At 36.4% G+C, this 288,358-nt stretch overlaps 8 protein-coding genes and 1 long non-coding RNA gene across 40 annotated transcripts; 3 read left to right on the top strand and 6 right to left on the bottom strand.

Annotated features, from left to right (window-relative positions):
* Positions 1–5,593: 5,593 nt before the first annotated feature.
* Positions 5,594–19,830, bottom strand: LOC131435505 (uncharacterized). 2 transcript variants are annotated; one of them, XM_058603484.1, is made up of 4 exons: positions 17,358–19,830; positions 10,221–11,736; positions 10,008–10,161; positions 5,594–6,468 (listed from the first exon to the last, which is right to left on the bottom strand). In XM_058603484.1, the coding sequence occupies exons 1-4, from the start codon at positions 19,329–19,331 to the stop codon at positions 6,288–6,290; spliced, it is 3,825 nt and encodes a 1,274-aa protein (XP_058459467.1). In that variant the 5' UTR covers positions 19,332–19,830; the 3' UTR covers positions 5,594–6,287. The 2 variants fall into 2 exon arrangements, with proteins under 2 accessions (XP_058459467.1, XP_058459468.1); XM_058603485.1 differs by having other exon boundaries at positions 6,328–6,468; positions 10,024–10,161.
* A 32,899-nt stretch (positions 19,831–52,729) lies between these two features.
* Positions 52,730–76,446, bottom strand: LOC131437079 (echinoderm microtubule-associated protein-like 2). 8 transcript variants are annotated; one of them, XM_058606159.1, is made up of 9 exons: positions 76,333–76,446; positions 73,855–74,246; positions 63,825–64,396; positions 60,251–60,490; positions 59,855–60,197; positions 53,658–55,230; positions 53,446–53,533; positions 53,154–53,380; positions 52,730–53,094 (listed from the first exon to the last, which is right to left on the bottom strand). In XM_058606159.1, exons 3-9 carry the CDS (start codon positions 64,051–64,053, stop codon positions 52,969–52,971), a joined length of 2,826 nt encoding a protein of 941 aa, XP_058462142.1. In that variant the 5' UTR covers positions 64,054–64,396; positions 73,855–74,246; positions 76,333–76,446; the 3' UTR covers positions 52,730–52,968. The 8 variants fall into 8 exon arrangements, with proteins under 8 accessions (XP_058462142.1, XP_058462140.1, XP_058462139.1 ...); XM_058606157.1 differs by having other exon boundaries at positions 76,299–76,427; XM_058606156.1 differs by having other exon boundaries at positions 76,263–76,362.
* A 13,971-nt stretch (positions 76,447–90,417) lies between these two features.
* On the bottom strand, positions 90,418–91,453 carry LOC131437083 (MD-2-related lipid-recognition protein-like). The gene is made up of 3 exons (XM_058606176.1): positions 91,231–91,453; positions 90,846–91,129; positions 90,418–90,788 (listed from the first exon to the last, which is right to left on the bottom strand). The coding sequence occupies exons 1-3, from the start codon at positions 91,319–91,321 to the stop codon at positions 90,690–90,692; spliced, it is 474 nt and encodes a 157-aa protein (XP_058462159.1). The 5' UTR covers positions 91,322–91,453; the 3' UTR covers positions 90,418–90,689.
* Positions 91,454–91,555: 102 nt separating this feature from the next.
* LOC131437078 (GATA zinc finger domain-containing protein 14-like) lies at positions 91,556–122,195 on the bottom strand. Of its 9 annotated transcripts, none has more exons than XM_058606150.1 (8): positions 122,045–122,195; positions 120,893–121,277; positions 110,748–111,043; positions 110,474–110,623; positions 98,546–99,697; positions 98,122–98,482; positions 97,406–98,067; positions 91,556–91,920 (listed from the first exon to the last, which is right to left on the bottom strand). In XM_058606150.1, exons 3-8 carry the CDS (start codon positions 110,952–110,954, stop codon positions 91,756–91,758), a joined length of 2,697 nt encoding a protein of 898 aa, XP_058462133.1. In that variant the 5' UTR covers positions 110,955–111,043; positions 120,893–121,277; positions 122,045–122,195; the 3' UTR covers positions 91,556–91,755. The 9 variants fall into 9 exon arrangements, with proteins under 9 accessions (XP_058462133.1, XP_058462132.1, XP_058462134.1 ...); XM_058606149.1 differs by having other exon boundaries at positions 120,893–121,978; positions 122,045–122,194; XM_058606151.1 differs by having other exon boundaries at positions 120,893–121,390; positions 122,045–122,194.
* Positions 122,196–150,858: 28,663 nt separating this feature from the next.
* Positions 150,859–222,178, top strand: LOC131437081 (globin-5-like). Of its 15 annotated transcripts, none has more exons than XR_009230698.1 (5): positions 150,859–151,121; positions 151,972–152,698; positions 187,546–187,777; positions 208,893–210,203; positions 212,485–222,178. XR_009230698.1 is itself a non-coding variant. In XM_058606168.1 (5 exons), exons 3-5 carry the CDS (start codon positions 152,499–152,501, stop codon positions 209,118–209,120), a joined length of 660 nt encoding a protein of 219 aa, XP_058462151.1. In that variant the 5' UTR covers positions 150,859–151,121; positions 151,972–152,158; positions 152,333–152,498; the 3' UTR covers positions 209,121–222,178. The 15 variants fall into 15 exon arrangements, 14 of the variants coding, with proteins under 14 accessions (XP_058462151.1, XP_058462155.1, XP_058462147.1 ...); XM_058606168.1 differs by having other exon boundaries at positions 151,972–152,158; positions 152,333–152,698; positions 208,893–222,178; XM_058606172.1 differs by having other exon boundaries at positions 150,859–151,036; positions 152,157–152,698; positions 208,893–222,178.
* Positions 222,179–233,222: 11,044 nt separating this feature from the next.
* LOC131438752 (zinc finger protein 58-like) lies at positions 233,223–234,712 on the top strand. Its single transcript, XM_058608990.1, has 4 exons — positions 233,223–233,422; positions 233,728–233,988; positions 234,047–234,301; positions 234,361–234,712. Exons 1-4 carry the CDS (start codon positions 233,285–233,287, stop codon positions 234,457–234,459), a joined length of 753 nt encoding a protein of 250 aa, XP_058464973.1. The 5' UTR covers positions 233,223–233,284; the 3' UTR covers positions 234,460–234,712.
* Positions 234,713–235,768: 1,056 nt separating this feature from the next.
* On the bottom strand, positions 235,769–236,276 carry LOC131438790 (uncharacterized). The gene is made up of 2 exons (XR_009230989.1): positions 236,140–236,276; positions 235,769–236,074 (listed from the first exon to the last, which is right to left on the bottom strand). It is a non-coding gene; the product is annotated as an uncharacterized LOC131438790 (long non-coding RNA).
* Positions 236,277–245,529: 9,253 nt separating this feature from the next.
* Positions 245,530–248,082, top strand: LOC131436084 (uncharacterized). Its single transcript, XM_058604550.1, has 4 exons — positions 245,530–245,920; positions 246,008–246,220; positions 246,275–246,610; positions 246,664–248,082. The coding sequence occupies exons 1-4, from the start codon at positions 245,824–245,826 to the stop codon at positions 248,022–248,024; spliced, it is 2,007 nt and encodes a 668-aa protein (XP_058460533.1). The 5' UTR covers positions 245,530–245,823; the 3' UTR covers positions 248,025–248,082.
* A 12,247-nt stretch (positions 248,083–260,329) lies between these two features.
* Positions 260,330–277,825, bottom strand: LOC131435611 (uncharacterized). Of its 2 annotated transcripts, XM_058603678.1 has the most exons (5): positions 276,758–277,825; positions 268,329–268,545; positions 268,010–268,249; positions 262,829–263,003; positions 260,330–262,749 (listed from the first exon to the last, which is right to left on the bottom strand). In XM_058603678.1, exons 1-5 carry the CDS (start codon positions 277,470–277,472, stop codon positions 262,600–262,602), a joined length of 1,497 nt encoding a protein of 498 aa, XP_058459661.1. In that variant the 5' UTR covers positions 277,473–277,825; the 3' UTR covers positions 260,330–262,599. The 2 variants fall into 2 exon arrangements, with proteins under 2 accessions (XP_058459661.1, XP_058459662.1); XM_058603679.1 differs by lacking the exons at positions 260,330–262,749; positions 262,829–263,003 and adding an exon at positions 263,028–265,463.
* Between the last annotated feature and the right edge of the window lie 10,533 nt (positions 277,826–288,358).

Here is a 288,358-nt window from a genome sequence, read left to right as displayed (position 1 = left end):
TTCGCCTGGATCGAGATGATCCCTATGGAGGAGTACTTTTGGGGATCAAAAAGTGCTATTCTTTTTATCGCATTAACCTCCCCTCGATACCAGGTATTGAAGTTGTCGCATGTCATGTTACAATCAAAGGTAAGGACCTTTGCATTGCTTCCATTTATATTCCCCCAAGAGCCTCGGTTAGGCATCGGCGGCTCAGTGATATCATAGAACTCCTTCCCGCACCAACGTTGGTTTTAGGAGACTTTAACTGACACGGTACGGGATGGGGCTGTCTTCACGACGATAAAAGATCAGCTATGATCCATGATATTTGCGACAACTTCAATATGACAATATTGAATACGGGAGAAATGACACGGATTACTGCACCACCAGCAAGACCAAGTGCGCTGGATTTATCCCTTTGCTCGACATCGCTACGGTTGGATTGCAAGTGGAAGGTAATCCCCGATCCCCACGGTAGCGATCATCTACCTATCGTAATTTCAATCGCCAACGGATTAAGACCATCGGAGACAATCAATGTTTCGCATGACCTCACACGAAATATTGATTGGATATATTACGCAAATTCGATGTATGAGAAACTGGAAACAACACAAGAACTTCCTCCGGAGGAAGAGTACACGTTTTTGGCTGGCGTGATTATCGACTCCGCGATTCAAGCTCAGACGAAACGTGTACCCGGCGCGAAAACTAACATCCGTCCTCCCAATCCGTGGTGGGACAAAGATTGCTCATCATTGAACGCGGAAAGAACCTCAGCGTTCAAACAGTTTAGCTCCAATGGAACACCTGATAATCACCATAATTACGCAACGTTAGACACGCAAATGAAGAACTTAATTAAAGCAAAAAAACGCGGTTACTGGCACCGGTTTGTTGACGGATTAACAAAAGAAACATCGATGAGCACTCTTTGGAACACAGTCCGACGAATGCGCAACCAAAACACCACGAAAGCGAGGAATATTCTAACCGCTGGATATTCGATTTTGCTAAAAAAGTATGCGCAGACTCTGCTCCGGACCAGAAGATCTTTTGCGCCGCGACATCAAATACAAACGAAACACCTTTTTCAATGGTAGAGTTCTCACTTGCGCTCTTGTCATGTAACAATAAAGCTCCGGGTTTAGACAAAATCAAATTCAACTTGTTGAAAAATTTGCCTGACAGCCAAAAGACGCTTATTGAATTTATTCAATAGGTTTCTTGAGGAAAATATTGTCCCACATGACTGGAGACAAGTAAGAGTTATCGCCATTCAAAAACCAGGGAAACCAGCCTCCGATCACAATTCGTATCGGCCGATTGCTATGCTTTACTGTATTCGGAAATTGTTCGAAAAAATGATTCTGTTTCGTCTAGATAATTGGGTCGAGACTAACAGTTCGGCTGAAAAGTTCGTATCGTTTAATAGAAACACACATTTTTTTTTGCCAAAATTCGTTTTTATTATTCAACATAATTGCCATCAGAGGCGATACAGCGATTATAGCGATCTTCCAACTTTTCGATACCATTTTTGTAGTACGATTTGTCCTTCGCCTCAAAATAGGCCTCAGTTTCAGCGATTACCTCTTCATTGCTTCTAAATTTTTTACCAGCGAGCATTCTCTTGAGGTCTGAGAACAGGAAAAAGTCACTGGGGGCCAAATCTGGAGAATACAGTAGATGAGGGAGCAATTTGACGCCCAACTCGTTCAATTTCAGCATGGTTTTTCGTTGTTGTTTTTGATCGATTGTGAGCTCACGCGGCACCCATTTTGCACAAAGCTTTCTGATATCCAAATATTCGTGAATAATATGTCCAACACGTTCCTTTGATATCTTTAGGGTGTCAGCTATCTCGATCAACTTCACTTTACGGTCATTGAAAATCATTTTGTGGATTTTTTTCACGTTTTCATCGGTAACAGCCTCTTTTGGACGTCCACTGCGTTCATCGTCTTCGGTGCTCATATGACCAGTACGAAATTTTGCAAACCACTTACGAATTGTTGCTTTGCCCGGTGCAGAATCTGGATAACACTCATCAAGCCATTTTTTGGTATCGGTGGCATTTTTTTTCATCAAAAAGTAGTGTTTCATCAACACACGAAATTCCTTTTTTTCCATTTTTTTCACAATAACAAAAGTAGCTTCACTCAAAATGCAAAATATTTCACAAACTAATAATCAGACAACTGTCAAATTTATACACGTATCTTTTGAAGGTTGGTACTAACTGAAAATTGTATGGATTTAATTCTAGTGTCGCCCTCTCATAGAAACGATACGAACTTTTCAGCCGATCTGTTAATGGCTTACTTTCAGATACACAATTTGGTTTCCGCAGGAGCACAGGAACGAACGATTGTCTTGCGTTGCTCTCAACAGAAATTCAAATGGCATTTGCTCGTAAAGAACAAATGGCATCAGTTTTCTTAGACATCAAGGTGGCTTTTGACTCAGTTTTCATAAACATCCTATTTGAGAAGTTGCATCAGCATGGTCTTTCACCAATTCTGAATAACTTTTTGTATAATCTGTTGTCCGAGAAATACATGTATTTCGCACATGGTGATTTGTCGACAATACGATTCAGTTACATGGGCCTTTCTCAAAGCTCATGCTTAAGCCCCCTTTTATACAATTTTTACGTAAACGACATCGATAAATGTATCAACACATCTTGCACGCTGAGACAACTTGCCACGCACTTGACAAGCTGCCGATCTCCAAGGACCATTGCAAGATACTCTCGACAACTTGTCGGCATGGGCTCTTCAAATGGGTATCGAATTCTCTACGGAGAAAACTGAGCTGGTTGTATTTTCAAGGAAGCGAGAACCAGCATAATTACAGCTTCAACTGAGGGGTGAAACCATAGCTCAGGTCTTAACATTCAAATATCTCGGGGTCTGGTTCGACTCCAAAGGCACCTGGGGATGTCACATTAGGTATCTGAAACAAAAATGCCAGCAGAGAATCAATTTTCTTCGCACAATAACCGGAACTTGATGGGGTGCCCACCCAGGAAAACTGATCAGGTTGTACCAAACATCCCATTTCATTAAACTAGAAAGAATTCAGTATCGTTGTTTGCGTATTGCCCTAGGTTGCATGCAATCGACTCATACGATGAGTCTCGAAGTGCTCGCGGGCGTCTTACCGTTGAAAAACCGATTCTGGGACTTCTCATATCGATTGCTAATCCGATGCGATATCTTGAATCCGATGGTTATTGAAAACTTCGAAAGGCTTGTCGAGCTCAATTCTCAAACCCGTTTTATGTCCTTGTATTTTGATTACATGGCTCAGAATAAAAATCCTTCTTCGTTTGTTTCCAACCGTGCTCATTTCTTGGATACTTCTGATTCTACTGTGTTTTTCGACACATCCATGAGAGAAGAAATTCGTGGAATTCCGGATCACGTGCGCCCTCAAGTGGCCCCAAATATTTTTTATAATAAATTTAGAACAGTCAACTGTGAAAAGATGTTTTACACTGACGGATCAAACATCAACGAGTCCACAGGCTTCGGCATCTTCAATCAGAACATCACCACTTCGAACAAACTCAGTGATCCTGCTTCAGTTTACGTTGCAGAATTAGCTGCCATTCAGTACATTCTTGAGGTCATTGAAACCTCGCCCAAAGACTATTACTTCATTGTCACGGACAGTCTAAGCTCAATAGAAGCTCTCCGGGCAATGAAGCCAGGAAAGTATCCCCCATATTTCCTGGGGAAAATACGGGAACACTTGAGAACTATATCTGAACGGTCTTATTCAATATCGTTAGTATGGGTCGATTCGCATTGTTCCATTCCGGGAAATGAAAAGGCAGACTCGTTGGCTAAGGTAGGCGCATTAGAAGGAGATATTTATGAAAGACCAATCTGCTTCGAAATTTTTTTTTGTTTACGTGATTTCGAGACAAAAACATACTTTTATTTTGTGTAAACCATGTCGAATTACGAGTCAAATGAAAACATTTGTGTGGAAAGATTTGATTTTATTGTTCAATTTAGTGAAAAAGGTACCAAATTCTTGTTGAGGCTTTTGGGGATCTTGCTGCAATGCTTGTGAGCTCTGTTTTCCTCGTTTCAAAACAGTTTATTTTTATGTTATTGACGAAAAACTTGAAAATCGACCAAAACAGTATGTAGATGACGAACTAGAATTATTACTGGACGAATATGATACAAAAATAAAATAAGTGATGGCGGAGCATTCAGATTTCATCCGGAAAACTATTTCTGATCGTCTGAGAGCTTTGAGAAAAGTATAAAAATGGTTGGTAAATGGGTTCCACACAAACTAAACGAATGACATATATAAATGCGAAAAACCCAGTGCTCCTTTCACACTTCGAATGAAAATTGTATCGGATTGTGACTGTCAACAAAAAATAAATATATTTGAGAATCCGAAATGCAGAAATCATGGATAATGCCAGGACAATCATCAATATCGTCTTCAAGATCGAATAGTTTTGAGAAAAAAACAATGTTAAGTGTCCGATGGGCTCAGGAGTAGTGAATTACAAGCTTCTTGAACCTATCGAAACAATTAATACCGTCCGCTAAAGGCCAAAGGCCAAAGGCCAATACTTTTTTTTTTGTTTCAATTATAGAGGTTTTAACACCTTAAGGTCATTCACCTCTTCTTCGGACCAGAAAATCTTTCTGACCCTATGTGCGGGGTTGGGAATCGAATGCAGGTGGGATGCGTGATAGGCATCGACTATCCCATCACGCTATACCCGTCCCCGCCAATACTTAAAAAAATACAATTCGCCAGCGATCTTGAAAACTCGATTTTTTCTTGAAGAAAAAGTCTTTCGCAACTTCCGCATCGTAGTGATTGAATCAATTTCTTTCTTGAGAAGAAAATGTTTCCTAAATTGAAAAGTGAGTTTGAATGGGAAAATCGATCACTGAAGGATTAAAAACCATTTTTTAAACGGGAGAGTAAGACAATAGTTTAAATAAACATTTTGAAACATTTCACAGTTTGTTTCAGGTACGTGAAAAGATATGATTCATGTTCAAAGTTATAAGATGAAGGGATGAGATGGAAATAGGAGCTCAGATGAAATAGGGAGCCGTTACTCTACAGGTTCGAATCAAAGAGTAACTCATGATTACAATGTCCCATACGGTCCATCTAAAAAATTTGGATCAGTAACCGTGAACAAGAGAATTTAGTAATAATGTAATTTTATTTTATTTTTGTTTCAAAAAATAATGGATAATTGAATTGCAACGGACTGTGAACCGAGTTCATCGAGAGGTCCTATTTGAATGGCAAATGAAAAGTCATAGACTTTTAATCTTGAGTTTTTTTTTCGGAAGTATTCATCGTAACAACTCTATAAAAAACCAAATGCAAGACTTTTCTGAAAAAAAGTTTTGCTCAAAATTTGAGTAACGTTATATGAGCTATAAAATTCTTAAACCGACCATCAGTTCATGCATTTGTCATCATTTGTTTTGGTCTATGAGAAATCCAAAATGAATAAATAAAATCTTGCGGAGCAAATTTATTACAGCTGTATAAGAGCAGTGAAGTTGTTCCCAACCTTAGAAATAAAAACCGAACAATCTTATTTGAAAACATTATTATTAGCTTCGATGCTACCGAACAAACAACTAAAGTATTGTATACATAATCTAGAACATTGATTGGTTTTTAATTAGATTTGTAATATTTATAGCATTTTTGATTTTTGTATGAATATTGAAGTCAACTTGAAATGAATGCTTTGGGATAACAACCAAATTGAGAAAAAATCTCACATTCTCAAATATTAACATAACCTTCATCTAATCTTTTTAAGATTTTTTGAGCTGTAGAATAACTGAGTACGTGGAACATCCGCTGTTTCAATGTGGAAAGTGGCCAGCTTTATATTAGCGTAGAGAAATGATAAAATTACTAATAATTGTTTCGCTTTTTCTGTTCTCATTTACTCCGATTTTATTATATAAATTTTACAGTAAAATATGTCTAACCATCTATTGAAAAATCCTTCTTTAGGAGCCTTGATTGCAATAAGTTGCTTAAATAAAACTGATCTATTTAATTGTTATAATTTAAAAATAACATATCACCTTGAATGTCCATTGTATAGTTCATATGTATTCGAAAATATTGTATTTTATCTCGACAGGCTAAGAAATCGTTAACACATAGTAAACAGCTGTTTTGTGACAGTAGGATTTAAATAACATATAATGCACTAATAATAGAAGCAGGAAACTAAAAAGAACTGTTAACAATGTTGTATATGTTATATATTACTCATCTTCGAAATCATCACTGGACTCGGTCGATGTGAATGTCCACCGATCACATGCCTGGTTTCCTGTCTTATTAGCACCTGTCAAACTATTATGGCCACTGTTGCTTGTAACGTGATGTAACTGACCAGCATCATGTCCTACGCCACTATGGTAAGATCGTGATCTCAGTACGGAGCTGCAAACAATAATTATAAATGTTATGATATAGTAATGGTACAAAAAATCTATTTGTTATATTTCCTCGAATACCAGGCATATGAGCAGAAAATGAACGATAAAAAACAAAACAAAAAAAAACAATTGCTTATTTGTGAAGAAAATTTAAATGTTGAAATGAATAAAGCGTTGGCCATTGCTTGCTGCCCACACTTAGAAAAAAACGTTTTTTGAGACTGACATATTCGAACGTCGAAAATGTCTAATTGTTACAGTTGATATAAAACAAAATTATAATTCTAGGTGCATGTTTGAAACACCGGGTTTAATTTTTACGTTTCGCATTCAGCTCAACAGTGCGTCAGAAGTTTATGTTACAAATCACTTTTTTGCACCGAAGTGCCATTTCTATCCTGACGTCGATGTCGAAAGAGCAAAACAAATTCACGAGCTGAATGCGAAATGTAAAATTAAAACTAGTCATGTGCACTTTAGCACAAAACGGTACACATGAGGTACCAAAGCGGGTTTAAGTTATTCATGTTAAATTCAGTTATTTAATGAGTTGCGTCATACGAATAAAGTCATACGCAAGGTCACACTGTCAAGATCTTCTGTCAGCGTGGCAGTGTGCTTTCATAAAATTTCAGTACAATTGACTGCTCTGAAAACCGAAATAACAAATAAGCAGCGTTTCCATGGACACTGTTTATTACATGGTTGGTTGGTTGAATCAAATCACAATTATATACGTGTACCATTTTAAAGCGAAAACTGTCGAGATACTATGAAACTTCGAAACAGATCAATGAAATCAATCTCTAGTCTCCCACCCGTAACCGTGCTCAATTACTTTACACTGTGACATATTTCAAAAAGATGAATAGTAAAAAAATATTTATTGCAATAGACATTACAGTTCGAATAATTGAATAATTATTTGAGACAACTGAGACACTTATAAGGCTGAAAAGTCACCACTTGTGACTGCACGCCAAACTTGAATTGTGACAATAATCAAATTTAATTCATATTACAACATTTGAAAAACATTTAAAAAACCTGTTCTTTATTCATTATTTGGATTTGATAACAGAAATTTTAAAATTCCCTAGCGAACGCTTGCACACTTTGTAGCGCAATGATATTAGAATAGATTTTAATACAACAAAGCTACTTTCAATCAACTGTCAATGTCGTTCAAGAAAAAATTATAGAGGAGCGGACTGAGGTATGAGCCCTTCGGGAGTCCCATGTTGCTTATTCTGAATGTTGCCAAATCGTTATGTGAAAAATGCATGCGCTTGTCTGACAAAAGGTTGTGAAAATTATTATTTATAACCACTGGAAGTCCATGTTGATGAAGCTTGTCGTAAAGAACATCAACGGAAACTGAATCAAATGCTCCTTTTATGTTCAAACATACAGAGACCATTTGTTGTTTTTGAGCGAAAACAATTTGAATTTCAGACGAAAGCAATGCAGGGCAATTATTCTTCCCTTTATTTCTACGGAAACCAAACTGACAGCAAGCCGTTCATCTCGACCCAAGTGTAGAAGAATAATTTTTTTGAAAAATTTTTTGATGCAAGACAACATCGCAATGGGTCTATATGAGTAAAGATTGGAAACTGGTTTCCCCGGCTTTTGAATGGCGATAACTTTCACTTGCCTCCAATGTGGATCAGTGTTTTTCTCAAGAAACTTGTTGAACAATTTTTAACAAACGTCTTTTTGCGAGACACCACCAAGTTGAATTTAATTCTGTCTTACCCAGGAGTATTATTGTTACAAGACAAGAATGAAAATTCCATCATTGAAAAAGGACTATCAACGGAATCATTATTTGGAGGAGACTCGCGAATAATGCTCTGCGTGTGAACAGAATCTGGAAAAACTTTCCTAGCATAGTCAAATATCCATCGGTTCGAGTATTTCTCACTCTCATTTTCCACGTTACGATTCCTCATTCGTCTGTTCCGTGTTCGAGAGGAGGGATATCAATGACAGTTTTTAGCATTTCTGCATATGTGCGCTTAGACCGTGCTTTTGTAAAAAGCTTCATTTGGTCTTTGCGCAACTTATATGCAGCGCATTATGAAAACTCTCCCCACAATGAACACATTTTTCAATGTGTTAATCGCAAAAATTTTCCTTAACATATAATACATTTAGGCTTGTTACTACAATAAGTAGTTGTATGCCCGAATTTTATTACAGTTCGTCGAAAAGCCGATCAGGAAGACGAATTTTATCGATGTAGACATGGCTAGGCAACGTGGCCCCGGCAAATGTCACTCGAAACGAATCTGAGGGACGATATGACTTGTTTCCATCAATAATAGATACTGAGTACAATTGTTTACACTCGAGTATCTTAACTCGTTTAAGCATAGAGTTTTTGAAACGACCAACTCCATTTTTAAGTAAGTCATCGATTGTCAATTTCCACACCCTTCGATAGAATGTAAACTCGATATTCTAGAACGAATAATTCACAGGTTACAATTTCGTTAGCCTGTTTCAAATCGTTAACGATTATAATTGATGTCCTTTAGGATAGCCGAAAATTTAAGATATATGATTTTGTTCTTTATTGCTTGTAAAACAAAAATCAAGCAATGTATTATTTTTAAATAGTAGTTGTTTTTTTTGCCATGGGTTAGTATATAAAATTCTTATATTTTTACGTTCTATTATTTATTGTATGAAGCCAGTGAAATTATTTAAAATTTTTGTATTATCACAAAACTTATTTTATTAGAAAAATTCAAATTCTACCTCTTTATGAAATAGATGAAATCAACACGGATGGCAATTTCAAAATTTTGAAATTTCCGATCTTCTACCGATTTTTTTGAGATTCTGCGGAAAACTTAAAACAAAATCAGAATTTAATCAATTGCGTTTGGGAACCATGGAACCATGAGACCTTTCATTTGAATCTTAAGTGACGGTGTAAAATATTGAACACACTTTACCCTATAACTTCAGAACCGGAAGTCGGATTCGGATGAAATTCTGGCCTTTTATTTGAATCTAAGTTTGTCAAAATCGTTTCCGCCATCTCCGAGAAAACCTAGAGGGATTATTTGACACATACATACACACACAGACATTGCTCAACTCGATGAACTGAGTCGAATAGTATATGACACTTCTCCCTCCGGGCCCATTTTTATTAGTCGGTTTTTTTCTAGTGATTGCATAACCTTTCTATATGAGAAAAGCAAAACGACCACCGAAAAATTTAAAACCATTTCTTCCAATGAGAAAGTGTGACAATAGCCTAAATAATCATTTTAAAACATTTCACAGTTTGGTTCAGGTACTTTGTAAGATATTATTATTGTTCAAAGTAATGAGGTGAAGGAATAAGATGAAAATATGAGCTCAGATGAAATAGGGAGCCGTTACCCTACATATAAAGGAATAAATCTTCTATATTTTGTCGATTATATTAACGTAAAGGAAGATTCAACAAGACCAATCATAGTCTAGTCAAACTGTATCATTTTGTCAGTCAGTATTTCATGGTAGTTAATAAGAAAAGCAAACCTTTCATTGAATTTACTTAATCGGTCAATATTCTGTTGAGTTTGTTTTCGTGCTTCTTCTTGCCTCCGTTTTCCTTCCATAGCAGCCTTCATTGGATCATAGCTTGCTCGTCGTCGCCACATTTCAAGCTCTTGCTCTTTTGCGTTTTGTTGAGCTAAAATAAACAATTGCAGTTAAACTTGTGTTGCTGGAAATATTACCAAATATATTTACGTGTTTTTTTTACGCTTATTGGTTTTGCAGTGGCAGATTTTACGCTTCTAGTGCTTACCCTAGTCGGTTCACTTCTGCTAATACCAACTGATGCACTGCTCGGACTCTTTTTCACTTCCGTTTTTGTCAAATAACTTTTCGATTCGTCCTTTTTCAAAAAATTACCAGCACCATTTGTTTTGTATTTAGAAATATCCATGTACTTCGGTAGCACTTTTTGCTTAGTTCCGCCGCCAACCGTTGCTGCAGAAAACTCTTTCGATGCAAATTCTCTACTGGTAGCTTTGTTAGACATGAAGTCTTGTTTCATTCGATTTAAACTTGAATCCCTGGGCATCGATGAACGGTCTCTAGTATTACAGCGGACTTGAAGTGTTCGTCGAGGAAATTCTGGAGTGTTGGGACACGCTGCTACACCTTGCTTGACTCCAGTAACAACCTTCTTATTTTGCTCCATCCGCATCATAAATGTTTTATTGCATCTAGTGTTAGTTATTAGTTCTTTCTCCCGTTCTACAGGAAAATCTTCCTTGTCACTAATTTCGGAATTTGATGAATACTCCGGACCAAACTCTAGATCATCATCGTCGTTGATGTAAAAATTATCATCTTCATTATTGTAACTTTGAACCATCTTCTTAAAACTGGTGCTGCTAGCTGATTTTTGTATTTTATTTCGTCCAATAATACCTCTGGATTCAAGCTTTGGAGTTAAAGTTGGAGTTACTACTTGAACAGTCTTAACAGAAAAAGAACTTGATCTTTTTATAGGTGATAAGATTTGAGCTGGTGCTGATTGAGAGTTCGCTGGTCGACTAGAAGCCTTAACTCGCAAAAAAGGTTTCTCATGTAACGATGATTGTTTATTCGATGTGTGTTCGTTTTTTGTGTCTAATGATATTGATTGAAAGCCTTTTGAAAGTGTTCCTAAACATTCTTCGTCACCATCATACATCAATTCATTACCGCTGACATGTGCATCACTAACTTTTGCAGTATATCGAACAGTTTGATCAAAGTTTTGGAAACATTTGATCGGTTTAGGCGGCAAAGTTGTTATACCTTCAAACGAATTATGTCTCTCGTGAGGTTTCTTAAAATCTAATATTGCATTCTTATTATCAGAGTAGATGCTACTGGCCAACTGATGTCCAGACCCTTGTGACGACAGAGTGTTGACATAGGCTTCGGATCCATCAAGTGAGAGATTCCGCTTGTGATTCAAAATGTTGTGTTGCTGTCTTAAATTACGTAATTGTTGATGTTTAGGTGAATATATTGGTCCGTCCGTATGCATGACTTTGTCCGGGTAAATGGTATGAATAGGAGACTGGAGTGAGTTCAGTGGTGAAATTTTTGGAGACGCTCGACATGATGCCGGACTGAGTGGGCTTGATTGCGAAGAATTATGCAACGATGTACTGCGAAGTGAATTTCGCCTATGAAGGTTCTGTAGTGTTGAAATAGCCGCAGCAGTCTTCTGGAGATACATTTCAGTATCGTTCATAGATAAATCCTGAAATAAAAGAAAAAAGGAAAGAAATATTAAAGTAGCATACTTATAAAAGATCTTTTCTTTATTCACCATGCGAAATAGTTTCCGTAGTAATATTTCCACTTTCCGTAGATTTTATCTACGGATCCATAAACGCATAGAAAATCTATGTCCGTTGAAAAAAGAACGACGACCTCAGTGGAAAAATTGATGGCCAATATATTATGATGAAAGCAAAACAGTATGTAAGGGCGGTTCACACGGCATGGAACGGACACGGAACAACAAGATTAATTGTAAGCAAATCTCATTAAGACCGACAACGACGTCACGGAACATTTTGAAATTTGGCATATCCGACCAAAAGTATTGTTAAATTGATCTTGGCGTCGATCGAGGTTGTTTAATCGATTGAATCGTATTTAACACTGGCATTTTCTGATGCTGGTAAACGACTGGACAATGCTGGGTAAACGACTGGACAATGCGCGATTCAGGCCCCAATGTGGTTCTTAGCCTCTTGTCCAGTAACTCCTATCCCTACCTCCCCGCGGTGCCGGTTGGGGTACAAGCAACCATAGGAAAGATCGGGTATCCAACCCCGGTGGGACCTTGGTCGTATGCTGACAGGGAAGGGGGGCTTGCCTTCTCTTTACAGATAGCGAGCCTACCCGAGCGTCTGTTCCCCATGTTGGGGCGGCTCGAAACAGCGTCTGTTCTCCATGTTAGGAGCGGCTGAGCGGCAACATACGGAAAATCAAATCGACCACGTTCTCATCGACGGGCGATTCTTCTCCGAAGTCATCAATGTCCGCACTTACCGCAGTGCCAATATTGATTCTGACCACTACCTTGTCGGGGTTTGTATGCGCTCAAAACTATCGACGGTGCACAATACTCGTCGCACAGGAACGCCGGGACTCAATCTCGAGCAGCTACGTAGCATTCGTACTGCAGAGGAATACGCGCAACAACTGGAGCTAGTGCTACCAACGGAAGAACAGCTTGGCGCGGCGACTCTTGAAGACGGCTGGAGGAACATAAAGTCCGCCGTGAGTAGCACTGCTGCAACCGTTCTAGGTACGAGGTTATCGAATCGAGGAAATGACTGGTTTAACGGCGAATGTCAGCAGTTGGTCGAAGAGAAGAATGCACCATGGGCGAGGATGCTGCAACACCGCAACGAGGAACACTACAGATAGGCACGGAACAGACAGAACAATGTTTTCCGGAGGAAAAAGCGACACCAGGAAGACCAAGATCGCGAAGCGATGGAACGGCTGTACCGCGCAAATGACACACGGAAGTTCTATGAGAAGGTGAACCGCTCACGTAGAGGCTACACGCCACAGGCCGAAATGTGCAGAGATACCAGTGGTAACCTTTTCACGAACGAACGTGAGGTGATCGACAGGTGGAATCAGTACTATGACGAGCATCTGAATGGCGAAGCACAGGATACAGAGAACGGTACAGGAATCAATCTGGGTGCACGCTCAGCCGACGACAGATTCCCAGCCCTTTGATCTGTCGGAGATAAGTGAGGAGATCGGCAAGCTGAGGAACAACAAAGCCGCGGGCAATGACCAGCTGCCAGGCGAGCTGCTCAAACATGAAGAAGAGGCACTGGCTAGAGCGCTGCACTGGATGATTTCTAGGATTTGGGAGAAGGAGATTCTACCGCAGGAATGAATGGATGGAGTTGTATGTCCCGTCTACAAAAAGGGCGATAAGCTAGACTGTTGCAATTACTGCGCAATCACATTGCTGAACGCCATCTACAAGGTACTCTCCCAAATCCTTTGCAGTCGTCTATCACCAATAGCTAAGAAATTCGTAGGGCCGTACCAAGCGGGATTTACTGGAGCCCGCGCCACTACGGATCACATATTCGCGATAAGACAAGTACTCCAGAAGTGTCGTGAATACAACGTACCCACGCATCACCTATTCATTGACTTCAAAGCGGCATACGACACAATCGATCGAGAACAGCTATGGCAGATAATGCACGAATACGGTTTCCCGGATAAACTGACGCGATTGGTCAAAGCAACGATGGATAGAGTGATGTGCTACGTCCGAGTATCTGGGACGCTCTCGAGTCCCTTAGAATCTCGGAGAAGGCTACGTCAAGGTGATGGACTTTCTTGTATCTTGTTCAATATTGCCCTGGAAGGTGTGATTCGACACGAGTGGCACGATCTTCCGAAAGTCCGTACAACTTTTTGGCTTCGCTGACGATATTGATATTGTGACACGTAACCTTGAGAAGATGATGGAAACCTACATCGGACTGAAAGCTGAAGCTAGGCGTATCGGACTGGCCATGGACGCGTCGAAAACCAAATACATGAGAGGAAGAAGCTCTAGAGAAGAAACACTACGCCTCCCACCACGAATATTGATAGACGATATCGAGGTGATTGACGAGTTTGTGTATTTGGGCTCACTGGTGACCGTCGACAATGACACCAGCAGAGAAATACAGAGACGTATTTTGGCAGGGAATCGTGCGTACTTTGGACTCAGAAAAACCCTTCGATCGAGAAAAGTACGCCAACGCACGAAATTGACCATCTACAAAACGCTCATTAGACCAGTTGTTCTTTACGGCCACAAGACGTGGACTATGTTGGCAGTTGACCAACGCGCCCTCAGTGTTTTCGAAAGAAAGGTACTAAGGACCATCTATGGCGGAGTGCAGATGGAAGACGGAACATGCAGACGGCTTATGAATTGCAACAGCTGCTAGGAGAACCACCCATCGTACGGACAGCTAATATCGGACGTCTACGATGGGCTGGGCATGTCATGAGGATGTCGGACGACAGCCCAGTGAAAATGGTTCTTGAATCTAATCCGACTGGTACAAGAAGAAGAGGAGCGCAGCGAGCAAGGTGGATCGATCAAACGGAGGGTGATCTCAGAAGCATCCGTGCCTTGAGTGGCTGGCGACGAGCAGCCATGGACCGAGTTATGTGGAGACGTATTCTTGATACAGCAAAGGACACCCCAGGCCTATAGCTGTTAGGTAAGGTATTTTCTGATGAAAAAAATCTCATTCGCAGTTATTATTGTGAATGAACTATAATATATCCTAATAGCATACTGACTGACGGAAAGACCCTTCATTTGCATCTAGTTTGATAAAAATTGGCCCAGCCATCTCTGAGAACGCGACCTGTGTGTTAATAATACACATAAATACACGCATACAAACACATGTACACTTAATCAGTTTGTCGAGCTGAATCGAAAAGTGCATTACACACGCAAAAGGAAATTATTTTAAATTTTAATATATTACACTTTGAACTCAAAGATATTTTATTTTAAATCAGCGCTTATTTTTATTTTCCTTAGATTCAAATACATTTGATATTTACATCAAAGCAAATTATTATTAGAAATAAACAAAAGAAACATTAAATCAAAATATATTGTGCTTTGAATTCAAATATATTTCATTTCCACCTGAATTTCATTTCACTGGGAATCAAATACAATTTTTATTTGATTCAAAGCAAATTAGTTTTGTTTCAAAAATCAGGCTTTCGTGCGACTGCGATTCAATGATTGATTTTTTATAAATCCAAAAAATGGTAATTTAAAAAGAATTTTTGACTAATTATTGTCGTGAATACGACTTACTTTACTATGGGGCGCCTTTTCAAAATTAGCCATATGGAAGAATTGATAGAACCAAATTAATTAATGGAGGAACATAATTCTTTCACTATGTCATCAAAAATATGATCAGGAATTTAGGATAATATTTAGAACAGTGTAAGATAACCACAATCAACTCAAAAATTAAGTTTCCTCAAAATTTTAAAACAACGCGGAAAACTCTTCACTTTCGCTTGGGGTTTTCGCGCAAGGACGTCGATTTTGAGGTAGTCAGGCACATATCTTCAACTGACTGCGTATAAAAGGGGAACCGTGGTCGAAAATCGATCAACTAAACATTAGTATGTAAAACAACAGTAACTAAAACACCTATTATTAATAACGAATCGTATAAACAATAAAGATGAAGAGCCAAAGGGTCAAAACATTTGTGCTGTAAAACGTTGATGTAAAACACAAAAATAAGATTAATAAATAGATATTTATGCAAAAAAAAGCGAAAATCGATCATTTCTTCTTGTGCGTTGGATGGAAGCAGACGACGGGGCGAGAAGACGCATTCAAACAGCGGCATCGGAGAGCGCACCTTCTACGTGGTTAAAAACCTCAAACGCTCAGGTCGTAGTTCTCATTTGCCTTCCGGTCGTCAAGGCGATAAGACGCATTAAACCAGTTTCGTATCATTTGGCACTGCGAGTGGATATCTTGCGGTTTGTGCGCAAAGCTAGTTTCAATTCAAGCAAGAACGATTGCATCAGACAACAGAGCTTGCTGGTCGTTTGCATTGAAGATGAAGAAAACGAAAAGTGGACAACTTTATATAATATCAGCCGTTCTAATGGCTCTAAATGTTATCTAAAGAACTATTAAGATTATTTCTTTGCAAATCGAAGGTAAAAATCATCAGTTTAGTGAAAATCCAAAATAATTTGATTTACTTCGTGCACTTTTCGCTGTGTGAAAATCGTTCGAGAAAAATGTTGCGAACGGTGCTTAATATCGTAGAGAATTCCACAATTTGATCTTTCTAAAAGGCAGAAATGAATCCTGTACAGCATTTTGATAGGTTTTTTCAATTTCGGATTTGCATACGAAATGAGATAATCGACGTCAAAAATCGTCTAAAATTTTAGTAGTGAAAAGGGGGAATGTTTCACAATTCACACAATCGATCAACTATCAATTCGAATTCGAAGATATAAAGAATTTTGTGCTCTCAGCTGAGTACGGTTGCGGTATTGACTCCTCTTCTTCTTTTCGTTTAATAATTTACAAAAGCTCTACTGTGAAGCCGTTCCTTGGAATGAATACAAATGTAATTTTGCTTTACACACATAATTCATAACCTACCTATCCTATGAAAGCACTCACTATATTATCGCACAATTCGAACGATTTCAATAGTGCAGATAGTTTAAATTCGTCAACTGCCTCGAAAGTTATTACTTCCGTACATTTTCCGTTTGAATGATGTAACAAAATGAAATCTTAGCAAAAGTTGTGTTAAATATCACAAAATCAGCGAGTACCAAAGTTTGATTCAATGAAAATGTTTTAGAATCAATAATCTCTGGCATTTGATTCAAGGACGGAAAATTTTAATCAACACCCATGAATTTGACAATTAGACTCAGTATATTTGATTCGGTTTAATTTATGTGTCTACATAATTTTTTATTTGATTCTATCCAACAACATATTTGATTCAAATACATTTAATGTACTGTAACAAACATTTGAATCAAAAAATTTTTGATTTATTTCAATGAAATTTTGAAATTTGAATCCGTATCCCAATATATTTGAATGTAATATACTTTGCCATACTAAATTTGATTCAAAAAGAGTTTTATTTGATTCAAATTTCAAATCAAAATTCATTTTATTTGATTCAAACCATTGTTTGAAGTTGACTTAAAGACTCAATATATCAGAATCTAATGTGTTCTATTTCTCTGCGATCACGATAATTCAACAATCTATAGAATTCATAAAAAAAATTAACTTACCGAGTTGCTACCTTGAAGGCTTCGATTTCTGCTGACACTTCGAGCTCTGTCACTTGATCCAATAGGTGACGGAATTTTACTGGGGCTCAATGGAGGTTTTGCGGCATTTGGATTCGAGTATTGTCTGATACTTCCACGACGGCTAAACTCATTGAAATGTGATTTACTTGTATCGTCTTCAGTGCCTAGTTTTAGAGACGGATCGCTACTACTAGTGTTGTGTTGCAATCTATCCAATTGTTTGCGGTGCAAATGTTGTTTGTCCAGATTATCTCCAAATTCATCATATTTTTTTGCACCATAATAATCACTTTTGGTCATATCGATATCAAAATCGTAACCAAATTGATTTTTATTATCTAATTCAAAACTTCTCGTCATGTGCATGCTATCATTTGGATTGTTACTAACATTTAATGTTGGATTCCTCGAATATTCGCGTGCGTTTTTTGCCCATTCTTGTATCCAGTCTTTTTTACTAACAACTGAACTAATAGCTGTAGCTTCAGACGCAATTTTACGTCGCGGATTATCGTAATGTGACAGGACATTCGCTTTCTCGGAGTCTGTGTAACAGTTAAGAATTTTATCTTCATCATTCTTAGGAATATTCAGCTTGGCTACGCCTTGTACGTATTCAGAATTATCTATGTGTGATTTCGTAAGACTATTTCGTCGGTGTATATGAGGATGGTTATCCAAGGTAGACTTTATACTTAATATACCACTTGTTGTCACAGAAGTAAAAGTTCCCTGATCCAATGAATTGTCGGGATGTACTGCTCCATGTTTATCAGGTGACTTTGACTTGTGTGTCATATTTTTCATTCGAGTTTTGAATCTATCCAAGTAAGATTGTTTGGTTTTAGTTGGCTGCACAGGCGGTTCGTGGTAAAAGGCTACTTCTAAAATGTTGTTGTTCCGACGTTCACTAGGTATGTTTTCCGTGTTTGGCCAATCTAAATCTAAAACTTCCAATTCATCTTGGAAACTTGTTGGCCGCTTGAGAGTGTTACTGAAGCTAGGTCCAGCTGAGAATAACAGCGTCGAGTGTTCGTCTTGAATAATCGTTGGCATTCGATCTATATTCATGCGTTCTTTTTGCTCCTCAGTATAGTTATCACCATCCAATGTATAAGTCCCAGCCTCACTTACGCTTTCATCGTCCTCTTCGTGCCTAAAATTTTCTAATGGAGGCTCAATACACGGCAAACCAGTTGAAGATTCCAGGCTCTCAGCATTGAATTCAGAACTAGAACATGAATCTTTCGTCATAGCTTGTTGATCAAATGCTAGCTGTAATGCAGTAGATTTTGGTGAGAAACCTTTCATTTGTTTATCAGACTCTTTAATTGTTCTTTCAGTCATACTAGTTTGAGGACTCCAGCTGTGCCGTTTGTTTGCAGTATCCCTCATACACTTATTTTTATTGCGTATTTTAACTTCAACACATGGGTTTTCAACATTTTTAATCTTATTCCTTCGTGGTAAGTTGACACTCTGTGGTAGTCTCGGTTTGGCCGAGGATGTAGTTGATTCTGCTTCTAATTTTGACAGTGATACACCGCGCCTATGACGATTTTGAAAACGTTCAAGCATTTTCTCGTGCCTCTGAGAATCTATTGATTTACTACCATCACCAAAGTCTATTGTGAAAGCTAGTGCATTTCGTACTTCCAAGTCTTCACTAGAACTACGAACATTTCTTTTTATTTCTTGCATTGACACACTTTTATTCACAGTCTCACTGTCTTCGATTCCGCTGCTGAAACAACAGTTAATATTTTGTGTTGATTTACCCATACATTCATGATCGTGATTGGAAGGATGACCATCTATGGGCGAACAATCACTTTTTTTCGAATTCTCAGGGCTAAGGTCACCCTTTTCAGATTCCAATTCGCAATCCATTTCTCCAGTTTTCAGCATTTGATTATCATTAACATTGCACTGCATATCCTTAGATGAATCCATTTTTGATTCATGTCGTTTCACTTTGAAATTTTCAGTGATCAGGAGGGTCTATCAGAGTGGTTGAACTGTTTTAATGCCACACATTTATTTCCGAGTGAACTTTATCTGCAATGTCAAGTCCATTTTCTATTTTTATAGATTTTATAGATCAAGTATTCATAAAAAAAATTCTCGTTTTTGGCAACTCACGATCACTATCTCCGTGTACATAGTTTTATAAAAATTAACACACACAAAGTAAACTTCCCGACCTCCGTTAGTTTTTAATATCTTTTTTCCCTTCATCACTTTTAAAATTCAAGGACGGTGTCTTAAAGAATCGCAAACAGAAGCATGTTTCCAATTCGTAGTACTGCTACAACTCAAGATGATTTATCTTATTAATATATTGAATCATCGAATATTATACGATACTAAGTAACGTAGAAACTATGGCTGACAAACCATTGCTACCAATGTTCAAGCTTTCAATTTTCGTTTGCCTGCTGTTGTTTGTTATTTTCTTTTGATCACTGACGTTGACAGTTATTTACACACTCATTCAATCCAACTGATTTTTTATAAAACGAAATGTGCAGTGAAAAGTAAAAACATTCTGAAATTAGATTTAAGACACCAATAAAAAAAAACTGTAAACTCGACTATTTTAATTTAGCTTTCATGAATTAATGTTTGAACTTGCTCTAGATTCCTATTCATTGGTTCATATAAGAATTTGAGAGCTCAATTACGCGTTTCAAATATATCATGATACAAGCTCAATTAATACTAGTAAAATCAACCGAAATTGGGTTTTGAATTTATTATGATCATATGAGGAATTCTTTTTTATAATTTATATCGTTTAACCTGACATATGAACTGTGTGTAAAATTTGCTCAATCAACGTGGTGAACACTTGCAGATGTCACCACGATCGACACAAGATTCCACCACGATTTGAGTGCCGTTTTCACATGAGCCACAATTTTAGGTGCTACATTCACTTCATACTAGTTTTTGTGTTTTGCTGTTGGTTAAAACGGCAAGTTTATTTTTGGAACTTTTTGGTTTATTTCGATCGAATTCGCGTGTGATTAATGCGACATGGAAATAAAATTGTCTCTAACACCAAGGGAAATCGTGTGGTAAGTGTTAAAATTGTTATAGTTCGAATATTTTTATAACAGGCAAGAGGATTTTGTTATCGTCCCGAAACGTAGTGAAACGTTTTGAAAGATCGCGGCAAATAGTAGGTAGTAGGTGGCAGTAGTGTTCCCAACGTGTAGCAAATTTGAAATTTACACAGGATTTTGAAAATTTTTGTTTGAGCTTGTATATCTGTTATTTGTTGTTTAATTCTACTAATCGCTCAAAAAACAAATTTTGACTTCAAATTAATGAAATGATTGTAAGAACTGTCGATATTTAGTGGAAATCATACTACATTTATTTGAAATGCACATCAAACCGATGAGAAAAATAGTTTCCGCTAGATTCTGTATGAATGTCACATTTATTTCATATAGATTTCAATTAAATCACAAAAAATCGAATCAAGTGTTTTTTAAATGCATTCCTGCTGTACTCATTCCCACAAGAAAATGAAGTGTTTAACATATGTAGTTCGAGTCAATAGCAAAACCCATCACACCCAAAGAAAAAACACTCCTAAGCTAAGCATAAAAGAAACTAAACTTGCATCTTTGTGAATTTACACATGAAATCTGTAAAATATGTGCAAAACACTTGATTCTGTCAACCGTGTTTTAATTAAAATCTATTTGGAAAATTTATATAAAATCTAGAGGTAACGATATATCTTATCATATTTTCATAAATACGTTTATTTCTCAAGGCAGTTTACATAAGTTTTTCTTCGCCATTTTACATAAAATTCTTACCCTAATTTAATTCTAACATAGTCACAACGATTTGAATTCACTAAAACATATTCCTCTTATTACTGAAATATCATCTTAGGTAACTCGTCATTAATTATGAAATCTACTCGGAAATATTATTTGAACCAAACGATTAATTAACCAAACTTGTAAAATAAGCTGTTATTTTCAGACATTTTGTTGATAATTTCATAAACTGTTTCGAGTTTGTTTGTATCATTACATAATTTCTATTCTAATTTAGCCATTGGTTGAACTCATGGACGCAGCTGGAATCAGAACTAAGTCTTAAAAGGAGCCTGATATATCTTATCGTTTTGATGTGCATTTCAGATGAATGAAACCTAATGTCTATAGTAAAACGGAGCTCTGGGATGAAAAATATAGTTTCGATGGTTTTCTCAGTGTACATATATAAAAAAAACTTGTGCACCCTGTGGGAAACGAACTCGAGCAGGTCCCCCCCACATTATCGAAATGACGGAATGCGTAATGAATTCTTACTCGACTGCTTGATTTTTCAGTGCTCGATCGGTTCAGTGCTAGAATTTTCGCATGAGTTGGCTGCTCGATCAACCTGATTGACAGTGACATTATAAATGTCATTGAATATTCGCTCATTTTATTAATGTGTTAGTGTAAAATTTAGGCGACTTAAGCCATTTCATTACACTCCAGCTAGAGGAATGGATGATGCTGACTAAGGTAGGCTGTTTTGTTAATTTCCAGCGAATTTCAACAGTTTATGTTGGAATTCTAAGAAGAACTGGTTATTTACTAGTTCTGTATATCCGAAAAACATGAAGATTTCAATGTGTATAATCAGTTATGTAATGTTTTCATTTAAAAATAAACTGAAAGTCAGCACGAAAACGTGCAAAATCGGGAAAGAAGAAGAAGAAGAAGACAAATTGACAATTCAGTCCGCATCTTCTTACTCAATTCCGACTGATTTCCGAATCAACCGGTTGTAGGCGAAATTCATTCGGAATCGGTTGTTGCACTGGAGTTGGAATTGATTCGGAATTCATTATGATTTCCACATGAAATTCCGAATGAAAATTTCTCGCCGATTCGGAATTGATTCGGAATCCATTCGGATCTGATAATGTGCGGTCTGTGAATCCCGCTTGTGAGGAATTCTGGCAACCGTCAGAAGGCTGGCTGCATTCCGGCTGCTGTCAAAATTGTCCAGGCGAAATTGCGTCATTATCGCGCCGTGCGTGTCTTGTTTATTTCCCTCCTCTTTCTTTTTTCTTATTTTTTATTCGACTTCATTTGATATTCGTCAATCCCGCATGTACGTACTAAAAACGAATCTTGAGACGAGGTAAATGAGATTGAAATATGGGTAGTGAGAAAACAATGTTATTGGCAATAACATTCTCCATGATTAGTATATATGAAGGGCAATAAATTATTGCTTTTCATATGTATCTTTTATTGTAAAAATAAAACTAAGACGCTTAAAATGTAGAACCGATTCAAAACGGTTCTGCCAATCTTGTATGGCAAAAAGGCGGGTGGGTAATGTCAGAGACATAACTGGATGTCGTGAATACGAAAACAACTGACATGTTCCTTAACACTTCCGAATATCAATTGTATGAATTATGCAAGCATTCCCCTTTTTCACATTTTTCGCAAAAACAAAAAAGCCTTCACTTGATCTCGATTACTGTGAATTTCACACAGCGAAAAGTGCACAAATCTAACCAAACTGTTCTTGATTTGCGCTAAACTGAGGATAATTACCTCCGATTTGCGAACAACAAATCCTAATAGTTCTTCAGAAAACTTTTAGAGCCATTAGAACGGCTGATTTTTTTTGTAAAGCTCTCCACCGTTGCTCTTTCATCCATGTAAATGACTGGCAGCTGTGACGTAATCGCTTTTGTCGGTAGCGAAACTAGCTTTGGAAACGGCACAAAATACATCTGCTCGCAGTGGCGATAGAATCCAAACTGTTTCAATTTTTGTTAAGAGGTTTCTTTTTATGTGATTTCGTTTGCAGCTTTTGCACTAATGGGCGGTTCTAACGGCTATAAAAATAGACGCATACAGATTTTTAATGTCGATTATTTCATTTCGGATTTGCATTTCATTGAAAGAAACTATCAGGGTGCTGTACGGGATTCATTCCTGCCTTTCAGAAGGACCAAATTGTGGAACTCACTACGATATTAAACACTGTTCGGAACATTTTTCTCGATCGATTTGTTGTACAGCAGCAGATATTTTGTTCTCTTCCTCAGAACGCGTTCCGATTGGCTGGTATTGACATGGGTCAAATGAGACAGGTTTTTCAATAGTGTGCTATTGAAATACTTCAATGCTTTTGCTATACACGTTTAAGTTGAAAAATTTCGATTCTATTGGTAGTTAGATTATATAAATCCTTTCACAGATCACTGAGCTATGAGCTTTAAAAATACGAGAAAGGTAAACGAGCCTTTTGAATTATCCTCTTTGATACTCGTTTATACCAAACATTTCAGAAAAGTTTAATTTTCAATTATTTGAGATTATGTCACAAAACTGAAAATTTTATCATGAAATTGTAATCATATTTCTGATGGCATGTAGCAAAAATTATGTTGATTCGTTAGATACAACAATAGATATTCACGATCAAAAACTTATCACTCTCTCAGAGTAAGAACTGGTTATTTACTAGTTCTGTATATCCGAAAAACATGAAGATTTAAATTTTTATATTCAGTTATATAATGTTTTCGTTAAAAAATAAACTGAAAATTAGCACGAAAACGTGCAAAATCGGGAAAGAAGAAGAAGAAGACGAAATGAAATTTGAGTCCGCATCTTCTCACTCAATTCCGAATGATTTCCGAATCAACCGGTTGTGGGCGAAATTCATTCGGAATCGGTTGTTGCACTGGAGTTGGAATTGATTCGGAATTCCACATGATTTCCATATGGAATTCCGAATGAAAATTTCTCGCCGATTCGGAATTGATTCGGAATCCATTCGGATCTGATAATGTGGGTAGTGCTGGTGAAAGATTGTACATATGGATAGACTGCTAAAGGGAGAGAGAGTTCGCCTCGGTATTGCCTCGTTTACACTTCTGCTGGCTGCCTGCACGCTACCAGCATAATGTAAACGCTTGCCAGCTGCTGGTTGTTGCCAGCATGAAAATTTCTGAACGTTCTAAATTGCATGCTGGCAAGCGATGCTGGTGAAGAAATTCAATATGGCGACGGAATGAAAATATTGTACATTTCGTACGTGTTTCATGTTTTTCTCAGTTAAAAGTATTCGTCGGGTAAAGTGGATCGATATAAATTATGAGAATGTTGATTTAAGTACTTAAAGGATATATTGCATGGTTGTTTATAATTTTTACAAATTTTACCAGCAAGAAATTGCCAGCATTAGTGTAAACATTGCCAGCTGCTGGCCTGCCAGTACACTGGCTCCAGCATGCTGGCAACCAGCACAAGTGTAAATGCTACATATGAGTGACACCGAACACTCGTTGTGGACAGATTCCTAGCTTATGCCCCGTTTACACTTCTGCTGGCTGCCAGCATGCTGGTGCCAGTGTACTGCCCTCTTAGGCAAAAACGTTCAACTGTGGTCCAATGATCCAACGTATTGGACCAACGAAAGACCACTGTTGAACTTTTTATCCTAAGAGGGCAGTACACTGGCACCAGCATGCTGGCAACCAACAATAGTGTAAACGCTACATTACTGCTGCTCTATTCTGCAACAAGGGCTACAGAGTTGCCATATTAAAATCTAGATTTAAACTTGAAAAATTGGTGTACCATCTATGTTTCGTATTATCGATCCTAAATCGGTGGGACACGTTTTGAAGATCAGCCATTATTTTAAATATTCATATAATTCTGCAGAAATCTATGAATTTTTAATAAAATCGGTAATCGGTAAGGCAGAGTCGGTGTAGCAAAAAAAGGTGTATATGGCAATTTTAAACGATAGTTCAACAGAAAACAGGAGATAAATTTGTAGCCAGAGAGAGGGCTGAGATTGAGATTCTGTTTCATGGCGACAAAACGCCACGACAATGGCGCAGTGGACGATCCTGTACAGTAAGTATTTCTTACTTATCTTGGAATTTTCATACAGCAAATGGTTCAAAGACAAATTGTAGTGATTGTGGACTCTACAATTATATAATAGAAAGGGAGGATTTTAGTGGCGTGACTGGAAATAGCTACGGGTATTAAAATTGAGTACTGTTGTCACCATGAAAATTTTCAGTATTTGAATAATTGAAAAAGCGATTGCCACTATAACAAGAACGCTGGAATATCACGATTGATGTCATCCGTACATCAAATGTCGATCTCTTCCATTAATGTACAAGAGTGTAAGCCTTCTGTAGTTGGTGAACAGATTGGGCGTCGCGATTATGAGTTATGGATCGATCTACTAACTGATTCATTAGATTTAGCTGGTGTAGAGGACTGTGAAATTTGGCTTTTCGCCCAGGGAGAAATCACCCGTCACGAAGCTGGTTTATCAGGTCTTATCTCTTCGGCGATTGCTGTGTGAAAGGTCGAGCGATTAATGATATATCATGGCCGTAAGTTCGGGCGGTTTTCGCCAGCTCTTTGTTTGACATCCCCTTTAGAAGTTGGGATCTGACGAACCTGTTTCGCCGCATTTTTTGAAAGCAGTCCACGACTTTTCTACCGAATCAGTTCTTTCAGCGATTTGCTTGTCGAGCATTACCTGCGTTGAATCTACTAACGCTTTCTCCAATATTTCCAGTCTGGCAGCAGTGTTTATCGTTTCATTAACATCTTGTCCCGTCGAAGGGGCGCTGACTACGCTGTCAATGGGAGCGTTATTTTGGACGTCGGTATTTTCCTTGTTATTACTATCTCCGGATAACGTGGATATGTTATCTTCCTCCACTTCATGATTATATGTCGCCTTAGTGGCATCTGATTGTTCAGTTGCTACTAACTCAGCATCACTTTCTTCTTCACCGCTGTACTCAGGATTCTGCTCGTCATCGTTATCACGATGAGGGATTTTTACATATTTTTCGACAAGATACATTTCAAGTTTTAACTCCTGGGATGGGAAAGATGAGAATAAAAAGTAAAACGAGCACTTTACATGAGTAGGTAACTGTTCGTCGTTTCGTCCCAAAACGACGTTATCGCATACACTGAGAAAGAAATTTCTTTGAATAGTTCCGATAACTATATTCATGCTAGTGGCCATCACAAGCCGCTATAAGTGGGATGAGGACATTTATGATTGAAATCGGATATCGTTCTTCACGAAAAGCTGTGACCCACTGCGCTACGAACGGAAAGTTGTAAGTTTAAGACTCTTCCATCCACTCGGAATAATAATATATTAGTGTTTTCCATTTTTTATGCTGGCGTCTCGCGCCGCTAGCCATTCTTCTCAGTGAGCGTCCCGCATCACTTTGAAGAACTTTATTTTAATTCTCTTTTTCATTTGTATTTCTTTCGGTGTGTGTTCCGCAGTAAACATTACTTTTTAACCCACACAGCGGGAGTCTCACACCGCTCAAAATAATCGTAATTTCTTCCCTTTAACACAGGGGTTCCCAAAGTGGTCGATATAGACCCCTTGGGGTCGATATTCTTTTTGCGGGGGTCGACGAGGTCTGTTGTTTGATATAAGTTGTTATTTGGAATATTTTCGCTAAAAAAGTTGTGTTAATTTGACCATCCGCAGAAATTCGTAAGTATTTTACATCAATATTAAAAAAGAAAAAACTAGAAGGATCAGCCCCATGGGGTTGTTCGAGCCGTTGATGTGGAACAAGGCAACCAAAATTTCCTATGAATGACATTTTCAATTAATCGTCACACTTTTGAATCCGCAAATGCACAAGAGTCTGCTTGAATTGATCCTTATTAGGAATCAACACCGAACACGCGACCCCAGAATATAGACTCTATTTATCGTGATTTGTATTTGTTTCGTAGCCGACGAAATTACATCAATAGCCCAAATGTATACAATTAAATGTTTGTACATGCTTGCGATACGGATATCGATATTTAAGGTAGCGCTTCGCCGTGGTCAGGTCGAAGCGAGACAACTCACTGCTTCCTCTTGCTTTGTCGCCGAAATTTCACGCAAAATTGCAAATTTCTCCAATACTAGCCCGATTCACGAAAAATCAAAAACATACGATTGTAGGTAAATGATCTTACTATGCATTTGGCGAAAAATACCAGCTAGAAAGCTTTTCTTTCGCGAGATTTCGTGCGAGTTTTGTTAAACATTTTGTTTTCTTTTTTCCTTTTCTCGCTATAAACAACTCGCATATGTAGGGATGTGCTACGTTTTCAACAAAGCGTCAAAGCTAGTAGCGATGAAAATCATTACTGATTTCTGGTTCTACTGAAACATGAATAGAAATTATTTTAGAAAGTAGTAACACTTACTTACATTTTCTACTCATCTATATTCAACGTTTACGCAGAGAGAACGGACAACGAAAACAAAAGAAATGTTCTTAGCGTCTACCGCATGTGGCATTTTACACACCCCAATGCATGCGTTGACATTGTGTGCGTGCGAAAGAATGAGGAAAACTCATTTAATTTTCAAATCTCGCACGAAATCTTTCGATAAAAACGTTTATCAGGCACAATTTATATACGAATCGATAGAAAAATTAATTATCTAGAATCGTATGTTCTTGGAATTTCTGTTTTCTTCCCCGTTTTCTCACAATTTTGGGTAAAGTGCGTGAAACCCCGGGATAGGCAGCGAACTCCCGTGACCACGGCGAAGCGCTACCTTTAAGCTTCTCTTCACCAAGCTTGTGTTCAAGTTTTGTATGCAAGCAGTTATTTTTATAGCGTTTCTCTACCATTACTACCATTTTGCGATTTCGGTTGAAGCAATAAAATATTTCTCATTATCAATCGATGTCATCTTATATAAATTAGAAATTAGTCTTATGCACTCAAAATTTACCCTGGGGTAGTTGTCAATTTCTCAGGCGAAACGACATAATATGGGATTTCATCCAATCTTGCATGACACAAGATCAGAGCATACCAATAAAAGCTTTAAATCGTTTATGGCACTTTTTGTCTTGCTGTGTAGCAACAATCTACCTCTAGCAAGCTACGCATTAGACTGAAACGTTAGCTTTAATTTCGCTTCTATTTGTAGATTCGCGTGCTTCCAACAGCTTTGCTTTTACTTCGATTGACCAATCAGAGCGCTGCTTCCCTTTTGATATATCGCTTACTCCTTCAAAACCGTCGACTATGGCAGGGAAATCCGGTATGCCAGAGATTTTTTGCAGCCAAAATAGGACACTGCTAGCTATTAATCAACATTTCAATGATATAAAATTAAAAATAAATATGAACATTCAAATCAATACGTAGAAATATTTCCAATCAAATGGTGACATAATATTAATAATTGATACAAAATTGACTGAGCTGTAATTGTTCAAAACCTGACCACATTTCTACGTGTATTTTTCTTGAGTTTCTAGTTTGCACCGCTATATAGAAAACAAAAATGTGTTCCACATAAAAAAAATGAATTTTCAAAGGAATTTGTTGATGGGGGTCTGAGGCCGAAGTTAATTTTAGTAAAGGGGTCCATGACCCAAAATAGTTTGGGAACCCCTGCTTTAACACATGGATCAATAAGTCCCGAGACTAAAGCAGAGATGGCGCTCGTAGTAAACCAGTAACCACGTCTTTCTAGAGTACTAACCTTTGCTTGAAACGGGTCAAAATTTTAAGTCGATCCGACCAGAAACAGCCGAGTTATCGAGGTTGGAGTAAAGTCGTTTTGTAGTTTGTTTAAAAATGGAAAAAAACCCGAGTTTCGTGTTTTGATAAAACATTGTTTTTTAATGGGTAAAAACACCGTGCAAGCAAAACAATGGATTGAAAAATGTTATCCGGACTCTTGTCCATCAAAAGCAACGATTTGTCGGTGGTTCGCCTAATTTAAACGTGGTCGTACCAACACAAATGACGCGGAACGCTCGGGTAGACCTGTGGAAGCCGTTACACCGGAAAATGTGAGTGAAGTGACAGAAATTATAATGAAAGATCGTAAAGTGAAGCTCCGTGAGATTGCTGAGATGACACAGATATCATATGGAAGTGTATTTACTATCCTTCATGAAAAATTGAGCATGAAAAAGGATTTTTCCAAGTGAAATATAGAAAAACTAAAATAACCTATTTCAAATAATTCTCCAGCAGGTTATCCGAAAAAGGTAATAGTCTTCCAGGTGAAGTATTTCCGTTTCGAGAAGAATTGCTTGAAGGAGATTTTCGTCAAGCATTCTGTCTCTCCGCTCGGTCTACATCCCCTAATAATAATTCCTTTGAAATACCATCCACATAACCCCCCTTTCAACAGGTTATGGGCTTTGCAAAAGATCCCCCCAGAGGAAGATTTTTTTCTGCCAACTGAGAACGAGACTCCGGAAGAGGGAGTCGTTCGAAAGGGCAAAATTGAGAGGCGTTTGAAGAAGACGATGCTGCAGTAAATGAATATTGGATGGCATTAGATGACGATGCTATGGGCTATGTCCTCCAATGCACTTATGCGAAGGAAATTATGAATCGACTGGTCGAGTTGTATCAAAACCAAGGTTGCACAGCTATGCTAGGGCTACGTGCACGGCTATATACTCTTCGCACGGAAAGATTTGCGTCGCTGAAAGAACTTTTCATGGTTCACCAAGAGATCATTAGACAATTGGACAGCATGGAAGAGGCTATACCGAACACAGAAATAATAAATTCTTTGCTCGTTGTCATTCCAGATTCATAAAAGCACGTTTTAGGTGCACTGTCTGTGATCCGTAAGGACGACCTGTATAAAATGTCCAAGGAGCAGATACAACGGATATTTTTGGACGCAGAAGAAGTCATCCGTCCAGTCAACCAGTCGAGCTGGGAACTAACCAGTAGCCATGTTGGGTAAACATTCGAACTTCAAGAAGAAGAAGTAAAAGACGACAGTATGCTTCGAATGCGGTAAAAAGGGCCATAAACTTAGGAACTGTTTTCTGCTGAGGAGAAAACAAAATCTATAGCGACAGATGGCGACAGTCGATCTAAACGGTAATACCAGTAGCAATGCACAGCGTACTGGCTTCGATGGTCAAGCTAGGGGGAGAGCCAATAACGCCGTTGCACTGGTTGCAAGGCAAGAAGGCTCATTCATGGTGAAGGTACCATTACTGCCGGCAAGCAATTTGGCTGCAGCATCACGTTCGCGTATTTTAATGCGATCTAGTTTGTGAGAAAAGTTCCAAAGACTAGGAAATGTCCCACGAAATTTCCATCCTACCATTAATTCGGAAGGAGCAACTCCTAACCTTGAATAAGAAATCAAAGTGTTGTGATTGTGAACATATTGCTTCAATAGTTGTTTCCAATTTTGACCATCGATTTTAGATGCCGCCAATGCTTTCATAATTCCTTGATTTCTTCTTTCAACAGCTCCATTCGTTTACGGGCTGAGTGGAATCGATTTACGAATCTTCACTCCTTTACTTGATTTTACGTTTCGTCTTAGACTCATCATTGCGTAGCAGTTTATGTTGAACTGCTACCTCCGTCCTGACGGTTCAACATAAACCCCTAGGCAGACGTAAATTTAATGCTATTTGCAAAACACTTCTTTGATATTACACCTGAGTGTAATATCAAAACTGACGTCCCGAATGAAACAAGTTTCGGCTTACTAGCCGTACAGATTGTGGTAAGTTTGAGAGGTAAAGAGTTTTTACCCCCTAATTTATGCTAGGTGCACATAAACAATTTCACTTGATTCTCCTTGAGTTTCCCGGAAAGAGATGAATGATGAACTTTGAAACGGAGGGCCGTTATCACTTTGAATGAAGCGGGCAGCCCCATAGTTTGAATATTTCGCATAAAGCTGCATTCGTATTCTCTGCGTCTGTGTGTCTCATTTCAAACCAAAAGGTAACGGGAATATGTTTCTACGACAATCAAAAACTCCCCTGGAATGATCAGCGGGAAACTAAACTTTTTTTTTAATTATGATTTTTTTTATTTACCTGTACCGTAGTTTGGAATAGTAAGAAAATCTATTTGGATTATTCCCCATGGTAGATCGGGAAGACTTCGATTACATAACGGTAAAGGAGGATTTTTCCGTGATAACATCGCACAAGTTTCACAGTTTTTAACAAAGCGCTCGACTTCATTTGCCATACCAGGCCACCAAAAAAATTCTCGCATGATCCTTTGCATGGTGATTTCACCTATATGCCCTGCATGTGCCGATGTCATAGCTTTATTACACAAGTCTTTTGGTAGAATGATTTTATTGTCTTTAAATACTAGACTTCCAAGGAAATTTAAATGTTTGCTTTTACATTCGAATTTACACAATTCTTTAGACCGCTTATTATTTATGAAGGCAGATCGTACTTTTTGGAGTTCGTTATCATTTTCAGCTGTTGATTCTATTTCCTCCCTAGTAAGTTGCATGCAACCTGCATCAAGTGATAGTAGTAAGTGATTTCCATTATCTTCTTCAAAAGATTTAGTCTTTTGGGACTGAACTATTAATCTTGACAGAATCGTGAACTCGAACTGTTGTAATCGTAATGCCCATGCTTCCGCGCGAGATATCGCTCTTTTTCCAATGCGATGCTTGTTGTCAAAAATAAATTCATTTGCTTCGGCATCTGTTCTAATAGTGAAAGATCTGTTCATTAGATAAAACGAAAATCGTTCTACTCCCCATACAACTGCTAGAGCTTCCTTGTGATTGTGTGGGTAGCGCTGTTTTATAATAGTGAGAGCTTTAGACGCACATGCAATAATTCTTGGATTTTTTTTTCTTAAATTGAACTAGCACTGCACCCAAGCCAATTGGAGATGCGTCAACAAACAATTCGGTTTTGTCAGTTGGGCTATAGTATCCCAGTGTCTTGATAGCACTTACTGCCCTTTAGCTTCAGAAGTTCGAATTCTTTTTCTTTATTTTCTGTCCAGTAAACAGATGCTGACTTTGCTAAAGATCTCATTCGTTCAGTTTTCTCTGCTCGGTTCATAATGAATTTGTCAATAAATGTGATCAACCCAAGGAAAATTTTTACTTCTGCACAGTTACTTGGTCTTCTAAAGCATCTAATGGCGTTTGTTTTATTATCTTCGATTTCTCAACCATTCTGGGATAATTTGAATCCTAAAATCGAACGCAAGGACTGCCGAATATACTACAAGTACTTCTGCAAAATATGTATCATTTTCTTCCTTTGTTTTTCCGTAAACTAGAATATCGTCCAAATAATTTTTCGTTCCTTTGCAGCCAAACAAAATTTTCCTTTGTAGCACTTCCTGGAAAATATCCGGAGCGTTGCACAAACCAAAAGGAAGCCTTATACATCGAAACATTCCAAATTCTGTGAAGAAGTTTGTTAGATAACGTGAATTTTGATCGAGTTCAACGTGAAAAAATGCATTTGAAATGTCTATCGTTGAGAACCATGTTGCCCCATTTAATTCAGCTACAATTTTCTCCAATGTTCGTATAGTAAAAGAGGATCTTTGGATGTATCGGTTTGGGCCTCGTAAATCAATTACTAATCTAATGTCATCTTTTCCTTTAGAAATTACCAACATAGATGAACAATAATGAAATGAATAAGTATGCTTCAAACGTGGCTAACACATTAATTTCACCGGCTGATGCATATGCTCTGAGTGATTGATCGGACTTGTCTTGTACATTATATATCTCTTTGGAATACTTTTCATTTTTCAAAACCTTTTGGAACATATCTATTGTGAAAGTTCACTTGTGCACCTGAGTCGATGAGAAATTTACAAGACATTCCCGCTCACACTGCGCTTCTACTGATATCTGCATAATATTAGCCTGCATTAAGAATTGGACCTAAAGGAAACCAGATCACAACAAATCATTCATTAAACATTATTCTATTTTCTAAATAAATTTATTTGTTTTTTTTTATAACTATTAATACAAATAAATTTTAGATGATTCACTTACCGTCTTCGGCGCGTTCGATTGGCAATTCTACGGTAGCAATTTTTTTTGTTGATACATCTGTCGGATTGGAGTCGTTTACTAGTTTCCTAGATTTACAGGTTTGTTGGAAATTACCAATTCTTCCACAACTTCTGCATATGATATATATATATATATATATATATATATATATATATATATATATATATATATATATATATATATATATATATATATATATATATATATATATATATATATATATATATATATATATATATATATATATATATATATATATATATATATATATATATATATATATATGATTTTTTTTCACTGTATGATTTCATTGTTGATTCAAACAAAAATAAAGTAATTTTTTTTCTTAAACCACTGTTATTTATTATTGATTTACATAACAATATTGAATGATCGTTTCAATCTTCACCACGTGAAAAGTTATTGTTACAACTCATACGTTAATTTAAATTGCACGTTATATAAAGAAACAAAATTTTCTGATTCATAGAAATATATCTGAAATCTCTACATATGAGTTTCTTACCCTTTTGATTTGTTTATGGGAACTTCAACTTTTTGGGAACTTCAACGATGTCTTCGTGACAGTTTCTCTTTGTTTACTTTCTCTTCTATTAATTACCAAGCAGTTTCCACGTTTATCACTCAACTCTTTGCATGAAATGATACCCGAAACTTTCGACTTTCAAACAGAACAGTGGTATCAAAGAAAATCTTTTAAATCACATCACGATAATCGAAAGAGAGAGTGATTAAAGAGAAACTGTCACTTGCTTATACGCCCTTTTGAAAAATTAACCGAGATTTCAATTTGTCATTTCTTAGCTACATGGGTCTCCCGCAAGGCTCATGTCTCAGTCCGCTCCTGTATAATTTCTATGTAAACGACATTGACAGCTGTCTCGTATCCCCATGTACACTAATGTCGTTTTCGCTTGAGAAAACTGAAACTGACCCAGGGTAGTTTCATCAAACAAACACTTTTCTCGAAAATGTGTTGATTTCGCACTTAGCATCGGGGGTTTGAGAAAACCTGATATAACAACCAGGTTCGAAACTAACTCGATTTTCAGTTCAACAACGTTAAAACTAGGTTCGAAACTAGCTTCAAACAAACGGTTCGACAGCAGTTAGGGTGGAAACTGGGTTAGGTTTGGCATCAAGCGAAGACGACATAAGACAATTGGCGAATGATGGCGTGGTTTCAGTTACTGGACCTAAAGCTATTGATCTGCAAAAACCATTGCAAGATACCTTAGATAAATTGTCCGTTTGGGCTGTTCATCTGGGTATCGAATTCTCTGCGGAAAAAACAGAGCGGTCGTCTTTTCAAGAAAGCATGATCCCGCGCAACTTCAGTTTCATATGCACGGAGAACCCGCAGACCTCAAAATTACAATATTGTAATTGTTGTTTCACGCCCTGGTTGTTTCAACAAAAATGTTGTTGATTTAACTAACATATCTGTTGATTTTGTCATAACCATTCAGGTAACCGAAATTGTTGTATTCAAATACTGTCACTTGGCGGAGAACGAAGACAGCAAAACGCAGAACAAAAAATCTCTTTATTCCACCAGAAGCGTTTCATATTGAAAATTTTCAATGGTAAATGAACGTCATTTATGATAGTTACGTAGTGGTCATTTTATGTAAGTGAAAGTATGCAGGAGAATATAACAGTTAATTGTAAAACATGTTTTCCATGTGTTAAATAGATATTCCTACAGTATAAATGTTTTAATTTCATCTGAGAGTAATGTATTCTAGGACAGTTCATGTCAATGTTATTAAAACCGCTTAACGCTTAAAAATTTGCTGCTGAAGTGTAGTGGTACTATTTGTATTTTCATGAAAGTGTATCTGTAGCATTAGGTTTATCAGCGAGGCATTCTGCAAGTGAAGGAATAATTTCCTAATTCCCTTTGAGCATTTTTCTGGTGAGTTCCCTTTTGAGAATTGTAATCTTTTGGTGCATTTATATATCCTTTGTGAGTTTAGTGATAAAGATATAAGCAGTTAACTAGGTAAAATTTCGTTGTTCAAGCAGTGAACGATTAGCTGCCCCCCCCCCCCCCAAAGCGGCTAGTAGTAAAAACTATCTTTTGCAATTGGCGTCTTAAGTTCAAATAACTGAATAATTGGTTGAAACAACTGAGACATTTTTTTCTGCTTTCATGCATACAAGTAACTTTGCTGGGATTGTGTCTTTGCTCAATTGCACGAGTGACACTTCATTGAAACGATTCATTGTTCGCTCAGGGTGTTTGGCGTTGCTCAACTGAAACGTTTCATTACTTGTTTGTGGTGCATGTCTTTGTTGGGTGTTGTTGCTAAGCTGCCAGCACAATAAATCAAAAATGACAGATTAGTTAAAACAACAGTCGATAAGTTGTAACAAATTTTAACCAATCAAAATCAGAAAAACAATTAATATTTTAGTTGTTTTGCGATCGCAGGCTTTTCCGTGTGATGGAAAGAACTCAACTAACCAAAAGTTCGGATAAAAGGGACTGATTTGGCTTAAGCAGCTCTCAAAGTTAATCAATAGCATTCTAAGCAGCCCATTTTTTAAGTAATTGTTCACACTTGAAAGTTCGCGCGACGCAGCGGAACGAACTTCTAAGCTGCTTCTAGAATACATTGTTCAGCTTTTATGCAGCGAGAAAGTTCACGCGGAACTTGTTCTGTACTTCGAACTGTCAAAAATTGCCACTTGTTTTCTTAAGCAGCTAGAAAGTTCACGCGGAACTTGATCTGTACTTTCAAGTTCTCAAAAGTTCCGCGTGTACTTTAAAGCAGCAAGAAAGTAGACTTTTCAAGTAATTGTGGAACTTCTGGTTGCTTGGGAATAATCCAACAGGTTTTGACTTTCAAATACCTCGGGGTGTGGTTTGATTCCAAATGCACGTGGGGAGGACACATTAGGTATCTGATAATAAAATGCCAACAAAGAGTAAATTTTCTTCGAACAATAACAGGATCTTGGTGGGGTGCTCATCCGCAAGATCTAATAAAATTGTGTCAGACAACGATACTTTGGATGGAATATGGATGCGTTTGCTTTCGTTCCGCTGCAAACTCTCATATTATCAAACTTGAGCGAATTCAGTATCATTGTTTGCGAATTGCTTCATGCTGCATGCATTCGACACTTACAATGAGTCTTGAAGTTCTGGTGGGAGTTCTTCCATTGAAGGATCGTTTTTGGGAGCTTTCATCGCGACTGCTAAAAGGATGTGAGGTACTGAATCCCCTGGTTATTAACAACTTCGAAAGGCTAGTTGAGCTTCAATCTCAAACAAGATTCATGACAGTATATTTTAACCATATGTCACAGGAAATCAACCCTTCAAGCAAGGATGGCTTTTATCGTATCAAAGAACGCTCACTGGCAACTCTACACACGATTGAATCAGTGCCTTCAAAGAGAGACGGATATTATCGCAGCAGATCTGTGAAAATCCTCTCTAAGCCAACAAACGATCGCTTATTCTCGTTTCGCGATCCGATTCTATACAGGCAGTTGATAATTACCTATAATTGACTCTATAATCATTTTACTTTTGCGCTTATTCTAACTATGTGCATATAACCTTTGTATAAATTGTGTCTATGAAAATGTCTGTGAATTGCAACCTAGTATGAGAATCATATTGATATTCTGTATTTTTTCAAAAACAGTCGTCTTTGGTACCACGTTATAAATATATATATATATATATATATATATATATATATATATATATATATATATATATATATATATATATATATATATATATATATATATATATATATATATATATATATATATATATATATATATATATATATATATATATATATATATATATCGGTTAATTTTTCAATAGGGTGTATAAGCAAGTGACAGTTTCTCTTTGTTTACTTTCTTTTCTATTAATTACCAAGTGGTTTCCACGTTTATCACTCAACTCTTTGCATGAAATGATACCCGAAACTTTCGAACAGAATAGTGATATCAAAGAAAATCTTTTTAATCACATCACAATAATCGAAAGAGAGAGTGATTAAAGAGAAACTGTCACTTGCTTATACGCTCTAATGAAAAATCAACCGAGATATATGTATATAAACGTTTATTTATACCCGCCCACGTAAGAAGTGTCAATAATCAAAAAGTAGTTTTTCAAAAAGTTGCACTCGTATCAAAACGATTTCAACCAATTCTTATAGTCCTTAAGGTTTAGTAGAGATCTATAGTAAGGAGTGTATCGAAAATAAGCTATCCACAAATTTTTCTTTCAAATTATGATAAAAAACGATATTTTATTCAAACTAAAAATTGATCCTTTATTCTACGAGTTCAAACTTGAGCATAAGGAAAACCGGATGCAAATTTAAGTTATTCCTTCACGAATTTTCGAACTTTTGATCGAACGCTCTTCATCAAGTTCCGGACAAGTGCTGCATCGCATTTTTTGGACGCTTGAGCCCAAATTTTTTTTAAACTCCTGCATGCCTAGCCGCCTTACCAGCCTTCTTGAAGACCCTTTTCACGATTGCCCAGTAACGTTCGATCGGTCGAAGCCGAGGGCAATTTGGTGGATTGATATTTTTCTCAACGAAATTTATACCCTTTTCCGCAAGCCAATAGCGGCCCTTACACGAGCATTAAAATGTCATTTTAAATGATGACTAACTAATGATGTATTTCAAATTTGTTAGAAATCTCGTCATTAGTGCACCATTACACGTTCATTAAAATGATATTATTTTTTAGTAATGACATTTTTGATGACTCGTGTAAGCGCCGCTTATTGAGAGTGGTTTTGACATAGTGGCATTTGCCTTCCGACCGAATTTCTCCACTTGAATCGACCTACCCGCATAGCTTACATCCTCCCCAACGACGACAGTAAAGTATGATGGACCTGGAAGGGTTTTTGAGTCCTCCTATACATAAGTTTCATCGTCCATCAAATTGCACGCATCCGGACCCTGCAAAAGACGCGAATACAATTTCCGGGCCCTTGTTGCTGTTCTCTTCTTCTGTTAGACACTTTATTTCGAGATTTTCTGCTTCTTGTAGGTATTCAGGTGATTTCGCCTCTTGATACGTTGGATCATTCCGACACACGTTCCTGCTATTTTGGCCAAATCACGTATTGGCATTGATTTGTTCTTCATGATTAGAGATACCACATTCTGGTCCAGTTTCGGGTTGGAGGAACCGTGTTTTCTGCCTCTTCCTGGTAGCTCATCCAAAGAATAGTGTCCCCCAAACTTATTAAAGATGGTTTTAACACTGGCATGATGAATTCCAAATCGCTTCGTCAATTGTCGCATAGTGATACCCTTCTCACTTAGCCATGTGTCCAGAACCTTAATATTCACGTATTGAACGCGACATTTTGAAAACGCAGAATTTAAACCGCACAAACAAGTAAACAAACGAAAGCTGACAGCCAAACGCACAGCATGCTGTGATCTGATCATAAATAACCATCACAAATACATGCGTACAACACAAATGTATGTGGATAGCTTATTTTCGATACACTCCTTAGCCTATATTGCTTTAAGAATTTTTCAGTAATTATAGAAAAATGCACTTAATATAAAATAAAGCATGTGTGCCCATGGTGAATTTACCATAAAATACATAAATGATGTAAAATTTGATCCGCAAAAACTTGGAACCGCGCATATATTCGATGGCTCGCCAGAAGAAAAAAAGCATTTCACTATGACCGCTATGCTTTCTAAATGTTCTACGAAAACATATTTTTTTATTTAAAAGATATTTTTCATTCAGGCTCTCTTCAATTGTCGAAATATAAATTTATGATTTGATTGAAATAAGCGTTAGATTCGAAAATAAGTTTGTTGGAAATCGGTTAAATTTTTTTTTCAATGTGTTCGAACGGTTGATTCGCAACATTAAACTGACGAATCGAAACCACGGCATTTCATCTATTCGTTCGTAAACGAGAATGGGACTTTTCGTTCGTACGAATGATGTTCGAATAAAGTATCGTTTGAAGCTAAACTGGCATACATTCTAGCATTTCGCATATGGTTAATTACAAGAATTGGACTGATTTCATCAAGGATTACCATTTATTTGAAGAAGTTTACTGATATTTGAATATTTTGTGGCAAACGAGTTGCGTTCGAATTCATTCGCGTGAAAACAAGAATGGCTTAAGTCCGATTCAGACTGTCCGTCACCGTCAAAATTAATTACATGCATTCTTATGTCACGGAACGTCTTGACGGACGGAGCGTGGCAAAGAAAGTATTATGTACGATTCAGACGGTCCGCCTTCTTCTGTCACCGGAACGTCAGCTTCCGTCAAAATTAGTTTAATACTTTCTTTACCGGAACGTTCACACGCTCCGTCCGTCAGTACGTTCCGTGTGAATGTTTCCATAAAAATACATGCAATTAATGTTGACGGTGACGGAAAGAGACGGATCGTCTGAATCGAACATTATTCGTTCGAAAGCACCCGTTCGTCGTATGGTCAATACGGCCGTAAACAAGAATGAGGGTGTATATTAGGCTGTTTTATCATTAAAAGTGGTATTCAAATTTTCCAGCGAGTTCAGACTAGCCAAAACACCAGTTATTAGAGTAATTACCAACACGGAATTCGGTACTTATAATGAATTAAAACTTAGTTGTATTTTTATTGCTTATCCAGAGAAAGTATCACGATCAACGCAGTATTACGCCGGAAAATGTCATTTTTAGCTAACCGCAGTTGCTTTTTTCCTTCTACCATAATTACGAGAACACGTGCTTTATTTTATATTTGTGTGGAAATTTGGAGGCATCATCACTGTGTCTTGGGCGTCTTCATATCTTTTCGATAACTGTAACACAGAAATAACTAACTAAAATCCTATTACAATTTCGAATGGCTCGGGTTCAATGTTCTTCAAAGCCTCAGCACACAGATTTTCAGTGTCAAAGATTTTATTCAAAACTGCTGCTAATTGATCAGATTACTTTTTTCGTCTCTAATACACATTCCCAGACGAAAATATACATTTTACAATAGATTTGTTCATATGTATTACTTCCGGAAGCAATCACATGCCGAAAACCTGCAAACGATAAAATACCCAACAAATCTACAGTAAACAATTTTAAACATCATGTAAATGAATACTTACCTGATTGCATTTTTATTGTCAGAACGATCGATCAATTTCGTATGTTGTATTTCGCGATTTCTCACAGTATACTCCTGTGATTTGAGAATTTTCATATACATCAAGACACAAGAATATACTGCGAAACAGCGCACCATTTTGGTTTACAACTTTTCGTACAAAGCGTACATGTAGCTTTCATCAAAAAGCACGTTTTTCTGTAATTTCTTCCATTTAGGGCCCCCGTAGCAATAAAAACTATTCGACGAATAAATTTATACCATCAACTGCCAATTAACATCCTCATGTTATTGCAAATTCACTATTCCAAATAATAACTAATCGTACAAAATATAAAATAGTATTACTTGTATTCCGTTGAATGAATGACTCAGAAGCAAGTCCGAAAACCACGCCAAGCTTACCTACACCTTGAAATACGATTTAAAAGCGCTAAAATACACCATTTCAACATAATTGTTGGAAACTTCGTTATAGAAAAATAAAACAAGCAATTTTGTCAACAACACAAATAGTACACAAGTATTAAATAGCCAACTAATTCCTTAAAATTTTAGTAAATTAAAAAACCTACAAACACCGCAACGCCTAGTCACCATACGAACTGGTTTAAAGCTGATGTAAGAGTGCGAGCGGCGAGCAAAAAAATCCATAGCTTGTGGCGCTGATCAGAGCAGAGATGCCAGGTAAAAATATCAAATATCGGCAGACAGACTTGCAAAAGTCTATGAAAAAAATCTGCAGTCAGCAAGTATCCCGTAAAATATGAACCATTGATTTTACAGCATAAACAATTGATGCACAATTAGATATATGAGTTACAATACATTTTATTGTATCTTTTCAAGATTTTTTTCATTTCCAACGATTCAATATATTGTTTCTACGATTCTACAATTGAATTTATTGTATACGTGGTGTTTCAAACAATATGATAACTGTACATTTGATTGTTTTCCAAGAAAACATGTATAAGAAAATTTTATGATTTGAATTGTTACGATACATAACAACCTATACATTCTATTGTAAAAAGCATGTTCACAATTAATTGAATAGTGTTTAACAATACATTTAATTATTTTTCTATGGTCAAAGCAAAATTGGGACAGGTTTTGTAACAGCAAATCGTAATGTTTTTCTACAATATTTTTCATTCGAGATGTCATGCTGACAGCAATTTCTCTATTAAGCATGATACGCAAAACTTACTTGGCAAGCAAAAAAAAGGTCGCGGCAATTTCAAAAGTCTGGAAATTTAACCAAAAGTCTTCGAAAAACTCGAAAGTCTGCAAAAATCTGCAAAACAAAAAATGTCTGCAGCACTATATACGAAATCTGCAAATTTACAGACAAATCTGCAGATCTGGCATCTCTGGATCAGAGAGTGAGAGAGCGAGCGAAATACGGTCGGCAATTTTCTTGGTCTTAATGTCGTCAGATCCGGCAGAGACAAGAAAATTTCAAGATAGTTCTGATTACACTGAACCAATTTCCATTCCTCGTAAACAGTATCCAGAGATGCCATCTTGATATGCGGCTGATCATTTTCGTAGATTTTTGTAGCGTTAGATGTTCAGTGGACTTGTTCGATTTGTAGATTCTTCTTTATTATTAAAACGAGCCATAATTCGGAGAGTTTTTTTAATACATTTTTTTTTGAATAATATATTTTTTGGCAATTCCTATTGCTCAAATTTCTCGGTTGATTTTTCATAAGGGCGTGACAAGTGACAAGTGACGGTTTGCTCTTTGTTACTTTCTCTTCTAATAATTACCAAGCGGTTTCCACGTATATCACTCAACTCTTTGCATAAAATGATACCCGAAACTTTCGATTTTCAAACAGAATAGTGAAATCAAAGAAAATCTTTGTTATCACATCACAATAATCGAAAGAGAGAGGGAACAAAGAGAAACTGTCACTTGCTTATACGGCCTTCTGAAAAATCAACCGAGATTTATAATACTCCAATTTAGTCCTAGTATATTACTTTTTGTAGTGTCCAATCATGTGGTGCCCTTGTAGACAGAGAAATCATGCATGATTTTTTTGTAAAGAAAATATGTTATGTTATGCAGTTTTTAATCATATTAATTTTCAATACTTTCGCTTGGATTGTGTAAAGGCCTTCAGAAAAATAAATAAGCAGATGTTATTTAATTTTTTGGAACGCGTTCATTCACTACAGAAAAAAACACATTTCTTATAAAACTTATATGGTTAATTTCAACAATAATCTTTGTTGTATCATTATACAAATAAGATCATAGATAAAATGAATCAAACTTTTTCTTAACATAAAGTTAAAGCCGAATTGAATCAATATAGATATTTCCAATAAAATCAATTCCACTTTTGTTGATATGCTATAAATAGACAATTTATTCAACAATAAATTCAGCTGTAACATTTTTTTTCGTTTGGCTAGACCAAAATTTTGATTCACATTGAATAAAGATCAATGTTGATGATGAAGAAAAAAAGTGGGTGATAATGTCAGAGACATAACTGAATATTGTGATTACGAATGAAACTTACGCGTTTCTTCACTCTTCTGCATATCTAAAATCGTTCCCATGAGTTAGTATATTGTGTGAATTATGCAAGGTTGAATGTTTTTACTTCCAGCATTGTAACTGTCCACCTAGTATAACAAATTCACGACACACTCATTTTTGTTGGGTTTAGTACAAAAATAGATATTCACGATCTACCAGACCCTGTCAGCTTAGAGCGCAATCAATCTTCAGTTCAGCAACGCCATCGCACGGCATCACATTCAACATATCATGTCAATTGCATGGGTGCGCAGTTCTGCTATTTTGGCGCGCACGAATTTGAAATTTCTCTCCCCTACTTCTACGTACGAGATTCGATGCGGACTCGCCTGAGGGCGCCATGCTCTCGAAAAAGGATGTTGCCAATGTTTTGTTCGGGAAATGTGAGAGCTGGATATCTTGTTAATATGCTGTCTTTGGTTCTACCCATTCTTGTACAGGGTAAATTTTGTAATGGCGCCCCATAGTAAAGTAAGTCGTATTCGCGACAAAATTGATTTGAAACAATCATATCCTAGCTTGAGATTAACATAAATCAAATTTAAAAAGCTACTAAATCTTTTGTTATTTTGAGCAAGCTCCATTTTTCTGCGTATTGATAAATATGTATAATTTAACAAACAATCGATTCGGAAACATTTAACTCAAACATTTGAAGCAACGTTGTAAAAGTATTTCAATAGTATACCATTGCAATATCGGTTTGAATTGATTTATGTTTTCACGAGTCAATCACAGTTTTCCATAATGATGTCATCCTCTCGGCCGTACGAACTATCTCAAATCGGAATCTATAAATGTATGCCCGCATATTTATTTCTATCAGTTAGCGCCTGGTTGGGATCGAGATCGGAGCTAATTTGAAGCGCTTGTATCTCGGTGACTTATTGATGGATTTGTCATATTTAACTTGATTTGAAAACGTTACTTCAATATTGTACGCCTCAAAATGGATTGTTTTGTCCAAGGGTATGCATACTGGATTCTCTATTTACGAGCGAAACTTAATAATTCGACTCAAAATTTAATAGCCAGTCGAGGTTGAACAATCGTTCGGATCCGGATAAAATTTTCTAGAAATTTTTAGTAAACTATAAGATCTTTCATTTAAATCTTAGTTTGTGAAAATCGGTTGAGCCGTTTTAGAGAAAATTGAGTGCACACTTTTTCTCTAATTTTCACATATTACCATGTAACTTTTTCCTTCATCCAATTTACATGTTTTCCAGTACCACGAGCAATGGCGACGTGATGCCTTGTAATATCGAAAAGAGACATTAGATGATAAGTGACTTACCGAGTTTCAGTAAAAGCTAACTCACTGTTCGAAATCTCGGCAAACGGTTTTGCTTATCTCGGTATATTTATTGTTTACCAACTAATTCAGTATAATATTATGCCAAACTTCAGCAAAAGAACGCGCTGTACCGAGATATCAGCATATTACTTTGACGATTTTCGGAATGGAGCATGTGGATTACTAAATGATCAGTAAAATGTTGTGTTGCCGATCTAATTCGGCATTTCATTATGTCGAGCTCGAGGAACGGTTTTAAGTGTGTGGGTACCCTGGAAAAAAACGTTCAACGGTGGTTCTTCGTTGGTCCAATACGATGAATCATTGGTAGAATAAATGTTTAATCAATGGTTCAACGGGAGGACAACACGGGACCTTCGTTCGCCGATTTTTCAACAGACCGTTGAACCGAATGCCATTTTTATCGTTCAACAAACCCGGCAGACAGAGGTCCATTGATGAACCAATTTTAATATGAAAAGTTGGAGCCCCGTTGGACTTCTTTCTATGTAAAGGTAACACTTAATTTTCACACAATTTTTGCAAGAGAAAATACAACTACAAACCGTTCCAGCAAATTGAACGAATATTTCGTTTCGTGTTGAACGACATGCGCCCAAAGACCAACAAAATTGAAAGGTCTGCTGAGAGGGTGTTTAGAATAATTTGATCGATTGATTGCATTAATCGATTAATGCTTAATAATAATCGATTACACTAATCGACTCCTCTTTTATTAGGCTTTCTGACAGCTCACTTACAACCACAAATGCAAAAGAGATTGGTTTGATTTCATCAGGAAACGCCAGCATTAAACACGATTCAGACGATTAATCAACTTCCGTCGACGTCCAGATTGTTTTTATTATTTTTTTAGCCGAATATTGCTCACGTATCCGACGTTAAAATGTTCCGTGAACTTGACGTAGTGTTCTTTCATATGAATTGCTTACAATTAATGTTGTTGTTCCGTAATCGTTCCATGCAGGTGATAGTCGCTTGATGCTGCGTGTGAATCGCTTTTACATATTGTTTTGTTTTCATCAGGAAACGTGTTGGCCACCCATTTTTCAGAAGGGCCGCCGTTCATTTTTCACCGGGCATAGAAACCTCAATTAATCGAATACCTTATAATCGATTATTACGAACAATCAGACATCACTAATAACGATGTAAGATACACTGGTGGCCTGATAAGACATTTTTGGTTGTGTTGATAATTTTCTCACGATATTAAGTATGGCGCGCCGATATTCAAGCATGTAAACATGAACAAACGACCAGTTCAGATCGGGTTTTCACTTCTAAGTTACTCCGGTTGTCGCGTAGCTTGGCGAATCTATGGAACTAATTGAAAATCTGGACATTTTTTCTTAAAGGGCTTGCAAGGTAACGTCGAAATACAGAAAAACAAAGAAGAGCACACGTTTTTTTTATTTAAAAGATATTTTTTATTCAGACCTATTTGCGTACAAGATTTACGTGGCCGATTGAGCCGATTTTTAAAATAATTTTTTTTTTGAGTTGGATCTCGTTGTCCTTTGGTGTAGTTGTCTCCATTCCAGACTATCGATGTTCATATGGAGGTCGAGCGAATCGATCCATTTGTTCGCTCGAATTACACTAAAATCTATCGGTGGAGAATGTTACCAGCCGAAGTTGTACTCTGCTCCACTCTACGACACAGGCTTCAGTACGCCCGTTAACTTACACACAGTACGAACAGTTCATTTCAAGTTTCTATCCGTAGTACGAAAGTGCTTTTTTAATGATGGTCGACGTGTTTCTGATCTTTTTCTGAGTTTTTTTTACATAAGGAAGGTGCTGTGTCACTAAGTCTGGCTAGATCAATGCCATTTGCTTCTACCGAATCCGTTTCGGGAAATTTGTCTTTACCGGTAGCTAGCGTTATGGGGAATACAAATGAAATACGAGCGAAAAAACGATACGACGTTATTCATAATAAGGGCGAATGACGCAATTTCGCCTGGACAATTTCAACAGTAGCCGGAATGCAGCCAGCCTTCTGACGGTTGCTAGATTTCCTCACAAGCGGGAGAGCGTCTTATCTTTTTTTTTTTTTCCAAATAAAATTTTTATTAGGCTCATTTGCTTTAGCTTAACGTGGCCGATTGTCTTGTTGTTAGGGAGAGAGAAAGGGATGCCGTATTACGGGGCGGCATACTCCCCAGCTAGTAAGGGGACATAGGGAGGGTGGGACCTACACAGTATTGAATTGAAATTTGAATACATCATTGGTTTGTGGCATACATCTTTTAGACACATTTTGCGTTCGATGAATCTTCATGTTTTTCAGCTTGTATCAATGAAGAGATTATTCTGGATTGGGATGCTTCGTTGGTGTGTTCTGACGTTGATGTGACGTTTTTGGGTAGCTTCCAGCAACTCAGTCAGTTCAAGGCAGGTGCATGCTCCGAAGCATCGTTTACACAGGCCATACTTCCAGCAACGTAAAGAAGAGTGCGGTAGAGCTGTAGACGAGAAAGAGATAGGGAGAGCACTAAATTTGAGCATTGATAGTTTTCAAGAAGTTATAGATGAGAGTCATATAAGGAAGATTTCGAGTTGCCAAGACGTCGCGGACTGGTACGAAGGGTGGTATACCTCGGGCCCGAAGGGAACCTATGAGTTGGGACCTGGCATCACAATACTCGACACATGTCCAAACAACATGTTCGATGTCATGATAACCCTCACCGCAAACGCAGACACCACTCTCAGCGAGCCCCACACGACGGAGATGCGCGCTGAACATATAATGATTAGACATGAGCCTTGACATTACACGAATAAAGTCTCGGCTCACGTCTAACCCCCGGAACCAAGCTTTCGTCGATACCTGTGGGATTATTGAGTGTAACCATCGTCCCAGAGTTCCACTATTCCATGTATTCTGCCAGCTAGCTGGAGTTTTCTGACGACAGCAACTGAAAAATTCATTGAAGCAGATTGCTCTTTCATAGATATCACCTTCTAGTGCGCCCACCTTGGCTAACGAGTCCGCCCTCTCATTGCCCCGTATGGAACAATGTGAGGGGACCCAAACCAAGGTAATCTGGTATGATTTTGCAGATAAAGCACTCAATTGTTCCCGTATTTTCCCCAGGAAATACGGTGAGTGCTTTCCAGGCTTCACTGAACGGAGAGCCTCAATGGAACTGAGACTGTCCGATACAATGAAGTAGTGATCTGTGGGCAGAGTGTCAATGATCTCAAGGGTATACTGAATTGCAGCTAGTTCTGCGACGTAAACTGAAGCTGGATCACTGAGTTTATAGGAAGCGGTGAAATTTACATTGAATATACCGAAGCCAGTGGACCCGTCTAGATATGATCCGTCAGTGTAAAACATTTTATTACAGTCGACTTCTTTAAATTTATTATTAAAAATTTTTGGGATCTCTTGAGGGCGTACAGGATCCGGGATTCCACAAATTTCTTCTTTCATGGATGTGTCGAAAAACACAGTAGAATTAGAAGTATCCACAAAATGAACACGATTGGGAACAAACGAAGAAGGATTTATATTCTGAGCCATGTAGTCAAAATACAAGAACATAAAACGGGTTTGTGAATTAAGCTCGACGAGCTTTTCAAAGTTTTCTATCACCATCGGATTCAAAATGTCGCATCGGATTAGCAGTCGATATGAGAGATCCCAGAACCTGTTTTTCAACGGTAAGACGCCCGCCAGCACTTCAAGACTCATCGTATGGGTTGATTGCATGCAACCCAAGGCAATACGTAAACAACGATACTGAATTCTTTCCAGTTTAATGAAATGAATATTCGTAGCGGTGCGGAAACAGAAACATCCATATTCCATTACTGACAATATCGTCGTTTTGTACAACCTGATCAGGTCTCCTGGGTGAGAGCCTCACCAAGTTCTGGTTATTGTACGAAGGAAATTGATTCTCTGTAGGCATTTTCGTTTCAAATACCTAATGTGACATCCCCAGGTACCTTTGGAATCGAACCAGACCCCGAGATATTTAAATGTGAAAACCTGAGCTATGGTTTCACCCCCTAGTTGAAGCTGTAATTGCGCAGGTTCTCGCTTCCTTGAAAATACAACCAGCTCAGTTTTCTCCGTAGAGAACTCGATACCCATTTGAAAAGCCCATGTCGACAAGTTGTCGAGGGTATCTTGCAATGGTCCTTGGAGATCGGCAGCTTTGGGTCCTATAATAGACACAACACTGTCGTCGGCAAGTTGTCTTAGCGTGCAAGATGTGTTGATACATTCATTAATGTTATTTACGTAAAAGTTGTATAAAAGGGGGCTTAAGCATGAGCCCTGAGGAAGACCCATGTAACTGAATCGCTTTGTCGTCAAATCACCATGCTCAAAATGCATGTGTTTCTCGGACAATAGATTATATAAAAAGTTGTTCAAAACTGGTGAAAGACCATGCTGATGCAACTTCTCAGATAGAACGTTAATGGAAACTGAATCGAATGCCCCCTTGATGTCGAGGAAAACTGATGCCATTTGTTCTTTACGAGCAAATGCCATTTGAATTTCTGTTGAGAGCAACGCTAGACAATCGTTCGTTCCTTTGCCCCTGCGGAACCCAAATTGTGTACCTGAAAGCAATCCATTTGTTTCGACCCAATTGTCTAGACGGAAGAGAATAATTTTCTCCAACAATTTCCGAATACAGGAAAGCATAGCAATCGGCCGATACGAATTGTGATCGGAGGCTGGTTTTCCAGGTTTTTGAATAGTAATAACTCTCACTTCTCTCCATTCGTGTGGGACAATATTACCCTCGAGGAACTTGTTGAATAAATTCAACAAGCGCCTTTTGGCAGAGTCGGGCAGATTTTTCAACAAATTGAATTTAATTCTGTCTAACCCCGGGGCTCTATTGTTACACGACAAGAGCGCAAGTGAGAACTCTACCATCGAAAACGGTGTTTCGTTTGTATTCAATGTCGCGACGCGGGATATCTTCTGTTCCGGAACAGAATCAGGACATACTTTCTTAGCGAAATCAAATACCCAGCGGTTAGAATATTCCTCGCTTTCGTTCGCGTGATTTCGATTGCGCATGCGACGGGTATTTCCGATAATTATCTGGAGTTCCGTTCCTTCTAAACGAGATGAAGGCTGAAGCTTTTTTCGTTTTCAGCTCTGAGCACTCTTTGTCCCACCATGGGTTGGGAGAACGCATACTAGTTTGCGCGCTAGGTACTCGTTTCGTCTGAGCTTGAATTGCGGTGTCAAGAATCAAGCCAGCCAAAAATGTATACTCTTCCTCCGGAGGAAGCTCCTGTGATGTTTCTAGTTTCTCAGATATCGAGCTCGCGTAACGTTTCCAATCAATGTTTCGTGTGAAATCGTACGAAACATTGATTGTTTCCGATGGTCTTCCACGGTTGGTGATAGAAACTATGATCGGCAAGTGATCGCTACCGCGAGGATCACAGATTGCCTTCCACTTGCAATCTAACTGTAGCGAAGTCGAGCAAAGGGATAAATCCAGCGCACTTGATTGTGCTGGCGGTCTAGGGTTCCGTGTCATTTCTCCCGTGTTTAGAATTGTCAAATTGAAGTTGTCACACAGATCTTGGATTAACGAAGAACGATTATCATCATATAAGCAGCCCCATCCTGTACCATGCGAGTTAAAGTCCCCTAAAACCAGCCGCGGTGAAGGAAGAAGTTCTATGATGTCTGCAAGCCGACGATGCCCTATCGAGACTCTGGGAGGAATGTAGATAGAAGCTATACATAGATCTTTGCCTTTAATATTAATTTGGCAAGCAACAACTTCAATTCCCGGTGTCGAGGGGAGGTTAATACGATAAAATGAATAGCACTTTTTAATCCCTAAAAGTACCCCTCCATAAGAGTCTTCTCGGTCCAGGCGGATTATGTTAAAATTATGGAAGTCGAGGTTGATGTTAGAAGTAAGCCAAGTTTCACTCAAGGAGAATACATCGCAATTATGAGTATGTATTAAGTGTTTGAAAGAATCAAGTTTTGGGATGATACTTCTGCAATTCCACTGAAGCACAATGATCATATCTTCGATTCTCAGTGGTAAATTATCCATCAAAAGATACGATCGCTGCAAGGAGGGGCCATTGTTCAGTCAACTGTTTTAAAAATGTCCTTACTGTTGGCAGTAGAGCAGTTAGGAAGCTTTTCAGAGGATCAGTAATATTGAAGGCTGTTAATATCCAGTCCACGATATCAGAAAATTTCAATAATCCAGCGTTTGTTGGATTTTCTGGTTGTGCTTTGGGGTCATTCGGGTTTTTTGATGCCCCAGGAAGTGCTGGGTACTCCTTATCATCCCTAAGTTTTTTGAACCCAGGAGGTGTTTGCTTCGGTTTTGAGTCAGCACTTTTTGTTTCCGTTTGGTTCTTTTGTGACGAAGAGGACAGTCTGAGGCCTTTACGAGGAAGCTTGGGAGAAGCCAGATTTTGTCTTTTCCTGCTTCCTTCAACCTGTGTGTAGGAAGGTCCTTCGCCTGGGTCGTCAGAGGTATCCTCTTCAACTGGCAAGATTGCAAACGGGTTCTCAGGGGTCGATGGAGTGGTTCTTTTTAAGATTTCCGCATAAGAACGTTTGGAACGTTCTTTCACGGATCGCTTCAATTTCTCCGCACGCTGTATGTACGTAGGGCACACCGAAAGATCATGAGGATTCTCCCCGCAGTAGCAACACTTTTCCACTGCTCTTCTGCAGAGATCGTCCTCATGGGCCTCTCCGCATTTGCCGCATCGCAGTTTGTTGCAACAATAGGTTGCCGTATGACCTAGCTGTTTGCAGCTTGTACAATGCATTACCCGCGGTACATACAGCCGAACAGGTAGACGAACTCCACTCACTACCAAATAATTTGGAAGTGCAGATCCGGCAAAAGTCACGCGAAATGAGTCCGATTGGTAAAATTTACCATCTATCGATTTGGAGTGCAATTGCTTGCACTCCAAAATTTTCACTGGTTGAAGGTCGGGGTTTTTGAAACGGCCTACCCCGTCCTTCATCAGATCTTCGATTGTCAGACTTTCGTCACGGACCACACCGTCGATCTCCACCACATGAGACGGGACGTACACGCGGTGCTCCTTCGTGAACAACTCGCTGGTAGCAATCTCGTTTGCTTGCTTCAGGTCGGACACAACAACGCGTAACTTGTTTGGCGAAACCTTATCTATTGTTTTTATTGCCGAGAAATGTTTTTCCAGGTCCCGAGCAATATTTAAAACTCTGAGAGTCTTTAATTTGGGCTGGAAGTATACCACCTACGGACCCCCCGAGCCATCGTCCTGGTAAACTTTTTGGCGAGCAGGCAATATCTTAGAGGGAGATGGAGGCATCGGAGAGGGAGATGGCATTGGAGAGGGAGATGGTATCGGAGGGGGAGATGGTATAGGAGGGGTAGATGGCATCTCGGAAGCAAACTCAGCCTCTAAATGTTCTTCGTTCATTCGTTCAGCTTCGCCCTCCTCCGAGACACCCCCACTGTCATCAATATTCATATTTAAAGTGCGGGAGTAAAGAAGTCTCCCGCACTTGAAATGAGAAAGAAATAAAATGAAAAGAAAATATATGAATAGTAAAAGTTGAAAGAAAAAGTTTGAGAAAATACTTAACAGTATGTCACGGTAAGCTGTTAGGTGAGTTGCTCCTTCACTCCTTCGTTGTGCTTCAGCGTGACCTTGACTCAGGATTTGGCTGCTGCGATGCGGGTAGCAAACAATAGAAATAACTGCTGCCCGAGGATAGCACAATAGCGTCTACTGTCGATACCGATACAAAACCGGTGCACAGACAGAACTCACTTGCGGGGATGCTACTTTTTATCACTTTTATTTAATGCCTATACTACAGCCTCTGGCACCTTCGTCTTACCGATGTCGATTGTTAAAAAACGCGTGTGCTCACTTTGAACATTCGGTTACGAATGAGCGTCTTATCTTTGTCACCGGGCATTTTACAACCGAAATCCAAACTTACTACATTCTATTCATACGACCCGCTGTTGGTAAGGACTGAGAGTTGAACCGAGAATTCGACGTGAACATTTCATAAGGTCACATAAACCAATGAGAGTTTCTCTTTGTTTACTTTTTCTTCTGTTAATAACTCCTATATTTACACGTTTACTTACAAAATATTCGTGTAGAATGAAAGTAAATATTTCCATTTTGCTAACAATGTCAGATATGTAACAAACATTGGTGTAATAATGCAGATATAGTCGAAAAAAAAGTAAACAAAGAGAATCTGTCAATGGATTTTAGGCCCTTTCAAAAGGTTTACGTCGAATTATTTTGATCACAAAGATCGTCCGTTTATCGTGTAATCATATAGAAGCACATACCTGCTTGAAAGGTGAACGGTACCTATAAATTAAAGATCTGGATTTCACATCAACCTAAACATAACAAGAATAAAAAGTTTCAAAAATGTATTTACTAAAATGCATTGTTATAAAGAATAATATTTAACAACAGTATCGCTCAGTTACTCAAATTTTTAAGGTGCACAGATATTGGAATTTATGTACTACTAACTTAGCACAAAATATGATAATAAATAGATTCGGAGTTTAAATACTAGTGTAACAATTAGAGTTGCATGTTTTTGTTACTGTTGGCTTTTGATCACACGTTTCTATGATGAACTATACTTTTAAACGACTCGCCACTGTAATACACTTGTGTCGAATCCGCCAGCCGACAGCAGTCGAACTCCATCGTGCATAAATTTGACAGATGTTACGTGACTACTGTGACCCCGGTATGAATGTGAAAGCGACTGTGGAAAAAGTAAATTCAGTTTTGTTCATATTCGTTCAAGATATAATTAATGTGTACCTTCGGTTGAGAAGCAGGATAACTAAAAAGCCGAATTTTTCCAGTATCGTCCGCCGCAACCAAAAATTGCTCACTGCTGTCCTTGCCCACACTATTGATGTCCGTTCCATCAAAATTTTCTGGCCAAATACCAACTGTCTCGAAGCAGACCGTACAAGACTGAGTGGCCCACTCAAGATTTCGAACAGTTGCCTGGTTTGTGATTTGGCGACAGAGCGTTGGATTCCCTGAAAAAAGTATATTATTGAATTTTCGAAGGCTAAAAATTCTTACAATAATTGCCAAAGCTTACAGTACAGTAGTTCGTAGTCTCCGGAATTTGATCTTAAAACTTGGCTGTCCTTGGACCAGTCCATGTGCGATATATAACTCGAGTGGCCCTGTAACAAATGTTTGAATTTATGATTTCAATATTATAAAGTTTTAAATGAAACTGTTACTTATATTGTAAATATACTGTATTTGAATAACATGAAATGAACATCATTCATCGATAATACTTACACTGCATTTTCCAATTTTCGAGAACCGATGCATAACTTTAGTACACTGATAGATATATATGTAGCTATCTTTTGATCCAAGTGCGAGAAGATTTCCGTCAGGAGAAAACTTGATTGTTTGAATAATGTCTTGTCCATCCTGGTAGACTGCCAGTAGCTCCCTCGTTACTGTATCAAACACCATCCATCGACCACTAACTCCTCCGACAATGATAGCATCGCCAATGTTCGAAAATTGAACAGACTGTATCGGTTCTCCGATATCCTTACTCCAAACGACAGAATGCGACAAGGAATCCCATAGTTGTAACAGGCGATCCCGGCCTCCCGTAACAAATTGTGCGACCTGAGGATGTGCTGCAAGAGACCATAGTATATCCGTATGGCCCATAACGATTGGGACCAGTCCGAGTGTGAAGTCACCCGACAGAATGCAGTTTTTGGTAGTTCCAATCAGAAGTTGTGATCCTTTGCCCTGCGCCACAATGCGTACTGCCCCAAAATGTGCCTCGACAAGTTGTTCCGCTTTAAGCCGCATAAGATCATCCAGTAAGACTAGTCGACCATCTTTTCCACCGGAAACGAAACCACCATTGCGTAATGAACAGATTGAAAATATTGAGCCTTCATGAACTTTTTTAAGGAATCTATTTATCACGTTCGTCCCACGTGCCCAAATGGAAATATTTCCATTGGAATCTCCAGTTACCACATCTCCGGTAGGAGTAAAAGTGATTGTGGTAACGTATTTAGGCTTTTCCCGGTTTTCGAAAACACCCATCCTTTTATACAGCATTCCATTTTGATCCAGAGACCAGAAGGCAATATGATTTTTTCCAATTGTGATAATCTGTCCCTTGTCCAGCGGATGAAACTCAACAGCCACGATTGTATCGACGGAACATTTCGTTTCAGTGATTCGTTTGCCATTCTCCTTTTTCTGCCAATCCCAAATCGATATAATTTTGTCGGGTGAATCATCTATTGCCGCTAAAATGGTTCCATTGTCTGCCCTACTAAACGATAGACAGTTAATTGCTCCGGTGAAATCTCCCATTCCGATCACATTAAGCGTTGCCAATGAAACTGAATTCCATACACGCACATGCGGCCACGTTTCGCGACTATCATGACCTCCACACTGTCCTGTTGCTACGAGCAGTTTGTTCGGATGCACTGCTAGACTTTTGACATCGTCTGTGTGGCCTACATAGTGTCGTTGTGACTGCTCGTCCATGTTGTAAAGTATAACAACGGCTGCCACAAAATATACCATTTCACCCGTTGGCAACTGGTAGAGATTGGATCGGCAGTCTTTACCTCGGTATCCGTAAACCCAATCTAAACGGAGGCGTCGGTTCGGAGCTGGCTGAACTTTCGTCATTTCGTAAGAATTAATTTGAGCGGTCGGTATATGCAACACAATTGGGCGGCCGTTAATATATAACTTCAAGTGTTCATCGTCGTCTTTACGTTGAACGAATGCATGGGTATGGGTCTGTTTGGACCCACTACCCGATACAGTACTGTTCAAGTTCAGTAGTGATTTGGTGGAGAAACGCGAAATGCTATTGCTGTAAAAAGATGGACGGATTAGATAAATTAATTTGGTAAATATTATTTTACTGAGTGAGCGGCTAAATGCATAGAAAGTTGTAGTCTTACAAGACAGTTGTTGTGCATTGAAGTTTTCTCACCCTGAGAGAAGTTTTCTAGGTTCAAAAGAATCGTAGAACTAGTCACACAGGAACAAATATGTATTTTACAGGTTAGATAATTCTATAAACGATGCAATTCATAACTACACAGTTTGAAAAAATCTAGTGATTTTCCATCTTATAAGATGCAAATAAATGGAGCGTTGTATTTCACACAAATTCATATTCAAGAGCATGAAAAATTGTGCACGCAAAGACTGAAATCAGCATTTTGGCGAACAAATTAGTTGATTTACTGATTTTAGTTAGTTATTTTTTAGGACAACTAAAAAATATAGCTAGTTAGGTTTGTTAACTCTTATTCCTTTAAAAACTACAAGGATTGGCCCCATGGGGTTGTTCGCAACCATTGATGTGGAACAAGGCAACCAAAATTTCTAGTGATCTACAACCAAACAGTTCAATCAATCGTCACTCTTTTGAATCCGTAATTGCACGGGAGTCTGCTTAGATTGATCTTGATTAGGAATCAATATCCCAAATCTATGCAATTATATCTTTGTACATACTTACGATACGGATTTCGATATTTAAGCTTCGCTAAACTTGTGTTCAAGTTTTGTATGCAAGCAGTTAGTTTTATAGCGTTAAGTTTCTCTGCCATTCTGCCATTTCGGTTGAAGTGATAAACTTTTTCTCATTATAAATCGAGTTCATCTTACAAAAATTAGAAATTAATCTTAAGCACTCAAAATTTATCCAGGGATAGTTGTCAATTTCTCATGGGGAAACGACATAACATGGAATTTCATCCGAGCTTGTATGACACAAGATCACAGCATACCAATTAAGGCTTCAAATCGTTTTATGGCACGTTTTTGTCTTGCTGTCTAGCAGCAACCTCCCTCTAGCATGCTACGCGTAGGACTGAAACGTTAGCTACTTATTATTTCTATTTATAGATTCGCGTGCTTCCAACAGCATCGCTTTTGCATTGATTGACCAATCAGAGCGATGCTCTCTCTTTGATACATCGCTTACTCTTTAAAACCGTCGTCTATGCCTGGGAAATCCGGTATGCCAAAGATTTTTAGCAGCCAACTAAAAGCTACTAATCAAAATTTCAATCATATATAATTGAAAATACGTGGCTTGATGCATTCAAATCGAAACTTAGAAATATTTCCTATCAAATGATGAAATAATATTAATAATTGATACAAAATAGACTAAGCTGTAAGTGTTTAAAACCTGACCACATTTCTACGTGTCGTTTTTCTTGAGTTTCTGATTTGCACCCCTATATAGAAAAATAAAGTTGTGTTCCACATCAAAAGTTCTCTGATAGTTGGCCATCCATTAGAAAACGAAGTGGGCTCACTAATACATGTACTTCCAGCATTGGAATCCCAGAACCGGTATAATCGAAGTCGGTTCGTTTTGTTTCGCCAGTTTAAGTGACGGTGTACAATATTTAACTCACTTTACCCTATAACTTTGGAACCGGAAGTCGGATCCGGATGAAATTCAGGAATTTCGTATGGGATCGTGAGACTTTTCATTTGAATCTAAGTTTGTGGAAATCGGTCAGACCATCACTGAGAAAAGTGAGTGAGATCCATTTTGGAATATATGACCACTATTTCCAGTTTAGAAAATTTATAAGTTTATAAGCGGATATAAACATTTAATATATTTATTACACTTTGCCTGGATTCCATCTATGTGATTCGTGCTTGATCAGACCATGCCAATTCCAAGCACTTTCAATTTTATAACGTGATTATTGTTTGGTTTAAGAAAAGAAGCTTCAGGCAAATGGGGGAAGAAAAATCATTTTGACAAGTAATCATTGAAAATATGTATGGTTCAATCGTAGGATTCTGCTACTTTTTCTATGTCTAAAAGAGAAACTCCAGTGGATAACCCGAAAGATTTATTGGCTTTCATCATGTTTGTTATTCAAACAACTTTGTTACTCATCAATAGCAGAATGTTAAGATGAAATCCAAACTGCTCTCGTAAAACAAATAGAATTCTCATTCACGCTCGACATCATGCTTACTAAGGCTAACATATGGAGATCATTTTTTCGAAATGTTTACTATAGAAGAAAGTAAATTAATTGGTTGATAACTGGATGTTTCTGCACGGTTTTCATCGGATTTGAGAATAGAAAAACTTTAGCGTTTTTTCCAACACTAGGGCAAAAAAAGTGGATTGATCCACTTTCCCAAACTTTCGATACCTTCAATATTGAAAGAAGGTAAAATTCGATACTGGATTCGCAGTCGGACAACAATTGCAGCTCCACCATCCATTCCAGTTGTTGCCGCGGTGACAACACAATCGGCAACACGGCTGAGCGAGGAAACGAACACTGACATTTCGGATAGGAAGGAGGAAGTGATTTCGAGCAATCAGTGATCGTAGTCTGATATAATACGAATATAATTGATTTTTTGTACAATTAGATGGTAACAAAATGTTTTATACAGTTTATTTGCATTAATGCTTTAACGAGTGTAATAACAGGATTATTGGATTCTTTATGCCACTGATGCTCTTGCCATCAGTTTGATTTAATTACACTAATTTGTAAGCAACGGGTAACAACTAAAATTTTGGAATTTTTTCGAGGCCTGTATGCTTAACAACAAACAAGCTCAGAGAGAAAGAAGAGTATGTATGTAAAAGCGAAAATGTTGCGGCTTCGACTCTTTACCATATCCTAAGATCCCCAACAACTGCTCGCAAGATATATCTGCAAAACATTGAAAAGAGTCGGAATAAAGCGCCGAAAGAAGACACGAGCCCCGGAATATACTGACGCGCAGATTTCAACGCTGAAGATCTAATGCCGCTGGTTGATCAAAAATTTTTACGGAAAAATTTTTGTTTTGAACGACGAAAGTTATTTCCTTCTTTCGAAGACGCAGATTCCCGGAAACGATCGATACTATTCAACGGATAGTTCTATTGCACCTCCGAACATAAAATATAAGTTTAAACATAAGTTTGAACAGAAAGTGATGCTGTACATTGCCATTTCCGAGAAAGGTTTTTCTAAGCCATGGTTCAAGCCCTCTGGTTTAGCAATCAATCAACATGTGTACCAGAACGAATGTTTGAAGAAAATTTTGATCCCGTTTCTTCAAAAACATCATGCTGATGGACAATACGTGTTTTGGCCGAATAAAACGTCATCGCATTACGACAAAAAAACACAATCGTTCCTGAATACCCATTCGACCCAAGGGGAGGACGCTTAGAACAATGTGCCAATCACACATTAACACAAAGCATTTATCAATATTGGCACTTTCGTTTTCATACAGTTGCACAGTTGCGGCACACACAGGGCTCAATTTTGACAAGTAGCTGTTTCATGGGGAACAGCGTGGCACACTTAGACTCACAGTATATCACGTGTTTTTTTAGAGGCACAATATAGTTTGTGTTAAGCGACTCTCCCCTTGATTCGACCCCATTAGTACCCAAAAACCACAACACGACAAATTTGCCTCAGTGTCGCCTAATCGAAAATTTCTTCGGGGTTTTGAGCTCCTTGGTGTACAAAAATAACTGGAGAGTCACGAATTGCAAATAGTTGATTGGTAGAATCAAGAGATGCATTCGCAAAGTTGACATGAAGGCCGTACAACGCTCCTGTTCCGACATCAAACGGAAGCTTCGCCGAACATCCGATTACGGACCGTTTTCAAATGTTCACTAATTTTTTTTCAACAATGAACAATGTATCTTTAATTTCAATAAATCAGATCTTCTCCTAGTATGTTTGTCTTTTTTTGACAGCTTGAGAAAGAAATTCCAAAATTTTAGTTGCCACCCGTTACTGGTTGAAGTAATTATTCTGGCATATTTTAATTAAAATGAATTATTCCAGTATGAAGCGTAAATATACGTACATCTATTAAAAATGGTGTTTTATTCGGTTCTGTAGGAACATCAGTAAACCTGAAAAATTAATGAACCACATAATTGGGGTTACTTTTCAATTTGACATCTGGATTAAGAAATGTTCCTGTCACACTAGCAATATGAATTTTGAGAACTTTAGGAAAGCGATAAAGATAATTTTCAGTCGATTTCAAGGATCGAGCATTCCAATTTAAAATATTCCAATGAATTTTTAATTTATTATAATATTGTTTTCAAGTTGTCCTCAGATGTGCAGTTTAGGACAAAAAATGTAAGAAGTCTTCAACACCTAGAACATCAGTAAAACCCGCTAAGCTAATGCATTGCGTCAGGGGCAAAAACCAGTTTTGCTTCAAACAAATAATATATTCAGCCTAATGGCCTAAGGCTCCCCTATACTTCCATTGAAGAAGATGTAAGAATGCAATTTTTTGAAAATAGCATATAAATTTCTCTAGCTATCAGGTCTTGCAAGTTGACAACCACATGAATCCTCACGTTTTCCAAATAATGCAGGATTTTTCATATAATATCTTGTAGAATACACATATTACTCAATAATTATTCCAGCATATTGAGAGATTGATTTTGGCATTACCTTGTACTGTTGACCATCGGCCCAGGCGAACCACTGACGAAATCGCCAGTCGAACTCCACCGTTTTCCCATGCCACCAACGGCGGCACCCGCGGGACCCATGCTTGCTCCGATTCCTGCTGACGAAGCTGCCAAATTCTGTATATTAGGCTGTCTCGGCGAGGGTGACGGTGCTGGTGATATCGAGTGACTGCTCATGGAATCGGAATGCAATGATCCATTGGAATGGTGAATCGCCTTCTGAGCTAAGCTGCTTGCCTTAGAGGTAGACATGTTGCGGGACGGTGAATTTGTGACCCGGGATGGCACGCGCCCAAAGCGTTTCTCTTCAACGCTTGAGTTCACTGTAATAAGAATACAGTTAGCATATATCAAAAATAAATATTCGGAACCTTACGTCTAGTGACGGTATTACGTGAAAATCGATAGCTCTTGCTAGACATGACCGAACTACTCGGCGAGCCACCCTCCATCATTTTACCATTATCATGACTGTTGTCAATTGTATTAAGCCGCCGCAGTACATCTGCAAGTGTCGATTTAAGGCAAACAATTTCATCTTTTTGCTCTAACACTATTCGTTCCAAATCGTTCACACGTTCTACGAGACTCGCCTTCTCCGTTTCCAACATTTCCTCTGGAACATAAAGATAATAGAAGATAATAGAAAAATGATTATTGGTTATTTTGATATTTTTTCTGCAATCGCTATCAATCGTCGTATTCATAGTGATAACGATAAAAAATTCAAAAAAATTAATATTCAATTACGCCATCCTTTCTGAATGTCGCGGATATCTCTTAGCGGAGAAAGTTCCGGTGAAACAATCGGTGCCAAGTTTGAACTTGCATTGGTTGCCATTATCGATTCTCACACAACTCATTGATCTAAGCCCTACATCATAATCGTTTCATAAGTAAAAATAAAAAACCACTTTAAAATTGCGTTCGAAAATGTCGCAGTTCCGATACTGCATAAAAAAAAACAATACTACTGCCGGCAGACTCGAGCCTAAGCAGAAGCCAATTGGAGTGTGATAACAGCGAACTGGAATTAACATCAATAATATCGATGTGGTGCGCAAGCGTTGAAAGTTGCCAACTAATATTTGTGATGAGTATAGGTAACGTATACGTTTATATCTAGATTCTATAGTTTATGTATTTTGATGTAGTTATAAGTTGATGTAACTATTTTACTCAATGCAACCAGTTTGACACTTACTGATTCGTGAGTGGTAGTAAATTCATGATTACGATTGATTATGTTATTAAAAACACCTGTACTTAATCTACCTAATTGTGTGGTAGCCTTTCGTTGACCATTCCAACAGTCTCATTATAACTTAAATTTTTACACTAGAATAATTTCTGATGCGAATTTTGACTGATTTTGACACAAATTCATTCAAATTCTTTCGGCTAGTTCCCAAAAGTGTCATTCATCGTTCACGTCGCATATTCGACAACAATACCCAAACCAAAAATAATCAGTAATAATACTACACTTTAACATCTGAAAAAAGTGTGGTTAGAAAACATGCGTTTTATCGGTTGCGTCACTTATACGATTATACGATTACGAGTGCCAGCAATGTGTTTACGCAATTTTACTCATGCTCCAAAATATTTTTTTTTCGACTGTCAAACATTAAAATGCTCAGCAAACAGTTGAAAATGGCGCAAATTTCTGCGGAGTATTTAGCCGTTAAAGGCGAAGTTGAATAAATCTTTAAATCATAATGTACGGAGTACATAGTTCAATCAGGTTGTCTTTCATTTAGAATAATTCAATTGGCAGAACTATGATCTTTTTGCAATCTTGCCTTCACAAAACATTTACGAGCAATGTCCGGTAGTTTAGCTTGTCGGAAATATTTTTTTTTCTCGTTCCATATTGAATTGAATATTTCGACTAGATCTGTGCGCCGCCAGCGCCAAAATTTTTGTTACATCGCGAATTTCAAGAAAAAATTGTCAGCGCGCCTTCGGATTTATTTGGTTTAGCCGAAAGAAAATATCAATATAATTAGTGTCGATGATAATTTTTCTTTCAGAGACGAATCAGCTTTCGACTGAAATGCTTCTTTAAAAATAAAAATTAGTTAGCCAATAAATAAACAAAATAACTTAAAATGCAAAAACCGGACAGAAACTTAACCGGTTCTTCCAAAACAAATGTAACAGTTCGGCTGAAAAGTTCGTATCGTTTAATAGAAACACACATTTTTTTGCCAAAATTCGTTTTTGTTATTCAACATAATTGCCATCAGAGGCGATACAGCGATTATAGCGATCTTCTAACTTTTCGATACCATTTTTGTAGTACGGTTTGTCCTTTGCCTCAAAATAGGCCTCAGTTTCAGCGATTATCTCTTCATTGCTTCTAATTTTTTTACCAGCGAGCATTCTCTTGAGATCTGAGAACAGAAAAAAGGCACTGGAGGCCAAATCTGGAGAATACGGTGGATGAGGGAGCAATTCGAAGCCCAATTCGAAGCCCAATTCGTTCAATTTCAGCATGGTTTTCATCGACTTGTGACACGGTGCATTGTCTTGATGAAACAAAACTTTTTTCTTCTTCAAATGAGGCCGTTTTTTTTTAATTTCGTCCTTCAAACGCTCTAATAACGCTATATAATAGTCACTGTTGATGGTTTTTCCCTTTTCAAGGTAGTCAATGAAAATTATACCATGCGAATCCCAAAATACAGACGCCATAACCTTACCGGCCGATTGTTGAGTCTTTCCACGCTTTGGGTTCGGTCCATCGCGTGCAGTCCACTCAGCTGACTGTCGATTGGACTCCGGAGTGAAGTGATGGAGCCATGTTTCGTCCATTGTTATATATCGACGAAAAAAATCGGTTTTATTTCGATATAACAGCTCCAAACACTGCTCAGAATCATCAATTCGTTGTTGTTTTTGATCGATTGTGAGCTCACGCGGCACCCATTTTGCACAAAGCTTTCTCATATCCAAATATTCGTGAATATTATGTCAAACACGTTCCTTTGATATCTTTAGGTTGTCAGCTATCTCGATCAACTTTACTTTACGGTAATTGAAGATCATTTTGTGGATTTTTTTCACGTTTTCATCGGTAACAGCCTCTTTTGGACGTCCACTGCGTTCATCGTCTTCGGTGCTCATATGACCAGTACGAAATTTTGCAAACCACTTACGAATTGTTGCTTGGCCCGGTGCAGAGTCTGGATAACACTCATCAAGCCATTTTTTGGTATCGGCGGCACTTTTTTTCATCAAAAAGTAGCTTCACTCAAAATAATAATAATCAGACAGCTGTCAAATTTATACACGTATCTTTTGAAGGTGGGTACTAACTGAAAATGGTATGGATTTAATTCTAGTGGCGCTCTCTCATAGAAACGATACGAACTTTTCAGCCGATCTGTTATTTATCTAGGTTTTGCATTCAAAGTTTTTACCGACTGTCGCTGTGGACGAAGCAAGGTTTCCTTGTTTGTTAAGGGCAACTTGTTCTAAGCTGCGTTCCCACTGCGGCAGTTTGTAAAAACTTTGAATGCAAAAACCGGATAAATACATTTGTTTTGGAAGAACCGTTTAAGTTTTTGTCCGGTTTTTGCATTCAAAATTATGTTGTCCGGTTCTTGCAGAAAAGGTGTTTTTAAACGATTCTTACATTGCAAAATCCATGTCCGGTTTTTTCTCTCAATGTTTTTATCCGATTTATGCATTAAAAAACACTTAAACGGGGTTTCCAAACTAAGTTGCACTTATCCGATTTTTGCTTTCAGCTGTTCATTGATGGGTAAACATAAATTTGTTCAATAGATCATAACCATGGGTATAACGAAACATTTTAATATTTTTTTATAACGAAACATTTTAATATTTTTTTATAACGAAACATTTTAATATTTTTTTATACTAAATTTTCCATACTTGTGGATTCAACTGACTTTTAAACTAAGCTTAAACATACTCACCGGATGCTCCATATGCACTTTTTAAATGTTGCATGTGGTATGAGGAAGAGCGACTGTGCACAGAACTCCTACTTGACATAATGGTTGCTGGTGATGAATTATTGTTGCTGGATATACTGGTACTGCTTTCCAAAATGGTTCCGAATGTGTAGTTTCCATTATTTCGCGATTCTTGACCGTTATTGTTATTATTGTTGTTGGTACTGTTCGGAATGTCATTATTCTCCATCTTGATTTAGCGCTTGTGACAACAACAATATTTTCAAAATTTAAGTTTTGTGTGATTTTGTTTTGGTGGATGGATGAGGAAGAGTCTATGAGAGATTCCAGTGCAAAGTTTACGAACGCGGACACTGCCTATATTTACTACTTTGCGTATCGGGCTGGCTTAGCTCGGTTTGAACTACGGGTAATGATGTCATTCGAAACGAACATTCGATAAAAATGCGATCCGGTAAATAGTTATCACACACACCCATACGCCCCCTCAAGCACCACACTGAACTCTTATGATTCTGCTACGGTATAATTTTTAGGACATGGCGGAATATCAATATCCATCGTTGATGAGACTGGAACAAAAAAATCAAATAAATTATTCAACAAACTAGACAAATCGGCATTTTAGAATTCGATAAAGAGTTTCTTATTTATATAATACAAATTAGTATACATGTCTAATCAACTTTAACCTTCGTTTCTCTAAGATAATGTTGGCTACTGTAGTTTAAATAATGCAGTCGTGCACGGAACATCTTGGGATTTGTCTTCGCTGGCGAATTTCAAGACAATTCGAAAAAAATATTGGCAGCACCTTCTCAAATTTTAAAGAAACCTTCTAGATATATAGACTTTGTTTTATACAAAAAATGAGTTGATTTTTTTCTTTAATGTAATTTATAGCAGCTAATCGTTTGATAGAACAGTGTTTTTGAGTAGATTAACTAACGAATACCGAAATGCTACAATAATATTGAAGGAAACTAGTAGTAATATTTTCTGCCTTTCTCATATAGAAAGGTTATGCAATCACTTGAAAAACCGACTCGTAAAAATTGGCCATGTCACATACCGTTCAACTCAGTTCATCGAGCTGAGCAATGTTTCTGTGTGTGTATGTGTGTATGTATGTGTCAAATGAACTTCCTAGGTTTTCTCGGAAATGGCTGAACCGGTTTTTACAAACTTAGATTCAAATGATAGGTATTACGGTCCCATACGGAATTCCTGAATTTAATTTGGATCCGAATTCCGGTTCCGGAGTGATAGGGTAAAGTGTGTTAAATACACCGGCGAAACATAAACCATCAAAATTTGAATAAAAACTAGTAGAGTTCAGTCGGTGTTGAACAGTCGTTCGCACCGCACGCGTATAGCTCTTGGCTCCTGGAAATTTTATCTGGTTACCTAGAGTTTCATTGATTCAAGGCTTCAGTCTTTTTCAAGGCTATCTGAATCACTAACAGTCTTTTTAAAGACTAACAATTAGTCAGCCTTTATCAAGGCTATACAAAGAGTGATATTCTAATATAATCAGTCTTTTTCAAGACTAAAAAATTAATCAGCCTTTTTTTAAGGCTAGCTATTCAAAAAACTATTCTTCGAACTAATCAGTCTTTATTAAGACTACCACAAAATCAGTCTTTATCAAGACTTTTCCAAACTAGGAGTCTAATCGAAGACTTATTTAGCCTAGTTAATTTAATTTCAAATTTCATTCATTTCAAAAATGCCTGCATCCAACCGGAAAGGCAACAAGCCTAAGGCTAAAAATAATTCAATACAAAATAAATCACAATTCGTTATTCAACATTTTTCTAATAACATTCACGATCTTATAGAATCTGAATGTAAAAATAAAAGACAACGGACGGATTTCCCTTCCGTTGATTCTATGCCGTCTAACAATATTTACGAGATTCTTCCTGTATCCGATTGTTGCGACATAGAAGAAAATTCTTCAAAAATTCCCAAAATGGACGCTTGTTGTTCTGGGAAGAAACAACAATCTATGTCACCAGCGACGGTGATGATTTCCTACTTCAAAGCATTCCGTACTGAGCTTTCTACTTTTCTCCCGGAAGTAAAAGTCTCATTTCAAATCGGACGAAGAGGAGAATGTCGAGTCCTGGTTGATGGATTAGAAGATTATGAACGTCTTATCCGATATTTGTCCGAGAAACTTCATAAATTTTATTCATATGATATAAAATCAGACAGACCCGTCAAGGCGGTCTTGAAAGGCTTATCAAATGATCAAAGTACTGATGAAATTAAAAATGAACTTGGTTTTGTCCCTTCCCAAGTAATACTTATGAAAAAAAGAGCGAATGGTACTTCTAAACCACGCTCTGAATTTCCCATGAACTTTACCTAATACACTTCAATCGAAGTGACGTAAAAAATTTGAAAACTTTAGAAAAAGTACGTTTCATTTCCCACATTAACATTCGTTTGGAACATTATAAACGGCATAATCGTATTGCAAACTTAACGCAATGTCGTTGTTGCCAAGGCTTCGGCCATGGAATCAAAAATTGTCATATGGATATACGGTGCTTGAATTGTGGTAAATCGCATTCGAAAGACGTTTGTTCAATGAATGAAACCACTGATAAATTTTCATGTTCAAATTGTGATGGAAATCATAAATCCAATTATTTGAAATGTCCTGCCAGGGAAAACATTTAAACGCTCGTTCGCTTAGACAACAAGTCAAATCAACGACCTTAAGTTTACAGAACGTACCTGAAAATCAAAAAACCGTTACAAATGCCACGCCTAATTCTTCTAAGGCACTTATTTCTTCGAATTTAAAACAAAAAACAGGTACACCAATTCGTCTTCTAACGAAAAACAATTCATTAATAGGTAGATCGGCCAAATCATAACTGAAAATAAAATGATCTACCTACAAGATCAACTTTTTCAAATGGACATCCGAATGAATTCGAATTCATCATTTTTTGAAGAATTTCAAATCGGATGATAATTTGCAAATAATATTATAATGAATTTAAAATTTAACAGTGATGTTAAATAATTATTTGAATATTTTAAATGGAATGCTCGATCTTTAAAATCGAGTGAAAATGAATTTTATAATTTTCTCAAAGTTCACAAAATTCATATTGCCATTGTGACAGAAACTTTTCTTAAACCAAATGTCAAATTGAAAAGCAAACCACATTATGTGGTTCATCGATTTGACAGGTTTACTGGAATGGGTGGTTGACATTTTTGGCCAACGGCAAATTAAACATCGAATTTTACCTTCTTTCAAAACTAAAGATATTGAAAGCTTGGGAATCGAAGTTGAAACCATTCATGAAATTTATTTCATCGCTGGAGCATATTTGCCATTCCAATGCACCGGCGATCTTTAAAGGCGATTTTCAAAAACTCACAAGATATCGAGGGCTCTTAAATGCTAAGCATGTCCAGTGAAATTGTAGGCAAAATAACAGTAATGGTAAAATACTTCAAAATCAACTCTCAGCTGGTTACTTCACAGTTCTTCATCCCAGTAATCCGACTTGTTTCTCTTCCGTGAAAAACAAGTCTACAATTGATCTGGTTCTAACAGATAAAATTCATATTTGTAGTGAACCGATTACACATGCTGACTTTGACTCAGATCATCTTCCTGTAACATTCAGACTATTTTAGAAAATTCGGCGGACATCGACACAGCAATAGATAATTTGAATCATTACATTATCGAAGCTAGAAATCTTTCAGTTCCTAATACTCAATCTAAATTAAACTCTCCTATCATCGATGGCAATCTTCAACTGCTCATTCGGTTGAAGAATGTTCGTCGACGACAATATCAACGTTCTCGTGATCCTGCTATGAAAAACATAGTTAAGGATTTACAAAAAGAAATTAAACATAGATTTACTCTTTTGCGAAATGAAAATTTCGCTTAAGAAGTTGAACAAATTAAACCTTATTCTAAACCTTTCTGGAAACATTCTAAGGTTCTTAAGAAACCTCAGAAACCAATTCCTGCTCTCAAGGAAGGAAATCAAATACTTCTTACAAATGGCGAAAAAGCTCAAAAACTTGCTCAGCAGTTCGAGAGTGTCCATAATTTTAATTTGAACGTTGTGAGTCCTATTGAAAATGAAGTCTCACTGAAATATGATCTTATTTAAACCCAAGTGTTATCCCAAGATGACATTATTGAGACGAATTTTGATGAAATTAAATCAATTATTAGGAAACTTATACCGACGACACGACCAGACACTCCGAAGAAAAATCGGAATAAAAAGTGTTCGTGAGCGATTTACCACCAGTTACCATAAATATAGCGACCCCTTGAAAATGACAAAAACTAACTATTCGAGCAACACTGTTTAAGTTGCTATGAACTAGTTACCAAGGAGCACCAGAATAAATAAACAAACAGTTTGAAACAGTTGTAGAATAATTCCACATTTCATGATTATTAAAAATCTTACAAAAAACTGCAAAAAATAACAATAATTCATTCGAGGGCTGAATTGTATATAAAGTTTGTCAAACGCCGATGCTTGGTGAGTGTAAATGATATTCTAATTCGTATAAATGAATTTCTAATCGCTTTGTGTTTTTAGTTCGATCTCGAAAAAAGTTCTCTGGAACCAAATACTTAGGAAACGAAGCTAAAAACTTTAAATGAGTTGATTGAAAAGTCCCAATTGAGTACGCAAACGCAGGGAATTCTTGGGACATATTTACTTTTAGAGCGTTATTTCATGGAAGAAAGCGTCCTGAAAGCGATAATTTTGTACAGCATTGAAACGGGGCAGCAATGCTCCAGCATGTTGGATGATGTATTTTTCATTATTCGGAAGTGCATTTGACGCGGAACGCAATCGCTAGACGGAGTGTGTGCTGTTGTTTATAACGCTGCTAGTTGCTTGGAACTAAACTTCATAAATGCTTTGAAATCACCTCTGAAATCTGGTTACCCTACTGGTTACGTAGATCTAGCCCAATCGGCACTTCAAAGTTCAATCTAGCAAGGGCGATTACAAACAGGCATGTGCAAAATTTTTTTTAAATCTCTTTTGCATCCGTGGGTTGACTAATTTATCAATCACAATAACAACCTCGCTGAGGAAGAGTTGGCATCGTATGAAGCTGGGGAAACATTTATACAAATCCTTATAGTGCAAGTCGACGCCTTATTAACGGCGTTCAAAACTGCCCTTACACCAAGAAATCATGATGGATTATGATTATTCGGTTAGTATCATTACTAGTGAAGTTACAAGTCGCCTGGAGTGAGTATCAAAAAATTTACATTCAATCGGCTTGGTGGACTGATTTTAGTTTTTTTGCTTAGTTAAATGAATATATTCCCCCTGAAGATAACACACGAGAAGTTTTTTATTGCCTTAAACAACCAAAATCAATTTTTTAGTAGTGAATAATTTGCGTTGCCGGTACGGTACGCCACTACGAATTACATATTCGTTATGAGACAAGTACTCCAAAAGTGTCGAGAATACAACGCGCCATTAACTTCAAAGCGGCATACGACACTATCGCTATGGCAGATTATGCGGCTATGGCAGATCTCTGAAAGAATAAATTTAATACCTGCCAGCGGGCCAACTACACTCAGTGGTTTCGTTTCAAGTGAGAATCTCTTATTTTTGTTTACATTTCTTTTGTGGTTACCAAGGCTACTGGTAACTGTTTTTCAAAATCAATAATTTACCAACTTGTGTTGCCAGTTTTATCATTTTTTCAAGCGATTCCATTTTGACATTACCAGTTACTGAGGGGTAGCTCGATTTACGATACAGTTTTAAAAGCGAGTGGCAGGTCGTGTCGTCACTTACATATACCGTTTTCGTTTTTGAACCTAGACGCGAGCTACTCTGACTCCGAGTAAAACGAACACGTGGTACGCGCGTGGTACAACAACTCATGAAAAAAAAGATAAAATAAACAAACTCGGCTGGATGCGTGGTGCGACCCGAGAAAATTTTCAGAGCGAAACTACGCGATTGGAGTCCGATCTTGAGCGACCTCAGGTTGCTAAAACAAACATATCAAACGTTGTTTGGGCGACTCTGGATCAGCTTTCGGGCTGCTCTGATCAATAAACGAAAACGGTATTAAAAACATGAAGGCTCCTGGTAATGATGGAATTTTTAATGTTCTTATTAAAAATCTTCCCGGTGTTTCCTTGAGACTCTTGGTTAAAATTTTCAACAAGTGTTTTTCATTAGCTTTCTTCTTAAAAAGATGGAAAAACGTTAAAGTAATTCCTATCCTCAAACCTGATAAAAACCCAGCAGAAACATCAAGTTATCGACCAATTAGGTTACTTTCTTCTATCAGTAAACTTTTTGAAAAAACTATCTTGTTGAGAATGATGTCTCATATAAATGAGAATTCATTTTTTTTACCAGAGCAATTTGGATTTCGTCATGAACATTCAACTACTCATCAACTTGTAAGAGTTACGAACATGATAAAATCAAATAAAACTTCTGGTTTATCCACTGGAGTTGCTCTTCTAGACATAGAAAAAGCATTCGACAGTGTTTGGCACAAAGGTTTAATAGCAAAAATGTCTGATTTCCAGTTTCCTATTTATTTGATCAAAATGATTCAAAATTATTTAATTGATCGTACTCTTCAGGTTAGCTATCAGAATTGTAAATCTGAATTGCTAACCGTACGAGCAGGTGTTCCGCAGGGTTCGAGCGTAGCTCCAATCTTGTATAATATTTTCACTTCTGATCTTCCAAATCTACCCGTTGGTTGTCAGAAATCGCTGTTCTGTGACGACACAAGTCTGTTAGCCACAGATAGAAATCTAAGAGTGATCTGCAGTCGCCTTCAAAGAAGTTTAAATATTTTCAGTGATTATCTGTCAAAATGGAAAATTAAACCAAATGCAGCAAAAACGCAAATAATTATCTTTCCTCATAAGCCAAGAGCTTCTTTTCTTAAACCAAACAATAATCACATTCTCAAATTGAATGGCTTGGAATTGACATGGTCTGATAAAGCTAAATACTTAGGTTTAACGTATGATAAAAAACTCACTTTCAAGGATCACATTGAAGGAATCCAGGCAAAGTGTAATAAATATATTAAATGTTTATATCCTCTTATAAACAGAAATTCTAAGCTCTGTCTAAAAACAAATTATTAATTTATAAACAAATTTTCAGATCAGCCATGCTTTACGCAGTACCAATTTGGTCAAGTTGTTGTTCCACCAGGAAGAAAACCCTTCAAAGGATTCAGTTAAAACTCTGAAAATGATTTTGAAACGTCCTCCCTGGTTTAATACAAATGAGTTACATAGACTCACAAACATAGAACCATTAGATGTAATGTCACATAATATAATAAGTAAATTCCGACAAAAATCGATGCAATCCTCAATTGAACCGATTCGCTCTCTGTATTAGTTAGTGAGTTAGTATATAAGTTCCTTTTCCCCATTACACAATACAAGTAATAATAATTTAATAAATAATTTAATAATTTATTTTAACTCTTAATAATTTAATTTCAACTCATATTCCAATAAATAGTTACTTAATAAATAAATAAAAATCAATCGCATCGGCAATCAATGAGCGTCCTGGTGAGTGTATTATCAAGAGAATTCAAGTTATCACAGATCGGCTCTCAAACACTCAATATATGATGATTGGTAGAGCCTGGTTGGCAGCACTCCAGTGACATAAGCTTTCCAATCTTCGTCGTGCAAATTTGATAGTTACTAGTTGATAGTGACATTTAGCAGCTCTGCCCCAGGTTACTAAAACAAACACATCAAAAGTTGTTTGGGTGACTCTGGGTCATCTCACGGGCTGCTCTGATCAATAAACGAAAACGGTATAAATTGACTTTCGCTCGACAGTTACAAGTTTATTTGAAAACAAGTTATTTTAATGTTATGTAAAGATAAGTTATTCCAGCATGGTATTGCAATCTCCAATATGCTACTAGTCACTAGTAGAAAATGCGCTTTTTTTAGTAATGCATGTGGTTAGATGTTAGTAACAATCACTCAAATTTCTTGTTGCAAACTACTCACAAATAAGCTAGCGTAACAAAAATTGTTACTTGGGTAGTTTTAATATTATTTCTCCTCTTATAATCTGTAGCTAGTTTGAACCGAACAACGATTTTCATTAAGAGGCGGGTAGGGTCTAACACTTTTGAAAAATCATTTATTATTTTCATTATATTTTCTTATAGTAAAACATTTCAAGAATTTTTTGTGAAATTTTCAAGCCTATTGGAACGAGACTCTGGAAGTTATGGACCTTCATCTATGGCTATATCATTCTACGAAGAAGCAAGAGCTCGGCGCACAGGCCCAAGATTTCTACTTCGATTGATTTTAAAAATTGTCATAACATTTTTGAAATGTTTCATTATAATAAATTATAAAAGAAAAAGTATGATTTTTTGAAAATGTTAGACACTACGGGCTCCCTGGAGTAATTATTTGTTTCCGTTGATTTTATAGACAAAAAAAACTTCAAACGTGTTTTCCTCGAAAGCAGATTTTGAAAGTCCATCGTCATTTAAAAACTACAGCACCAATTTTTTTCAAATTTTGAACACACTTTCTACATATAAAAAACCAGACCCCGTCGTTTTCCTTTTCGTTGGAGTTTTAACAACTACAAAATGGCGGATTTTTTCGTGAAAAATCGTAGTTTTCACTTTTAACAATCACCAAAAATTAAAAAAAAAATCAAATAGAAACGTTGGGGTCTAGAAAAACTTTTTCTGTTTACTTCTGATTAGTCTGCGCTGAGATACAGTGGACACCGCAAATCATGATTTTTACGAAGCGTCTTCAAAAATACCTCTTTACCGACTTATTTCTCAATTTTTTTTCACGAAAAAATTACAAAATGTTGTTTGAATGATGCTGTTTATCATGCAAAACATTTGAAGTTATTTTGCAGAACGATAGTTCTGGAAAAAATTCGTGAAAATGATGATTTTTTTCATCGTTTAGATTCTACCCCCCCTTTTCCTCGGATTGAAGGATTTTGTAGTTAAACTAGTCAGTAAAGTAACAGTTTCATTGCAGATGTATTTTTTACCATATGCCAATTCCCAACGATGTTGGTAAATTTTATATTGAATTTAAATAGTGAAAAAATAGCCTCGAATTATTTTCTCACATTAACCGCTGAAACGGGTATGGAATGTTGGGTTAGCCGATGCTTTTTATGAAATCCATCTGGGTTCGGTTCCCAACCCAGAACAAAGAGTTAGATTTTTTTTCTGCCTCGAATAGGCGAATGACTTTCTGATTGAAACCTCAATTTTTGACTCTCACTATCTTGTAATGTCTCAACCGGAAGTCGGTTCCAGATGAAATTAAGGAATTTCATACGAGTTTTGGTTACATTTTCAAGTTTGTGAACAATATTATCGGTTTTTTTTCGGAACCATTTAGTTTTTTTCTAAATATTTTCGCCGTTATTTTGCCACTCTGCACAACTGTTTAAAATTTTCAACACTCTTCATCCTGTAATTCCGGAACCATCTTAAGGCCTTTCATTCGAACCTGTGTTTGAGAAAACCGATCCACCCAACTCCGAGGAAGGGAGTAATTTAAATTTAAAATTTTTACACTAATTACCCTGTAACTTTAGAAACGGAAGTCAAATCAGAAGAAAGAAGAAGTTCAGTAATTTTGTATGAAGTCCTAAGACCTTTTAATTGCATCTAAGTTTGTAAAAATCGGTTCTAATTTGTTAAAATCCTAGAAAATTTAGTGCACATATTCAATTTTTGTGGCATAATCGGAAGTCATATTCAAATAACATTATATACCATTTATTTTGATCTAAGTTCGTAAAAATCGATTCTGTCATCTCCGAGCAAAGTGAGTGAACAAAAATGTTACATACACATACACAAATTTTGCGTACTTGACGAACTGATTGCAATGGTATATGGCACTCGGCTCTCCGGGCCTCGGTTCAAAAAGTGATTTTCAATGTGAACATAAAAACATAAGATTTATTCTTACCATTCATCAATGCATGTATTGCTCTTCGTAATCGCTTCCGAATGAATTGTGCTGTATTGCGCGTGTTTTCAGTTCCCAACTTATTCAACGATAATCGATCATTCACATGAGCCTTTATGTTGCTTGCAATTTTTTGGGCACAGTGGCATTATCACCTCCAGGCAACTTGTCACCTTGATCGTTCACTTTAAAACTCTTCAAGGCTTCATACACAAATTGTGTTACGCGAAAATGTTAAAGAATGGAACTGTCACCGTTGGTCAGACATTTTGAAGCCTTACTTTAAAAATTATGTAGCATTTTTCGTAAACCTTCCTACTACTCATGAGTGCAATTTTGTTTAATCTTTCTTTTGATGAACGAATGCCTTCCTCAAAAGTGTTCATTGGTTTCTGAAACACAAACAGCAAGCAGATTCGAAAAAGATATTATCGATAATTTTTAACTTGTTTTTTTTTCAGAGAAATTGATAGTATGCTCTAAGCCACAAGTTATAAACCAGTTACAATGAAACAAATAAATGATGTTTTTCGTTTATCCGACCATTATTAAATTAAAATTATTCAAAGGAAATCTGTACAATTGTATAGTTCTAACCACAGGTATGTTTTCAATCAAGATGAATTTTTCTTTGACGTAACGTATTACCAAACCAGCCCTCCTGGGGTCATCATATTTAGAACCTCCTTAGCCCCCCTAGAAGCGTGACATAATTTGTGCATGGCGCCTGAAGCCGCTTGATCACTCGACGCTTTCTACCATCATCCGACGCCGAGAGTTGTAAACGATTTAATCAAATGGCTAGCGGTCAATTGTTTGAGTTAGCTGTTTACACATTTTCTTTGCACTTGACACACAAGGCACCACTACAGCCAACATTGTACTAGTAGTTGATATAGTAAACTGGTACTGTTTTTGATGACGATCCCAACTTCCGACACTACACTACAGGTTCACTGTGTAATAGCACTAGCTGACGTGACAGCTTTCGCGCATCACACAATTTAATGCTAAACGGGGCCCACCTCCCAACACACATTTAACAACCCTTCATCAGCACAAAACTATTTCACCTCATGGCAACACATTGATCATCATGCAGTTGGATTTCAGATTGACATTCATGTATGACTTGTTTGCAAAATTATCTCCAAAACAATACTTCCGACCCGGGTACAGTAACTCGCGACGAGGGTTTTACCATTAAGCTTTTTCTTCTCAACTGGTCCGATCGGTTACCACTGACTGACTGTCAAGTCAGTCTACCAATGAAGAAGCTACTAAATTTCTCTACTTGCTCATATAGGTGGATCCAGAACTACCACTACTCGTCAAATGTCGCACGAATACCCAAATAGTTCACTGGTGTGAAGCCAAAGATCATATAGTAGCAATGAGCTTTGCTAGCTAGATAGAGAGGATTCAGTCCATAGTTATCATAATGATTCACACGATCGAAGGTGGTTGTATTAACTGCGCAAATAAGCGTGCTTCCCATTGAGCTAGCTTTCGCTGTAGCGCATTGTGACTAGAAAAGCACTTGGGGTAGATACAGAGAATGGTGTAAAAGTTTATCCCAACATGAGCTGAACAACTCCTCTCAAGTCGCCCAAGTAAATCTGCTCATTAGAAAAACACAAACTCGTGAAGTTGTTTTCCTTCTGAATCGCACCTGCGAGGTACCCATCTTAAACCTGGGGGAGTTGAGCAAATGACTTACTTGTGTTATTTTGATGATACAGGTACTCACAAATACAACCAAAAACTTGCTCAAATTGTCGACATTGAACCTCATCAGAGGAGGCCGTGAACAACAAGATTGACTAAAAACTGAAACATTAGAACATATGGTCAACGAGAGCTTGAAATATTTTTGTAGTGATGGTAATGATGCTATGGCTTCTCTTGCAGCTCATTTTTAGGTAAGCAATGAAAATAAGTATTAGATTTCATGTACAACTGGTGAAAGGTGAAGGTGGGGAAAAAGAGTTTTACGAAAAACTTTGGCGACAATAAAAACCATAATGTAAAGATTTATATACACCAAACACATTGCAGCTTGTGCACTAACACAGAAACGCTACATAAAACACACTTTTCGTCCATAGAAGCGTTCATACAAAGTATATTTCGTTTCTAGTTACAAAGCGGGATTAGACCTAAAATTTGTCCAACCATCAATCCAATTCACTTCAGAGATCACAACACATACTCATCGTCTTAGATGTTCGGATTGTTCACTGAATGTCGGTACATTCATTTCCACCATAGCTAAGCAAGACGATTTGTTCACATAATTTTGATCACTTAGCATTACTATATACGCCAGTAATTTTCACGATATCATATTCTCATACTTTCTAATAAATGTATCTGTTCCGAAAACTTTCGAAGTTTGCTACACTTACTGCATAATCAAATGCACAACTACCAGCAATACATACTTCACTACCGGAACACCGCTTTGACTGAACTGACCTGAACTTTACTAATTCTTTGGTACTCGATCGCACTCGATGAACTTTTATTCTATATGCGACAATGCTGCAAAGAGGATCGAATGTGATTGGTGTGCATGAGAGATTTCTGTTCACTAACAGCCTATGTGAATTTTGCATCTATTTCGTACGAAACCTGCATAATCCTAGTGGCGTGCACAAACATTGAGACAGGTAAACTGTCTCACTTCGGTTCTCGGAAGCCATACACAAACTGTCTGGCCAAAATGTTTTCAAATAAATAGTGTGAGTGTGGGTATAGTTATGCTTTTTGTTTTTATACAATCTACCACATTCCGCTTCACAATTCTCATGTTGTTTTTCTCATAAGAAGAAATGTCACTTAACCCTTTCACGGCCGTAAAATGTGCAGGACGAAATATGTCAGTACAATATTTTAGTTATTGGGAGTGTAAATTAAGGGAATATCACCAGAAAATCATAGCAGGGTGCATAAGTTTCCTAATTTAATTTATTGCTTTAATAGCTTTAATTATCAAAATAGTAAAATAAATAGTTAGTTATGGTATTCCACGGAACGATTTCATGTACTTGTGGACGTTGCACGTAACACATTTATTATGTGTTCTATTTTCTATACGTCATTTTGCACAAACTTTTTTAGTGCAATTAAGATTGATAGTTCTTTTTACTTATTCGTTCAGGAACACATTTGTTGCCTTGGAAATAAGTTTTCTTTAACATTCACTAAAAAAAACATCGATTTAATAGTAATTGAAGAATCTATAACGATTTTAATAGAAGGGAAACATATTTTCTTTGAGCGTTAAGCGCTAAGGTTGTTCAAGCCAGGGGGTAAGGGGTTACATGAAATTTCCGAAATCTAAAAAAAAAATTTTGATGCCAAAAGGTTTAGAATTGCATGAAACGTCAAGATTCAGTTTTTGAAAAAATCGACTTTTGGGACTAATAGAAAATAATCAGTAATCTCGACGTTTCATGCAGTTTTGAGACTTTTGGCATCAAAAATGTTTTCGATTTTGGAAATTTCATGTGCTTTTTCAAGATCGAAAATTGTCATACTTTTACCACCGGGCAGCACCCCTTTACGCATGTCCGATTTAGCTCAAATTTTGCATGAGGGCTTTTTTCGAGGTGCTTAAACTTTTGAGCACTAGAGCTTTACGAAAATAGAGGTGATCCCAAAATTTTGGTACCCTTATATGTATAAGAGCGGTAAAAATCAACGCGTTTTGTCAGTTACGTCACTTTTACCATCATATCTCCGGAACCAAACGACACAGCCATTTGGTCTAAGAACTTGATCAATGGCCTAACAATAGCTTTCAACCGGGCCTAGACTTGTTAAAATCGGTTCAGCCATCTCCGAGAAACTTGCGCGGTAAAAAACAACATGTTTTGTCGGTTACGTCATTTATACCATCATGTCTCCGGAACCAAAAGTCACAGCCATTTGATCTTCGAACTTGATCAATGGCCCAACAGTAGCTTTCAAACGAGCCTAAGTTTGTTAAAATCGATTCAGCCATCTCCGAGAATCTTGCGCGGTAAAAAAAAAACAACGCGATTTGTCGGTTACGTCATTTATACCATCATATCTCCGGAACCAAAAGTCACAGCCATTTGATCTTCGAACTTGATCAATGGCCCCACAGTAGCTTTCAAACGATTGTTAAAATCGGTTCAGCCATCTCTGAGAAAATTGAGCGGTAATCTTCGAAAAGTGCACACACATACACACACATACACACACATACACACACAGCCATTTTCCGATCTCGTCGAACTGAGTCCAATGGTATATAACACTATGGGTCTCCGAGGCTCCGTTCGAAATTCTAATACCTTTCTATAGAGAAAGGCAAAAAGGTGGGTGGGTAATGACAGAGACATAACTGAATGACGTGAATAAAACTGAAACTGATGTGCTTTTTCCACATCTATGAATATCGATAATCATACGTACTAGTTGATTAATTGTATGAGTTTTGCAAACTTCAAAACGAACCCAGGCGGGCCGTCCCCCTGAAATTACAGGGTAGGGGTAGGAAGCAAGACCGATTACGATGACACCAAAAATGTAATGTTAAAATTCATTCATAAATTTATTTAAATTTCAACAATTCACCACAAATCGTGATCGAGGATTTCTAAATTTAAGTTAGTAATTAATATGACATCAATTTCAATAACTTACTTTTCAAACCCGTGTCGATAATACAAATCATATAGCGATTTGAAAGAATATCCACATTCCGAAAGCCGCAATCTTGGATTCGTCAAGCGTGGATCAAATTTTTGGGAGCCTGCGAATATCGGCTGGAACTAAACAGTATAAACAGAGTAAAATTATTGTTAGAATCAATAAATTCTTTGTTTGTTTTTTGTTGATATGTACACTACTTTTTTCCGAGAAATCTCGGTTAATTTTTCAAAAGGGCATATAAGCAAGTGACAGTTTCTCTTTAATCACTCTCACAATAATCTATATTGTTATGTGATTAAAAAGATTTTTTTGATATCAATATTCTGTTTGAAAGTCGAAAATTTTCAATTTTTTCATGCAAAGAGTTGAGTGATAAACGTGGAAACCGCTTGGTAATCAATAAACTTTTAGATTTGCTTCGACTAAACAAGAATTTTTACCGTATACAACGTCTAATGGTCGGTTGCTACTTAGTAATTAACTTTTAGCAGTGCTAATGTCTCTATTTACAGTATAAAAATCCAGAGAAAGCCTGAGCTTGTTCATCTCTAAGAAAATTGTGCGGTAAAAATCAATGCGTGCTGTCGGTTAAGTTACTAATACCATCATATCTCCGGAACCAAAAGTCACAGCCATTTGATCTTCGAATTTGATCAATGGCCCGACAGTAGCTTTCAAACGGGCCTAAGTTTGTTAAAATCGGTGCAGCCATCTCTGGGAAAATTGAGTGATAAAAATATCTTCGAAAAGTTCACACACACAGACATTTTCCGATCTCGTCGAACTGAGTCGAAAGGTACATAACACTATGGGTCCCCGAGGCGGTTTTTTCACCAATTCTAATACCTTTCTATAGAGAAAGGCAAAATGTTTAGGTATAAGGAAGTTTGTACTGCGTTGAAATTTCTATAAATAGAAATGGATAATAAAGTTAGGCATTATACAGAGAGCACACTATTCTTGGAATATCACGCATTTAATTCCCCTCTTTTGAGAAGTCATAAAAAATTCCTGAATTTCATTTCCTGGTTCCGGAATTACAGGATGATTAGTGTAAACATTTCGATTTCAGAAGTGTTTTCTAATAAATTACCAAGAGCTGCAATTTTCTTGGAAATTGTTAAAAAAATTATTTAGTTTCTAGATCATGTTCAGACCAAATAATCTTACTACGTACTACTGAACTCTTACAGGCGACAAAACCGATCTTCACTAACTAAGACTCAAATGAAAGGTCTTATGAGGTCTCCCACCTTATCATTTATTTATATCTGCATCCGAATTTCAGCTACGGAACTACAGGGAGAAGCATCTTTTCAATTTCAAACAGTCGTTGAGAATGACAATGCAAAAGCTGGAAATCTCTCGCCAGAACAAACATTCCTGGTTCTTTCCAATGAACAGTTTTGCCAGGACATATAATTGCTACCAAACCCAACTTTCGAACGGAGCCTCAGAGACCCATAGTGTTATACACCATTCGACTCAGTTCGACGAGATTGGAGCTCGATGAGTCGGGTTGAAACAAAAAACAAATGAAGTTATATGAAAATGATCAAATCTAACTGATTGGTGGATTGAGCACGTTGATGACATCGGAACAAAATGAACATCATTATTATTATTAATATTATTATTATTATTGTTATTATTATTATTATTATTATTATTTTTATTATTATTATTATTATTATTATTATTATTATTATTATTATTATTATTATTATTATTATTATTATTATTATTACTGTTACTACAATTAGCATTTTTATTCCCATCGATCGGTTAAATTGAAAGTGAATCAAAATAATACTCGATTGTGAACAAAATGTGTTTACAGTAGAAAAGCATAGAGACTCGTGTAAGTGGATCAAAAGGGCTTTTGTCATATCTTCTCTATATAAGGAATGGAAACAACGACCTTAAACTCTTTACTGGCCGCAAATGCGGTTTTTGCTTTGCCATTTGTCCTCCTCAACTCCAAAAAAGGGTTATGTGTCATGGTTTACAACGAAACAACTACTTTATCAAGCGATATTTGTTGTCTTGTGTGGAATGGAAACATAATGAATGAAATGGTGGCACTATAGTAGTGAGCACAATATCACATATAAATTCAAATGTACTTGCTCCTTACTGTAAATCGTAATGCTTTTTTACTTCGAGTTCAAAGTGTCAAAAGATTGAAGCTTCTATTAACTTTTGATTATGCGAATGGTTTGTCGTTTAAAGTGGAACTGTACCGAACCGTAATAATAAATAGCATGGTTTTTGTACCGGTTTGTGCTAGAGTACACATGACAGTTTTTACGTTTCGCATTCAGCTTATCAGTGCATTGGTAGATCATGTTGGACTGCTACTACCACCTTGCGGGTCAACATAATCCGCTAATGCACTAATGAGCTAAATGCGAGAATGAGACCCGGCTCGCAATTTGTAGCGCGAATATTTGACGAAGATTTCCTGCGTGATAACGAATGATGAAACTTATGTGCTGGAAGACTTTAAGTAGCTTCCTGAAATGTCTTTTTATACTACCACGCAACGGGTCGGCGTAGAGGAGCATTTTAGGACGAAGAAAAAGGTTAAGTTTCCAACAAAATATTTAGTTAGGCAGGCAAAATGCAGCTGTGGTCGAGCAAGCCAAAGTTTCATAACTATCGGAAGGGCAAACAAGCAAATTCACCGTGGAGAATGCTTAATGAAGAATTCCTACGCAACCATGATGCTCTCTTGTAATTCTGACCTGACTTGGCATCTTGTCACTATGCCATAGATGTTGTGGAATGGTATAAAGTCAATGAACTCCATGCTGTACCGAAAGAGCGATATTGGACTCTCGTGAAGAGAGAACTCTTGATATAAACAATGTAGAACAATTTCTAAAATATTGGCCTGGGGTGTCCTTTGCTGTATCAAGCATACGTCTCCACATAACTCGGTCCATGGCTGCTCGTCGCCAGCCACTCAAGGCACGAATGCTTCTGAGATCACCCTCCACTTGATCGATCCACCTTGCTCGCTGCGCTCCTCTTCTTCTTGTACCAGTCGGATTAGATTCAAGAACCATTTTCACTGGGCTGTCGTCCGACATCCTTATGACATGCACAGCCCATCGTAGACGTCCGATTTTAGCTGTCCGTACGATGGCTGGTTCTCCTAGCAGCTGTTGCAATTCGTGATTCATAAGCCGTCTCCACGTTCCGTATTCCATCTGCACTCCACCATAGATGGCCCTCAGTACCTTTCTTTCGAAAACACTGAGGGCGCCTTGGACCTCTGCCAACATAGTCCAGGTCTCGTGGCCATAGAGAACAACCGGTCTAATGAGCGTTTTGTAGACGGTCAATTTCGCGCGTTGGCGTACTTTTCTCATTTAGGGGTTAACCAAATTTTGTGCTAGGGCTCATAACCGTTTTTATTATTTTTTACGTTTCGTCTTTGACTCATCAGTGCAGAGCAGTTCAGATTGAACTGCTTAGTGCTAAAACTACTTTTCTCGATCGAAGGGTTTTTCTTCCCTGCCAAAATACGTCTATGAATTTCTCTGCTGGTGTCATTATCGGCGGACACCAGTGAGCACAAATACACGAACTCGTCAACCACCTCGATATCGTCACCGTCTATCAATATTCGTGGTGGGAGGCGTAGTGTTTCTTCTCTAGAGCCTCTTCCTCTCATATATTTTGTTTTTGACGCATTTATGGCCAGTCCGATATTCATAGTTTCAGCTTTCAGTCCGATGTAGGTTTCCGTCATCTTCTCAAGGTTACGTGTCACAATATCAATATCGTCAGTGAACCCAAAAAGTTGTACGGACTTTCGGAAGATCGCGAAACTCGTGTCGATCCTCGATCTTCGAATCACACCTGCCAAAGCAATGTTGAATACGATACAAGAGAGTCCATCACCTTGCCGTAGCTCTCTACGAGATTCGAAGGGACTCGAGAGCGTCCCAGATACTCGGACGTAGCACATCACTCTATCCATCGTTGCTTTGACCAATCGCGTCAGTTTATCCGGGAAACCGTATTCGTGCATTATCTGCCATAGTTGTTCTCGATCGATTGTGTCGTATGCCGCTTTGAAGTCAATGAATAGGTGTTGCGTGGGTACGTTGTATTCACGACACTTCTGGAGTACTTGTCTTATCGCGAATATGTGATCCGTAGTGGCGCATCTAATACATCTGGGGTCCGTTAAACCAAAAGTAGCTATTTTCAATCTGCAACTAAAAGACCTATAAATCGAAAAAGTATTGAGCTGAGTTTAGATTTTGTATTTCGTTTATTGCAGCGTCACTTTTGAAGACGTTTTGAAATTGTTAACACTTATCACTCTGTGTTTTCGGAAACAAAAATCGGTCACCGATAAAGTTGAAAAATTCAAGCATGCATTTGATTCCAAGCTTGTGAAAATCATATCTGAAGAAACATTGCAGAATTCAATGAACTGAGTCGAATGCTATGCTAGTTTTTGAATATCACTTTTTCCCATATATATTAGTCCAGTTTTAAAGCTTTTGCCTTACTTTTCTTTGTTCGTGAGAGAAGAAGCGCAAAATCATCTTGAAAAATATTTATTTTCAATTTAAAATTAATATTTGAATAAAAACTTTGCACAATGTAAGTAGGAATTACTTAGGAACGTTCTCAAATTTGAAATTTAGGCCGTCATTCAAATATCAAATTGTTGTTTTCAAAAGCAGGTATGTGAAATTGGAAAAAAAATTGTTACTGCTCTTTATTGAAGTATAGCATTTTTCGGGTTGAAAGTCAAAAACATGATCGACAAAAGTGTTTGAACTCTTTTTTTCCAATTTTCTAGTATAGTTTTACCTGAAATATAACGGCCCTGAATATAATATCTGGACTGGCTATAGTTTTAATACAATCTGAATGCTTGCTTTTGATTTGGAATCATATTCATAACATAATGAGATATAAATATTAAGATCATATATAATTTTGATAGAATCCTGTTATGTTCTGTTGATCGGGGTGTAACCTCTACGTGAGCGGTTCACCTTCTGCAGCTTAATTAAATAACTGTAATTAGTTTCAGGATGACTAATAATGCACAATTAAACGAATAAAAAATGCATCTTTAATTGAACTAACAGCAAACTTCATTTATTAAAAAAAATAATTTGTCTAGATTTTGTCGCGAACAAGCATTAATCATTGTGCATTTTGAAAACACGAGCACCATCGACATTTTGAGTTTTTAAATAATCGACCTATAATAAATATTGATACTTCGTACCCACACGCCGGTACCATGGTTAAGACCATTAAGTTATATTATTTTATAGATGAAACCCAATTGATGTAGCGCTTGTGTGATGATTGATGATCGTTGTCGAATGTCAATTTTTCATCCATTTCTATTCTCATATTGTTAACCGGGTTCACTCTAGTTAGGGCTTAACCACCAGCATTGTCGAATTAAATAGAATGCATAGTTCGATGAACGAGACCCCCTGACACTTTGAAACATTGATAAAAAGTTTTTTCATGCTATGCTAATTTCCGAAGAGCTTTATTTTATATTGTAATCGCCAACAACCCTCCACAGTTACAATTTTAAGTTGTACGCATAGATCAGTGTGAAAATCTGAAACCAATTTACCAACAAAACGGACACTAATTAATTCGGGATTGTTCAATTTTTCTACTCAATTCATTTAATTGACACAGCTAAACATCCTTAAATTTAACGGAGCCGGAATTTCGACTAAAAAATTCGTTATTTATTGGATCTCGTTGTAATCCGCTTACTTGGGGCAGAGGTAGTCTCAATGCTATCCAGCAAGGATTGAGCGACAGATGGTCCGTTCGCATCATCAGGGGCGACAAGTTCCATGAAATATTGGGGGAACACCACAGATCATTGAATTTTCCAGTATATAAAACATTTTTGTAAGCAAAAGAGGGTAAAGTATAGCACATTTCACATTTTAGTAAATTAGTTTAAAAATTTTAGTAACTTGGCTAAGAAATATGAACGATTAGGGAGACGAATTACGGAGATAACAGAAAAATGTGTTATATCATAAGATATTTTTAATAATAGGCATGGCCACTCCAATAAATCTTTTTGAGGGGCAAAAAGTGCTTTACTCCTCCATAGTTACCGCCCCTGCGCATAGTCGATTATTTTATCATCTTCGTTTTTTTTTTTTTCAATTATATAATTTATTAAGGCACACTGCTTAAGCTCTAAGATGCCAAGGGCTTTTTCTAATATCATCTTCGTTGTTGTCCCTGTAGTATTTTATGGTCAACTTTGTCAAAAGCAGTTCTATATGGTATGGCTAATGGCAAGTTCGCGAAAACTCTTTCAGTCCCCATTTACTTCGGTCGTTGAACAATAGATTAAACGTTTTGCGCCAATTGAAGGCGGTCCAGATGGTATTATACCTGGACCCAAGGTTCAACTATAGAGGTTCTAAAATATTCATGGTGAATCCGTGAATCTTGGTTGCGAGACCGGGTTCCTTCAACAAGTTAAGTCTTTGGACCTAGAACCACGCCAAAAACATAACTACATCGTGTGGGACCATTGGTTGCGCCGTAAGACTACGCACCTAGAGAGATATATGCAGTAGCAATGGTTGTACAATCCACACCATCGAACCAAGTCTCTGTTGAACGGTCTTTCAGTGCCCTTGCTTTGGTTCTCTCTAATCAACGCACTGGCCTTGGGAAAGATACGTTGGAAAACATTTAACTTATTGAATTAAACAAAGAGTTTTTCCCCAGGGCGCTGGTAACTGTATATAATTGGATGGGCCCAATCGACCCGGTTGACGATGATTCTCAGCTGAATGTCGAATGAGACAAATATTGTCGTCCATCACTGGCTCATCGCCGGGTGATAGGGGGATAACTTTTGTTTAGATTTTCATGAAATCAATTTCCAATGATACTGAAAGGGTTCGGCAGTCATGATACTTTTGTTTTTTTTTTAATTACAGATATTTTATTCAGGCCTATTTGCGTACAAGCTTTACGTGGCCGATTTAGCTGAGTTTTTAGATATTTTTTTTTGTTGTATTGGATCTCGTTGTCACCCTTTTTCTAGGGGGAGAGGAGCTTCCATTTTCCTCCTGCGAGGATTGAGGGGCAGTTTGTTCGTGGTTCGTCTCGTCATCCATTGCCGTGGTATTGTTGTTGATTTCGTTGCTAGTTGCTGTAGATGCGCCTTGTTGTACATTGTTTGCAGTTGCTGGTTGGTTGGATGGTAAGCTGTTAACTGCAGCTGGTGTACTTTGTTCTATAGGGGTTACGTTGGATGATTTCGTTGAAGGGGATACTTCCCTGTTGTTGGTGACTGTCACAGGTGTACTGGGGAATCCAAACTACTGAAACATTCTCTAGAATAGGCCGGACAAGTGAACAATACAAAGCTTTCAAACAGTGAGGATCTCTAAAATCCTTGGCGATTTTACTGATAAAGCCCAATTGACGTGATACTTTTGAGATGATCTGTGATCGTTGTAAATCAAATGATAATTTTTCATCTAGCAGTATTCCCAAATCGTGAACCTGGGTAACTCTAGTCAAGACTGAGCCATCGATGCGATAGTCAAATTTAACAGGTCTCAGGGTACGGTGAAACGTGATCACCTGACATTTTGCGACGTTGATTATAAGTTTGTTTCGACTACACCAATCTACGAACGATTCAAGTGCATTTTGCAACCGCCAACAATCCTCCACAGTGCGAATAACGAGGTACAATTTCAGGTCGTCTGCATATGTCAGTTTGCAATTAGTTCCCAAAGCAAATGAGTGAAATACAACACGAAAAGCAAAGGTCCTAAATTACTGCCTTGGGGAACTCCTGAGTTGTTAGAGAAAAGTGATGATGAACTGTTGCTCAATTTTACTCGAGCTCAACCAGGACACAAGATGGGCGGAAAATCCGAGACGAGATAATTTGCTGAGAAGTATTGTGTGGTCAATTTTGTCGAAAGCAGCTTTTAGATCCGTCTAAATGACATCCATCTGAGCTTTAGCTTTCATGCTGGCAATACACTTTGAAGTAAGTGTTAGCAGATTTGTTGCAACTGATCTTCCTGGTATGAATCCATGTTGATCGAATGATATATAATTCCTTGTTCGATGTAGGATTGTTTCCAGATCCGCGGGAATTTAGCTTGCTCAAATGATCGAGTGAAAATAACACTTAGTGGTCCAGCTAAAGCGTGAATACAGCGATGTAAAATAACAGCAGGGAAGCCATCGGGCCCAGGAGAAAATGAACTTTTCAGTTTTTTTTGCAGCGCATTGGACCATTTCCGGGGTAGCGATGAAAGTGTTTAAGTTTATCATGTCAACTGGAACATCCGAAACAGCAGCTTCCGTATCGCTACTTGAAGTGAAACTGCTCGAAAAAACACTAGCGAAATGCTTGGCAAACAGCTCACACGATTCCGAAACTGACACAGCCGTCTCATCGCCAAAAAATACCTTTGAAGGTACAGATGAACTTTTTCTTTTTGAGTTAACAAAACGCCAAAAACTTCTTGGGTTGCGTTTTAGTTTAGTCTGCGTACGGAGTACATATGATTTGTATAAACTTGCATTGAGAGCACGGTAGGCATTGGCCGAGTGATGAAAATTACGAACGTTAACAGCATTTCGTCGACGATGCATTTTTTGCTGATATGAGCTTCGCTTACGTTTCAATTGTCGTACACGGAAAGACCGAAATCAGTATTTTGGCGAAAAAATTAGTTAATTTTCTGATTTTAGTTAGTTAAACGTGCTGTCATTTATTAGCTAAAGCACACTTCATTTCCATTCAACTAATTTTTTAGTTGAATTAGAGAAATAAAACGTTGCTTTCAACCAACATAAATGGTTGAATTAGTTTCTGCAATTTGCAACTATATGGCGCTCTGTTACCGAAAAAACGTTAACACCGTAGTGACTACTAGCCACTAGATGGCACACTACTACCGAAAAAAATTTCAGTCGCGGTAGTCTTTTCTATATTGGCAGGTATAAATACGATGTTGTATTGGAGAAAAAGACATAAACGAAACATAAATTTCATTTTAAAATTTTTTCTTCTAAATCGCTGTTTTCTTCATTCGATTTCGCGAAATCGACTCACTCACTGAAAACTTTGAGCACTCGGAAAACAAAAACCGAAAACAAGTAGTACACCGGACGGCGTATCCCGGAAGGTTGAAAGATACAAAAAAATATCATTTGACATATACAATTAGAGTGCAACACTCGAAACTCACTTCACTGTTCCGCGTAAAAACATTATTACCCACAATCGCTTCAAATGCGCACAAGTTCTGATTAAATACACTTTCCACTAAGGCATTTTTACATATCGGTTTAGAAATTTATATATGGATATATCGTAACACATGCGAGAAACATCTAAACAATTTGCTAGCAGTTTCAACAAGACTGTCCTTTTTAGCTTTTTAATGGATTGTTTTGCTTTGACACTTGTCATGAGTTTTTGGCTAGTAAACTTGGTGATAGATAAATATAAACAAATTTTCGGATTTTAATTACAAAATTAGTTGTTAATAAGAATTTCGTGTTGGATTGAAATATTGCTGGCTTGTGTCCAGGATATTCGCCAACTAAACACATTCTTTAAAAATAAGAGTTTTTTCAGCAAAGTAAATTCTCAATTTTAACTAATTTTATAGTTATTTTGGAAAATTTGTTGTTGAAATCAACTAATTCAAAAACAGTAATACGAATTAGGCGCAGAGCTAATTTCGGTCGTTCCGCGTAGTTCCCAAGTGCTTCAAACTGAGGCGAGGTACATTTTGATCAAGCCAGTTATTTATTTCAAAGCATTTCTGCCATATCATCAACTTCCCTGGTAGCGAACAATAAATCCCAATCTACATTGCTTAAATAAACGGACAAAGCAGATAAATCCACCAACCGGTAGTTTAATGGGCGCTTGGCACTGCTATCATCATTCCTTGTCATTTCGGTGTTATCGGCAATTGTATTGAAATGAATTTCAAGCGGTGGGTGGTGGGTGTCCACGGGAAGCAGCAGGGTAGGGCTACGATCGACTACACAATCGTTCGAACAAAACACAAGATCAAGTGTACGGCCAAGTGAATTATACACAAGATTCTTCTGACCAACACCTAGAAATTCCATCCCATCGAGTAATGTGTGGTTAGCATATGGCAACAGAGAACTACTGCAAATAATTCTAGTATCGTTTTTAACCCAATGCATTCGCGGCTGATTATAATCCTCACACACGAGAACATCCTTATCCGAACATTTCTCACGCAAGTCGTTCAAAGAGGCAATATGCTCATTGATTACGTTCACATCCTGGCTTCGATCTGGTGGAATGTAATTTCACTCCACAGACGAACCGTTCAAAAATTCGACAAATAGAAAGTTTGTTTGCACTGAAAAAATGTTAATAAATAGTGTGATAAGTGCAATACAGTAAGCATAAGAACAATTTATACTTATTACTTTTACCTCAATTGATAGCTCTCGTGGAGGCGTAACTTAGTTACGTTTTATTCATTTACTCAATTATTTTGTTTTGAAACATTTATTTATTTAATAAAAAACCTGATAATGTGTATTTATAATACTGGAACCGTAATCATTATCACAGCAAACATGAATATAAATGGATTAGTTTATCAAATTAAGAAATTGTAATACTTAATTCGGAAATATTGGTAAAATTCTGGAATTAGCATTAAGATTAATTTGTTTAGTTCTGCGTGCACATTTCACTTACATTAATACAGACCCTGTCAGCTTGGAGCGAAATCAATCTTCAGTTCAACAACGCCATCGCACGTCATCACATTCAACATATCATGTCAATTGTATGGGTGCGCAGCCCTGCTATTTTGGTGCGCACGAATTTGACATTTCTCCCCCCTACTTCTATGTATGAGATTCGATGCGGACTCACCTGAGGGCGACATGCTCGCAAAAAGGGATGTTGCCAATGATTTGTTCGGGAAATGTGAGAGCTGGATATCTTGTTAATATGATGTCTTTGATTAGTATAAATAGGGATTTTTTCTAAAACAATGTGTTCTCTTCCGTGTTAGTATCAGATTGCGATTTTAAACCGTATTTACAGCTTTTTTTTCGTGCAGTGTGTTTCAAGTAATATTTCATATATTTGGAGTTGTTTGATTCAGTGTACTGATTGGGAAAGCTGTCATATGTGCATTAAAAAAAATTGTAGTGTATTAGTAACCCGTTTTGCCACCGCACTTTACTGTGATGTCCCTCGTGAATCGCATGAGTGATCCATATTGATATATAGTATATTTGGTTACGTCGTAGATTAGAAAGGTTCTAGGGAGATATACACCCCTATTCTGTATTTCGATCGAATCGAATGTAAAAATTTGCATTCTCTAATTCGATCGAGTGATGCTTTTGTATGGAAAACTCGAATCGATCGAGCTACAGAATGCCGTATTTCGGATTCGATGAAAACAGGCGATTCAAACGACCCAATTGGATCGTACTACAAGCAGGGACACGAGCGGTCTGACACGAGAAACATTTAGGTCAAGTCATCGGTTTATCTCCCCACAGAAGCTATATGCCATATGATCAAAATCACCGCAGTTACGAACAACAAAGTCCAATCGAGTGCTACTGTTACTATTTGTCGAAAATTTTGCGTTTCCTGTATTTCCAGGGACAATCATGCCAAGCGGTGGATGATGGCTGCCTACGGGAAGCAGCGGGACAGGGTAATCGATCGACTCTAGTCTGGCTATTTATTGGGTTAACAACCAGATCAAGTGCCATCTGCCCAACCGTACCGTCTAGCCAAGTGAGATATGTTTCGATATGTTTAACTGTCGTTAATAGCAATTTTTTTCAAAAAAGACTATTTAAAGTTTATTTTCAAGCAAAGTATTTCATGTGACTCGATGAATACAGAAAGAGTTAAAAATACAGTGATGTCACTTGCATGGAATTCGACATAAAAGTCACAAACACAGTACGGTTCATTACTCATTACTGGATTCATGGGAATATTCGATTAAAAAGTACATAAAACACTTCACTGACACTTATTTTGAAAATTCTTATTAGTATCGACAAGCATCTCATTTAAAAGCACAAGTGAGCGCCTGTATTAATTAGTTTCGATCCTTTTTGGACTTTATTGCAATTTGAATGATAAAGCAACACATCTCCTGATCCTCGTTCATCAATTGCCATTTAACATCGAATGTGCGCTAGAACAGAAGCTTATCAGTTCTTATATTCACATAACGTATCAGCTTCATACTCACTTTTGGATATTTTTGTTGAATTGGTAGATTGTAGGAGTAAGTTTGTCTGTGAGCCTCAACAATTGGACAACTAGTATATTTGCAGCCCTCTGTGTCCATCCCAGCAAATGGAAGATCTACTGCAGTCTGCGTCCAGAAGACTTTCGCGGTGACCTGCTGTGCACTGAAGTCGGGAGTATAGTCGAAAGCAATCGTAGCGTTTGTACCTTTCAACATAACGCACGCTTTGTTGTGTGCTGCTTCCGGACACGGATTGATACGAACTTCATGAACCGTACATTTCACTGAAGAGTTTACCAATAGTAGACAGAACAATTGATAAGGTGTGTTGATCTCCCAGGTGACCTACATATTCTCGTGAATGGAGAATCTTTCAACTACTTACCGTTTTCGTTGCATTTCCTAAATATGACAACCTCCCCGTGTGCAATTGTCATTAGGCTCACTAAAAACACAATTCTCATTAATTGTTTCATAATTGACTTCGTGTTTGTTAAGTTCAATGAATCTGAGAAGTTTGACGACTAATTAAAGACTAGCAGATCGTTTCATCAAATAGCTTTCGAAATCTCACATTCGTTATCACTCTCTGGTTGCTTTGTTGCCATTTCTTTCTGACTCAGAAGTGTACTTGTTTTAGTGATAGTGAATAAAAATCGTTTATTTCAATACTAATCTGCAGCTTCAATGAGTAATAAAGCCTCCACGGCTGTAATGATTGAGTATTCATTTATTATCATCAGTTACACAGGCAAAGTAATCAAATGTACAATATACTTCGCCATTACGGCTCAAGTCAGCACGAGACAATTCACTGGATATTGTAAGAATAATAATAAGTACCTACTGTTGTCTTTGGTTGGTTCGAATCCATGTTTTTGTGACGATGCTATAGAAAACGATGCAAAACTTAAACGATGCAAAGTGTAGTATCCCGACAAAGAGAAATTTGAGCCTCCTGCAAGATTCGTAATCGCGGTCCCAGGGGTATACCCATCTTTTGCAGTCTCTCCTCACCTAGATATGGAAGCTCAATCATTCCGACTCGTTCGCTCTCGAAAATGGAGGCATATTTCTGTGAAATACACAAAATGTTAATATGCTTTAGTACGACATTGAACCCAGAGAAAATCTAACATAGGCGTATGATTTTTATTTTTGGGAAGATTCAATGTCCCCATCATTCATTTTTGCGATCATTTTTTCCTAGCCACTATCAATTTAGTCTAGTGTAGTTATTATCAAGCATACACCTCAAAAATGCTTGTCAGCCAAAGAAGGCACTTCCCAAGTTTTGGTGAAACTGATCAAAGCGCTCGTTAGTTTTTCGTGCTCCATTTTCATTTCCTATAGAAACAATGATAAATTTGAGCTTGATTGATGAGACTATATTTTCGTACCCGCGGTTTGAAGTTTGTATGGGATTTTTCCTATACAAAAAATTTTTATAAAAAAGTTGAACTACAAGAATCAGCCCCATAGCCCGATCAGATGGTAATAACAGAATTACAACAACTGGAGTAATTTATTTCAGAAATATTTTGTAACAAATTTTGAAATATTTTTGGCTGGTAAGCTGTTAAAATAACAAAAATCATAACAAAAAAGACTCTAGCGGGAACAAAATCGTAACAGATTTTGAAACGTTTGTATCATAATTATTCTTGAATTTGATATAACTACAGAAGTCCGAAAGCAGAAATTTATAACAATAGTTGTAATAAATTAGATAGCAAATTTAACACAGAAAAACTATATCACAGCCAACTTATAGCATCGTACTAATCCAAAATTGTTGAAGGATTTTTTTTATTAAATGAATAATTTATTTAGTGATCTGGTTTTTTCTTTTAGTTCTTTGATATTCTGATCATTATATTTCGATATGCAGCAACGGTAGAACTCATTTTTTCAATTGACGAACTTCATCATGAGTCTTGCAAATGAAAATAAAATATCATAACTAATTTTGTTATTATATTGTTATCATAAGTTTTAACTTTCAACCGTTGTCATTACATAAATATCTCAAAATAACACAAATTGTTATACATATCGACTGGTAATAAAGCGATTCTACTGACACTACGAATCCATCCAGGTCGGAGCTCGAACATACGACAACTGGTTTGTAAGACCAGCGCCCTATGCATTGAACCGCCATCCCGGGTGGACTGGTAATATACTTGTGCTATGATTTTGTTATGTGAATCTGATCGGGAGGGTTGTTCGAGCTATTGATGTTGAACAAGACAGTCAAATGATCGATTACAATCAATCGCAATGCTAGGGCTATTGTAGTCTCATTATTGAATTGAATGATTCGGATGAAATATCTTTGCTTCGGCTATAAGAAGCGATTCCGCATAAAACAAAACTTAAAGTTTTTGTTATTTGTGTGAAAACACGCGAACCGAGAACAGAGACTTTGTTCGCCTTGATTTGTATTTGTCTTGTATTCGACAAAATTATATCAAAAGTTCACATATATGCAATAAAATCAATGTGATTACTAGTGTTACGGATTTCGATATTTAAGCTAGTTTTCGCCACGTTTGTGTTCAAGTTAATGGTGACGATTAATGTGAACAAAATAATACTTAGAATATTCTAATTTTCATTCGGCTTAAGTTCCTGCTTCCGGATTTAGGGTGCTTAGTGTAAAAATGTCAGTTTCAAGAATTTTTTTTCACAAGCTCTCGTTTTTATATTTGCTAGTTAATTTATCTAGTTTGCAGACCATGATTGTCTGAACCCAAATAAACCATTGATAATCCCATGAAATTAAATTAAATTTGCTGAATTTTATTCAAGTCCGACTACCGGTTCATTTTTTTTCCAAAATTCAAATCTTCATAGAGAATTGTAAATAAATTTGTAGATCATATTAGTGTATGTCACTATGCCGATATCTCGCTTTTTGTTGCGGAAGTACCAACAATAGTAATTAAATGTAATAAAATGTAGTTCTCTTTACTTTCTCACACATGATGGAATAGATTTTCACTAACTTAAGTTCAAATGTAGTATAACAATGTAGCAGTATTTTGCAACAGGAATCTTCAAAACTATTTTCTAAAATTTTTTAAATTGTAGTATTTCGGGGAATTTCTGCTGTAATATACAATAGAAAATAAAAATGAGGAAGGCATCATTACACCACTAGGTGGATTAAAAACAAGTTTTTAAAAAAAAAAACCTGTTTTAATCCACCTAGTGGTGTAATGATGCCTTTCTCAAATCAATCATATTATCATATATAATACTGTGGTATTCCTAAAAATAATTCTCTTCGATTCTTAAACGAATAACCGAAATCGGTTTGTTTGACCGTCTACTGAGAAAAACTATCAATTGGAAAAGATTTGAGGTCGATTTAGAAATTTTTTAAAGGTTTTTCTTCATTTCAAGTGATGGTATACAATTTTTAACACACTTTACCCTATATTTCCGGATCCGGAAGTCGGATCCGCATGAAATTCAGGAATTACGCATGGGACCACAGGACCTTTCATTTGAACCAAAGTTTGTGAAAATCGGTCGCGCCATCTATGAGAAAAGTTAGAACACATATTTTGTTTATTTTGCACATTTTACCCCATAACTCTCGAATCGGTAGTCGTATCCAAATAATATTCAGGAATTTTTTATGGGACCAAAAGACCTTTCATTTGAATCTAAGTTTGTGAAAATCGGTTCAGCCATCTCCGAGAAAAGTTAGTGCAAAAAAACGTTACACACACACATACACACAGACATTTTGCGTACTCGACGAACTGAGTCGAATGGTATATGACACTCGGCCCTCCGGGCCTCGGTTAAAAAATCGGTTTTCACAGTGATTGCATAACCTTTCTATATGAGAAAGGCAAAAACTGCTTTTCATGAAAAAAAAACAAGCTCGCATTTATGTATGGCCTTGGTGTTGCAGATTAGTTGGTAAGTCGCAGTAATCTTAGAGATAAACATGTTTTCCTCAAAACTATTCTTTTTCAAATTTACGGGCGTGATAACTGAAAAAGTTTTTAACCGATTCTTATTAAATTTGGTACAGATCTTCGCTCTAGCTCTCTTCTAGTCTATCCTCAAAATATCAGGTGTACAACTTTGCTTCCGCCGTTTTCCGATAGGTGGCTGTACCGGCTGAGGTTGATCAAAATACATAGATGATAATGCCTTTAAAGTGAGTGTGTACAGTACCTAACGAATTTTCATCGCCGTTTCAGTGACAATTGTTCTTGTTTTCGTATTATTCACCCTCGAAAATGTCTGTTTATGTGCTCAATTCTCGCCATTTGCGGGAAGTTTCACTATTCTGTTAGAATTCGAAAAAAAATGCAGCTGAAGCGCATCGAATGCTCTCAGAAACTTACGGTGATGCTGCTCTGAATAAAAGAATGTGTCGGGAGTGGTTTCAACGTTTTAAAAATGGTGATTTCGACGTCGAAGACACACATGGTGTTGGAATAGAAAAAACTTTCAAAGATGAACAACTAGAAGCATTGCTTGATGAAGATTCGTGCCAAACCCAAAAGAGCTTGCCAAATCGTTGGTAGTGAGTCAGCAAGCTATTTTAAAAGGTCTCAAGGCCCTGGGCATGATTCAGAAAGAAGGGAACTGGATGCCGTACGAGTTGAAACTGAGGGACATCGAGTGCATGTGAGCAACAGCTTCAAAGACAAAATCGTAAGGGGTTTTTACATCGAATCGTAACCGGTGATGAAAAGTGGGTTCGATACGATGATCCTAAACGCAGAAAATCATGGGGAAAGCCCGGGCATACTACTCCGTCGGAGGCAAAACCAAATATTCACGGTCCCAAGGTTATGATTTGTATTTGGTGGGATCAGCTCGGTGTGATTTACTACGAGCTTTTGAAACCGGGTGAAACCATCACAGGAGATCGCTACCGAACGCAACTGATGCGTCTTAGTCGCGCGCTAAAAGAAAAGCGGCCACAATATCAAGAGCGACATGACAAAGTCATCCTCCAACACGACAATGCTCGGCCTCACGTCGCAAAAGTGGTCAAAAAGTACCTGGAAACGCTGAAATGAGAAATCTTACCCCACGCGCCGTATTCCCCAGATGTCGCCCAGATTTCCACCTATTCCGTTCGATGGCACACGGCCTGGCAGATCAACATTTTCAATCCTTCGAAGAGTAACAAAAATGGATTGCTTCATGAATAGCGTCAAAAGAGGACTCCTTTTTTCGAGCCGGGATCCGAAAATTGCCGGAAAGATGAGAGAAAGTTGTCGCTAACAACGGACAATACTTTGAATAATACATCTGTAAGCACTTTTTCGCAATACAGCTTTTAATTTTGGAAAAAAAACGGTGGAAGCAAAGTTGTTTACCTGATAGCAAACAAAAAATCACAATAACATCCATTCTCAACCCAAAAACCATCTGTGTTGTATTGGTGATGTTATGTTCATAATAACATCCAGCACATCCAAGCAATTACTTTATCTCTGAAGCGACTTCCATAATATGGACCTACATTCACTTTACTTGATTTTCACCGTCATGCGATACCGATAATAAGGCCCACTGTGGTGATCGTTCCAAGACATAATTGCATTAACTTTACGTCTGTTTATCGGTTTATGTTGATCTGCTATAAGGCATAGCAGTTCAAAAAACTGTTATACATTGACGAGTTAAAGACGAAACGTAAAGAAAAATAATTGGTTTTGTGATTCCGTGAAGATTCGGAGCCATAAATGTGAAAGCCTCGTTCAGAATGTTATTCGTAATTCGAATCTGTGGTCGGGTTGAACCGAAGCTTGCTGCTGCACATGTTTATACCCCGGTGTGTGAAAGTGCACATAAGCGCAGTGCAGAGAACCATGTAGTTGTAGTAGTGATTTAAATCAACCATGGCTTGCTGCTGCTTATCCTGCCGCACATGCCCTCGGTTACAACTGTCTGAGCATTGCATATTTCCTTGCAGATATCCTTCTGATGACATCACAAACTGTGTTTAACTAGATCGTACGTCAGTATAATTAAAACTGCGAATTTAATATTCTATGATTTTGGTTAGGAAGTAGATACCGATATAAAATCGCATCGTGGAATGCGTGGTTACGATGCGATTGATAGTTCGATCTGGTGATGTTTTGTCAGTTCCGGTTAGCTATTAAAATTACAGAACGCGATAAAGTAAATGTATGAGAGGGAGACGGTACTCCCGGCTCATTTGAATAAGGTTTGAAGTTATTTACACTTTCAATTTTAGTGTAAAACACTACAGTCTAACGTGTCCATTTTGATCAGTGTATTTCTTTTATGGCGGTCAGCACTTTAAAGCCCATTTCTATGAAACTCGATTTGTCACAGCTTTGATTGTTTGTATGACCAAGAAATACAAGTAACCAAGTACAAAGAATGAAAAGATTCTTAGATACTTAGATTGTTTATTTATTTAAGCGACAACAGAAAAACGTGTTCTCGACATTTTAACTCGAGCAGATATTTAAAAAATATTTACTTTCTCATGTTTATTTAAATAGATATATTGTTATTTATACGCAAGCTGGATTACCGCTTACCTCATAGCCCAATTTTTTCAGAAATAGTTTCATCAACGGTGGATCTTCGCCAAAAAATTTGGTCAGTTTCTTAACTCGTCTGGGATTGGTCAAGTTCATTGGCTCCTTTGCAGTAACATTAGCTGTTGCTACAGAACTAGCGTTGAGTGGTATGTGGTGCATCGATTGAGTTCTTAGCATTGCCATGTCATTCCGAATTTCTTCCAGTTCCTGGGACACAACATGCTGAGAGCGCATTTCGGACGATAGATGTGCTACACTTCGAGCAAGGGTTACCACATGTGACTCCAATCGCTGAAAACGTTTGTTGATCCCTCGAATATCACGAACTTTACGTCGCTCATCTGTTCGCCTGCGATCTCGTATTGGACGGCCACTAACTGAACTGGATGGAAGTGAAGATAGACTACCGTGTCGTCTTCTTCGGTTCGCTCGTTGTTGAACATCGTAGCCAGCCATTCTATTTCCTAACATCTTCAGCACCTCACTATACATCGTTTCTAAGCCTTCGAGTTGATTTCGGATTTGCTGGAGGCCACCACCATCAGTTTCTGACTCACTAACAGACTGACCGGCTTCCCATGGTCCTCCTAAAAGCGATTCCAAATCGAGAGAACGAGTTGTATTTGTTACTGAAGCCCGATCTGAATCCAACCCGAATACTGTAAAAAAAATATTTTTATCGTATCAAACGCGACTACTTTAGATTTACTTACAATGCTTTTTCAGAAGTGTTTGCTCTTGTTTTTTACTGCCAGATGATAACTTTAGATTGTGCATGTAATTCTGAATTGTGTTGTTTGATGGATGCCCTTTGGACGGACCGATCGGCTGAGGATTTTTACTGGCTCGATTGTACGTATCGGTTCCGTACTCCAGCTTGGGTTGATTTCTGTTGGATAATTTTGAGTGATTAGAAACTCCTGCATTGTAAGAAACTCCTCCATCGGGCGAAAGAGGTGGCAATGGTGGAGACATTGAGGATGCACTTTCTGATACGGTGCTTTCCGGCCGATTCATCATTCCCTTCATTTCCGGTTCAAGAATGTTACGCAGCTCCGCATCTACTACGTCAATCTGAAAAAAAACAAGATAATCTTAAATCATCTAGCCATATATATAAAAAATAACATTGCTAACCCATTCAGACTCTGATTTGCTTCGGTTACGGTCGACTTGTTCAACTAGATTCATATTTATCGATTGCTGTACGCCTCCCTTTCTGCCGCTCGAATAAGCAGCACTTCCTCGCCCAGAGTCAACATTCGAGCTATGATTTCCATTACGATCGTAATCTGAACTGGATATTGAGTCAATCTGCTTCTGAATTACATGAGATGCATCGGAGGCAATCTGAACTATAGTGTTGTTGTTTACATTATTGTTGTCACTTACGTGCGAACCGGGATTCCCAACTGGAGGTTTCTGTCCCAGAGTTGGCATTCCATTAGACTTTTGGGATTTATCTACATGCTCATGACCGCTATAACTTGATTCGCCAATATTGATGGTCGTGTGAGATGCATGCGAATGCGCAACGTGGTTATCTGAGTACTCGGCTAACAGTTTATGCCGGGCTTGAGGAGTTTGTTGATAATTGGATTGTGTCATTTGAGTACTTTGATGACCAGATCCTTGTGGATGGTTGTGACGATAGATATGAACATAATTTTGTTGAGTCTGTCGATTATTTTGTTGTACTGGATTTGAAGTGTCTGTTCTGGTAGGATTATGCTGTCGAAATCCACCATCGTCGCTGTCAGTACCATCCATCGGATTTGGAGAGAAATTAGGAAAACTCTGACTACCAGATACTGTATTCAACTGAGGCTGAGACATAGCCTTCATGTTACGGAATCCATTCAACGAGTCGCCATTGTAGCCATCGGCTGGATCAGCAAACTTTTTATGGTAGTACAAGGGCGAATTGCCTCTTACGTTTGTACTCCAAAGATTAATGTTAGATTGAGTGTGATTTAAATTGTTGCCCGGATTATTTCCTGATACAAGGAAAGATGATCCGAGGCTGTCGGGTTGTTGTTGTTGTTGAAGAATCGAGGACATGTTGTTCAGTTCATCATTCGCACATTCCGCGATTTCTTTTTTAAACTTGGACGAGATGAGGCCTTTAAGTTTATGATAGTTTTTCGATACAGAATTCTTAACAGTTTCTCTGTCCTTAACAGTGCTATCTCGTTCAGCTAAAGCCGTCACATCTTCGGGAAGTCGAACGGCGTTACGGGGAATAGTTCCAGTAATGGAAGAATGAATGACTTCAATTTGTGCTTGATTCTGGAAAATAAATATATGCTGATTTTCTATCATGTCTGGATATTTAACACTTCATATTTATATCTAAATGACAAAGAGATCCCCCTCTGGGCAACCTTGAATCCGTAATGAAATTAAAGAAGTCACTCAACTAATTACACTTTTTGGTTTCAAAGGATAAATTACGGTAAATTTTAAGTAATGAGGGCAGGCCCGTACCCAGGAATCATTCATGCCGGATATTTTACCTTAAACTCAATGCTACTTTGAATTTATTTATTTATTTGGGAGCAGGGAAAAGCCCGGTGGAGATGAAATTTGCAATCTCTCTCTCTCTCTCTCTCTCTCCAGCAGGCATAAAACCTACTCATTATTTGTATCAACAGATTACAATGATCCAACAGATACATTTAGGCTTAACACTACAAATAAAACTAACAGTTAAAAGTAAATTTATAACACTATAACTAGTTGCAGACACCAAGCATAACAGGTCAGTAAAAGTGTTCTGGCTAGAAATGTGTATAGGTAAATGGTATACACTAAGGTCTCTTTTTACACGGGGGTTACGGACCGTGTTTGAAAAAATCCGTGTAAAATAAAACCGTGTTAATTGCGGAAACCGTGCAAAACAAATCGCGTGGAAAATTTGACGTTATAATCCAAAAACCGTAGATTTGATTATTCGTTTGTTTTGTTTTAGATAAAATGTAACTGTTTTTTCACAATAAAAACGGAAATCTTAAAACCAGCCTGAGGTTACGAGAAGGGTCTATTCATACTTGATAAAACACATTGGATGACAAATTAAAATTAGAACACTTAGGAAACACGTTGTACGATAAGCAAATTAATCTAAATGGCTCATGCCTTCTGTTTAATGAATTCGGTTTTCAAAAGAACGATAATACGTACAATTTAGAACGTTCGACTAAAGAAGTGCTGATAATTTCACCTATAAACACTTTCACTACAAAAAAAGCTTGAGAATAAGTTCTTTTCAATTCCGAAGGTGCGATGTGTAGTGAACACTAATCGATCTTAATAGTCATTTTCAACTAAACTGAGTGGGAAGACATGGGTATTTGATGAAGATCTATGCACGCAGCGACAGAATCAAAGGGGAAGAATTCATAGAGATGAATATGGATCAAATTAGAAAAGGCATTACTATGTGTCATACTAAAGCAACTCATTTCATCGGACTAAATCAGAACACTACTAGAGTTATATCATTCAAATTGGTATCAAATACTGTACTGCTCGATATGATGAAGAGTTGAAGAGATTAGTAAATCCGACTGTTTCTTCAACGCTACGAAATTCTCGATGATATCAATGACGATGATGACATCATACACCACAACTGAGCGGAAGTAATTTACGACAGGGATTCAAGACCTGAAGACTGATAAATCATTTTATGGAAGGACAGTCAATACTCCCGTGAATTGTTGGATGAATGATTTCAGTTAATTTTCAAACTTTAAATTAGCTCTCATAATCGTTTTCTAACAGACAACCTGAACCCTTTTTAAAATATTTTCTCAAAAACAAATGACAGTGATTTTTAAACTCTCATCAAGAATTGTGTTAATTGCGAAAACCGTGTAAATAAAAACCGTGTTAATTCCGGAATTCGTGTGAAAAAAGCCGTGAATAAAAAAAACCGTGCGAAAAGAATCCCGTGTAAAAAGAGACCTTGGTGTACAAGGGTTTGTGGAGGGGGTGCTAAACGAGCGTAATGTAGATCTAATTAGTTATCAAAAAGATGGTGGAAGACAGAAAAAGCGACGGTGTTAAAATCGGCATCTAGATCTAATTAGTGATAAAAACATGGATGGTGGAAGACAGAAAAAAAAAAACAGAAAAGGACAACCGGGTCAATTCTAGTTAGTTTCTAAATGGTACAATATAAGACATCGATTAAACTGAATTACATTACAAATAGTTGTACAGTATTTGCTTGTAAAATTACAACTCTCTGCGCCTAATTCGTATTACTGTTTTTGAATTAGTTGATTCTAACCACAAAATTTCTAAAATAACTATAAAATTAGTTAAAATTGAGAATTTACTTTGCTGAAAAAACTCTTATTTTTAAAGAATGCGTTTAGTTGGTGAATATCCTGGACACAAACCAGCAATATTTCAATCCAACACGAAATTCTCATTGACAACTAATTTTTAGACTAAAATCCGAAAATTTGTCTCTATTTTTCTATCACCATAATTTCTGAAGGACAGCACAAAGAAAACCAAAATGAAACCAAATTTCGCGAAGTCGATTTAGAAGAAAAATTTTCAAAAAGAAGTTTAGGTTTCATTGTGTCTTTTTCTCCAATACAACATCGTATTTTTACCTGCCAATATAGAAAAGACAACCGCGACTGAAAAATTCTTTTCGGTAGTAGTGTGCCATCTAGTGGCTAGTAGTCATTACGGTGTTAACGTTTATTCGGTGACAGTGCGCCATATAGCTGCAAATTGCAGAAGCCAATTCAACCATTTATGTTAGTTGTAAACAATGTTTTATTTCTCTAATTCAACTAAAAAATTATTTGAATGGAAATTAAGTGTGCCTTAGCTAAAAAATGACAGCACGTTTAATTGGTGAAATCAACTAAAAAAATAGCCATTTCAACAAATATTTTATTATGATTAAGGGAATTAGAATTAAAAAATCTAAATTAGCAAAAGTAAGATTTTTTTAGTTGTCTCAAAAAATAATTAACTAAAATCAGAAAATCTACTAAGTTTTTCGCCAAAAAGCTGATTTCGGTCTTTCCGTGTAGCATTGAAGTTTCTCGAAATAATAATAGAGAGTATCAGCAATGTTCTCATAAACGACTGGTTTACAGTTATACATAATACCGTTAAACCTTTTATCTGATTTTGAGCATGTGAAAATCGGTTGAGCCATCTCTAAGAAAAGAGAGTAAGTTCCCTGTTGAAGTATATAATCATTATTTCCAGGTCGAAGTCAGCTCTAATTCCAACAACTTCATAAACTGGAGACTGGTACAGCCCAAGTCGGTTCGATTAGTCATCAACTTACAACACCTTCAAATTGGAATAGATTTGTAGTTCAATCCAGAATAGTTTTTATGTTCTTTGAATCGTCACTTCGAATGAAGATTTGAAATTTTTAACTTTCATCACCTGATAACATCGGAACCGGTAGTCGGATCCTGATTTAATTCAGAACGTATCTAAAGTACTGTAAGACTTTTCATTTAAATTTAAGTTTGTGAAAATCGGCTCTACCATCCAAACTGGAGACTGAAGACTAGAATAACTGAAGTGTGATTATCTGGTCATTTTCTAACAAGATCTACAAACTACAAGATCGTTGTTTTATGAACATTTTTCATGGAAATTGCAGCTCTTTATATGGTCATTTATAAAAAAAGCACTCTTAAAATCAAAACTTTTACACTAATCGCCCTGTAATTTCTGAACCGAGAGCCGGATGGAAATAGAATTTAGTGCTTGTGAAAATCGGCTCAGTAATCTAAAAGCAAAGTGAGTGTACAGTAAGTGCTTCAACGATACAAACGATACAACGATACATCGAATTTTTACTGACGATGAAAAGTGGGTCTTTACGATAATCAATCGATAACCAATTGGAAACTAATTCTGGGTATAAACTAATATAATTTTTCCTTACACTGATTATCGCACTAAGTGACCATTTCCGGCACTTCCTGAAATCGGTTTGTTTAGTATGTAACTAATCCGAATTAAATCAGTTTTGAGTTAGAATTTTACCTTTTTTGCATCGTCGCTCTGAACTGCGAAAGGTTAGCGACTTTGTTACAAGAAAAGCTCTGATGAATTCCTAGTTTGCCTTTATCCATTCTCACATTCAATATCTTATGATTGCATGGGGTCATGCGTCTAAATCTAGACTCATAAAGATCCAGGTTCTGCAAAATAGATGTATAAAAACCATATTCAGGTTACCCCATCTATATCCTACTGTTTTGCTGTACTCGAACATCAGTCACATAATTTTTCCCATATTGGCACTAAGAGTTATGCAAATGATCATGTTCGTTCACAAAGCACTGTACCAACCAGGATCTCGCAGCAATACACCACTGTCGGTTAAGTAGTGTATCGAAAATAAGCTATCCACATACATTTGTGTTATACGCATGTATTTGTGATGGTTTTTTATGATCAGATCGCAGCATGCTGTGCGTTTGGCTGTCAGCTTTCGATTCTTTACGTTTTTGTGCGGTTGAAATTCTGCGTTTTCAAAATGTCGCGTATTGAAAAGGAAGTGGAAATTAAAGATCTGGACACATGGCTAAGTGAGAAGGATATTACTATGCGAAAATTGGTGAAGCGGTTTGGAATTCATCATGCCAGTGTTAAAAACATAATTAACAAGTTTCGGGAACATTATTCTTAGGATGAGCTACCAGGAAGATGCAAAAAACCCGGTTCCCCCAACCCGAAACTGGACCAGAAAGTTGTATCTCTAATAATGAAGAACATATCTATGTCAATACGTGATTTTGCCAAAACAGCAGGAACGAGTGTCGGAATGGTCCAGCGTATCAAGAGGCGAAATCACCTAAAGACCTACAAGAAGTAGAAAATCTCGGAACAAAGTGTAAAACAGAAGAAGCAAGCAGCAACAAGGGCCCGGAAATTGTATTCGCGTCTTTTGCAGGGTCCGGATGCATTCGTTTTGATGGACGATGAGACTTATGTAAAAGAGGACTCAAAAACCCTTCCAGGTCCACAATACTTTACTGTTGTCGTTGTGGAGGATGTGAGCGATGCGGACAGGTCGATTCAAGTGGAGAAACTCGGTCGAAAGGTATTGGTATGGCAAGAAATATGCTCCTGAGGTTTGAAGTTAACCATTTTTTACACTACCGGAACTATAAATGCAGAAATCTATCGATCTGAGTGTTTCCAGAAGAGATTGTTGCCTTTATATAAGAAGCATAGTACAACTCCACTGTTTTGGCTGGATTTGGCGTCGGCTCACTATGCCAAAACCACTCTCAATTGGCTTGTGGAAAAGGTATACATTTCGTTGAGAAAAATATCAATCCACCAAATTGGCCTCAGTTTCGACCCATCGAACGTTACTGGGCAATCGTGAAGAGGGTCTTCAAGAAGACTGGTTAGGCAGCTGGGAACATGCAGGAGTTCAAAAAAATTTGGCCTCAAGCGTCCAAAACATGCGATGCAACACTTGTCCGGAACTTGATGAAGAGCGTTCGATCAAAAGTTCGAAAACTCGTGAAGGAATAACTTAAATTTCATCCGGTTTTCTTTATGCTCAAGTTCAACTTCGTACAATAAAGGATCAATTTTTAGTGTGAATAAAATATCGCTTTTTATCATAATGTGAAAGAAAAATTTGTGGATAGCTTATTTTCGATACACTCCTTATCACTCGCCAACGAAGTAGTAGACAAGTTAGCTCGTTACTGCGAGCATGCGCCTCGACTAACTTTGGTCAAAGCCGAAAATTGTTTCGTGGCCCAACAATCTATAATTCTCTACCTAATACTTTGGAACTAATAACGAACATAAACAGGTTCGAAACTAACCTGAAACAACATTTGAAATCGAAGATAGCCGATTATATCGTTTAAGTGTATCAGCCGTATAATGCATATTAGATTATATTATACTATGTTGCCTGTAGTGATGTCAAACTGTGTTATTAGTGCATGCATTTCCTAAACTCATGATTATCAACTTTATCTATTCATTCATGTATTCAAACAATCATCATTTCATCGATCCAGCCACTCGTTCATTCATTCTTCTATTCATTCACATTCACTCAGCCATAATTCATTCATTAACTTAATAATTAATTCATTCACTCATTCACTCATTCATTCACTCATTTTTATACTCATCTATTTATCCACTCACTCATTGATTAACACCTAACGTTTCTTTTATTCACATATTTTTCCAAATACGTAACGAAAATGTGAAGAGGTTTTTTTACCCTTTTAAGAGGGGCTCCGACCGTGAGCTCTTATGTGCATGGGAGTGTGGAGGGCAAAAAAAAACCGGTGTGCAATTTTAAACACATTCTACCAGAAGTCGGATGTGGATATAAATCAATAGTGGGACTATGAGACCTGTTATTTGAGCCTTATTTTGTGAAAATCGGTCAAGCCATCTCCGAGAAAAATGAGTGACATTATTTGACACATACTCACACACACTAACAATACTCAGCTCGATGAACTGTGTCGAATGGTATAGGACAATTTTCGCTAGTCAATTTTCGAGTGATTGCATCACGTTTCTATATGAGGCAATAAGTATACTTTTTTAGAATCTTTATCATGATTTTGTGATAATACTAACAAGTGGGTACAAATTAAATGGAAGAGAATATCAAGGGTGTAAACACTACAAATGGTCCCATCGGTTTATCTATTTTAATTTTCCTTGCAATTATTTTAGCGTATTTTTTATGTTTTCTAATTTTTTTTCTGATTGGGTGGAAAGATGGTGGCCTTTATCATAATATAAGATAGTAAAGAGGAATGATTTGCAATTACAAAAAAGTAGCTGTCATTTTCAGATTCGATTGAATAACTTATCCATTTCGTTGCGCTTTAATTTTTTATCATTTTCGTATACAGATTTTTTATCCTCCGATACAGATTTACAGAATTTTGCCCTGAAATATATAGATTTTAATGGGCCAACCCTTCACGCTATACGAAATTGAACAAAGCACGTTGCGTGCTTTGTTCGAAAGGCGGTGGTGTTTTCTTCTTCCGTACCAGCACGTACCGAAGCGTACCGGTGTTGCATCGTCAGCTTGTACGATGGTTTGAAAGTTTTGACACTCTTCGCTCTACAATTTTGGAACCGGAAACCGGGGACAGTCTCAAAGTAGGTTTATATATCCACCAACTAACGAGATCTGCAATTCAAACTTTAACCATCTAGCCAAAGTACATTCGTTGTTTCCTTCTTCCCAATGAAAAGTGTTAGCAGTTGGATAAATTGTTGACGATTAGGCATTACCTGTTCTGTTTTAACGCTATTCAATGTAAAGTTGTGCCTCCTTATTGTGTATTACAATTGAATAGAGGAGGAGATGGAAGTTACATTATTACAAAGCTTACTCTTATGTTTCAATTGTTCGATCGCACACCAATCTTTGCAGAAAAAGTTACGAAAATGTCAGACTGCTATAAAATTGAACATAATAAAGAAGTTTGAAAATCGACAGAATTGATAGCATCGGGCAGCTACGAATTGGGCTTTTGAAATTTTATTCTTATAGTATCTTTTATTATCATTCTCTAGTTTAAATTTTTATTACTGTTTGACTTCAATTAAGCTTCCAAGCAAGAGCATTCATAGAGCCGGGGTTGGGTCTGAACCCTTTTCCGCACAATATAATTCTACGGTGACTGTAACCGTTGAATGCAAACCGTGAAAATTTGTTGTGATAATTACTTGATTGATGCGGGACGTTTCACGGTGTGTAACGCAGAACAACTTTATAGCAAACGCATCTTAATCCACCTAGTGGTGTGATAACACCCTTCTCTTGCTTTTCAAATAGTCTCTTTGAAAAAGATTTTCCCTTGCTCATATAGAAAGAAAGGTTATGCAATCGCTGTGAAAAACCGACTTTACAACAGAGGTCCGGGGGGCCGAGTGTCATATACCATTCGACTCAGTTCGTCGAGATCAGAAAATGTATGTTTTTATGTGTATATGTCTGTGTGTATGACTGTGTGTATGTGACAAAAAATGTCACTCAATTTTCTCAGCCATCTGAACCGATTTTCATGAACTCAATTTTAAAAGAAAGGTCTTATGGTTCTATAGACTACTATTGAGTTTTATCCCGAACCGACTTCCTCGAAGTATTCTTGATATTCTCTTATGGTGCTAGCTACCGAAAAAAATGGGAATTTCGTTTTAAAACATCCTCGAATTTCACCAAGCGTTTTCGTCCATTTTCTTGTTGAAGTATCATATTTATGACACTAGTCTTTTGTGTCGGTGCGTCGTTATAATCGTTCGAAATTTCCAATCGCACGTGAGGTATCTCAATCCATATTGAAAAATAAAGTTTCGTAGTATTTCAAAGTGCATCTAACCACTTAACTTGAATTTAAGTGTCAGCCATTTGCTCTTCGAATTTGTTCAATGAATCAAACGAGTATAGGCTTGATGAAACGAGAAAATTGAACTGATAGAAACATTTTCAAAAGTTGCACATACAGACATTTTCCTATCTCGGAAAAATTTGGGAAAACAAAGATTTTCAATTTAACGAAATGAATGAAATTCCAATGAAACCGTTAACATATTAAGATAAAACTTGTTTTAATCCACCTTGTGGTGTAATGATGCCATTCTCATATTACTCATAACATCATAAATGTTACTGTAGAATTCGCAAAAACAACTGTTCATTGAAAAGAAAAGTTTGTTCGCACTTAGTCTAAAAAACTCTACAAATTCTGTTTATCCTGTAGTTCCGGAACCGGAAGTAGTATCCACAACAAATTTAGAAACTCTGAATGAAACTGTAAGACTTTTTCTCTGAACCTATAAGTTTGTGAAAGTTGATTTGGCCATCATGGAAAAAAGTTAGTGAGATCCTGATCACTATTTCCAATTCGTCCGAAACCGGATTAAGATAACCGGAATAGCCGAAGTTGGTTCGTTTGTTAGCAACAAATATGACCTACAAATTGGAACAATTTTGAATCTAGTTAAACCTAGAATCACTATCTCATGCTCTATTAAACGAAGCGAACCAGCGTTTTTGTTACTTTTGCGTATGTAAGTCAAGCTAAACAGCATGAGTCCGCAACATAAAACTTGTAGTAGGATTATTATTATTATTATTATTATTATTATTATTATTATTATTATTATTATTATTATTATTATTATTATTATTATTATTATTATTATTATTATTATTATTATTATTATTATTATTATTATTATTATTATTATTATTATTATTATTATTATTATTATTATTATTATTATTATTATTATTATTATTATTACCTGTTGAGTTTTACCCGGATCGGACTTCCGGTTCGGGAGTAACGGGGAAGATTGTGCTACAAAATGAAGAAAAATTGCACTCGATTTTCTCGGAGACCACTCAACCGATATTTTTCAACTAAGATTTAAATTGCAGGCCTTGTGGTCTCATAGGTTTGATGTTGTCAAACATCGCAGAGAAATCGAAGTGAATTTAGTTTTTTGAGTTTTTCTTCTCCACGTTCGGTGCGCTCGGAACAGGAAAAGAGGGGACCAGTAGTGCCGAATTAAGTTTTCATGCCCACAAGCTAACAAGCTCTGCAAACTAGAAAAATTTATCAGACAGTTTTATGGGATTTGTACCTGTTTTCGACCATCGTTCGTTAAAAATACTCATGGAATTGGTAATTTTCTACTTACCACGATTTAGTTCCGGAACCGGAAGTCAAATCCAGATAAAATGTTCTAAAAATTTCTAGAAAACTATAAGACCTTTTATTTGCTTCTAAGTTTGTGAAAATCGGTTGAGCCGTTTCCGAGAAAATTGAGTGTACATTTTTTCTCTAATTTTCACATATTACCATGTATCTCTGGAGCCGGAAGTCGGATCCAAATCAAATTCAATAGCAGGCTATGGAACCATAGGACTAGAGATGGGCAAAACAGTTCATTTCAAAGAACCGTTCAGTGATGCGGAGCTCTTTTGGAAGAACTAGTTGTCTTGAGCCGTTCGTTCGTTCTTTTCATAGTTGGTTTGTTTGTGCAAAGAATGGACGAGAACTGAGTTTTGTTATGTCGTTTTCACTTGATGCCAAACCCAACCCAGTTTTCACTCTAACTGCTGTCAAACCGAATGTTTGAAGCCAGTTTTGAACCTAGGTTCAACGTTGTTGAACTGAAAATCGAATTAGTTTCGAACCTGGTTTTTACCTTATGATCAAAAAAGAACCGGAGTTGTTCTAAATTTTCATCCATTATAAAAATCGCCACACGAAAATTTTTCAACTTCTTTGTATAGACGCCAAACAAAAACTAATCGTACGATATGCGTCAAAACTTTACAGAATGTGTATAAAAGTGTTGCCAACGTTGAGAGAATAAAAGTTTACCGATAGGACAAGCGCGGGAATTTTAAAAGGAAAATTCCTGTTCTTTTTTTGTCATAAGGTATATCAGGTTTGCTCGAACACTCGTTCCTAAGTGCGAAATCAACACAGTTTCATGAAAACTTTTGCTCATTCATTCTTTTAGAAGAACTGGTTCTTTTGAACCGTTCGCGAACGAATTGCCCATCTCTACATAGGACCCTTAATTTGAATATAAGTTTGTGAGAATCAGTCGAGCCATCTCTGAAAAATGTGAGTGCATATTTTTTCCATTTTTTTGTGCATATCATCCTGTATCTCCGGAATCGGAAGTCGGATCTGGATGATATTCAATAGCAGTCTATGGAACCATGAGACCTTTCATTTGAATCTTTGTTTGTAAAAATCGGTTTAGCCATCTCTGAGAAAAGTGAGTCCATATTTTTGTTACATACACACACACACACACACACACACACACACACACACACACACACACACACACACACACACACACACACACACACACAGAAATTTGCTCGGTTCGTCGAGCTGAATCGAATGGTATATGACATTCGGCCCTCCGGTCCTCAGTAAAAAAGTCGGATTTTACAGTGATTGCATGGCCTTTCTATATGAGAAAGGCAATAAAAATTAATTTCTAGACAAAAACACTCACCCACGCCTGTGTTTGTTTGGTTGGCAATTCAGGACCTACAGCAGAACCTGATGACCGGTTCAACAATGGAATACTCGTCTTTCTGTTATCATGCATTAGAGGAATCTTCGATGCATTCTTGTTGGATGATAAAACTAATTCTCGTTCGATCTGTTAGAAAAATTCGAAGGACAAAAATGATGAATTAACATGTGAAGAAAGTTCACTCGGGAATTTCTACTTGACGATGATTAGGGGTACGATGTAGAAAAAGATACTGCAAAATCACACTTACCGGAAACTTACTGGAATGAGTTCGCAGGGGCGGGCTCGGCAGGTGCTGGGAGGAGCCTATTGTTGCACATACAGCTGCTGACGATGACGGCGACGATGATAATGATGATACCGTGCCTGTAGCTGCTGTGCCGGGAATAGGATGGTCATTTTGCACACTACATGATGTCCCAAGGGGCTGCGGAGGCATTCTGTACGGAGGATTCATGCAGTTGATAAACTTTGCAAGTGGTTGCGAGAATAGAAAAGACGAATCGGTGACACCGACGGTTTCATTTTCTACCACAGTCGCTTCTGCTGATGTTGTTATTGGCCCGATAAGATCCAACCAGGCGAAGGTAGCGTTTGAATGAAAAGAGCAAATTAGGTTATGGAGTTCATTAGTGCCTGTTTTGATGTTGTCAAATTTAAGAATACTGAAATATACTTGGAATTGTTTTAAGAAAAGTTTTTCTTCACTAGTAATGTCTAGAATAAGGGAACCAAATATTTTGTTGAGTATTTTAATGTCACACAACGCTCATATTGTCATATGTTTTTGTATTCTTGAAAGCAAACTACAACATCAAAACGAAACTGATTGCCAGCGTTTACAACGTTTGTATATCATATCTTATTAAATTGTGCAGATTCAGCTGTTGCACTTCTCTATTTTTTTTTTATTTATTATTTTGATTATCATTATCTCTTCAATGTCCGAAATATCGGAAGCATCGACATTCTGAAACAAATTGCTAGATATTTTTATTTGAAACTGTTCAGTAAGCTCGACTGGGCGGAATTTCAGTCAATTTAGGAATTTTTGGATAAGAATTTTTGAGATCTGATATCTCAATTCAACTTGAACAATTGCATTACTTAGATTTTTATCAACACCAAACGGGGAAACAGATTAAAAAAAATATTGACGAAGGGAATAACAAAATTGTGAAAAGCAATATTACAGAGACCAAACACTACACCTCTCTTTTGCCATTTGTTAACTTTCCTGTATGAGAAACAGAACGCAGAAATCTGCATGATTGAATAAAACCTCGGTTCATGTTCATTTGTATGAAGCCACTACGCAGTTCAATGCATGTAAAGCACCTGGAAGGATTCTTAGTGTCAGTAGGATCGTAGTACTAGCCATGCATTGATTCTGTAGGCCAGAGATGTCTATCTCCTCTGTGTGACGAAGAGCAAGCAAAATTTCTCCTCTCGCACTGACAACTTCAACGAGAGCTCTTCTCTTTCACATTTATACACCACTGTTGTGTAAGTGTGCACGCATCATGAGTACGTTTGTTTATTTCCTTTTACCTCTTCCACTGAATCGCACCAAAGTGCTAGAGCATTAGCTAATAAATTCTCTGAGGTGGATGCAGATACTTTCACAGAGGTGTACACGCCGGTGAGCACTCTACTGTATGGTTTTCGTAGATGAAGCGTGGATACGCAAAATCAGCAAAATAAAACAATTTATCGTAAAATTTTCGGTTTTCCTTGCAAATTTTTCATAGCAAGGCCAGATCTACTCTCTATTAATTGAAGTTCACAGAAGTGTTCGCTCACCATCACGCGCCAGTGGTCACTTGGGTGTATTTAGACGAGAGCGCGTGTGAGCGATTCATGCGAAGAGAATGTGTTTCTCTCGCGCCAGCTGCTTTAACCACAAGCACACACTCAAATGCTGTCTATTCGACACTGAGAAGAAGTGCGCTTTCCTCTTTGTGCGGTGATTCGTTTTTTGCATCCTCGGTGTGGCAAAAATCTGACTCTAGCGTGTATAACTCTGGTGAAATGCCATCTCTGCTGTAGGCTGATAATCGGCTGCGAAGACTGTTGGAAAAGAAAGACGAAATTCCCCAAAAGAAATATTATGCCAAGACAGTCGTGTCCTGGTGGAACGTTGAATTTATGAAGTATACAAATTAACTAGATTAGATTATTCTAAGGATACGCTTGGAATACAATTCTTTGGATAAACAGCCTTAAAAAGACACATTTATTATTCTGAATAAAAGAAAAGACTGTTATTATTTCAGGACGAATGAAGACAAAAAAAAACGGGGACGGATATAGCGTGATGGGTAAGTCGATGAATGACCATAAAGTTAAACCTTTATAATCGAGTAAAAAAAAGTCAAATAAAATTTCAACGTCCTTGGTGATTTTTCCATACAAAACGAAGAGTTTATATAATATATTATATTTATATTAATATAATATTCTTTATATTTATATTAATATAATATTCTCAAAACCATGATATCAACCAAATAAAATCGATTCGAGTTCCGATGCGCCGTCGCTTGCTATGATGTTATTTCGGTAGAAACGAGTAGGTAAAAGTAATAGGTAGAACACTCCCCCTTCTTTAGACAAAATCATTTTTTTAAACAAAAGTTCTATCAGTAACACAGCAAGCTGGGTTGCTATCGTCTGCCGCAAAATATCGAAAATCATGCCCCTTGTGAAAATGCGTTTTCATCATTCTATTTTCATTGGTATCTACGAAAAACATAAATCAATTTGCCTCTCAACATTAGTGCAACCAAATATCCACATTTTAGAAAAAAAATATTGAGATTTAGCTATTCATGCACAAGGGCTTGTCATAAACGTTAAAAACGTCATAGTACGATATTACGGATAACAAAAAGTTTCAACACAACCTCATCATGAAAAAACTGTTTTGGCTTCGTTTAGTTGTTTTTCTTCCTCGTGTGTTTTCATTACAGCATCCAACCAACCATAATCGTAATTCAATTTACCTTTTGGCGGAGTGTACACCGCTGCATATTTCATACTTTTTTAGCTGGCATGCAGAAGCTGACTTGAGGTTATTGCCCCTTGTTTATTGGTTTAATTCAAACATATGGACAATGAAAACCAAATAAGTTAAATCATAGTAAAAGTCAAATGGAAACCTTTCCGTTTTGGAGTTAGAATATTTGGACAAAAATAATTATATTTTAACCCTCCGTAATACTAGTTAACTGTTTTAATAAAGTAAGAAATATCGGTGTAAATAGACGTGATGCAATCCTTTGTACTATTACAACCTGTTTTGTCCACTTATTGAATTGGTTCTGAGTTAAAATTCGGACTGATAGAACAAACTTAACAGTTCAACTTGAATTGCAAAACAGACGTATCGTAAAACACAGTTATTTTGAATGTGTGGAATTTTTGCACAAAACAAGCATTCTTTAAAAACCCTTTAATAAACGTTTCATTTCGTGACTTTCGGACATCAGACAAAAATAAATATGGTACGTGTGGTCAGCTTCGATTTGAATGAAAATTTGCACACGTTTTCAAAATAGCAAACTATTTTTTTATGGACGAAGAAACCAATTCAACTCAGAACTCTGAAACTGTAATTGGTATAAAATGTTGTCATATAATAAGTCCCAGGAAATTTATTGGGAACTCTGAAAACATATATACTGAAAAAGGGTGCTTTTTGAACATTAGAAAATTAAACTAAGAAGTTAATGCTAACGCCAAACCGGGGTTAAATAAACGATATTAAAAATTTAGTTCTTGATGCAATCTTGAAAACATTATAATGTTGTTCTACGGGTCGGATGCAATGCATTTTCCATAGTCCAATTTTTTCTATATCTTTCCTGGAAGTAACGAGTGCACGAGATGTTTAAACAAGCAATTTAAAAACTCCGATTTATGTTGAATTGTACCGTTTGGCTCCAAATAGTGATAACTCGGAGACTGTAAATTGTCCATAAATAATGACGAAAAATAAATTGTATGAAATCGATGCGGCTTTCTGAAAAATTTACATATACTGAAAAAAAAAATCAACAATGTTGATTGTTTTTAACTTGAAACCAACACTTGATATTAACACAATTAGAGTCCTTTCGAAAAAGAAGAAGTTGTGCCTAAAATAATTTGTTTTAGATGTAGCCGTAATCGACATATTTAGAGATAAAATTCAGGAGCCTTAGTTATTTTTGTTTCGATTGTAGATGTATTAATCATTCGGTCATTCGCATCTTGTGTCCAGAAAAACTTTCCAGCTACGAGGCCTGAAAAGCTTTCCAGTTTACGAGTTACGTTGAGGTTTGTAAAAAGTGCATGAAAATATACATCCGCCCTTTTTAATAATCAGTCTTAATTCGAAACGGTCTTTTCTTCCAAGCCAAGCCAAGCCAAAATAGTTTGTCTTACTGAAAGCATAGCCAAAAGTACATCACAATCGGCGTGCGTAAAGCTTGATGATTTTATAGTCATTTCTGGAATCGCTTATATTCAAGGATCTAAGAGCTTGAGCATGAGCGACTACCCCTGGTTGCTACTCCGTTACTGATTGGAATTAGCTGAAATTGTACAGGGAGTTTTTAGATGATCCATACTGGGACTGGTAAATCATCCTTCAATGTACATCTTCTGGTAATCCCAGAATTCAGGCCGGCCAGGCCCGAACGTAGATCGTCTAAGGAATGGGATGGGATGTTAGTCCAACACTTGTTGTTACTAGAGGCCGTATATACTACTGCGCACTCCACAAGTGTCACGAGAGAAGGATATTTGTTAGTAAAAAATTCAGTATTGGTCGTATTCGCGCGCGACTCAGTATGTTCCGGTTTCAAGATGCTCGGATGCACCACTAAACTCACTGATTTCCCGAGTAAACGTTTCAACAATATCCTATGTTGAAGTCCCGGAAAGTCTTGATTCACAGCTCTTATTCGAGTAAACTGAAGAAAGATTTGCAATACTATCGCGTAACGAATAAAAACTTACCTATTTTTTATAAATGAAATTACGTGTTACAAAATAAACGAATGAATAGGATTAAGACAAAATAGTTGATTCATTGCATTGACATATTCTAAACAGTTGTTATAAAATCATTATTTATTATTTATTATTCTTTATTATTTCCGCTTTATTATTTTAATTACTTAATAATTATTAATTGGTTATATTGGTTGATCTGGGCAGCCGGCTACCGAGAAAAATCTTAATTTATTGTTTGAAATATTAATATCAAGTGTTTTTTACTACGTGTTCAAAATATCGATATATGTTATCTCTGTTATTAACTTTGTAATATCAACGGATTTGCGCAATAGTTTTAGATTATTTATTTTTTTATCATTCAATTTATAATCCTAACAGACAATCAATAACATGGAAGAAGAAAACATTCCAAATATAACTTTTTTTCGAAGTTAGACGGAAATTGACATGTTGAATGAAGAGATAATTTAGTAAAATAGAGTAATCAGAAATGAAACATTGAAAATATCTGATAACTGAAAGGAAAAAGAAACTCCTGCAATTGTCGCCTTTTACGACATGGAAGCAGGAACCCAATTTTGTATTTAGGCAGGAATCTCAATTTTGTATTTAGGATCTATTCTTGGTTCATTTTTTTCCGCCGGATTCCACACGGCATCTAGGCTGGTACTGTCCGGAGAGAGCTAATAGGTACTATCAATCTCCTAGTGGACCCCAGCCCCTCGCTTATATTCAAGGATCTAAGAGGCTATTGAAAGTTTGGCACAATCATATACAGTGGTGGAAATAAAAAAATGCGTAGACAATCCTCTGAGAGTAATTTATCTCAGACGTCACCATATTATAAATGTGCTAAAACGCCATCTCGATATGAGATTACTTGCTCATTCGCCAATGTGTGGCATAGTAGTATCTGTCGGAATTCGGGATAGTTTGACTGCAAGAAAAAGTATAACTTGTGAAGGCAACTATTCTGACTGGCGTTATAGCGATCAACAGGAGATAAAGAAAAAGAAAATGGTCAGTATTTCTGTGGGAAAAACAATAGGTTAAGGGCTGAGGACAGCACCGTAAAGTGGTAGGGTTTTTGTTATTTTCCCGTTTCAAATTAAATTTTCTTGGAAACGGTGCAGAATGTAAAAAAACCCACCAGACAATGTCTTCGAAATTTAGTTTAGAATATTCTGTGATATTTTCAGAATGATTCATTGAGTTTAGCCAGACCCTGTCAGCTTGGAGCGAAATCAATCTTCAGTTCAACAACGCCATCGCACGGTATCACATTCAACATATCAATCGGAAGATGAAATATCAAATTCGAAGAAATGAGGTTGGGTGCTGTTTTATATCTGGTAAATTGATAAATGATGATCAAAAGACTTTATTCGTCTATTTGCTCATACACTCATACGTATGATGACAACATGTGAAATCTCAATTTTGTACCCATATTTGTAAGGTTTTGCCATCTGCATTCGTTCAAACTTAAGTGAATTGAAAAAAAATCATCCAAAGTTTTCCTAAATACATTGAAAATGTCAAAAGGATTTCCATCGTGCTATCTCGTGGTGACCAGTCTGATTGTTTTTTTGAATAAATTTACGACTGTCTGTGAGGAAGAGTAAGTATTTGAAACAACTTAGCATGTATTTCATGAAATGGTGCAAAATGTTTTGCTTATATGTAAGCAAACAATGTTCCGAAGTAGACGTTACGACTCAGTTGTCTTGGATTGGCTAGGGTAATCTTCTGACCTCAATCCAATAGAAAACGTTTGGAATGAGATCAAGAGAAAATGTTCAAATACTAAATACAAAAAAAAACGTGATGATTTGTGGAACGGAATCCGAAAAGCTTGGTATGCAGTTCCAAAAGAGACATGTGAAAAGCTCGTGGATTCTATGAAAAAGTGTTGCGAAGCTGTTCTGGGCAACAATGAATTATAGTAAATATATATTGTTTTTCTTGTGTGTGTGTCACTCAATTAATCCCGTTCTGTTGTTGCTAGTTTGTTTGTTTCAGTTTTACAGCAAATCTGATATAAGAAACTTTCGAAGTAATTCATGTATTAATAGTAAGTTTTTTTTACACCACTATACGTCTGATACGTTGGATCATTACCCGATTGAATTTCAATTTGCCGGCATTTTGGGAATATTCAAATAGGGTAACGGCTCCCTATTTCATCTGAGCTCCTATTTCCATCTCATCCCTTCACCTCATTACTTTGAACATGAATAATATTTTACAACCTACCTGAACCAAACATTGAAATGTTTTAAAATGATTATAAAAGCTATTGTCACACTTTCCCATTGAAAGAAATGGTTTCAAATTTTTCGTTTATCGTTTTTTTCATTAAAAATAAACTCACTTTTCAATTTAGGACACATTTTCGTCTCAAGATTTACAGTTCGTCATGTTTCTGATTATCTACTAATCGATTCGTCTCAAAACATGATCACTTTTTCGCACAATTACACTACCATTGAATGCTGGATGACTTCATAATTAGTAATGATCACTTGCCACTTGTTTAATTAACGATTTAAAACTTCAAAAACTACCCGACAAACAATAAAAGTCTTTTAAAATATGAGATGAAAGTTTTTCACTTAGTTCACTTGATTGCGCTTTGTTTTCATCTTATTTGGTTTTGCAAAGTTGCCAAGTTATCTCATATTGTTAAAAAAAAAAAATTGTTTTTCTTCTTCAAATTATTATCAAAAAGTATGTTTTTGGTATCCGTGACATTAGTTTAATTGTATTATTGATATTAATATTTAAATAAAGCTGTTTTGGCTTCGAATATTACCAGGAAGAGCGTGTTAAATACTAATGAAATAACCATTGTGGCAAATCTAGTAGCACTGGTTTCATTCCGCTATACGCCAACATAACGCTGTGAAGTGTGTGTGAGTGTTTCATCGGCTGTGCACAAAGATGCCAGATGTTTTCATAGAAAATATGTATTACTTTGCATATAAAGTCTATATCTGTTCTATTTGTTTTCACTAATAAAATGATGTTAAAAGATGCCCCATTAATTAGATAATTCAACGAGTAATTTTTTTACCAATAATAATAATGTGGAAAAATCCTGGTGGGTACGGTTGTATCGTTTGAGTTGTATATGTGGCAGCGGTAAGGCAGTCGGTCACCAGAATGTCTGCAAGCCATATTTTTCCAGCTGGCGGCGTTTAGTCAGCCATCTGGCAGCCGCATACGCATGGGTGAGAGTGTAATAGTGGAATATTTTGTTTTGATTGCTGTCGCCATTGCTAATTTATAGGATGAATAAAGGATCAACGATAGGATGGATAAAAATCCATTGAGATGGAATTAGGAGCAGAGTAGTGAACACATCATAAGTGTTTTTAGCTGTTTTATGAATATTAGTTAAATTTTCAAGCAATGTGAATCAATTCTCAACGTGGAGCAAGGCGAATGAAGCAGTAATATGAAATAGTTATAGTGATTTTAGTGGCTAAATCGGGGTTTGAAGGCGACGTCCTCACAAATGAGATGAAATAGGGAGCCCTTACCCTACATATTATGATTGTGTTTGCTACTCTATTTGGACTGTTATCCAAAATCGGTACCGTATCTGATGCTGAATATATGAATATGGAATATAAATATACCAACCATGTTCGTTCTGAATCTTCCTATTTAACCGCTGATGGTTTTTGATTTGCCGTACAGTTTTAACACGCATAACTTTCCGATTCCCAACAGTTGACTCTCCTCGTCGAAAATTATTGTGTTTCGTCAATTTACTTTTTCGCTATATACAGGAACTGGCGCATATTTTCCATCACAGTCGCAACTGACGTTGTAAAATATATGGATAGCATTTCCCAGAAAAACAAGACGCAACCGACCGCAAATTAAATTGTTTCGTTTGATGCGTTCTGCTCGAGTGCTGGCTACTAGAGGTTCATTCTTGAGCTTTCGCAGCAGAAAAATATGGATCACTACACAAATTTTCTATATTATACCAGTTACAAGATATTATTATAAACTTATCAATTTACAACAAAACAATAACAATTTGAAGGAGAGATAATTCCACAGCCTACTATTTCCGTGAATGCAATATTTTTATAGCAACAGTTACTACTAATTCATCCTGATACCAAGGCTTGAATGGCATTAAAATTTTAAACCTATCTATGTGCAGTTCTATTCATGAAAAATAATCGAGAAGGTATATACAATTTCAACTTGGTAAAATGCATAAGTTTGTACGTGTATTCATTGTAATTGATCCGCTGATGATAATTTCGCGATAATTGGTTGGGAAAAAAATGATTGAACGTTTCTTTGCCAGAATGTATTAAATTCATCGGTTTACAAATCAGTATCTAGCAGCACCTGGTACTAGTGTGAGCTTTCAAACCGCGATTCGCGACAAACCTAATATACGAGAGTTTTCAATTACACACGAGATACACTGCGCGCATCCTCACTGGATTTTCAAAGTACAATAACTACGGCAGTTTTTCGTTCACCTGGCTGACTGCGCTCCGGTCTTTGTTCCTTCTACTTTTTATTTGGTTGGATGACTTAGTACCAAGCCAACCAACAGCGCCGCGGTCGTCGCATCGTTCATCATTAACATCAGGGGTAAAGTTGGACTTATGCTGAACAATTGATTTAAATTTCACATCCCAGTGGTTTTGTTGTGGAAAACTTATTAACATCAGAAGTAGTTTAAACTCACAAATACTAGCATACTAGTTCATACGCTCGTGATCAAGGTTTGAATGAAAATTGTAGTAGTAGGAGTTTGCAAAGTCAGGAAGCAGGATAGGGATCTCCATTGGATGTAATAAAATCGGTGATCAATAATAAGTTAATTCAATTTGCATTTGTGTAATAATCTATCAATATAAATAATACCTTTTTGATGAAGAGTCTAGTAGTTAACTGGTGAATTGTTTGGTTTTCAAACGTTCAATTTTATAATGTCTTCATGTAATTCGATGAAGTTCAATTAAAAACAAAACATGTGTATTTGTTAATGACACTGAATTTTCAGTTTTGAACCCATTCCGTACCAATATCTTCGAGAAACTAATGCATACTATTACTAGTTAATGCGAAACCCATAAAACGATTTAGAGATAATCATTATTATTAGTTTTTTTTGTGCTCCCTAAATCCGATTGGGCTTTCACAAATCGCAACTTCATTAGTACTACCATGGGTATTCACAAACAAGTATCTTAATCGCACTAAACATAATTTTAATTGCCCTACGTTGTGCTGTTTATCGTTTCGATTCGACCACAATCGAAACAGTCTTGTCGAAGCGAAAAAAAAGTAAGTCAGCTTCAAAAATTGTTTTCAAAAGGCAAAAACCTCAGGTGGAAGAAAAAAACTTACCACGTTTTGTAGACTTCGCTGCGAACTGTTCCCATCATTGTGCTCATTCTCAGCGTTGTCTGGGATCCTTTGTGATGATGGTGGTAGCAACAGTATCTTTCGTTACGTGCAACGACTCATTATCCGCAGACGGTGCACTGAGCTTCAACCGTTCAGTTTCCCTAGAGCTGAGTCTTCCATACAGTTGCTCAATAATGTTCGCGATAGTATATCAACACAAATTTCTAATTTAGTAGTAAGCTTCTTCCAACCAAATTACAAATCCTAATGTTTTGTAAATTGTGGGCATATAATTTTATACTGACAAAGCCAATTTACAAAATAATTAATTTTTCAATAGTAATAACTACGAGTTCAACATCTGTTAAATTTTCTCACGACTGTACTAAGATCACATAAAAGCAACAAATCCATTTAATTGGTGCTATTTTTGATATATGTAGATATAAGTTCAAAAGGTAAAGATTGGCCACTCAATCTCGCCTACTATGTTCACTACTGCGTAGAGGTCACAAATCTATTTTCATTTTATTTCTTATGATCACAATCACTGAGATGTTTCACCGTTGTTGGCTTAATCCACTGATCCCATTCAATTTCAATTGCATTTCATTCGATTGGGTTCGATGAAATGCATTAAAACTAATAATCACGCTTCTGAGAGTGTGATAAAAAATTTTCCGTAAACTCACGGTTCAACATAATGAAAACTGAAGGGATTAACTGGCAACTTGAGAAATGCCTGGAGTTAGAACTTATAACTGGTTTTCTTGATAAATATATTTTTTACTAGCAAAAATTAATACACGTTGAAACATTTCAAGCGCTTGTACTTCAATGGTCGTGGTGGAGATCATGATCAACGGTCACTGGCTGTGTGTTTGTGTTATATTTTTATGCTGCTTTGATGCGACAATAAAAACTATAAACGGGAAAGCAAAAAAGCACACAAAAAAAGTTTGTGTGTAAGTAGGAAGCTACGTAAACGACAGGTTGGCGTTCTCTCCAATGCGGTGTAACACAATACACTCAACCGCATCCAGACTGAACGGGAATCGGCAACAGGTGTGCTCGGATATCTTCTATCTATGTGGAACTCGGAAGTGTTAAAAGAACAACTTTCATTTACTCTACTCTCTATTCATTGTTTACCAGCACTCTCGGTTTATTGTTGTATCACCCTTTCAATTATCCTTTCTTAAGGTTTCTGAACGTTATTCATTACTACTGAAGGAATATACTGTAAAACTGTTCGAGGAACGCACCTCACTTCTCGCTCTGATCACGACTCGAATTGTTATGACCTTACCTGTTGGTCGTCGTAGTATGCAATGGTGCGGTCGATCAAGTTATACTACTTTCAAAAAGAAGTGGTGAAAAGATGCCTAACGATGTCTTCAATCGTACCTGGTTATATGAATGTGTTCGGTTCATTCGAGTATTGAACCTTTTTTTCCGTTTCATCGACTTTTTCACTGTCACAACGATGACTGGTGGTGGTGGGTTTAGTTTGATCGAGACGAGCTGTAATCATTCGGCGAAAAGACGCGATCGCTACTATGAACAGGGGTGGCCCATAAGTACATTCGTGAGTACAGTCAATAATTAGGGATGGGAGATTCTTTAATACAAGTCTTTCCTGAGTGTCTGCATTTCCATTTTTACAAATGGCTTCAATTGTACAGTAGAATAAACCATAACAAAAAATAATTCAAAATACAAATTACTTTTCTTTCGTTTCGTTTTCGTTTGAGCTTTGTGCTGCATTCTTTTTTTTAAGTAACTATTTATTGGAATATGAGTTAAAATTAAATTATTAAAATTTAAATTGGGTGTTCAGCCACAAGTGGTGACTTTTCAGCCCTATTATATATATGATTTGGTTGTTACCATGAGGATATCATTTGCTTCCGCAATTCTGAGATTTTTGTGTACGGAAAATTCTAAGCCTACTTGTATTGTGTAATGGGGAAAAGGAACTTATATACTAACTTACTAACTAATACAGAGAGCGAATCGATTCAATTGAAGATTGCATCGATTTTTGTCGGAATTTGCTTATAATATTATGTGACACTACATCTAATGGTTCTATATTTGTGAGTCTGTGTAACTCATTTGTACTAAACAAGGAAGGACGCTTCAAAATCATTTTCAGAATTTTATTCTGAATCCTTTGAAGCGTTTTCTTCCTGGTGGAACAACAACTTGACCAAATTGGTACTGCATAAAGCATGGCTGGTCTGAAAATTTGTTTATAAATTAACAATTTGTTTTTTTTGGCAGAGCTTAGAATTTCTGTTTATAAGAGGATATAACCATTTAATATATTTATCACACTTTGCCTGGATTCCTTCAATGTGATCCTTGAAAGCGAGTTTTTTGTCATACGTTAAACCTAAGTATTTTGCTTGATCAGACCATGTCAATTCCAAACCATTCAATTTAAGAATGTGATTTTTGTTTGGTTTAAGAAAAGAAGCTCTTGGCTTACGAGGAAAGATAATTAATTACGTTTCATTCAGTAAAAACCATTCAAGCGAAGAGGTTGTGTTTCGATTGTACTGGCTCGTGAGTTAACGGCTGCTACCGAGACAATTCTAAGCTTCAGGTAGTTAAACTGCCCATAGCAAACGCAATATTCGGGGCGTTTCCCGACTGGAAAGCTAGCAACGAAGGCCATCCCGTTCATACGCACAGAGGTGTAGAGACACAGAGGTGCGAGAGCATAGAAGTGACGAGTCACAGAGGTGCCATCGCATAAAGGTGCGAAGACGAAGGGGTGCAAAGGCACAGAGGTGCTAAAGCAACCCAGTGCTGATCTACCAGGTACCAGAATTTGTACGCTGCGTAGGATCAAAAGAGACGGCATATATCGCGAGGTGCTACACTGCAAGCATCGCATTTGATCGCCACCAAGAGCAAAAGCACTGTACCTGGGGTCAGGTACAGCAAGTGCAGTGGTGTTCACAACGACGGCGGAGCAACTGAGATAGCAGTAAACGACAGAAGACTGCCAATTGGAAACAGCAAAAGACTGCCAATTGGAAATCGTTGGAAGAGCTTCACGTCGTTCTTCACGATAAAGGAACAGAGACATCAGCTACAAGGTAGATTTAATTTAATTTATTTTTTATTTCTTATATCTGAAATTTTACTAAACATAAGTTTTTATTTTGGTATTATTAATTTACAAAAAAAATTTAATGTAATGGATGATCTCATGGAAGATCATCCGAATCCGATTCCGGATACTAGTAAAAGTTTAAATACTCCGAGGGCTAAACATTATCCACAGGGTACCACTGGGCCATGGATAGTCTATCTTCGAAAAAAAGAAAAGATTTTAAACTTGATGCAAATTACAAAGGATTTGACATCACATTTCTCTGAAGTTAAAGAAATCTGTAAGGTTAATAGAGATAAAATTCGAGTTGTAGTTAACGACTTGAAACAGGCAAACGATATTGTAACCTGTAAATTATTTGCTATTGAATATCGAGTTTACATTCCATCGAAGGAGGTAGAAATTGACGGTGTTGTGACTGAAGCAAGTCTGACAGCAGATGATTTACTTAAAAATGGAGTTGGCCGTTTTAAAAACTCCATGCTTGAGGGAGTTAAGATACTCGAGTGCAAACAATTGTACTCAGCATCTATTGTCGATGGAAAAAAGTCTTATCGTCCCTCAGATTCGTTTCGCGTAACATTTGCCGGATCTGCATTGCCTAGCCATGTCTATATCGATAAAATTCGTCTTCCTGTTCGGCTTTTCGTACCGCATGTTATGAATTGCACGAACTGTAAAAAATTCGGACATACAGCTACTTACTGTAGTAATAAGTCCAAATGTATCAAATGTCAAGGGCCTCATAAGGATAATCTTTGCGATAAAGATGTTGAAAAATGTGTTTATTGTGGGGAAAGCCCTCATGATGATCTTTCAGTGTGCGCTGCATTTAAGCTGCGTAAAGACAAAATGAAGCTTTCTTTAAAAGCACGGTCTAAGCGCACATATGCAGAAATGCTCAAAACGGTCATACATGTCTCCCCTTTGGAAACCGAAAACGGTTTTTCAAATCTTGCGGAGCCAGAGGAATCTGACTCTGACGGAAATAGTGAAGATACCTCGTTTGTCACTCCTCAAGGGTCTGTTAAGAGGAGATTAACAAACCACAAAATACCAAAAAAGACACCTAAAATAATACCTTCAAAAAAAGATCCCCGTGTTAAAGCTAAAAAGCCAAATTTAAAACCAAAAACTGTGCCTCCTGGTTTGTCAAATTCACAAACCAATCCAGGAACTAGCTCAAGAAAAGACAATAATCCAGTGGGCTCCATTTCACATTCACCAACAGGATTACTGAAATTTTCGGAAATTGTAGAATGGATTTTCGCTGCATTCAATATTTCTGAACCTCTAAAGACCATCATAACAGCATTCCTTCCAATAGCTAGAACTTTTTTGAAACAGTTATCAGCTCAATGGCCAGCTCTTTCAGGTTTTGTATCATTTGATGGATAATTTATCATCCGCCGCAAATGATTCAATCACTGTCCTGCAGTGGAATTGTCGAAGCATCATGCCAAAACTTGATTCATTTAAAGTTTTGTTGCATAGTCAAAAATGTGATGTATTTGCTTTGTGCGAAACATGGCTTACATCAAACATAGCCTTAAATTTTAATGACTTTAACATTATACGTCTCGACAGAGACTCCCCGTATGGTGGAGTGCTTTTAGGAATTAAGAAATGTTATTCCTTTTATAGATTAAACATTCCTTCGACTTCTAGTATAGAAGTTGTTGCTTGTCAAATAAACATTAAAGGAAAGGACATTTGCATTGCTTCGGTATATATTCCTCCAAGAGCTCAAGTTGGACAACGACAGCTTAATGAAATTGTCGAAGCCCTTCCTGCTCCACGTTTGATTTTAGGAGATTTCAATTCGCACGGAATGATGTGGGGTTCCGTTTACAATGATAGCAGATCATCTCTAATATATAATATTTGCGACAATTTTAGCATGACGGTACTAAATATGGGTAGCATGACACGGATCCCAAGACCTCCTGCACGTCCAAGTGCATTAGATTTATCTCTTTGTTCGACTTCAATTCGACTAGATTGCACCTGGAAAGTATTTCCTGATTTACATGGTAGCGATCATTTACCAATCATCATCTCAATTAGCAGTAACAAAGGCATTGCTAATTCAGTTAATATTCCATATGATTTGACAAAAAATATTGACTGGATTAAATACCAAAGTAATATTTCAAGTGTCTTAACTTCAATGGAAGAGCTTCCCCCACTTGAAGAATATGACTTCCTCGTTTGTTCGATTCTGGAGGCCGCAGAACAAGCCCAAACCAAACGATTTCTTGGTCCATCGTCTAACAGAAGACCTCCAAATCCTTGGTGGGACAAAGAGTGCTCAGATGCTAAACACGCGAAACAAAATGCTTTCAAGACGTTTTTAAAACGAGGGGGAGGAACTCCTCAGAATTTTGAAAAATTCTTGGTTTTAGAAACCAAGTACAAGAACATACTTCGGGTTAAGAAATGCAGCTATTGGAGACATTTTGTGGAAGGTTTGTCAAGAGAAACCTCAATGAGCACTCTTTGGAATACGGCCAGACGAATGAGGAATCGTAACGTAGGAAATGAGAGTGAGGAGTACTCGAATCGATGGATATTTGATTTTGCGAGGAAAGTTTGTCCAGATTCCGTTCCTACGCATAGCATTGTTAGGGAGTCTTCTTCAAATGATGATTCCATTGATAGCCCCTTTTCAATGATGGAATTTTCCATAGCACTCATGTCTTGTAACAATAACGCTCCTGGATTGGACAGAATTAAATTCAACTTGGTGAAGAATCTGCCCGACCTCGCAAAAAGACGTTTGTTGGAATTGTTCAACAAGTTTCTTGAGCAAAATATTGTTCCACCTGACTGGAGACAAGTGAAAGTTATCGCCATTCAAAAGCCGGGGAAACCAGCTTCCAATCACAACTCATATAGACCCATTGCGATGTTGTCCTGCATCAGAAAATTGTTCGAAAAAATTATTCTACGACGTCTCGACACTTGGGTCGAGACGAACGGTTTGTTGTCAGATACTCAGTTTGGCTTCCGTAGAAATAAAGGGACGAATGATTGCCTTGCATTACTTTCGTCTGACATCCAAATTGCCTTCGCTCAAAAGCAACAAATGGCATCTGTATTTTTAGACATTAAAGGAGCATTTGATTCAGTTTCCATTGATGTTCTTTCAGACAAGCTCCACCAACATGGACTCCCAGCGGTTATAAATAATTATTTGCACAACCTTTTGTCAGAGAAACGCATGCATTTTTCACATGGCGATTTGGCAACAATCAGAATTAGCTACATGGGTCTCCCGCAAGGCTCATGCCTCAGTCCGCTCCTCTATAATTTTTACGTGAATGACATTGACAGCTGTCTAGTAACCCCATGTACACTAAGACAATTGGCAGATGATGGCGTGGTTTCAGTTACTGGATCCAAAGCTATTGATCTGCAAAAACCATTGCAAGATACCTTAGATAAATTGTCCGTTTGGGCTGTTCATCTTGGTATCGAATTCTCTGCGGAGAAAACAGAGCTGGTCGTCTTTTCAAAAAAGCATGATCCCGCGCAACTTCAGCTTCATATGATGGGAAGAATAATCGAACAGGTTTTGACTTTCAAATACCTCGGGGTGTGGTTTGATTCCAAATGCACGTGGGGAGGACACATTAGGTATCTGATAACGAAATGCCAACAAAGAGTAAATTTTCTTCGAACAATAACAGGGTCTTGGTGGGGTGCTCATCCGCAAGATCTAATAAAATTGTATCAGACAACGATACTTTCAGTGATGGAATATGGATGCGTTTGTTTTCGTTCCGCTGCAAATTCTCATATTATCAAACTTGAGCGAATTCAGTACCGTTGTTTGCGAATTGCTTTAGGCTGCATGCATTCGACACATACAATGAGTCTTGAAGTTCTGGCGGGAGTTCTTCCATTAAAAGATCGATTTTGGGAGCTTTCATCACGCCTGCTAATAAGATGTGATGTGCTGAATCCCATGGTAATTAATAATTTCGAACGACTAGTCGAGCTTCGATCTCAAACAAAATTCATGACAGTATATTTTAACCATATGTCACAGGAAATCAACCCTTCAAGATATATTCCTATCCGTGTCAGCCTCCTAAATGTACCTGACTCAACTTTATTTTTCGACACATCCATGCAGCGCGAAGTGCGTGGAATCCCGGACCACCTACGCTCTATGGAAATCCCAAAAATATTTTCAAGTAAGTTCAGGCATATTAACTCTGAGAAAATGTTTTACACGGACGGATCGCGAATGGAAGAAGCGACAGGGTTTGGTATGTTCAACAATAATGTTTCGGCCTCATTCAAGCTTCAAGAACCTGCATCTGTTTATATAGCAGAGTTAGCAGCAGTTCATTATAGCTTGAATGTAATCGTCACATTATCTCCAAACCATTATTTCCTCTTCACAGATAGTCTGAGTGCAATTGAAGCCATTCGCTCAAACGCTGCTGGCAAAAATGAACCGCTTTTCTTGAGCAAAATAAAACAGTGCCTGAACGTCATATTGAATAATAATTATCAAATTACAATAGTTTGGGTTCCGGCTCATTGCTCCATTCCAGGCAATGAAAGAGCCGATATTTTAGCCAAACGTGGTGCTATTGAGGGTGAAATTTATGAGAGACCGATTGCTTTCAACGAATTCTATAGCGCGTCTCGCCAAAGAACACTTGCCAGCTGGCAAGCTTCTTGGGATAAAGATGATCTGGGTCGGTGGATGCACTCAATTATTCCTAAAATATCGACAAAGGCATGGTTCAGGGGACTGGATGTGAGTAGAGATTTCATTCGTGTGATGTCCAGACTCATGTCCAATCACTACACGTTAGATGCACATCTCCTTCGAATTGGACTTTCCGAGACTAATCATTGTGCTTGCGGCGAAGGTTACCGCGATATTGACCATGTTGTTTGGACATGCGTGGAGTTTCGTGATGTCAGATCTCAACTAATAAATTCCTTGCGTACCCAAGGTAGACTATCCAATGTCCCAGTTCGCGACATTCTTGCTTGTCGTGACCTTCCATACATGAAACTTCTTTATCATTTCATTAAATCCATTGGAGTTCCAATTTAAATTTTATTTTATGTTAAACTGTTTTCTCTTCCATGAGTTCAACCAATAGCCAACTATAGGATATTGAATATAAGTGGTGAACTGATACAAACAATCCTGAAATAGTTATAAGATCATGTACAAAATAAATGTATTTTATTTAATGTAATTAAAATAGCAACTCGCTTGATAAAAACAGTGTTTAGATTAACTAATGAGTACCAACATACTAATATGATATTCGAAATGTATTAGGTTTAAACTACTATGTATTGTGGATGCCACGGCGAAGAAAAACTTATGTATATTGCCTATGAAATAAACGTATTTATGAAAAAAAAAAAAATTAATTACGTTTTTGCTGCATTTGGTTTAATTTACCATTTTGACAGATAATCACTGAAAATATTTAAACTTCTTTGTAGGCTCTCTTAGATTTCTACCTGTTCCTAACAGATTTGTGTCGTCACAGAATAGCGATTTCTGACAACCAACGGGTAGATTTGGAAGATCAGAAGTGAAAATATTATACAAGATTGGAGCTACGCTCGAACCCTGCGGAGCACCTGCTCGTACGGGTAGCAATTCAGATTTACAATTCTGATAGCTAACCTGAAGAGTACGATAAATTAAATAATTTTGAATCATTTTGATCAAATAAATAGGAAACTGGAAATCAGACATTTTTGCTATTAAACCTTTGTGCCAAACACTGTCGAATGTTTTTTCTATGTATAGAAGAGCAACTCCAGAAGATTTATTTGCTTTTATCATGTTCGTTACTGTTACAAGTTGATGAGTAGGAATTACTTTAGCGTTTCTCCATCTTTTTGGGAAGTAAGCTAATGAAAAACACTTGTTAAAAATTTTAACCAGAAGTCTCAAGGCAACATCGGGAAGATTTTTAATCAGAATATTATAAATTCCATCATTATCAGGAGCCATCATGTTTTTAAATTTCCTATTGATTGACTTAATTTCATCAAAATTCGTCTCATTAATGTCTTCTTGTAATAACACTTGAGTTGAAATATGATCATATTTCAGTGAGACTGTATTTTCAATAGGACTCACAACGTTCAAATTAAAATTCTGTATAGTCTCGAATTGCTGAGCAAGTTTTTGAGCTTTTTCGCCATTTGTAAGAAGTATTTGATTTCCTTCCTTGAGAGCAGGAATTGGTTTCTGAGGTTTCTTAAGAACCTTAGAAAGTTTCCAGAAAGGTTTAGAATAAGGTTTAATTTGTTCAACTTCTTTAGCGAAATTTTCATTTCGCAAAAGAGTAAATCTATGTTTAATTTCTTTTTGTAAATCCTTAACTATGTTTTTCATAGCAGGATCACGAGAACGTTGATATTGTCGTCGACGAACATTCTTCAACCGAATGAGCAGTTGAAGATTGTCATCGATGATAGGAGAATTTAATTTAGTTTGAGCTTTGGGAACTGAAAGATTTCTAGCTTCGATAATGTAATGATTCAAATTATCTATTGCTGTGTCGATGTCTGCAGAATTTTCTAAAATAGTTTCATGATCCACATGATTTTCAATGTGAGATCTGTAATCCAACAATTTAGCTCTATGATAGTTGAATATAGAACTAATTGGAATAATTAAAGCTTCGTTGGAAAGTCTGAATGTTACAGTAAGATGATCTGAGTCAAAGTCAGCATGTGTAATCGGTTCACTACAAATGTGACTTTGATCTGTTAGAACCAGATCAATTGTAGACGGGCTTTTCACGGAAGAGAAACAAGTCGGATTACTGGGATGAAGAACTGTGAAGTAACCAGCTGAGAGTTGATTTTGAAGTATTTTACCATTACTGTTATTTTGCCTACAATTCCACTGGACATGCTTAGCATTTAAGTCCTCTATTACGAAAAATTTCGGTCGATATCTTGTGAGTTTTTTCAAATCGCCTCTAAAGAATTTTAATTGTTCGCCGGTGCATTGTAATGGAAAATATGCTCCAGCGATGAAATAAATTTCATTAATGGTTTCAACTTCGATTCCCAAGCTTTCAATATCTTTAGTTTTGAAAGAAGGTAAAATTCGATGTTTAATTTGCCATTGGACAAAAATGGCAACTGCACCACCAATTCTACTAAACCTGTCAAATCGATGAACCACATAATGTGGATTGCTTTTCAATTTGACATTTGGTTTATGGAAAGTTTCTGTCACAATGGCAATATGAATTTTGTGAACTTTGAGAAAATTATAAAATTCATCTTCACTCGATTTTAAAGTCGAGCATTCCAATTTAAAATATTCAGATAATTATTTAACATCACTGTTAAATTTTAAATTCATTATAATATTATTTGCAAATTGCCATCCGATTTGAAATGCTTCAAAAAGTGATGAAGTTGAATTCATTCGGATGATCATTTGAAAAAGTTGATCTTGTAGGAAGATCATTTTATTTTCAGTTATATCGCCTAAATCGACTTCGTTTGAAGAAGCAAATGGTATTGAAGGAATATTGGTAGGTAGAAAAACCTGTTACGCTAGTGTAACTGCCATTAGAAGAAGATGATTTGGCCGATCTACCTATCAATAGAATGTTTTCATTAGAAGACGAACTGGAAGGCGTTCCTGTGTTTTGATTATTTACATTAGAAGAATTAAGTGGTAGTTTTCTATCTGTTACCAAAGCGTAACTGTCATTAGAAGAAGATGATGACGAGGTCCATGACGAATTGGAAGACGTACCTGTATTTGTTTTAAATTCGTAGTAATAAGTGCCTTAGAAGAATTAGGCGTGACATTTATAACGTTTTTTTTTATTTTCAGGTATGTTGTGGTAATTTAAATTCGGTGATTTCACTTGTTGTCTAAGCGAACGAACATTTAAAATTTTTTCCCTGACAGGACATTTCAAATAATTGGATTTATGATTTCTATCGCAATTTGAACATGAAAATTTATCAGTGGTTTCATTCATTGGACAAACGTCTTTCGAATGCGATTTACCACAATTCAAGCACCGTATATCCATATGACAATTTTTGGTTCCATGGCCGAAGCCTTGGCAATGACGATATTGCGTTTAGTTTGCAATACCATTATGTCGTTTATAATGTTCCCAATGAAAAGATTCTGTTTCGTGTGAAAGTTCATACTGTGCCGAATTGTAGGGTATTTTTTCATGCATGACGCGAAGACATTCCAAATCGATCGATAGTTAAATTAGATCCGCATCTCAAAAAATGTCTCCTTGCAAAAATTCGTGCTAAATAGTACATGTCCGACGTTCAAAGTTAGATGATTTTGAAGTTGATAATCACATTGCAACTGAAAAAGAGTTCAATTCCACAGATCGATGCAGTAAAAAACCTTTTTTATTCACCTAGTGGTGTAATGATGTCTTTCTCATATTATTTGTATTTTCAAAAATATCACTAGAAGATTATGTGAAGAAATTTCTATCTTGAATAAAATAAGAAACTTTCTTTGGGTATGAACTAACATAACATTTTCAATTTGTAATCAGTTATGGTAAACTAATACGAATTTTTCTTCTTTTTGCATCGTCGCACTAAATGATTAAACACGTTCTACCCTATGAGACTATAAAACTTTTATTTGAGTCTGTCTGTGGAAATCGATCAAACCATCTCTGAGAAAATTGAGTGAGTCTCGTTTTAGACTTTTTGACCACTATTGCCGGTACTTCTGGAACCGGGAACTTGAAACCAGTATAGCCGAAGTCGGTTCGTTTAGTAAGTAACTAATATAGCCTACAAATTGAATCAGTTTTGAGCCAAATCTATAAGAATTGTACCCCTTTTTGCATCGTCGCTCTAAATGACGGTGTTCAAACTTAAACACACTTTACCCTATGAATGTATGAGTGACATTATTTGACACATATTCGCACACATACACGCACAGACACATACATTACTCAGCTCGATGAACTGTGTCGAATGATATAGGACACTTAGCCCTCTGGCCCATTTTCACTAGTCAATTTCTCAAGTGATTGCATAAACTCTCTACGAGAAAGGCAATAAGTGTACTTTTATAGAAAAGCATTTTTATCATGATTCTGTAATAACATTAACAAGTAGGTACAAATTGAATAAAAGATTTAGTAATTTACATTGTTTTCACCTGAAAAATATAGATTTAAATGTGGCAATCCTTCACGCTATACGAAATTGAACAAAGCACGCTGTGAACGGAGCAAAGCCGCACGTACCGACGCGTACCAGTTTTGCTTCATCATTTGAATGTTTTAACGATCATCACCCTATAATTTCGGAACCGGAAGTCGGTTTATTTAAAGCTTTAATTCGAATCATGATTCCTGAAAATCGGCTTAACCGTTGCTGAGAAATCAAAGTGAGTTCCGTTTTTGGAGATTTTATTTACTATTATCGGTGCTTTCGGAAGTGGAAGATCTGCAAACTATAAGAATTTAGCAGTAAGTTTTATGAAAATGTACACCTCGTTTCGGCATCGCTTCTGAAAAAATACTCATGAAATTGAAAATTTTCACTAATCGCACTGTAATACCGGAAGCGAAATTCGGATCAGGATCAACTTTTCGGGAACTTTTAAAAGATTTTAAGATCTTTCATTTGCTTTTTAGTTTATGAAAATCGGTTAAGAAATTTCCGAAAAAAAATTCAATAAATTTGCACATATTTCCTTTTAACTCCGGAACCGAAAGTCGGATCTAAATGAAATTAAAAAAAAAAATGTATGATACCGTAAGACTTAAGGTGAAAATCGGTTCAGCCATCTCTGAGAAACGTGTGTGATTATTTTTTTTATTTTTTTGATGCATATCACCCTGTAATTCCGGAACCGGAAGTCGGATTCAAATGAAATTCAGGAACTTTGTATGGGACCTGAAGACCTTTAATTTGAATCTAAGTTTGTGGAAATCGGTTCAGCCATCTCTGAGAAAATTGAGTGACATTATTTGTCGCATACACACATAAATACATACATACACACAGACAGACATTTTGTGATCTCGACGAACTGAGTCGAATGGCATATGACATTCGGCTCTCCGGGCCTCGGTTGTTAAGTCGGTTTTCACAGCGATTGCATAGCCTTTCTCTATGAGAAAGGCAAAAAAGAGTTCAATTCCAAAGAATGATGCAGTAATTCTTATAGATTGCATATCTTTTTGTTTCAGAATTGCTGAATAAATGCTGCGTATTACAAAATATTATTTGAACAAAAAACAAAAACTCGTCATGAGTGGATTTCCGGTGCATTTGGAATACTTCATCATCAGGACGGTTTCAGAACCGGTTTTTATAAATAACCACCAAAAAGTGTCCATTTTCGTCCCATCGCTTCGTTTCGATTTCGCGAAGTCATAACACAAACAAAACTTATTTTATCATAAAAATCACTAGTAGCTCTCGATCCAGTGCATCCTAATTGGCTAAAAACACTCATCGAACATTGTTTGTCTCTGGGAGTATATTCTAAAACCTAAAAGCCTTGTATCTGGAAAATTTTATACTGAAGAAAAAATCGACAATCGCACTCACCGACTACTGAGTGGACGAAATGTCAAATGCATATAAGCCAATTGTATTTACTGCTCGAGCCCACATATAGAGGGCTTAGCTGATGGGATGTGACATTCAGTGTTCGAATTATTGTTAACTTTTTCCGCTCGGTCTCCTCTATATGAGTTTACGCCCGAACAAACTTCTTTCCAGTTTCCATTCAATGTACTGTTCATATGAAGAATACTACAGTAAGATTCATGAGAATATGAGTAATATGCACCATCACACCACTAGATAGATTAAAAACAGGGTTTTTGGCAAGGTTTCTCGAAATAACACGATTTTTCTTGGTTTTCAATAGGAACGATAAGTGTTTTCGTATTGCAATTAGAATATATTTAAAGCCTGTTTTCTAGTGGTATCAAGACATCTCTCTCATAAGCGTGGAAACTAGAAAACTAATTTTCCTTGACCATAGAAAAAAACGCGTGTAGGTTTGTCTAAAATTGTTCGATTGATAAAGATTCTTCTTTTTACGTCGTCTATCGCATGTACACTTAACTTTTTATTTTCTATATAATAAACATAATAAAAATAGTTCTTAAAAACGGACACTCGAGTTGATGTATAAAAACTGTTTTGCTCCTGTCATATCAAATGTTTAGCTTCACAGGACAATCTATATAATCTCGGACAAAGTTTTTATGGTGGACTGTAAACTCATTCTTGATATCTGGTTTATGCGTTAGAATAACATTGAACCGATTCCTATCTGAAGTTCCAATCTGAACTTTATTATGATTCATAAAAATAAAACTACACAGATGCAAGACAGCGTTGATTATCGATTATTGCTTAACTTGTTGTAACCAAACCAGAGAAAGTTGAAGATTTGATTTCTTTGAAGTCTTGTTCGTCGTGAAACTATTGCTGAATTATTTCTCTATTCCTAATTAAGTTACAAATAATACAGAAACCTGTATGATCCCTCTTTTTTGTATTTCGATCGAATGAAATAATTTCCATTCGATCGAGCTCGAGATTTTCATAACTTGATCTAAATAAAAGATAAATGCAGTATCAGAGTGATTAACAAACGTTTAAATTCATTAATTTAAGCAAAGTCTATTTAATATGATACATGCCATTAACAGTTTCTTCCTTTCATAATGTCGACTTGTGCAGCAATAAAAAAAAATAAAAGCATAAGCACGCACACAAGGTACCCTCTCAGCAGGCCGTTCAATTTTGTTGGTTTGTTGAACGACATATTGCACGAAATATTCGTTCAATTTGCTGGAACGGTTTGTTGTTGTTTTTTCTCTTGCAAAAATAGTGTGAAAATTAAGTGTTACCTTTACATAGAAAGAAAATTTGTTGTTATTCTACGTGAAGTAGAAGTATTGTGTAGGTATGTATTGTTAGTTTAAACAAATAAGTGGAAAAAACTTCAGGAATTCTGTAGTAAAACTAGTCCAACGGGGCTCCAACTTCTCATGTTAAAAATGGCTCAACAATGGACCTCTGTCTGCCGGGTTTGTTGAACGAAAAAAATGGCATTCGGTTCAACGGTCTGTTTCAAAATCGGCAAACGAAGGTCCCGTGTTGGCCTCCCGTTGAACGATTGATTGGACTTTCATTGGACCAATGATCCAACGTATTGGACCAATGAAGGACCACCGTTGAACGTTTTTTTCTAAGTGGGTAATAATTGTAATGGAAACAAATTTTCGGTTCGTTTCCAATGTTACTTCCTAGAAACAGAACCAAAAATGCGTGTACGAAAATCGATTTAGTAACGTCCCACGTCGTTCGTCTGTTTTCTGAAATAGACTCTGACTAAGTAGTAGGGTGAAATATTATAATATACAGGCCTATACGGCAGATGACCCATCAACTCGATGTTATTAACAGCGCCAACACTAGTTTACAATAATCTTTTACAACAAGACACAACATTGCAGTACAAATCGATCATCAGATCAGATCTCATTTTATTTAGCCCTTTGAGAGTTTGACACAGTTTTGCCACTTTTATCACAAATTTTATAACACATCACAAATTTTACAGCACATTGTAGTTTTTATAAATTAATGACAATTCGAAATATTGTTTTATTATTCAACACTGGACTTACTAATCATATTGAGTTAGAATTTTTAAAATCGCCTAATAAAATGACTATATGAAAGGCTATGCCATTACAGTGCAAACCGACTTTTGGACCTTTCAAAAACTTAGATTCCCTTGGTCCCATAGCCCCGGTTCTGCGTCAATAGAAATGGATTTTTTTCGATTTTAATTCGGATCTGACTTCCGGTTCCGGAACAACAGGGTGAGATGTGTTTGAAATTTAAAACGGTCACTTCTGGCGAAAACTCAATATCCAAAAAAAAGTTGTTTAAGTTTTATATATGAGAAAGGCATCCCGGGTAGAAGTGATTTGCAAACAAATATCAAATTCTGTTATTAAAATCAAACATCTCAATGGTAGAAATTAACATTATTTAGTTTGAAATAAGAGTTAAAATATCAAAAATTATAACAAAGCCTGCATGAGAAAATAGCAACAAAATAAAAAAAAATTGTCATTGTAATATCAAACCAAGAACAAAATATTTATAGAAGATGAATTTGTCAATTATTTCATATTCTAGCATTAAGAATAGAGTAATATCTTAAGTATTTCTCTTATCTGATTCTGATGCAGTTTATTCAATGGTATTTTATTTGAAGATATAACTACTGGATCAATTTACTTAATGAAATTGAAATAGCTCATTATAACTAATTTTAATGTTGAACAGATATTGTACAATGTCTTGATCCCTTGATGAAATATCACGAAAATATCAAGTATCGCTATGATAACACAGAAACATCAAGCCAAGATATGATGGTAAAATTTATTATTATTTTGACCTTTGTTTGCTATTTACACCTACCCGGGATCATAACACCATTAGGTAGATTAAGACAGGTTTTTCCCCTCCAAGTTACCTAAATCAAAACGACTATGATGATGCCTTTCTCATATTATTTATAGATTCTGTGAAGAATTTTTTTTCTCTGTATTGAGTAAAATAAAAAACTTTCTTTGGGTATAAACTAATATAACCTTTTCAATTTATAAACAGTTATAAGTCAAGTTAATAAGAATTAATTTTTATTTTGCATCGTCGTACTAAAAGATTAAACACACTTTACCCTCGCGTTCTGGAACCAGAAGTCGGATTCGGATGAAATTAAACAGCAACCTATGAGACTATAGGAACTTTTATTTGAGCCGGTTTGTTGAAATCGATCAAATCATCTCTGAGAAAATTGAGTGAGTCTCGTTTAAAACTTTTTGACCATTATTTCCACTACTTCTGGAATCGGGAACTTGGAACCTGCATAACCGAACTCGGTTCGTTTAGTAAGTAACTAATATAGCCTACAAATTGAATCAGTTTTGAGCCAAATCTATAAGAATTGTACCCTTCTTTGCATCGTCGTTCTAAATGACGGTGTGAAATTCAATATTAACCTGTTTTTTTAATTAGTGGCATTTTTTGACAGATACTCACACACATACATGTACAGAAACATACATTACTCAGTTTGATGAACTGTATCGAATTATATAGAACACTTAGCCCTCTGAGCCAATTATCACTAGTCAATTTTTCAAGTGATTGCATAAACTCTATAAGAAAGGCAATAAGTGTACTTTTATAGAGCTGCATCGTTATCATGATCTTTTAATAACATTAACAAGTAGGCACAAATTGAATAAAAGAATAAGAAATTAACATGTTTTTCACCTGAAAAATATAGATTTAAATGTGGCAACCCTGCACACTATACAAAATTGAACAAAGCACGCTGTGAACGGAGCTTTTCTTCACTATTATCGGTGCTTTCGGAAGCGGAAACCGAGGAGTAGTAGTCCCAAAGTTATATATTCACTAACTAACAAGATCTACCAACTAGATGAAATTAGCAGTGATTTTTTATAAAAATGTGCACTTCGTTTCGCAATCGTTTGTGAAAAAATACTCATGAAATTGAAAATGGATTTTTTTGGGACCTTAAGGCCTTTCATTTGAATCTAACTTTGTGAAAATCGGTTCAGCCATCTCTGAGAAAATTGAGTGACATTATTTGTCACATACATACAGACATTTTGTGATCTCGATGAACTGAGTCGAATGGTATAAGATACTCGGCCCTCCGGGCCTCGGATTTTAAGTCGGTTTTCACAGCGATTGCATAGCCTTTCTGTATGAGAAAGGCAAAAAAAAAATGATTATTGAAATAATTTTCTAGAAAGAAAAAATAGGAAAATGGACTTTTTACTCAGTTTTCAGAGTTGGCATCAGGTGTGCAACTGTTTGTTTAGAAGTTAGAGTGCGATTTATTGAATAATGTCTTTTCGCAAAACTAAAAATGCTCAAGCGGGTGAAACTGAGAATTTACTGTCTCAAAATTCAACGATATCACCCGATCGAAGCGCCGTATGTATATAATAGTCGGTGTTATCAGATTTCTATGGAATGTGTGAAAATCAACAAGTCAATCGTGTAATTCAAGCTGAAAATCTAAAGACCCTGTCAGCTTGGAGCGAAATCAATCTTCAGTTCAGCAACGCCATCGCACGGCATCACATTCAACATATCATGTCAATTGTATGGGTGCGCAGTGCTGCTATTTTGGCGCCAATGATTTGTTCGGGAAATGTGAGAGCTGGATATCTTGTTAATGTGATGTCTTTGTCTGCAGCAAACCCATTCCCGAGTATTTATTTTATTTTATTTTTTCACTCTTTTACAAATGGACATATTTGCATGTTACTTCAACTTATTGCAAAAAAAAACTTTTAGAGATGATTTTTTTCAATGTTTCTTAGTAAGGTTATTTTAATAATCGAATAGAACCAAATTATCAACATTTGAACACAAAATAAAAGTAGTCCTTTTTTGGCGATTTTACAAATTCTGCCCCTACATCTATATTTGTACCAAATTGTTAACGAACAGCATTTTAATTGTAGAACATCAACTAGTACGCATGAAATTAACAAGCAGCTTTCAAGCAATTTATTTTAACGAGACGTTTTACTTAACTATTGGGCGTCTTTTCAAACTTAAATAACTGTTTCGTAACCAGTTATGTTAAGAAGAAACATGTAACAAGTGTAACATAAAAAATATGTTCGTGTTCTTGTTGCGACATAGTTTGGAGTCTAGAGGGCCGTGTGTCATATACCATTCGAATCAGGTCGTCGAGATCGAAAAATGCCAATGTGTATGGGTGTGTGGATGTGACAAAAATGTCCACTCGATTTTCTCAAAGATGGTTGAATCGAATTTCACAAACCTAGACTCAACTGAAATCCCACAGAACGCTATTTCCGATCCGCTATCATGTTCTGGACCTACAGAGTGAAGCGTGCTTAAAATTCCAAACCGTTATTTAGAGAGACAATGCAAAAGAGGGAACAATTCTTCGAAATATGGCTCTAAACTATTTTAATTTGTTGGTTATTTTAGTTGTTTGTCATATGATCTGACTTTGGCTATACTGGTTCCCAGTTCCCGGTTTTTAGAAGAGCTGGAAATAGTTACCAAAAACATCAATACGGAACTGACTTCATTTTCTCAGAGGTAACAATATCGATTTTCACAAACTTAGGATCAAATGAAATGTCTGTTAGTTCCATAGGTTGCTATTGAATTTGATTTGGATCCGACTTCCGGTTTCGGAGCAGCGACAGGATAACGTGTGTTGAACAGTGCTAACCGTCATTTTGAATGAATGAAGGGAATCATTGTTTTAAACATGAAGGGTTCATTGTTTTAAACATTGTCAATATTATATTTAACATTTGTTCATACTTTTTGCGACTATGCAAGGGGTCCAAAGTTAGAAAGTTCAACTATCCCAAGTAGCATGTTAAGTTGTGTCCTGTATATTTCTACTGATTGTGCAATTTATCAAGTTAGTTTATATCACTATTCTAGTAACTGTTGTGTTATGGAAAAAGCGCAATTTTTCTGTGTTGTGCAACATACTTTCAAGTTCATCCGTTATAACGAACATTTATTCATAACGATTGTGCAACTGATACAAAAACTCATGCGTCGATCCCATCAAAAAGACAGTAATAAAATCAGCGAAAAAACAATTGTGAAACTCGTGCAAACTACTACGTAATGTAAACAAGAAATAGAATGACGTTTACAAAAACATAACAAACATAATTTCTAATAAATAAGTTTCATATTTGATTTTCAATACAACTGCTCTCAACACAAACATGGATCTTGTAAAAAAAATCTGCACATGAAAAATGATAATGCTACATATTGTAGAATTGAGCTTTTGTGTTTTTGTAAATGAAAAATCGACAACGAACTGAATTTTTATGGTGAAACATGTAATTTTCAAGCGCCTTTAAATTAAAGTGTTTTTATGATTGTACACAAATTTCTGTGAAAATAACAGTCTATTATTTTTAATGAGAATCATAGGAATGGTGTTTAAAATACGTGTATTCAAACATTCTTTAAAATTCTTATACGATTTTGATCAAAGTATTGTGTAATTAAACCTGAAAAATCTCGAAATGATTTTTTCTTGAATATTTTCCAATGTGGCATCGATTGTAACAGTGAGTTGAATAGAAAATGGTTCACCCAACGTAATGACATATGTTATCTAAATAACAGGAAACATTAACATGCTAATATTTTGAAAAGAAATTCTCTACGTTTTGTTTTTTATCAGTTTTAATCTTCTAGTTGAATTAAATAAAAATACAGTATAGTCATTTATCTTAGAGGGCCCGACTTTTGTGATACGCACTGTAGGTATTATTTTGGCAAGTCCCGGTACTGGAGTTGCAAAAACAAGTTGCACAAGCGGTAATATATAACTGTGGGAGTAACTATGATGAAATTAACTTTTCGTTCAATATCTTTGAAAAGTGATGTCAGGTCTGCTTATTTTTTTGTCGCGAAATGAAAACCGAATACAAATTATTTGATTGATTTTTGTTTTCATTGCGTATATAACGCTGTATTCTTGCAACTTTTATGATAATAATCTCATGTCTGTAAGTTTTGCGTTCAAATCAAACATCTTGCACAACTTTTTTGCAAGTTTTGAATTTTATAACAATGTTTTTCTAAAACTGAAGAAAACTGCGCACACTGATCTAAAAATTCATGAGTCAGCCAAAATAATGCGGACTCTGCAGAAATATATTTTTTACAGCAAGGTTATCAATTCGGTTCAGCATTTTTTGCCTTGCGGATAGCATTAATCATTTCACTAATTTTTCTTCCACAAAAGATTTATAGCAATTTCGACGTATATTGTGTCCGGTACAATTATGACAGCCGTTTGGAAAGTTTTTGATAAGTTGCACAATTGTTATAGTTACTCCCGTTTCACATGACGATGTGAAATTTTTTGTAGAGCTTTAGTGAAACATTAGAAAGTTGGTGATTTACAGCACAATTGTTTTAGATGTACTTAAAGTTGTTCTACAGTGATTTTTTCGGTTGTATTGTGAAACTTGACGGTGATTAATTGCACAACCAATTTTAATATATATTTGCAAACATAATAATATAAATAACATTTCTAAATCAATTGTAAAACATCTTGAAAGTTCAATAAGTTACATTTGCTACTTGGGATATGGCCTATCTGTCTACTTTGTTCACTACTGTTACACTACTTCACTACTTTGTTCATAATCAGAATTTAAACAAATCGATTCATAATATGTTCTCAATAGATTTTGAAGTAAATTCCTTTGTTATGTGTCTGATTCATATAGGAAAGCTAGATTGCCTAGAGATTTTTTTTGCTTGAAATAGAATAATGTTAATAAAACATATTTACTTCAAGTGATATATTTCTAACTTATTTCAATCAATTCAAATATCGGAAACTGTCATAGAAGTGCAAGCTAGTGCTATTTTTATATAACACAATTTTATCGTAAATAACAAGTTACTCTTGCGAAAAAGTAATTTCCATCACATAAGTGGACATACGACCAATTTATTCATTTATCTAAGTTACATCAATTAAGTTAATTGCAAAACTTTAGAAGTCGGGGGCGAAATAGTATATAACTCGGAGCAAATATTTATTACTTTTTTTTCCTTCTCTAAGCATCACCGACACATACAGATGGAACCAGTATATGATAGTTAGATCGAAATATTTTCATCTTTACACGTGTTTGCTTATCATGAGCGATGTTGACATCTTCCGATTCCTCGGGAGACCAGTTGGAATCGACAGCAGATTTATGTCGTTTATTTTTACTCGGCTTTAACCTAAACAGCAGATTGATGTAGACTAAAATCTAGCTGGATACTTGCAGTGCACGAGAATGTATAATTAAACTAAAAATTATTGGAACATTTGGATCACTATATGATAGTATCAAAACATATTCTAATTCTGCTAATTAGTGCCAATTAGTGTAAGAAAATTGAATTCAATTTTGGTGTGATAGATATATGAGTAATATGAAATTTAGAAAACGTTCCACTATCCTTAATGAACCCACGTTAAATCTGAATCGTGATAAAAGGCGAAGCACTTGATCTTCTAGTAAGTAGTTATTGTACCCGTATGTGCACCATAGCTAGTGACTAGTGAGAGCTCTTAGTATATTGATTTTTAGCACCGTCTCCTCAGGGTGATAGCATCTCGACGCTAGTCCATATCGATAGCGTATTCTCTGACTAAAAAGGAGAAAAGAGTAACCCCTTGCCCAGGATGGTGGACTGGTTGAGTGAAAAGCGGAGTGTGTGAGTTGTCGGTCGCCCATTCGGTATTTTTGTGGCCAGGAAGTGCATGAGAATATACTCACCACCTGTTTTCGCTATGTGGCTCGGGGCCTCTTTAACTTCTTGTTTGTGTTTAGCTCCTAGTTGGACGATAGGAGCGCAGGCAGAACTCGTAAATCGAGGCCATAGGTATCATCAACATCATCGTCATCGAAATCACAATCATTGTCATCATCAACAATATCAAGAGCAGAGTAGCAGCAGTGCCTCGAAGCTGGTGTTGATATTAGATGAAAGCGAAAATCTGAATCAATTTTTGTTACTTTCCTCGACTGAATCTGGTTCGAACTGCTTTTTGCTTCTATTTTTGACACGACTGTCGCCCACACAATAAGACTGCTCTCTAGTGGGATTTCGTAAGCCGATGGCTGACTGGGATCAAAAGATAAATAGAAGCCCTCTTGAGACCAAGTATGCAAATGTTGTTCAACCTATGGTTAAGACCGGTAGAAATGGACTGCATGCAAAGTCTTCCGTTTGACTGGATGGGAATGCGGAAGTGGTATAAATATAAAAGGATCGAACTGATTAAAGATTCTTGTACACACATTTGTACCAGCCGCAAGAAAAATGCTTTGATAGAAAAATCGATTTATTTATGTGTGATTAGACAGCAGCAAAGCTAGAACAAACAGAGGCTTAAATAGGGTGACAAAATTCGGGATACGGAGCCTTAACTTGTATGGGGAAAATACATACCTCTGAAGATGAATTTTTTTTTCTAAATCTGAATTTCATGATGTTTTCCAAATTTTATTTATTTTATTTGAAAACCAAGCAAATACCGCTATTTTAAATCTAGAATGAAATATTTCACCTGTTCGTTTTGTCTTGCTCTATGGGAAAGATATATATTTGTTGGACAACCGACATTTGATCGAATTTTCGAAGACCCCTAGTATCATATATTATTTCGCCCAAGTCAAATTATTTGAAACATATACTCACATATATTACACACAGACATTGCTCAACTCGATGAACTGAGTCGATTGGTATATCGCACTAGTCAATATTACAAGTGATTGACATCTTTTCTATATGTGGAAGGTTCAAGATCGCGTGAATTCAATTCGTCTAAATTAAGGTTCTAATGAATAGCAATGCAATGGTATGCACGAAACATCATCAACTTTGTAGGAAATGACTGCAGTTCTCCGAATACTCTATAGCTTCGTCCAATGGAAAAATATTGAAACTTTGGAAAGGCAAACGATTAGAAAATTTTTTTCTTAAAAATGAGGAAAGGATTCCAGACCGGTGACCGGTGGTGTAATGGCACGTAAAGTTCAGTCCACTTTCACACCTAATTCGAGACAGTCGTCAATTCCAAATACGTTATGGTTGAAACCACAGCAACAAAATACAGTCTAGAACTACCATGAAACATTCGATTCGCTTTACCTTTGTTTAGGGAGAAAATGTATCTCGATCTAAAACATTTTTCCAATTGAACAAAGCAAATAATATTACATATATTGAGTTCGTGTAGGAGTTGGTAGTAATTGAATTTGCTCAAGACAACAACAATGCGCGCTATAGACTATAACATATTACATGGCACTTCGGTGTTGATAGCATTAACTTAACGTTTGTTTAGCTTTATGTAGCGTTAGCAGTTCAAAATTAGCTGCTTATGCTTAGTTGCGGGCCCGCATAACTATGGTAAGCCTGGCGAGAAACTGTTCCAAAAATCTTCCAAGGGAGACACTTATAATTTAGAATTTTATTATGTTAAAAAAAATGTTGGTCTGTGCATGTTAAGCATTAACCCTAATGAACAGAGTGATACATAAAATAGTGATTTTTTTTCAAACTAAATTAATAAAGCGGAAATTAAAGCATAATCAAGTCAAGGTAAATAAACTAAAATATTCTGTGTTATGACAATTTTTAGATTTGAGTCGATTCATGCCAGTGATTACGTCATTATAATTGGTGTGGAATGTTTGTGCAAAACTCTTTGACGCTCATTTCACGGGAAGGTGATCGTGTAGTCATATAATTGCCGGACGTGATCAGCGTCGTGATGCATGTAACGAATTAGTGGAATTGAGTCGTATTGGGGATGTTGGACTGGCAAATATTCAACTACTCAAAGCATGTGTGTAGATATCAAAGTCTGAAAATTGAACGGCAGACAGTTAGGTCAACTTTCCATATTGTGCTGTACAGAAACCGGAAAAGACAGTCTTTTTGTATTGTTTTTATTTAAAAAAAATCCAAATAGTCTTACTTTTCTCATTAAGAAGGTTGTACAATCACTGTGAAAACCAGTTTTTGCACCGAGACACGAATGGCCGATTGTCAAATAGCAATCGAATCAGTTCGTCGGAATCGCAAACAGACATTTGCGTGACGTGGCTTCCTGCACTCATTATGCTCAAAAACTGGCTGGACTGATTTCAACGAACTTAGGTTCGTAGAAAGAGTACCATACAAAGTTTCTGGCTTTCATCCAGAACGGTCATCCGGGTCCGAAACTATAGGGTGATTTGTGCAGAAATTTCAATTTTTAGAGTGTTTTTAGTTGAAGGCCATACAAACCACACACAATTTCGTGTTTTGGAAGTACCCCAAACGGTGAAAAAAAAAACTCTAAAATGATCCGGATTCGGTTTCCGGTTCCGGAAGCATAGAGTGAAGAGTGTTAAATATGTTCAATTCTCATTTAAGGGGTTATGTACAATGGCAGGGCTCGAAAAAACGGAAATATAATGTCTGAAAATTTCAATTGTATGCAATGAAACAATACCATTTAAGTTGTATGCAGTTTTAAACACTTCAACAATCAATTTAGTGGAATTTCGTTTATTTGAGAAACAAAATTGTTTAAGTAGACCAGATATTTGTTTGATTTTCTTAGTTTTAGTGCTGGCAACAAATTTTCTTTTGCTTGTTTAAATAAAATTTACATAAAACTTTAGGAAACATCTGCTTAGCTTGCTTTTCCCTACAACTTGGTACATAACCTCTGAAGTGGCGACGGAAATGACGTAAACATTCTGTTAAACTACGCTGAAAATTGTGTCAATATATATCGTAAGTAGACGGACAAATGGAACAACTTCAACTATACCGGTCTTTGGTTCCGGATGTTACGAAAATAATTTATCAGGGAAAGTTTAATCTATTTCTCAAGCTATGATTAAAATAAGTATTCATTTATTTTTAAAGATTCTACCCAGATCTGACTTCAGATTCCAGAATTATGTGTTGCAAAGTGTGAAATTGCGTTCCCTGTTCACGTATCTGTCTGTCTCATGAAGAAAGGTTATGCAATCACTATGAAAACCGACTTTTGAACCGAGTGTTACATACAGGGATGCAAACGGTAGCGGTTAAATACATTCATCATTGTACATTCTACACATTCAAAATTCCACAGCCTGCTACAACTACATTTACCGCAGAGAGAGTACCAGCGATGATCCGAACGGTAAAAATAAATTTTGTTCTTCTTCATTCTACTTTTTATTGATGGTACGGCCTTGTACTGCTACTTGAAGCTTTCGTCGCTTTCGAAAATGTACTGTAGCTTCCTACCGCCATCGAAAAAATGTACTCTACTGCAGACGAAAATGTACTTCACTGGTGCAGACGAAAATGTTTTCTACCGCTGTTCTTTACGGTGTTCGCTAAGAAGGTGTGTAGTGAAAGTTTGATTAAATTGATCTTTCACATGCATAAGTATTTTTTGCGTATAAACGAATTATTTATCTATTTGAACAACTGATTATATTTTATCTAACTAGTAGTTCGTTCATATTAGTGATAATCTTTTTTAATGATGCAATTCGTTATCTAGTATCATAAATAATCATGAAGAATTTCGTTTTCATTAACGATTTTCAAAATATAAATTGTTTTCATGAACCTATCTTGTAAAATTCTTGTGTTGACTATATTATATATTTAGAATACTCCAGACGAATAATAGATTAAAATCTAAACCTGTTGATTATGGCTATGCACATTCATCTTACATAGGGTTATTGTACTAATAATCTTGCACTTTTTTTTCTAGTTATATCTCTATTTCAAACGTATGCATTTCTAATGGATTCTTCAAAGAACTTTTTTAAGTTTCTTCAACGGAAACACAGAAGCCTTTTCCGGTAATCTAGCCACACATACCACAAATTTAGGCTGTATTTATAACCCAATGGAAGCTAGGATTAATAAATCCTCTTCGAACTTTTTGTCGATGTTACTATCTTTAAATATGTATTTTTATTGCACGATCAGTATTGCTTGTTCAACTCCTTCTCAACTAGAAAAATCAAATGTCAGTTTATAGAAATTGTTAAATATTTTGCTACGTTCAGAATTTTAGTGACTCAAAGTGTAAATCATTTTTCGTCATTGAGATTTATTTTTAGTAAATCGCAAGTAAGTGAATAATTCATCGAGAAATCTATGAAAGGTGCGTTGATTTTTAATTGATTCCGGTAAACATGAGAATAAGAAATAATCATTGTTTTCAAATGGTAAACTCTTATTTTACTAATATACGTAGGATGCTTTCTAGCGATCATCATCAGCACAAGTAAAATTTCGAATAATTACACAATTTACTGATATTGGAAAGGCAGATCTAGACGGCAAGGAGGGGGTTAACCAATTTTCATCATCCATTTTTTGTAAAACTAGAGAGGGACAAGAATTTCAAGGTCGTGCTAGATAGTATTGCTATTTGTAATTTATTTTTTTATGTCGTTTATTTATACCCGGCTTTAACCAAGTTGCGGTCGTTCGCCGGGTTATGTATTGTTAATTTGAATGCAACGCAAAATGTATGAATGGTGTGAATCGATACTTTATGACGAGCTCAGATACTTTCTACACTACTCAGAGGTGATTACAAGAATACTCATGGAGGAGAGTTGTAGTAAGTTCACTGAAAAGGGAAGCTCAGTATAAAATTTATTAGACGAGAAATGATGCTTCTTGACAAATACAGATACTAATTTTGTATCAAAGGAGATTATTATGTTATTTCAGGAAATAGGGAGTGTAGCAAGTGGCCCAAACATGCGAAATGTAAGGTAAAATTGTAAAAACATAAAACTGACCCGATTTGACGAGAATGCTGTCAAATTTCTTTGATCTGAGATGAGACACTGCCCGTGCGCAATCTGAACATGTACGGAGTATTGTTCAATCGGGTTGCGGGATTTAGCTACATTCAGAGTATTTCGATAGGCAGGACAATTTTCAGAATCGTTTTGCGGCGTTGCCTTCACGAAACCTTTCCGAGCAACGCCGAGTAATTCAGCTAGTAACTAAATAAAAATTTGATAAAGCTCGGTTGATTTTTCATTAGTGCGTAAAAGCAAGTGACAGTTTCTCTTTAATCACTCTCGCTTTCGATTATTGTGATGTGATTAAAAAGATTTTCTTCGATTTCACAACTCTGTTTGAAAATCGAAAGTTTCGGGTATCATTTTATGCGAAGAGTTGAGTGATAAACGTGGGAACCGTTTGGTTATCAATAGAAGAGAAAGTAAACAAAGAGAAACTGTCACTTGCTTGTACGCCCTAATGAAAAATCCTGGTTTCATAGATTTCTATGAAATTTCAGTCAAATCCAAACTCCCGAAAATACAAGATGGATGGTTACTAAGCGGTTAATCAATTTTTGTGTCTAGGGCACATGAACGTTTTTGTATACTTTATGTTAACCGATGTTATCAGTCAGTGAATGGAAATTGAAGAGCCGCTGAAGAAATATTCATCAATTTACAGGGTGTGTTAGTTGATGAGAGCTCAGAGATTCTCGTAACGTAGTAATTGAAAACATTTCAGCCACGGTAGTCTTCGAAGAGCAAATAGGAAAAAATCTAACTTTCGTTCCTATTCAATCCAATCGATGTGAACATTGTGTAACAAGGCCCAAATTGTAATTCTGTATTCCAGAATACCTCGTACTAGTTCGATGTAAATATTCTAGAGAAAATATACAGTCTCGAGTGTGGCGCTATCATGACTGCTGTTTCGGTAATTAATCGCTCCGATAATGTACACTAATACTCACTGTCGTTGCACAGAAAAAAAATTATGAATTTTACAGGTGACATACAAACGATACAATTCATAACTACTTAACTGTTCAAGTATTGCCAAGTGGATTTATATGTATCAATTATTCATTAAGTAGATATGGATCTTTTGTGGTTCAGACGACTAACTGACGTGCTTTGTGAGCTGATGGTTCTTGGTTCAAGTCGCGCTGTTGCTATCGATCTTTAGATTTTACCTTCATTCGATTTCAAGCCTTGTAATTTTCAGATCACACAATTTTACATGTTGTTGAATATAAATTTTGCGTGAAACACTTCGCTCCATTTATGTGCATCTTATAAGATGTAAAATGACAAAAAAATTTCGAACTGTGTGGTTTTATTTTCATTTTTCAAGACAGTTGATAATCCCAGATAATCAACATCATTGACCCTAGACTACCAACGTGCAAAAAAGGCCAACCGAACATGTTTTCGAAGTGCGCTCGCGTTCGCCTGCTGCCTTGAATACGACTTACTATACTATGTTGCGCGTCAGTAATATGTGCAAAGCAATCTATAACTTTCTATTTCGGGAGAGGCCACCTTTTGTTGAATTCAACCATTCATATTTGTTGAAAATAATATTTTATTTTGATAAGTCAACTAAAAAAATAGTTGAATGCAAATGGAGTGTGTCTTAGTTAATAAATGACCGCATGTTGAGTTGGTGGATTTAGCTAAAAAATTTGCCATTTCAACTATGGTTCTAGCATTTTTAAAGGAGTAAGAGTTAACTAATCCAGATTAGCAATATTGAGAATTTTTTAGTTGTCCCAAAAAATAACTAACTCAAATCAGTAAATCAACTAATTTTTTCGTAAAAATGCTGATTTCGGTCTTTGCGTGCGGAGTCCTACGCAGTTAAATCTCGCGAGCTCCCGAAACAAGTTGTAAGCTGAATGATATTGCCTATGATTCTGGTCCAAAACAATGAAACGGAAGCATGAGGTGTACAATCAGGCCTAATATTCCACACAGTTTTGCGTAAAGCGAAGCGAATCAAAAGTTGCAATATTAGTAAGATATTAGGGCCGTTGCCACAATTTCGCTTATTACCGAGGGGAATCGACTGTCTTGAACATCTTCACGATGTAACCGTGCATCTCATATTCGCATGTTCGCGTTCCAGAATTTCACACACGATAACTCAATACTATTGTTCGCGTTTGTTGACTAAATGAGTGCATTTGTTTCTCCGTTGGATAGATTGTTGTGCGAGTTGGAGAAGTATTCTAGAACCCCGGTATCAGTTCATTAGCGCGCTGAAGCAGGTGACCTGCGCACAACCACCCACAATTGAGTAAAAGAGCATGAGTACCATGAGAAGTTTCTGGTGAGCGTTCGTGAAATAACAGGACACTTAGATGGTTAGTTTTGAATGAACGATAAGCGCGTTCGGACACGACAGTATTTCCTTATCTCCGCCAAGTGTATATCATCTCGATGCAAGAAGAAGTATTACAGCTTCAGTGAGCTTTTAATGGCTTGTCATTCGTTTCCCTCGAAATTTGTTCCCGTTTTCGTTATGGACAGTGATAGTCTGTTAGTAATGTTGAGTTTTGTAACAGGGCGCATTCACGAAAACAGTTGAAATAAGAAGGAAGCCGCCACGAAAAAAGGAAATTAGGTTCGGAAAATCAATTTCGCTAAGGCAAGCAAGTCGTTGGTGATGGCGTTTAGTCGAGCATAAAGTATTGATGATGATGATGATGAGGATGATGATAATGATAATGACGATGAGAGAAAAAAAGGATTTTTAGTGAATAGGACACTGTTGTTTATCTCACGAATGGGTTATTGCGGAACCCTATTATACATTTCATGTAAAATTGGTAGTGATTCCTTTTATTTTGTGCATTTATTCCTTTGATATTTTTATTGTACTCCCTTAGCAATAAAACTTTACCTAATTAATGATCAGTGATATTTAGGACACCAGCATGTTTTATGCAAGAAGAAGTATCGAGTCTCAGCTAATGTCAAGCCGCCACTAAACTCGACTTAACCAAACCAAATATTTATTCAACAGTAATCAGACTGTGTGAACAACATTGTAAGTCAACGGATATTTGTCGAATGCTTAGGTGGAATAAATGCTCTTTGAATGAAGGAGTATGTGAACCATTTGATAGCAAACATTAAAAAAAAAGATAAGCCTGTGTCAATAGTGCCAGCACCTTGATTTATTTGTGTGTTCGGTCGGTTTGTTTAAATCACCGGATATCGCCAAATACGTTAGGGTGCCTGATCTGGATAGCACGACCATGTAAGGCTTAAATAGACTTGAATGTTCATAATTAAAAACAAGAGTCATCGTTACTTGGGTATAGAGTTTTTATACGAGCATGTAACCAGTAGCTTATCCTGTCTTGAATATTGATATACGTATGTGGTGCTCAATGAACTATAATTTTACTATGCGTAGCTACAAATGAAACGAGTTCCGTGTGATTAATGAGTGATTATGATTGTTCCAGGTGCAACTATAGAACAATTTTCAGATAGCTCATGATATGTAGCACGTGAGAGAAATAGGACTGCGAGAAATGTGAATCACGTCATGGAAAACAACCTTACTTGCCACTGTTCATATTTCACTAGGTGTCTAAATTTGTCTCTTTCGGCAACCATTACTCTACTTGGAACATGTATGAAATTACAGGAGTAAGTTGAATCGCTTGGGACCATTGATGCTTCAAAAAGAATATAGTAATTTTACAAGTGAGATGAAGTGAAAAATGAAATGAAGAGAAAGTTTTATTTATAAGTGTGTAGTACACAATTCTTTGACATCTGGAGAAATATAGCTTCCTTTATTTAATACGTGGTTAATAATAGGTGTAGCTGAAGAAAAATATTCAAAATGATCCAGTGGAATTTAAATGACAAAAGTAGTGAAATTAGTGAAACTAGTGATTAGTAAAATATTGTGGAATCGTAACGAATTACTGATGTTGTAAGAAGTTTCCTGCTTTAAATACACACTTGAATAGGAAAACTCAATATGGGTTGTGAATTGTCAAAACTAGCCGGTGGCAGAGGTGGAGGCTGTTCTAAAGGCAATGTCCCTAGTCTAGATGCCTGTGGACCGCCACCAACAGATAGTCGGCTGCCACTAACTGCCAAGCAAAAGTATACCATGGTGGCCTCGTGGAAAGGAATCAGTCGAGCTATGGAGACCACAGGAATTGACATGTTTATCAAGTAAGTGATGCAAGAATTTGCAATTAACATTTTTTATTGCTTCTATTGCTAAATAAAAATAACCTATTCCTTATCGAAATTTTCCCCGCATCAATCACAAATGGTTAGTTTTTTTTATATATATAAAGAGTACGATGAACCATTTCAAGATAGGTTTAACAAAATGGAGATTGGATCTATTTTGTAGGGTAAATATACCCACCTTAGGTTTTTGTTCGGTTTTCGCATTCAATGTTTCACTGTCCAGTTCTTGCAAAAGTTATGTTTTTGAACAATTATTGTATTCCAAAATACTCTAACGGGTTTACTTTTTTTTATAAATATAAAAAATAGGTATAGAATTCGCTCAAACTTTAGAAAAATTTATCGAGACCCGGAGTGTCATATACCAATCGATTCAGCTCGACGAACTGAGCAAATGTTCGTGTGTGTGTTTTTTTTACAAGGTGAAATACTTTATGTACTTTCCCAGCTCACGCGCTCGGTAGTTGTCAAGCTACCGCTATTGTGAACCAGCGAGTGGGACTGGCCGAACCTTACCCACTAAAACACCTTGGATATCTTGCCTCGATCCCCCCGGAACTAAGCTAAGCTCAATACTTCGGGGGAGGCTGTGCTCATGCACTTCTTTGTTTGCGAGAAAAGAGCTCCTGCGTTTCTCTCTTTATCCATCTCGATCCACCTTTGGTGCCTCGAGGACCCAATGCCGCTACGTCGCGCCAGACTACTCGACTGATCCCCGAAGAAAAATTCTCCCGTAACCGGCGCCTCCGGTACCCGTCCACGGCCCGACCGTAAGGATGCCTGGGTCGATCCAATGATGCCGGTTGGAGGATGGCTTCCGGTTCACTGGTGCCCCGACGATCTTAACAGTACTACGCTACGGTCTTCTAGTCTAGTTCCCGACTAAGGACCTAGACTACCCCGACCGAGAGTTCCTTGGCGAAGGAATTTCTCCCGGCACCGAATCCCCTTTTCCGCCACGCGGGACACCCAAAGGTCGGCTCCGCGATTCCGGTTGGAGCATGGCTTCCGGTTCGCTGATGCCCCGACGACTCGAATCGGTGTTGTGGCGTCTACTCGACTAGTACCCGGTGATGGATCTAGCCTACACTGACAGAGAGTTCCCCGACGATGGAAGTTCTCCCGAAACCGACGTTTTCGATACCCGTATACGACCCGACCGAAAGGATGCCAAGGTCGGTCCAGTGGTTCCGGTTGGGAGATGGCGTCCGGTTCCCTGGTAGCACGACGATCCTTACGATGCTCTTGAGCCGACGCTTACTCGCTAATCCCTTCTCCATTTTCGCTGCAACTCCGAGAGTATCTGTGTTTCTACTCTGTTTACTGCATTCCACGTGCCTTCTTCACGACACATTTCCTCAGAAATATTATCCACCCTTAAGGCGGGCATCGACAATCGAAAATCACATGTTCAGGTGTTTCTTCAACATACTCACACTCCGGACAAAATGGAGACGCGGCGTGACCACACCGATGCAGATCCGGAAACAACCATGGTCAGATAGAAACTGCGTTAGGTCGAAGTTTACCTCTCCGTGTTGTCTATTCATCCACGGCGACAAATGTGGAATGAGCCGGTGAGTCCATCTACCTTTCTCCGTACTGTCCCACTCCTGCTGCCACTTCGCCATCGAATCGATTCGAACCATCGTTCGCATGTTTCTGGTGGTTCTACGCTGATAATACTCGATATCCTCTGCCAGGGTGAGGCATATTGTCCTGTAGGCGCTCGTGACTCTTATGACTATAAGCCGGAATGCTCTGTTCAGCTTTTCACGGTTCCTCTTCGTTTTCAATGCTGTTCCCCAGGCAGGAGCACCATACCGTAGTATCGACGAAGATACGCTAGCTAACAGATGTCTTGTGCTGCTTTTCGGGCCAGCGACATTTGGCATGATCCTCGTTATTGCATTTATCGCCTTCGCGGACTACTCACAGGCATAGTCGACATGGCAGTTAAAGTTCAACCGGTTGTCGATCATCACTCCGAGGAGCTTCAGAGCTTGCTTAGTGGCAATCGCATGTCCCCCTACATCTATCTCGATACGCTGGATCGACTTGCAGTTGCTCACCAACAACACTTCCGTTTTGTAGTGAGCTATTTGTAGCTTGATTCCGTTCATCCAGCCCTCAATAGTGCTTATCGTCTCTGTCACCGAGGCCTCTACTTCTTCGAGAGACTCGCCCATCACCGTTAACGATACGTCGTCCACGAAGCCCACGATTTTCACTTTCCTGGAAAGTTGCTGTGTCAAGACCCCATTGTACATAGCGTTCCAGAGAGTTGGACCGAGAATGGATCCCTGAGGGACGCCCGCCGTCACTCGCACTGACCTCTGTCCTTCGTTCGTATCGTATCCCAGGATTCTATCGTGGAAATAGCTCTTTAGGATCCGGCAAACATAATCTGGAACCTGCATTCTGTGTAGCGCTGTGGCGATGGCACTGTTGAAAGCATTCTTCACATCCACTGTGACCACGGCGCAGTATCGATTACCTTTTCGCTTCTGTTTGGACGCCTTCTCAGCGCTCTCAAGCACTGTCCAGATTGCATCAATCGTCGACACTCCTTGAAGAAAACTGAACTGCATTTTCGACAATCCTCGTTCGCCTTCCGTACATTTCATCAACCTGTCAAGAATGATTCTTTCCAGGAGTTTCCCAAGTGTGTCCAACAGGCAAATAGGCCTATACGAGGCAGGATCACCGGTGGTTTACCTGGCTTCGGCAGCAACACCAGCTTCTGGATCTTCCACATGTCTGGGAAGTTGCCTTCGTTCAAGCACTTCTGTAACACAGTTCGGAACATATCTGGATACGCCAGAACCGCGGTTTTCAACGCCACGTTCAATATCCCATCCGGGCCTGGAGCTTTCTTGGTTTTCAGTCGCTTTGCGGCTTGTGTAAGCTCTTCGTTAGAAATTTGCCGATCAGCAGAGTCGGTTTCTTCTTCGCCATACGGTGTTGGTGGACAAGTAGTCGGGTCGTGCTTCGGGAAGAGACCCTCCACGATCTCTTTCAACTTGTTCGGGCACATTTCAGCTGCGGTGGACGGACCCTTGATTTTTTCCACCTTCTCCGTGTCGCCACTGGGATTCGTTGGCCGATGCCATAGTGTATCGCTTGGTTATTCTGCTGTCCCACTCCACCGCCCAGGTATTGAAGTCTCCTCCTATGACTACTGGTTTTCGTCCGATTAGCTTATTGGTCAACTGTTCCAGCACCTGGCTAAACTGCTCCACTGTCCACCTCGGAGGGGTATAGCAACTGCATACAAAGACGCCGTTAATCTTAGCAATCACGAAACCTTCACTTGCACTCTCAACCACTTCCTGTATAGGGAATCTTCCCATGACGTGTATCGCGGCCATTCCTGTTCTATCTGACACCCAGTTGCCATTATCAGGGGGAACTTGATACGGCTCTGAGATTATCGCAACATCGCACTTCGTTTCTGTCATTGACTACCATAACAGTTGCTGTGCGGTATCACAATGACTCAGATTTATCTGGGTTATCTCCATTACTGTTGGCCCGCGGTCGCCCTCTTGTAGGCAGGGTACTTGAAGCTACCAGTCTGATGATCATCTCCCTCCTCCGAAGTGCAAAGCATACACTTTTTGAATCTGTCGGGGCTTTTACAAGCTCCTGCTCGATGTCCAAAGTCCAAACACTTGAAGCATCTTTCCGCTCTCTTTTCCACTCGCGGTACAGCTCTCAGTAGACTCCGCGACCATCCAATCGTTATTTTACCTACCTCCAATGCCTTGTTAGCAGCAATTGTTGGTAGACGAATCAACGTGGTCTGTGTGCCACCATATGCTTTCCTTAGATGGATTATAATTTGCACGTCGCCCAGGTTGCACTGTGTCTTAAGTGCACCGCTTAGCTCCTCTGCTGAGGTGACCTCATCTAGGCATCTTGCATAGAATCATCGTTTCCGGGCATAAAGCTTTCACTTCCGCTCCTTCACCCAACGATTTAGCCAAGAGCTCCTTCATGGTCGAGCTGTCGACCGTAGGGTCCTTTTTCAACTCGAAAAGCATTTCTCCTTTTTGCGTGCGCCTTGTCCTCACCACGTTCTCACCGAGATTATTCAGCTCCGGGTCCTCTCTGACCATCTCCCCGTCACCATGAGCGCTAGTGGTTTTGAGATCGGATGTTTACTTTTTGAGTTATACGAAGTTTTATGTCAATTTTTTTTACAATATCAGTCACAATCGACTTTGAAAATAGAATATGTTTATAGACTTAGATCCAAACAAGCCATAGATTGTTAAAATCCCTCAATTTTTAACGGAGATATCGATATTTTTGTGTAAGTGACTTTTCGCTAAGTGACTAATAACTAATTTAGATGCTAAACAGATATTGTACAATTTTTTGATTCTGTAACTATGCTTGTTACTTGGTTAAAATGACTTACCTTGAACTTAACCTCAGGGGCACATATCTGCTTCTGTTCCTATACGTTGGCCGACGTTTCACGCCGACCCGAGTGTACTCGGGTGCATCGACCGGAGGCTGGGCACTCACTCTCGTCCTTTATCGGTTTTGGTGTGTTGGGCCAGGACGGACAAGTGGCCTTAGACGATGGACCCGAGAGTTGCGTATCACCAAAGAGGTACAATTTTCACTCGGTTCATGAGCGATCAAGCACCACGCGGAGGGAGGGCGAGAGGGGCGATATACTTAATTGGGTAGAACACACACACCGAGTGTATCCGAGATCACACGGCCCTACTCGCGACACTAGTCGAGATAAAAGACCGAGTTCTCCTTCTAAGTCCTAGCTGAACCCTTCCCGTTGACTCGTTGCTACCAATTTTGGCAGATGATCCAATGCGCATTGAGATCGGTGTTGCCAGTCGAGTGCGTTCCGGAATTTGGTAGCAACTCGGGATTTGAAACGAAGGTTACTTATGTATTTATTTTCTCTTAACGCTCCTATAAACAATTTATAAACTACACATATATACAGCAAAGTTTATAGTAAATGGGCACATGTAACAATTCTCCAGATGAAATATCAAGAAAATATCAAGTATCGCTACGACAACACAGAAACATCAAGTCAAGATATGATGGTAAAATTTGTTATTATTTTGATCTTTATTTGCTATTTACAGCTACCCGGGTCGGACTGATTTTAGCACGGTTCGGTTTTGGCAACACAATCGTTCGAATATGACATATGTAAACCAGATGATGGCAGCATTTTCGAGTCGAAAGCAATTCCATACTTATATTGATTTCAACTACTTACAGCAATAAATGCTGGAAAAACATAACATACCATTCGAATCAGTTCGTTGAGATCAGCAAATGCGTGTATAACAAATAATTTCACTCAATTTTCTCGGAGATGACTAGACCGTTTTCTACAAACTTAAATTCATATGAAAAGTCGTATGTTCCCAAAAAATGTTCCTGAATTACGTTTGGATCCGACTCCTGGTTCCGGAACTACAGGATGATATATGAAATGAAATTAAAATAGTGTAACTCATTTTTCTCGTAGATGGCTGAACCGATCTAAGATTCACATGAAAGGTCTTAAGATCCTATAAAACATCTTGCTTGTTAGTTAGATCCAACTTCCGGTTTAGGGAATACATGGTGATTAGTATAAAAGTGTCCATTAGACATAAATTAATCAGGTTTATCGGGTTTGCAGATTTGGATAGTCGATAACCAAATAAACTTATTTCAGTTTTTGCGGTATTCAGTTTTCGATTCGAAAGGTACCCAAAAATTTATTTCGCACTACGTTTTCTCAAAGATGTCTACACAGATTTTCGAACATTTTGAATCAAATGTAAACTATACTGTTAAAAACAAAAATTCAAATTAAAAGACTTATGGTCTCATGTAAAATTTCTGAATTTTATCCAAATCCGACTTGCGATTCTGGAATTACAAGGTGAGTTTTGAAAAATTCAAACCGATATAGAAGATGACAATACCAGAAAGCTTCAAAGTTGGACTCAAAACTATTGCAATTTATTTGTCATATTTATTTTTTGGTCATACGAATTTTTTTTGGTTATGCTGGTTCCTGAATACCGACTCAAGAAGTACCGTAAATAACCGTAAACTCTAAAGTGGAACTTACTTCGACATCTCATGGAATGTTCAATCGATTGTCACACGCTTCGATTCAAATTCGATGCTATGCTATGCTGATCAATGCCGACGCCGGTCTCGTCCGAAAGCAGATCTACTTCGGAAGGGAACGATTGTTAACTCTGTTCGATAAATACCATTAAATTCCATTATATTAAATTTGAGACGTAGTAGAAAATATAGAATTAAATATTCATAGCTCATTTCAAATCTCTGAACTACATGCGACGTTTTTGAAACTCGTTAAACCCATTAGATACACCCTTAAAATCTTATCGTAGAGTCTCGAGATTAATTCCTTGTAAATATTATGGTCACCAATCAGGCCATGTGTCACTATCGATTGAAAACACTAAAATCAAACGGTGTCTAAGTGTTCTAACCTAGCAAAAGAAAATAATTTTGGATTATCTGGTGTCCGCATTATTGCCGTGTCAGTGGAATCGCGAATGGCGAATGTCCGTGTGTGAATTTAATTCTTGGAACTTAAGGGGTAGTTTGTTAGTAAATATTATAGTAAGCTTATCCTGTGTTTATTGCTTTGGGTAACCGGCTACCGAGAATGCAATGAAATTTTATCCAGCTTAGTGTGAATACATACTATTTGAAACCATTATTTTGGGGAATACGTAATACTCCGGAAAGCCGACTGCTGGGAGTACAGTTACTCTTTCATATTTACATAACCAGATCGATCTATCATTCGCATAACCGCGTATTGCACGATGCGATTTTATGTCGGTATTCACTTCCTAACCAAAAGCATAGAACATATGAGTATACTTTGCTGTTTTAAAGTTTTTTACGTACGTCCTAGTTAAACAATCAGTCGCTTCTTCAATGTTTTAACTTAGATATAATTAAAAAAAAACATTACTTATTGACTGTAAAGTAAAAAATATAATATAAATATAATCAACGGTGTTTAGTCCATAAGGATTTATTTTTAGATTATTACTGTAGAAAGACAACAAACGATCGTAGAGCAACACTAATCAAACGAAAAACATCTGATTCGCTTGCCCCAGTACACCACTCATGCATATTATTGCATACCGAGGGCATGAGCAGCAGCAAGCCATGGCCGGTTTAATTCACTACTACAACGAAATGATTCATTCACAGAAGCATGTGTACCTGCATTGTTCTTATGCACATTTTCACTCACCGGGGCCCTAAGCATGAGTAGCTGAAAGCCATCTTCGGTTCAACTCACTATTATAACCAAATCCCTAGTACTGATTTCAATAACGAAGGACACTGCACATTATATCCCTACTAAACCGACAAATATCAGGATTTTCAAGACTTTTCAAAAATATTTCGCGGATCAGATGAAATCACTCCATTAAGCAGAAGTTAAAAAATGATTACAAAGTAAAACACCTTTCATAAGTATAAATGAAAAAAAATTACACTAACACTTTCCCCCTTATAACGATATCTTTCAGATTCTATCTTAACTAAAAAGAATAGCTTTTACTTAGCATACTTTTGCTTATTTGATTAGCGCGTGGAGATATCATTGGTGCAATAACTTTTAGCACCAACGTGTTTTTCAGAGAATTCTAGAAATAACACACTGACAAACAAATCGTTTCACTATCGTCGGTCTGATTGATGAAAATAAATCATCATTTTTGAGAATTTTTTTTCTGAATTATCGGGCATCACAATAAATTCAAATGTTTTGCATGATAAAAAGCATCTTTCGAACAACATTTTGTAATTTTTCCGTGGAAAAATATTGAGAAATAAGTCGGTGAAGAGTTAGTTTTGAGAACGCTTTTTGAAAATCACGGTTGGTGGTGTCCACTGTATCTCAGCGGAGACTAATCAGAAGTGAACAAATCAAAGCAGCATAGATAGAGTAGAAGTTTCTCTAGACCCCAACGTTTCTGTTTGATTTTTTTTGTGAATTTTGGTGGTCGTTCAAGTGAAAAATACGATTTTTCACGAAAAATGCCACCATTTTGTAGCTGTAAAACCTAAACCTAGAAAATGTGTACAAAATTTGAAGAAAAAAAATGGTGCAGTAGTTTTTGAATGACGATGGACACGGACCTTCAAAATCTGCTTTCGAGAAAAATGCGTTTAATGTTTTTAGTCTATAAAATCAATGGAAACAATTCATTACTCAAAGGAGCCCGTAAAAAATAATATTTTTTCTTTTATAATTTGTTGTAATGAAATATTTCAAGAATGTTTTGTCAAGTTTTCAAGTCGATCGAAGCAGATATCGTGTCCCTGTGTGCCGAGCTCTTACTTCTTCGTAATATGAGATAAGCAAAGATAAAGGCCCATAACTTGCTTAGTTTTGTTCCAATAGGCTTGAAAATTTCACAGAATATTCTTGAAATGTTTTACTATAAGAAACACAAAGAAAATAATAAATGATTTTTCAAAAGTGCTAGACCCTACCGCCCCTTTAGAAATGGAAAAGCTACTATTGGACCGTTGATCAAATTCAAAGACACAATGGTTTTCACTTCTGATTCCGGAGATATAATGGTATAAATGACGTAACCGACAAAACGGTTGTTTTTTTCATCGCTCCATTTTTTCGGAGATGACTGAGCCAATTCAACAAGTCCAGACTCGTTTGAAAGCTACTATTCAATTGTGGATCAAGTTCAAAAATCAACTCGCACATTTTGCATTCGCTGAATTTTCTTGATGACGACTCAACGAACTTTGATAAACTAAGGGAAATCTCTCTGTGTGACTCGCCAAAGTACTCGAATTTTCACGAATTTTGAACTAGGTTTAGAATTACTAAATCAAAGCAGGGATGGTATTATGCAACCCAATCCGGTCAAAATTTTGGTCTTAGTCTCGCAACACAAAAAATGTCATATTGACGACTGAACTAGATGATAACTGGCAGAAAGCTTTATATCTGGCGACTTCCTGTTTACGAATTCATTTTATTTTTTATGAAACTGTAGTTATCTATGGCAACTATTCCCAACCTGTGATCTGTAGACCCCTGGTAATTTGCGAAGTAGTTAGCAATTGTCTTTAGTCGTAGTATTGTTGGGCTGTCACAAGTCGTTATAACAATCATATTTTCGATTTCTTGAGTCTCAATATTTTTTATTTTTTAAATTCTGTTTTTTCTGTTGCTATGACGTGTTAATTTTATCCAACAATAAACGGGTTCAAAAAAGGTAAATGACTGAAATTTCAAAAGTAAAAGTTTGCGAAAAAAGGCACCACAGAGGCCGAAATCGAACATGTAAATTTTCTTCTTGTAGATTTGAACCATTCTACGAAAAAAAAACACATTATGTTTCCTAATGTTCATCTGGTAAAAACGATTGAAAATTATTGTATCTCTTTTCCGCGTGTGTATCTTTGTATTACTTGTGAACATTTGGCACGGTTATGACCAACCTTTTCTAAATAGTCAATGTTTTATTTTTCAATAATGCAGACTAAATAACTTTAAAGAGGCTGATCAACAAAATGAATGAATTTTAATTATTAAGAGTAAGGGTTATCAACACTGAACCGCCGACCTATCTAATTTTGAATACTTTTCACATAACTTCTGGTTTCCGTTGAATACCCTTTCTGTAGGTAACGTGGTGCTAAGTAGTTACCATGAGCCACTTGCAAAAATATCCTGAAAAGTAAATTATATCTACTCTCTATTAATATTATTATTATTTACTCAACCGTTGAGTCGTATTGTTTCAATTTCAGGTTGAAGATGGTTTACTCAATTTTAGATTATTGAACGAAGCTCTCGCTGTTGGTTGGTTAAAAAGATTCAAAACGTCTCAAAATTAAGTAAAAAGAAGTCAAATAATAGATAGTTTGTTTTTTTTTATTTCCGCAAAGACATGGTATGGCATTTTAATTATTTTCCAGTAAATTTCATCTTAATTCGAAGCACATACAAACATTCACTGCATTTGAAATAAGTTGTCTAGTTAGCAAACGATATCTGTTCAGTCTTAGGTTCATGTTTTACCTTATTTTATATATAAAAAATAGGTATAGAATTCGGTCAAACTTTAGAAAAAATTTCCGAGGCCCGGAGGGCCGAGTGTCATATACCTCAATTCAGCTCGACGAACTGAGCAAATGTTCTTGTGCGTATGTGTGTTGTCAACAGAGAAGTCGAGATCTCAGAGATGACTGTACCGATTTTGATCAAACTAGTCGCAAATGAAAGGTCTCCTCGTCACCCTGATCGCTGTTGAATGGTTTAGAGCTAGGAAGTTAACTTTTTGAGTTATACGAAGTTGTATGTCAAAATTTTCATTTTTTTGACAATGTCTGTAACAATTGACCTTGAAAACAGAATATGTTTTTAGACTTAAATTTCGCTCGAAAATAGCTATTCAACAAGCCATAGATTGTTAAAATCCGTCCACTTTTAACGAAGATATCGATATTTTTGTGTAAGCGACTTTTTCCCCTATTCCAGCAGTAGGAGTTTTAAGCGCTGTATGCCAAAGCAATGCTTGGGAGCAACGTGAAACACGATTTTTTATACTGTATCTTACAATGCCATCAATAGATTTGTTCCACTCTAACATATTCCGAAAATATAAGTATTTGGCAGCGTAACGTGCGTGAGTAAAAATGTCAGTTGACATGTAATCATCAGAAAACGAAAGCTCATAACGTTCATCTCCGTTGGTACAATCTGTTGCTATTTTAGGAGGTTGAACAGCTTACCCGTGTGACCTTGAAAACTCGTATTCATGGATTGTGACGACTGCCATATTTTGAAATGTTCGAGATATTTCCGAAAAAAAAATTATTCCTGCTAGAAAGCCTTTTGTTTGAAAAATTGAAATAAATAAGATGTACTAATTCATTTACCGTACCCGTAGTGTTATTGAATTGTATACTACAAAAACGTGTTTAATCCACCTAGCAGTGATACCTTTATTTATCAATCCGCATGTGTTTTTGCATGAATATTCTTCGGTGTTTAAGTTTTCATTACATTTTAATGACCGTCGTTTTAAGCGACAATTTGAGATTGTAATCACTCATTACACTGTAATGTTGAAACTGCAAATTGGATCGAATTTGAATCTAAAAGTTTGATAATCGATTAAACATTCCATGATATGTCGAAACAATTTCCACTTTAGAGTTTACGGTAATTTAAGGTACTTCCAGAGCCGGTATTCAGGAACCAGCATAACCGAAACCGATTCGTATGGCCATATGACGAATAAATTACAACAGTTTTGAGTCCAATTTTGAAGCTTTTCGGGATTGTCATCTTCTATATCGGTTTGAATTTTATAAAGTCATCATCTTGTCATTCGAGAACCGGAAGTCATAATTGGATAAAATTAATTAATTTTGTATATAAGTTTATTTTAATTTGAATTTTTGTTTCTGAAATTTGATTAGGCTTTTTTGAGAAAACGATTGAGCTTTGAGAAACGATTTTATACTGGAACCGGAATTCTAAAATCGGTATGCCGAAATCAGATAAATTCACCTGAGTAGCTGTATAGTTTACATTTGTTTCAAAATATTTGAAAATCAGTGACGGCATCTTTGAGAAATCATAGCACGAATTAAATTTTTAGGTGCCTTCTGAATCGAAAACTGAATACCACTAAAACTGAAAAAAGTTTTTTTTTATCGACTATCCAAATCTGCTAACCCGATAAACCTGATTAATTTATGTGGAATAGATATTTTTATACCAATCACCCTGTATCCACGAAACCGGAAGTTGGATCTGACTGAAGAGCAATATGTTTTATAGAATCTTGAAGCTTTTCATTTGAATCTTAGATTTCATTTGAATCTTAGATCAGTTCAGCCATCTACGAGAAGAATGAGTTAAACAATTTTGATTTCGTTTCATTTCGGTACCAAACATAATTCAGAAACTTTGTTTGGGAGCATACGACTTTTCATATGAATCTGAATTTGCAGAAAAGAAATTTTCCGAGAAAATTGAGTGAAATTATTTGTCACACACGCATTTGCTGATTTCGACGAACTGATTCGAATGGTATATGGATGTTATGTTCTTCCAGCATTTATTGCTGTAGGTGGTTTAAAAAAATATAATCTGCCATCATCTGGTTCGAATATGACATATATCATATTCGAACGATTATGTTGCCAAAAACGAGCCGTGCTAAAATCGGTCCGAGGATGCTGTACACAGTTTTTTTGGTACTTAGAAACAATTGTATATAACAGCATAAAAAATCTTGTTTTATGTTGCTCCCAAGCATTTCTTTGTCATACAGCGCTCAAAACTCCTACTGCTGGAATAGGGGGAAAAGTCGTTTACACAAAAATTTCGATATCTCCGTTAAAAATGGACGGATTTTAACAATCTATAGCTTGTTGGATAGCTATTACCGTGCCGAATCTAAGTCTGAAAACATATTCTGATTCCAAGGTCAATTGTGACAGATACTGTCAAAAAACTGAAAATTTTGACATGCAACTTCGTATAACTCAAAAAGTAAACATCCGATCTCAAAACCATTCAATAGCGTTTTGGGTGACGGGGAGACCTTTCATTTGCGACTAGTTTGATCAAAATCGGTCCAGCCATCTCTGAGATCTCGACCTCTTTGTTGACAACACACATACAGACACACACACATACATACACACACACGGACATTTGCTCAATTCGTCGAGCTGAATCGATTGGTATATGTCATTCGGCCCTCCGGGCATCGGAAAAATTTTCTAAAGTTTGTGCGAATTCTATACCTGTTTTTTATATATACAAGAAAAGGTAAAAACCGATTACATTCATCTCATATACGAATATCATTAGTTAGAGAGTAAAATGAAAATTTCGAACTATTTTTACTGCGTTATTCCTTGTTAAAGCTGAAGCAAAGATATTGTATTCAATTTGTTCACAATTTTTAGTCTACTAACTACATTCTTCGTTGTAAATTGTTGAGTTTTATGGGTTTCTCAAGTAATTTTACTTCCATGAAACTTTGTTAGCTGGTGAAACTGTTTCAACTACAGTCCCTGGCCATATTAATAAAACCTATGCAGAAAAATCTCTGAAGTATTGTTGTTATTACCAACGCATAGCCATACGCTACAACTCCAGGCACTCAAGCAATAGTTTCGGACAAATCTTACATTCCGGTGTTATAATTAGCTATATAGAGATGAGAAAATATCAATACAATGAAACACATTGTGTGAGAAACCGTCGTGGGCAGAATGTGACAACTTCTCGTAACTTTACTTTTGCCGGTTCGGATAGTAAATGGCAAACGACCTTTGCCTTCCCGATCAGATGGTAATAACAGAATTATAACAACTGGAGTTATTTATTTCAGAAATATTTTGAAACAAATTTTGAAATATTTTTGGCTGGTAAGCTGGTAAAATAACAAAAACGACTCTAGCTGGAACAAAATCGTAACCGATTTTGAAACGTTTGTATCATAATTATTATTGAATTTGATATGACTATAGAAGTCCGAAAACAGAAATTTCTAACAATAGTTGTAATAAATTAGATAGCAAATTTAAACTATTACACCCAACTTCGCATGGTTCTAATCCAAAATTTTCGACTGATTTTTATTATTAAATGAATGGTTTATTGAGTGATATGGTTTCTTTATTTATGTTAGTTCTTTGAAATTTTGATCATTAGATTTCGATTTGAAGCAACAGAAGAACTCATTTTTCCAATTAATGAACTTTATCATGAGTCTAGCAAATGAAAATAAAACAACATATCTGATTTGGTTATTATATTGTTACTAGCTGAATTACCCGGCGTCGCTCGGAAATGTTTCGTGGAGGGAAGGTCGAGAAAAATTCTCGAAATTGCCCTGCTTAGTGAAATACTCTTGTAGTGAAACATAACTTAGACGGAAACCCGATCGAACAATACTGCGTTCATGTTCAGTCTGCGAATGATCAATGTCTCATCTCAGATCTCACAATAATCATAATTTTCATGGTATTCTCGACAAATTGGACCCGTTTTATATTTGAACCCTTTTGTTAGGAACATTTAAAACACCTTTCTCTCTATAAATACCTTCTTAGTAACCTCCAAGTTTCATATCTATATGTGCTTGTAACGTACTTCCGTACTTCCTCGTCACAATCGATCTACAATACCTTTGGCTTCCATGGATATAATCACTTGCTACTCCTTCCTCTTTATAAAAATTTTATGACATCATGAATTGTTAAAAATTTTCCATCTGATAATGATTACTTTATAACGAAAGGTTGTTTAACATCATAACTACATTCGTACTATAGAACGACGTTTTTATATATTTTCTTTTACCAATGTTTTAACCATTTTGGTCGTTCATCGGAGAGGAAAAGCTATAGAATAATGATTCAGTTAATACAAATGTTGTTGTAATCCTATCTCCATCACCTTGACTCGACAGTTTTCTCAATTTACATAATAAAATGCACATTGATTGTATGATTTCGTCAATTCAGATCAATGTTGAGAATACTTATTGCCCCTTCCTCTTGTGAATATTTTTGTGAACCTCTCTCAGTTGCTAGAAATATACTGTACTCATAAATTGACCCTCGTCATTGAGTCTCTCCCCCCATGTTAAGGACACTTCCTACACACTTTCCTCCCTGAAAATGTCCTAATGATCATTTCTGAAGAGCAAGAAGTATCTGTGCCAAATGATAGCAATCCGTTCAGTAGTTCCGGAGTTGCGCCATTACAAACGTTACATCCTCTTTTTAGAGGGACGTACTACATCCACCCCACACGAATACCCTAAGTTGCACAAAAAGTTTCTATGGTCTTCAAAAAGTATCGATTCTCGTCAAATTAAATAATTTTTTTCTGACCCCTGTTAAGGTTACTATCTCTGAAGAGCAAAAAGCAGCTATGCCAAATGTGATAGCAGTGCAGCAGTAGTGTTGGAGTTATGCCGTTACATCCCCCTACATGCTACATTCACTCCCCATATCTATCATATCTAAGGTATGGAAAATGTTTGCATGATCTTCAAAAATTATCATTTCTTGTCAAATTTCATGAATTTTTTTTCTTGGCCCCTCCTGTTAATGATACTTACTACGCTTCCTCCCCTCTAAAAATACCTTAATGACTACTTCTTAAGAGCAAGAGATAAATGTGCCAAGTTTTATAGCAATTCGTGCAATAGTTCCGGAGTTATGCCGTTACAAACATTGTACTCCTTTTTTAGAGGCACTTACTACACTCTCTCCTAACAGAATATCCTTATAATCTTATCTAAGTTGTGCAAAAAGTGTCTTCAAAAAGTACCGATTCTCGTCAAATTAGATAATATTTTTAATGACCACTTTTGTTAAGAACACTTGCTACGCTCCCTCCCCCCATGGAAATATACTTATAACCATATCTGAGGATCAAGAAGTACATGTACCAGGTTTAATAGCAATCCGTTAAGTAGTTTTGAAATTATGCCATTACAAACATTACACCCCCCTTTTTAAAGGCACTTGCTGCATCCACCCCCCATTAAATTATATCTACGGTATGCAAAATGTTTCTAAGATCTTAAAAAACTTTCGGTTTTCATCAAGTTTTATGAATTTTTTCATGACCCCTCCTTGGTTATGACACTTGCTACGCTCCCTACCCCCATAAAAATACGCTAATGACCATCTCTGAAGAGCAAGAAGTACATGTGCCAAGTTTTATAGCAATCCGTTCAGTAATTCCGGAGTTATGCCATTACAAACATTAACCCCCCTTTTTAAAGGCACTTGCTACATCCACCCCTCATATAATCATACCTAATATATGCAAAATGTTTCTATGGTCTTAAAAAAGTATCGATTCTCGTCAAACTAAACAAATTTTTTCATGAGCTCCCTTGTTAAGAACACTTACTACGCTCCCTCCCCCCATAGAAATACGCTTATGACTGCTCAAAAGAGTAAGAAGTATCTGTGCCAAGTTTGGTGGCAATCCGTTCAGTAGTTTCGGAATTATGCCGTTTTAGACATTACACCCCCCTATTTAAAGGCACTTGCTACATCCACTCCCCATATAGTATGGTAGGTAGGTATGCACAATGTTTCTATGGTATTCAAAACGTATCGATTTTTGTCAAGTTATATGAATTTTTCCATGACCCCCCCTTGTTTATGACACTTGCTACGCTCCCTCCCATATAAATATACTCCCTAAACCATCTCTGAAATACAAGAAGTACCTGTGCCAAGTTTGGTGGCAATCCGTTCAGTAGTTCCGAAGTTATCGCGTTACAAACATACAAACTTACATCCATTTTTATATATATAGATAATAGGTTTTAATTTTCAACTGTTTTCAATTGTTAAATATCTCAAAATAACACAAATTGTTATACATATCAACTGTTGTTATACTTGTGTTATGATTTTGTTATGTGCATCTGATCGGGTTTACTTTCTGACATATCAGAGACTCGGATGATTCGTATCGCTAAGATGCCTAAGTTCGACTCCTCTGATAGAAGGTGAAAGTTTAGATACGAGAAGTCTTCTGCTTACTTAAATGACCCTTATCAAGTCTTACTTTTCTGCGCTTTATCTTCACATCCTTGCTCTTCCTTGAGTATTATGGTTCTATAAGTTCATATTCTTTCTCCTCTCATAATCTCTAGTTAGTTTGATATCGTGAAAAACCCAAAAAAAGTAAAAATTACGACTGAACAGAAGTCTTAAATAAAAAAGTAAAAAGTTTGTATGTTTGTAACTTCGGAACTGCTGAAGAGATGCTTTAAGGAGTATTTTTATAGGGGTGGGAGAGAAGCAAGTGTTATTTACAAGGGGTGAGAAGGGGGGTGGGGGAACTACTGAACGGATTGCACCAAACTTGGCACAGATACTTCTTACTCTTCTGAGATGGTCATAAGGGTATTTTAATGGGGGAGGAAGTGTAGTAAGTTTCCTTAACAGGGTAAATAATAAAGATTGACGATATCGGTTTTTTAAGACAATAGAAACATTTTGCATATATTAGATATGATTATATGGGGGGTGGATGTAGCGAGTGCAAATGTTTGTAACGGCATAACTCCGAAACTACTGAACGGAATGCTATCACACTTGGCATATATGATGTTTGCTCTTCACAGATAGTGGTAAAGGTATTTTTATGGGGGAGGGAGTGTAGCAAGTGTACATAACAGGGGTCATGAAAAAATTTATTCAATTCGACGAGAACCGATACTTTTTTAAGGCCATGGATACTTTTTGCGCAACTAAGATATGATTATAAGGATATTCGTGAGGGGTGGATGTAGTACGTGTCTCTAAAAAAGGGGATATAATATTTGTAACGGTATAACTCCGGAACTACTGAACGGATTGCTATCAAATTTGGCACAGATACTTCTTTCTCTTCAGAGATAATCATGAGGGAATGTTCAGGGAGAGATTGTGTAGCAAGTGTTCTCAATATGAAGGGAGGGGGTCAATGACGAAATTTATATAATTTGCAGAGAATCGACATTTAGACTAGAAGGAGGGGTTTTAAAAATAAATATTCGTCTCCCAAGAATTTCAAGGTCGTAGTAGATAATATTGCTGTTGTTAATTTGATTGCAACGCAATTTTCTTTAAATAATTTCAAAAGATCTAATTCCATTTTGCAGGGGAATTCAAATAACTAAGGGAAAATAATCTTTGTCTGCCTATGAACGCGAGTGTATTTAAGTCTCAGCATAACTACGAAACAACTAAACGAATCGCGAAGTGTGGCACATGTACCAAAGGTGGGAATCAATATTTGTTGAAAACTTTCTACACTACTCAGGGTAATCATGAAGGAGATCTGTAGTAAGTTTACTGACAAAAAGGAAGTTAAATCAAAATAGATTATAAGGTTATTTTGAGGATGAGGGAGTGTAGCAAGTGCCCCGAACATGGAAAGTGTAAGGGAAAATTGATCGGGTTTTACGAAAAATTGGTACTTTATCACGAGCACAGCATATTTCTAGCAACCAAGTGAGGTTCACAAAAATATTCACAAAAGGAAGGGGGAGTAAGTATTCTCAACATTGATCTGAATAGACAAAATTTTAGAATAAATGTGCATTTTTTATGTAAATTGCGAAAACCGTCGACCCAAGGTTATTACCATCACCCATCACCATCACCATATACAATAACATTTGTATTAACTGAATCGTTATTCTATAGGTTTTACTCCCCAGTGAACGACCAAAATGGTTAAAGCCGGGATAAAATAAATGATATAAAAAAGTTATTCTATAGTACGAACGTAGTTATGATGTTAAACAGGCTTTCGTTATAAAATAATCTTTACCAGATGGAAAATTTTGAGCAATTACGTGTAAATAATGATGTCATTTTTATAACGAGGAGGGAGTAGCAAGTGTTTATAGCCATGGAAGCCAATCTGAACATGAACTGAGTACTGTTCAATTGGGTTGTCGTCTGAGTTGTGTTTCATTGCAATTTGGGTATCAATGGGGAGGACAATTTCTAGAATTTTTTTTTCGGCCTTGTCTTTCCGAAACATTTCCGAGCAACGCCGGGTAAATCAGCTAGTTTTTTATAAAAATCGTGGAACACCATGTCACCATTTTCAACGTTTATCAATGTATTCAAAAGATAAAAAGACCAGGCAGAATCTCCAGACATGAATTCTATGGAGAATATTTGAGACTTTATGATATGTGAAATTTCCAAGAATGCAGGATCTGATTCGTGTACACAATAAAATAAAGAAATAAGGATAAAGGTTGAGAATTTAATCATGGGAAAACCCATATTAGTTAGTTTTAAAGCGAATATTTACAGCATGCGATAGCAATGATAGCAATGAGGGGACGGGTATAGCATGATGGGTTAGTCGATGCGTTTCATGCATCCCACCTGGGTTCGAATCTCAACCTTACGCAAAGGATCCGAAAGTTTTTCTGGGCCGAAGAGGCGAATGATTTTAGGGTTAGAGCCTCTGCCATTCCAAATGAACAGTTGTGGTCAGTTTGGTTTAAATCACTCTAGGATCACCAATGCTTGGCTCACACAAAGATTAATTCAGCGTAGCATTTATCAATGTTGCTATGGTTGTATTGGTTTTATTTCATATTGTTCATAATGGTATAAACTTTTTAATAATTTCATAATTGTGTTGGAAAAAATTCCTTGTGTCACCTAGGAAACAAATTGTGAATGAAAAAATACAGTAAAGCAGCAGTTCTATTCTCGGAACACAATTCTGTTATGTGACTAGCAGACAAATAAAATTATGTAATAAATACAATTCGTTTGCTTACATACGCTGACTGCGGCAGAAAACTGAGCTAAATGAATCGGATATAATTCTCACAATCATTTGAACAATAATTCTGCAAAAAAACACGATTTTCTGGTTGGTACAACGAAAATTGCTCAGGCTCCACCTTGATGCCTTGTTTCTGGAGAAACAGGTATAAACCCCGAAACAGGTGCCAAATGAAAAAAAAATAGATGGAATAGATAGTGAATTGACTAATTCACATTGAAGATTTTTTTTATTGTTTAGTACAATGGAATAAATGATCAAACTATAATGATTCAGCTCTTTTTATAGGAAAACTGTGTTCTCTTCGAAATTGAATATAATTCTACTGTCCAAAATTTCTGAAGTAGATCTATTTTTCTGAAAGGAAATCGATTTCATAAACGTATTTTGCCTTTCTACTTAGAAAGGATACAGATTTGTTGGATAAACATTTTTATTGGCGGAATTTTGTTTCAAAGAAATTGGAGTCGATTATCACTATTTAGAAAAAGTTTGTCTTTTCCCGAGTACACTGTAGCATGCCTTCAAGAAACAATTTTACGAAAACATTAGAATTTATGAACTGTTTTTTCGTAGCGCAATTAGATGAAAAATACAGCTATTCAATAACAAAATCATATTTATGCAGTTCAATTTCATGATACTTGTTTGTTGTTTCGAAGATTTCGTTTTGTCTAAAGATAGTTGCGTTGTCGTATTTGTGGTAATTCGTTTGATGGTTCAGTTTGAGCAATCCGTTGTCAAACTCGGCCTTTTTTAAGTTGGGTAGTAAACTCAGAAGTTGCAGAGCTAATTCAATCAACACGACAACCAAAAAAATTATTATATTCCATCAGCAAAATACCTTGAATTATTGAATTCTATCAAACGCTTTAGAATTTACCTAATAAGAATACGCGTTGTTCCAAATAACAGAATGTTTCTGATGGAAATTTATCAAAATAGTGAACAGTAGCTATGATGAACCCTTCAGTATTAGCAGTTGTACATGAAATTCTCTAAAGTACCCTGTCATTACGAGAGTGTACCTTGACTGTGTACCGAATATTATAAAATGTGTCCTTAAAAATATTGCGTACTTAATTTGTGTTTTGCAGATGTATGAAGACATACATCGTACGTTGAAAACTCCAAAGCCGAAATCATTTCGTTTACTCAGAGAGGGCTGAATTGATTTTCACAAATTTTAACTTATTTGATAGATCTTGTTACCCCATAGGCTGCTATAAAATTTTCCTCGGATTCAACTTCTGGTCCCGAACTTACAAGGAGAAGTGTGCCTTTAAAGTTTCAAGCCATCGTTTAGAGTGAGGCTGTAAAAAACGGAAATGTTCTTCTACATTTGACTCAAAACTGGTTCAATTCGCAGGTAATGTTAGTGAAATACCAAAAATAATGGTCGAACAGTCCAAAACAAAACTCACTTGATTTTCTTAATGACGATTGAAACGATTTCAAAATCTTTAACTTAAAATAAATGGTCAATGGGACACCATCTTTTATTGAATTTCTTCGGGAGCTACTGAGTGAAGTAATACAATTTCAAACCGTCATTTATAGTGATGCTTAAAAAATAAGAAATTATCCTTCTCAATTTGGCTCAAAACTTCTTTCAAAAAGAACAATGCTAGTGAAATGAAGTTTCTTGTGTTTACTCAAGACTCGAGATCACGAGAATTTTCAATTACTCTCTACTCGTACAGTATTAACAAAGCAGAACGTATTTGATGAGCGGAATCCTTGATTTAAAACATTAACTTAAAGGTGTACTTAAAAATCATAAATAACGATGTGGGAAATGTAAGTGACAAACTAAACTGCCGTTAATGAGCATGACTGTTTTTGTTTGCTTCGCATATGTACTGAATGCTGATGGATGTCAAAAACATTTCTGCATGGCCTCCAGCTGAAAGCAATTTTCTCACACTTCTTGGCATTGGGATGTCCGTGCCCATCCCGGGTCCACCCTCTAAATCAAGTGCCGGATGGTTTCATTGTCTTTTACTACTAATTCGACTAGATGATAAAGTCTATCTTGATGTGTTGTTTTCGTTTTCTAAGGAGTGTATTGAAAATAAGCTATCCACATCCATTTGTGTTGTACGCATGTATTTGTGATGGTTTTTTATGCTCAGATCACAGCATGCCGTGCGTTTGGCTGTAAGTTTTCGTTTGTTTACTTGTTTGAAATTCTGCGTTTTCTAAATGTCGCGTATTGAAAAGGATGTGAAAATTAAGGTTCTGGACACATGACTAAGTAAGAAGGGTCTTACTATGCGAAAATTGGCGAAGCGGTTTGGAATTCATCATGCCAGTGTTAAAACCATCATTAATAAGTTTGGGGAACACTATTCTTTGGATGACCTACCAGGAAGAGACAGACAATCCGGTTCTTTCAACCCGAAACTGGACCAGAAAGTGATATCTCTAATCATGAAGAACAAATCATTGTCAATACGTGATTTGGTTGAAAAAGCAGGAACTTGTGTCGGAATGATCCAGCGTATCAAGAGGCGAAATCACCTGAAGACCTACAAGAAGCAGAAAATCTCGAAACAAAGAGTAGAACAGAAGAAGCGAGCAGCAACAAGAGCCCGGAAATTGTATTCGCGTCTTTTGCAGTGTCCGGAGATGGACGATGAGACTTATGTAAAGAAGGACTCAAAAACCCTTCCAGGTCCACAATACTTTACTGTCGTCGTTAGGGAGAATGTGAGCGGTGCGAACAGGTCAATCCAAGTGGAGAAATTCGGTCGAAAGGTACTGGTATGGTATGGCAATATGTTCCTGTGGTTTGAAATCAACAATTTTTTACACTACCGGATCTAACAGTTCGGCTGAAAAGTTCGTATCGTTTAATAGAAACACACATTTTTTTGCCAAAATTCGTTTTTATTATTATTTAATTGCCATCAGAGGCGATACAGCGATTATAGCGATCTTCCAACTTTTCGATACCATTTTTGTAGTACGATTTGTCCTTTGCCTCAAAATAGGCCTCAGTTCCAGCGATTACCTCTTCATTGCTTCTAAATTTTTTACCATCGAGCATTCTCTTGAGGTCTGAGAACAGGAAAAAGTCACTGGGGGCCAAATCTGGAGAATACGGTGGATGAGGGAGCAATTCGAAGCCCAATTCGTTCAATTTCAGCATGGTTTTCATCGACTTGTGACACGGTGCATTGTCTTGATGAAACAAAACTTTTTTCTTCTTCAAATGAGGCCGTTTTTTTTAATTTCGTCCTTCAAACGCTCTAATAACGCTATATAATAGTCACTGTTGATGGTTTTTCCCTTTTCAAGGTAATCGATGAAAATTATACCATGCGAATCCCAAAATACAGACGCCATAACCTTACCGGCCGATCATCGCGTGCACTCCACTCAGCTGACTGTCGATTGGACTCCGGAGTAAAGTGATGGAGCCATGTTTCGTCTATTGTTATATATCGACGAAAAAAATCGGTTTTATTTCGATATAACAGCTCCAAACACTGCTCAGAATCATCAATTCGTTGTTGTTTTTGATCGATTGTGAGCTCACGCGGCACCCATTTTGCACAAAGCTTTTTCATATCCAAATATTCGTGAATAATATGTCCAACACGTTCCTTTGATATCTTTAGGGTGTCAGCTATCTCGATCAACTTCACTTTACGGTCATTGAAAATCATTTTGTGGATTTTTCTCACGTTTTCATCGGTAACAGCCTCTTTTGTACGTCCACTGCGTTCATCATCTTCGGTGCTTATATGACCAGTACGAAATTTTGCAAACCACTTACGAATTGTTGCTATCGGCGGCACTTTTTTTCATCAAAAAGTAGTGTTTCATCAACACACGAAACTCCTTTTTTTCCATTTTTTTTTCACAATAACAAAAGTAGCTTTACTCAAAATGCAATATCTCACAAACTAATAATCAGACAGCTGTCAAATTTATACACGTATCTTTTGAAGGTTGGTACTAACTGAAAATGGTATGGATTTAATTCTAGTGGCGCCCTCTCATAGAAGAAAATACGAACTTTTCAGCCGATCTGTTATAAGTGCAGAAATCTATCGATCTGAGTGTTTCCAGAAGAGATTGCTGCCTTTATATAAGAAGCATAGTACACCTCCACTGTTTTGGCTGGATTTGGCGTCGGCTCAGTATGCCAAAACCACTCTCAATTGGCTTGTGGAAAAGGTATACATTTCGTTGAGAAAAATATCAATCCACCAAATTGGCCTCAGTTTCGACCCATCGAACGTTACTGGGCAATCGTGAAGAGGGTCTTCAAGAAGACTGGTTAGGCAGCTGGGAACATGCAGGAGTTCAAAAAAATTTGGGCTCAAGCGTCCAAAAAATGCGATGCAACACTTGTCCGGAACTTGATGAAGAGCGTTCGATCAAAAGTTTGAAAATTCGTGAAAGAATGACTTAAATTTCATCCGAATCAATTTTTAGTTTGAATAAAATATCGTTTTTTATCATAATTTGAAAGAAAATTTGTGGATAGCTTATTTTGCGATACACTCCTTACTATAATTCCGATGATCCAATTTTCAGACTTAAATTCAATAAATTTATCGTGCCGACATAAAAAGAGATATGACATGTTTAGTGGTCTTTAAGCTATTTCAATTCATTTTGGTTAGTTGATGAAACAATCCCGTTCTAATGTCTCGACCTGTTCGTTTTCATTAAAAAATCAAGGGACTCAACAACATCAAGTATTTGGAATGTATAAAAATATTGAAAACTAAACAGTGTTACGTATTCTATTTCCAGCTGTTTTTAAACATTTGCGTTTATCCTTTGATAAAATCATCAAATAAATCTAGTACCAGATTTTTCGGATATTTATTCATTAACACACATACATTTTTACCTATTGAGGAATAGTTATATATAGAATCATACGTATGTGTATCTTGTATTTCGTCATTACGGACCGTTTTCGGTACAGTGTAATGTAAAATATCCACAAATACTATTTCCATATCCCTAGAACCCTTTGTGTTAGAGCACAGGAATCTTTTCTGATGTTTTCCAAAAACAACGGCTCATGCTTATTGATTTCCAATGATCTGATAGCTTGAGCTGGAATTATCAGTGAAAATGCAGTAATGCTCTAAAGGTCTAAATGATTCAATACCAATCAGTCTGTAATGAACGGCAGGTGAGCTCGGCAGTATAAACAGAAATAGCATTAAGGATCATTGTTGTAAGTACTAGAAACAATAGTTTACCTAATTCGTTACCCATCAGTGAAGCGCACTATTTAATTTTTCATCGAGCGTTGGTGCTCTGAGATTCCGTAAGTTTTCTCGAACATGAGACGAAAAATAAAGTCCAGAATATCTATAATACTGTCTCCTGTAGAAGTAAATGTGGAAGGATTTATTTTTTGTGATATGTGGTTCAAAAACACTGTTTGGGACATCCACACTAGATTCGGGATTCGAGTTTGTATTATTATTCGTGGGAGAAATATAAACATTTGCAGAAGGTTTTGGTTTGGAATGTGTGAAAACTGTGACTTTTTTAAAATGTTTATCCGTATGTTTTGGTTTTAACTTAACATTATCGGAGATGCTGAATTTGGACCCTGTTGGGTTCCTTAACCGTTTATACAGGGTGATTTTTTAAGAGCTTGAGAACTTTTTTAAACAATAAAACGCATAAAATTTGCAAAATCTCATCGGTTCTTTATTTTAAACGTTAGATTGGTACATGACATTTACTTTTTGAAGATAATTTCATTTAAATGTTGACCGCGGCTGCGTCTTAGGTGGTCCATTCGGAAAGTCCAATTTTGGGCAACTTTTTCGAGCATTTCGGCCGGAATAGCCCGAATTTCTTCGGAAATGTTGTCTTCCAAAGCTGGAATAGTTACTGGCTTATTTCTGTAGACTTTAGACTTGACGTAGCCCCACAAAAAATAGTCTAAAGGCGTCAAATCGCATGATCTTGGTGGCCAACTTACCGGTCCATTTCTTGAGATGAATTGTTCTCCGAAGTTTTCCCTCAAAATGGCCATAGAATCGCGAGCTGTGTGGCATGTAGCGCTATCTTGTTGAAACCACATGTCAACCAAGTTCAGTTCTTCCATTTTTGGCAACAAAAAGTTTGTTAGCATCGAACGATAGCGATCGCCATTCACTGTAACGTTGCGTCCAACAGCATCTTTGAAAAAATACGGTCCAATGATTCCACCAGCGTACAAACCACACCAAACAGTGCATTTTTCGGGATGCATGGGCAGTTCTTGAACGGCTTCTGGTTGCTCTTCACTCCAAATGCGGCAATTTTGCTTATTTACGTAGCCATTCAACCAGAAATGAGCCTCATCGCTGAACAAAATTTGTCGATAAAAAAGCGGATTTTCTGCCAACTTTTCTAGGGCCCATTCACTGATTTGCAAGCGTTGCTCGTTAGTAAGTCTATTCATGATGAAATGTCAGAGCATACTGAGCAAATAATAATGCATGAAAATCATAACCTCAAAAAATCTGAGCAAATACTAATGCATGAAAATCCTAACCTCAAAAAAATCACCTTTTACATAGGAGACGGTACGGTTCTTTGAAAAACACCGCCTCTCTCCGTGCAATTCAAATTCAAATTTTCACCTCAGTAAATACATTTGTCAATGTCTTCACAGTAGTCACCATCGACATAAGACCTTTTAAATTTGGTACGTAGTTGTGTGAAGAAATTCGAAATTCGAACAGTGCATTACTCTTGGAATGTAGAGTCGAACGGGAAACCGTATTTTGTCTATGTAAACACGGTTTGGTTAAGAAGAGCAGATCCGGTGAATGTCACTTGAAAAGTATTCGATAGGCGATAAACATTTTTAAATGTTTTAATTTTGTTACAACGTCTTGACATTGTCATCCAATAGGTCAATATAATCCCTTCGCTATTTTTTTGATCGCCATAACAAATTATCATTCCAAATAAACGATTCAATGAATATGTAAAGCAAAAACTCCATACTTTATTGGAATGACATATTAGTTAGTATACTCCAAAAGTAAACGCGAAATCAGTTCCAAACGCATAAAAATGTAGTAAAAATAGATCCACCAACCATATGAAAATAAAATGCCACTTGAGCAGGTGACTGTTAGTCTTGTGCTTTCCTCAGTATTTCGCGCTCTCGGCACTGTTGTCGGCATGTGCGCTCGTTCAGTCATCACGTCATGATGCCATCGCTCAGTTCTCAATTTGTATCATGCTGTTTTACAACGCCCAGTGAGCCGATTCGATTTTTGATACGTTCGAAGGTTTAATATAATAGGGAGATGATTGGGTTGGAACAAGGAGGCGTTATAAATACGTACGTCAAGAAGAAAATAGATTACTACTGGAATGCTCTGATGCCCTCTTAGTAGATAAATCACTCAGATAATTCAACTAACGAACACACAATGACAGAGAAAACTATGGAAAGAAAAATTGAGTGTTGATGTCTTATTTGTTTTGTTAACTGGCAATGAAATATGGGCTACCATATGTCACACTCAAATCGAATGAAACGCGGTAATCAGTTTGCAGAAATATTAAATATGAAATTAATTTTTTCTAATACTACAAATACTGCCATGAGCATATTGTCTCAAAAGGATCGTTGTATTAACCAAGTAATTGTGCGCACTAAGAATCGGGTGAAGAACCAAGACTTTCCTTTACTTGGATTCACTAAATTCGAAGTAATATTCCACAGCAGTATATGATCAAATGGATGCGTCTATAGGCATATTATACGATAGCAACGTATCTAATTCGGTGCCGGATAACATTCAATAGAAATTCAAATTAAAATTCAATACTTATAATTTTTACTGGATCAGGGTAATTTCGTCGAAAGCCATTTCGGAGAAAGCCGTTTCGCTGAAAGTCATTTTTCCGAAAGGATTATTTCGCCGAATGGGCCACTTCGCCGAATGTTATTTCTCCGAAAGTCATTTCACCGATTCCTGCAATTGTCTTAATATTATAATAGGATTTTTTTCTTCAGTCGGTGTTGAACAGTCGTTCGCACCGCACGCGTATAGCTCTTGGCTCCTGGAATTTTTTTCTGGCTACCTAGAGTTTCATTGATTCAAGGCTTCAGTCTTTTTCAAGGCTACCTGAATCACTAACTAAGTGACTAAGTGATACAAAGAGTGATATTAGAGTGACTAAGTGATACAAAGAGTGATATTAGAGTGACTAAGAAATTAATCAGCCTTTTTTAAGGCTAGCTAGGAGTCTAATCGAAGACTAATTTAGCCTAGTTAATTTAATTTAAAATTTCATTAATTTCAAAAATGCCTGCGTCCAACCGGAAAGGCAACAAGCCTAAGGCTAAAAATAATTCAATACGGAATAAATCACAATCCGTTATTCAACATTTTTCTAATAACATTCACGATCTTATAGAATCTGAATGTAAAAATAAAAGACAACGGACGGATTTCCCTTCCGTTGATCCTATGCCGTCTAACAATATTTACGAGATTCTTCCTGAATCCGATTGTAGCGACATAGAAGAAAATTCTTCAAAAATTCCCAAAATGGACGCTTGTCGTTCTGGGAAGAAACATCAATCTATGCCACCAGTGACGGTGATGATTTCCGACTTCAAAGCATTCCGTACTGAGCTTTCTACTTTTCTCCCGGAAGTAAAAGTCTCATTTCAAATCGGACGAAGAGGAGAATGTCGAGTCTTGGTGGATGGATTGGAAGATTACGAACGTCTTATTCGATATTTGTCCGAAAAACTTCATAAATTTTATTCATATGATATAAAATCAGACAGACCCTTCAAGGCTGTCTTGAAAGGATTATCAAATGATCAAAGTATTGATGAAATTAAAAATGAAATAAAAGAATTGCTTGGTTTTGCCCCTTCCCAAGTAATACTTATGAAAAAAAGAGCGAATGGTACTTCTAAACCACGCTCTGGAATTTCCCATGAACTTTACCTAATACACTTCAATCGAAGTGATGTAAACAATTTGAAAACTTTAGAAAAAGTACGTTTCATTTCCCACATTAAAATTCATTGGGAACATTATAAACGGCATAATCGTATTGCAAACTTAACGCAATGTCGTCGTTGCCAAGGCTTCGGCCATGGAACCAAAAATTGTCATATGGATATACGGTGTTTGAATTGTGGTAAATCGCATTCGAAAGACGTTTGTCCAATGAATGAAACCACTGATAAATTTTCATGTTCAAATTGCAATGGAAATCATAAATCCAATTATTTGAAATGTCCTGTCAGGGAAAAAATTTTAAACGCTCGTTCGCTTAGACAACAAGTCAAATCAACGACCTTAAATTTACAGAACATACCTGAAAATTCTTCTAAGGCACCTGCCAATTCGTCTTCTAACGAAAACAATTTATTGACAGGTAGATCGACCTCGTCATCATCTTCTTCTAATGTCAGTTATGCTGGTATATTAGGTAGAAATCTATCTCCTATTTCTTCTAATGTAAATAATCAAAACACAGGACCGCCTTGCAGTTCTTCTTCTAACGAAAACAATTTATTAATAGGTAGACCGGCCAAATCATCTTCTTCTAATGGCAGTCTACCTACAAATATTCCTTCAATGCCATTCGCTTCTTTAAATGAAGTCGATTTAGGCGATATAACTGAAAATAAAATGATCTACCTACAAGATCAACTTTTTCAAATGATCATCCAAATGAATTCGACTTCATCACTTTTTGAAGCATTTCAAATCGGATGGAAATTTGCAAATAATATTATAATGAATTTAAAATTTAACAGTGATGTTAAATAATTATTTGAATATTTTAAATTGGAATGCTCGATCTTTGAAATCGAGTGAAGATGAATTTTATAATTTTCTCAAAGTTCACAAAATTCATATTGCCATTGTGACAGAAACTTTTCTTAGACCAAATGTAAAATTGAAAAGTAATCCACATTATGTGGTTCATCGATTTGACAGGTTTACTGGAATTGGTGGTGGAGTTGCCATTTTTGTCCAACGGCAAACTAAACATCGAATTTTACCTTCTTTCAATACTAAAGTTATTGAAAGCTTGGGAATCGAAGTTGAAACCATTCATGGAATTTATTTCATCGCTGGAGCATATTTGCCATTCCAATGCACCGGCGAACAATTAAATTTCTTTAAAGGCGATTTGCAAAAACTTACAAGAAATCGATCGAAATTTTTCGTAATAGGGGACTTAAATGCTAAGCATGTCCAGTGGAATTGTAGGCAAAATAACAGTAATGGTAAAATACTTCATAATCAACTCTCAGCTGGTTACTTTACAGTTCTTCATCCCAGTAATCCTACTTGTTTCTCTTCCGTGAAAAACCCGTCTACAATTGATCTGGTTCTAACAGATCAAAGTCACATTTGTAGTGAACCGATTACTCATGCTGATTTTGACTCAGATCATCTTCCTGTAACATTCAGACTTTCCAACGAAGCTATAATTAATCCAATTAGTTCTATTTTCAACTATCATAGAGCTAATTGGTTGGATTACAGATCTCACATTGAAAATCATGTGGATCATGAAACTATTTTAGAAAATTCTGCGGACATCGACACAGCAATTGATAATTTGAATCATTATATTATCGAAGCTAGAAATCTTTCAGTTCCCAAAGCTCAAACTAAATTAAATTCTCCTATCATCGATGACAATCTTCAACTGCTCATTCGGTTGAAGAATGTTCGTCGACGACAATATCAACGTTCTCGTGATCCTGCTATGAAAAACATAGTTAAGGATTTACAAAAAGAAATTAAACATAGATTTACTCTTTTGCGAAATGAAAATTTCGCTAAAGAAGTTGAACAAATTAAACCATATTCTAAACCTTTCTGGAAACTTTCTAAGGTTCTTAAGAAACCTCAGAAACCAATTCCTGCTCTCAAGGAAGGAAATAAAATACTTCTTACAAATGGTGAAAAAGCTCAAAAGCTAGCTCAGCAGTTCGAGAGTGTCCACAATTTTAATTTAAACGTTGTGAGTCCTATTGAAAATGAAGTCTCACTGAAGTATGATCATATTTCAACCCAAGTGTTATCACACGATGACATTATTGAGACGAATTTTGATGAAATTAAATCAATTATTAGGAAACTCAAAAACATGAAGGCTCCTGGTAATGATGGAATTTTTAATATTCTTATTAAAAATCTTCCCGATGTTGCCTTGAGACTCCTGGTTAAAATTTTCAACAAGTGTTTTTCATTAGCTTACTTCCCAAAAAGATGGAAAAACGCTAAAGTAATTCCTATCCTAAAACCTGATAAAAACCCAGCAGAAACATCAAGTTATCGCCCAATTAGCTTACTTTCTTCTATCAGTAAACTTTTTGAAAAAATTATCTTGTTAAGAATGATGACTCATATAAATGAGAATTCAATTTTTTTACCAGAGCAGTTTGGATTTCGTCATGAACATTCAACTACTCATCAACTTGTCAGAGTAACGAACATGATAAAATCAAATAAATCTTCTGGGTTATCCACTGGAGTTGCTCTTCTAGACATAGAAAAAGCATTCGACAGTGTTTGGCACAAAGGTTTAATAGCAAAAATGTCTGATTTCCAGTTTCCTATTTATTTGATCAAAATGATTCAAAATTATTTAACTGATCGTACTCTTCAGGTTAGCTATCAGAATTGTAAATCTGAATTGCTACCCGTACGAGCCGGTGTTCCGCAGGGTTCGAGTGTAGCTCCAATCTTGTATAATATTTTCACTTCTGATCTTCCAAATCTACCCGTTGGTTGTCAGAAATCGCTATTCTGTGACGACACAAGTCTGTTAGCCACAGGTAGAAATCTAAGAGTGATCTGCAGTCGCCTACAAAGAAGTTTAAATATTTTCAGTGATTATCTGTCAAAATGGAAAATTAAACCAAATGCAGCAAAAACGCAATTAATTATCTTTCCTCACAAGCCAAGAGCTTCTTTTCTTAAACCAAACAATAATCACATTCTCAAATTGAATGGCTTGGAATTGACATGGTCTGATCAAGCTAAATACTTAGGTTTAACGTATGACAAAAAACTCACTTTCAAGGATCACATTGAAGGAATCCAGGCAAAGTGTAATAAATATATTAAATGTTTATATCCTCTTATAAACAGAAATTCTAAGCTCTGTCTAAAAAACAAATTGTTAATTTATAAACAAATTTTCAGACCAGCCATGCTTTATGCGGTACCAATTTGGTCAAGCTGTTGTTCCACCAGGAAGAAAACGCTTCAAAGGATTCAGAATAAAATTCTGAAAATGATTCTGAAGCGTCCTCCCTGGTTTAGTACAAATGAGTTACACAGACTCACAAATATAGAACCATTAGATGTAATGTCACATAATATTATAAGCAAATTCCGACAAAAATCGATGCAATCTTCAATTGAATCGATTCGCTCTCTGTATTAGTTAGTAAGTTAGTATATAAGTTCCTTTTCCCCATTACACAATACAAGTAGGTTTAGAATTTTCCCTACACAAAAATCTCAGAATTGCGGAAGCAAATAATGTCCTCATGGTAATAACCAAATCATATATATATAACAGGGCTGAAAAGTCACCACTTGTGGCTGAACACCCAATTTAAATCTTAATAATTTTATTTTAACTCATATTCCAATAAATAGTTATTTAATAATAAATAAGGATTTTTTTCTCATAAATGCGTTTATTTCATAGGCAATATACATAAGTTTTTTTTCGCCGTGGTATCCACAATACATAGTACTTTAAACCGAATACATTTCTTATATAATATTAGTATGTTGGTATTCATTAGCTAATCTAAACACTGTTTTTATCAAGCGAGTTGCTATTTTAAATTACATTAAATAAAATACATTTATTTTGTACATGATCTTACAACTATTTCAGGTTTGTTTGTATCAGTTCGTCACTTTTATTCTATATCATATAGTTGGCTATTGGTTGGTTAACGACTGGACAATGTGCAATTCAGGCCCCAATGTGGTTCTTAGCCTCTTGTCCAGTAACTCCTATCCCTACCTCCCCGCGGTGCCGGCTGGGGTACGAGCAACTAACCCCGGTGGGATCTTGGTTGTATGCTGACACTCTTTTGGCCACATCCCGAACTGAAACCTCCTTCTTTTGCTCGAACGCCTTTAGTATACTGAGGGTTAGCAGGACCTTTTTTCGACCCGTTTTCGGTTTATCCTCAAAGGTGTTATCCTCACCGAACTTCCTGATTGCATTTCGCACGGCTTTTTCACTTACTTCTTTCATTTTTGCTATCTTTCTCAGTGACAGTCCGCGTTCTGTGCACCAGTTGTACACAATTTTTCGACGTTGTTCTGCTGAAAGTCCACGCATTTCGAAACAATCTAATGAAAACGAATAAACAACTGCACAAGTGGTTAGAGAAGAGTGTAAACAACAAGACGCAGCCATAAAAAATGACAGATTCTGAACCATTGCGAAATGGCAGCGGTTCTTGGTTGCGTCCATACTTTCTGGGACAGTCTTTAGACTATCCATGGCCCAGTGGTATCCTCTGGACAATGTTTAGCCCTTGGAATATTTAAGATTTTATTAGTATCCGGAATCGGATTCGGATGATCTTCCATGAGATCATCCATTACATTAACTGGAATCACGTAAGGTGATTATCACCAAGTGATTATCACTTATCAATTTGGAATCATGTAAGGTGATAATCACCAAGTTCTGTCACCACTGCTGAAAGGCTAACATCACTATCAAATGTTGGCATTACGTAAAGGGATAGTCACTACGATTTAATCACCTTCATGTCAAAATGGAGGTGATAGCAATTTAGTTATCACTTTTAGTATCACTGATATAAACATAACCTACCAAAATTGGTCGGAGAGGATAAATTTTTAATAAAATTAGTACTGATATTGTGTCAAAATTAAATACCAAAATGAAAAGTAACTTAGTTTGTATAGTTTAAAGAATTCATAGAATGAACGGTAGTATTTATCAATTAAATCAATTCATTTATGTTGTAATTATTATTTGAAGGAATATCATTGGGGTATTCGTAGAGTCAAAGATAAATTGCTTTCTGGAAAAGTGATAAGTTTATGGATGTAGACATCTCCTCTTGCACATAACGTAACAACATAAAAATCTATGCTAGTGTCATTTCAAAGCTAGCAAATTTATCCACAGAACTGACTGTGACATTGATTTCCATTGAAAAATAAAAGTCGGCACTAAATTAAACCAACAACTGAATTTTTTATTTGTTTTGTCATACTCGCGAGGCAATTTTTTTCAACGTTACGTTAATGTTAATGAAAAGGATTGAAAACTATAGGAATAAAAATATAGATTTTAAAATATTATATCGGTATACGCCACTTTCATATGTTACTCCTCCTAATTTCAACAGTATACGCCACATGAAAATGAAAGCTTATGTATAGTAAAATTTCAGTTACAAGAGTGATAAAAAAAATAAATTAAATTAAATCTACCTTGTTGCTGTTGTCTCTGTTCCTCTATCGTAAAGAACGACGTGAAGCTCATCCAACGATTTCCAATTGGCAGTCTTCTGTCGTTTTCTGTTATCTCAATTGCTCTGCCGTCATTGTGGACACCACTGAACTTGGTGTGCTGCCTGTACCTGACCCCAGGTACAGTGCTATTGCTCTTGGTGGCGAACAAATGTGACGCTTGCAGTGTAGCACCTCACGATATATGTCGTCTCTTTCGATTCTACGCAGGGTACAAATTCTGGTAGCTGGTAGATCAGCACTGGGTTGCACCTTTTTGCGATGGCACCTCTGTGACTCGTCACTTCTATACACTCGCACCTCTGTGTCTCTACACCTCTTTGCGTATGAACGGGATGGCCTTCGTTGCTAGCTTTCCAGTTGGGAAACGCCCCGAATATTGCCTTGGCTATTAGCACCAGCAGTTTTAACTACCTGCAACCGTTAACTCACGTGCAGTATAATCGAAACACAACCTCTTCGCTTGAATGTTTTTTACTAAATGGGTGATTTTTACTTGATTGGCTTTTTATTTGCTCTAACCTCTTCGTTTCTTTTATAAAAATCTTTTATATATGGCAAAAGTTTAATGATCTATAGTAATAATTTTTTGTGCAAACATCCCTCCTTCCCAATATTTCATGGAACTAACCGCCCATGGTACTATCTACAATTTTTCACATTACTTTAATTAACAGAACAAATAATCGAAATAGAATCATTTTCAGTGTCCCCTAGATAAATCGAAATATATGGAATTGTTTTCTCACGTCCCTAAACAAACGTCACATCAATTCTATACATCTTTTGCAGTTTCGTGAATTTGTATAATAACTTCAAGACTATATTGATACAGCTTTATTTTTTAAATGCTAAATGTTACGAAAATTTGTACTGTAGTCAACTCCTTTGTGCCATTTCAGATTGTTCGAGGAACATTCGGAACTGATAGAGCTTTTTGTAAAGTTCAAGGATTTAAAAACTAAGGAACAACAAGCGATGTCTGAGGAGCTACAAGAGCATGCCAACAAAGTGATGACCACGTTAGATGAAGGTATCCGCGGTCTAGACGATATGGACACATTTTTCGAGTTCATACATCAGGTGGGCGCATCCCATCGTCGGATTCCCGGCTTCAAACAGGAGTACTTTTGGGTAAATACAATTTTAGAAGGAACATTATAAATTGAATTGAGCGTTTTTCCAAAGGACTGTTAAAAATTGTATTTTTATGATTTGATTGCGACAGAGGCAGTTACGCCGTTAAAGCAGTTATTCCAACTGAATATATATATATATATATATATATATATATATATATATATATATATATATATATATATATATATATATATATATATATATATATATATATATATATATATATATATATATATATATCTTTTTTGAGATCTTTTAAATGCGAGCACTGCTTCGAATGGGCACCATTTGGGGGAAATGCTGAGATCAAATTTAAAAAAATATCAGTTGTTTCATTTTGATGGAACATAAATGACACGCCTACTGTGCAAAACAAAATCTTATCCCATACTACATATTGAAAAACTAAATTCTGCGTTTTATGTCTCTTTTCAAAAGTTTTTCAATGTTGTTTGTATATCTATAAAGCCAATAAGATTCTATACTACATCAGAGTGAATATCCGACTTGGCATCCCTATATGAAATAAAGAAAGTCTAGCTGCCTGCCTGTGTCAATTGGCTAAGCTTCTTAATAGAAACCAAGGAAAAAATAAATAAAAAGGAAAATAACAGACCATAAATCAAGCACACCTTGCAATGGTACTCGTAGCTTTGTACGGTGAGTGAGCATTATGTCATCTACGAAAACGATGGGAGTTTGAGATATATGCTTTCCAGAAAATACTAATGAACACACAATGACATTCGTCAATAAGTTCCTTCTTGAATGTCTAATAATATTGACTGTATGAATTATCTCAGTCGATTAAAGCCCTTGTGTGGACGTTCTTGAAGAAAATCCTGTTGAACTACAGAGCTCAATCGGATCCAATTGATGAATCCAAAGATAAAATGAATAATAGATCAACGGCATCAAGGAAACGTAAAAGATTCTTCCAGCATACACACATGAGGCTATAGTAGGGAAAAATGTAATAACACGAGCCTATTCAATATTTTGTAATTCAGTAAGTCATGAGATAGTCTTACAAAATATTCAAAAATATTTAAATAAATTTTATTGGTTACGTTTATGATAATCATTTCGTAATAAAGAAAATTGTTGTCATTTTGGTGCTCGAATATGTCGGTCTCAGAAGATGTAAATTCACACGATATGTCGGTGTGAATGTACACCATGCATAGATAACAATAGAACCTCTTAATGGAATTGATTTCTGTTTGGTTCACCAGGCTCAGTCTAATTGCTTTTTCCCAAGTGTAGGAAAATCATTAGTTAGAGTAAGATATACCATATCTGTTCAACAAATTGGCTCAAAGGATTAGATGAAACGGGTGCAATCGAATCCAATTTTCCCGTCAATATAACAGAAGTATTGCACATCATTCTTTTTATCACTGCTATCACTGTGAAAACCTGCTTTTGAAACGAGCCCCGGAGGTCCGAGTGTGATATAGCATTCGAATCGATTTGTCGAGATCAGCAAACGTCTGTCGACGTGACGAATAATGTCACTCAATTTACTCGGAGATGGCTGAACCGATTTTCACAATCTTAGATTTAAATAGAAGGTCCTAAGGTCCCACACAAACTTCATGATCTTCATCTAAATCCAAATTTAGATTCAGTAATAGCCGTTCAACCGAGAAGGTTGTGTATAGAAGCGTACAGTTTAATAACGCTGGTTAGTTTACACGCGTTAAATACGACAACGGTTGAACTACAGGTAGAGACCTGTTGGCAGCAGCCGTTAAAACGTAAAATCGTGCTGCATAAGAGAGCCCTAGTGCTGGGCCAAGCTGGTGAAGGAAACAACAAAGGGCGTTTCCCAAGCTCTACCCAGGCCACAATATACAGCCACAAGTGCTGAGCAGGAGAGTGCAAAGGCACATTGAAGAAGAAGAGTGCAAAGGCACACAGAAGCAGGAGAGTGCAAAAGCACACCGGTGCGAAGGCACTTCGGTGCAGAAGCATATCGGTGCGGAGCACAAGGAAGACGGAGACAAGACAACTCGGTCTTTCCACTGTCATACAACACGCAGGTATACACCGGTGACCTGCGCTGGTTACAGCTGGCGAAGACAAAAGTAAATCGGAAATCGAGTGGTGCTGGATGTCAGGTAGCAGTAGCATCACATCCAACAATCAGCATCCAACAAGAACATCTAGAGCAACGAGGATCTACACGGCAGTGCAACGGAGATAGACAACAATTTCAAGGTAGAAGTTTTTTCTTTTCCTTTTAATTGAGTACTGTGTAGTGTTGGTTTCATTTTTTATTTTAAAGTTTGATTAAAAATTTTAATGTGATGGATGAATCCATGGACGTAAATCCTAGCATGAATCCTATACCCCCACGAACGAAAAAATATCAGGAGAGCTCTTCTGGGCCTTGGATAGTCTTTTTTAGACGTATATCAAAGCCATTAAACATTTACCAAATTTCTAAAGGTTTGACATCACGATACTCTTCAATCAAAGAGATCATAAAAGTAAACAACGATAAAATTCGTGTTGTGGTAAATAATTTGAAACACGCGAATGATATTGTCTCTTCGGAACATTTCAATAAAGAGTATAAAGTTTACATACCCTCCAAAGATGTCGAAATTGACGGTGTTGTTACCGAAGCGAGTCTTTCGGTAGATGATTTACTCAAGCATGGTGTTGGTCGTTTCAAGAACTCTATGCTTGAGGGTGTGAAAATACTGGAGTGCAAACAACTGTACTCAGTAGTTTATGAAGAGGGAAAAAAAGTTTATCGCCCATCAGACTCGTTTCGAGTGACATTTGCCGGATCTGCGTTGCCGTCCCATGTCTATGTCGATAAAATTCGCCTCCCTGTTCGGCTTTTTGTTCCAAATGTAATGAATTGTACGAACTGCAAAAAATTCGGACACACAGCTACTTACTGTAGCAATAAACCAAAATGTATTAAGTGTGAAGGACCTCATAAAGATAATGATTGCAACAAGGAAATTGAAAAATGTATTTATTGTGGGGAAAGTCCTCATGAGGATATTTCATTATGCACTGCATTTAAAGTGCACAAAGACAAAATTAAGCTTTCTTTAAAAGCACGGTCTAAGCGCACATATGCAGAAATGCTTAAAACGGTCATTGATGTCCCCCCTTTGGAAACCGAAAACGGGTTTTCAAATCTAGAGGAAACAGAGGACTCTGACTCTGACGAAAATAGTGAAGGTAATTCGTTTATCACTACCCAAGGGTCAGTTAAGAGAAAGAAGTCTTCATCCAAATTACCAAAAAAGACACCTAAAGTTTCATCTTCAAAAAAAGATCCCCGTGTTAAACAAAAAAAGTCAAAACCAAAGACTGTGCCTCCTGGTTTGTCAAATTCACAAACCAATCCAGGATCTAGCACAGAAAAAGGTAATAATCCTGTGGGCTCCATTTCACAGCCACCAACAGGATTACTGAAGTTTTCGGAAATTGTTGAATGGATTTTCTCAGCATTCAATATATCTGAACCCTTAAAGACCCTCATAATGGCATTCCTTCCAATAGCTAGAAATTTTTTGAAGCAGTTATCAGCTCAATGGCCAATTGTCTCAGGTTTTGTATCTTTTGATGGATAATTTATCACCCGCCGCAAATGATACAATCACTGTCCTGCAGTGGAATTGTCGAAGCATCATGCCAAAACTTGATTCATTTAAAATTTTATTGCATAGTCAAAAATGTGATGTATTTGCTTTATGCGAAACATGGCTTACTTCAAACATAGCTTTAAATTTTAATGATTTTAACATTATACGTCTCGATAGAGACTCTCCGTATGGTGGAGTGCTTTTGGGAATTAAGAAATGCTGTTCCTTTTATAGATTAAACATCCCTTCAACTTCTAGTATAGAAGTTGTTGCTTGCCAAATAAACATTAAAGGCAAAGATATTTGCATAGCTTCGGTTTATATTCCTCCAAAAGCACAAGTTGGACAGCGACAGCTTAATGAAACGGTTGAAGCCCTTCCTGCTCCACGATTGATTCTGGGGGATTTAAATTCGCACGGAATGATGTGGGGTTCCGTTTACAATGATAGCAGATCATCTTTAATACAAAACATTTGTGACAATTTTAGCATGACGGTATTAAATATGGGTAGCATGACACGGATCCCAAGACCTCCTGCACGCCCAAGTGCATTAGATCTATCTCTTTGCTCAACATCAATTCGACTAGATTGCACCTGGAAAATATTGCCTGATTTACACGGTAGCGATCATTTACCAATCATCATCTCAATTAGCTGTAACAAATGTATTGCTAATTCAGCTAGTATTCCATATGATTTGACAAAAAATATCGACTGGATTAAATACCAAAGTAGAATCTCTAGTATTTTGAATTCAATGGAAGAGCTCCCTCCACTTGAAGAATATGACTTCCTCATTTGTTCGATTCTGGAGGCAGCAGAACAATCCCAAACTAAACGCTTTCCTGGGCCAACGACTAACAGAAGGCCTCCCAACCCCTGGTGGGACAAAGAGTGCTCAGAGGCTAAACTCGCAAAACAAAATGCTTGCAAGACGTTTCTAAAACGGGGAGGAGGAACTCCTCAGAATTTTGAAAAACTTATGGTTTTAGAAACCAAGTACAAGAGCATACTTCGAGCCAAAAAATGTAGCTATTGGAGACATTTTGTCGAAGGTTTGTCAAGAGAAACCTCAATGAGCACTCTTTGGAATACGGCCAGACGAATGAGGAATCGTAACGTGGGCAATGAGAGTGATGAATACTCGAACCGATGGATATTTGACTTTGCTAGGAAAGTTTGCCCAGATTCTGTTCCTACGCAAAGCATTATACGGGAATCTCCTCCAAATAATGGTTTTATTAATAACCCATTTTCAATGATGGAATTTTCTATAGCACTCTTGTCTTGTAACAATAACGCCCCTGGGTTGGACAGAATTAAATTCAACTTGGTGAAGAATCTGCCCGACCTCGCAAAAAGACGTTTGTTGGAATTGTTCAACAAGTTTCTTGAGCAAAATATTGTTCCGCCTGACTGGAGACAAGTGAAAGTTATCGCCATTCAAAAGCCGGGGAAACCAGCTTCCAATCACAACTCATATAGACCCATCGCGATGTTGTCCTGCATCAGAAAATTGTTCGAAAAAATTATTCTACGACGTCTCGACACTTGGGTCGAGACGAACGGTTTGTTGTCAGATACTCAGTTTGGCTTCCGTAGAAATAAAGGGACGAATGATTGCCTTGCATTACTTTCGTCTGACATCCAAATTGCCTTCGCTCAAAAGCAACAAATGGCATCTGTATTTTTAGACATTAAAGGAGCATTTGATTCAGTTTCCATTGATGTTCTTTCAGACAAGCTCCACCAACATGGACTTCCAGCGGTTATAAATAATTATTTGCACAACCTTTTGTCAGAGAAGTGCATGTATTTTTCACATGGCGATTTGGCAACATTCAGAATTAGCTACATGGGTCTCCCGCAAGGCTCATGCCTCAGTCCGCTCCTCTATAATTTTTACGTGAATGACATTGACAGCTGTCTAGTAACCCCATGTACACTAAGGCAATTGGCAGATGATGGCGTGGTTTCAGTTACTGGGCCCAAAGCTATTGATCTGCATAAACCATTGCAAGATACCTTAGATAACTTGTCCGTTTGGGCTGTTCATCTTGGTATCGAATTCTCTGCGGAGAAAACAGAGTTAGTCGTCTTTTCAAGAAAGCATGATCCCGCGCAGCTTCAGCTCCATATGATGGGAAGAATGATCCAACAGGTTTTAACTTTTAAATACCTCGGGGTGTGGTTCGATTCCAAATGCACGTGGGGAGGACACATTAGGTATCTGATAACGAAATGCCAACAAAGAGTAAATTTTCTTCGAACAATTACAGGATCTTGGTGGGGTTCTCATCCGCAAGATCTAATAAAATTGTATCAAACAACGATACTTTCAGTGATGGAATATGGATGCGTTTGTTTTCGTTCCGCTGCAAACTCTCATTTTATCAAACTTGAGCGAATTCAGTACCGTTGTTTGCGAATTGCCTTAGGCTGCATGCACTCGACACATACAATGAGTCTTGAAGTTCTCGCGGGAGTTCTTCCATTAAAAGATCGATTTTGGGAGCTTTCATCACGCCTGCTAATAAGATGTGAGGTGCTGAATCCCATGGTAATTAATAATTTCGAACGACTAGTCGAGCTTCGATCTCAAACAAAATTTATGACAGTATATTTTAACCATATGTCACAGGAAATCAACCCTTCAAGATATATTCCTATCCGTGTCAGCATCCTAAGTGCCCCTGACTCAACTTTATTTTTCGATACATCCATGCAGCGTGAAGTGCGTGGAATCCCGGATCATCTACGCTCGACGGAAATCCCAAAAATATTTTCAAGTAAGTTCAGGCATATTGACTCTGAGAAAATGTTTTACACGGACGGATCGTGAATTGAAGAAGCGACAGGGTTTGGTATGTTCAACAATAATGTTTCGGCCTCATTTAGGCTTCAAGAACCTGCATCTGTTTATATAGCAGAGCTAGCAGCAGTTCATTATAGTTTGAGTGTAATCGTCACATTATCTCCAAACCATTATTTCCTCTTCACAGATAGTCTGAGTGCAATTGAAGCCATTCGCTCAATCGCTGCTGGCAAAAATGAACCGTTTTTCTTGGGTAAAATAAAACAGTGTCTGAACGACATATTGAATAATAATTATCTAATCACTATAGTCTGGGTCCCGGCTCATTGCTCCATTCCAGGCAATGAAAGAGCCGATATTTTAGCCAAACGTGGTGCTATTGAGGGTGAAATTTATGAGAGACCAATTGCTTTCAACGAATTCTATAGCTCGTCTCGCCAAAGAACACTTGCCAGCTGGCAAGCTTCTTGGGATAAAGATGATCTGGGTCGGTGGATGCACTCAATTATTCCGAAAATATCGACAAAGGCATGGTTCAGGGGACTGGATGTGAGTAGAGATTTCATTCGTGTGATGTCCAGACTCATGTCCAATCACTACACGTTAGATGCACATCTCCTTCGAATTGGGCTCTCCGAGACTAATCATTGTGCTTGCGGAGAAGGTTATCGGGATATTGATCATGTCGTTTGGACATGCGTGGAGTATCGTGATGTCAGATCTCAACTAATAAATTCTTTGCGTACCCAAGGTAAACTATCCAATATCCCAGTTCGAGACATTCTTGCTTGTCGTGACCTTTCATACATGAAACTTATTTATCATTTCATAAAGAAAATTGGAGTTTCAATTTAATAAAGGCCCCTTTTAAGACTTAGTTCTGATCCCAGCTGCGTCCATGAGTTCAACCAATAGCTAAATTAGAATAAAAATTATGTAATGATACAAACAAACTCGAAACAGTTTATGAAATTATCAACAAAATGTCTGAAAATAACAGCTTATTTTATAATTTATAGAAGTTAATCGTTTGGTTCAAATAATATTTCCGAGTAGATTTCATAATTAATGACGAGTTACCTAAGATGATATTTAAGCTATAAGAGAATATGTTTTAATAAATTCAAAACGTTGTGACTATGTTAGAATTAAATTAGGATAAGAATATTATGTAAAAGTGATGCTACGGCGAAGAAAAACTTATGTAAACTGCCTTAAGAAATAAACGTATTTATGGAAAAAAAAAAATCCAAATTTCGGCATCGGAATTACAAGGGCTGTGTGTAAAAAAGGGAGAATAATGTGAAAGTGGAGGTGAAATTTTATATCACCTTAAGCGGCGAATCATAAAACAGACATATGCCTGGAATATGCTTCTGACGTTAATGACTTTTTAATCGGTTCTCAACAATTTTACGATTTTTAAAGGCTATGGCCGGGTAACCATGTGATATGTTTTAGGTAATGTCAGGAAGGTTTTTTTCAATTCTTAAAAAATTGTAAATGCATTTTTTCACACTCTGGATTTTTCAGAAATAATTTAAAAATTTTTAGACACGTTGAAATACTTCGGTTTTATATATTTTTAAAATGTGAAAAATATTTGAGTTTTTCTTCAAGAAAAATCACAATCAACCATGCGTCTACATTGAAGTTAAATGAGAAGTAAGCGCATGGTGCACAACTACTAGAACTAAGCACCATGCGTTTCCTTCTGACAGAGCATCAATGGAATCTGGTTGATTGTTCTGTTTTTTTTTTCAGAAAAATGAAATACTGAAGTCGTTCATAGTTAAAAAAATATGGAACCGAAACATTTTTAAGCGTTCAAAAATTATTTGATTAATTCCAAAAACTTCTAGAGTAAGAGAAATCGTGATGCAAAATTTTAAGTATATTTCATTTTTCAAAAAAAAAATTGAAAAAAAGTAAACCTTCCCGATTAAGTGTAAAACATCCCTGTTTTTCTAAAATTTTTCAATGGAGCAGTAGTTTAAAAACTGAAATAAAATGATAATCAAACGAAACACCACAGCTCAGTCAATATGGCAGCTGACGGGTTGAAATTTTGGGAAAATTGTCCCAGATTTCATATGCTAATAAATTGTCATTGATTATCAAATTTACAGATGTCAGGTAATTGTAATTTGATTATACATGAAGCGAAAACTCAATAAACTCAAAATGAAAAAAAAATTATTTTGAAAAAAAATCAGAACAATTAAATACCATTCTCACTTTCTAAAGCAATATTGCGATGAAAACCAATGCATCTGTTAACACGAAATACTTCAGTACTGCTATAGAAAAAAAGTTTGGTAACAGATTTCAGCAATACAAAATCAACAGATGCTTCTACCAAGATGGGACTGTAAGTAAGTAAGTAAATAAGTAAGTAAGTAAGTAATTAAGTAAGTAAGTAAGTAATTAAGTATGTCAGTAAGTAATTAGCTAAGTCAGTAAGTAATTAGCTAAGTCAGTAAGTAATTAAGTAAGTCAGTAAGTAAGTGAGTAAGTAAGTAAGTAAGTAAGTAAGTAAGTAAGTAAGTAAGTAAGTAAGTAAGTAAGTAAGTAAGTAAGTAAGTAAGTAAGTAAGTAAGTAAGTAAGTAAGTAAGTAAGTAAGTAAGTAAGTAAGTAAGTAAGTAAGTAAGTAAGTAAGTAAGTAAATAAGTAAGTAAGTAAGTAAGTAAGTAAGTAAGTAAGTAAGTAAGTAAGTAAGTAAGTAAGTAAGTAAGTAAGTAAGTAAGTAACTAAGTAAGTAAGTAAATAAGTAAGTAAATAAGTAAGTAAATAAGTGAGTGAGTAAGTAAGTAAGTAAGTAAGTAAGTAAATAAGTAAGTAAGGCTTAGTTAGTGTGTAAACCGGTGCAGTAATATTTTACAACTGGAGAAAGAAGAGTAACAGAAATTTTTATATATATTAAGCTGTCGAAGCTCGCCCAGATACTTCTCGTGTTTCCGGTTATCTATTCCAGTGGCTCGAAAGAGTGACACTTACATCGCAACCAGGACCATCAACCATATATTTTGTTTTGAGGAGTCCTTGAATAAACGTCTGTTGCTTTTTCTCAAGCAACATAATCGTTTGGCGGGATTTGACATCTTTAGAATGAGAGTGTGCTGATATTTTTAAATGAAATATAATAAAATGCATCAAACTAAAGTTATTCAATTCCTGACCGTAACACCCTCTAATGTTTGCATTAAAAAATAAAAGAATTTCTCTTAGTGATAAAAAAACTAAGACAGATAGTTGCTTTTTCTCAAGCAACATAATCGTTTGGCGGGATTTGACATCTTTAGAATGAGAGTGTGCTGATATTTTTAAATGAAATATAATAAAATGCATCAAACTAAAGTTATTCAATTCCTGACCGTAACACCCTCTAATGTTTGCATTAAAAAATAAAAGAATTTCTCTTAGTGATAAAAAAAACTAAGACAGATAATTGCTTTTGATAAATTTCACACGTTTTCACGCCTTCTTGCAAAAACTTTCTTCGTTTTATTTAGCAATTCCTCTTCAGTTTTTGCGACAAAATTGTTGGAGTAGATCTCACGATCGTTTCGAGCCATGGGCCGATATCAGATCCGGCCAGAGTACTGCGTCTATTTCTTGATGAACGACGCAACTTCCGGCAGGCATTTCGTACTACAAATTTTCCCGTTCATAGCCAGTTCGAAATGAAAGAAGCGGCTTTAGCATCCCCTTCTCGTTGATTGTCAACCACAGCAATACCTTCTTAGGTCTTAGGTCGTAGGCCGTCTGTTACTGGTCTTTCGTTCAATGTTCTGATTGTTGTCTAAAAGTGCCAAGATGTTTGTAGAAACCGTATCCGGTGTTCACAAATTGCCGTCAAATTTTATCTGCTGATTCATGGGTTACTATGATTGATACTGCATGGGTAGCTGCAGCAGTACGGGTGAAGATAAACCTTTGAAAAATCGAAAATTTAAGTCCATTTTTTGTTCAACTCAAGTGTTATCATTGCAGTTTCAAATGTATTCCGATTGTAATACATACATAGTATCAATAGCTATAATCACTGAAATAGAAGTCTTCAAAATACACACAAAACGTACTAATTTTGAACCTATGCCAATATGCGATGGATAGAGTTTTTGCTTCTAAACATTCATTCCAATCGTTTTTATTTTTTCTTGCAGAGAATAGAGGAACTTGTATGGTGGCAGAAAGGAGAAGTCGCGACAGTTCAGTCAAAGCTAAATCATCTCCAAAGGATGGTCCTAATGGCGATGACAGGAGCATTCACGACAACTCCTACTGCTGCTCTAGAGGCGCTACTGTGCATTAAACCACTACATGTGTTCCTAAAACAAGAAGCATTATCTTGTGCATACCGTCTTAGGGTTACAGGGCTTTGGAACAGTAACCCATTAGAATATGCTACCAGTCACACTCGCTTGTGGTCTCAAATGGTTCCGTGGGATGAGTATTTACTCGCTCCTAGTGACCTAACTCTCACATGCAGTTTTCCTTTTAAAACATTCAATGTGAGCTATCCTCTTCGTTAGGAATGGTTGTCTGGTTGTCTGGAACGACAACTTGATGAACACATAGTTTGTTTTACGGACGGTTCTCTGTTGAATGGTCGTGCTGGTGCTGGTATCTACTGTCGTGAAATAGGCTGGAGCAGTCTCATTCACTTGGTAGATACTGTACTGTGTTCCAAGCAGAAATCTACGCAATTCTGTGTGGAGTACAATCGGCACTTCAGCAGAGGATCTGTGGTAAACGTATTTATTTTTGTTCCGACAGTCAGGCAGCCTTAAAAGCACTCAGTTCGAATGACTCACGGTCGAATCTAGTGATCGCATGTCGAACTCAAATTGAAGACCTCAGCATTTCAAATGCTGTTTACTTCTTATGGGTACCCGGCCATTCTGGTATTACTGGAAATGAATGAGCTGATGAGTTGGCTAGAGCTGGTGCAACGAATGATTTCGTTGGTCCTGAATCAGCTTTACCACTTTCAACTGGTTGGATGAGGCACAGGATTCGTTCTTGGGCTGCATCCAAACATGCCAGCTACTGGCGCAGCTTGCAAACTTTCGCTCAGACAAAAGCATTTCTACCAGATTTAAGTCTGAAAATGTCAAAGTGTCTACTGCATTTCTCCAAGTATCATTGCAGTATTCTGGTCAGAGCTCTGACTGGACATTGTAAACTCAATTATCACATGGCTACTATTCAACGTGCTGAGTATTATTCGTGTGATTTGTGTGAATGCGATTATGGTACTTCATATCATCTGATATGTAACTGTCCCGCATTGACGCAGCTACGTATCCTGGTTTTTGGTTCTCCATACATGGTTGAGTCTGTGTATGCGGAGCTAAAATTGAAGGATATTCTCTCGTTTCTCACCCAATGTGGTAAGGAACTATAGTCAGAAGGGTTCATCGTTCTTCCTGGAGTGAATGAATCCCTTCTGTATTCACCTTAAATAGGGTTTAGCAGATTGTTTGGCATCCTTTGGGGGGTACCGAGTTTACTTCTATTCGTACATACTGCGAGTCGTTCTGCATTCTTCCGGGAGTGCAGAATGGTGTCGCTTTTGTAAGATCTCTAAATCCTCTCGGGGGTTGGAGGTTTTGTTAACAGCAGACTGTTCAGGACCTCGTAGAGGTTCAGAATTTCCTTCTGCTTCCACTAAATGTGATCCTCAGCAGATTGTTCAGCATCCCTTAGGGGTGCAGAATTTACTTCTGCTTTTATGTGTTTTTGTGTCGTCAATTTTTCCCATCCTCCTAGTCCAACCCTTACCATTTCCTTTCAATACTTCCCTCTTATATATCGGGAAAATGATGCTAAAAACAAATTGATGGCAAGGCACAAATCTCCAAATATCAAGGGGAACGTGCCATTTGAGCCAATTTGTTCTGATTCCTGATTCCTGATCACATCCAACAATCAGCATCCAACAAGAACATCTAGAGCAACGAGGATCTACACGGCAGTGCAACGGAGATAGACAACAATTTCAAGGTAGAAGTTTTTTCTTTTCCTTTTAATTGAGTACTGTGTAGTGTTGGTTTCATTTTTTATTTTAAAGTTTGATTAAAAATTTTAATGTGATGGATGAATCCATGGACGTAAATCCTAGCATGAATCCTATACCCCCACGAACGAAAAAATATCAGGAGAGCTCTTCTGGGCCTTGGATAGTCTTTTTTAGACGTATATCAAAGCCATTAAACATTTACCAAATTTCTAAAGGTTTGACATCACGATACTCTTCAATCAAAGAGATCATAAAAGTAAACAACGATAAAATTCGTGTTGTGGTAAATAATTTGAAACACGCGAATGATATTGTCTCTTCGGAACATTTCATTAAAGAGTATAAAGTTTACATACCCTCCAAAGATGTCGAAATTGACGGTGTTGTTACCGAAGCGAGTCTTTCGGTAGATGATTTACTCAAGCATGGTGTTGGTCGTTTCAAGAACTCTATGCTTGAGGGTGTGAAAATACTGGAGTGCAAACAACTGTACTCAGTAGTTTATGAAGAGGGAAAAAAAGTTTATCGCCCATCAGACTCGTTTCGAGTGACATTTGCCGGATCTGCGTTGCCGTCCCATGTCTATGTCGATAAAATTCGCCTCCCTGTTCGGCTTTTTGTTCCAAATGTAATGAATTGTACGAACTGCAAAAAATTCGGACACACAGCTACTTACTGTAGCAATAAACCAAAATGTATTAAGTGTGAAGGACCTCATGAAGATAATGATTGCAACAAGGAAATTGAAAAATGTATTTATTGTGGGGAAAGTCCTCATGAGGATATTTCATTATGCACTGCATTTAAAGTGCACAAAGACAAAATTAAGCTTTCTTTAAAAGCACGGTCTAAGCGCACATATGCAGAAATGCTTAAAACGGTCATTGATGTCCCCCCTTTGGAAACCGAAAACGGGTTTTCAAATCTAGAGGAAACAGAGGACTCTGACTCTGACGAAAATAGTGAAGGTAATTCGTTTATCACTACCCAAGGGTCAGTTAAGAGAAAGAAGTCTTCATCCAAATTACCAAAAAAGACACCTAAAGTTTCATCTTCAAAAAAAGATCCCCGTGTTAAACAAAAAAAGTCAAAACCAAAGACTGTGCCTCCTGGTTTGTCAAATTCACAAACCAATCCAGGATCTAGCACAGAAAAAGGTAATAATCCTGTGGGCTCCATTTCACAGCCACCAACAGGATTACTGAAGTTTTCGGAAATTGTTGAATGGATTTTCTCAGCATTCAATATATCTGAACCCTTAAAGACCCTCATAATGGCATTCCTTCCAATAGCTAGAAATTTTTTGAAGCAGTTATCAGCTCAATGGCCAATTGTCTCAGGTTTTGTATCTTTTGATGGATAATTTATCACCCGCCGCAAATGATACAATCACTGTCCTGCAGTGGAATTGTCGAAGCATCATGCCAAAACTTGATTCATTTAAAATTTTATTGCATAGTCAAAAATGTGATGTATTTGCTTTATGCGAAACATGGCTTACTTCAAACATAGCTTTAAATTTTAATGATTTTAACATTATACGTCTCGATAGAGACTCTCCGTATGGTGGAGTGCTTTTGGGAATTAAGAAATGCTGTTCCTTTTATAGATTAAACATCCCTTCAACTTCTAGTATAGAAGTTGTTGCTTGCCAAATAAACATTAAAGGCAAAGATATTTGCATAGCTTCGGTTTATATTCCTCCAAAAGCACAAGTTGGACAGCGACAGCTTAATGAAACGGTTGAAGCCCTTCCTGCTCCACGATTGATTCTGGGGGATTTAAATTCGCACGGAATGATGTGGGGTTCCGTTTACAATGATAGCAGATCATCTTTAATACAAAACATTTGTGACAATTTTAGCATGACGGTATTAAATATGGGTAGCATGACACGGATCCCAAGACCTCCTGCACGCCCAAGTGCATTAGATCTATCTCTTTGCTCAACATCAATTCGACTAGATTGCACCTGGAAAATATTGCCTGATTTACACGGTAGCGATCATTTACCAATCATCATCTCAATTAGCTGTAACAAATGTATTGCTAATTCAGCTAGTATTCCATATGATTTGACAAAAAATATCGACTGGATTAAATACCAAAGTAGAATCTCTAGTATTTTGAATTCAATGGAAGAGCTCCCTCCACTTGAAGAATATGACTTCCTCATTTGTTCGATTCTGGAGGCAGCAGAACAATCCCAAACTAAACGCTTTCCTGGGCCAACGACTAACAGAAGGCCTCCCAACCCCTGGTGGGACAAAGAGTGCTCAGAGGCTAAACTCGCAAAACAAAATGCTTGCAAGACGTTTCTAAAACGGGGAGGAGGAACTCCTCAGAATTTTGAAAAACTTATGGTTTTAGAAACCAAGTACAAGAGCATACTTCGAGCCAAAAAATGTAGCTATTGGAGACATTTTGTCGAAGGTTTGTCAAGAGAAACCTCAATGAGCACTCTTTGGAATACGGCCAGACGAATGAGGAATCGTAACGTGGGCAATGAGAGTGATGAATACTCGAACCGATGGATATTTGACTTTGCTAGGAAAGTTTGCCCAGATTCTGTTCCTACGCAAAGCATTATACGGGAATCTCCTCCAAATAATGGTTTTATTAATAACCCATTTTCAATGATGGAATTTTCTATAGCACTCTTGTCTTGTAACAATAACGCCCCTGGGTTGGACAGAATTAAATTCAACTTGGTGAAGATGCCCGACCTCGCAAAAAGACGTTTGTTGGAATTGTTCAACAAGTTTCTTGAGCAAAATATTGTTCCGCCTGACTGGAGACAAGTGAAAGTTATCGCCATTCAAAAGCCGGGGAAACCAGCTTCCAATCACAACTCATATAGACCCATCGCGATGTTGTCCTGCATCAGAAAATTGTTCGAAAAAATTATTCTACGACGTCTCGACACTTGGGTCGAGACGAACGGTTTGTTGTCAGATACTCAGTTTGGCTTCCGTAGAAATAAAGGGACGAATGATTGCCTTGCATTACTTTCGTCTGACATCCAAATTGCCTTCGCTCAAAAGCAACAAATGGCATCTGTATTTTTAGACATTAAAGGAGCATTTGATTCAGTTTCCATTGATGTTCTTTCAGACAAGCTCCACCAACATGGACTTCCAGCGGTTATAAATAATTATTTGCACAACCTTTTGTCAGAGAAGTGCATGTATTTTTCACATGGCGATTTGGCAACATTCAGAATTAGCTACATGGGTCTCCCGCAAGGCTCATGCCTCAGTCCGCTCCTCTATAATTTTTACGTGAATGACATTGACAGCTGTCTAGTAACCCCATGTACACTAAGGCAATTGGCAGATGATGGCGTGGTTTCAGTTACTGGGCCCAAAGCTATTGATCTGCATAAACCATTGCAAGATACCTTAGATAACTTGTCCGTTTGGGCTGTTCATCTTGGTATCGAATTCTCTGCGGAGAAAACAGAGTTAGTCGTCTTTTCAAGAAAGCATGATCCCGCGCAGGACACATTAGGTATCTGATAACGAAATGCCAACAAAGAGTAAATTTTCTTCGAACAATTACAGGATCTTGGTGGGATTCTCATCCGCAAGATCTAATAAAATTGTATCAAACAACGATACTTTCAGTGATGGAATATGGATGCGTTTGTTTTCGTTCCGCTGCAAACTCTCATTTTATCAAACTTGAGCGAATTCAGTACCGTTGTTTGCGAATTGCCTTAGGCTGCATGCACTCGACACATACAATGAGTCTTGAAGTTCTCGCGGGAGTTCTTCCATTAAAAGATCGATTTTGGGAGCTTTCATCACGCCTGCTAATAAGATGTGAGGTGCTGAATCCCATGGTAATTAATAATTTCGAACGACTAGTCGAGCTTCGATCTCAAACAAAATTTATGACAGTATATTTTAACCATATGTCACAGGAAATCAACCCTTCAAGATATATTCCTATCCGTGTCAGCATCCTAAGTGCCCCTGACTCAACTTTATTTTTCGATACATCCATGCAGCGTGAAGTGCGTGGAATCCCGGATCATCTACGCTCGACGGAAATCCCAAAAATATTTTCAAGTAAGTTCAGGCATATTGACTCTGAGAAAATGTTTTACACGGACGGATCGCGAATTGAAGAAGCGACAGGGTTTGGTATGTTCAACAATAATGTTTCGGCCTCATTTAGGCTTCAAGAACCTGCATCTGTTTATATAGCAGAGCTAGCAGCAGTTCATTATAGTTTGAGTGTAATCGTCACATTATCTCCAAACCATTATTTCCTCTTCACAGATAGTCTGAGTGCAATTGAAGCCATTCGCTCAATCGCTGCTGGCAAAAATGAACCGTTTTTCTTGGGTAAAATAAAACAGTGTCTGAACGACATATTGAATAATAATTATCTAATCACTATAGTCTGGGTCCCGGCTCATTGCTCCATTCCAGGCAATGAAAGAGCCGATATTTTAGCCAAACGTGGTGCTATTGAGGGTGAAATTTATGAGAGACCAATTGCTTTCAACGAATTCTATAGCTCGTCTCGCCAAAGAACACTTGCCAGCTGGCAAGCTTCTTGGGATAAAGATGATCTGGGTCGGTGGATGCACTCAATTATTCCGAAAATATCGACAAAGGCATGGTTCAGGGGACTGGATGTGAGTAGAGATTTCATTCGTGTGATGTCCAGACTCATGTCCAATCACTACACGTTAGATGCACATCTCCTTCGAATTGGGCTCTCCGAGACTAATCATTGTGCTTGCGGAGAAGGTTATCGGGATATTGATCATGTCGTTTGGACATGCGTGGAGTATCGTGATGTCAGATCTCAACTAATAAATTCTTTGCGTACCCAAGGTAAACTATCCAATATCCCAGTTCGAGACATTCTTGCTTGTCGTGACCTTTCATACATGAAACTTATTTATCATTTCATAAAGAAAATTGGAGTTTCAATTTAATAAAGGCCCCTTTTAAGACTTAGTTCTGATCCCAGCTGCGTCCATGAGTTCAACCAATAGCTAAATTAGAATAAAAATTATGTAATGATACAAACAAACTCGAAACAGTTTATGAAATTATCAACAAAATGTCTGAAAATAACAGCTTATTTTATAATTTATAGAAGTTAATCGTTTGGTTCAAATAATATTTCCGAGTAGATTTCATAATTAATGACGAGTTACCTAAGATGATATTTAAGCTATAAGAGAATATGTTTTAATAAATTCAAAACGTTGTGACTATGTTAGAATTAAATTAGGATAAGAATATTATGTAAAAGTGATGCTACGGCGAAGAAAAACTTATGTAAACTGCCTTAAGAAATAAACGTATTTATGGAAAAAAAAAAAAAATCCAAATTTCGGCATCGGAATTACAAGGGCTGTGTGTAAAAAAGGGAGAATAATGTGAAAGTGGAGGTGAAATTTTATATCACCTTAAGCGGCGAATCATAAAACAGACATATGCCTGGAATATGCTTCTGACGTTAATGACTTTTTAATCGGTTCTCAACAATTTTACGATTTTTAAAGGCTATGGCCGGGTAACCATGTGATATGTTTTAGGTAATGTCAGGAAGGTTTTTTTCAATTCTTAAAAAATTGTAAATGCATTTTTTCACACTCTGGATTTTTCAGAAATAATTTAAAAATTTTTAGACACGTTGAAATACTTCGGTTTTATATATTTTTAAAATGTGAAAAATATTTGAGTTTTTCTTCAAGAAAAATCACAATCAACCATGCGTCTACATTGAAGTTAAATGAGAAGTAAGCGCATGGTGCACAACTACTAGAACTAAGCACCATGCGTTTCCTTCTGACAGAGCATCAATGGAATCTGGTTGATTGTTCTGTTTTTTTTCAGAAAAATGAAATACTGAAGTCGTTCATAGTTAAAAAAATATGGAACCGAAACATTTTTAAGCGTTCAAAAATTATTTGATTAATTCCAAAAACTTCTAGAGTAAGAGAAATCGTGATGCAAAATTTTAAGTATATTTCATTTTTCAAAAAAAAATTGAAAAAAAGTAAACCTTCCCGATTAAGTGTAAAACATCCCTGTTTTTCTAAAATTTTTCAATGGAGCAGTAGTTTAAAAACTGAAATAAAATGATAATCAAACGAAACACCACAGCTCAGTCAATATGGCAGCTGACGGGTTGAAATTTTGGGAAAATTGTCCCAGATTTCATATGCTAATAAATTGTCATTGATTATCAAATTTACAGATGTCAGGTAATTGTAATTTGATTATACATGAAGCGAAAACTCAATAAACTCAAAATGAAAAAAAAATTATTTTGAAAAAAAATCAGAACAATTAAATACCATTCTCACTTTCTAAAGCAATATTGCGATGAAAACCAATGCATCTGTTAACACGAAATACTTCAGTACTGCTATAGAAAAAAAGTTTGGTAACAGATTTCAGCAATACAAAATCAACAGATGCTTCTACCAAGATGGGACTGTAAGTAAGTAAGTAAATAAGTAAGTAAGTAAGTAATTAAGTAAGTAAGTAAGTAATTAAGTATGTCAGTAAGTAATTAGCTAAGTCAGTAAGTAATTAGCTAAGTCAGTAAGTAATTAGCTAAGTCAGTAAGTAATTAAGTAAGTCAGTAAGTAAGTGAGTAAGTAAGTAAGTAAGTAAGTAAGTAAGTAAGTAAGTAAGTAAGTAAGTAAGTAAGTAAGTAAGTAAGTAAGTAAGTAAGTAAGTAAGTAAGTAAGTAAGTAAGTAAGTAAGTAAGTAAGTAAGTAAATAAGTAAGTAAGTAAGTAAGTAAGTAAGTAAGTAAGTAAGTAAGTAAGTAAGTAAGTAAGTAAGTAAGTAAGTAAGTAAGTAAGTAAGTAAGTAAGTAAGTAAGTAAGTAACTAAGTAAGTAAGTAAATAAGTAAGTAAATAAGTAAGTAAATAAGTGAGTGAGTAAGTAAGTAAGTAAGTAAGTAAGTAAGTAAGTAAATAAATAAGTAAGGCTTAGTTAGTGTGTAAACCGGTGCAGTAATATTTTACAACTGGAGAAAGAAGAGTAACAGAAATTTTTATATATATTAAGCTGTCGAAGCTCGCCCAGATACTTCTCGTGTTTCCGGTTATCTATTCCAGTGGCTCGAAAGAGTGACACTTACATCGCAACCAGGACCATCAACCATATATTTTGTTTTGAGGAGTCCTTGAATAAACGTCTGTTGCTTTTTCTCAAGCAACATAATCGTTTGGCGGGATTTGACATCTTTAGAATGAGAGTGTGCTGATATTTTTAAATGAAATATAATAAAATGCATCAAACTAAAGTTATTCAATTCCTGACCGTAACACCCTCTAATGTTTGCATTGAAAAATAAAAGAATTTCTCTTAGTGATAAAAAAAACTAAGAAATTTTTATATATATATATTTTTATATATATTAAGCTGTCGAAGCTCGCCCAGATACTTCTCGTGTTTCCGGTTATCTATTCCAGTGGCTCGAAAGAGTGACACTTACATCGCAACCAGGACCATCAACCATATATTTTGTTTTGAGGAGTCCTTGAATAAACGTCTGTTGCTTTTTCTCAAGCAACATAATCGTTTGGCGGGATTTGACATCTTTAGAATGAGAGTGTGCTGATATTTTTAAATGAAATATAATAAAATGCATCAAACTAAAGTTATTCAATTCCTGACCGTAACACCCTCTAATGTTTGCATTAAAAAATAAAAGAATTTCTCTTAGTGATAAAAAAACTAAGACAGATAGTTGCTTTTTCTCAAGCAACATAATCGTTTGGCGGGATTTGACATCTTTAGAATGAGAGTGTGCTGATATTTTTAAATGAAATATAATAAAATGCATCAAACTAAAGTTATTCAATTCCTGACCGTAACACCCTCTAATGTTTGCATTAAAAAATAAAAGAATTTCTCTTAGTGATAAAAAAAACTAAGACAGATAATTGCTTTTGATAAATTTCACACGTTTTCACGCCTTCTTGCAAAAACTTTCTTCGTTTTATTTAGCAATTCCTCTTCAGTTTTTGCGACAAAATTGTTGGAGTAGATCTCACGATCGTTTCGAGCCATGGGCCGATATCAGATCCGGCCAGAGTACTGCGTCTATTTCTTGATGAACGACGCAACTTCCGGCAGGCATTTCGTACTACAAATTTTCCCGTTCATAGCCAGTTCGAAATGAAAGAAGCGGCTTTAGCATCCCCTTCTCGTTGATTGTCAACCACAGCAATACCTTCTTAGGTCTTAGGTCGTAGGCCGTCTGTTACTGGTCTTTCGTTCAATGTTCTGATTGTTGTCTAAAAGTGCCAAGATGTTTGTAGAAACCGTATCCGGTGTTCACAAATTGCCGTCAAATTTTATCTGCTGATTCATGGGTTACTATGATTGATACTGCATGGGTAGCTGCAGCAGTACGGGTGAAGATAAACCTTTGAAAAATCGAAAATTTAAGTCCATTTTTTGTTCAACTCAAGTGTTATCATTGCAGTTTCAAATGTATTCCGATTGTAATACATACATAGTATCAATAGCTATAATCACTGAAATAGAAGTCTTCAAAATACACACAAAACGTACTAATTTTGAACCTATGCCAATATGCGATGGATAGAGTTTTTGCTTCTAAACATTCATTCCAATCGTTTTTATTTTTTCTTGCAGAGAATAGAGGAACCGTTTCTATCGGCGGTATCAAACACCTTGGGCGACCGATACACACAGAACGTTGAAGGAATATACAAACTGACGATCAAGTTCATTATCGAAAATCTAATCGCCGGATATGAAACAAGTGCCAACAATAACGACGATGTCAACAATGCGAACCTTTCTGCGTCATCCACTTCGGCAGTGGGGGCAAGTTCGACAAATAGTAAAAAAATCTCTTGAACGGTGTAATATAGAAAAATATCGCATGATGACGATGGAAATGCGCTAAGAAATGTAACATAACGAAATTACAGCATGGCTGGCTCTAGCGCAAATATAACATATGTACTATGCAAAATAAATCGTTGGCCAGAGTGACTTTGAATCACAAACAGAAAGAGAGTGTGTTCATTTATGTGTGTGACGTTACTGGTGCTACTCACAAATACTGGATTGAACGACAAATGTTGAACAAGAAAATTGACGAGGATTAGAAACATCATTGACAAAACGACCCCACCTCTAATATCTTTAATACATATTGCCACAATAGCACTCTTTTTGTATACAATCCTCAAAATAAGCAAATATGTGCAGGACACTCAAAACTTTTTGTATGTTTTTAAAAACATTAATGTCAATGGAAATTGTCATCAGTGGTACAGCACAAAAAAGCACAATTTCTCGCATGAATGACTAACGAGAACAGACTAGCATGCCAACCTATCTTAGTGACTATAGGGGTACCATAGTCCACATGGACTACCAACCTACAATTGTACCAGCCATCGATAGAAAGGTAGAGATAGAGTGAAAAACATCGACTAGCTCTAGATAATACACTGTACATATTCATATATCCTAAACGGCTATTTACTATCATTTTCCGCCAAAGGGTCATCAGGGCTGATGAACTGGGAATGATGAAGTACGCGAAATTTTATGGCAAATTACATCAACAGGAAGAAAGTGTGCAAAGCGGTATTCGTAATGGTACAAACACGCATATTAGAAGGACCAATGTGTCTAGCCGGGATCAATGTCATTCACCAACCACTTCACCGTCCGTGAATTGGACAAGCAGGCCAGGTAGAACGGGGTTCAAAAATTTCGAAATAAGAGCCATGGTAACGTAAGCTCTGTTACCTCACCGTCTGTGCAGTATTCGTTGAACAAAAAGATTGCTGACGTATTGTACGAGAAGAACCACTTTGATGAATTTTTATTCCACGTCCGTTTGAAAATGTTTCTATGGAAAACATACTCAATACCAGTGAATAGTTATCAAATTATCGATAAAATTGATTGAACTACGATGACGAGGTACTCATTTTAATATTTTATGTGAATCGGGTATGCGTAATACACAGATCGAAAGGATTTTTTTTTTTTCAAAAAGTACTTGAAGTTCTCCATTTGTTACTATTCTGTTAGATGAAGCTTCTGTCTAGGGCAAACGAATTGCGATCCCGCTGGTTCCATTCTCCACAATACATATTGCATGTAAAGATAATAGAAATTGTCTAAGTATCTGTGGAAATTTTCATTCTCACCACATTCATTACATGAAAATATTAAGGTCTGGTAGTCATAATAAAATCAAACATCATATCCAAAAAAATATAATAAACTACAGAAATTTGGAGTTAAGTCCAACAAGCACAAACATTAATTTTTATGTCATAACTAAGAACATCGAAAGACTGAAACCATGCATATATTCTCAAGCTTACCGTAAAAGAACGCTCACGTGAAAATTCATCTGAATTGTAAGCATGTTGACCAAATATGAATGCGCATTTAAACTTATTTTCAACTCATACTAAGCACACAGTTTGCAAAATTACGTTTAGTCTGATTCTCATAAACAATAGGCTAAGACAATTTGAAGTGCAAGATTTGGATGAATTTATCTTGTACCAGTGCGACCACTGATGCGACAATACTTAAGAATAACAGTATTCTGAAAGAGTGTAGGATCATCACCCACTATTATGTGCTAACGGCAACGATCTGGCAAGAATTCGGTAAATGGTCATTTCAAAAATCGATAAACAAGGAACTAATGATCATAATACTACAATGCCTTGTTGAGTTCAGTTGCGATTTAGTATTGTTATTAATGTTTCACTTGCTTTTTTGCGTGCACACAGGTAAAACTGGTTGTTAGGTAAATCATCAAACATGTTAAGTTCAATCAATAAAGGTAAATCATCAAACACATGTTCCATTCACTGTCTTTTATATCATTAATCAGTGAATCTCAAATGGTTCTCTTCAAACTAAGATGTCTATAATGAATATATTGTGTATCAGCAATCGCTGTTCGGTTCCAATTATAAATTATTCATTTTTAAACCGATCATCTTTGTGAAGTGGGGTCGTATGGGTCTCAACTATTGTACTCACTGTTTTTTTTAATAACAATGTTTTGACAGATATGCAGGACTTTCAAAGTGCCCATAATTATGTCATGTGTTCTCTAAAAGTGTTTTTATTATTTGAAAACTGAATGTAGCCGTTCATAAATGTTACGTATAGAAGCTTGATATCTCTTATCTGTGAATTTCGAAATAGTCCCCCAAATCCTATTCTAATTGCATACAAATGGACATTGATTATAATGTTAGGATTTCTATCAATGTACATCAATGTACTATTTGAGATATGATACAGCTTTTTTGTGTGAAATGGTCTGGAAAGTCAGGGTTGCAAGAATTTAGAAGGGCCGCACGAAACGCTATCATTTTCATGTTATCTCACGTTCCCTCTTTGTCTTAGATTGTATTAATTATTTAACCTAAAACCTGAATAAAGTATTTCTGGTGTTAGAAACTTTAACAAATCGATTGCGTACAGTTTTAATAAAAGCACAAAACCCGTTGCGTTGTTTATTCCCATTTTTCACATGATGCAATATTCAGTTTGAATCCTGAAGCAGACCAATACGACACAATAGGAATTAGCCAATTTAACCTGTTCACCCCAATTTTTTTATAAGTCGTATCTTTAACTAGATTCCCGAAAGGAGGTTGATTACGGTTGATTAAATTCAATTCATATCACATAGAAAACCCTAAAAAGTAGATTGTAAATCGATTCAATGACCACACGAATCAGGTTATACCGTTTCACTCTAATCTATCCTGTAGCTGAGTCTTAAGATGAATATTAGTCCATATATTTAAAAGTAGGACTGCGTTTTTTGTATTTAATAAAATATTCAATAAGGCACACTACCTTAGGTCTAAGATGCCGAGGGCAAGCAAGATTTCGTTATTAAAAAACACTTCTAATGTTTTCCAATATCAATCAAATTAAATAACTAAATAATATCAATTTTCAATCAATTGTTAAATGCGTTAAAGGCAAAAATTTACTTGAAGAAACGGTACAAATAAGGGGCGGACGCTTAGAACAATGTGCCAATCAAACATTACCACAATGCGGCACTTTCGTTTTCATTCAGGTGCACAGTTGCGGCACACAAAGCTTTTGACAAGTAGCTGTTTTCATCATTTTGCCTGCACTGCAAATTATTGTTATGCCAACGGTAAAATAAACATAAATGGATTAATTTTTTTTCTCTCTTCTTGCTGCTTAGTTTTCAATGGATGAAGGCTGGCAGACATTCTGGTGACCGACTGCCTCACCGCTGCCAGATATACAACGTAAACGATACAACCGTATCCACCAGGATTTTTCCACATTGAAATCTTTGACATTTTCAGCGAAGGTGAGAAGATGAAAACGCTCGGCTTATTTAGATACAGGCAGAGATGCCATTTATACAGATTTATCTGTATTATACAGATTTTTACATGCTCATACAGATTTAATACAAAGTACAGATTTTATACAGATTTCCTCAATTGAATACAGATTTATACAGATCTCACAAAAATTAAGAAAGAATTAACTTTTTGATTTCAGTGACGATCACAAATTAATATGAAAATCTGTTAAATCCATTTATATTATAATTTGAAACCAATTTGAACTGATATTCAATTTTTTTGCCATGACTTAGTGAAAAAATATATTGGAGAAGCCAAATGAATGAAAAACTAACAGAAAAGATGATTTATTGGAAAAAGATACGCTCAGAGACAATACTTTATTCAAGGAAGTAATGGCATCATGAAAATTTACTGTCAAACTGAGAGTGGTATGAACCGACTTGACGTTGCATATTGGGCGTTGAAATTCCATGTCAAATTATAAAGTCACCAATTTCTAACTAAATAAATATATGGGATTACAATTCAATTTTTGTGGATAAAAAAATGAAACTTCGTCGTTGAATATTCTTGTGAGCGCCCACAACCACAACCACAATCTATTAGAATATTATCTTAGCATCATTTTGTTGTAAGAATTTCATTTTATTAGTGAATACAGATTAATACAGATTTTTTTATACAATGAATACAGATTTTCTATGAAAATATCTGGCATCTCTGGATACAGGCGACTTTGTTTTGTCAAATTGGATTTGACAACCTGTGCTAGTACACGCAGAGAAAAATATTGTAAAAATAACTAAATTTTGGTTTCACGCAACGATATATTTTGTTGAAATAGTGACAAAAGAAAATCTGATTTGAAATGGCAAATATTGTTGCTTGAAGCTACGAAATAAGATATTTGATTTTGCTCAGTGCATTAGTTTGTTTCAATAAATATTTTGTTAAAAATAACAAATATTTTACTTACGCGTTCCTGTCAATTTCTTGGCAAACAATTTCATGGTAAATTTAAGTTTCAAAATAAGTTTAAAATGAACTAGCATTAGATCATGATAATGTTATTAGTTCTTTGAATTGATAAACTTGGCAGTTGAAATGAACGATAAGATTCAAACTTTAAATAATTAGTATTTCAACATACGATTTTGTTTGTTAAAATCATACATTTTTGTTTGTCATTAATCTTAAAAAGAGATTTCGATTTATTCCGATTTTTATCCATTTGAAATTAAAAGAAATCATATTTTAAAATCTACTAACTGTTTTGTTATTTTAAACAAGCTCAATTTCTCTGCGTGTACAAAAGAGACAGCATCGCACTTTCCTTGCAACAGACCTACTGATAAGGAGTGTATCGAAAATAAGCTATCCACACATTTTTCTTTCAAATTATGATAAAAAACGATATTTTATTCAAACTTAAAATTGATCCTTTATTGTACGCGGTTAAACTTGAGCACAAAGAAAACTGGATGAATTTTTAAGTTATTCCTTCACGAGTTTTCGAACTTTTGATCGAACGCTCTTCATCAAGTTCCGCACAAGTGTTGCATCGTATTTTTGGACGCTTGAGCCCAAATTTTTTGGAACTCCTGCATGTTCTCAGCTGCCTAACCAGTCTTCTTGAAGACCCTTTTCACGATTGCCCAGTAACGTTCGATGGGTCGAAGCTGAGGGCGATTTGGTGGATTGATATTTTCTCAACAAAACGTATACCCTTTTCCGCAAGCCAATTGAGAGAGGTTTTGGCATAGTGAGCCGACGACAAATCCAGCCAAAACAGTGGAGGTGTACTATGCTTCTTATATAAAGGCAGCAATCTCTTCTGGAAATACTCAGATCGATAGATATTTATAGTTCCGGTAGTGTAAAAAATGGTTGACTTCAAACCATAGGAACATATTGCTTGCCATACCAGTACCTTTCGACCGAGTTTCTCCACTTGAATCGACCTGTACGCATCGCTCACATCCTTCCCAACGACGACAGTAAAGTATTGTGGAACTTGAGAGGTTTTTGAGTCCTCTTTTACATATGTCTCATCGTCCATCAAAACGCATGCATCCGGACCCTGCAAAAGACGCGAATACAATTTCCGGGCCCTTGTTGCTGCTTGCTTCTTCTGTTTTACACTTTGTTCCGAGATTTTCTGCTTCTTGTAGGTCTTTAGGTGATTTCGCCTCTTGATACGCTGGACCATTCCGACACTCGTTTCTGCTGTTTTGGCAAAATCACGTATTAACATTGATTTTTTCTTCATGATTAGAGATACAACTTGCTGGTCCAGTTTCGGGTTGGAAGAACCGGGTTTTCTGCCTCTTCCTGGTAGCTCATCCTAAGAATAATGTTCCCCAAACTTATTAATTATGTTTTTAACACTGGCATGATGAATTCCAAACCGTCTCGCCAATTTTCGCATAGTAAGACCCTTTTCACTTAGCCATGTGTCCAGAACTTTAATTTCCACTTCCTTTTCAATACGCGATATTTTGAAAACGCAGAATTTCAACCGCACAAACAAGTAAAGAATCGAAAGCTGACAGCCAAACGCACAGCATGCTGCGATCTGAGCATAAAAAACCATCACAAATACATGCGTAACAACACAAATGTATGTGGATAGCTTATTTTCGATACACTCTTTACACTGTTGAAGGTTGCAAATAGCACAACGTAATATTAGTATCTACTACTATCTCATGACATTACTTGATTACTTTGAACTGAACATACGACTTATGAAATAAATTAGGCAAACCAGGTTAAATTGGCTAGTTCCTATTGATCGTTGAAGTTTTCTATATAATATGGTCCAGTATTGATAGGTCGTATTTAATCTGCTTCAGGATTGTAAATCAGAATTCAACTTAAAGTTAAGTTTGAGGGAAAATAGAGATAAAACAATACAGCACGATTTATGTGATCATAGAAACTATCTGTTCACTAATTCATATGGTTATATGCGGAACATAGAGCTGTCTTGGTTAACCCTTATGCACTCGAATGGGTACCCGGGTACCTTTTCGAATTTCAAAATAAGAAATTTCTGAGTTAGGTTTAAACTAAGATTCTGCAATTCGGTCAATTCCAAGAACTAGTTGGACCATAACTTCTCATGCTTTGACTTTTCATTTTACAGTAAGGGGGGTCGAATGGGGGGGCTCAAATTTTTTTTATTACGTAAACACCCGAATGGGTACCCGGGTACCCACAAATAAAAATGCTTGTAACTAAGGCAAATTCCATCCGATTTGAATTTTTTCAGTACGGGTAAATTCAGAAATTTATCCACTTTTCGATGGCCGTGTATATTGCTGTAGTAGGTTCTTCTGGTTCCCGTTAATCCGGATTTCCGTAGAATGTTCCGACACTTGTGTTTTCCACCATAAATGTCATTTACTAATTTGAAACTTTTCCAAACCAGCTATTTGAGAAAGGCCGTACCAAAATGAACCTTTTGTAGAAAAATGACGTCATCTAAAGGGTAGTTGGCCTATTCTGGACTTACTCTCATAGAACGAAAAAAAGGAAATATAAATGAGAACGAAACTGTTTGGGAAGTAACTTCGTGATGTTTCGAAATGTTTGTTGCCAGAATTAAAAATTGTATTGCGTGCTCCTCGCAATAGGCCTGAAGTACATAATAATTTTCAAACTGAAGATAAGAAAGTGAAGTATATAAGGGAACATACATAAAGTACGTCACGCGTTTAGGGGGGAGAGGTTTCAAAAATACGTGACAATACATGGTGAAAAGATTGAGAAATGCTCGACAAAGGGGGAAAGGAGTGGTAGAAAAATTCAAAATTTTATGTTACGTACATAACGGATGCCCCCTGAAATATATAAACATAACAACTCAGCATAGCACTTGATTTCATATAGCAATTCTTAGATAAGATTACAAAAATACGTGAAATCCGTGTATAAATGCCTCGATGTCGGAACTCATTTAGGATATCCGGGTTCCTGGGAACTAGGAGCACCATGTCCATCTTTATGGGTACCAATCCCAAAGAGCTTAAGTTCCTGAATCCAACAGTGCTAAAATTACTTCAATCGGTTGAAAAATGCTCAACTTACAGCGATTTAAAAAAATGGGTACCCGGGTACCCATTCGGGTGGTTAAAGGTGTTTTTTTTTTCGAGTGCACAACGGTTAATAAACCAAATACTAATCAGTAGCTCTTTTTTTTTGTAAATTTATAGAAGAAGATGATTTGGGGTGAATCAGAATACAGTCTTTTGTGGTCGTTCTGATTAACAGCTATCTATTTATTGACCTTATGAACATGTCAGGACTACCTTTTGATTAGTTTTTGATTAGTAGAATTCATTTATTTTTCAGAGTTTTATAGCCAGACTTTGAAATGAAGTCCGTAAAACAGAAAAGTTAGAAATACAATTTCTGAAATTAATAACTAGTGATCGTTTCATTTCCCACTGTGCAATGTTTCACGATCCATTATGACGCGAAATAGTTGAACTTGAAATCTGGTGATAGTTAACCTTCTCATGATTTCCAACAGCTCTACGAATACAGTTCATTGACTTGTTTAGTGCTTATCAACACATACCAAAAAAGAGTCTATGTCGTGTTTAATGCCGTCTACGTTTCTATCGTAGCGAATTAATTGAAGTCAATACGAAAAAACAGTATCATGGTTCAAGGAATTTATAGAAGCTATGTTTCTATTCGAGCACTCATGAAAATGTCCACTATGCGGTGATCTTGAAGAACAACTATTCGTTTGAAAACAATCATCATTCATTTAATCTAGTGCATTCTATCAAAATGACATTCGGACATTCATAAAACACATTTCAACAGTGTAGTGTGAACATAGTGGTAATGTAAAATCAGAAATGATTTAAAGTGAGATCTATCCAAATGTAGTCCATTGATTGTAGGGAAAGTGAATATATGATTCTTTCATCGTTCGAAAAACTAACATGCCATCCCGCGTGAGGTTAATACAAATCATTAGCTAACAACAAATTCAAACCGAAATTATATTATTTTTCAACCTACTCAACTAAAAACTCTTTTTTTTTCTAACTCTTGTAAAAACGAAATTCATTTTAAGTGCTATTCGATATATATTCCAACAAACACGAAACTTACGACCGAACAATGCTATGTCGATGTGATCATAAAATAGAAAAACATAACTTCACATCTCATTCTACAAAACTTTAAGGTTGTCTTGGACCTTACAAATAAGGTAACGATAATCACGGCGTAGTTTCCGAGAGTTACTTTTTTTTTAATTTTTACTTTTTCAAGTGTCTTGATAATTCCAGATGGTGGGGCCCTTAAATGATGGCTAATGGACTTTCTGTATAACAATAAACAATGAACTGTTTGGCAAGGTAACATTTGAACAAACGGAAATCGTGATAAAGAAAAATGTTAGTAAATGTGTAGATAATAATAAAGGTATAAATTCGTTCGCGCTTATTGCATTAGCATAAGAAACGAAAAGTGATGCAACAGAAAACTTGACGACGTTGATTGCATCGACATTTTAGATTAGATAAAAGAACCTGATTACGCAACCTGGTAGGTGTTACAGAAAATACATATTCCGAAGAGCATTGCCGTTGGAAACTTAAAGATATTTTCGACGAATAAGTGAGGATATTTAAAACAAAAACGAAAAAAAAACTATAAACTATTTGTATAATCGTAACTTTTTTTAGAAAAAAGAAACAGAAAAATAGAACTATAGAATAGTTTAAGCAGAATTTGACAATTTTCAAAAACCAATAAACAAAAGGCAAGTAGAACAGCATGTCCTTATTCGAGAAAATATATGTAGAGCATGTTGTGTGCATGTTATACCAGCTACACTGTGTTGAACAAAGTTGCACTAAGTTCAAAGAAAATGAAAACAGTGTTCATAAAACGGTGAGTTATAATCGATCATTGAACGATGATTAATTTTAGAATATTTTTAAAATAAGCGATAATAATTTATTTCTTTACTGTTAAGATAGTAACGAGCTTTGAAATCGAAATTGTTAAAAAATTAGGAAGGGTGGATAATTGGCAATAAAATTAGTTTGATTATAATTGTAAACTATGCAAAGATAGACCATAGAACTATATTGATAAACCAGTGAAATTTGAAACAGGAAGTCGGGTTTTCCTTTAGCAGAAAAATTACGAAAAATGAGCGAAATAAATAAATCGTCTTCAAGTTTTGTGAATATCTTCCTTCGCTTAAACGCATTCTTATCTGAATCTGCTTCCTAAAATAATACATCAATTTGCATTCTAAAATCATACTGTTTAAACTACTTAGTTGAGCGAAAAAAAGAATAACTACTTAAGTTTAATTAGTAATTTTAAATTTCAGTTTACTTCACTAAAAAGCCGTGGCGTGAACCTTCTCAACATAAACGTTGTTTAAATAGACTTTTTCCCGGTAACCGGACATCATGTTGTTAATTGGGAATCATCCCATTGTCCATTTTGATTTATTATGATCCGGGGCATGAGAGTGTGATTAACACTAGAGATATTAAACTGTACAAAATAATGATTGCATTCAGTATGCTATCCACTCCACAGTTTTTCATTTTTTTTAATCTGTCATTTTTGCAATGCTGGTTTAAATTTTTTATTAGTCAAGCTAATCCATGCATTTTCTATTCCACTTTATACCATGTAATTTCCTTGAAGTAGAAGCGAAATTGTAAAATAATTCATGTCTGTAGACGAATTTCGTACCAACTCAAACAAGTGTAGGCAATATTCTGGACATGTAGACTTCTCTTCTCACAAAAAGCCACTCTAGGGGGCATATTTTGTTTTTCTAGAATTGATCCAGACTGTCTTTTAGAAAGCCCAAACTTATTTGACCGTTTTCTTTTCAAATAGCTATAGTCGAAAAATGATACATCTTACAAACAAGTGATGTACTAGTGGTTTTCGCAAAACTAGTTAAATTTTCGAATACAAATATTGCAAAAATTCCCAATCGAATTCTACAATGAAAACGATCGGTTTTAAAAATTTATGATCGATTTGCAAGAAAAAAAAACAACATTTATGATTTTGATTAAATTTTGACCCAAAATAGGTGATTAGGTTTCCTAACAACCGTTTATAAATTGCAAAATATTTTTTTTTTGACAAATATTTTTTCTTGTTCAAACTCAATTTTACCCAGTGTCTTTTTAACGAAAACTCGAAGTAATAATCATTCACGAAATTCAGTTTGTTTTACAGAATACTATATCGCTAGTTATCCGATGTTTGTAAAAAGTATGACTGCTGGATAAGGTTTTCTGGAAAATCTTTCTCCCTTAAAAATGTTCATCTTTCCAGTGATGTATCTAGGGGAAGGTTTCTTGATATACCGACCCGATTTTTCCTTTAACATTTTCGTAATCGATTTTTTTCAGTGTAGTAAATGAAATCTTTTTCAGTGTTTTTATTTGAAACTTTGACTCATTTGGTGAACATCACTAGTAAAAAAAATTCTTGTTTTTTCGTTCCGATTATAGAAGTTTTTACAATAAGGTAAAACAAAACTTTCTGCGAGGTTAGGAATCGAACCCAAGTGGTTTACGTGAAAGGCATCGATTTACCCATTACGCTTTACACATCCCACAATTTTTCGTTGTATTTGTCATTTATTGACTATATTTATTTGGAAACAAATTGAGCAATAAACAGTCTAGATAAATTTTGGAAAAACAAACTAAACCAAGCCGCTTTTTGTAACACAGTCTAATCTAATTCTGCGATGAAAAAAAAAATCGATTTTCATAATTTTATGGCGATTTGCAAAAAAAAAACATTTTTTAGCTGAATTAAATTTTATCGCAGGATAGGCTAGTTTGTTCTCTTCCAACCGTTCGTAACTAAAACAGGTTTTTTCGTGATTTTTTTGGTTAACGAAAAAAAAACACTGAAAAAAATCAGTTTGGACAAGGAAAAGTTTTTTTAGAAAAACGTTTTTACTCGAAAGTAAGGCCCATCTTGCAATGAAGGAACGGTTGGCAGGGAACATATTCACCTATCTTGGTACAACATTTAACAATAATCAAGAATGGTGGTTTTTTTCCTTGCAAATCGATTTAAAGTTTTTAAAATCATTTATTTTTGTTTCAGTGTAGGATTCAATTTTTATTCCAAAACTTGACTGATTTTGTGAAAATCGTTAGCATAACACTTTATGGTAGAATTTGTCTTTTTTCGACAATAACTAGCTGAAAAAAAGTTCAGCCCTTTTCGAAAAAAGTCTAGACCAATTATCGAAAAAAAGTATGCCGAATGCATTCTGTGACAACGTCTACAATCATTGTTTAAAACACAGCTGAGTACTGTTCTTGTGGAAATGATGGATTAATCGACAATCGACAAACTGACTTAAATGCAACCGATCAATCACACAGCAGCGAGCAGTTTTTTTTCGCTTGAATTTTTTACATTATATTATTGGAACAAAATGGCTCAAGTGGCACGGTACCCTTATTTATTTAGAGTATTTTATCAAAATTCAACCCACGCAACCTAGACAATTAAAATATAATAATTTGAGTTGATGTAAAAGTGTTCATCAAAAGTTTTCCCTGAGTTTATTCAAATTGTATTAACACCAATTCGAGAGGGTACAAAAGGAATATTTTTAAAAACTTGAATAAAAACTGACTTATCAAAAACTAATCACAACAAAACTCGCTCGGAACAATTGAGTTTCAAAAATTATTACACAACCTCACCTAATGAGCAGGAAGAATAACTTTTGACAGTTTCTAGTGATTTGTGCATTCCAATATGAGAGCGGGTAGTTGAAAATCTAAATGAACCATTGATAGCTGCCATAAATGAGCTTTATTTATCACGAGTTCATTCGTGACATCTTCTTGTGAAATCTAATTCTAGGCTGATTCGCTCAACTGAGTAACACTGGAAGAATTTGTATGCTTTGATTTCTTCATTTACCATACGCTTTTCAAGAATCTTAGAGCCACTACATTGCTAATTCAGCATGCGGTATGATCCACTTAGTACATATAGCTTCCCATCAAACTCTCATCGATTTTGCGTAACAGTGTCAATTATAGGGATTACGTGCTTGAATCATGAACAGATCACCAATAGCCGAGTAATCATACTTGATCGGAATTGACAAATAGAATGCTATAAACGAAAATAAATAACCCGCACACTCCATCGCTCTCTGCAATTAACAATTTTCCTCACCGCCAACTAAGACTAAACGCTAATTGAGAATGAGTAAGAAAAGTAACAAACGCTAAACGGTACCAAATATATAGTCTTCTTGAACATCAGAAGTCATATAATTAACAGCCATCCCGTCAACATAAAAAAGTCACACACAAAAAAACATGCAACTGTCGCAAATAGCTCTCTGATAGAAATCAATATGGCAAAATATACAATCTTCCGAACAGATACGGTAACAGAACAGGTGCATGAAACAAAATGACATACTAATGAATCACAGAAATACATAAAAATGAAAACTGAAAACGGCCAGAATAAATCATATTTCATGAATGTGCTTTAATATTTAACATCATTTCATTTTGAATCCCAAAGCCTACGGTGTAGTCAGTGAGAGTAAAGTTTTATTAAATTAACTGGGCGTTCTATTGGCGTATCATCGTTATTTGATGTTTCTGCCTCAGGTAATACCACTTGGGGCCATCCAGTGCATTTTACGATATTATCCTTCATTTCTGTTTGAAATTTTACATACTGGCAGGAAATCAATTTAATTTGTGTTAAGTTACATAATTATTTTTGACAAAATTGGACAACCTATTGGAGCAAAAGATACTTAACCCTGGCGCATATTTTTTCAACACCCAGCGCATTCCGTTCCCCTATTCTTCTTGTGCCAAGCGGACCAAATTCAAAAACCATTTTCAATCGATTGTTGCCGTTAGACATGCCTAGTCTATCATACCAGTCCTTCTCGCTTTGTTGCTCTCTCCACGTTGTACCTGGAATATGAACGTATATGTATTATGTAGAGAATGAAGCTCGTTTCTGTTGCTCCTCCTCAGCGAAAATTTATTTATTTTTTTTTTTTTTTTTTAAATAACTATTTATTGGAATATGAGTTAAAATTAAATTATTAAGATTTAAATTGGGTGTTCAGCCACAAGTGGTGACTTTTCAGCCCTGTTATATATATATATATATATATATATATATATATATATATATATATATATATATATATATATATATATATATATATATATATATATATATATATATATATATATATATATATATATATATATATATGATTTGGTTATTACCATGAAGACATCATTTGCTTCCGCAATTCTGAGATTTTTGTGTAGGGAAAATTCTAAACCTACTTGTATTGTGTAATGGGGAAAAGGAACTTATATACTAACTTACTAACTAATACAGAGAGCGAATCGATTCAATTGAAGATTGCATCGATTTTTGTCGGAATTTGCTTATAATATTATGTGACATTACATCTAATGGTTCTATATTTGTGAGTCTGTGTAACTCATTTGTACTAAACCAGGGAGGACGCTTCAGAATCATTTTCAGAATTTTATTCTGAATCCTTTGAAGCGTTTTCTTCCTGGTGGAACAACAGCTTGACCAAATTGGTACCGCATAAAGCATGGCTGGTCTGAAAATTTGTTTATAAATTAACAATTTGTTTTTTAGACAGAGCTTAGAATTTCTGTTTATAAGAGGATATAAACATTTAATATATTTATTACACTTTGCCTGGATTCCTTCAATGTGATCCTTGAAAGTGAGTTTTTTGTCATACGTTAAACCTAAGTATTTAGCTTGATCAGACCATGTCAATTCCAAGCCATTCAATTTGAGAATGTGATTATTGTTTGGTTTAAGAAAAGAAGCTCTTGGCTTGTGAGGAAAGATAATTAATTGCGTTTTTGCTGCATTTGGTTTAATTTTCCATTTTGACAGATAATCACTGAAAATATTTAAACTTCTTTGTAGGCGACTGCAGATCACTCTTAGATTTCTACCTGTGGCTAACAGACTTGTGTCGTCACAGAATAGCGATTTCTGACAACCAACGGGTAGATTTGGAAGATCAGAAGTGAAAATATTATACAAGATTGGAGCTACACTCGAACCCTGCGGAACACCGGCTCGTACGGGTAGCAATTCAGATTTACAATTCTGATAGCTAACCTGAAGAGTACGATCAGTTAAATAATTTTGAATCATTTTGATCAAATAAATAGGAAACTGGAAATCAGACATTTTTGCTATTAAACCTTTGTGCCAAACACTGTCGAATGCTTTTTCTATGTCTAGAAGAGCAACTCCAGTGGATAACCCAGAAGATTTATTTGATTTTATCATGTTCGTTACTCTGACAAGTTGATGAGTAGTTGAATGTTCATGACGAAATCCAAACTGCTCTGGTAAAAAAATTGAATTCTCATTTATATGAGTCATCATTCTTAACAAGATAATTTTTTCAAAAAGTTTACTGATAGAAGAAAGTAAGCTAATTGGGCGATAACTTGATGTTTCTGCTGGGTTTTTATCAGGTTTTAGGATAGGAATTACTTTAGCGTTTTTCCATCTTTTTGGGAAGTAAGCTAATGAAAAACACTTGTTGAAAATTTTAACCAGGAGTCTCAAGGCAACATCGGGAAGATTTTTAATAAGAATATTAAAAATTCCATCATTACCAGGAGCCTTCATGTTTTTGAGTTTCCTAATAATTGATTTAATTTCATCAAAATTCGTCTCAATAATGTCATCGTGTGATAACACTTGGGTTGAAATATGATCATACTTCAGTGAGACTTCATTTTCAATAGGACTCACAACGTTTAAATTAAAATTGTGGACACTCTCGAACTGCTGAGCTAGCTTTTGAGCTTTTTCACCATTTGTAAGAAGTATTTTATTTCCTTCCTTGAGAGCAGGAATTGGTTTCTGAGGTTTCTTAAGAACCTTAGAAAGTTTCCAGAAAGGTTTAGAATATGGTTTAATTTGTTCAACTTCTTTAGCGAAATTTTCATTTCGCAAAAGAGTAAATCTATGTTTAATTTCTTTTTGTAAATCCTTAACTATGTTTTTCATAGCAGGATCACGAGAACGTTGATATTGTCGTCGACGAACATTCTTCAACCGAATGAGCAGTTGAAGATTGTCATCGATGATAGGAGAATTTAATTTAGTTTGAGCTTTGGGAACTGAAAGATTTCTAGCTTCGATAATATAATGATTCAAATTATCAATTGCTGTGTCGATGTCCGCAGAATTTTCTAAAATAGTTTCATGATCCACATGATTTTCAATGTGAGATCTGTAATCCAACCAATTAGCTCTATGATAGTTGAAAATAGAACTAATTGGATTAATTATAGCTTCGTTGGAAAGTCTGAATGTTACAGGAAGATGATCTGAGTCAAAATCAGCATGAGTAATCGGTTCACTACAAATGTGACTTTGATCTGTTAGAACCAGATCAATTGTAGACGGGTTTTTCACGGAAGAGAAACAAGTAGGATTACTGGGATGAAGAACTGTAAAGTAACCAGCTGAGAGTTGATTATGAAGTATTTTACCATTACTGTTATTTTGCCTACAATTCCACTGGACATGCTTAGCATTTAAGTCCCCTATTACGAAAAATTTCGATCGATTTCTTGTAAGTTTTTGCAAATCGCCTTTAAAGAAATTTAATTGTTCGCCGGTGCATTGGAATGGCAAATATGCTCCAGCGATGAAATAAATTCCATGAATGGTTTCAACTTCGATTCCCAAGCTTTCAATAACTTTAGTATTGAAAGAAGGTAAAATTCGATGTTTAGTTTGCCGTTGGACAAAAATGGCAACTCCACCACCAATTCCAGTAAACCTGTCAAATCGATGAACCACATAATGTGGATTACTTTTCAATTTTACATTTGGTCTAAGAAAAGTTTCTGTCACAATGGCAATATGAATTTTGTGAACTTTGAGAAAATTATAAAATTCATCTTCACTCGATTTCAAAGATCGAGCATTCCAATTTAAAATATTCAAATAATTATTTAACATCACTGTTAAATTTTAAATTCATTATAATATTATTTGCAAATTTCTATCCGATTTGAAATGCTTCAAAAAGTGATGAAGTCGAATTCATTTGGATGATCATTTGAAAAAGTTGATCTTGTAGGTAGATCATTTTATTTTCAGTTATATCGCCTAAATCGACTTCATTTAAAGAAGCGAATGGCATTGAAGGAATATTTGTAGGTAGACTGCCATTAGAAGAAGATGATTTGGCCGGTCTACCTATTAATAAATTGTTTTCGTTAGAAGAAGAACTGCAAGGCGGTCCTGTGTTTTGATTATTTACATTAGAAGAAATAGGAGATAGATTTCTACCTAATATACCAGCATAACTGACATTAGAAGAAGATGATGACGAGGTCGATCTACCTGTCAATAAATTGTTTTCGTTAGAAGACGAACTGGCAGGTGCCTTAGAAGAATTTTCAGGTATGTTCTGTAAATTTAAGGTCGTTGATTTGACTTGTTGTCTAAGCGAACGAGCGTTTAAAATTTTTTCCCTGACAGGACATTTCAAATAATTGGATTTATGATTTCCATTGCAATTTGAACATGAAAATTTATCAGTGGTTTCATTCATTGGACAAACGTCTTTCGAATGCGATTTACCACAATTCAAACACCGTATATCCATATGACAATTTTTGGTTCCATGGCCGAAGCCTTGGCAACGACGACATTGCGTTAAGTTTGCAATTCTATTATGCCGTTTATAATGTTCCCAATGAATTTTAATGTGGGAAATGAAACGTACTTTTTCTAAAGTTTTCAAATTGTTTACATCACTTCGATTGAAGTGTATTAGGTAAAGTTCATGGGAAATTCCAGAGCGTGGTTTAGAAGTACCATTCGCTCTTTTTTTCATAAGTATTACTTGGGAAGGGGCAAAACCAAGCAATTCTTTTATTTCATTTTTAATTTCATCAATACTTTGATCATTTGATAATCCTTTCAAGACAGCCTTGAAGGGTCTGTCTGATTTTATATCATATGAATAAAATTTATGAAGTTTTTCGGACAAATATCGAATAAGACGTTCGTAATCTTCCAATCCATCCACCAAGACTCGACATTCTCCTCTTCGTCCGATTTGAAATGAGACTTTTACTTCCGGGAGAAAAGTAGAAAGCTCAGTACGGAATGCTTTGAAGTCGGAAATCATCACCGTCACTGGTGGCATAGATTAATTTATTTTTTTTTAATTCTTGTTTTGGTACAATGATGCCTTTCAGTTGAATTATTTATTTGGTGCAGGGAAAAGCATATTGAGTTAATTTTTTGTCTAACTAGCATAAAATTTCCGCATCTTTTGAATACACTTTACAATCACCCAAACGATACATTTTCCTTAAATTCAGTTCTATGGAAATCAAAACTAATTAGGCAGTCATCATAGGTACGATTTTTTAATATCGTTACGCAATAAATGAAAGTCGAAATCATTTAAACAGTTGTTGAATATGCAGCACATTCCAGCAATAGGCTAGTTATATCCATAATTGGTTCGAGCATAGGGGATTCGAAAAAAAGGTTCGAAGATTACGGTTTCGAATGTCTAATTGCAACAAACAAACATCTCGACGGACAAATAATAAATCTAGACTAATCAGCTTGCGTCGACCATGGTAACTCGTTGGGTTTAAAGAACGGAAAGTGAATCGGATTATTTACAGGACTATAAAGCTCTTAAATATTTAAATAAAATATATACATTACTATGGGATTCATAGTCGAATATTCATTTCACTCTTGAACTGAAATTTATATATTGAGCCACAGAGAAAATGAATGAAAATTTACCTCAATTTTGAGTATCGAAAATCAAAGCGATCAATGGCACTTTGGTTAGTCGTCTACGAAACGAGACAGTACAGATTTTCAGTTCATGAGATATTTTTGAGAAATCGATTGATTCCACTTCTAAATCCTTGAATTGCTACTCTCGGAATTTCTGGAACAGGTAATAGGAAACCAATGGGGCCATATTTGTAGGGTCAACAGAGCTTCAGTCAATCACCTATCGAAGCAATTGACTCTATTTTTTTGCAGAGTATCAAATTGATATTTCTAGTCGACCTAAGTCGGCTAATCAGGCTAAATCAAGCGGCTATTGCGAATAAGTTGCCATTTCGATTTTTGTAGATTATTGTCATTGATATCGTGTTACGAGGTAAGATTGGCGGTTCGGTTGGTTTCAAATTGATCGGCCACCGCCCTAAGAATTTAAAATATGTATATTTTTTTTATAACTATTTATTGGAATATGAGTTAAAATTAAATTATTAAGATTGAAATTGGGTGTTTAGCAAAAAGTGGTGACTTTGCAGCCCTATTATATACATGATGTGGTTATTACCATGAAGACATCATTTGCTTCCGCAATTCTGAGATTTTTGTGTAGGGAAAATTCTAAACCTACTTGTATTGTGTAATGGGGAAAAGGAACTTATGTACTAACTTACTAACTAATACAGAAAGCGTATCGATTCAATTGAAGATTGCATCGATTTTTGTCGGAATTTGCTTATAATATTATGTGACATTACATCTAATGGTTCTATATATTTGTGAGTCTGTGTAACTCATTTGTACTAAACCAGGGAGGACGCTTCAATATCATTTTCAGAATTTTATTCTGAATCCTTTGAAGCGTTTTCTTCCTGGTGGAACAACAACTTGACCAAATTGGTACTGCATAGAGCATAGCTGGTCTGAAAATTTGTTTATAAATTAACAATTTGTTTTTTTAGACAGAGCTTAGAATTCCTATTTTTAAGAGGATATAAACATTTAATATATTTATTACACTTTGCCTGAATTCCTTCAATGTGATCCTTGAAAGTGAGTTTTTTGTCATACGTTAAACCTAAGTATTTTGCTTGATCAGACCATGTCAATTCCAAGCCATTCAATTTGAGAACGTGATTATTTTACGTCGTGGCTGCAGATCACTCTTAGAATTTTACCTGTAGCTAACAGACTTGTTTCGTCACAGAATAGAGATTTCTGACAACCAACGGGTAGATTTGGAAGATGAGCAATTCCAGAAATGCTTAGCAGATCATCAGACTCGACCTTCTCCGATTTGGATGAAACTTTGCACATGGCTTTAGTATGGCAAACCATAAGTTTTGAACCGATTTTTGCATTTTGTATTTTTGCATTTTACAATAATTGCCTTTTTCACATCGTTGTAACTCGGAAACCGTTAATTGTACAAAAATGGAGTCCAGGTAGAAGTTGTAGGGAATCGATTAGGATTTAATTTAAAAAAATATACACTGAAAAAAAATTGTTGTTACTTTCTACTTGCTACTGCAATCTTCTTTTGCCGGTTCGGAATGTAAAGAGCAATTCCAGAAATGCTTAGCAGATCATCAGACTCGACCTTCTCCGATTTGGATGAAACTTTGCACATGGCTTTAGTATGGCAAACCATAAGTTTTGAACCGATGGAGAGGTTAATCCGACTCACGACTGATTTTTAAAAAGGGTATTTTCCGGTATCTCAGAGACCCGAGTGAATCGCATTGATGGAATGCTTAAGCTCAGCTCCTTTGCTGGAAGGGAAAAGTTAAGTTACTAACAGATCGGCTGAAAAGTTCGTATCGTTTCTATGAGAGGGCGCCACTAGAATTAAATCCATACAATTTTCAGTTAGTACCAACCTTCAAAGATACGTGTATAAATTTGACAGCTGTCTGATTATTAGTTTGTGAGATATTGCATTTTGAGTGAAGCTACTTTTGTTATTGTGAAAAAAATGGAAAAAAAAGAATTTCGTGTGTTGATGAAACACTACTTTTTGATGAAAAAAAGTGCCGCCGATACCAAAAATGACTTGATGAGTGTTATCGAGACTCTGCACCGGGCGAAGCAACAATTCGTAAGTGGATTGCAAAATTTCGTACTGGTCATATGAGCACCGAAGACGATGAACGCAGTGGACGTCCAAAAGAGGCTGTTACTGATGAAAACGTGAAATCCACAAAATGATTTTCAATGACCGTAAAGTGAAGTTGATCGAGATGGCTGACACCCTAAAGATATAAAAGGAACGTGTTGGACATATTATTCACGAATATTTGGATATGAGAAAGCTTTGTGCAAAATGGGTGCCGCGTGAGCTCACAATCGATCAAAAACAACAACGAAAAACCATGATGAAATTGAACGAATTGGGCTTCGAATTGCTCCCTCATCCACCGTATTCTCCAGATTTGGCCCCCAGTGACTTTTTCCTGTTCTCAGACCTCAAGAGAATGCTCGCTGGTAAAAAATTCAGAAGCAATGAAGAGGTAATAGCTGAAACTGTGGCCTATTTTGAGGCAAAGGACAAATCGTACTACAAAAATGGTATCGAAAAGTTGGAAGATCGCTATAATCGCTGTATCGCCTCTGATGGCAATTATGTTGAATAATAAAAACGAATTTTGGCAAAAAAATGTGTGTTTCTATTAAACGATACGAACTTTTCAGCCGAACTGTTAAAAGATTTCTGCCTGGTCAAATGACCCTTGTCACGTCTCACCTTTCTGCGGTATATCTTCACATCATTGCTCTACCTTGAGAACTAGCATTCTATAATTTTGATTTTATTTATTATTCCGTATTACAATAAAATATTCTTCTTATTATGAATAATACTAATATCAAATACAAATAATAATACCCCTAAGTCCCATATAAACGAATCGCCAATGTTTGGTTCACAGCATGAACAAGTAAGCCTAGCAAATATCTCCCTTTCGTTGCGATAGCGTGAAAATGTGAAAGGAGATCGTTTCTGGCAACGCTTTATACTAGTTGCTACGGTGCAAAACAAACTTGTTTGTTTATCGTTGCTGTATTAAACTGCAACAATCAGTCTAAATATCGCCGGCTAATAAAACGAGAAGCTTTCGAAATGGTGAGAAGTTGCTTAGTAGAGGGATGTGACACACGAATAGGGTCGTCCGAAATTTCGCTCCATAGTTTTCCTAAGGATCAAAATATGTAAGTAATATGTTTACATATTTTTCACTATAATAAATAGTAACTATAGTGAACTTGTTCTTACCCTTCAGTGTTGCTAGTTTTATAGAAAATTCGTTAAAGTACATTGTCACTCTGACAGTGTATCATGACAATGTACCGCACGATGCAAAATGTGTCCTTGAAAATTTGTCGGAGTACTCCGTATTATAATTTGTATTTGCTAATATTTCCATTGTTTTTTGTTCGAAATTTCAGGTGGGTAATTACCCACCTTTGGAATTCTGCGATTTCGGTTGAAGCGATAAACTTTTTCTCATTATTAATCGAGTTCATCTTATATAAATTATTCTTAAGCACTCAAAATTTACCCTGGGTTAGTTGCAAATTTCTCAGCCAAAAACGACATAACATGGAATTTCATCAGAACTCGCATGACACAAGATCAGAGCATACCAATGTAAGCTTCAAATCGTTTTAAGGCATTTTTTCTCTTGCTGTCTAGCAACAACCTACCTTCAGCATGCTACATGTAGGACTGAAACGTTAGCTTTTGTTACCATTAAATGTATTCTTTATTTTCATTTTTTTTTTGTTTTTATAACATATTTTGTTACATTGCAAGAGATATAACGTATAGTTTTTCTTCTTACGTTTACAACTTTGCTTACATACTTATTTTTTTTTGTTTGTTACTTCCAGTCTTTTACATTTTCAACATTTCAGTTGATTTAAAATGAAACGTTAGCTTTAATTTCGCTTGTTTTTATATATTCGCGTGCTACCAAAAGCTTCGCTTTTGCATCGATTGACCAATCAGAACGATGCTTTCCCATTGATATATCGCTTACTCCTTCGAAACCGTCGTCTATGGCAGGGAAATTCGGTATGCCAAAGATTTTTAGCAGCCAAATAGGACACTTTCAATCATATATAATTGAAAATTTGTGGCTTGATACATTCAAATTGAAACTTAGAAATATTTCCTATCAAATGATGAAATAATATTAATAATTGATACAAAAAAGACTGAGCTGTAAGTGTTTAAAACCTGACCACATTTCTACGTGTCGTTTTTCTTGAGTTTCTGATTTGCACCCCTATATGACCCCTATATAGAAAATAAAGTTGTGTTCCACATCAAAAGTTCTCTGATAGTTGGCCATCCATTAGAAAACGAAGTGGGCTCACTAATATATGTACTTCCAGTATCGGAATCCGAGAACCGGTATAATCGAAGTCGGTTCGTACGGCCACTAACTAACATGACGTAAAACCTCTACTGGTTTCATTCAAATTTTGAAAATTTTATGCGATTTTTACTCTAAATTGGAAATAACGAATTTGATTCTAGTTTAGACATTTTTTTTACGATTTTTGTTTCGCCGGTTTAAGTGACGGTGTACAATATTTAACTCACTTTACCCTATAACTTTGGAACCGGAAGTCGGATTCGGATGAAAATCAGGAATTCCGTATGAGACCATAAGACCTTTCATTTGAATCTAAGTTTGTGGAAACCATCACTGCGAGAAAAGTGAGTGAGTTCCATTTTGGAATATATGATCACTATTTCCAGTTTAAAAAATTTTTCACGTGTTTTGTTTCGCCGGTTTAAGTGACGCTGCACAATTTTGAACACACTTTACCCTATAACTCCGGAACCGGAAATCAGATCCGTGTGAGACCGTAAGACCTTTCATTTGAATATATCGCTCACTCCTTCGAAACCGTCGTCTATGGCAGGGAAATCCGGTATGCCGGCGATTTTTACCAAACAAAATAGAACACTGGTAGTCAGCGTGGAGAAGTCAGCCACCCTGTTCCCAAGTATCGAACCGCTGACACTGCAGCAGACTTCCGGCCATCGTGGTTGCATCAACCGAAACCACCACGCTGTATCGACGACATCGACATGTTCGGACAGGATAACCGCTGATACAATAGTTTAGGGCTAGGTAGTCGGGTCTAACGAACATTCAGGCAAGACAAGCTAGTCAGTTCGATTCGAGAGTTGAGAGAGTTAAGTTGTAAAAATCAAATGAATTGTGATCGTAAAATACTTCTATAAACCAAATTACAAAATAATACAATTAAAAATACATGGCTATGAACATTCAAATCATTACGTAAGTGTTGTGTTCAAAAGTTGACCACATTTCTTCTTGTATTTACCTTTCAATTTCTAATTTGATGTGTTCCATTTCTAGTAAAGATGTGTTCCACATCAAACAAATTTTTTCGTTTTGAATCGATTTATATTTCTCACAATACAAATATCACCTTTTTCTTCAACTTTTGCAGTGAATTTTCGAATAAATTCACCCATTTTTATCAGAAATTATTAAAACATTAAGTAATTTAAAATTTTCCCTCGATTTGAAAGCTCTTCCTGAAAGTATCACCTCTAAACGTGCAGCGCCTCTACATTTCATTTCAACGTCAATGTGCCTATGGATCTTGCACAAATTTGGGTAATAATCCGATTGTGAACATGTGAGTAGCGTTGAATAAGCGTGTAGATCGTGTGTTGTTGTTGACAATACAAAGCAAGGAAGAATAAAAATATTAGTTTTGTCTGTTTTTTTTAGTATGAGAATCAATATGGTTAGTAAAAATCGTAGAACTAGTAAGAAAAATGACAAATTAGAAGAAACCGATAGACACAAATGTTGGATCTGTCCTGCAAAGTTTTTCGATAACGAAGAGCAGTATCACCAACATACAGAGGTAAATCTTCACTTTAAAATAGTGCACCGAACAACCGATTTCCAAATGTTGCTAAGAATAAATCCTTTGAAGTTATTTTAAAAAATTGAGCTCAACGACAGCGGAGAAAGATTCTTTTGCGTTTTGCAACAATGGCTGTTTTCCTAAGATTTTAAATTGTTCCCAAAGAAGTGCTATTCAGTGTCTATTTAAATATCATAGATTAAAATAGCCATTTTCTGAAAGAAACTGCTCTGCCACACTTGTCTACAAAATATTCAACCTCTGATGTATGTGATATATTATTCCCGTCTGACATTATTCAGCAAATTCACCAAGGTTATCGCTTCCGTTGTGAGGAGTGCCAAGAAGAAACATTATTCAAAGACATAGATGCAGCCCGGGATCATGTAGACAGTTGTCATGATATTAGAACACAGACGTGCCCAAAATGCGAAAAGGAATTCAATTTCTACAATCTAAGAAAGCACTTGCTTGAAATCCATCAGGAAATTACTCAGTACAAATGTGAATTATGCAGACATCGTACGTTCGAACATCGCAGCAGTTTTGAGGATCACATATATGTAAGTTTTAGTTAACCGCGTGATACATTATGAGATACTAAAAGTACTTGTCTTTCAGAGCAAGCATCAAGGATTTAGAGAAAAATGTCCCATCTGTCATCGAATGTTAAAAAGTAAGCTGAAAACGCATATTGAATATATACATTCAGAAGGCGTACCAAAATGTAACATTTGCAATAAAGAATACAGTAATAAGTACAAGTTGATAAGACATTTGAAATGTCACACAGATCCTCGAGAACCGGGTGCATCGGTTCGCTGTGAGCGATGTAACGAAACTTTTGAGAGCATGATCAAACTCAATTATCATAAGGTAATTAAAATTTTATTATTATGTACAACGCACAATAAAGTTAATATTTTTTTATACAGACCAAACATCAAACCAAAATTTACCAGTGCGATAAATGTTCAAAAATGTTTTATCGCATCGGTGCTTTGGATCAACATCAGAAGACCCACGAGAAATGATATTCTGTAATATTTGTTTATTGATAAATTGATAAAGTGAAGTAAAGACTTGGTATTATATACCTGCGTAAAATTTGACAACGTATTAACGATCAAGTTCAAATGTGCGGATGCGTTAAAGCACAATTCTGGGGACTACCCGAATCAGTCTGTATATACACAAACTTGTGTCAAAAATAAGATAGATGATAAAAAAGTTATATTGAGAGTATTTGAATGACAAGACAAGAATATTAACTCAAAACTATAATAAGGCGGTTTTTTTTCATTTCCCTATAGAATTGCCGGAAAACCCGACTTTGGATCGGAGCCCCGGAGAATCAGAGATCGAAAAAAGTTTGTGTGTGTGTGCACCTTCCAAAGATGTTCAAAGGCCAAAAGAACGCAAAATACACAAACATATCACATTACCAATACATATGTGTGTGTATTTTCCGTTATACTGACAAATTCAAGTAGCTCATCCCATTATTCATATACAGCAACTCTGTAAACCATTGGACACATAAGGACCTGAATGTGGCATTTTTCGCAGCGGCTTCCGCCGACGTCTCGAGAATCTATCGAAAAAAAATTGCCATTTAAAATACAAGACGAAATTTTTATTTCATTTTTTTAACTTTTAATTTATTTTGCATTCAACCTGTTGTAGTGAATACATCTCAACAGTTGAGTAAGTGTGACTTACTATTGAGTAAATAAAACCATTTTGAGCCATTTAACCTAAAATTAGAATATTTAACGAAACCCCGAAGTATGGTAGAAATCACTCAAAAAACTAGGTAGTTTTCCGGTGACGTGTACATTTTCGTGAGACACGAAACGAAGGCACAATGGCGCTACTGCTCTCGAATTTATCAGCAAAAAAATAATGTCCACTTACTTAAGTGCGTTTAGTTCGGTTCGATTATTACTTCGATCCAGCAATTCGAACGAATGAGAAAATTTGAAATTGCATGAAAAACTCGAAATCGCCCAAAATACTGAATGAAAATTTCAATTCGATCGAAATACATTATTGTGGTATAAAAAACGAATTTGGATGTTGAAAAACAGCGAGGCTACCACATATAGTCCACTGAATATGAAATAGACTTTACAACCTTTGTAGCTGTGCCATAATCGGAATTAGCGGAGATGACGTGACCAAAAACAAAAACAGGAAACAAGTTAATCTCAATTTATAATGGTAAACTATTCATTTCATCTCGTACAATTCAGTTTCATTTGTATTTCGGCATAAGCATAACCTTCACTTTTATTTTCATGGTTGAAATTGTGATAAATATATCAAGCTAGAAGATAGTACTTTTGTTTCAAGTATATTCATTCCAATTTAGTGTTAATTTATATTTGATTCAATATATGATCATTCATTTTTAAAGATCGTCCTTCGTATGTGATAAGTGATTACTCGGCGTGAGGGTTTCAACAATTATTTGGCGAACGCGACAATTTTTTTCTTCACTCCATTTGACAGATGACAGAAGGTGATTTTGTTTGTTCTAGTACTTGTATAAAGCTCAACAGGCTTCTGTGCATCCGATCCACTCACTCTAAAAAACTGCATTATGATGACAAAATAGGATTTTTACTTTTTAGTATTCGGCGATGTCTAAAACATAAAAAATGATATAAGTATTTCTTTCCATATTTTCAGTGTAAAATGAAATATCCTACCAACAGTTAACTAATATGACTAACAGAAGGGTTCTCAAACTGCTTATTCCTTTTGAAAGCTTAAGATCAACTGAATGCTTCACGAAATAACCAACCTCAACAATGGATGCTTTTCTTTTATGTAATTTGCCACCAAGTATTGTGACATCTCTGTTACACACACTGATACAGTATGTACGGATATATTTGTAAGCGGGATAAAAATGTGTGTGAGTCGCAGTCATGATTGTTGACAGGGTTGCCACATCTACAGATTAATCTACATTTTACAGATTTTTGTTACTTGTTAGAAATTTTATAGATTTTTGAAAGCATGAATCAGTATACCATAATTCCCTATGCTTTCAAAATTTTCTTCTGATACAAAGATGATGGCCTCGGTCATAAAAGAGAAAAATTATCAAACGCCAAAATCACTTCCAAAGTAATTTCATCTACAATATCTAAAATTCCTACGAAGAAAAATTTTGGTGTCTTTAATTTTGTATTCTAAATACTATTTCATTTCGTTGTGTTTCGATTTCTTATCTTTTTCATATACAGATTTTCAATGCCGATTTTTGATCACCGATACATATTTACAGATTTTTCTGGGGAAAAATACAGACATTTTTTCGTCAATATTATCTTCATGATACGCACACATTCTTATATATCTAGACAAACTACATTCGTGTGTGCAACGGAAACGACAAAAAAATTAATGTGTGCAGTTGACAAATATCACACTCTACACGCTGCCAGAAAATTAGCTTTTATTTAGTGCTTTTCACCTCACAGAGCTATTCCAGGCAGAAGGAAAATGATAGAATTATGCACTGAGGAAAAAGTTATAGTCCATAGTATAGACGTAAATTCCGGTGTCTTTGGGTTGTTGCTTGTACAGAAGCACGTTTGTTCTTTTTCGGTGCTGATGAGTAAATTATTATATATAAAAAGTATATATAATTCGCTCGAACTGTGGAAAATTTTTCCGAAGCCCTGAGGGCCGAGTATTATATAACAATCGATTCAGCTCGACGTACTGAGTAAATGTCTGTGTGTTTGCTGTATATTTGTACAGAACAAAGAGACGAAGATATCGAAGATGGCTGGGCCGATTTTGATCAGACTAGTTGCAAATGAATGGTCTGTTGACAGCCACTAAAGAGTTGGTTTTTTAATTTATTTACTTTTTGAGTTATACAAAGTTATATGTAAATATTTACATTTTAATGACAATATCTGTCTCAATTGACCTAAAAAATAAAAAGATTCCATTTGAACAACATTTTGAAATTTTTTCGCAAAAAATCTAGAGAAATGAGTGTTTTCGAGGACGGATTTTAGAAATCATGAAGCACATACACTTATAAATTGAATGAATCCAAAATGTAGATGATTTTCGTTTAAAAAATTTATCATCACAGCAGCCATATAGGAAATACTATTCATTTTGTAGTGCGCATGATGTTCGTACATATAATCGCATACCATATACCGAATGAATATTAATAAGATTTTAATGTAGTTCTATGTATTACGGAGTCCTTATAATGTGGATAATATTAAGATGAATTAATATTGAAATTATACAGCTGGAAATGAAAATAAATTAAAATGAAAATAACCTACAATTTAAAAAAGTTTTAATTATGCTCCACTTCCATTTTTTAACATTTCTATGACAGTTGAATTTTTTTACAATTTCATTGGAGTTCAATGAGTATGAATAAGAACTGGTCAAAGTGTCAAAAAGGTATCACAGTATATGGATATTTTTCAAAATCGATGAACTGATATGTAAGTGCTCCTAACAAAGATGGAAATGATCAGATTTGATAAGAAAAATATGACGAAGAATGTCCCGCACACTTTCGTCAACTAATGTCGTTTTCGTTTTTAAATTGCACTACACCGGTGTAGCGAAAGCTGCACTGAAACCGTTCGTTTTTGCCAATTGCACTACACCAGTGCTACACTTTTTCTGCACCGATACCACTGGTGTAGCACTAATCAAAAGTTTGGTGTAGCTCTGTGCAATTGTAGTCAAGGGTTACTGTTTATGTTTTCATCATTTTTGTTCGTTTATTCAGGCCTCAGTGTAGCACTGCACCGGTGTAGTGCAAATTAAAAACGAAAACGCCATAAGATGTTGGAACGGATTTTGGCGTATACTATAGTTTACAGAAATTGATAAGATTATTCGCAAGAGTGTTTTGGGCTGGAACCGCAGGATGCCTAATAAAATTATGAAATATTGTACGAATAATTAAGTTTGGGCAATTTCAATTTATTTTATTGAAATAGTAACAAAATCATAAAAAAGTTAATTTAATGAATAGAATTGGTTGAAGCTGCAATTTGGTTTCCTTTAAAGGATTTAGATTTTTTAAAAAACATTTTCACTGAATTAATAAAAACTATAACGTTGAAAGAAGAAGATACAAATAACACTGAAGATAAAAATCATTTATTTAACAAAAATAAAAATATATTTGTAAAAATTTAAATTTGGTTTATTTTCGCATACGTGTTATTATAATTATAATTAATATATTTTAAACCGATCAGCACTATCACCCGATTCATCTGGAAGGTTTTGCTTCTAACCATTACGACGACAGTTTTTTGAAGTTTTGATCTGCTTTTTAAGTTAGTCGTATTTTTGTTGTTAATAAAACGGTTCATAATAATCGAATGATTTATTGCCGAATTTATGTAAATCCACTTTCACTGATTACAGTAGAAATTACCGAGCGTGCTATTTTTCTTTGAAATAAATGCCGAACTGTAAAACATGTCGCCACATTGGTCGTATGTATGCGGATCAAAGATAGTTTCTTCTGGCTTCTTGCTCTTGGCTAAAATAACTGAAAGACAATTGGTTGAATAGTTGATAATGTCTCAAGAAACTTACCTTCCCACTCCATGGTAGTAAAAATAATATATTTAATGAGGCGCTCTGCTTTAGTTTTCATATTCCGAGAGCAAGGTTTTCACATATACCACTTAGACGCCTGAGACAATGTTACAGAGAAACCATAAGATTTATTGTTACATATTCATTGAAACTTTTCCATTTAACATAAGTAGACGTTTCAATATTCTGTATAAACTATGCGGGAGTCGGTTGAGTTATCGTACTAATTTTCGTCAGGGTATTGAATGGATTGTACACAAACTTTTAACAATGAAGTGTGTAGGTTGTTAAGCATCGTAACAATTAAAAGCTTAATTTTTCCCCTCTACAATTTTTCGGAACAGAATCAAGTGTACAGTTTGAATATATTCACCATTAAGCAGCAGAAACCAACATAAGAAAAATATATTGCACAGTGAAAAATATATTTTGTTATCAAAATACAATAAATTGTATTTAACCGAATAACTCCGAGTGAGAATCAATTATTTCCGCTGCGGAATTGGTTGGTCAAATGGAAAATACAATGGTTTATTAATATAAGAAAATGTAAGAAAACTTTAAAATTGAAAGTATCAATTCCAAATAAAATATCGTTTGCTGTGAGATACACGACCTTTCCGTTTCCATTCAAATGCAAATTATATTACTGTTGAAAACCGTTATAACCTTTCCAATCGATTTCACAATAAATTCATTTGAGCAGCCATAAAAGGTAAATTTGGATAAAGTAAAAACGTCCAGCGCTTCGATTTATTTTTGTTATTTATTGTCTGTAAAAGTAATGATATTAAAATAAATTTCCACGATAATTTAAAATAATATTGTTATTTACAATAAAATTGATTGATAGTAAGCACATGATTGACTTGTACACTAAAAATCTGCAGCAAAGTATACAGATGATCAAGTTCTGCATTGCAATACAGTTACAGAGATTTGTTGGTTTCTATCTCCATAGCATTCCTGGAAAAAAGACGCTTGTAAAAAGGAAAAAAAACTCAGATTTGATCCATTCCAAGAGTATGCAGTAGATCCATGGTAGAATGAAGACTTTCTTGTCAAATTTTGTTAATTTTTCATTCTACTGATTGAATCTGAGTTTTTTTTCTTTAAAAAGCGTCAATCATTTTAATTCAGTTCTTTGGCTCGATTTTCTATTCAACATAAGGTCGGAGCAAGTCTCCTCTTATCAAACTGATTGTTTAAGATAGTAGATACAAATAAAATATAATTGATCCGATATACGGATTCAAAAAGGTTCTGAATTTATTAAATCAGAGGGGCAATATACAATCCTAGAAAAATAGAATTGGCCACAATAGTTGTTTGTCTAAAGCAGAAATTGCCCTTACATTACGTGAATTCTAAGTCTACTACAGACTCTTACTTCACTGAATACTCACCAAAGTACTCTGACACCAGGTTTTCCTATATTTCCATCGAGCACCATTCTTAATCACTGATTTCGTACCACCACCACAATACGTATTAAATAGAAACCTTAAACGTATAACTTCTGGTAAAAAATGCGTTTTGTTTACATTCTGTCATTGACTTTTCTGACAAGTTATCTAAAAATATTCTAGCAATTGAAGGAAACGCACTGATAATTAATAATAAAATCATGCTATGTTATTTTTCCTTCAACATTGCGAATCATCAAAGTTTCATTTAAATTTCGAAAGAAGAAATTCTTCTGTGTTCGATTGTATAAAACACTGCAAAATGAAATAATACATGCATGGAAACATTTTGAAACTCATTTTTCGCTCATCATAAAATTATTCGAATTGTTCTATAATTCATTATTAGCAATAAACTCTTCTCAAGGATTAAATGACAATGGGTAACATACATTCAGTCTGATTCATGATGATTAACACACAGTTCACTAACATTTCAAATGTAACTGACAGTCATATAATATATGAATGGTAATCACACATATAAGAAGTAAAACTCACTGAATATTGATCATATGATCATGCAGATTGTTCTATCATTCAATGATCGGAATTCTCAGTTATTTATCGCATTGAATGAAGTTTCATTCAACATGCGGCTGGCGTTTTCTTTCAGTGTAGCTGTAATACCTCCTCAAAGTAACAAAACATGAAAAAGAAAACGTAGAAGTTGGGTAGTTTATATGTAGAATGAGCGTTCAAAATTTAGGAATAATTGGTGAAGTAGTTTTTAAAGGACGATGGACACGGATTTTCAAAACGTGCTTTCAAGAAAAACGCATTTTAAATTTTCTGTATGTAAAATCGAAGGAAACAATTTATTTTTCTAGGCTGTGCGAACACTTTCGAAAAATCATTTTTTTTCTTTGCATTTTTGCATAATAAAACATTTGAAGAATGTTTTGTCAAATCATCAAGTCATTCCCATAATAAAGTAAGACATATTCACATTTAAAAAAGCATTAGGTTTTGCACAAACATGACATAACCTCACAAAAATGAAAAAAAGGAATCAATTTTGGCAGCTGTCAGTGTGTGTCTAAATATTATTCATATTTTTATCTCCAATGGGGAAGCATTGAACAACCATCATAAAAGATCTAGCATGCATTGAGTAGAAAATTTACATTTCCTTACAAACCTATTTTTAAGATTTTCTTTACTTTTCCAGTGGATATCCTGGGGGAAGTCGAGGCGAACATAAAAAATTACAGGGTTGTGTCCGAGACACGACCGATCATAATGACATTGAAAATGAAATTTTGAAACTCTTTCATCAAAAGATTTACTGTCCACCATCTTCATTGGAACTAACAAGATCTTTCTGCTGTCACTAAATTTTCTGCTTCCCCCTCCCACGTTTTTTCACCATCTCGATGTCAACTAATTAGATCACTGTCGTTCTTAGTCATTTTGTTCCTATATCCCTTTTTACTCTGTTCTCCGTAATATTTACTTCTCTATATTTTTTTTCATTTTCTTCCGTAACATCATCATCATTGCCCACGGAAGGCCGCTGTAGTCTATGAAAAGCATGCGGGCCACCCGCCGGGTATTCGTAGCCTGGGGGTGTTCCCCGCGAACCCACACGGACCGAAAAAAGAGGCCAACATAGATATTTACCAACCCGGTGCCGATCGCCAGCTGTAGGCTGGATCTGCCAAAGTCGACCACTGCGACGACATTATTTAAATATACTATCCTAGTTTTAAGCTAGTTGTTAATTAAAATTAGAAAAAGCCCTTGGCATCCCAGAGCTTAAGCAGTGTGCCTTAAAAAAGTATATAATTAAATGAAAAAAAATCAACAGATTTAAATTTGAAAATTAGGCAAGTAATTGTTAAGTTTTAATAATAAAATTCTTTGTTTTTTTTGTGAACTTCGGCTTCCGTTCGTAAATAATGATTTCAGTTCACGATCAGCGCAATCGCAACCTAATTCATCGAGAAATAATTTAATTCCATTATCAAATCACTTAGAAGCGTTTTAAATTAATGTAATTCTGAGCTTACTCTATAAATAAAGCGTTTTCTGCAACTCATAGGGCTACCACCTGCACGTGCCTTGCCCGGCAGTATCGGACCTAGAGCTACTTGCCGGACTGCCGGGCCGCACGCATATTTCATTTTTTAAATATTAGTTTGACTAGTGACAATCCAAAAAAAATTATGTAATTTAATTCGAATTTCGGTGTCGAATATTAAGACGTTTCTAATCGTCAACAGTTCCATTGGGGTTCAGTTTCAGTTTTCCTCAATGCATTTTTAATGCTAAAAGAATCGTGCAAATCCGTCAAGCAGTTCTTTATTATTGTTTTTTGTTATTACTTGTACAATTCAAATGACTGTATATGTCTTAATGAATAAAAACAAAAAATTTTGGCATGCTGCCATTCTGTGGAGAGGCCAGGGAATTTTTCGATGTATATGAATTAACTAGATATTCCGAAGAAAAGCTGATTTAGAGGTAACCTTGAGTCATATTGATTAGTTCGAAAGATAATTGTTTGCATAACTAGGTTCATAAAAACTTGATACAAAAATGAATAGTCTTTAAATCAGCGGTCAGTGTTACAGAAAGTCTTTAAATCTCAAACAAATGTGCGACGTATTGACTCATTTAGGGTGTACTATCGATAGTTGATCTGTCAGTTAACAATTTGCATATTTTGTCATCAAGGTTTTCCTCACTTGCTCCTATGAGTGAAATCCCGATATGAGCTACTCTTATCAGTTCTTCCTGCTTTTGCATTCTATTTTCCCTCACATGTTCTTTTCGGCATAAGAATTCTCTACATTATCTTCTCATTCATAAAATAATGTACGATAAACGATCTTTCTACTCACAAACTGCGCTCACATGTCATTCGCTCAGTCTTAAGTTGATTTTTTTTTTGATCATATGATCATGCAGATTGTTCTATCATTCAATGATCGGAATTCTCAGTTATTTATCGCATTGAATGAAGTTTCATTCAACATGCGGCTGGCGTTTTCTTTCAGTGTAGCTGTAATACCTCCTCAAAGTAACAAAACATGAAAAAGAAAACGTAGAAGTTGGGTAGTTTATATGTAGAATGAGCGTTCAAAATTTAGGAATAATTGGTGAAGTAGTTTTAAAGGACGATGGACACGGATTTTCAAAACGTGCTTTCAAGAAAAACGCATTTTAAATTTTCTGTATGTAAAATCGAAGGAAACAATTTATTTTTCTAGGCTGTGCGAACACTTTCGAAAAATCTTTTTTTTTTTTCTTTGCATTTTTGCATAATAAAACATTTGAAGAATGTTTTGTCAAATCATCAAGTCATTCCCATAATAAAGTAAGACATATTCACATTTAAAAAAGCATTAGGTTTTGCACAAACATGACATAACCTCACAAAAATGAAAAAAAGGAATCAATTTTGGCAGCTGTCAGTGTGTGTCTAAATATTATTCATATTTTTATCTCCAATGGGGAAGCATTGAACAACCATCATAAAAGATCTAGCATGCATTGAGTAGAAAATTTACATTTCCTTACAAACCTATTTTTAAGATTTTCTTTACTTTTCCAGTGGATATCCTGGGGGAAGTCGAGGCGAACATAAAAAATTACAGGGTTGTGTACGAGACACGACCGATCATAATGACATTGAAAATGAAATTTTGAAACTCTTTCATCAAAAGATTTACTGTCCACCATCTTCATTGGAACTAACAAGATCTTTCTGCTGTCACTAAATTTTCTGCTTCCCCCTCCCATGTTTTTTCACCATCTCGATGTCAACTAATTAGATCACTGTCGTTCTTAGTCATTTTGTTCCTATATCCCTTTTTACTCTGTTCTCCGTAATATTTACTTCTCTATATTTTTTTTTCATTTTCTTCCGTAACATCATCATCATTGCCCACGGAAGGCCGCTGTAGTCTATGAAAAGCATGCGGGCCACCCGCCGGGTATTCGTAGCCTGGGGGTGTTCCCCGCGAACCCACACGGACCGAAAAAAGAGGCCAACATAGATATTTACCAACCCGGTGCCGATCGCCAGCTGTAGGCTGGATCTGCCAAAGTCGACCACTGCGACGACATTATTTAAATATACTATCCTAGTTTTAAGCTAGTTGTTAATTAAAATTAGAAAAAGCCCTTGGCATCCCAGAGCTTAAGCAGTGTGCCTTAAAAAAGTATATAATTAAATGAAAAAAAATCAACAGATTTAAATTTGAAAATTAGGCAAGTAATTGTTAAGTTTTAATAATAAAATTCTTTGTTTTTTTGTGAACTTCGGCTTCCGTTCGTAAATAATGATTTCAGTTCACGATCAGCGCAATCGCAACCTAATTCATCGAGAAATAATTTAATTCCATTATCAAATCACTTAGAAGCGTTTTAAATTAATGTAATTCTGAGCTTACTCTATAAATAAAGCGTTTTCTGCAACTCATAGGGCTACCACCTGCACGTGCCTTGCCCGGCAGTATCGGACCTAGAGCTACTTGCCGGACTGCCGGGCCGCACGCATATTTCATTTTTTAAATATTAGTTTGACTAGTGACAATCCAAAAAAAATTATGTAATTTAATTCGAATTTCGGTGTCGAATATTAAGACGTTTCTAATCGTCAACAGTTTCATTGGGGTTCAGTTTCAGTTTTCCTCAATGCATTTTTAATGCTAAAAGAATCGTGCAAATCCGTCAAGCAGTTCTTTATTATTGTTTTTGTTATTACTTGTACAATTCAAATGACTGTATATGTCTTAATGAATAAAAACAAAAAATTTTGGCATGCTGCCATTCTGTGGAGAGGCCAGGGAATTTTTCGATGTATATGAATTAACTAGATATTCCGAAGAAAAGCTGATTTAGAGGTAACCTTGAGTCATATTGATTAGTTAGAAAGATTATTGTTTGCATAACTAGGTTCATGAAAACTTGATACAAAAATGAATAGTCCTTAAATCAGCGGTCAGTGTTACAGAAAGTCTTTAAATCTCAAACAAATGTGCGACGTATTGACTCATTTAGGGTGTACTATCGATAGTTGATCTGTCAGTTAACAATTTGCATATTTTGTCATCAAGGTTTTCCTCACTTGCTCCTATGAGTGAAATCCCGATATGAGCTACTCTTATCAGTTCTTCCTGCTTTTGCATTCTATTTTCCCTCACATGTTCTTTTCGGCATAAGAATTCTCTACATTATCTTCTCATTCATAAAATAATGTACGATAAACGATCTTTCTACTCACAAACTGCGCTCACATGTCATTCGCTCAGTCTTAAGTTGATTTTGCGGTAGACCAGTTGAGCCGTTACAGTGCCTCATTGCTAAATGCTTCCTCACTACTTATCAAAAGTATTAATCATAGCGGTGACGCTTTGGTTGATGTTGGAATTTTCCTTCGTCAAAGGACAAGCTCAATATCGTTGTGAGTTTTTATTTGTATTTTCTCTTTATTCGAAGCAATAATTTCTAGAATCCATCTAACATCTGAAATATTGTTTCGCGGATACAGTAACCCAATTACGTCCGGGAAGACCACTGAAGCCGCTGGTGTTAAAGTCTGGTCCCGAGTGTCCGTTTCCATACTTTCCGAATGGGGTAGCCAAGCCACGACAGCGCAATAAGATGATTCGATTTACCTGTTCTAGTGGGTTTACATTGGTCGGTAACATGTACTCAATGTGTGAGAAGGGCCGTTGGGATACGCCGATTCCGATATGCATCCGTAAGTATAGAGAGCGTACGATAGTATTCCACTGAACTGAGCTTCCGTTTTTAGGATCCGGCTGTCAGGAGTTGGCCTCTATAGAATACGGTCAGATCTCGTACGAACATGGACAGGCTGCGGGAATGCTATTCTGTGGAAGCGGCTATCAGGTCGCAGGATCAGCGAAAACCTACTGCAATGGAACGCATTGGGATCGCCCGCTTGGAAGCTGTCGAGAAACAGGGATTGCCGTTCAAACTAGTTGTGACTTTGAAGTACTAGATTATTGCGGTTGGATGAATGAAGCTACACATGACTTTGATTGGAAACGAAGTGAGGGAATTGTGTCACCGAAAGCATTGAAAACAGGACCAAAATATGATCATACTACAATGACGCCACTAGCCGGTAAGTGAACTGCAGATTTTGAAAAGACTGGTATCTATATTTCCATTTTCAAGGACACTTCATGATGGCGGATTCTGCGGAACAGTTCACAAACGAAACAGCTCGAATGCTCTCACCAATTTATTCCTCCAACTACAGCGTGAATGCCTGTTTCCAATTCTTCTATCACATGTTCGGCGATTCAGTTGGCACACTCTCTGTGTACGTTAAACCGATATCGCAACCCTTAGACAGTATGACCCATGATGATGCTTACTATACAATTAGTGGGAATCAACGGAATGTTTGGAATGAAGGTTATTTTGATCTGCGTCAGCAATCCGAAAATTTTCAAATCATTATCGAAGCATCTTTAGGAATGAAATTTAAAAGTGACATTGCAATCGATGACGTTAGCCTAATGAATGGTATTGACTGTCATTCAAAACTTGAAGGTGATGTTGTTGTTCAAGTATCACCTGTTGCACCAGAAGAAGTCCCAGATGATGGAGGTATTCTGAAAATAGACACATGCGAAGATCGTTGCGGTAAAACAAACGTTAGTTTGCTAGGAAACAGTACCCAGAACACCGTACATTGTGATTGCTTCGAAGGTTGTGTGGAAACTAGAACGTGCTGTCCTGATTACGCTGAACGATGTGTGTTCAATGATACTTTAGTCACTACGTCTTCTACAACAGTTTCATCTACAACTAAGCTTACTACTACTACTACAATTCTACCTTCAACATCAACAATTCGCATTACAAAACCGACTACATCTCTAACAACACTCACATCAACTACTGTCTCTAGCACCACCAGCTCAACCCCAAAGTCTTCGCAGGAGAGTTCAAGTACATCTACTACAGTTAGAACTACAACGACTAAGAAACCGACTAACCAAAATACTATCAAAACATACAATCTAAGGCCACGGAATACGACGAAGGAACCTGTAGTCATACCGATGGTCCGAACACGTATGCCCACTACTGCTTCAACGGCAAACATGCCAACTACAACGGAAACGGTTACTTTGAAAATAATAGCTTCTCTCGACTCTAATGTCGATGAAATGGCTCCTTCGATGGTGGATTCGGGAGATGTCAAACCAAATTTAGGACGCGTTTTCTTATTGAGCAGTGTCGGTGTAATTTCATTCGGGTTCGTCGTACTGTTGATTACACTGCATATCCGGCGTAACTCGGGTGCGAGTGTGCTTAACCGTTTGAAGCAAAAATCGATGAAGAATCATTTCGGCAGCACAGAAGGTTTCGAGGATGTGCGGTTTTTAGCAGCAGATGAGCATTTAGATTTTACTATACCAGAAGACGCAGACGAATCAGTAGCCGAAAACAACGCTAGCAATGATGAAGAGCGCGAAGTTACTAAAAATAGTACAAAGAAATCAAGTAAGAAAGGAAAACACTAACCTGTAGCATAAAATGTAATTCTAAAGTTATCTTGATGAATAAAATTGAAAACACGTACTCTTTATCTTTATACCTTATGATCAAAAAAGAACCGGAATTTTCATTTTAAATTTCCCGTGCTTGTCCAATCGGTAAACTTTTATTCTCTCAACGTTGGCAACACTTTTATACACATTCTGTCAAATTTTGACGCATATCGTACGATTAGTTTTTGTTTGGCGTCTATACAAAGAAGTTGAAAAATTTTCGTGTGGCGATTATTATAATGGATGAAAATTTAGAACAACGTGTGTGCATAAAATTTTGTGTTGCAAATGGATTTAAGTGTTCCGAAACGTTGAAAATGTTAGAAAAGGCCTTTGGTGAATCGTGTCTAGGAAAAACACAGGCATACGAGTGGCATTAACGCTTTAAAGGTGGTCGTATAAGCTTGGATCATGATGAGATCCCTGGCCGCCCAACAACATCTGTTACTGAAGAAAATATTGAATCGGCGAAGCAAATCGTGTTTCAAAATCGTTCTGTACCGATTAGAGAGATTGCTATGTTGTTGGGCATCTCTTATGGATCAGCCGAACACATTTTAACTGATGTTTTGGGTTTGAAACGCGTCGCTGGTGCCAAAAAAGCTGAATTTCATTCAAAAACAGCGTCGTGTTGATGTGGCCAAAGAAATGATTTCACTCAACCAATATCATCAACCAAGCACCGTACTCTCCAGGTATGGCCCCGTGAGACCATAAAAGAGAATTCGCTGCGTGAACTAAAGGCCATACCTTCGGCGGCCTATAAAACTTGTATGGAAAATTAGATCAAACGTTGGCATGCATGTATTGCCGCAGGAGGAGAGTACTTTGAAGGCGATAATAAAGAAATTTATTAAAATTTGAAATTTTGCGTTTTGCCTTTCTCATAAAGAAAGGTTATGCAATCACTTGAAAAACCGACTAGTGAAAATTGGCCCGGAGGGCCAAGTGTCATATACCATTCGACTCAGCTTATCGAGCTGAGCAATGTCTGTGTGTGTGTGTGTGTGTGTGTGTATGTGTCAAATAATCTCACTAGGTTTTCTCGGAGATGGCTGAACCGATTTTGACAAACTTAGATTCAAATGAAAGGTCTCGTGGTCCCATACGAAATTCCTGAATTTCATCCGGATCCGACTTCCGGTTCCGGAGTTATAGGGTAAAGTGTGTTCAATATTGTACACCCTCACTTAAATCGGCGGAACAAAAAACGTAAAAAAATTTCTAAACTGGTCTCAAAACAACACAAATCGATAGCTATTATCAGTAGGCAACTAAACAAACCGATTTCGGCTATCCTGGTTCCCGGTATCCGGTTCCGGAAGTACCGGAAATAGTGGACATATATACCAAAATGGATCTCACTCACTTTTCTCAGCGATGGTTTGACCGATTTCCACAAACTTAGATTCAAATGAAAGGTCTTCCGATCCCATATGGAATTCCTTAATTCCATCCAGATCCGACTTCCGGTTCCGGAGTTATAGGGTAAAGTGTGTTCAATATTGTACACCGTCACTTAAACCGGCGAAACAAAAAACGTAAAAAAATTTCTAAACTGGTCTCAAAACAACACAAATCGATAGCCATTATCAGTAGGCAACTAAACAAACCGATTCCGGCTATCTTGGTTCCCGATATCCGGTTCCGGAAGTACCGGAAATAGTGGACATATATACCAAAATGGATCTCACTCACTTTTCTCAGCGATGGTTTGACCGATTTCCACAAACTTAGATTCAAATGAAAGGTCTTCCGGTCCCATATGGAATTCCTGAATTTCATCCGGATCCGATTTCCGGTTCCGGAGTTATAGGGTAAAGTGTGTTCAATATTGTACACCGTCACTTAAACCGGCGAAACAAAAAACGTAAAAAAATTTCTAAACTGGTCTCAAAACAACACAAATCGATAGCCATTATCAGTAGGCAACTAAACAAACCGATTCCGACTATCCTGGTTCGCGGTATCCGGTTCCGGAAGTACCGGAAATAGTGGTCATATATACAAAAATGGATCTCACTCACTTTTCTCAGCGATGGTTTGACCGATTTCCACAAACTTAGATTCAAATGAAAGGTCTCTTGGTCCCATACGGAATGCCTGAATTTTATCCGGATCCGACTTTCGGTTCCGAAGTTATAGGGTAAAGTGTGTTCAGTATTGTACACCATCACTTAAACTGGCGGAACAAATGCCGTAAAAAATGTTATAAACTGGACTCTAAACCGTTATTCCCAATCTTAGGGTCAATTGAAAGGTCTTATGGTCCTACCAAAAATTATTGCATATTTTCGGATGCAACAAACATTTAAATCGTAAATAGTAGAGTTTGTATGTCATGTTAGTTGATGGCTGTACGAACCGACTTTGATTATGCCGGTTCTCGGATTCCGGTGCCAGAAGTGCATATAATAGTGAACCCACTTCGTTTTCTTAAGAATGACCTACGTAATCAAAGCACTGTTTTATTCTGTATGTTATACTAGTTAATGCACAAACAATCTCTTGGTTTCTTTAAAAAATCGAAGAGAAATTATTTTAATAGAATACCACAATATTATACATGAGAAAGGCATCATCACACCACTAGGTGGATTAAAACAGGTTTTTTAATAAAATTCCGGTTTTTTTTTATCATAAGGTATAAACAAAAGAGAGGTGCAAAATTTTCATTTCTACTACCTATTGAGAGTTAGTTCATTTCTTTGTCATAACTGAATTAGGCTCATCAATAAAAACTTTTTATGGTTTTCAGTTATTCTCTTTCTTCGGTCGATTTTGTTTTATATGATCGGTTATCGGCTCAACCATTCCAACGGAAGCTGCCACCCGAGCAAAGTCAAACATCAAAACGAGAGCAAATTGAAATATTATTATGATAGCAACATCACATTGAAATCTTAATTTGATCTCAGCTCATAAATTTTTCAATTGATATCACATTATGTTATCTTTCTGCTGTTACTTTTGAAAAAAAACTTGCGAGCAAAAATTTTGGGAAACTCCAAAAATGAATATTAAAAAGCAACAACTTAATAACTGCATCAAAATAGGACTAATAAGACGTTACAAAAAGGCAAAAATAAATTTTAAAGGAACAATTATTCCTTTAATTCTATGTTGCGTTTTACAAAAATGTTTCCTGTGGCAGTTGTCCGGAATCATAACCGTGATCAAGGAAAAGATTTTTGTCAACACTTTTACAGCTTTTACACTAATATTTTTGCTTGCGAGATTATTGTTGTAGCACCACACATCTAGAGGACATTGGATAGATCTGAATCTAGTTTATCTTCTTTAGCGATCTCCTGGCATACCGAGCCTTCACCAGATTCGGCCAAAAGCCCTCATTCTCTTTCGAGGACGAATAGTGGCTTGGGCATTCTCATCTCGCTAATCGTCAGTCACAGAAAGACCTTCTTCAGAAACTTGATATCAAAAATACATTTGACGTCAACGATCTTCTTCTGGTGGGATACGTTAAATCTAACAGTTTTCGCGTTTAGTTAAAAGAGATGTTAAATCTTCTGACTATTATTTTCGGTTGTTGTTTTGACCGTTATTGTCTGTGGTTCAGAAATTGACGATCGGCATTGCCAAAGTGATTGTTTTTTCGTGCATCAACTAACAAGTCCTTTGAATAATACGCTCTTCTTTATATCATACTAGCTGAATTACCCTGCGTTTCTCAGAAATGTTTCGTGAAGGCAAGGCCGCAAAAACAGTTTTAGAAATTGTTCTGACCATTGAAATACTCAGAGCGTAGTGAAACACAACTTATTTCCACACAATTGCTCAAGATTGTGATAATGATTATTTGATAACGAAAGGCTGTTCATAACTACGTTAGATAACACTTTCATTCTACAGAATAACGGTTCAGTTAATTAAAATGTTATCGTAAACTTATTTTCATCAGCTCGGTTCGACAGTTTTCTCAAATTACATGAAAAATATGCACACTTCGTCAATTCAGATCAATTTTACCTCCCTTGGTTAAAAATATTTATTCCCCCTGCCCCTTGTGAATATTTTTGTGATTTTGTGAAAATTGATTTTCGAGACTTTTGTGAAAATTGATTTTCGAGACTCTCGTTTGTCGACAAATAAGATAAATTTAACAATAAACCTCTTGTTAGAGGCACTTGCTACAAACTCCAACCTTTTGTTCACCTATGCAATGAATATCTGATCTCGACATGAAAAAAAATAGCTTTATTACCACCTCTGAATTGCAAAAAGTACTTCTGTCAAGTTTGGCGATAATTTACTGAGTTGTTATGTAATTATTCCGACATTTACAAACAATTGAGCTGAGAGCTTCTTCAATAGACACTTGCTATCTATTCACGCGTATAAATATCCTAACGATCATCTCTTAGTTGTAAAAAATATCGGTGCCTGTCAAAAAATTTCGATGTCGATAAACTTGAAACATTTTGCCTCAAATTCCCCCTGTTATCAAACACTTACTGCAACCAACACCTCCCACCTCTCTCCTCTTTAAAATATCTCTTATAAGAACCTATGAACAACAAGAATTACTTGTGCTAAGATAGTTAATAATCTATTGAGTTGTTTTGGAGTTATGTTTGATCATATAAACAATTTGTCCTTTGCAAGTTTCAAACCAACAATTTCGAAAAGTCTTCAAGAAGTATCGATACTCATCCTTCAAAATGTTCTTCAAAATGTATCGATACTCATCCAATTAGCTAATCTTTTTCATGATCTCCTGTTAAAGACCTTTGCTAGCCCCCCTTCCCCATAAAAATACACTTATGACCATCTCTGAAGAGCAAGAAGTATCTGTGCCAAATTTGATAGCAATCCGTTCAGTAGTTTCAGAGTTACGCTGATACTAACAATACACCCTGTTTTAAAGGCACTTGCTACATCCACCCCTCGTCATATCTAACTTATGCAAAATGTTTATATGGTCTTCAAAACGTATCGATTCTCGTCAAGTCATATGAATTTTTTCATGACCGCACCAACCCCCCCTCCCCTCCACCATCCTTTTAATGACATTTGCTACGCGCTCACTCCCCTATAAAAATATCCCTAGGACCATATGTGAAAAGTTTGAATATTTGATTGAATTTTAACGCCACCAAATGAAATAATTTTATTACCTCCAATCACCGACGTTCTAAATCAAGGGTTCCCAAAGTGGTCGATATAGACCTCTAGGGGTCGATATCCTTTTTGAGGGGGTCGACGTAAACGAAAACTGACTATGGGGGTCGAAGAGGGTTAGAAATCGACCCCCTATAGTTTGATATAAGTTGTTATTTGAAATATTTACACTGAAAAGTTGTGTTTATTTGACCATCCGCAGAAATTGCTAAGTATTTTACATCAATATAAAAAGGCAAGAAATACAATTTTCATAGGAATTTGTTGATGGGGGTCTGAGGCCTAAGTTCATTTTAGTAAAGGGGTCCATGACCATAAATAGTTTGGGAACCCCTGTTCTAAATCATCATGTTTCAGAGATATAGCGTAATATGTCTTCTATCAGAAACTTTCGAGCGCTGTAGGATGTAGACCTTGACATCGAAAATTCTCCATCTACTCACAACTTAACGTCACAGTCCATACCATTCGCAGTAAGTTCGGAATCCAAATAACCTAGGTTTTGAAACCCAAGTCTCTCTCTGTGGAGAGGTGTTGGTTTGGTGCTTTTTCGACACTTTTTTATTGTTGCAAGTAATATCTCCTAAAGGTATACTATCCCGGGTCTTTTGCCCAATTTATTTTTAGCTTATGCTCGCGACTTGTTTGTTTTCGGTAATGTCTTTTTAAAGCAAATCAATAACTGATTATGCATTCCTGTTTTGTTTTCATTGTTTGATAATAACTTCAAATTGAGAACTAGTTTCGTAATCAACAAGAAAAAATCTATATCTTATTTATATTTCAGTTTGCTTTCGCTGTTAGCAAAAATAGTTTTCTGTTTAATATCATGGGAATATCTTTTTGCTTTCAATTTTGATGTTTAGCCACTTAAAACGACCAAAACAACAGCAAATTGAGTAATCGATAAATGCGAATATCACAACATCAAAATGAGTTTTCTATTTGATCTCACACTCTGCTCGGGCTGTGTTTTTTCGCCGAAAACAGAATACTAAAACTTTGAAAAAATAGTTTGCTGCGAAGTGATTTTTTTGTGTGTGGAGACTTCGTATGCATACTTGATCTATGTGATTCGCCTTTTCAAACCATATGTTTTATAATGTAAGGTAAATCCGAGATAGATGTCGCATCTTTTTAAAATCGATATCTCTTCAAAACTGTTTACTAAACCAAAACTGCTACTTATAGTTAATATGAATACTATAACCAAAAACATTCCTGCAAACACTGTAATAATTGTCCTACACATCAAAAGATTTTTACGTATATAGTATAAGTTTTACTGAATTTCAAACAGCTGAACATCAAAACATAGTTTCGAGGTAGACCGCCTGAGGTTCCGGTTCGGGAGCTTCCTTCGCTCCCCTCCCCCCTGTTAAATCCATTTTATGCATCATTACTTCTCGTTGTTTCTCTCTTTCTCGTCAACTAAATTACCAACCGTGGCTCACCGAGGGTTGCCCTTGACGATGACGACTTCGGCATCGCAGAACTCAAACAATGTGCCTTTAAACTTATATTATTATATAAAAAAAAACATAGTTTCTTCCAAATAATTAATGTATTTATGTGTGCGGAATGGTTTGCATTTACTATCCAAAACTAATTCAGGTAAATGTAATGATCGTATGACTTTCAGTTGCTATCATTAACGTTCCAATTCCAGTGAAACATGGGATCATCAATCATTTCGTTAGTGGTGAAATGAAAAATCGTAAGAGACATTGAGCATTTGCTAGTTTTGTTAGAAAATACTTGAAAAAGAACAAGAAATAACAAGCCTAGGGGTTTTTTCACCAATTGACGTTGGACTAAACAATTATTCTCAAAATCAGTGCTAACTTTTGTGTTGATTATTTAGCCAGAAGTTTTTATTGTGTTCCATATAAATATAAATTTGCGCACAAAACAAACCCCACAAATGAACATACTGTTGAGGTGCCCAGAAACTATTCACTAAGACATTATCGAACTGAACAGAGTGCATGTCGGATTATTGTTTTGTGCGTGGAGTGTATGTATACGAAACTGTCGTCTCTGTTGGAGGACCCATGGTTTAAATTATTATTGAACAATGTATAATGTTTTCAAATAAATAAGGCAGTGACGGTTGAAGAATATCGGGATTCACTTGTTTAACACTCCGAACACCAAAGTGGTAAAAAAAAGTGGGAACGCTAATTTTGACTGCCATTTTTGAACAGATTTCAAAACATTTTTTACCATTAGAAAGATAAATTCATTCGAAATAAAATCCATTTGAAAATATGGAAAAACGAATATTCTATTCAAAGTTATTATAAAAAGTTCCAACTAAAGTCTGTTGAAGGAAGGTAGGAACGCTTACTATGGCTGCCCATATCTCAGCTGTTAGAAGTCCGATTTTTAAAATTTATTTATCATTAGACAGATACGTCTATCACAACATAAATGGAATAGAAGATTTTTCAATTACACTTTGTTTGTGAAAGCTATGATTGAAAACGTAACCAAAAGTCCAAGCATACATTAGCGAAAACTTCGTATTTTCGACATATCTTTTAATTCAAAACGACGACATATGCAATTTTATATACCAGAAATCAATTTCAACTTTACTGAAAATGTCTCAAAAAATGCGATATTTTCACAGAAATTTTAGAATATTAGAAGTATTCGAAGAATGCTAAACATAGCTAAGCATTTTTGTACACCAATTGATTGAATTCGATGCCAGCTATAATGTACGGGAAAAAAATTGTTTCAAATTTACTGAAGAAAATTAAAAAATTAGATATTTCACAGAAATTTTAAAATTAAAATAAAATTAAACCTGTTTGACACTTAGCATGAAATTCATATCGAACATTTAGGCATTTTTGATCTCCAATCGATTGAATATTGCTTCAATTAAAATTTTTAACAAGAAATTCTATCATATTTACTAACAATCTAAAGAAATTTTGTATTTTTTACAGAATTTTTTGAATCTCAGAGTTTCTTGGGACTTAGCTATGCACGCATTCAAGAATGTTCGTGTACTAACCGACTAAATATACTTTCAGCTAAAATTTCAAAAGTAAAATGTTGATATACTTAATTTTTACCAAAAATCTCAGAAAAATCGATGTTTTCACAGAAGTTTTAAAAATTGAAGAAGTTGTAGGCATTTACGTGGATTTGACGTAAATGCACGTCTAAGAAATTTTGCTTACCAACTCAATGAACCTAACAACGTGTAAAATTAAAGGAATAATATCTTATATTTACATCAATATCTCAAAAAATCTATCTTTTCGTGGAAGTTTTCGAATTTAATATAATGGAAAATGTAAAACAAACAACTATGATCTTTTATGTAGATTCTATTTATTATTAGCTAAAATTTGTAGAAAAACAAACTATTGATACTAAAAATCTAATTAAAACTCGATATTTTTACTTACATTTTCAAATCTTAACAGTACTAGGAACTTAACAAAGAATACAAAGAAAACATTCAAGCTTTTGTGTTCATCAATCGATTGAACTCAGAATCAGGTAAAATTTTTACAGTGAAAGAAGATAATAAGTTACGCGTACTACTAAGGATACCATGAAAAGTGGAAAGTTCCTGCAATCCTAAAATTACGTCACGACAGCAAAACCGCGAATTTGAAGCTCATCATGCAGAATTCGGTCGTATCCTAGGGAAGCCAAGCGACTTACAGTTCCATGTGCCAAACTTCCAATCGTAGTCTTTTGTTCGTCGCCTAGGTCTTTACCGATCATTCCGAGTCGTAGTACTTTTTTGATTGTACGTAATTTCTTTTTTACGGGCGGCTTGTTAGGCCAGTACCAACTCCCTGTCTCGCCGGAGGACCATCGTGTCAGCCCTGTTTAGAGTCCCACGCTAATACAAGGACGGTAATCAGCCGCTTCTAACAAGGAGAATAGACGCTGTATCGAGCCGCCCCTAACATGGGTAAAAAGAATGATTTTGCAGGCAAATACATGGTCTTACCAAATACAAATATTTTCCAGGATCACTAGAACTGGCCGCTAAACAGGAAAATGTACTACAACAATCGGCAGAATTAGGCAAACAGCTACCATCAACGCGAACCGTTCTAGTTTTATACAATAATCTGTCCAGTTGAGCACAACAACTTTATCATAGTCACTACAAAATGAGAATCGTTTCAGCATCTCCAAACTAAGTGAGAATGAATTAAGTTTTCAGAATGCTATCACTAAATATTGAGCCGATTACAAATAATTGAGAGATTGGATATGCTTAAAACAGTTCATATTCCCTACCCAAATGCTTAGGGTGATGAGCTTACTCCCACTATCACTACATCTACGTTTCACAGAATTGAACAAAATCTTATATTATACAATAGAATTTGCAAAACGTGTAATCATGTAATCAATACTCTACCAAATACAAATTATAATACGGAATGCTCTGATGATATTTCGTGGACACGTTTTGTACTATGCGGTACACCGGTTATGGTACACTGTCAGAGTGACATTGTAGTTTGATGAAATTTCTGTAGAACTAGCAACGCTGAATGCTGACAATCAATTCTCCATTAGGGGACGGGTATAGCGTGATGGGATAGTCGATGCCTTTCACGCAACCCGCCTGGGTTCGATTCCCAACCCCGCACATAGGGTCAGAAAGATTTTCTGGTCCGAAGAGGCGAATGACCTAAGATGTTAAAGCCTCTATAATTGAAACAAAAAAAAAATCATTTCTCCATGGATACTGTTTATTATAATAATATATTTGAATAATGGAGACAGGAAAGTCCATAATTCCTATTCAAAAGGTTTTTTAGGTTTCAATAATTAGTATAAATAAACAATTAATGATTTTCTGCATTTAGGATACGAACGAAGAAACTAAAATCTTGAGATGTTTGAGATAGGCAATTATCCAAAAGCTCATCCGCGGTTCAATTGAAATGCCAAAGAAAATTGTTTAGGGGAACTTTAAAACAGCATATCTGCAATAGAATAAACCGTAACACAAAGTCATAGCCGTAATCTAATAATACAAAACGTATTTAAACCAAATTTTTTCCATCAAGAATTTGAAAAATTAAGTTTTCGTAAATTTATTACATCCGAATATGGTGACTGCACTTTTTATCACTAGTGATGAATTCGTTGATCGTCTGGTGTTCTGGTCGATTCATTTCTTGCCAATGAGTTTCCGGAACTCTACATTATTGAGCTCAATCGACAACAAGACCCTTTTTACATTGCATATTTCATAAGACTTATTAGCGAAAAGGTTCGTTTATGAAGGCTTTCAGAACACAAAGCCATAAACTTATACGAGTAAAAAACTAAGAAAAAAATAGAATGAGACAACGCAATCCTACCAGTCAATATCTGATATTGGCGGTTTTAAAAGAAAAAGACACACATTCGGATGGAAGATCACAAAGTTCATATACAATCTTTGCGCAAATCAGATTATGGTAACTTTTATTCTTTCGTCGATCGTTCAAGAAAACCAATCCAAGTTCCATGCTTGACAACGACTACCCACTACTCTGAAAAGAGAGAGCTCAAAATAATTGATTTAATGATGGACATTACCATTCTTTGGGATAATTTGATAGTGACTTTTTATTTATTATCGATCTCTATACAAACAAATATTACCATAGCAACATAAAATAATGTTGCCAGTAAGTGTATTTTTTGGTAACTACGACCTGTCAAGGTTTAAAAAAGAAAGGGCCTAGGCTAAGTTGATCATTTGATGAACCAAAAATTGGCGATACGTTAGTATGGGACTTAGACGTATTATTATTTGTATTTGACCCTACGTCAACTTAAGGTCTATCCGCACAAATTCAAATAGAAACGTTCATTCATATCGGCAATTTTTATTATTAATTACTTACCAAAACCTATGTAGCAAATTTCATACGACAGTTGAATTTTATACAGCAACAATACACTTAAAAAAAACAAACTTGTTTTACTCCGTAGCAACTAGTTAGCAGCGTTGCCAGAATTTTTCTATCGCAATAAAACGGAAATATGGGCTAGGCTTACTAGTTCATTCTATGAACCAAACATTGACGATTCGTCCATATGAGGCCTAGGGGTGTTATTATTTGTATTTGGTCTTACGATCCTCTGAAGCAACGGTAGCGATATGTATTATATATGGTATTTGGTTTGTTTACATGTGCAAGTTGTCGGCACAATCCGTCAAAAATTATGGGTGCAGTTGTGGAAAATCTAGACCAGTGCCACAGTTGGATCGCGAGACAAATGGGAATCATATTCAAGGGAGGGAGGGTTCAAGGGAAGGCTCAAGAGAGGGTTCAAGGGAGGATTCAAAATTATTGCACTTTTATATGAAAAGTACTCTATTGTTCATGGAAATTAATGTTGAAAAATCTTCCTTGGGATGAGGGGGGGGGGGGATCGAAACCCCAAAACTCCCGCCTGCGCACGGGCCTGCAAATGGCCAAATTAAAGGACAATTCTATTGTAAAAATGATGCGTAAAATAAGTAAACATTACACATTGCTTAAATTGCGAAATAAATAAATCAATTAATGGTTTCAAATTATGAGATGATTGATGGAGTTTCGATGATTAAGGAGCCGTTTTGTTCGTAATAATGAAGATGCGATGCAGTGATTGAACAGATTACAGAATAATCTACTCAGTAATGATCTTTGTCAACCATTCATCATCAGCTCTGCATTTTGTGGAATCAATTATTTAATGCGTAGGTAAATTTCAAGCATAAAGATCGAGTTTGATGATTGTACCGATTTATTTATGAGTTTTCTAACGCAATCTTCCAACAAAAGAAATATATAAACATATAATATGGTTCCAATGTTTCTCTATTTTAGTTATTTTCCAATTTTCATATTTATTTCTTCTAAAACTATAATATATAGAAATATCAACTGCACTCCTGTGTTATTTTGGAATCGAAGATATCTATTTGCTATGAATGGTTTCTATTAGTATGTGCATTCGTATGTTAATGTGCATGTCGATATAAATATATATATATATATATATATATATATATATATATATATATATATATATATATATATATATATATATATATATATATATATATATATATATATATATATATATATATATATATATATATATATATATATATATATATAGGGATATACAAAACAAAATGTGAACTACTCCAAAAAATTACTCACACTTCCGCTGCATTTGTTTCGATAACTTTGACTATCATTTGATTATCTCATTGTTTGTATGCATGTGTTTCTGTTTCTATTTGTATTATTCATATTAACCACTATATTTGCTAGTTTCAGTCCTTCGCTTGCCATCTTGCACATTGTTTTACATTGCCTTAAAAGTTATTTATAACTGATTTCGTGTATTTTTTTTAATACATATCTATTAACCAATTTAAGCTATCATGTCTCTTTCGTTATTTACAAGAATGTAACGCGAGTGTACTCACTTACACAATATTTACTTAACCGAATAGGAGTTTTGAGTTTATGAGGCCAAGTTGCAACTTCATGAATCATCATTTTGGCGCGAGATAACTTAGCGTTGTAGAAAAAAAACTACTTCAGAAAGAAATGGCCTTCACAATGAATTTCATCTACAAATAGACAAAACAACGAATTTCTTGTCTGAATTATTGGTATACTGTAAGTATGGTAATTGTGTTCGTGTGGATTTGATTAATCACGTTGATTGGTATTTCATGTTGTGTATCCTACTGTAGTCCTTTAGTTCTCCTTATGGTTACCAGTTTATTGTTACAGTGACTATTAGCATCCGATTCCCTGTTTGGCGATGTTATCTTAACTTTTTTTTCCATAGTTTTCATTAACTAGTTTAGGTCTAACTATTTACATTTAAATTTATTATTAATCGCATAATTGTAATTAAGCAGAGTGTAGGAGCACTATCTTATTATAGTTTTCTTACCAACGCGTGTGTGGGAATAGAGACTTTACTCTTCCATTTATAAGCTGATTCTCATTTTCTTGCCTCGCTGTAGCCATCGGTCCAGAACAAATTTAGATCAGCCTTAATGAAGAAAAGCTTTTGCAATAATCAGAAACTACAATAATCGAAAAGTATTTCCGAAATGGTTGCAATTGATAGAAACTCTTCTATACGAGTGATTGTAAGAACATAGCTCTACGGAAACGAATGTGTAGGCACTGGAATGATCACCTGTGACCTTTTTAATGCATGTACTATTCTAGCTAGAGTATGCAAGCGTGGAATCACTTGACAGTAATTTCATTTGCCATTACCAATCTCAATTCAACATATCGCTGTATGAAGGAAAAAACGGAAGGTTGGGGACCTGTAGACAGATACACCTACACGATATGGTCACGAACATGAAAATAACAGCAGCGTCTACTCATCGCTATTAATAATACTGAAACAGTATTATCCAGATATTGAATTAGGACCATGTTTGCAGTATCAATAGCATTTGCTTTAAATATTAAAAATTATAAACTAAATTACAAAACAATATTTATTTAAAAAAAAACATGAGCTTGCAATCAATGGACTGGCATAGCAATATTGAGATCATATAGTGAATGCATATATAATCAATCGTGCCCAATCACTTCTAAGCATATTCTTTGAAAAGATTATAATTCCTATAATAAAACTAAAAGTAAATTGTAACAATGCATACTACATACAAGGAAGTGTATTTAGTATGAAGTATGAAAAGGATAAAAATTTTCACAAATTTCAACATCCTATGAAATAATTAATTTTCTTTGTATATTTTCAACCTATTAGAAAGATCTATATTTGATCATATAAATACTGATCAAAGAAACAATACGACTTGTTTAGTAAGAAGATGTGTTGGTTCGATTGGTGTGTGCCAGCAGATGCAATGACACTACTTTCATGTACATACGAAATACAATATATACAGTCGATAATAAAATTGCAACACAATTTTGCTTGCGATGAAACAGGATCTAATGAACAATGATAGCCTTTCTGACAAATCGCCACATGGTAGAAATAAATAGCGACCAGGGACGCGGACGAAGTGAGTTACCTGATCACCTGTGACCTTTTCAATTCGTACAAAAACTGGTACTGGTTATTCTTACAGTAGATATTTAATTGTTTTTAATTCTGGGAACAAATTGAGTCACTAATTTTGACAAACGAAAATCAACCTTTCATCGATATGTTATTAATTCTAGGAGACAAATGGAAACATAACTACTATTGTATGAAATCCGATTGGCAGTGCCCTATCCAGGAAATTCAATTTGTTATACATTGCTCAATAAAATATATTCCAACTTGGACTAAACTCATTTGAGTGTACCGTAAATTAAACAATGATTGAAATGTTTCTGACAAAGCGCATTTACTGTTACTACATTCACTGGAGTTGATACCTCTCCATCTCCTGCAAATGGTCATAAAAGTGGTCCTGGTCAGATGACAAACCAATAACAACCCAACCGAAAATGGCTCCGATGCTTCGTGCTATCGATAGTGTATTCCAGATGCTGAGCACCTTATTAGTTTCCTGGAAAGTAACAGTTTTTTTTGTCTCATATTTCCAGTACAATTATGCCCCGTCCGGGCTAAACTATTTTTGCACTCACCAGTTCTTCTTCCCAAATCGTTACATTGGTGGCAGACAGGTAAAGCCGTTCGTCCATCGAACCAGCCGATAGACTAAGGATGATCGTTGCTGCATATGTCATTATAATTATCACCGAACGAAAAGAAATGTTGTTTTCGCCAGCACTGGACAAACTAAAGTGCGCTATGTCCGTCCTTATAAAACAGAAAAAACACGTATTTTAATGCATGGAAAATAGGATTAAACTACAAATACAGTGGGGTACCGTACAACGCGGATTCGGTTTTGCCAGATAACCGCGATAAACGGGACTCAGAGCATATGGGATTTCGACTGATTGGGGCTGTGAACGGTTATCTCGCTTCGGTTGGTTGACAGACAATTAGTTGAGAACTGCTACGCTAGGGGCGCTTTGAAAAATGCACGATATAAATCATTCGCTTAATACAGACTAAACGATTTGAGCTCGCAAATTATAGTGTTTTGAAGAATGCGGGAATTCGGGAGCTTGTCAAACAGCAAAAGTATTAACTCGGACTTACTCCATCAGATGTAGTTAGTGTGCTTGAATACAAATATCAGTTATCAGAATTATGTTAAACTAAAAGATATAGAATGGTTTTGTTTGTTGGAAAATTGTTAGGAATGTTATAGTTTACATTATGAAAACTATGTTAGTTTTTCGAGGATTTACAAACTGGTTAGAAGATTGATAAAAGCTTGTGTGTGATAATTTAAGAGCAGTGTATCTTCCTCAACATTGCTTGGTTTATCAAAAAGTATTCGATAATGTGAACAGTAGTTTAGTATTCGAAAAAAAGGTTGCGCTATTGCGATCATGATGACTTAGAAAGCTATTTTTTGGGAAAATTATACTTGTTTGTTTCGTGATTTATCTTATGATAAAAAAAGAACCGGAATTTTCATTTTAAAATTCCCGCGCTTGTCCAATCGGTAAACTTCTATTCTCTCAACGTTGGCAACACTTTTATACACATTCTGTCAAATTTTGACGCATATCGTACGATTAGTTTTTGTTTGGCGTCTATACAAAGAAGTTGAAAAATTTTCGTGCGGCGATTTTTATAATGGATGAAAATTTAGAACAACGTGCGTGCATCAAATTTTGTGTTGCAAATGGATTTTAGTGTTCCGAAACGTTGAAAATGTTAGAAAAGGTCTTTAGTGAATCGTGACTAGGAAAAACACAGGCATACAAGTGGTATAAACGCTTCAAAGGTGGTCGTACAAGCTTGGATCATGATGAGATCCCTGGCCGCCCAACAACATCTGTTACTGAAGAAAACATTGAATCGGCGAAGCAAATCGTGTTGCAAAATCGTTCTGTACCGATGAGAGAGATTGCTATGTTGTTGGGCATCTCTTATAGATCAGCCGAACACATTTTAACTGATGTTTTGGGTTTGAAACGCGTCGCTTCTCGGCTGGTGCCAAATTTCACGATAATGCGCCGGCTCACACAGCGTTGGTTGTGTCGCAGTTTTTGGCCAAAAACTCAACCAATATCATCAACCAAGCACCGTACTCCCCAGATAAGGCCCCGTGTGGCTTTTTCCTCTTCCCCAGACTCAAATTGCCATTGAGGAGAACGCGTTTTGAGACCATAGAGACCATAAAAGAGAATTCGCTACGTGAACTAAAGGCCATAGCTTCGGCGGCCTATAAAACTTGTATGGAAAATTGGATCAAGCGTTGGCATGCATGTATTGCCGCAGAAGGAGAGTACTTTGAAGGCGATATTAAAAAAATTTATTAAAAATTGAAATTTTGCGTTTTTTAATAAAATTCCGGTTCTTTTTTTATCATAAGGTATAGCTGTCTGGTCGCGAACAAACTTGATAAGAAATATGATTACTTTTATGGGATTTCTCAAGTTGCGAAATATGCGGTTTCTATATAGTTTTCTGAATTTTTCGGTTTGCTAAAATAGCTGTTATTTCAGAGGATTCGCAAAATGATGCGAACTCATGTGCTTCCCTCCGTCATAAAATGATATTGTGTCATGCGACTCTCTAACAAATCTATTAAGCATATGTAATTCATAAAGACCTAATTTGTCAAATGACGGAAAATTTTATTTGTAATGACTTAATGTTAGATTAGCTTGAATTTTACTGGTTTCGACTGTAACTTGCGTTCTGCTAGCAGGTGCGACTGTATGAATTTAAATGCACCTTTTACCAGCCAAACAGATGCACGCTTCTTTGGCTTAGTCGATTAACAGCGTACTTGCGATCCAATGATTTTCGGTTCAAGTCGCGGCGGTTACTATCAGTGTTCTTTTTTTTTTTATTTCAATGAATTTCATGTCATGGAGTTTTAGACACAATCTTAAATGTTCTTCCACGTAAATTTGCGTGAACTGCGATGCTCCATTTATGTGCATCCAATAAGATGTAAATTCATAGGATTTTTTTTAAGTGTGTATACTAGTTGAGCCGCGTTGAAAGCTAGAATATAAAAACAAGTACAGTGCAACAGAGAGAACAATCAAAAATTCTTTCTTTCGTTCCATTTGGTTGTGTTAGAGACGTGAATATATAATTGATTCCTATAAATACGTTGTAGCTACCTTTCTGATCATCCAGTAGAAATTAAGCAGATAGGGCACTTTGGGCGCGTGAAAAAAAAACCTGGAACGGGAAAAATCAAATAGTCTACTACAAAGTTTTTGAATCAATTTACGAACTTCACAAAATTCGAGGGTGTAAAATTTATTGAGATTCGTTGAAAAACAGCTGAGCTCGAAGTTACCGTTCCAACTTTTTTTCAAGCTTGGTATTTGGAGTGTTAATAATGTAGCTAATCCACGTGCTTTAAAAAATTTGCAGCGTTCGAATCTCCCAGTACACTACCGGAGCAATGAAAAAGGCTGGATGACTCGAGAAATTTTCCAAGATTGGGTGCAAAACTGTCTCATTCCCGAATTAGAACAATTTTGCTTAAATCGCAACATCGGATTCAAGGCTTTCTTATTGTTGGATAATCATCCACCTGATGTTAATCATCAAAATGTAAAATTTTTATTCATGCCACCCAACACGACGTCTAATCTACAGCCTTTGGATCAGGGAATAATTCGAAATTTCAAGCTGGATTATGTTAAAGAAAGCTACAGGCAAATTTTACAAATTTCTGAAAAAGATAATCTGTCATTAATCGATTCGTGGAAAACAATTGATCTCAAGAATTGCTTTGATTGCATTCAACCAGTTTTAGTTCAAATCAAGTCATCAACGTAAAAATTGCTGGAAAAAACTACTTCCATCTTTTTTTTTTTGAGCCTGGTACACAAATCGATGATATTGAGAACGAAAGAATAATTTCTGAAATTAAGGATTTCGGTGAAAAGAGGGGTGCTGAACATCTTTCGCGTGAGGAAATTGATGACATCATCGCTGATAAATTGATTACGGCAGAAGAAATTGTCGCTGATGTTGATCCAGATACAGATGATATAGACGATACTATTATTCCACAAATCAACTTAACATCGAACGACGAGAACAAATGCAACACATCCTTAGACAATCTAATACACAACTAAAAAACTTATTGATTGAATGGAAGAACGATCGGAGTAAACAAAACTAACCACAAATATAACTTACTGTACGATTAATAATTTGAATAATATCTTCATTTTCGACTAGTTTTGATACTATTTGTTATTTAAATAAATTCAACCCTCCTCAACAATTCCTAAAACTAACATTAGCTAATGATATTGAATTAATTAATCCTTTCAATGATCTGGGTAATACCAAATTCCCGCAGAAACAGCGCGGTTTTTTCTCTGATTGATGCGGTCTCAATATCGTTTCCCGAAATCTTTTCAAACGGAATTCGACCGTAGAGGATTTGAGAGTCCTGTTGTAAACAAAACTTAATTTTGAGGATAACATCAAATACATAATTTTCGAAGTACTAGGGTTTACATTTAGTATCACAAAGACCTTTAAAAACATGTATTGCCTAAGGCACTATATTGTGAACTGTTTTGCGATTCTTGGAAATGGTACTGTCTTTTTGGCTCTTTATTGTTAAATCGACATCCACCGCGTTGAAGCCATTCAGAATAAACTTCTTCCGGTTGCTTTTCGTAGTTTCCCTTGCAGTGATCCCTACAAACTTTTCGATTTTTGCTTTTTATCAGTTCACCGAAATATGTCTTTGGTCGTTTACGTAGCAGCTTTTGTTACAATCTCGAATTGGTTATCCGCACTTGTTACACAACCTGAATTTAAGGATTTACTGCTTGATGAAGAGTGACTATGAAATTTTCGCTCCATTGGGCTTTTCCCTGTTCAATAAAAAAGGTTTAATTCAAATAAAAAATAAAATGAAACTATATGAGCAATATATGTTACATTTTATGTACTTAACATTATATATAATTGTATAAATAATCAAAACATTAAGTATAAAATTCAAGTTTTCACTCTATCAAGTTTCTCAGATTTCAGATGTCGATAGCCTTCTAGAAAAAACAGTTTAAAATCTGTCTCTCCTTCATCAACTTATTCAAAAACTGATCGATAAGATCACTCTCATAAACAAGTATGGTATTCAATTACAGAAGATCACATTGTAGATACAGTAAGAACTGTTTCATCAATCGTTCAATAGGTATTGGAACCTTAAAACACCTTCTCGAAGGAACCATCTTAATAAGTCAACATGATTTTGAGTTGCATGAATTTCGAACGCTGAATTGCACACTAGAGTCAGCCATGCGAGAAATTACTGTTACACCATTTGATCTGTTTTGACCTCCGGAACATTCTTTCCGAAAACACCGACACCACCGAAAGTAAAATATTCGCGATATTTCATGTTCAAAATGTGTTTTTCTATTGTGAACATATGAATTATTTCATGCTCTTTTCAAAGCGCCCCTGACGGAGCAGTTCTCAACAAATTGTCGGTCAAACTACACTAAATTGTTGGTCTAAGTATCTACAACAAGTTTGCCGAAGATTGTATAGCTCTATCTGTCGACCGAAGCGAGATAACCGCTCACAGCTCCAATCAGTCGAAATCCCATATGCTCTGGGTCCCGTTTATCGCGGATTCGCTTTTCACGCCCCGGTGAACCGCGTTATACGAGACCCCTCTGTACGCTACTTTTGCCACGCGAAGTAAAGAGTGGAAGTGTAATTATATAAAAAAAACTCACCTATCGAAAATCGAAACCATACAGACGATGGCTAAACAGTAGAACGCGTTCGCGTAAACCTCCGCGAAAGCTGAATAGTGACGAATGGATGCTTCAACCCAGTCGTACGGTCTGGTCGTGCAGATCAGCAGCAAATGGGCCAGGGCCAAACCTCCTAATAATCCATGGCAGACGTTGGAAATTTGCAGCCATGCTCGTTGCACAGCACAGGACAGCTGAACCGCGCTGCTTATTGTGTATCTGATGACGGCAAGGGCGTAAAAAAACCGTTAAAAACAATTACTTTTCTCTCCGAATAAGCAGCTCAATCCTTACGTACCTATTGCTTTCGGGATCACCACTTGTTCTGGTCTTATGGTGGTGATGCTGTTGATGCATGTGTTGATGATGGTGGTACGTATTGTCTACTGGTCGATATCCACTGGCGGTTTGTATGTACATTTTATCGATTCTGGTCGGGGCGGCCTCCGTTGTGGGCGAAACGACAGGTGTGAAGGGATTGTAAATTTCGCCATGATAGTTTACACAGTCGTCTCCTGTTGAATGCAGTAACGAAATTGGAACGTGGAGATATACTAGTTATAGATGCTATGAAAATACATGAATCGGTTTCAAATGTTTTCACGCGCTACTACATTAGTGAATAATAGGCACGTATTCAGAAGAGTCTTAAAACTTATAAGCAAACCCGTACCCAGGATTTCATTTCAGTAGGGGCGCTCTGATAAAAAAATAATGTTACGAAAGCTTACTTATGTACCTAATTCTCGGTGCGCCTTCTGTCGGCGTTTTTAACAGACACTTAAAATTTTTCTACTGGAATTGTAATTATGAAGTATTCAAATCAAATTTGTGATATGACAAAATTCATTTAATTTGACGAGAATCGATATTTTCTGAAGACCATAGATACTTTTTGCAATATTTAGATATGATTATAGGGGTAGTCGTGAGGATGGGTGTAGTAAGTGCCTCTAAAAGAGGGGGGGGGGGGTCTGTGTAATGTTTTTAATGGCACTCCAAAACTACTGAACGGATTGCTATCAAACTTGGCACTGGTGGTACTTTTTGTTCTCCAGAGATGGTCATAAGGACATTTTTAGGGGAACAGTGTGGTCAGGCGCGGCAACTATGGGGAGGCAGGGCACTTTTAGGCCCCCCCCCCAAACTCAATGAGCACTCTTTGGAGTACGGCCAGACGAATGAGGAATCGTTACGTAGGCAATGAGAGTGAGGACTACTCGAACCGATGGATATTTGATTTTGCGAGGAAAGTTTGTCCAGATTCTGTTCCTACGCATAGCATTATTAGGGAGTCTTCTCCAAATAATGATTCCATTGATAGCCCCTTTTCAAGATGGAATTTTCCATAGCACTCATGTTATAGTCATTTTTTGTACTTAAATATACATATTAGGGTGGGACAAAATATTGATATCAGCTCCATCAAATTTTTCGTGTTCCTATTGGGTCCCATAAGCATCATGCAAAATTTTAGCTCGATCGGAGAAACTATATTTTCGCGCCCGCGCTTTAAAGTTTGTATGGGATTTAGTATGGAGAAATTCACTTTTAACAAAAAAAAAATCGGCTGTAAAAATGTACCTATGAACTCTAAAAATCAGCGCATGTGTTATTTTTGTAGGAAATTTATCGAGATGGAAAACTTTAGAAGACAGCAAAACAATACGACATTTGAAGAAAAAGTTATTAAAGGAAAACCGACTCAAGGTCCGAACAATGGCTCATTCCTCAATATATCTAGCACCACTGCTGCTAGTGGTGGTAATATGATTGTGCTTTCTTATATTATGCTAAAACGGTTGATTTGAGTTGTTTGATGTCTTTGCAAAAGTTTCTCAGCTGAGTATGAGGATTATTTTTAAGTGACAAGCCATGTTCCAAAACTCACTGTAAAGACACAAAAAACTCTAATTTTTTAATTTGAAGAAATAGGTTTTAGGAAACTTCTACAATATTTTAGATAAACTCAAATCCAATAACTTTGCCGAATATATAAACTCTCTATCTCTTATAGTTTAGAAGATATAGATGGTACTTTTTTATGCAACCAAAACACTATTTACACGACTTTTAGTGTCTTTATAGTAAGGTTTGGAGCATGGTTTGTCACATGAAAATAATCTTTATACTCTGCTGAGTAACAATCGTGAAGACATCAAGCAACTCAGATTAACCGTTATAGCACATTAAAAGGAAGTTACATCATATTACTTTCACTAGCGGAAGTGATGCTAGATATATTAAGGAATGAGCCATTGTTCGGACCTTGTGCCGGTTTTCCTTTAATAACTTTTTCTAAAAACGTCGGATTGTTTTGCGGTATTTTAAAGTTTTGTTCCTCGTTAAATTTACTACGAAAATAACACATGCGCTGATTTTTAGAGCTCATAGCTCAGCCGATATTTTTGTTAAGAGTGAATTTCTCCATACTAAATCCCATACAAACTTTAAACCTCGGGCGCGAATATATAGTTTCTTCGTTCGAGCTAAAATTTTGCATGGAGCTTATGGGACCCAGAAGGAAAATGAAAAGTTTGGTGGAGCGAGAAAATAAGCCTTTTCATCTTTTTCCCATACAACCTTGTCCCACCCTAATACATATGCTATACAGTGCTTTATACAAAATTCGGATTACTCCATTTTTCGGATTCTCCAAAAAAAATCCTTCTTTTTTTTCTACAGTGATCCCTTAAGGGAGAGGGAGTGTTGCTAGTGCCTCGAACATGTTAGTAAGGTAAAATTGATCGGATTTTACAAAAAATGAAACTTTTTTACGAATACAACATATTTCTAGCAAATAAGTGAGGGTCACAAATCTATGAGTATTATTGACAAAGAAAGGTAACATTGATCTGAATTGACGAAGAAATCATACAATCAATGTGCATTTTTATGCAAATTGAATAAACTGTAGACCCAAGGTGATGAAAATAAGTTTACGATAACATTTGTATTAACTGAATCGTTGTTTTATAGTACGAATGTAATTATAATGATACACAGTCTTTCGTTATAAAATAATCATTACCACAATCTTAAGCAATCACGTGGAAATAATGCTGTCATAAGGATTTTTATAACGAGACTGAGGTATTACTGATCGGATGTGACGAGGAACGTTAATTCACGTACGTTACAAGCTCATATACTTTTTGGATTTCAGAGGTTACTAAAGGTACGATTACATTAGCCATCTTGGAATTTGAAACTACTTCAAACATCGTTTTCCCACATCTACTCGAAGAATATCCCGATTGTGAGGAATAAATACCTTCGAACTATTCAAAAAATTCTTTTTTGTTTGTGATTATTTAAAGATTATAGCAATTGTCCAGCCCATTAAAATACTCTGAATAAACAATACTCCGTACATGTTTACATTGCTCAAATCCAGTGTCCCATCTCAATATAAAAATAATAATAATAAGTTTTACGGTATTCTCATCATTGTAACGCTCTTAAATGTTTGATCACTTTTGTTAGGAACATTTGAAACGCCTTTCTCTGTATAAATACCTTTTTAAGCTACGATCAGACTAGCCAGTATCTGTCACAGTTTATCTGCCACAGACAAGTGATTTTTCGGCAGTTTTTATTTGGTCTGGCAATGTGATCACACTATTTACAGTTAAATGACTGCAACAGTAAATACTTTGACAGTTGTTATGTTTGACTGTGACAGACTTTTTGAGCATGTCTGTATTGTGATTATATTGATCAGACAAATAAAACTGGTTACAGACTTAAATATAGGGAGTGGGCTGTTTATTACAGTCTTTCTGCACACAGTGATCACATTGGAAGAAAGTATTCACGGAATATTGCATTATGATAAAATATCGATCTTGTCTCACAAACGGAAATTCGTTGTGTTGCTACTTGGTGTGTTGTGTTTGAAAGCAATTAAAGAAGGAATATAAATGTGCTCCGGTTTTTTTACCTTTTTCATAAATATCAAAAATAGGTATAGAAATCGCTCAAACTTTAGAAAAAATTTCCGAGGCCCGGAGACGCATGGTGGATTGGTTATTATTTTAGAAAATTTCAAATACTGAACTTTTCCACAGTTTTAAAAAATATGAAACCGAAGCTCTTCGATGTATCTAAAAATCATTTATTAACCAAGTATGAAGTGAGCGGGTTTTTGTTAAAATGAATCGTTTATTTTGAATGAGAAAAAAATGGTCGAAATAGTGACCATCTTTCTGGCAATTTGTGGATACCTCGAGAATCAGACATCCCATTTTCGACTTCTTCGTAGGAATTGAAATGATGCAAAGTCAATGCGTGGCTATTCGATAAAAACAAATGGTAGTCATTTCATTTAAATTCATATTTGTTTTCCTTCCTTTTTTATCTCTGAATGATTTACATTTCAAGTGATTCTATAATAAAATATTTCATCTTTGTTACAGTACTTTGGTTGTTCTGTTTCTTATTTCCTATCTGTATCTTGGTGTTCACTGATTTAGTGTCATTTGATACAAATAGTATTCGGAAATTAAAGAATACGACGGTGATGGAGAAGCTCCCAGTCAAGTGCTTTGATAGTATCCTTCCTCAACTTTGAAACTGATTTTGATTTGACTCTGCAGTATTTTTCTTCAAATGCAAACATAATTCTAATCCTTTCCCCAAATCATCTCTTTCTAATACAAGATGGCGACTTTCTGGTAATAGATATTCATTAGAAACTTTCTTAGATTTTGAAACTACTTCAAATATTGTTTTCAAACATTTACTCATCAAACTTATTCGAAAAATCCCCATATTGTTATGGTTTGGAACAAATATCGGTGAATTCTGAAACGACATCAAACATCATTATCCGGCATTTTTGCTTTATATCCGGCCCCAGAATATACAACACGTATGTTGTCAAAGCATATGTTTCCATATTAAGCAAAACCTGTACTGAACCGTAATGATAAACAGAATGTGACGACTAAAACCCAGGCTCACAAGTTGTATCGCGAATATTTGACAAAGTAATTCTGCGTGATAATGGGTGATAACACTTATGTAAGCCATCTGGTTTTGCCAACCGGCTATTGGGAAAGATAACGATCATTCAAGTGCTTTACGGTCTGAGAGAAATTTGGGCTCGATGTTGGCTTTGCTGTAAAGGATGTATCAGTTCTTATTAAGGATAATTTTGGTGCATGTTGCTTTGATTGTTATGATGTATGACGTGAGAAGGATTGGTTACAGACTAAAATTTTAGGGCTGTTTATTACAGTTTTTCTACACACAGTGATCACATTGGAAGGCAGTTTGTGGGGCAGAGAATTTTCCACGGAATATCGTACTATTGTAACACAGTTTGTGTGTTGTGTTTGGAAGCAATTAAAGACGGAGAAAAACCTACCAAACGCAGACGTACATGGGTTTGCGATTTTATTAAAAAATGGGCTAGTGATGGTTTCCACGTTGAGCTAATTAAAGAATATTCTAATCAGGATTCACCAAAATTCCAACAGCATGAGCAGACAGAGCTTCGAAGAAGCTTGTATCTCCATATATAAAAAAAATGGACACACAGTGTCAAGTTCAAAATTTTATACCGTCGTCTTAAGCATTTTCAAAATCTGTCGCTTTTAGGGGCTGTCCATAAAAGACGTCACGCTTTTTTTTACAATTTTTGACTCCCCATCCCCCCTTTGTCACAAATTCTCACAGAAGCAAAAAAACCCCCACCCCCCCTATGTCACATGTCACGAATTCAAAATAAATCAAATTTATCTCAATACATTCTCAATATGTATGACAAACCATACCAATATGAGGGAAAAATCGATTTATTACATGCTGTCATTAGATTAAAAAATAAAAATAATAATAAATTAATACAAAATTCGACAATTTTTAAATGATGAAAACGTACGATGTTGTTTGTTCTATGACTATGATGTATATTTGATATGTTTAGCAGATGTCATAACAACAACAAAAAATTGAGATTCTTTCACATCACATGTTCATTATCTACACGTTTGTGTCTTAACACTCACAAAATCCAGAGTGACACCGAGATCGAATGCGAATATGTTTCGCAATTGTTAAGTATTTTTCACGCAACAAATACATTTTCAATAAATTGTAAATGGAGTGGTAGATTCAAAAATCAAATGCAATGAAAACCAATAGAATCATCCTACCTCCGTAAATATGACAATTAAAGAGTTGGAATTTTAGGAAGGTTGTCTCCAGTACAAGCTCTTTCAAATATGGTATAACGATATGAATTCGCTTTGGGGCAGAGTTCAGATTTTAACAGATCCACAATTTTATCACCAAACGCTTTGTAATCAATTCAATGATCGAACTAATGAACGAACGATAAGCTATTGGAAATTCCGTAAATATTTACAAAATCTAGAACAAATTTTCCAAAAAATACATGTTTTTGTTGTTTGTTTGTTTGCATTTTTTAATTTGGTGTGGTTAATATTTTTTCATTAATTCATTATTTAATTTTTCATATTCATCTCATCCAAGCACAAAGCAAAACGTTCCAGTACTACGCTTCTGGAGATCCATTGCACTTTATCGTGATGGAGGAGTTCGGAAAATTCAGTAGTAATTTCTATCAAGAATTCTATGAACTATGCGATAAGCTTCATTATTTCGACCGGAAATGACGACATTGACAACGCGGTTCGGAGAGAAGTTAGTACACGTGGTTGAGAGATAGAAGTGGGATCTAACACTCGTTAATCGATTTCGATCAATTTTAAGTACTTTTTTGTAAAATAATCAATATTTGTGTATAGCACTAAAGAGCCGCAGCATCATTTCCAAAGAGCCTTGGGCTATCCTGATTCCGGGCTCCATGTTCCTGAAATGAAATTTTTGTTTTGCCATTTTGCCCTCTTGGGGAACACCACGTGTACTCACTTCTCACACTGGTGCTGGAACGTTTTGCTTTGTGTTTGGATGAAATAAACAAGTTTTTGGTTGTCATAGAATCTGTGGCGGACAACTTCGGCACAACAGTTTCAGAAACAGTCAAATTTGTCTGTACAGTCATCAACTGTTTGTCTGTCGACTATGATCACACTGTGATTACATTGTCACAGATAATCTGCACACTTTGACTGCATACAAATGGACAGTCAAGCAGATTTTGACTGCTTGCAGACAACTGCGAACCGATTACACTATGATGCAGTCAAACTGCTCAAGTTTGTGCAGATAAATTGGCTAATGTAATCGTACCTTAATGATATGATACATTTTTACTTACTTTGAGATTTTAATAAGTGAATTTCGACGCTCCTTTTATGTGCATCCATAGAGACGTAAATTTACACGATTTTTTCTAAGTGTGCAGTGAATAATATCTTTATCATGGCTAAAGAATTTTCAATTAAGTACATCGCATCGCATACCGTACCTTGTAAGAGTACATTCATTCGCTTTTCAAAATTAAATTTATTCAAAGTAATAACATCCCAAATCACTTCATCACTAAATTATAATAAAAAAAATAATTCTGTTTTAAATTGTGATAACCAGGTTTCTGTATAGTTCAAATCATAATACTTAGTTTTCATAATAGCCAAAACATGTCCTCGATGCTGTGTGTTAAAATATTCGAATAGAAAACGAAACGCAACACGTGAACATGCAGTATTGAATAAATTATCAAATCTTCGAAATTTACATATTCAAATGGAATCAATATCAAAAACAATTATTTGCGAATCCATTAATTCTTGCTTTTGTCCATGACATCAGTTTTCTGCTAATTAGAGCTCTACCGAAAGACTAAGAGAAGGAGCTTCACCAATGATTTACGCTACAATTCACTCTGGCAACTCAATCTCAATTTTAGAGAAAATAATAATCCTACTAGTAAAACTCAGAATGGATTTGCAATGTCTACGCAAAACTAGCATCATCTTACGCCCCCTCGTCAGATATCATTCACGACCACGACCTTTACAGATATAAGATTGCGAAACTGCTGACGCTGTAATTGTTCCTTCAGGCGATACCACGTAATCGAAATGGTTCTAAAATGCCAATATGAAAGAAGCCGGCGCCCGAAAGCAAGTTCACCCACAAAACGAAGATATTGATAAATCCTCTCACCATGCTCCAAATGACGTCATTGCTACCGGGCTGGCTGACAGGCATGTTTTCTTCTTATTTTACCGTCGCTTTTCTAGTGATTCTTAGTCTTTTAGTATTCCTTGCTCTCTTTCTTTATCGATCGTACTTCCATCGATTCGTTTGTCATGCAATAAAGCGAGACACTGAATATGGTTTTACGAACTGTTTTCAACATCACCCACCCACCCGCAATGGAAATCATCCAAGCATAAATACTTTTACAGTTGTTGTGGCGTAGTACAAAAGCCATGTCCGTAGACTGAAAGTATTGAGTATTCCTTACAATTTTGGCACGCTCTTCCTTCCAAATAAAATCTTAGTTTCAAATATTAATTTTGGCGCGTTAAATCTTTGGAATTTCTACTCAATTTGAAAGTCTCTTTCGTAGGTCGGGTAAACGAAACCGATCAAGGATGTTGTAAAAAAGCGAATAAAATATTTTGTTTAACTTTTTTCTTGTGGCGATAACAAGCCAATGGTAAATAGATTTATTACAGCAATATATATAAAAATTCATTGCCTGTATCAAGTAGATTCTAAAAATAGCCCATGGAAAAGACCTCGAATTGATTGAATGAAGCTAAATTTAACCAGAAATATACCAACCGGCAGGTTTCGGCACGTTTTGCTGATGCTTTCGCTCTCGCTGCGATTTAGTTTTTCGATGTACTCGTCGATCCTCCAGGTTCTCCGGGATTTCTAAATCGCCCGACAGAGACGCGTCGTTAAAATCGGAACACTGCTTCAGATAGCGCATCAACGTTTCGTTGGCCTGTCGCACTTCCATCTCTCCCGCGGCTATGATCTTCCGTTCCCTTCGCCTACGAGATTCTGATTTACTGCGTTTTCTGCGTGGGCTTTTTTCCAAGCTGCTCCTGCTTCGAGTGCTTCTCTGGGCTGGACTTTTCTGTGGATCCGACAACGATTGCACTTTCAGCTGTCGGTCCATGTAGCCGAGAATACCCTTTTGGAGTTTATCATCAGTACCGGGAACAGTTTCGATAGAAGTGGTCTCTATGACTTGGTCCCGAGCAGTTAGGTTATTATCAATTGCATCATCATTGTTGTTGTTGTTTTTATTGTTCGTTTTCGTGCTAGCATTTGTTGTCGTACTGCTACTATCTACATTTTCTTCTTCACGCGAATGGCCCCTAGCAGGATATGCTCTATTTTTAGCTAATTCATCGTCCTCCCTTGTGTTACTAGGGGTTTGCTCTAACTCAGGCCTATGATGGCCGCTTGTGGATGTGGCTCTGTGAGAAGTAGATCTGGATCGCGAGCTTCGATGGTTGCCTTTAGAATGCACACGAGCTTGCTCCATTTTCACTACCGTCCGGATGTTTCACAGAGGCATGTTTTATATACTGAACAGATTTTTCACAACACATACACTGTATCCTTAGAACGAACTATTGTTTTCTTCAGGTAGAAGCATTATACTTGATTCTTTCTATCAGGAGCAGTAAGAAACTATTCCAAAATTTAACTTCCTTTGGGTGTGAGCTTTCGCAAAATTCCTTCTTCAAAAGGGTAAAGATACTGGTCAGCGCCAACACCAAGTTGAATTGCACAGTTTGGATACAGTTTCAAGCTATGAGCTCCGCGAAAACTTCTCACAAACTGACAAAGCTCGGAAAAATCATCTACCACCTAGACTCCAGTTCACATACCATAGCCCACTAGAATGCAAATAAAAACATACACAAACGTGTGATCCTTGCTACGTTGCAAGTATTGCGTTTTCGTTTCTGCAGTCCTGCGCAGTAGGCTGGTATGTTAGTTTGTTGTTTTTTTATCGATCCTCGGAGGAAGTAATCACCCTACTAGACACCTACTCCCATTCACTTATCGAACAAGTTGCAAGGATGCACTTTACTGTTGCTATGTACAAACATAAGTCCGGTTTGAATTCTCAGATAAGTACCATGGGAATAATGCTTGTTCGAAACTTCATATTCAGCTTCTTTTTGCGAGCTAGTCAATGGCAGTTGAAATTGTAATGACTTCTTATTTCGGTAATTGAGCTCCATCACCATACTCTAGCGGAAATGTGAAAGAAATAGTTAAAGGACTTTTGTCATTGATTTATTAGAGCGTATGAAAAATCAATAGGCACAGTAAACAGCGGATTTATGGGTTCCAAAAATGCACTGTTAGTAGGTTAACAACTGCCCATAAAAAATACAAAGCGATGAACTTAATTTTGGATTACTTCCTTTACTCAAAAACAACTTCAAAACGACCACCTCAAATTTTCCGACTTACCAAAATGAAGTACTTGAATAACGTTCTGAGCAGCCCGTTTTTTCTGTACTTTCAAATTCTCAAAAGTTTTGTATACATTTTTATTAATAATACTCATTATTATTATTATTATTATTATTACTATTATTAATAGAATAATATAATAGAAATTTTTTCTAAGTTTCCATTATAAATCGAAAACTTATGATTTTGACTTGACAGTTATACGAAGAGTCAAATTTCAAATATAAAACCCATCAAATCGAAAAAGTAAATAAAGAGGAACTGTTATTTGCAGCTAGGCCCTTTTGTCGTGAGACGATCGAACTGGAAATCTAGAAAAATAAAAACGTATGTTGAAGGCATATGAGAATTTCTAAATAATAGTAGTTCAAAAAATGACTTTGGAAATTAGTTTAAAAGAAATCATTAAAACTGAACAAACAAAAATGTATGATTTTAACAAAAAAAAGCGTAAGTTGGAATAAATAATTATTTTAAGTTACTATCTTTTAGTTTATTTCAACTAGTTACTATCTTATAATTTATTTGTTTTGTAGTGCAAATGTTTTGTAAAAAATTGTGTTATGCAAATTTTAATATGCAGAAATATTATTACACTACGGTACACTCTTTCATGATATTTTGCCTCGTTTCGATTTTAGCACGGTTCGTTTTGGCAACATAATCGTAGAATTTTCGAATTCAAAACAATTTCATAAACAACCATAATTTGATGTCATTTACTGTAAATAAAATACATCGAAACGAGCTATGCAAAGTGCAAAGTTAATGATAATAGGATATGTTATTGATATTGCTACGAGATTAAGTACATTAAACGATCTACAAATCAGGGGTGGAAATAAACAAAGTTTTTTCATTGCCGTTTCAACCTTCCGAGTGAACGGACGTGCTTTGTGTTTACTGCGAAAGCGTTGAAAACCAGTGCCGTGTGTGATAAAGTGACCGGACGATCAAAACTAGATTGCTATTGTGTAATAGACAATAGTGCTTTTTCCTGTGAGAGGTTTTATGCACATTATATACTAAAGCAGTGTATTGTTGTGAGCGGACGATCGAAACAGTACCGTTAGCCGGTGATTGTTCGATCGATCAAAACAGGCCCAGCGGTGTACGTGATATCACTGTGCGGATTAAAAAAGAGTGTGCTTTTTCCTCTCGGAGGTTTTTTGCACACCATCGCAGCGGCGATACGCCGATCGACGAGGGCTAGGCCTTGGTGGCCCCCGTTGGATTTAAGTTAAGTATCATTATTTAGTTTTTTTTTTCCTTCCTGCATTCGACTGTTCTATTTCTCCCCGATTCACTTATTTCTGTGCGGAGGTAGCTCCGCAACATGTCTAGTGTAAATTCTGACCCCCCCGTTCCCGATGATCAAATGGAGACTTCCCTTGACTATAAAAAGTCTCGCATAAAGAGCTATCCGGATGGGCTCGCACTACCGGCCGGTCCTTATGCGGTCTATTTCCGGACCAAATCGAAAGAAAAAAAATTAAATATTTTAAAAATATCGCGGGACCTGTCCTCGCGATACAATACTATAAAAAGTTTTGATAAGATACGTCCAGACAAGCTCAGGGTCCTGTTTACCAGTTCAAAACAGGCTAATGAGCTCGTTCAAAATGATCCTTTTACGCGGGAGTACCGCGTCTACGTGCCAGCTCGTGAAGTCGAAATCGACGGTGTGGTCACCGATTCGAGTTTGACTTGCGAGGACGTTCTTAAGTACGGGGCGGGTTGTTTTAAAGACCCCTCACTTAAGAATGTCAAGATACTGGATTGCAAGCGATTGCATTCAGTATCGATCGCCGGGGATGGAACAAAGTCCTATCCCCAATCAGACTCTTATCGTGTGACCTTCGCCGGTTCTGCTTTGCCCAACTACATCCTCTTGGACCGGGTTCGTTTGCCTGTTCGCCTATTCGTACCCCGAGTAATGAACTGTACTAATTGCAAACAACTGGGGCATACAGCTACCCATTGCAGCAATAAGCCACGTTGTGCTAACTGTGGGGAAGCTCATGCGGACGGCTCTTGCGGTAAGGATGCTGAAAAGTGTCTCTACTGTAAGGAGGGTCCGCATGACCTCTCTGATTGTCCCGCTTACAAACTGCGAGGTGATCGAATGAAGCGTTCCCTAAAGGAGCACTCCAAGCGTTCTTTCGCAGAGATGCTTAAAAGTGCCACCCCTCCTAAACAGACAACGAACCCATATGCCTGCTTGTCAACTGACGAGAGCGATTCTGACGACCCTTTGGAAGGTCCATCTTCGGCGGTCCCTCATAGCTGTAGGAAAAGAATAAATAAATCCTCTCATAAGCTACCTAGTAAGGGTTCGAAGGTGTCTTTCGAAGGGCTTCGAAAAGTTACAGCTAACGGGAATCGGGACACAACACCGAAGCAAAAAGCTCCTGGTCTCGGAAAACTCAATTCCGAGATGGAATTCCCACGACTTCCCGGGACTACAAAATCCCCAAGCGTCCCAGAAAATCTACCAGAGAACCAACTAGGTGCTGGACTTATCAAGTTCTCTGATGTTGTGGACTGGATTTTTACAACTTTCAATATTTCAGACCCTCTTAGAAGCATTTTAATTGCTTTCATGCCAACAGTAAAAACATATTTGAAGCAGTTGACTGCAAATTGGCCCCTTCTCTCAGCGATTGTATCCTTCGATGGCTAAATCATCCACCGAGGTCACGGATCTAATCACTGTTTTACAGTGGAATTGCAGAAGTATCATCCCAAAAATAGATTCTTTTAAATTTCTAGTAAATAATCTGAAATGTGACGCATTTGCATTGTGCGAAACTTGGCTAACTTCTGAAATATCCTTAAACTTCCACGATTTTAACATTATTCGCCTGGATCGAGATGTTCCCTATGGAGGAGTACTTTTAGGGATCAAAAAGTGCTATTCTTTTTATCGAATTAACCTCCCCTCGATACCAGGTATTGAAGTTGTCGCATGTCATGTTACAATCAAAGGTAAGGACCTTTGTATTGCTTCCATCTACATTCCCCCTAGAGCCTTGGTTGGGCATCGGCGGCTCAGTAATATCATAGAGCTCCTTCCCGCACCGACGTTGGTTTTAGGAGACTTTAACTCACACGGTACGGGATGGGGCTGTCTTCACGACGATAACAGATCAGCTATGATCCATGATATTTGCGACAACTTCAATATGACAATCTTGAATACGGGAGAAATGACACGGATTCCTGCACCACCAGCAAGACCAAGTGCGCTGGATTTATCCCTTTGCTCGACATCGCTACGGTTGGATTGCACGTGGGAGGTAATTCCTGATCCCCACGGTAGTGATCATCTACCGATCGTAATATCAATCACCAGCGGCTTAAAACCATCGAAGACAATCAATGTTTCGTATGACCTCACACGAAATATTGATTGGAATAGCTATGCGACCTCGATATCTGAGAAACTTGAAAGAACTCTACAACTTCCTCCGGAGGAAGAGTACACGTTTTTGGCTGGCTTGATTCTCGATACTGCGATTCAAGCTCAGACGAAACGTGTACCCGGCGCAAAAACTAACATCCGTCCTCCCAACCCGTGGTGGGACAAAGAGTGCACAAATTTAAACGCGGAGAGAGCCTCCGCGTATAAAAAATTCAGAAAAAATGGAACACCTGATAATTACCGGAATTACGCGGCGTTAGACGTTAAAACTAAGAACTTGATTAGAGCCAAGAAACGCGGTTACTGGCGTCGGTTTATAGACGGCTTAACAAAAGAAACATCTATGAGCACTCTTTGGAACACAGCCCGACGAATGCGCAATCATAACACCATGAATGAAAGCGAGGAATACTCCAACCGCTGGATATTCGATTTCGCTAAAAAAGTATGCCCAGACTCTGTTCCGGAACAGAAGATCACCCGCGCCGCGACACCAAATACAAACGAATCACCGTTTTCGATGGTAGAGCTTTCACTTGCACTTTTGTCATGTAACAATAAAGCCCCGGGATTAGACAGAATAAAATTCAACTTGTTGAAAAATCTGCCTGACCCCGCCAAAAGGCGCTTGCTGAATTTATTCAACAAGTTCCTCACGGGTAATATTGTCCCACACGACTGGAGACAAGTCAGAGTTATCGCCATTCAAAAACCAGGGAAATCAGCCTCCGATCACAATTCGTATCGGCCGATTGCTATGCTTTCCTGTATCCGGAAATTGTTCGAAAAAATGATTCTGTTTCGTCTAGACAATTGGGTCGAAACTAATGGTTTACTTTCAGATACACAATTTGGTTTCCGCAGGGGCAAAGGAACGAACGATTGTCTTGCGTTGCTCTCAACAGAAATTCAAATGGCATTTGCTCGTAAAGAACAAATGGCGTCAGTTTTCCTAGACATTAAGGGGGCTTTTGACTCAGTTTCTATAAATATCCTATCTGAGAAGTTGCATCAGCATGGTCTTTCGCCAGTTTTGAACAACTTTTTACATAATCTATTGTCTGAGAAACACATGTACTTTGCGCATGGTGATTTGTCGACAATACGATTCAGCTACATGGGTCTTCCTCAGGGCTCATGCTTAAGCCCCCTTTTATACAATTTTTACGTAAGTAATATCGATGAATGTATCAACACATCTTGCACGCTAAGACAACTTGCCGACGACAGCGTTGTGTCTATTATAGGACCCAAAGCTGCCGATCTCCAAGGACCATTACAAGATACTCTCGACAACTTATCATCATGGGCTCTTCAAACGGGTATCGAGTTCTCTACGGAGAAAACTGAGCTGGTTGTATTTTCGAGGAAGCGAGAACCAGCACAATTACAGCTTCAACTAGGGGGTGAAACCATAGCTCAGGCCTTCACATTTAAATATCTCGGGGTCTGGTTCGACTCCAAAGGCACCTGGGGATGTCACATTAGGTATCTGAAACAAAAATGCCAGCAGAGAATCAACTTTCTTCGTACAATAACCGGATCATGGTGGGGTGCCCACCCAGGAGACCTGATCAGGTTGTATCAAACAACGATATTGTCCGTGATGGAATACGGATGCTTCTGCTTCCGATCAGTGGCGAACACTCATTTCATCAAGCTGGAAAGAATTCAGTATCGTTGTTTGCGTATTGCCTTGGGTTGCATGCAATCGACTCATACGATGAGCCTCGAAGTGCTGGCAGGCGTTCTTCCACTGAAAAACCGGTTCTGGGATCTCTCATATCGTTTGCTCATTCGATGCGACATTTTGAATCCTCTGGTGATTGAAAACTTCGAAAGGTTAGTTGAGCTTAACTCTCAAACCCGTTTTATGTCCTTGTATTTTGATTACATGGCTCAGAATATTAATCCTTCTTCGTTTGTTTCCAACCGTGCTCATTTCTTGGATACTTCTGATTCTACTGTGTTTTTCGACACATCCATGAGAGAAGAAATTCGTGGAATTCCGGATCACGTGCGCCCTCAAGTGGCCCCAAATATTTTTTATAATAAATTTAGAACAGTCAACTGTGAAAAGGTGTTTTACACTGACGGATCAAACATCAACGAGTCCACAGGCTTCGGCATCTTCAATCAAAACATCACCGCTTCTTACAAACTCAGTGATCCGGCTTCAGTTTACGTCGCAGAATTAGCTGCTATTCAGTACACCCTCGAGATCATTGAAACCATGCCCAAAGACCATTACTTCATTGTCACGGACAGTCTAAGTTCAATAGAAGCTCTCCGGGCAATGAAGCCAGGAAAGTATCCCCCATATTTCCTGGGGAAAATACGGGAACATTTGAGAACTTTATCTGAACGGTCTTATTTAATATCGTTAGTCTGGGTCCCTTCGCATTGTTCCATTCCGGGCAATGAAAAGGCAGACTTATTGGCTAAAGTGGGCGCATTGGAAGGTGATATTTATGAAAGACCAATCTGCTTCAATGAATTTTTCAGTATTTCTCGTCAGAAAACTCTCGAAAGTTGGCAAACTTCATGGACGAATGACGAACTGGGACGATGGCTACACTCCATTATCCCTAAGGTATCGACGAAACCTTGGTTCAAGGGGATGAACATGAGTCGTGATTTCATTCGCGTTATGTCACGGCTCATGTCAAATCACTATACATTCAACGCACATCTCCGGCGTATCGGGATCGTGGAGAACGGGCTCTGCACCTGTGGCGACGGTTATCAGGACATCGAGCATGTCGTGTGGTCGTGCGTAGAGTATCGTGACGCCAGGTCGAAGCTACTGGAATCCCTCAGGGCCCGAGGTAGACCGCCTGAGGTGCCGGTTCGGGATGTGTTGGCGAGTCGGGATAGTTCATATATGCTTCTCATATACCAGTACCTCAAACACATTGATATACAAGTGTAATGTGTTATTCCTCGCTCAGAAAATATAATCTCCACCTACAGGTTCGACACTAACATCCGCCCGATTCTCTCGATCCCCGTCCCTGTTCACCATCTTCATTGGAATTAACAAGATCTTTTTTTTTGTCACTAACTTTTTCGTTCCCCTTTCCCTGTTTTTTCACCATCTCGATGGCAACTAATTAGATCTCTGTCGTTTTCAAACATTTTGTTCCCACACCCCTTTTTTACCCCGTTTCCCACAATATTTACTTCTTTTTTTCATTCTCTTCCGTAACATCACCATCACCGGAAGACCGCTCCAGTCAATGACCAGCATGCGGGCCACCCGCCGGGCCTTCGTAGCCTGGGGGTGTTTCCCGCGGACCCTCACGGACCGAAGAATGCGGCCAACATAGAAAATTACCATCGCCATCTGGAATCATCTCATCCTAAATTCAATTCACCGGCCACTACCGATCGCCAGATACTATATTACATAATGATACTACTCTAGTTTTAAGTTAGACGATAATTAAGATTAGTAAATACCCTTGGCATCTTAGAGCTTAAGCAGTGTGCCTTAATATTATATTATATTATTGAATAAAAAAAAAAAAACAAAGTTTTTTATTCACAGTAAATCAAAATAGTTAGTATTATTTTTTTTTTTATTTTGATTTTACTTAGAATTTATAAATGTCTTTATCGTTATCAGTATTACTATCTGATTCGGAATCAACATTTCAACAAAGTTCGGTTCGTTTTAATGCTACTCTGTGTTCATTAAACAGGTTTGAAGTTCAAATGGCTGTTACTTACAGTTCCGGTGATGTAATGGTATAAGTGACGTTAACGTCAAAACTGATAAACGCTCAATTTTCTCGGATATAGATTATCCGATATCAATAATTTTAGGCTCCTTAAGTGAGTTTATTTCGACGATCGCATAAAAATTCCATGCTTCGTGATGTATTTGAAATTTATTCAGTAATACCGTCGTGGTGGAGTAATATCAAAGATAAACTCAAGATTACAATGTCCCATACAATCCATCGAAAAATATCGGACCAGTAATCGTGAACCAGTGAACTTTGTAATAGTGTAATTTTGTTGACCCATTGTTAATAAGCGTCGATAAACATTTGAAAATGACGGTAATATTCCATAGCAACAATACAAGTTTGGAAGGAAGTAAACATACCGCATAAAACATCCATTCACTTTAATGCTTCGTAAGATAAGAATATTGCAAATTGAACATATTCTTAGCAATAATTCTAATTGATTTTTGTTTTCCTGTTGCAATATCCACTCGATATGCAGCAAAATACCGCGATTTCTATCATATTGCAAATTAAGATTAATTCTACATAAACAAACATTGTCATAGTTACGACGCAAGTAGCGATTCGACGCTTGTTGTTTTTTTCAAATAATAATTGAAGTACAACTGACGGTGAACCGAAATCATCGAGGGGTCCTATTTGAATGGTACATGAGAAATCATAGACTATTCCATCTTGAGTTTATCTTTGGTAATATCATCAATAAAAACAGTTATTAATATAAACATACATGCTGCGATGAATAATACTTATAATAATAGCGTGCTATGGAGTTGATTAATATTACCCTATTTAGCTTGAATATCATACACAGAAGAAACAGGAGTGCAGGATTTGGCTACGCCAATTCCATTGAAACGCTGCGTCAAATGTTGCGCTCCAGTTACCTCTTTAAGTCAAATTTATGCCAAATAGCGTTTCATTGGGTTTAATCTAGATAGTGCATGAACATCATAATCAGCATCAACCAGCTGGAAGAAAAACGAAGTCTTTTGTCGCTATAATCACTATTTACTAATTTTGCATTGCGTATGGATATTGCGCAGCGAAAACTGTAAAATTAAAATTATCAATTGGATTACGATCCAATCTGATTATTTTCATAGAACCTTCGTCAAGCATTCATTTCCTTTCATCTTGTATTCATTTTACTGCAATTAAACAACAGGTTGCGAAATCGAACACGGTTTGTATCAAAGGAGAACATGTATTGAAACTTCGTAAACCATGCCGTAACGAAACCAGTATTTTTCCAACTCTTTCCTTTAGTTAAAAATTACTGTACGATTACTGTTGTCACTAATTTTCACGCTCCTCATTGGAATCAACGATTTTAGATGTAAATCAATCGGCACTCATGTCTAATTTTGCTCATATGTGAATTACATCCAAAATGCTCAAAGCTGATCGAATCGTCCAGTAATTTGATCTTACAGGAATCAGTGATAATAGTAGCTCAAAATCTCCACCGATTAGTATTGATTTTGATCGATGTGATTCAAAGATCACTGATCAACTGATCTTAAAAAAATTAGATCAGCAGTGAGCTTTATTGGGAAAGATCACAATCGATCGCCTTTGCTAGTAATTACGATTTAATGATTGAGTGGGATAACCGGATAGAATCTTAGCCCGTACTTTCAGAGCAAATGTGTTGATTTTTGTATGGAAACTTTCTACGTATTTCACTCGGCTGCGAGATTTATTCCACACATTGAATGTTATGTATTTTATCGAACAGATTCAAATCAGTTTGCTGTATTAACTAAACGTATGCGCTTGAAGTCCACTTATTAACCTACATATTGTTTGAGATCTAAAAGATTTTTTTACGTACTGGATATTGATGACGAATCTTTCATTTTAATGTAACTGTATAGAATTCAGATATTTTTATCTTAACGAATTAGGTTCGATAATATATGCCTATTAAAATATTTTTCATCATCAATATTCATAAAAGCGTCAAAAATTACTTCAATTATCGATATTTTTAGGTTTAAAAAGTAGTTTTATATAATTACAATTACTTACGTGATTACAATATTTAATTCTAGATCATATTCGAATAATTTATATGTACCACGCAAACAATTTTTGATTTAATTTTATGGTGGTGTTGAGCAAGATCGCATCAGGATTTTCAAGAAGTAGATAAAAAACTTTAGAATGACTGAATAGTTACAGATATTTTTCCCCGCTTTCGAAAACCTAGTTATTTACAATTGTGCCGTACGCCAAGGAAATCAATTGAACAAGTCTCAGAAAACACATTTGCCAAAAAATGTAGGGTTTAATATTCTCACCAAATTGTATAAATGTTATATTGTGATCGAGGACTTATCGGAGAGTTAATTAGCACAAGTTGCTACACCTGTTCTCATGCACATCGAACACTCGAACTCCTTTCTTGGCTAAATGCGCTGAGAACGAACGAAGCGTTGTACATCCATTTCTGAGCGGTACTGGTAAATGCGCAAACGAGTTTTTGAGAGCAGCTAATGCTCTCCGCCTGCGCATTGTTGTCTTCTGAGTATGAGAACAAATTGGTCTCGCAATAAAAAGAGCGCGTATGGATAAGGATCTGCTGTTACTCTTTATAATATACATTTCCCACCATTTAAAAACTAATCGCCATTTTAGTTTTGTTACCAGATTATTTAATTCACGGTGTTCGGATTTCTGATTCACAATCGGTATTCTTGATTCACATTTTCCTGCGCTTATTTCCAATTACAAATATTTCAAAGAAAGCGA

Source organism: Malaya genurostris, chromosome 3 (genome assembly GCF_030247185.1).
Source record: "Malaya genurostris strain Urasoe2022 chromosome 3, Malgen_1.1, whole genome shotgun sequence".
NCBI classification, from domain to species: domain Eukaryota; kingdom Metazoa; phylum Arthropoda; class Insecta; order Diptera; family Culicidae; genus Malaya; species Malaya genurostris.
Note: the sequence above shows the minus strand (reverse complement) of the source record. Positions and strands in the feature narration are given on the sequence as shown.

What these genes read in the sequence shown, in the direction of transcription:
- LOC131437081 (XM_058606172.1), top strand. Translation starts at nt 152,499, where the DNA reads ATGGGTTGTGAATTGTCAAAACTAGCCGGTGGCAGAGGTGGAGGCTGT. An exon ending in GGAATTGACATGTTTATCAA is followed by an intron (nt 152,699 to 187,545) that starts GTAAGTGATGCA and finishes GTGCCATTTCAG; the next exon opens with ATTGTTCGAGGAACATTCGG. An exon ending in TCAAACAGGAGTACTTTTGG is followed by an intron (nt 187,778 to 208,892) that starts GTAAATACAATT and finishes TTTTTCTTGCAG; the next exon opens with AGAATAGAGGAACCGTTTCT.
- LOC131436084 (XM_058604550.1), top strand. Translation starts at nt 245,824, where the DNA reads ATGCTTCCTCACTACTTATCAAAAGTATTAATCATAGCGGTGACGCTT. An exon ending in AGGACAAGCTCAATATCGTT is followed by an intron (nt 245,921 to 246,007) that starts GTGAGTTTTTAT and finishes TCGCGGATACAG; the next exon opens with TAACCCAATTACGTCCGGGA. An exon ending in GCCGATTCCGATATGCATCC is followed by an intron (nt 246,221 to 246,274) that starts GTAAGTATAGAG and finishes TTCCGTTTTTAG; the next exon opens with GATCCGGCTGTCAGGAGTTG.
- LOC131435611 (XM_058603678.1), bottom strand. Translation starts at nt 277,472, where the DNA reads ATGGAGCAAGCTCGTGTGCATTCTAAAGGCAACCATCGAAGCTCGCGA. An exon ending in AAACGTGCCGAAACCTGCCG is followed by an intron (nt 268,546 to 276,757) that starts GTTGGTATATTT and finishes TGCATTCAACAG; the next exon opens with GAGACGACTGTGTAAACTAT. An exon ending in GGTGATCCCGAAAGCAATAG is followed by an intron (nt 268,250 to 268,328) that starts GTACGTAAGGAT and finishes TGCCGTCATCAG; the next exon opens with ATACACAATAAGCAGCGCGG.
- LOC131435505 (XM_058603484.1), bottom strand. Translation starts at nt 19,331, where the DNA reads ATGGATTCATCTAAGGATATGCAGTGCAATGTTAATGATAATCAAATG. An exon ending in GCCTTCAAGGTAGCAACTCG is followed by an intron (nt 11,737 to 17,357) that starts GTAAGTTAATTT and finishes CTTTTATTTCAG; the next exon opens with GATTTATCTATGAACGATAC. An exon ending in TTAAGTAAATTCAATGAAAG is followed by an intron (nt 6,469 to 10,007) that starts GTTTGCTTTTCT and finishes TATTGTTTGCAG; the next exon opens with CTCCGTACTGAGATCACGAT.
- LOC131437083 (XM_058606176.1), bottom strand. Translation starts at nt 91,321, where the DNA reads ATGAAACAATTAATGAGAATTGTGTTTTTAGTGAGCCTAATGACAATT. An exon ending in TAGGAAATGCAACGAAAACG is followed by an intron (nt 91,130 to 91,230) that starts GTAAGTAGTTGA and finishes TAAACTCTTCAG; the next exon opens with TGAAATGTACGGTTCATGAA. An exon ending in TTCAACAAAAATATCCAAAA is followed by an intron (nt 90,789 to 90,845) that starts GTGAGTATGAAG and finishes CTTCTGTTCTAG; the next exon opens with CGCACATTCGATGTTAAATG.
- LOC131437079 (XM_058606159.1), bottom strand. Translation starts at nt 64,053, where the DNA reads ATGGAGAATAATGACATTCCGAACAGTACCAACAACAATAATAACAAT. An exon ending in CGAAAATTGGAAAATGCAGT is followed by an intron (nt 53,534 to 53,657) that starts GTAAGTATTATC and finishes CATTTGTTACAG; the next exon opens with GGCCACTCGAGTTATATATC. An exon ending in AGACTACGAACTACTGTACT is followed by an intron (nt 53,381 to 53,445) that starts GTAAGCTTTGGC and finishes TACTTTTTTCAG; the next exon opens with GGAATCCAACGCTCTGTCGC.
- LOC131437078 (XM_058606143.1), bottom strand. Translation starts at nt 119,219, where the DNA reads ATGCGTGTTAAAACTGTACGGCAAATCAAAAACCATCAGCGGTTAAAT. An exon ending in GAAGATTCAGAACGAACATG is followed by an intron (nt 111,044 to 119,149) that starts GTTGGTATATTT and finishes TAACAACATCAG; the next exon opens with CAGAAGCGACTGTGGTAGAA. An exon ending in TGAAAAAATTGGGCTATGAG is followed by an intron (nt 91,921 to 97,405) that starts GTAAGCGGTAAT and finishes TGTATTTCACAG; the next exon opens with AAATATGCCTCCATTTTCGA.
- LOC131438752 (XM_058608990.1), top strand. Translation starts at nt 233,285, where the DNA reads ATGAGAATCAATATGGTTAGTAAAAATCGTAGAACTAGTAAGAAAAAT. An exon ending in AGTATCACCAACATACAGAG is followed by an intron (nt 233,423 to 233,727) that starts GTAAATCTTCAC and finishes GACATTATTCAG; the next exon opens with CAAATTCACCAAGGTTATCG. An exon ending in TCAAACTCAATTATCATAAG is followed by an intron (nt 234,302 to 234,360) that starts GTAATTAAAATT and finishes TTTTTTATACAG; the next exon opens with ACCAAACATCAAACCAAAAT.